Source organism: Ictidomys tridecemlineatus, chromosome 4 (assembly GCF_052094955.1).
Source record: "Ictidomys tridecemlineatus isolate mIctTri1 chromosome 4, mIctTri1.hap1, whole genome shotgun sequence".
NCBI classification, from domain to species: domain Eukaryota; kingdom Metazoa; phylum Chordata; class Mammalia; order Rodentia; family Sciuridae; genus Ictidomys; species Ictidomys tridecemlineatus.
The window spans coordinates 21111593-21370809 of NC_135480.1; the positions used below are offsets into that span (position 1 = coordinate 21111593).

Consider the following 259217-nt stretch of genomic DNA (forward strand, 5'->3'; position numbering starts at 1 on the left):
GCCTTCCTGGTGGAAGACCTGTTCATGCTTACGCCGTACCTGCTTCTAAAACATGCCTGACGCGGTGCCTCCAGACTGCGCCTGAGCGCCCCAGGGACGGGGGGCTCATTACCACCCCGTCCTTCTCCCACCGCCAGTGCCCTCCCCGGACACATAAAAAGCATCATGATGTGATATTATCGTCGGCAGAATGGAGTAACTGGAGTGGATGATCTCTTAAGGTCTGTTCCAGAAGCATCTCTCTGAGAGTGAGAGCATCGGCAGCCCCACGCAGCCCGGCTGCAGAAGAGGAGAAATCTCCAGCAGGAGAGTGAGCGTGGGGAAGGGCCAGTCCACCCGCTCTGGCCAACCCTTGCCAAAAAAGAAACCCTTTTTTTAAAAAATTTTCCCTGGAGAGGAGGCATCTGTTCCTGCAGCCCCGAGCTGTGGTCTTGAATATCTCCCAGAGGAAGGTGACGGAGGAATCACAACCCTGAGGTGCAGGCCCCGGAGAGGGCTTCCACAGAGAGCCTCGGGGCCGCGGGCAGGCCCCTGGGGTCCGAGGGCCGCGGGGACACGCCAATTAGCGCTCCGTGGGAGACCCGCCACGTTCAAAATTAGAGCCCGAGAGCGGCAGTTAACCTGCCTCCCAGCAGCAGCCACGGCCCTAGAGCCGGTGGGATTGAACATGTAAAATCACGGTCGCCGCCAAGGCCCCTGTTGGACCACACAACACGGCAGTAAGGAGCTCCCCCGGGGCTCTGGCCGCGGGCAGAGAGGGGCCAGACGACAGGCAGGTGACACGCCGCCACTGAAAGCTGGGCTGGCAGACACACAGTAGGGCTGGGCTGGCAGACACACAGTAGGGCTGTTTTCCGGGCCCCTCCTCTGGTGGCGGGAATGTCTCAGCTGGGCTTGGCGGGCTTTGGAGGGACGCCGCTGAGAGCCCAGGTTTCCATGTTGCCCGTTGATGGTGGTGGCCCTGGGTGCAGGCCAGGCCCTGTGGGTGGCCGGCCTCCCCGGGGAGGGATGGAGCTGAGGTGTCCCCCGGAGCTCTCCAGATCCTCGGGGCTCACCACTTCAAGCCCCACCACTCGGCGCCCCCTGCTGGGGGACAGGGGCAGGGCGGGCGCAGGGACAGCCCTCACTTGTTCTGCCGCTGGCTGGGGCTCTACCCTCCCGTTTCCTCTCCGCATCGCCTTCTAGAATTCCTATCTGAACCCCCCACGGCACTGATTTTCCCTCTGGCCATTTACCTCCTTGAATTCTGGGCCTTTCTCTGCAGTGACCGTGACAGACCCACACGGTCACGGTCACTGCCACCCCATTTGGAGTGCCCTGGGGGTGATACCTGGGACTTTTCATCATCCAGAGGACAGTGGGAGGCCCCAGAAAGAGCACAGCCTAGTCCCCTTATCATCCCCACCTTAAAGAGGAACTGAGGTACACCGAGGTCAAGTCCACTGCTGAAGGTCAAATAGTCCTTGTCAGAGGTGGGACCTGAGGCCAGAAGCCGGCTCAGAGTCTGGGCCTTAAGCCCTGTCTAATACCTTTTCTGTTGCTATAACAAAATGACCCAGACGGGGAAGTTTATAAAGAAGAGAAGTTTATTTGCCCCGTGGTTCTGCAGGCCGGGAAGCCCAAGAGCGTGGAGACCAACGAGGGCACTGGCCCTTCTCCTAAGGCCATTGCTGCCATCACAGGACACCCCCCCCCCCCCGCGACCTCATCTAATCTTTTTCTTTCCTTTTGTGATGCTGGGGATGGAGCCCAGGCCTCGAGTGTGGGAGGAGGCGCTCTGCCCACTGAGCGAAGTCCCTACCCGTGGCCCGTCTCCTTCCTCATCCCCTAAGGGACCGCCTTCAAGTGCAGCTAACAGGAATTTGAGGCTGGAGCTTCTGATGCGTGAACTTTGGGTCCCACTCAAATGGAGGTCGGTGCTGGGGTCCCCCTGTAGAGCGGGGTCCCCTGCAGAGGGGGACGACCAGGAGGGGACACAGGAGCAAGGAGGCCGTGAGACTGAGTCCCTGGGAGTCCCAGCTGCAGAGGGGACCCTGTCACCAGGAGCGCTGGGCCTCCCTCCCCGGAGTCCACGTGGACCACGGGGGACCGTCCGCCTCCCCCAGTCCCCCGTGGGCGATCCCCACATCCGGCAGTCTGTCTGGGCCACGGCGTCCTCCAGCCAGGCGGGAGCCTGGACACGGAGGGTGACGAAGGCCGTGTCGTGGGGGGAGCCCCACCACCCACCAAGGCCAGCTCTGGGGGCAACAGCTGGAGGCCCCCGGGCAGCAGCACCGAGGACCTCAGTGTCTCACGTGTGGCCCCTGGTGACTCTGCTGGGCTCCAGCAGCCACTCCCTGCCAGGCCGGCCTCCCTCTGGCCACCCTGGTGTCCCCTCCTGGTTCCTGGGCAGTGCAGTACCCAGCCTGCCCACAGGACGCCCCTTCCTATGTCCCTGTGACGGCCACTGCAGGCCACGTCTGCCCCTTCACTGCCACCTGTCCCAGGAAGCCTGGGGCCGTGGGCGCCCCTGGGGGAGTGGCCCTGGGAGCAGCACCTGTGACCCCCGCCCTGAGCCCAGCAGCCCCCGCCCGAGGGGCTCCAAGCCTCGGCTCCAGGGGCCAGAACCGTCTCTGCAGAAATTGGCTTCACAGACAGAGCAGCGCAGAGCCGCCGGAAAAGGCCCACAACCAAGTGTCCACAACAGCGGAGCGGGGGCCGGCCACCGGCTGGGAGAGGGGGACGCTTGTTTTTCTTGTTTCCAGGCAAAACAGAAGCCATGGGATTCCCCGGGCTCAGCCTCCCGAGCAGTGAGAAGAGGGTCTGCCTCTGCCACCTGTCACCTTAGGGGTCCAAAGGACACAGCCTGCAACCGGGTGCTGCTTCTGCCACCCCAGGGACAGTCCTTGGGAGCTGGCTTCACATTCTCGATTCCCTTCTGCTTCGTGACAGGGAGGATTGCTGGACTTTTCCTCTCCTTCCTAAGAGATGACTAAAGGAGGTTCAGGGAGGAGGGTCCCTTGATCCAGTTCACCCAGCTAGGGAGTGCTGGGCTGGGGTTGGAGCTCATCACCACCAACTAGCAACTTCCCATTGTGTCCTGGGGGTCCTGGAGGTGCTGCGGGTGGAGTCACGGAAGAAGAGCCAGTGGGTCTCAGATGCCCTCTGCTTTCTCTCCTCCTGCTGGCCACAGTGACGGTGCGCCCAGGGCACAACTGCCTGCTCTCTAAAAGCCTGTTTAGAAAGCGGGGAGCCCGGGACGGCTGAGTGGGAGGTCTTCACACACGGGCTAATCTTTGTTCCCTTTACACATTAGAGATATCTGTCCTTTTTACTATAAATTGGGCCGCCACGTAAGATCGCATTTGAAGAAAGGGATAAACAGCTTAAAAATGATTGAAAACCAAGCGCTGAGCCCAGTGGAGGCCGAGGCTCTGCCTCCTGGCTGGGACGAGGTGGGCCTGTCGGTGAGGGGCGACGGTGGGACGGTGCCAGGCGTATGCGGATGGGGCCCGGCGCCCCCTGCTGAATCCCAACTTGAAAGCGGTGGGTATGCACAAAGAGTGAGCAACAGTCCCTCTGCCGTCGGCAGGACTCAAGGGGCGGCCACCTGCCAGGAGAGAGCTGAGGGAGGACTTTTGGGTCCTGGTGAAGTTTGGTGGCCGTCTCAGGGGCGGGCCCTGACAGGCAGGTCAGCTCTTGACCCCGGGCCAGTGAGTGCGACCCCCGGGATGGGCTGGGGGCAGGACTGGCCCAGCCAGGCCCTCGCCTTTGAGCCCCTGCCGGCAGGCACCGGGCCCAGGAGGGTCAGTGGGGCCCCCTGGGCATCTTGGGCCAGCCTGGCAGGGCAGCGTCAGGAGGAGGCCGGAGTCGGGGCCGGCTCTGAGGTCACCAGACATCTGCAGGAACTAAAGCAGCAATTTCCTCTTGGTGGCTGCACATGGTGTGCTCCGAGGAACACGCGGTCCCCAGGTGCGTGTGGGCGGCCCCGTTGAGCCCCGTCCTTTCTTCGGCTGCCGGGTCTGCTCGGAGTCAGAGAGCACCTGCCCAGGAGCCGGCAGTTCACCCAGCAGTAGGTGGGGCCAGGGCCACAGAGACCAAGAAGACGCCCCAGTGCCCCGGAGGGGCCAGCACACCGGGGGCTCTGGGGTTGGCCAGGCGCCGAGCCCTCGGCACCCGTTACTTCACGGAGTCACCCTTGTGGCCCACTGTAAAGTGAATCTCGAACCCAGCTCCGTGGAGCAGAAGACGAGACTGAAGTTCCGAGAGGTGAAGCCAAGGAGTAAATAGCAGAAGAGTCTCGAACCCAACTGCATGGCCAGGCCTTCATCTCTGACCAGGCCCCACGGTCCAGACCCAGCAGGTTGGAGTAAGCGGAGCCCCGGCCCCGCCACCGTCCCGCCTCAGCTTCCCCCTACCTCACACTCTTGGGGGACGATATTATATCTCAAGAAGCAATAATGAGTTGTTTGTGGGGTGGCAAAAAAATTAAAATTCACTCTTTATATAGATGCATACAGATGGCGGTACATAAAGGATACGTGGTAGATCTGTGGCGCTGGTCTGATGGGGATCAAGTTAGAACGTGGGGGCTGCGCCTTGGTCCCTGGCCATGACCCTCCTCCCCCTGTTGCCTAGATGGTTGGTCCCCCAGGGAGGTCTGGCCACCAGCCCGTCTGCCTGCCCCAGCTCCACCCCGGCCTCTTGCCCAGTGACTCCATGCCCACGTCTGTCCCCACAGATGCCCAAGTGCACCCCCGATGCCCCCTGGAGGCTCGCGCCCGCCGTTGCCCGCTGGGACCTGTTAGGGTTACACAGGAGCAGGCTCCGCGGCTCCGTGAAACTCAACACCTAGGTCGCTGTCGTGGGTTCTCCCAACACAGGGAAGAGGTGATTGTCAATTAGCGCCCGTCCGCGGAGGCGGGAGGGAAATCGATGCGGGGCCCAGGAGCCTCGCGCGCAGTAAGTGGAGTAATTGGCTTTTCCCTGGTGACTCGTCCCGGGGACTCTGCGACTCTCCATTAACATGAACCTGGGACGGGGACACAGTTCCCTGGGTCCCCCGCGCCCGGGCAGCGTTTGTTCAACCAGAACCGCGGGGACAGCGCACGGAAGGCCAAACGCACTGTTGGTCTTTGCGCCCTCACGGAGCTGCTCTGAGTCCAGTTCAGATGCCTGTCAGTGTCCCTGTGTGGCCAGCCCTTGACTGGACCTGTCCCCTTCCCTGTGGGGCACTCAGAGGGAGCTGCCTGTGGCTCCTGGGGCTAACCTGAACAGGCCAGCAGCGCGGGGACCCCTCTTTCTCTGCCCCCTCAGGCTGGGGAAGAGGGGGGAGCCTTGGCTGGGAGCCCTGCTGTCTGGGACGTGGCCTCGGCAGCCCCAGTCCCCGGGTTCCTCCTGGGCGTCCTCTGGCCAGGTCGCGCGCCCTCCCGCTGGCCCATGGCACCAGGCTTGCTTCCTCTGAGCACCTGCACCCTGGGTTACGCCCCTGGGTCATGTCAAAGGGTGGGCGTCCCTCGTCACGCTCAGCCCAGGGTCACCCCCAGGGTCACTGGCGTGGGAGGTGCTGGGGAAACGGTGGTGGGGGACTATGGGAGGCAGAGCAACAAGGGGGGTCAGCAGCGGGTGGTCAGGAGGGGGTGTGGGGGTGGGGCCAGCAGGAGGGTGGGGGGCAGGGTGGTGGGGGGCGGGGAGGGATTTGGAAGCCACCGGCGCAGTGGCTGGGGTGGGCTGTGGGGGCAGACGTCTTGGGTGGATCCAGCCCACGTGTTCCCTGGTGTGGACCATGGGCAAGTCCATCCCCCCTGGACCTGGGTTCTTCTCTAAATAGAAACAGTGGTGAACTTCCTTCTTATCACGAGGACCCAGTTATGAGACGCTTCACGCAGTGACTCAGTCCTTCAGCCCAGAGGACTGAGTGAACCGTTTACGGCTGAGAGTGAAGGGAGGGGTGAAGGAGGGATGGGAGCCGGTGGTTAGGTGGATGGACAGACGGATGGACAGCAGGACCCGTCAGAAGGTGAGCTAGCGCACACCTAGGCAGCTGGCTGGTGTGGGGGAGTGCAGAGGGAAGGTGGAGGACAGACGGACCTCCTGAACCCAGTGTGGTGGGCAAAGAGCTCACCCCGCCCGGCCACCCCCAGCCCACAAGCACACGGAGGCTTCCCGGTTCCCAGGGGCAGGTCCTATCAGCCCCTACAAAGGCTCCAACCTGCAGCTGCCCTGTTCACAAGTCCAAGGCCTCCACCCCTCTGTGAGGGTCCTCCTGGAACCAGCTGGTCACTGAGACCTGCTGGCCTCCAGAGCCGAGGCGGGGCCTCCTTTTGAGGCCTGTAGCCTTCTCGGCCTCATCTGAGATTTCTGGGAGGTCAGGTCTGGACTTGGGCTTTCAATATTCTGTGAGGGGGGAGGGGGAGGGGAGGGAGAGGAGGAAGGGTAAGGGGAGGGGAGGGGAAAGGGGAGAGGGAGGTGGAGAGGGGGAGGGGGAGGGGAAGGGGAGAGGGAGGGGAAGAGGGAGAGGAGGAGAGAGGAAGGGGGAGAGGGAGGAGAGGGGAGGGGAGGGAGAGAGAGGGAGGGGAAGAGGGAGGGGAGGGGGAAAGGAGAGGGGGAGGGGGAGGAGGAAGGGGAGAGGGAGGGGAGGGGAGGGGGAAAGGAGAGGGGGAGGGGGAGGAGGAAGGGGAGAGGGAGGGGGAGAGAGGAAGGGGGAGGGGGGGAAGAGGGAGGGAGCAGGCCTCTGTTTTTCTCCATGGCTGCCTGTTGCTGTGGGCTCTGTCTGCCTGGTCCTCTCAGAATTAGGGGGTGACTGAGCACCTACTATGAGCCAGATGCTGGCCCAGTAATCATATCGATCCTCACTGCCACCCCAGAAGGCAGAGGGGCCACCCCTGGTCCACACAGGAGGGAGTGGCCAGCCAGCCCGAGAGCAGGCGGAGGGCGGTCTGGACCCTGGGCTCCTGCCCTGTGGCGATCCCCGCCTTCCTGGGGCCTCAGAAGAAGACCCCTTCCCAGTTCCCGGGTGCAGCCACCCTGCTGCTGGGAGACAGAAGCCACGGCCGTATCAGCCGGACGGGAGAGGTCCTCTGGGGATGAACTCATTTCTTATTGATCTCATGTCGCAGCAGCTTGGCTGGAAGCACGCTCTGCTCATTGAAGAGGCCACGCCACCCCTCCACCCCTAGCCACTGTGGGGGCCACCACGGACCAGGCCCCCTTCCGTTGCTCAGGGTGCTGCGGCCCCTGTGCTGGCCAGTGAGCGGGAGCTGTCCTGCACCTGCCGCTGCTCACAGGGCAATGAGCCCTCCTCACGGGTCCTCTGCTAATGCTGAAGTCACTTCTGGTTGACACTCATTCTTGGGTTTTGGGGGTTCTTTGGGGGGGAGGATCTTACGTGAGATTTCTGAGGACCAAAAACCTGCTGGAATCACAGATGAGCCCTGAGCCGAGGAATGCCAGGCCCGTGCCAGCCAGGCACCTCTGATGTCCCTTCCAGGTGTCTAACGTCCCTCTTCGTCAGGCGGAGTCTCCTCCTGGAGCCAGAGTAGAGGATTCTTCAGGTGCAGCTGCCCCCCAGTGTCCAGGGGGAATGGCCCCAGGACCCCCTGCTGATTTCGAGCTCCACAGATGCTCAAACCCCCATACAAGATGTCCTGGGATTAGCATGCAACCTAAGAGCTTCCTCCCGATGCGTCCCTTACGTACCGAGTGGTCTGGGAAAGCTGTGGAAATGGTTGTGACACGGTGTCGCTGCTTAGGGAGTAATGAGAAGAAAAAGGTGTCCATGCTCATGCAGACATTATTTTTTTCAAATATTTCCAGTCCACAGTTGGTTGAATCTGCAAAACCCCTGGATGCAAACCCCTGGATGTGAGGAGCCGTCTGTAAAGAACAGGTGGAATCTGATGTTCAGAGCCCACCTCACTGGACCTTAAAAATAGCCACAATACAAGCTGCGGGAGTTATAAAAGCATCTCACGTAGGAAGTTGAACAGGAAAATCCTAAGTAAATATTAGTGGAATTCAGAAATACCTTCTTAAAAAGGCATCTCCATCAGGTAGTGTTGATCCCAGGAATTCAGGGTTAGTTCAATGTCAGAAAAAAATCCTATTAACTCATTGTAATAAAGAAAGAAAGGAGAAGGAATCAGAGGGTTGTCTCAGAAGACGCAGAAAACACACTTAACAGGATTCAAAGTGTCTTCGTGATTCATATGAACAGAATCTCTTGGCAAAGGAGGAAACAGGAGAACTTTCCTAATGTGATAAAATATCTATCGCCAAAATCAAAGCCAACATCATATTCAATGATGGAGCTTTAGACAGAGTTCCCATGACATCGGCGACAAGATCAAGCTGACTTCTGTCACTGATTTTCCTCAGCATCGAACTTGAGATCCCAATCAACAAGAAAAAGGGAGGAAAAATAAGTAAATGCCTCAAGAATTAGAAAGACACAATTGGTTTTTATTTGCATTTTTATATAGAAAATGCAAGATTCTCCTGGAGAAAATGGGTTGGCCCCAGGTTGCCCAGGACAAGGTCCAGCTAGAAGCACGGGGTATGTTCCTGTCCCTAGCCATGGCCGATCCAGAACTGCGAGTCAGGGTGCTGTTCAAGGCAGCAAGTCACCCCGAGGCGAGCGGCAGGAGGGGGTTCCCCAAGGCCCCGCCTGGTGGGCTTTGCGCGGGGTTCCATCACAGTCAACGCCAAAAGCAGAAAATGACTTGGATCTGGATTCTGAGCACTCGGGAGATTCCCCGTCTGCGATCACACGTGTAGCGGAGGCACGTGCTGTTGTGTCCCCAACCTTTCTCCCACCTAACAACGGAGCAGGCTGTTGTTCAGATCATTAAATGGTGTTTGATTTAAAAAAAAAAAAAAAACCGTAAGGAACAGTTCTGCGACAGACAAGCCTGGGCAGTCCCGCAGGTTTAGAGGGGGAGGGGGACGCTGTGGGGGAGGGAGTGCCCACCGGCGCCTTCTCAAGGCCCCCCTGGGTACAGACGCTGCCCCTTCCCACTTGCCAATGAGGGAGTGGGGGAGGGGGACGTGGACAGTGGGGGTGGGCGTCCTCCCTGGGCTCCCCAGGTGTGCGGCACGGTGCTCCGTGGGAGGACACTGCGTCAGTTACTCACCGCCTTGAGCCGATGCCCGCTCTGCCTGGCACCGTGGGGGCATTTGGCATGTGGCTGGATGACAACGGGCCCTGTCTTAACTTCCAAGGGATGATCCAATTAATCACCACAGATTTGGCAGCTTCCAATATGGGAACGCATTGCCCTGCGGACCCGGAGGCCAGCAGTCTGGCATCAAGGTGTCCCCTGGACCCGCTCCCTCCCCGAGGGGCAGCACGTGCCTCTCCTCTTCCTGCTCCTGGCTCTGGCCGGCCTTGGCAGCAGCAGCTCAGGGAGCTGGCGCCCATGGGACCAGGGCTCCGAGGAAGGCCAGGACGTGGGAACAGGGCAGGGCTTGGGGCCACGGGAGTCAGCAGCTTGTGGATGTCTCTCCAATTGCTAAAGGAAGGCCCTTGGCTGAGGGAGGCGGGGGAAGAAGAGCTGGAGGTCTAAGGTGCAGGAGAGAGGTCGGGTGAACGTGCTGGAGAAACGGTCCTGGCAGCCAGCGCAGGGCCCGGGAGAGCTGTCGAGGGCTCAGTGGATGAGCTGAGGCTCGGAGTCTGTTCCTCTCATTGTGCCGTCCCAGCCCCCAGCACAGAGCCCGGCGGGCGTGGAGTTCACGGTTGTGGATGACGGAGCTCCGGAATGAGCAGGTGCCCAGCAGCGGAAGGGCTTGTGCCTCCGTCTGAGGTGGTTCCCTCTGGGCTCCTCCTGACAGACCAGGGGACCCAGGCAGCCGTGAGGCCCGGCAGCGGCATATTGCAGGACGCCACTGGACTCCGGGGTGTGCCCCCCTCTGTTCTCTGCTGTGGAAAGCCAGCCTGGGCGCCTGGCATCCGCAGTCAGCTCTTGTCTGCTGGGCCCCCACCCCACCAGGAGAAGGTGCTGTGGTCACCCGCCGATGTGGGCAAGCACAGGGCCCAGCCTCCAGCAGCCTTCCTGCCTCCTCAGCCCCAACAGACCCTGGCTGTGCTGGGCATGCCCAGGGGCCATGGCAAGACGGGCCACAGCCCTCCCCACCCACTCTGGCCCACCATGGTCTTGAGGGTGAGGCCCTGCCCTGACCCCCATCCTTCCCACTCCTCTAGCCCCCTGTCCATCCCTGAACAATCCCCTCCCCTGGCTTCTGAGTCGGCCGGTCCCTCCTGGGACCCTGCTTCCTTCGAGTCTGTTTGTTGGGGTGCAGCGGAGCGTCGGAGGGGAGAAACCACACAAGAGACTCACTTCATGCAATCGCAGGGGGGAAGTTTATTGAGGATCCTGTTCCAGCGCGCTGGGACTCTGTGCCCACTCAAGAAGGGAGAGCGGCTCAGAGCCCAGAGCAGAGTTCAAGCGGAGCTTAAGTACACTTTTTGGAGAGGGTGGGGGGCTTTGCATACATCAGAACAAATCATCATGAGGCGCGGGAAAATTGAACAACAACCCTGAGTCAGGATTAGTGTATACATTGGCGGGAACAATCAGGGCAGGAGTGATTGGTGCTCCTAGGTGGGGTACACATTCAAACTGATTGGTTTAGGTCCTGCAATGCCTACGTGCCAAGCAACTCGGAACCCTTAGCTATTAAACAACCAGAAAGTCAGTGGAAATATTTACTGGGCAGTTCCAGTATTGTCCTAACAGCTACAGGGATTACAGGTTTTGGGGGTAGCAGAGGGACTCTAACAATACCCAGTCTTTTACTTTTTAACCCAATCCCTGAACTTTGGAAACTTTAGGATGCTTGGTCTTTTACACTTTAACTCAGGCTCTGCGGCTTAGAATCAGCTTGGAAATTTTACCTTTACATGTTCAGTGATCCCCGTTCTGTCCACTCAGGGAGACCAGGACTCCAGGAGGGGTCTGGGAGGGGCTTTGGCCTCTGTCATTTATGAAGTTCCTTGGCATTTTTAAAATGTGTCCGAGGCTGAGAATCATTCTGTTCTCCATGAGACACACGGATCCCTCCTTTCTCACCAGGAGGAACAAGTCAAGCCAAGCAGCAGTGTTTACTGAGCAGCTGCTATGCCCCAGGGCCCCGAGTCCCCCTGACCTGCACGGCAGTCCCTGGAGTCGGTCCTATTCCCATTTCACAGATGGGGAGGCCAGCGGGTGCCATGGGGTACATCTGCCCACTCCCCAGGGAGGGGCCAGGGAGGAGCTTGACATGGGGGGGTGCAGGGGGCTGTTCCATTTCCCTTCCGTGGAGTACAGAGCGATGCCAATCCACAGCAGGAAGTGCCACGCACCTCATCCCAGGGGGTCAAAGGAACGGTGCAGCCAGTCCACCCCCCTGGACGGTGGTAGTGGGGAGGGGGCATGGAAATGGCAACTTAGGAGCCACCCACCCAAGGCCTCCGAGAGTAAGTCATGTGATCAGATCAGGAAGAATCAGATCCACACCAGAGAAGGGGGACGGGGAGGCGGGAGACCCGCTGGGGGCCACTGCACCAGTCCAGGTGTTACCGCTGTTGACCGGTGACGAGTCCTTTCTTCCCCGATGTTGAAGAATAACACCAAAGAAGCACGCCGAGGCAAGGTCAGAGTAGAGATTAGAAATTTATTAAAGGACAGAAGAAAAGAGGAAGAAGGGGACCCAGGAGGTGGAATCCGTGGAAGTGCGGTGGTCTCCCCTTTTTATAGTTCTTTCAGTGATGGAATGTAGGTGGGAAGGCCCAGGGGTGGGACACAGGTGGGCCAAAGAAGTCGTCTGAGCAGGAAGGACTTCATTATCACTTCTTTGGGATGGGCCATCTCCAAATCTGCTGGGGGCTGTTCATTAACACTTCTTCCAGGTGGACTTTGGCCTAGGGCCTCTTTGGGACTTCACTAACATTCCGTGAGTCGTCCTGTTTTCCCTGAGTCATCCCCAGCATGGCCTCCATTTTAGATTTCACTTGGTATTAGACCCGATTTACCTAACCACACTGACTGCCTAACCTTAAATCTGGCTTCACAGGCAGGGAGGACGGGCCCCCGGGAGGGACACAAGCCGTGGACAGGCCAGCCACAGGCACTCTGGGCCACCCCGCACCAGCCACCTGTCTGCCGGGAGCCCTCCTGGGACACCTCCTGGGACACCTCCTCCCCCTCCGTCACATCACGGTCGGGTCCCTCTGGGCTTCCCAGAGGCTGCGTGTGCGGACAGAGCGTGGCTTCCGCAGGTGAGGGCACAGCCCGGAGCCTTCTCTTCTAATGGAGCCAGACGAGGAGACGCAGCGAACCTGGCAGAGGCCGCGGAGCCGCTCATGGCCTCGGCGAGAAGAGGATGATAGGAAGAGGCAGGACCAGGGGGACAGAAAGAGGCCCTGACCGCCAGCCCCGGCAGGTGGCTCAGAGGACGGATCAGTGTCAGCAGATGCAGCCCGGGGGCGGGGCTGACGCTGCTCATCTGTCTAGAAGCTTCTCCGCCTGGGGCCAGGAGAGATGAGACGGGAATGAGACCCCGTCCCAGCGTCCCTGGGCCGGTCTCTCCCAACGACCCTGGGCCGGTCTCCAGGGTGGCTTCGCTGTGGCGCCCCCCGGGACCCAGAGAGGAATCCCTGGCGTTTCCTGCAGGGCGCTCCAGGCACGGGGTGGAAGTGACCTAGAAACACTGGGGGTGGGGACAGGGGACAACCCACGCAGGCCGGCCGCTGCCCCTGGAGGCCTGGAGTGGCCGTGTGCGGTTCAGATCTTATTCCTGCGGTTGGAGGCCCTGGAGCCCTGGGCTTATTGCGGGGGCGGGGGGGGGGGGTCTTTTATGAGATCCGACGATTTTCCTTTAATCAAAACCAGCGCTGACTCTGACTCGCAGCTCAGGACAGCCTTCCTGGTTCCCGGGGCCGGGTGGCAGCGGAGGCCGGAGCTGGGCTCCAAGGGGAAATCCAAGCCGGAGACGGAGGGGCGGGGCGGGGCGGGGAGCCAGGAATGAATGTGCAGTCGGTGCCGCCAGGCCTCCTCCCCAGCTCCCGGGAGCCCCTGCCAGGCAGCCGGCCCTGGGCACGGGGTCTCGCTCCCTGCCGGCAGCCCATTTGTCCCTGTCATCCCACCCCTCCCCCCATGGAGGCCCTGAATCTTAAGCGGAGGCCCATCACGCTGAGCAAGAGGCTGTCACCTCCCCAGGGAGGGCGCCATCACTCAGAGCCCATCCATCTGGTGGCCCTAGGTGGCTGATGAGCAGGGGCCAGGGAGGCAGGAGCCAGGAGCCGAGGTGGGAGGGAGGCCAGGGGGAGGTCAGCCTCCCATCTCCAGCTCATTTTCCCTCCCTGCACAGGAGTTCCTTGTCCCCATTGTCCCTCTTTCTCTCTTGGAATCTCTTTTTACCCCTTAAGAAAAGCAGCCAAATTCGTAAACCCAGAGGTCAGACCCCCAGGCCGCTCCACACCTGGCCTCTTGCTCAGACACGTGTCCCGTGGAGAAGAAGGCCAGGGAGGAGGCCGCCTCGGTGACACAGTCGATGCCACTGTCACTCCTGGGGCCAGGTGGTGGCATTGGAGGGTGATGAGGACAGGAGGGGCCCTGGGGACAGCCGGGGCCCAGGAACCCGACAGCCCAGCCCACCTCCCCAGCTTGGCAAGGAGTGAGGTGAAGGGTGGTGGGGCAGAGGACAAGGACCAGGAGGAGCGGCCTCCCTGGCCTTCCGGGGGCACAGGGAGCTGGCCTGCAGGGGTCCGGGTCCAGACCTGGGGGAGGAGGCCTGGGTCTGGGGGAGGGGGCCGCACCTGTGCTGTCCTTCAGAGGAGCGCTGGGAAGTAGCTGCTGCCCCAGGTCCATTTTGAGAGGGAGGACAGGGAAGGGGAGGAGGGTGAGGGGACAGAGACACAGAGTGAGGACAAGGACAAGAACAGTGGCACCGCTCCCTTCTGCCCTCCTGCCGGAACGCTGGTGGCGGGCAGTGGGGAAGGTCAGGGGGAGCCTGGACCTACGGAGCCCGCTGTGGGCGGTGCTGGGCGTGCTCACGGATGAGCCCTGTCCACCAGGACCGCAGCCCTGTGCCCAAACCGAGGCCGGACACACAGCCAGGTGCTCAGGACCACAGGGAGGGTGAGCGGCCCCAGGGCCCTCGCACAGCTCCCTTGCCCGGTATCCTCCCCGGCCCCAGCCGGGTCCTCTGTGTCCTCTGTGTCCTCTGTCTGTCTGTCGTCTCTCCCACCAGCCTGGGAGGGGCCACCTGGTCCCGCCCACAGCCCCAAGGCTGGTTGGGAGCCTGGAGGCTGAATCTGCCCCCTGTGCAGAGCCACGGTGGGGGTCCTGGCTGCCACCTCCTTCCCGCACCCTATGCAGTCAGACGCGGACCCCTCCTCTGCCGGCCCCACTGCCTCGGGCCCCTGTTCCGGGGAGAGGGGAGGGCTGTGGGGGGCAGACCCCGAAGTCCACCCAAGTCCCCGGAGGCCTCTCCGCCCTGTGCCAGGAGGGCTTTGGGGCCACACTTGTGGGGCTTCTGCTGAGTCACCTGGTCAGACCCTGAGAGGGAGAGGGGGTCCTTGGGAGGGAGGAGCAAGGTGCCAGGAGGGGCGCCCCGTCCATCACTAGGACCCGAGAAGCGACACCCATAAAGGACTCTGACAGGCCACACGTCACCCGCAGCAGCCCTGCCTCATGGCCCCCCTAGGAGGGGCACGGGCACCCAGCCTGGCAGAGGTCACGAGAATGGGACGTGGGTCGGGGCTTGTGACCTGACCTGAGTGTTCCCCACCCTGCCCCAAGTGCCACTGCCACCACTCCCCCCCCCTGCAGTGGCTTTGAAGTGCCTGCCCCAGCTGTGCCCTGACACAAAGGTCAAACCAAGGTGCCACCAGGCGGGCCGGCGGCCTGGGTTTATTTACCCGTGACACTGGTGGAACTTCCTTCAATGCATCTTTCAAAATCAGGCGTTTCGGTGCCAACCAGAAGGTCCCAGGGTCCTGGTGCCCGTTCCCACCATGTACCTGGGCTGGGGGAGCGCGGGGCATCTTCCAGACTGGGTAGGGCTCTCCCAGCTGCCCATTAACTCTGCCCTGCCCATTTCTGTCCTTCCCACTGCCCACCCGGCCCCGCCACGCTGGGGGTTCGGGCCTGGTCTGGAACCTGCCGGTGGCCCTGTGCAGGGCTCTCTCTGGGTCTTACAAGTCCCCAGAAACTTCCCAGGTCTGAAGAGGACAGAGCCAGCCTGCGACAAGCGACAAGCGTGGCCACGCACCAGGCTCTGTGATCCTGGCCGCTGCCGATGACAGGTGACATCCTTCTCCAGGGACTCGGGTTGGACATGCAGAGTGGTCAGGGTGGCAGGTGGAGCCCCCACCGATGCCTCAGCTCTGGGCCTGTCCATCATGCTCAGAGAGTCAGGCCAGGCCACCGCGGGCGCAGGGGCCACCTTTGCAGTGGTTGCTGTGGGAACCAGAGCAGGGATGCGGCGAGGGGGGCGGAGCCTCCTTTCCCAGAGGTTCTGAGACTGTGGGAACCTGGGTGAGCCTGGTCCCGCTCGGGGAGACGAGGGGCAGGATGGATCCCTCACCCCCTGGAACCCGATGCTTGGGGCGGGGAGATAGGAAGCCCCCGAGTGCCCCGTCCTGGCTGGCTCTCCAGTCCAAGGTCGGGAGAGCCCAGTCAAATGCTCAGGGCCCGGGGCGCCAGCTGAGATGGGACCAGGAAGGCTGCCTGGGGAGGCGGGGTGGGGGGCGCTTTTGAGTCGGCCTTAAAAGGCCTCCCAGGGAGGCCTGGCCAGAGGGGGTGGCCTGTCCACGGGCACGGACTGGGGCAGGGAAGCAGGCCTGGGGTCCATCTGGCTACAGGAGCATTTTCAAAGTGGCCACCTCGCAGGACAGTCACAGGGCCCCTCCTGTGGTCACACCAGCGCGGGAAAGACTGGGGAGAATAAGGGTTGAGAGGTTTCCCTGCAGGGGGCCGAGCCCTGGCTAACACCAACGGGAATTCCAAGCAGAGTTTCCCACTGGACTTACCCAGGGCCCTTCCTGCGCCCCGCTGGGTTTGATCTGCAGCTGGGGGGGGCATTGGCCTGGGGGAGGGGACAGCGCAGGTAGTGGACCTGGGGAGGAGGCGAGGCCGGGTGGGCAGGACTCCAGAGGCGGCGGCAGCAGCGGCCCTTTGCAGGTGGCGGGAACATGGAGGGCGTCTAGGCAGACGGTGACGTGGTCAGGTTCGCCTTCTGGAAAGATCAGGGGCTGTGTGGGGCTGGAGGGAAGAGCTCGAGGGTAGGACGGGGAGGAGGGGGGCCCAGGAGGAGGGAGTGGCCAGGTGAAGGGGGACAGCAGGGCCCTGCTGGCCTTCCTGATGGAGGACGGAGGTCAGTGGCTCCTTTCCCGTGATGGGGGGCTTCTGGGTCTGAAGGGGCTTCCCAGCCATGAAGGAGCGGGTCCCTCGGGGACAGTGACAGCCCTGTTCTCTGCAGGAGCGGGAGGCCAGCCAGGTGGCTGCCTAGGTCTGTGCACCTCTTAGACCCGTGTCCAGTGGGGGTGGAGATGAGGTGGGAGGGACCAGAGGCCGAGGCCTGGCCTCGGGGACCCAGCGACCCAGCCAAGGTCACGTCCTGACACTGGGGCTGGCACTCTCCTGAGGAGCCGGGCAAACCCTGGCCTTGTGTCTCGCTGTGTGGCCCGGGTCACGGCCTCCAGTCCCTTTCTAACACGAGAACGATGACAGGATCCTGCTCTGGGAGAGGCAGATCAGGGCGGTCACCGGTGAGTCCGCTGCGTCGTGCTGGACGCAGCAAGTGCTCCATGAACGTCAGCCACCGTTGATTTTAATATGAATGGGATTTTATAGCATGTGCAATGAAAGTCTACTAAAAGTTGGATTTAGAGTAGGGATTCTCTGCCTGCGATCTCATTAATTTCAGGTACATAGAGTGACCCCTACTGGGCAACTCTGACATTGGCGGTTGTCTCTGGGGGCCTGTGGTCATCCCTGGGTGACGAGGATCTGCAGTTAGTGGCTCGTCCCTGTGTCTCCACTGGAGCTCTTCCTGAGAGCCTGAAAGAGCTGCTCCTGCCGAGTTCTCGGGAGACACTTGAATGGGGACCTCGATGCTTGTTCCCTGACCAGGGCTCTTTACTGAGCTGCAGGGCCAGGGTCCAGGCCTGGACCAAATTGTCACCAGGAACCAAGGACAGGAGAGGGCTGGGGGGAGGCCGGACCACCAAGAGCACGGGTCGGAGAAAGGGAGACTGATGTTAGGGGGAGCCCAAGGTCCTCTCCCTCGCGGCTGGACACACGGAACAGAGCTCGTGGCTTCGGGAGATGTGAGCCTGGGGGCCTGGAGTCAGCCCCTCTGTTCCCTGATGGTCACTGGGCAGCTGCTGCGGCCTTCCTTGCTGGAGGTAGGGTTGAGGGGCGCCCTGTGCCTAGTAGACGGCATTTCCCAGCCTCCTCTGCCTCAGGTCAGACTCTGGGAAACGGGATGTGCACAGAGGTGGGGTGAGCCCATCGAGCCAGAGGCTGAGGAGGACCGCTGCTTCTCCTGCGGCCTAAAGCTAGGATGTGGCTGAGACCCCGCTGTACCGTGGGGACCCTGACACCCCACTAGAGGGTGGTGAAGGAACCCGAGTCTCCAAACGACTATGGAAAGAACTGCCCACCTAAAGCTATTATTAAGAGAGAGAGAATCTTTTATTTAAGACACTGGATTTGGGGAAGAGGGTCTTTTGTTATAGCAGCTGAACTTGCCCTGACTAACACAAAGGATTTCCACTAAATATGACTGGAGATGTTGAAGAGGAGGAAGGGGAGTCACTTGGGATCTGGGGTGTTGGCTTCCCCTTCGTGAAATGAGGAAACACGGAGAGCTATGGCTCTGCCCCTCTCTTTCCATTGAGCTTCCGCCACAGGCTGTGTACCAGGAGAAAGGCAGGAACGTAAACAGAAGATGACGAGGATGCTCCACCAGTCGACCCGTCACGGCGGGCTTCCCGTGTCCCAGTGTCACCTGGTCTCCGTGTCCTGGCACACCTGGACTGAAGCTCAGGTGTCTGGACCTCGCTGGAGGCCTCCCCTTCTCCCACCGGGGAAAAGGCCCTCCTTCTCCTGGACTTTCTTGGAGGCGGAGCTCATCCTTCCTCCTGGGGCCACGTTTCCAGGAGCAGGAGGGAGCCGACATCTTTGTTTCTGTTGGACACTCAGTAGATCCTGTGAGACTGCACAGCACTGACCACCAGGCCCCACAAGGAACAGGGACCCCAAAATGCTCACTCCCAGTCGGAAATGGGAGCTCATAACCCACTTGAATCAAATGTATGACATATGATACGTCAGGAGCGTTGTAAAGTTCTGAACAACCAATAAAAAAAACCATTAGAAGGACCAGCCACAAAGGAGCGGGAAGTCACGCATTGTTGCCCTCGGGCACGTGACAGTCCAGTGGGTAAAGTGGACCTCGAGCAAACCCGCGAGGAAATGTAGGACCCTACGGAGTGGTGAGGGGTACGGAGGAACAGGTTGGGCAGGGTCACGGAGCGCCACGCTTCCACCGCTTTAAGAGGGGAGGCCGGGGCGGCCTCTCTGGGGGGGTCCTGGGGCGGGGCAGGCGCTCTGGGGAGCGGCCTAGTGTGTGCCAGCACTGGGCGACAGGAGGACCCGGTGGATGGTTAGGGTGTCAGTGGGGACGGAGGGACAGAGGCTGGGCCGTGGGGAGGACTGGGGTTTCATCTGAGCAGCAGGCAGAAGGCTTTGGAAGGAGTCGTGATCTGTCTGTTGCCATCCGAGCACAGGAGGCTGCTGCAGCGGCCCAGCGATGGTGGAGACTGAGGCCCAGCGATGGTGGAGGCCGTGGAAGGAGAGGGTCACAGCCACGCGATGTGGAAACAAAAGGGACATAAAGGATGTGGGAGCCAAGAGAGGCGGAAGAGTCAAAGCGGACCCCTAGAGGTTTCTGGAAGAGGGGAGGAAGGAGAGAGAGAGAACGAGGAGGAGAGAAAGAGGCCCGGTCTCCTAAAGTCCATAGAAAACGGCGGGGGCTGCCTCAGGAGGGCGGCATGGCCGGGCTGGGGTGGCCCATCGATGACCAGTGCCCTCAGCAGCGGGCAGAGGGGGAGGGGACTTGCTGCCTGTGAAGGAAGGAAACAACCTACATGCCCATCGGTAGGGGATGGAGGAATGAATGGGGGCCTCGGTCACAGCAGCAGCTTCTGGATAGAAGGACCAGGGCAGTGTCTACGGACGAGTAAGAGACCGTCTCCGGGAGAAAAGTCGAGGCGTGCAAGGGCCGTCCTGGGCGTGGACAGAGATGACAGATCCAGCCTGGGAGGATTGCTTTCTTGAATATAAATCGACTCTCCGGAGGAGCATGCAAGACCTGGGTGGCGCTAGCTGCCTTCAGGAGGGAGGAGCAGGCTGGGGGTCTCACGCTGTTGACTTGGCACCTTTGGATTCTCCACCCAAGGACTCAGCCACCATTGAACCACAAATGGTCACATCAACCATGAATTTCAGATAAAGGATACGCGGCAGCCTAAAGGGACGCACAGAACTGAAGAACAGTCGGGGTGCGCCCCCCCAGCCCCGGTCTTGGGGACCTCCAGCCCTTTCCCTCCCGTTCCTAGGCCCAGGTGCCAAGCCGGGCTGCTCTGCCAGGCGTAGGCCTACGGTCTGGGTTGTGGTATTGAAATCCCTGTTTTAACATCCCTAATACACAGAACGTACACGGTCGGTTCCACCGAAGGGAACAGCCTCCATCAGTCAGCACCCAGGTGGGAGTCCCAGGCACCAGACAGGTGCCAAGGAGTCGCACCTGTCACTCATCATCACCTGGCACCCTTGGGGGCGGAGCCCGGGGAGGACTCAGTCTCTGGGGTGGGAGAGGGACAGCCAGGAGGAAGTTCTGCACACGGGAGGCCCAGGGTGCGGCCCAACCTCAGGGAGACGTAAGGTGGCAGAGAGAGACCCACAGAGACTGCGCCTCCCTCAAGGAGCCGGATCCCTAGAGAGAATGTTCCAGCAGGACAGAGGGCAGCTTAGTGGAGGAACTGGGATTTGAACCACTGATAGCCCCTGCTGGAGCCGGATCCCTAGAGAGAATGTTCCAGAAGGACAGAGGGCAGCTTAGTGGAGGAACCGGGATTTGAACCACTGATAGCCCCTGCTGGAGCCGGATCCCTAGAGAGAATGTTCCAGCAGGACAGAGGGCAGCTTAGTGGAGGAACCGGGATTTGAACCACTGATAGCCCCTGCTTCTTGTCACAGTGACAGTGACCCCTGGGCGGGTCCCCGTTACTCCTGCTACCTGTGTTATGCTCGAATTCAGGACCCCCAGAAGACCACCAGAGACCAAGGTCGATGTAAGCAGCAAAGAGGTGTCTATTGCGAGCTAGCTCGGTCCCCCGCGTGCCACAGCAGCTGGTGACGCTGAGAGGCCCGAGCCCAGGGTTTGCAGCAGTTTTGTACATCCTTTGGGGAAGGCAGGGACCCCCACCTACGTCATAGCATCTCTTAACAAATCATCCCACACCGCGGGAAAATCAAATAACAACCCTAAAACATGATCAGCACATTCACTGGTGGGAACAAGCTGGGTAGGGGGGATTGGTCACTACAAGAGGGGGATTCGTTTGAACTGATTGGTTTAAGCCACGAGGGGAGTACGTGCTGAACTACATGGTTTCCCAACATGTTATCAACCACCATAAACCACTGGGGGGTCATCTGCCATCCCAGGTATTCCCCTGTCTCATGCTGATTGGTGGCTGCTAGGGGGCTGCTCTGGGTCCCCACCTAGCCTGACTGAGTCAGGGATACCTGGCAGCAGATCTCGTTTGTAGATACACCACTCAGCAGGTGGGATGTGCCTGGGAGTGCCCTGTGGGTCTTTCCAAGGACCAAGGCCATGTCCCTTCCCTGGACAGGCTTTGCTCTGAGGTAGAGGCTGGCCTCTCACCTGCATCCTCGAGTGTCCTCAGACACACGGGCCATCAGCTCCGGGTGGACCAAGTACTGGTGGCAGCCGGGAGGTCGGGCAGGTAACAGGCTTTCTGTGCCTGTGGCTGATGACAAAGGGAGCGCTGGCGGGACAGGTGGCCCCGTGAGAATCAGGGACCCGGAAAACCCGGCTCCTCCCCGGGTCCCGCGGGCACCTGTGCGTCTTCCCATCTGGTTGACCGGGCCACAGAAGCTCCAGACACAGGGGCCCTGGTCCAAGAGCACCAGGCGGCGAGGGCCAATGCGGGGACTCAGACCCAGAGCCAGTGGGGCCATGTGTCACCGCTGCGGGCCACCTGGGCGAGTTTCCATCTCCGCATCTGAAAATGAGGGTCATGTCTGCGCCACAGGGACCCGCGCCACCCCTAAAACCAGACGCTGAACGTCGAGTTCCCAGCACCGCAGCCGAGACATAGTAAGTGCTCAAGAAACCCGTGGCCTGCCAGAGCTGAGGGCCCCGTCCGGGTTTGGGTCCTCAGACTCCCGCCGAGCTGGGTGTGAAGCTGCTGCAGCAGGTCGCGTCATTTCCTGTTATGGCAGACACCAGAGGGTGGCCCTGAAGGCTCCGCCCACAGGTGGATGTGAGGGGAGGTGAATCAAGCTGCTCCCGTAAACCAGAAACCCCACAGCTCCCCTCTCCCCTGGAGACGGTCCTAGGCTCACCACCGTCCTACTTCCTGACCACCAGAGCTTGTCCCGGGCACAGGGTGCCATCCCCAGGCACTTCTCCTGGCCAAGGTCCTTCCCGGGCCTCCACCTCCTTCAGCGGTCAATGCCCAGAGGCCCTGATCCTTAGGTCAGCAGAGAAGATGGATTTCCCCTCGCTCAGGACTCGGTGACTGAGACCAGGCGCTGGGAGCACCCACGGGGCCGCACGGGTCCCAGCTGGGCTGCTGGGACAGAGCGGGGGATCTGCACTTGGTGTCTCCTGGCGCCCGGTCACTTCCTGGGCAGTACGCGGCTAGAGGGGTCTCACACAGTAGGTCTCTGACCCCAGCCTGGACACGGAGCTCCTGGTCTTAGGGTGGCCTGGGGGACAGGAGCCCTTGGCTCTAAGGAGGGACTCTGGGCTCCTGGGTGGGGACTGGTCACCAAGAGGACTCAGCCGTGGCCAGAAGCCAGAACCTTCCGTCTGCATTCTCCAGGCGTGGGGGGGGGGGCTGGGCGTGGCTGGGTGGTCCATCAGGCCCAGGCGAGGGGGCTTCCACTCAAGACCCTGCGCCCTCTGGAAGCCCGGCTGGGGGTCCTGGCCGGCCCCCACCCCTTCGCCCACCTGCCTCATCTCCCCACGGACGGCTGCCCCGGGGCGGAAGTCTTGAGCAGGGAGGCTCTGGGAAGCTTCCAGAAGCCCTGGCCTCCGCTGTCCACTCCTGTAGCCAGCTTCCCTCATGCCGGCCCCGGGGCAGATCCAGGAGGCCCGAGCCTGCCCCTGACGGTGACTGACTCAGGACGTAGGGTGATGGTCTCTCCCTCTCTCCCTCCCTCCCTCCCTCCCTCTCTCTCTGTCTCTCTCCCCTGACTTCACAGGGGACATGCCGTCCAGAGGAGCAAGGAACGCAATAGCAGGAAACAAGATGCTGCTGATGGCCTCCGAGTCCCGCAGCCTCAGCCACAGCCTCGGGATGCGGCCTCTCAGGAGCTGGCGCAGCCCAAGGAGGTGACCCGAAGTCTGGGCCGCCCTTTAAGACCCACGTGTCTCCTGGAGAAGGCCCTGGGCTGAAAGGCAGATTGGGCCTCCAGCCTCCCACCTCTGGCCCTGCCTGGCTCACACCCTCAGGGACACTGGCCACAGCCCTGCCAGGCCCCTCGGCCTCGGGCACCCGGTGGCAGCAGCCCGAGCCTCCGGGCCTGTCTCTTCCCTCCTGGAACGGGATGGGCCACCGCTGCCAGGAGCTGCGCCCACTTTGACTTGGGGGCTGGGGTGATGGCCGCCCGAGGGTGGGGCCCGCCCGGGTGGGGCCCGCCCGGGTGGGGCCCGCCCCACCCCTGGGCGCAGGGCTTGCTGGGGGACCCTGGGGGAGCCCCTGCCCCTGCAGACTTGTCCTCCAAGGTCAGGAGTCGCTGGGGCTTCTCTGCGGCCCCTTCCCCTTCTCAGGAGGAAAGCAGGCCTCTGTCCCCACGGTGGGCCCCGTGGCCAGGGCGGGGCCTGTCACCTAGACGTCACTCAGAAGTGAATGAATCCTACAAAGCCACACACTGACCTGAGGCTCAGGGGCAGAAGGGGCTCAGGCGAAGCTGAGACCCCGCTCCAGTGAGCCTGTCCAGGTCCCTCTGTCCCCAGGTCATCCCCACACACAGTGGGCCCTTCCTCTCTCCTGGCACCGTCCTGGGCTGACTGCGGAGACCTCAGGTCACCCCCGGGGGTAAGAGGCCGATTCCTCCGTCCCTCGCGCCAGGAGGAGCAGGCCTGGCCCTCGGGCCTGGGTCCCAGGCCAGGGCTGCCCTGTGACGGCTCGTTCTCAGACTCTGGCTGCCCCGGAGCCCGTCCAGATGGGCCGCAAACAGGCTGATTCCCAAAACCAAGTATTCAGCCTTTGATGGGGGGCAGGTCCGGATGGGTAAACAGTCTCCGGCCAGGGAGGCCGCCAGGGGAGGGAGGGCTGGGTTTGCACTGGACGGTGTTCAGCACCACTGCCCTGGCCCAGCGCAGAGGACAGCCTGGCCCCCAGCCCCACCACACTGAGGTCCCTCCCCACCTCCCTCCCTAGCCCCAGGCCTGGCCCCTGGCCCCCTGCACCACACTGGGAATCAGTCTCCACCTCTCTGTGGGCTCAGGATTAGGCCTTTGGGGGCCACCCCAGGCTGCCCCACCCTCATCCCCTGGCCTGAGGGTTCCGTCTCTTGCCCCCCACCCCCTCCCCCCTCTCCCAGCCTGCAGGACCCCTCTCCTGGGAACTTCCGGTCCTGGATCCCCAGGGTCACCCCGGGGTCACTCCCTCCCTGGCTCTCTCCACCGTGAGGGGGAAGGTCACCTTCTGAGGGCTCCCTGCTCTGGGAGGACGAGGGTGAGGAGGCTGTGGAGGCTGCAGAGGCTGCTGGACCGTCCCCAGAGGAGAGGGCGAGGCCAGAAGAGGGGCTGGGGGAGGGGAGTGAGGGACCTACGGAAGCCACAGGCAAACACTCAGGGCTGCCCGGCCACCGCCCACCAGCCCCAGGTGCTCGCTCGGGGGATTCAGGCCCAGCCCCCCCCCAGAGCCCAACAGCTTCTGCCTCCGTGTCTGTTTGTTCCCAGGAAGAGGAGAGTGGCCTGGAATTTGGGGGCATTTGAAGAGGCCAGGCCAGGGAGGACGGGGAGGCTCAGAGAAGAGGCCAACGTCGCTGCCCCAGGCAGGAGGTGGCAGAGCAGGGCTTGGGCCCCTGTCTCTCTCTCTCCCTGGTGTCACCAGGTGGGAGGCACCGACGTAACTGCTGCCTTGGCTTCTCAGCTCCAAGTCAGGGGCCATCTCCAGGCAGTTGTGGGATCCAAGGAGAGGGTTGGGGACAGGCCTGGGACCTTCACCCCGTCTGCGGTCACAGAACCCTTCCCTGACGCCGCGCTCCCTGCTCCCAGCCCCACGTCTGTCCCTGTCCCTGCCATAGGAGGAACACGGAGAGTCTGAGGAATTAGATTCCTGCCCCGGGGCCTTGATGGTCCAGGAAAGTGACAGTTCAGAGGTGGAACCCGAGGCCCCGGCTTTAAAGGGAACCTCGGGGCCATGGGCGCGGGTGGGCAGGGTGACCAGGCCCTGGCTCAGCCCTGGATCTCCCTCTGCCCTCAGACAGGGAGCTCCGGGGACACCTGAGGAGCTGCAGGTGGCGGGTGGGCGGGGCGAGGGCAGGCTGGAGCTGCGGTGGCTGGTGGCTGGTCCCTGGTCTGGTGCCTCCCCTCTTCTCCCGCCCCCTCAGCCCTCAGGGTAGTTCACAGGACAAAAGCAGAGGATCCAGGGGGCGTGGACGTCTGCCCAGGTGTGCAGCTGGTCCAGGGTGGAAGGTGGAGTCGGACCCAGGGTGGGAGGTGCCACCCGCAGCCAACGGCACGGGGAGGTGCGGAGACCTGGGGCCGTGGCTCAGCTAACAGCTCTGTGACCGCTGGTTCTAGGATGGGGGGGACCTGTCTGGCCACATTTGTTCCACAAACACGTCATCAGTGCTCCTGGGGCACCCACAGCGCAGTGAGCCACGGGAGGGCTGATGGCCACTGGAGGCCAGGGAGCCGAAGACACCTGGGGTCTGCAGGGGAGCCAGAGCACCCTGTGGAGAACCCTTGGGCAGCCCTGAGCCATTCCAAGGCCCCGCCCATTCCCTCTGCCAAGTAATTCCCCCCACACCCGGGGAGGGGGACAGCACAAGGGGCATTTCCTCCCTTGGACACACTAGGACCCTGAGGCCCAGAGAGACCCACCAACTTGCCTGAGGTCACACAGCAAGTGCACAGCAGAGCCCCACAGAATCTCACTAAACCTGGGTCTGCCCAACCCACGTGGCTCTTTCCAGAACGCAGCCTCCTGAGGAGCCTCCTTCCACAGATTCCTAACACCCTCCTGAGCCCCCAGCCGCCCCACTCTCCTGCCTCCTGCCACCCCCCTGACCTTGCCCCTGGCTGCTCCAGCTCCCCCTCAGGAGCCAGCCACGGAGGGGGCCTCCCCTGAAACGGTCAAAGCTCCCAGAGTCCCTCATAAATGTCTCATGTGACGTGTCTGCCCAGACGACCCCACACCCGATGCTGACCTCACTGCACCTGCGGGTCTAACTGGTCCGAGCAGCCGGGCCTGTACTCGGGGCCCGGAAGCCGGTGTGACCCTGACTTGGCTGTGAACCAGGGATAGGGCTCTCCGGAGACTCTGGCATTTTAACTCGGCCATGGCCAAGGGATGGGAAAGGGTGGGGGACAGTCACATGGGGACACCACCCGCCCACAGTTGCCGTGTGCCCAGAGGCCAGCCTGGGCCGAGTGCTGTGCTGGGCCCCGTGTGATGGAGGCCCCCTCCCTGACGGGCTCCGCACCTGCCCACAGACCGACCGCTGCTTGTGAGCCCAGACTGAGCGCCGGCCGGGGTCTGGACGTCTTCTGCACCATGACCCTGAGCTGGCTTGGCTTGGTGGAGACGGTGGATGCTCTCAGATCAGTGGCTTCACGTGCATCAAACCTGCACTGCTGCAGAGCAAGCCAGGCCATTTCAAAAGAACCAGCTACAAACTCCAAATCAGGCGGCTGCAGTTCAGGTCCTTCTTTATGAATGCATTAATTCACAGGATCCGCCATCCGGGCCCATGGCCACGGCGATCTCAAAGTAGCTAGAGCAGAAAGGCTACCCCAGGTCTCCGCCACAACTGTGGTGTGACGTCAAGATGCCCGTGACCCCGTCACAGGGGCTGCCGATCTAACTGTTCGTGGCTCACTTTCACTTGAAGGAAATGCTGAATCTCAGTGAGAGATGAGTGGACGCAAAGTTGTCTTCGTCTCCCACCAAGTTTGTCACAGGTGCCCCTGGTTGGGGCCCAGCCTCACAGCCCTGGGACAGTGAGTCGCCTCGACCTCTTTTGGCCTCAGATTCTTTATCTGCAAAAATGGGTTTGGGGCTTAAGAACCCAGGTGCAGCTGGAGTGCGCCCTTGGAAAGTGCCATTTCCCGGCCTCGGTGGGTCCACGGGCTGGGGACTGGGATGAGACGGCGGGAGACATGGCCGGCAGAGGAGCTGAGCAGGGCCGCTCCAGGTGCCCTGGCCCTATGCACCCCCAGGGACCACCCGGAGGCCCACATCCCTGCGGGCATTTTAGGAACCTTGCTTCTGTTCCTTGGAGAACGCTGGACGCTGGGTTCTGGCAGATGCAGGGCCTCCAGGGAGCCTGGCGCGGGGCCTGGTATGAGACCTGCAGTCGCCGTCCACTCCTGCCCCAAGAGGCTCACGTCTCCTCCGGCTTTTCCACAGAGGTGGACGGCCAGACGGTCTGGGGTTGTGGCTTTTTGGTTGGGAGCTCGTGGAGGGGCTGGGCCTCTGGTTCCCAAAGGAAAACCGGGGACTCCGCTCCCGTCCAGCCTGTTCCGGGCATTTCAGCACAGGCTGGACGCGGCCGCTGGGCGACGGATCCTGGAGGTTGCTGCCCGGTGAGCCGGGGACGGGAGCGGGACAGGCTCTGCGGCCTCGGATGCCCAGGAAGTCCTGACGGTGCTGCAGAAGTGTCTCTCCTATCACCAGACCCATCTTTATTTTAAAAGGTTCTGATTTCCCGCTGGTCTGCAGCTTGATACGCACAGTTTGCTGTTGTTGTTGTTATTTCCTCTCCTGCAGCTCCAGCAGGACCAACCCAGGGAGGGACATGAAGGGGATGTGTGGTGGCGGCTGGTGGCCGTCCTTCCACACCCACCAAATGCAGGAGCGAGACAGGTGGCCCTGGGTCCTGGCCGCGCTCGGGGAGGGGCAGGTGGGGAGAGGAGGGCCACAGAGCACTGGTCACGGAGCGTGGGCCACTCTGCTGCTGCCTTCCCCCTGCTGGCCTCACACCCCGCTGCCCTCCACGGCTGTGTGTCAGGATGCTGCCATCAGCCTGTGGTGGAAAGGCCACCTCTTCCAAGAGGCCACAGGGAGTCCCCTGCTGGTGACAGCCCATGCCCCCACCTCTAGGCTGTCACGAGTGACCCGCGGCACTGCAGGCCCAATGGGCCCCCCAGGAAGACAGGTTGACGCCTGACCCACACCTGGGAAGGGGCGCTGGCTTGGAAGTCGGTCCTTGATCAGGAGGGGTCCTGACCCCGCGAGACAGGGACGGGGAGGAGGCCGCGGGACGCCAGAGGCAGAGACCGACGGGCAGCTGTAAGCTGGGCAAGGCCAGGATCGCAGCCTCACGGGAGCCGAGGGCGTGCAGGGTTCTGCGTGGAGGCCCAGATTCCAGTCCCCAGGGGAGAGAATTTCCGCATTTACCTCCCAGCTCCCGGAGCAGCCCCAGGGAATTGGCTTTGGCTCCAGGCCTCCCTCCCTCCCAAAGGAGGCTCATAGCTGACAGCTCGGCACAAAGTAGGCGCTCAGTGAACTTCCTTGCCCAGCGAGTGGTTGGAGGAGGGTCCCAGCCTGCCCAGGGGGATCAGCCGCTGGTCTCTGCATCCCCAGATGGCCTGTGGGGGCCGAGACCCCGTCCTCACTCCTGTCCCTGTGGCCTCCAGCCTGGCTCTGCCCTGGCCTCCCTGCCTCCACTCTTGGCTCCTGGCCACTCCTCCCCTGAGTCCTGGGTCCTTCCAAACCAGTGGGTCTTTGGGCCTACTGTGCCTGCGGTGCCTTGGCCAGCACTGCCCCACCCCTCGTCCCCAGGCCGACCCCACCCGTCCTCCAAGCCTGAGCACCAGTGTTCCCTTCCCAGCCGCTCCCTGGAGGCCACCCACCTGTCACTCCAGGGTCATTTCCCCTGCTCTGGCGCCCCTGGAACTTCCTGTGTGGACACCCCCAGCACCCTGTCCACCTGTCCCACAGCCCTCCTGGCCATCAGCGTCCGGAGCGAAAGGCCCTCAGTTCTCTTCTGTGTGTCCTGGTGCCTGTGGACCGAGGGACCTGTGGACGGGGAGGGACCTGTGGACGGAGGGACCTGTGGGTGTCTGAGGGGGATGCGTGGTGAGTGGCTGCTGGTGATGCTGGGCTGTGTGGCCTGGGGCAGGGGAATGCCCGCCTTGGCCTAGGGTGCTGAGAGCCACTGCGACATTTGGTGGTCAGTTCGGGGAACGTCTGAAGCTTGGGGGTAAGTAAATTTGCTCGATCCTGAAGGAGAACAAAAAAAAAATGGGTGACCATTTCAAAAAGCAATGTGTTCTTGTTTTGATTTATTTTGCTTTTGTTTCAAGTTGCCTGTTCCTAGAACTTTCTCAGGCAAACTGGGGAAAATGGTTGACTCAAGGTTTGAAGTTGTTCGCCTCCGAGGAAGAGAATTTGTTAGAAAAAGGAGGCACCCCAGTGAGACCAAGAACAGCTAGGGCATATGTTGATACAGTACAAAAATGTAGCCCATGGCTTTTTAGAGACGAGTTATTAAGTATATCAAAGGGCCCATCATGGTACCCTGTAGAAGGATTTTTCTTCAACAAGAAAGAGATGGCTAGTTCTGTTTACTATACTTGTCTAACATCTTGGTTTTTACAGACATCTGATTAATTTACAAAGCTAAAGTGTTTAAATATCAACCACTCAATATGAAATCAAGTACTCTTTACTCATTAAGTTCCATAAGGTAATATATTTAAACATTATGTGTGTTTTCATAAATTGGTAAATAAAAAAAAGTTTAATATTGCTTTGGTCTGTGTCTTTGCTAAAACAAGGTTAAGAGTTAAGATTCTATTGTAAGGGGGGTCCGGCGGATCATCGGAGGGAGAGACCACACAAGAGACTTACTCCATGCAATTGGCAAAAGGGGATTTATTGGGGATCCATTCCAGCGCGCTGGGACTCTGTGCTCACTCAAGAAGGGAGAGCAGCCCAGAGCCCAGAGCAAAGGTCAAGCAGAGCTTAAGTACACTTTTTGGAGGGCGGTGGGCTTTGCATACATCAGAACAAATCATCATGAGGCGCTGGGAAATTGAACAACAACTCTGAGACATGATTGGCACATTCATTGGCGGGAACAGCTCGGGCAGGGGTGATTGGTCATTCCTAAGGGGGGGTACACATTCAAACTGATTGGTTCGGGCCCTGTGACAAACTGCACAGGGCCCTAGGCTAAATGGCCAGTAGGGCGTTGTTTTAACTATCTCAGGAATCTGGGTGTAACAGAGGAACTCAATAATACCTAATCTTCTACATTTTAATTCAAGCCTTCCAGCTTAGAAACTTTACCCTTTCATTATCATGTGTATTAAAGTGGAGTAATTTGTCTAAATCAGAAATTTTATAAGGGTTGTTTCAGAATGTGAATTTATAAAGAGGGTTAATGGTCAAAAAAGAGATATAAAAAGATTCAAGATGTGAAAATATATTTTAATATAAAAGGTTAAAGAAATGTTTCTAGAGGAGATAACCTCTGTGTGGTAAAGTAAAAAGTTGTAAAATGCCATTTAAAAAGATTTTGAGGAAACTAGACTTACTTTAAAAGCTTGAGAAAAGAAAAAAAAAGGTATTTGTACATGGCAGATTGAGACAAATCTTCTTAATGGAGTAAAAAAAAAAAAAAAGCCTTTGGTTGAAGGGCAGCCATGTAAACTAACATTAAGCGATTTAAACAGAATCTAAGCCTCATTTAAAAGAGTGAAGCTGTAGGTGGTGAAAAAGTACATTTAAAAGTACAGTATAGATGATAATTGGAAGGCTTTGAAAGGTTAGATTGAAGGTGGTTGAGATACCTTCATGGCGGAAAAAAGATTGCTTTACTCATCAAACTATTAAAATGTACTTATTAAACCAAAAAGAGGGAGATGAGATAATCTTTGTGTGATAAAGTAAAAAGTTGTAAAATGTCTAAGTAAGTTGCAAAAGGCATTAAAAGGTTAAATTGAAGGTGGTTAATATGCCTTCATGACGGAGGAAAGATTGTGTATTAAAGAGAGTAATTCAAAGCCTAGTTAATCTTAAAAGCATTACTTTAAAAAAAACATGAAAATGGGAAGATAATAAGATAAAAGATATTTAGATAAAGAAGATTAAAAATTTGAAGTGGAAAACTTTAAAAACAGAAGTACAGAAAGGTAAAAAAAAGAGAGAGAAGATGTAGAAAGATAAAAAAGATATAGTAAGATAAAAAAGATGTAGAAAGACAAGAATTTTAAACCCACAAAATAGGAAACAAAAGAAAACTAGGAGAGAAAAAAGTAACTAAGTGTAAATATAAAAACCTTAGAAGAAAACTAGAAGATAGAAATAAGATAGAAAAAGGTTGAAAATGTCAAATAAAGGTATTTCAAATAGAAAATGCAAAAGGCTAAGATAACTATTAGATACAGACATTCAAGATAGAAAAAGGTAGAAGAGAGAATTTTAAATTCAAATATTGGATAAAATAGAAGAACAAGGAGATTATTAGTGATTTTTTCAAAAAGCCCATCAACTTTAATTTCTGGTGGTGCAGAAATTAGAAGTCTGAGATGACGGTGTTAAAATTTACAGACAAGAGCCAATTTAGAAAACATTAAACTAGAAGGAAATTGGTTTAAAATCACATCAAAAAATTAAAAGGACTAAAATAATTCTAAAAACTAAGGAGAATGCTTTTGAAAGACTTAAATTTAAAAGGATCTTTAAGGGGAATATATCCCCAAAGATAAACTTAAAATGACCCTTTTTACTCTAAACTTTTTAAATTTGGATTCATCAGGACTTAGTGCTGCGGAAAGGCATATGTGTCCAAAAAATGTACATAAGCCCCAGGTACTTTGGAAAGATATTCTAACAGGACAATGGAAAGGTTCTGATCCAGTGATTGTCTGGAGTCGGGGTTCCGTTTCTGTGTTTCCACAGGGAGAACAGCAGCCGATTTGGATTCCAGAGAGATTAACTAAAGCAATTTCTACAGACCAAAAAGAAGATGATTTGACTCAAATCCATAACAGCTGATATCCAGAGCTCCAGCTTGGCTATTCTTACATCTGCAACAGTGATTAACCAGGATACTTTTTTCAATATCTATTTTATTATTGCATTTTCCCACATCATAAAGTTCTATTTTATTTTTGATCTCATACAAACCTAGGTTAATGTTTTTCTGATCAGTTTTATTTTTTGACTGTGGAGTTTTTAAACATTGCAATGGAGATTTCACCTGTGTAAAGCTACAAGGCCTTTAGTATTGTCTTATGTGTTGTACGTTTGTGTGCACTCTTGTGTTTTGTGTTGTATGTCTGTGTGTGTGTATGTCCATATTTCATATATGAGGAGCGCTCATGAAAAAATGGATCCGAATTTTTTTTTATTCACGTGATTTAAATGGTTTAATTTAAATTAGGTAAACAGCTGTTAAGGATTGTTTTTAAAGGAGGTTAACAGATCTGTTTGTTTACTTTCACCTTTCCTTTTCATTATATTTAATAATTCTGTTCAGGATAATGTCTCTTTAGCATCATTGCCAGAATTCCCATCTCCATCCCAGTGCCAGTGAAGACTAAGATAAAACCAAACTACAGCTTCTATGATAGCTATCACAGTAAACTGTATAAACTGATGCATCAATGAATATAACTCAACAAGGACTTGATTTACTTTGGGAAGAAATGGATATATTGATAGACTCTTCTGCTTTGAACTGCCTGCAGAACTTGCCTGGACTATATATCAGTTGTATGCATTGTGAACTATCGTTTGGTGCAGCGAATTGTGGTACTGCTGGCATATCCTTGCTGATGGTGTCACCAGTGATGCAATTTCCTTGCCAGCGCACCCCATGTTAATTGTGGTAATGCTGGCATCTTTGCTGATGGTGTCACCAGTGACGCAATTTTTCCAAAGGAGCCGTCAATTGGCTTGGTGTCGTGGCATTTCTGTATCTTCCTCCCTTCTGCTAGAGATGGTCTAAAATTTGGGGGCCAACAGAGGTGAGGCAAGAACCTCACCCCCCCACTGGCACCAAGGTTAAATTTGGGGGCCAACAGAGGTGAGGCAAGAACCTCACCCCCCCACTGGTGCATAGGCCTATCCACAAGTATGGCTGTATGCTGGACCGGTAGTCAGTGACAGGTATGATCCAATTGCAGTGGTACCAACCTAAGACAGGAGGCTGACGCCTAGAGGTCAGTTTTTCCCATGACGGGTAAGAACCATATGTTGAATTGGACAACCTACCAGGCACAGTCCTTAAGCCACATTGCTTGTTGTTTAATTAATCAGAAGGGGGGAGATGCTGAGGGCCATTGCCAAGTAGGAATGACGCATCGAAATTTCCTTGCCAGCGTACCCCATGTTGCTTAGAGGAAGGACTCTTGGAAATGGACTTGCCTTGGACATTCGCTGTGACATTGCATGTATGTTTGAGAAAGGTGACCCTGCTCAAGGACCAGGGTGGATCCGGGTTTAGGGAGGATCCTACTGGATTAGGGTGGATCCAGGTTTAGGGTGTATCCTGCAGGTTTTAGGGAGTATCCTGCTCCTTGGGTTTAGGGCGTTCCCGGTTTAGGACAATCTGGGTTTAGGGTGGTTCCAGGTTTAAGGTTATTCCTGCTGGGAATAAGGCATATCCTGCTGCCTGAGTTCCTGTTGAGTTCTCATGGAATTCAAAAAGTTTTTGGGATTAAAAGCCTGGTGGAGTACGTGAATTTTGGTGGCAGAACTTGGATTTCCCCAGAATGTGTTTGTAGAGGGCCGGTGTGAGTTCAGGAATAAAGAATTGCTGTTTGAATCTACAAGGTGTGTGGTGGCTTGTGATTCTGGGCCCAGCCAGACTGCAGCACTAGGGAGCTCTGAGATGCTGTCCACGGGCGGAGCCCTGTCCAGGGCCTGCGGGCCCACTGACCCGGAGGCTTACGGGAAGTCCAGGCAGGAAGAGCTGAAGGGACATTGAGGGAAGGTCTGGTCGGCCCTTCTCAGATCAAAGACAGGGGACACACGATTCGAGAAAGGTGGAGGCGGGTCTGACCACACGACCCTCACGGGGCACCTCCCAAAGCCCCAGGGTTTGGCCAGTGCCCAGGGCGGCCTCTAAACCCAGCTCTTCCGCATTAGGGGCTCGACTCGGGGACCTGGTGGAGGAGGAGGGAGGCGAGTCCCAAGCTGCTCCACAGGGCTGGAGGCCAGGCCTCCCGGCTCCTGCAGGCCCAGGGCTGGTGCAAGTCTCCGCAGGGACCCTGGGAGGTGGCTGTATTTACAGATGAGGAATGGAGGCTCCGTGCCCCGAGTCCCACAGTGGACCTGGGATCCGAACCCCAGCCCGCCTTGCCCAAGGCTGTGGGCTTCCCCGGCCTCACAGTTGCTCCTCCCGGTAAAAGCCCAGGATTCCAGGTCATGGTCAGCCTCAGAGGTGGCCAGTTCAAAGAGCAGCAAACCCTGGCCTCTCGGGTGCCTGGAGAAAACCCCATAGTTTGTGGAGTAGAAAGCTCTGGAGGCCCCAGGCCCTGGAAGAAGCCCCTCCTCCACAGGGAGCAGTTAAAGCGCGAGAAAGGGGACAAAGATCCAGGCCGGGGCTCCGAGGTAGGGTGCAGGGTTTGCATCCCTAGTGGGATGAGGTTAACACCGGAGGCAGCCTCCCTTTGTGCTGCAGTCCGGCTGCAGCAAAATAATGGGGGGTAACGAATAACTTGTGTATGTTGATACAACAGGAATAGGAGCCGTTTATTGTAGGACGGGAGGGGTATTTATACATTTTGCACAACTTATCTTAATTAGCATAAACTAGATACATCAGTCAACCAATAAGGAATCTCCACACTCAATGGCTTGCTTTTGTTACTTCTCAAACCACTCCCTCTGGCATTTTGCCAGACACCATCCAGACTTGTTTACGAACTCTAACATTCCCCTGGCAAAATACCAGGTGTTATTTTGACTTGTCTACAGACTCTAACATTTCCCCCTTTTGTTTAATTTAAATAACGACCATAGTGGTTTGTACAGAAACACCATAAATAACCTGCTACAAACAGAAAGGGAGGATACAAAATGCTACAATACCAAGCCAATTGATGGCTCCATGCAAGAAGCCCTTGGAAAAATTATACCAGCAATGACACCCGTTAGCAAAGATACCGAGTTACAATTTGTTGTAGATTACAGTTTGTTGTCTCAGTCCAGGTAAAGCAGTGTCTCAACAGATTAACTCACAGTCCTGGTAAATCACAGTCCAGGTAAGTTCTGCAGGCAGCTAGCTTAAATCACAGTCCAGGTAAGTTCTGCAGGCAGCTAGCTTGGATCCGAAGTCTCATCCAGTTTTCAGCTGAAGTTTCATCCAGTTTTCAGCAACACTGGAAATTCTTCCACCTTGGTCTTTACCGGCACTGGGAAGAAGGCAGGAACTCCGGATGGCTAAAGAAAATCCTGTAGCATTCCACTAAGAAAACAACCTTCTGAACAATTTAGTACATTATCTCAAGGTTTTGTTATATTTGAAATGAGCCTTAATAGTGCTCATTACTCATTAGCTTCCAGGTGTGGGAGAACCATCGTAGCTTAGTTATTGGCATTGAAAATGACCAAACATCAGGGACGCTGGTAGCGTCTTCTGCTGGCTGTAGCGTCCTGGGCAGCCCCAGATGGCCCGAGGAGAGTCCGGGGAGTGTCCGGACTCAAACTGCTACTGGACACAGGGAGCAAGAGCCTGGGAGACTGTGCCTCCAGGTCAGGTCTAGATTTGGGCTCCCGGCAGTGGAAGAGCCGGCTGTTGCCTCCGCTTGGAAAGTACTTGCTGCACTGTGACCCACTCGCGCACGTGGCAACTGCCACAACAATTCACGCATCCTCCGGTAAGATAAGTATTCAGTAATAGCCTTTCGTTGAAACTTTTTTTTTTTGATAATCCTTTTTTTTCTGAACTTTCTTTTTCTTTCTGACTAGAGTTCCTGGGCTTCTGTCAACACGTGCCCTAACTGCGCTTGGTTCCACTGGGGTGTCTCTTTCCCTTGTCAATTTACCTCTCACCCCTTCCATATTTTCATCATAAAGACAATACAGTACACTGAGACAAAACAAGACACCAACATACTGCATCAATCTTCTCCATTTTCTCGAAATGGCCATTTTCCTCTCGCCCTATCTGCCTAGGGACGAGCAGATTGCTCTCGTCCTATCTATGGACGGGCAGCTTTTTTTCGTCACTTACCCCTGAGTGTCCCGGGGCTCCCCGTAACGGGCCACCATCTGCCGCAGTCCGGCTGCAGCACCTTTGATCACATTAATAGGGGTGGAATGTCCAGAAAGAGGGAGGTGATTCCTCTCCTAGGGCTTGCAGGAGCCAAGCAAAAGTCTGAGCAGGGTCCACTGCCGGGCTCTCACACGGACAGAGACGTGGCCCCGTGAGGGAGCTGGGGATTTTCAGCCCAGAGAAGACATAGCAGGAAATGAAACTGCCATCTGTCCCTTGGGGGCTCTCCAGTGAATGACAATTAGACAGAGTCCTCTGGTTTAAGAGCTGGAACAAGGACCAGCAGCCAGAGGCAGGAAGGCTGGCCTCGCACCCTCCGAGACCCGAGGGGCTGCCTCGGAGGGAAAGTCCCCTGACCCGGGCCTGGGGCCTGCATTTGAGATGGCTCTGTGCCAGTCAGGCTTGGTGGACAGCCCACCCCTCAGCCCTCAAGCCTCGGCCCCAGGCCCCGCCCTGCCCTGCACAGGCCAAGAGGCCTGGGCTGATTGAGGTGGACATTACATCGGGGGCTGGTCCCTCTCCAACCTGACCCCCGAGGGAGTGGAAGGAAGCGGGAGCCACGCCCTGAGGCCGGGCTGTCAGCTCTGTGTTTTCAGTAGCGCTCTGATGGCCCGCGCTGTGGTCAGCTTGGCCAGCCGTGGGGTCCAGACACACAGCCAAATGTGACCTTGGACACTCCTGGAGGGTGTTTTCACAGGAGATTAACATTCAGATCGGCAAACGCAGAGCGTCCCTCCCAATGCGCTGCAGGCCTCCAGAGGACAGCAGTGCACCCCCCACGGGAGGGAGCTCTGCAGACTCAGACTTGAACTTGGACTTGGACTGCAGCGGAGGCCTGGCTCTTCCCGGGCCTTGTCTGCAGCCCACCCTGCACCTGTTGGACTTGCCAGTCTCCGTGATTGTGTGAGTCAATGCCTTAAAATAAATTCTGGCTGTACACCCCCCATCGGCTCCATCCCCCGAGAGCCAGGACGGCCATGGGGAGGGAGACCAAGGAAAGACTCTCACAGAGGCCGCTCTGCGCACCCAGGACAGCCGCAGCCGAGGCCCAGGCAACGGAAGCCCGTCCTGCTGAGAAGCCTCCCTGGACCCCGGCGGCCAGGCCGGGGGGCTCCGCTGGAGGATCTGCAAAGGGGACCACGGGGGGGGGGGCGGGAAAGAGGGGAGGGAGGGAGGCTTCTGGTGACCAGGTCAGCCAGGGCCTGGCCAGCTCCGGGGGCCCTCCACATGTCCTACTGAGCATGGCCCAGGACGGAAGTGGGTACTGTGACCAGCTCCGCTTTGCAAACAGGGGACCAAGGGGCAGGTAATGTGACCGTCCAGGTAGAAAGTGGTGGCACTGAAACCCACACCCGACCTACGGGTGTCTCCCCGCTGTCCCAGGGCCGCCTCGGGGATCCTCCTTTACCAGGGGCTCCCCGATGCCCTCCCGGGAGGCACGGCGCGGCCACGCGGCTCAGACGTGCCCAGTGCGGGGCCCGCAGCCGGAGACTCTTTCCAAGGGTCTCTGGCACTTGGTGGTGAAGGCAGGGCAGGGGGAGGGTGGGCCTAAGTCTCATGGCGTGGGCTTGGGGACAGGCCCGAGGACGGTCCCTGGGAAGGGCTGGCCTGGCGAGCCACGAGATGCCAGGAGTGTCCCCCTGGTGTCCCCAGGCCCTCATGCCAGTGTTCCCTAAACCAAACCTGCTGGCTTCCCACCTGGGACCTGAAGGGACACGGCTGCCCGTGACACTCGGTTCTGAGAGTCACCCTCTCCTCCCCGTCCCCGGCCGTCCCCTCACAGCCGAGCCCTGCCAGCTCTGCCTCCTAACAGACCTCGGGTCCTCTGCTGCTTGTCCCTGCACTGCCGGACCCTGGCCCCGCCGCAGCCCCCACCTGGACCCAGCTGCCCTCTCCCTCTCTGCTTCCCCCCACCTCTCAGCCTCGGGCGCCCCCCGGGTCCTGCCTCCCCAGAACCTTCTGTGGCCCCTGTTGCCCGTGGACGCAGCCCAGCGCACAGCGGCTCTCGCTGGGCCCCGCCTCCCCACAGCTCCCTGCCCCCCCCCCCCGCCCCGTCCTGGGGCCTGCACTTCGTCCCCCCCCCCCCCGCCCCGTCCTGGGGCCTGCACTTCGTCCCCCCCCCCACCTGGGCTCCTGGGCTCCCGCAGGCCGCTCCCCTCACCTCCCTGGCTCTGTGCCGCTGTCCTGCCATCTTGAATGCCCCCCCTCGTGCCCTCCAGTGACATGCACGTCCTTGAGAAGCCAGCCAGGCCTCCACACCCTGGGAAGTCCCCTGGCTCTGCACCAGCCCCGTCTGCGGTCAGGTGCCCGGTCTCTCCGACGTCCCTCCCTCCTCGGAGTCTGTGAGCTGCCTCTCTGCCACACCGTGAGCCCCGGGCGTAGGGCAGCTGTGGGCCTGCTGCACACGAGGACAGAGAGCGCGATGGGGTGAAGGCGGCCTCCGTCCAGGCCGGAGGTGCTGAGAAGGAGGGAGGAGGTGGTCCCAGTCTGTGGGCAGCGGGGGTCTGAGAGGCGCCCTGCAGGACAGCTCGGGCTTCAGGAGCAGGGACAGAGGACCAGAGTCACCAGGCGCTCGCCGAGTGTTTGTGTGAGAGCCACGTGGGCACCAGGCTCACAGGCCAGGGCTCGGGGGACCAGCTCTGGCACCCGGTCCACAGGGCCTCTGCCCTGCCCCTCCAGCCGGAAGAGCCTCCAGACTCCAGGGCCAGGGCCTCACCTCCAGGCCCTGGAAGAACACCCATCCGCATTCCCCACAGCCCGCTCCCTCCCTCCACCCCGCAGTGGCCCTCCCTGACTTTACCCTCTGCTGACCCAAGGCCTACACCTGTCAGGAAGGGAACCGGAGTCCCTGGGTGCAGGGGCTCAGGGAGGCCCAGGGTCAGCCTCTCCTGGGGGTCCCGAGACCCTGTGCGCTGTGGGGCCAGGCGGAGACGGGAGAAGACTGGTTTCTGTGCTAAGAAAAGTCTGTGGCTGTGTCACGGGTCTCCATAGTAACCAGGAGCTCCAATGCATGTCTCCAGAAACCCACAAACAAGAAGGCGGATTTTCTCCCAAAGTGGTCAGTCTGCGCAGGAAGCCGGCCGTGGGCTGCAGGCTCTGCCACGCACGTGTGCGATTATAGAAGCCAGGCAGCGTGTCCTTCCCTGGCTGGGCCCGGAGCTGGGCTGAGTGCAGAGGCTCCCGTGAGCGCCCCGGGGCCAGGGCGCTGCGGGGAGGCAGTTCAGCCTGGCTCTGGGTCAAGGAAGAAGGAAAAAAATACAAAACAGAAGAAAAGTGACTCGAGGCAGGACTTTGAGCTGGATACACTTTGGGAGTCAGAAAGGACACCAGGCCACTTCTAGAAGCCACTCGTGGGGAGAGGAAGGGGAGATAAAGAGGGAAGGGGAAAGAGGAGGAGGGAGGTTTGGGCATCTGTCTGCTAAACACCGAGTTTTGCCGGAATTGAGAGGCCAAAGGGCACCGTGGTTTAGCTGCAGGTCACCTGCTGGCCGACCCTGGCTGGCCAGGGCCAGTCCTCTGAGCTCCGAGTCCAGCACCGTCCCCTTCAGCGCTGGTGTGGGGTCTTGCTGAGCCTCTGGGTCTCTGTGAGACGGAGCGAGGAGATTCAGTGAACGATACCCGTGGAGGGCTCGGGACCCAACCTTGCCCGTGACTGAAAGACCCCCGAGACCCCAACCCAGAATGGAACACGCGAGTCACTGGATGCAATCAGCAGGAGGAATTTATTCACATAGGCGCCTATGGATGCAAAGCAGAACCTCAGCCGTGGCTTAGGCAGCTTGCATGCATGGGCTCGGGGTTACAGGATTTTTATAGGTTGCAAGGGATAAGATTCCAACTTAGCACAGTAACAGTTATTTCATTGGCCCCCCCATGACAGCTTGGCACAGTATCAGCTATTTCATTGGCCCCCTCTCAAGCTCCCCTAAAAGTGGTCACAGGGGGCAGAGTGGGTTTGGAGACCCCACCCATGTGCTCCTATTTTTGTCCTCTTTTGCTCAAGTCTGCCCCTCTGGAGCATCTCGTGGTTTCTTAACTGTCTGGGACATCTTGCGGTTTTGACATGAGGGTATTAACGTATGGGTTACAACATGGGGGGTGTGGGGCATGGGTTGCGGTTAGGAGGAAGCATCTTGTGACTGCAGAGCAAAACGTTATATTTCTTAACATTAAGCTTAAGGCTTTGAGGCTGGGGTCTTTCATTCCCCCCTTTTCTTTTATCAGGGATATAATCTTATATCCATAGATCTGCCTGTTCGGGTTCAGATTCAGCCTGTTGTTGAAGCAAGTGATATTGCTGGGTAAGGACCATGGTTTGTACTACAGAAAGCCTGTCTTTTATAAACTGCATCAATTTGTTAAAAATACAGGGTCCAAACGTTAAAATCAACAGCAAGATAATCAAGGGTCCAGCTATAGTAGATAATAGAGTAGTCAGCCATGGGGACTTATTGAACCAGCCTTCAAATCAACTTTGAGAGCTCCGCAGGGATCTTTCCCGTGCATCTAGTCTTTTCTCTGAGTTTTGTCATGGATTCCCTTATTACCCCTGTATGATCTGTGTAAAAGTAACAATTTTTTTTTTTTTAGGGCAGCACAAAGCCCTCCTTCCTTTAAGAACAATAAGTCTAGACCCCGTCTATTTTGCAATATTACCTCTGATAAGGAGGTTAAAGATTTTTCTAAAGCAGTTACAGAGGTTTCTATTGCCCTCAGATCTTGCTGTACTGCGGCTTCTAGGATCCCCAACTGTCTGGGACTTTCGGGGGTGCGGGGGGTTATACAAGTGGTGCCTGGCAGCTGACATGGGGAGAGCTAGACATAAAGTGAATAAAGTCAGCAGCGAGTGAGTCTTATCTTTAGCGGGTTTTGAGTGCGCTGCAATTTCCATCCTGAAGAGGTGCTGGTGGATTCCAGTGGATGAGCAGTCTTTACATGAGAGGCGTGGATCCAAGCAGAGATGCCGTCCACTTTGACTGCAGTAGGAGTCGTCAGCAGGACAGTGTAGGGTCCTTTCCACCGTGGTTCAAGGTTCTTGTTCTGGTGTCTGCGTACCCAGACGGTGTCTCCGACTTTGAAGGGATGTGGCAGCGATGGGGTTTTAAGTTCCTCTTTGTATGCTGCGGCTAAAGGCTTCCAGACCTCGTTCTGAACCAGCTGCAAGGCACGCAAATGAGTCTGCATAGATGGGGCGAGGGAGGCACAGGTTTCAGTTTCATAAAAGTTAACAGCAGGTGGTGGGGCACCGTACAGAATCTCAAATGGGGTTAGTCCCTGTGGGCCTGGGGTATTTCGGGCCCGATATAAGGCTAAAGGCAGGAGCTGTACCCAGTCTCTAGTGCCAGTTTCAAGCGTTAATTTGGTCAAGGTCTCCTTAATAGTTCTATTTATTTTTTTTACCTGTCCTGAACTTTGGGGTCTGTAAGCACAATGTAATTTCCAATTGATCCCCAATATATTGGCCACCATCTGACTTACCTGGGAAACGAAGGCAGGCCCGTTATCCGATCCAATTGTCCCAGGTACCCCATACCTGGGAAAAATCTCTTTTAATAGTTTCTTTGCAACCACCTTAGCAGTTTCATGTCGAGTCGGGAATGCTTCTGCCCATCCGGAGAAGGTATCAACAAAAACTAGAAGATACTTACAGCCATACATACCTGGTTTGATTTCAGTAAAGTCTATTTCCCAATGGGTTCCAGGTTTATGCCCTTTTATTCGAATTCCGATTCCAATCTTGTTTTTACCAGCATTTACCTGGGCACATGCTTGACAATTTTCTGCTGTCTGGCGAAGAAGTTGATCCCTGTTTGGGAGATATAAAGTACCTTCCCCGCGGTCTAAAAGTTCTTTTATCTTTTTAGCTCCAAGGTGTGTGAGTCTGTGTAGGGACTTCACTAGTTGTTTTGCATCTTTAAGGGGCATGATAGTCTTTCCTTGATATTTCCAGGTATTGTCCTCTGGGCTGTAGGTAGCCCCCAGTCTCTGTATGACATTTAAGTCCTTGTCTTCATAGACCCATTGTTCTTCGTGGTTAGCATGCGGTGGGTCTACTTGTTGGGGCAATAGAGTCATTATTAAGAGCTGTGGCCCTAGAGCTGCTTTCTTGGCTGTCTCATCTGCTAATCTGTTCCCTTTGGCCTCTGGAGTGTCTTTTTTCTGATGGCCGGGACAATGCATGATACTTAATTTCTTAGGCAAAAATAAAGCTTTAAGTAAAGCTAATATTTCAGTCTTATTTTTGATTTCTTTTCCTTCTGAGGTTAGTAATCCTTGGCACTTGTAAATTTCCCCATGTATATGAGCAGTGGCAAAAGCATATCTGCTGTCTGTGTATACATTTAGCTTTTTCCCCTCTGCCAGCTTTAAGGCTTGAGTCAGAGCTATCAGTTCTGCCCGCTGAGCTGACGTCCCGCCCGGAAGCGCACTCGCCCATATTACCTCAGATTCAGTGGTGATGGCCGCTCCTGCTCGTCGTTCTCCATTGAGCAGATAACTGCTTCCATCTGTATACCAGACTAGCTCTGCATCCTTCATTGGTTGGTCTGTGAGGTCTGGCCGGGTCCCCTGTGTTTCTGCAAGAATCTGCTGGCAGTTGTGAGGATCTGCTTTTTCTGGGAGCGGCAGGAGGGTTGCTGGATTTAATGTCACCAAGGGGCCGAACTGGATCCGGTCAGTATCCAATAACAAAGACTGGTAATGGGTAAGCCGGGCATTTGATATCCAGCGGTCGGGTGGCTGGCGAATTATGGTTTCAATGGCATGAGGGGTTAATAGGGTTAATGGCTGTCCCAAAGTCAGTTTGGTGGCATCCTTAATCAGAAGAGCCACAGCTGCTATCATCCGGAGGCAAGGTGGCCATCCGGCTGCCACTGGATCCAATTTCTTTGACAGGTAGGCTATAGGGCGCCTCCAGGGTCCCAGTTTTTGGGTTAGAACCCCTTTTGCATAACCCTGTTTTTTATCTATAAACAGATCAAAAGGCTTGGTAATGTCTGGCAGACCTAAGGCGGGGGCCGATAAAAGAGCCAATTTAATTTGTTCAAATGCCAATTGATGTTCCTCAGTCCAGGTAAAGGAAATACCTGGTTTAGTCAGTGGATACAAGGGGGCTGCTATCTCAGCAAACCCAGGAATCCAGAGTCTGCAGAAACCTGCGGTTCCTAGAAACTCCCGCAGCTGCTTGGGACTCTGGGGAGTTGGTATATTTGAGATAGTCTCTTTCCTGGCAGCTGTCAGCCAGCGCCGACCATCGTAAAGTTCATAGCCAAGATAGGTAACCTTTGTCTGACAGATTTGGGCCTTCTTTGCTGATGCCCTGTACCCCAGTAGTCCCAAGGTTTGCAACAATTCTTTCGTACCTGTTAGGCAGTCTTCTTTGGAGGTTGCAGCCAACAAGATATCATCCACATATTGAAGCATAATTAAGGAAGGGTGTCTTACCCGAAATTCAGCCAAGTCCTGGTGCAGAGCCTCATCAAAGAGCGTTGGGCTGTTTTTAAATCCTTGTGGTAGTCTCGTCCAAGTCAGCTGTCCAGAAACCCTTTCCTCGGGATCTTTCCATTCGAATGCAAAAAGGGCCTGACTTTGGGGAGACAGTCTTAGGCAGAAAAAGGCATCTTTTAGGTCCAAAACAGTATACCAGGTATGGGTCGGAGGCAAGGTGCTGAGGAGATTGTAGGGATTTGGCACTGTGGGGTGAATGTCTTCTACCCTTTTGTTAACTTCCCTTAAGTCCTGAACCGGTCGATAATCATTAGTCCCTGGCTTTTTGACCGGTAGCAGCGGGGTGTTCCAGGGCGACCGGCAAGATGTTAGAATGCCTTGATCTAGGAGGCGTTTGATATGCGGCTTGATGCCTTGGTAGGCCTCCCTTGACATAGGATATTGTTTAATATTAATAGGAGTTGCAGTGGCTTTTAGCTATATGACTATTGGAGGTTGTTGTTTAGCTATTCCCATTCCTCCAGTTTCTGCCCAGGCCTCCGGGTAGGAACTAAGCCAATAGTCCATGTTTTTAATAGGTAGTGAGGACTTATCAAAAAGTTTGTATTCATCTTCTAGTTTGAAAGTCAATACATGCAAGGGGGTCTGGTTTGGCCCGGTAATAGAGACACCCCCGTCCTTGAAATAAATTTGGGCCCTCAATTTGGTTAACAGGTCTCTTCCTAGTAGTGGATACGGACAATCAGGCACATGTAGAAACGAATGAGAAACCTTACCTGTGGCAAGGTGTACTTCTCTTTCGGTAGTCCATCGGTATGGTTTGTTCCCGGTGGCACCTTGGACCCATGTTGTTCTGTGGCTTATGGGTCCTGGTGCTTGCGTCAGCACTGAGTGTTGGGCTCCCGTATCCATTAGGAAGGTTACAGGTTGCTCCCCTACTTGTAGGGTTACCCGGGGCTCAGGGGGGAGCTCCTGGCCCTGACTCCTTCAGTCTTCATCTAATGCTAGTAACTGCGAGGCCCGATTTGCACCTCTTCTAGGGTTGGGGGGTCTCTTTGGGCAGTCTTTTACCCAGTGTCCTTTTTCCTTACAGTAGGCACATTGGTCTCGGTCTACATGGGGTCTGCTCCGTTCCCTGTCCTGACTTACTTTGTCTCCCTGACGTCCTGCCTGAACTACAGTGGCCAATATTTTGCTTAGTTCCCTGTTACGCTTTCGATCACTTTCTCTTTCCCTTTTGTCTGACTCTTCTCTAAGCTTAAGGTCTCGTTCTTCTTGCATCTTCCTGATTCTATCCTTTTGTTCCTCTGGAGTTTCTCTCTTGTTAAATATCTTTTCTGTTTCCTTCAGCAAATCTGTTAGAGAGAAATCCTGCAAATTATCCAGTCTTTGCAACTTAGTTCTGATGTCTGGGGCAGATTGCCAAATAAATGTCATAGAGACATTTTCTTTCTGATCCTCACTATCAGGATCGAAGGGTGTGAACCTCCGATATGCCTCCTTTAGTCTTTCTAAAAATGCTGTTGGGCTCTCCTCTGCTCCCTGAATAGTTTGTCTTACCTGGGCCAAATTAATGGGCCGACGCCCTGCTCCTTGGAGACCCGCTATGAGTAACTGGCGATAGAGACGTAGGTGGTTCCTACCTGCTTCAGTGGTATAGTCCCAGTTTGGCCGGGTTAAAGGAAAAGCCTCGTTAATCAAATTTGGGAGTTGGGTAGGTCGCCCATCATCCCCTGGTACATTTTTGCGAGCTTCCAAAAGAACTTTTTGTTTCTCCTTGGCTGGTGAGTCACTAGAATAGATTCAATCAGAGAGGTTAAAGCTACAGGGTCTTTAGCAAAGGAAGGATTATGAGTTTTCCAGTTATAAAGGTCAGAGGCTGAGAATGGCCAATACTGATATTGGCCATTGGGACCCCCCATTTGCCGCAGGGGGAGAACTCTAGAAGTGTCCCCTGGTGCAGTGTGATCCCGTCGTCCTCGGAGCTGTCCCACCATGGGGGATGGATCTGGGGGAGCACTGGCTGTTGGACCCTCTTGGTTATCTTCTTCTTCCTCCGAGGAAGGTGGATTGGACCCAAGGGCTGGCAAGGGCTGGGGCTGATAAGGAGGAGGCTCATCAGCTAGCAGGTCAATTAGGGCTGAGTCTTCTGGTGGCAAAACCTTCTTTGGTGTTGCCCCTGGCTTAGTTGAAGTTTCAGATTTGTCGAGAACAGGGTAAAGTTGGGAGGTTTGAGGGGGTAGAAGAGGAGGAACTGGAAGGAGAGGGGCAGAGGGCTCGAGGGGAGAAGAAGAAGAAGGAGACTTAGGAGGAGAGAAAGGAGCTACCCAGGAGGGTGGCGTGGAAGCTAAATCTTCCCAAGTAATAATATAGGGTATTTGATCAGGGTGTCCCTGAGGACCTTGGATGAAGATTCGAGACTTCACCTGTAAGATAGAATCAATGTTAAAGGTTCCTTCAGGAGGCCAGCTGGTATTGAATGTAGGCCATTCTGAGGCACAGAGAGTTTTCCATTTCTTCTTTTTGACCGTCACGGACAAGTTGTTTGCGCGCTTTTGGACGTCCTGCCAATGATCTAGAGTAAGGCTCAAAGGGGTAATTAGGGTGTTCCCCATATTTCTTTCAGACAGAAAGTAGACAGACAGACACAGTAGTACAAAGACGAGACCGAACGGGACGAGCGCTGCGCGGTGCCGGCAGAAACCGAATTCAGATGGCTTGGGAGAAGTTAGTACTTCTCTTTCGCCTACAAAGGCAGTGTATCCTTCAGAAACACTGGGGGCCCCGAAAAAATGGACCCTTCGGATCCCTGGGACGTCTCCCAGGGTGGCAGGGGAGAAGTCCGAGCTAAACCTCAAATTAGCTCCTTCTCAAGCTGCCTTCAGATACTGAGCTACGCGTAGACTTCAGAATACAGACGCTGCGCAAGACATTAAACATAGAGACAAATATAGAGACAGAGAGCTCGTATTTGCCGGCTTACCTCCCAGTGAAGTCGAGTGTCCTCCGGATTTGGGTCTGGGTCGTTCCGGTAATCCCGGACGAGCCCCCAAATGAAAGACCCCCGAGACCCCAACCCAGAATGGAACACGCGAGTCACTGGATGCAATCAGCAGGAGGAATTTATTCACATAGGCGCCTATGGATGCAAAGCAGAACCTCAGCCGTGGCTTAGGCAGCTTGCATGCATGGGCTCGGGGTTACAGGATTTTTATAGGTTGCAAGGGATAAGATTCCAACTTAGCACAGTAACAGTTATTTCATTGGCCCCCCCATGACAGCTTGGCACAGTATCAGCTATTTCATTGGCCCCCTCTCAAGCTCCCCTAAAAGTGGTCACAGGGGGCAGAGTGGGTTTGGAGACCCCACCCATGTGCTCCTATTTTTGTCCTCTTTTGCTCAAGTCTGCCCCTCTGGAGCATCTCGTGGTTTCTTAACTGTCTGGGACATCTTGCGGTTTTGACATGAGGGTATTAACGTATGGGTTACAACATGGGGGGTGTGGGGCATGGGTTGCGGTTAGGAGGAAGCATCTTGTGACTGCAGAGCAAAACGTTATATTTCTTAACATTAAGCTTAAGGCTTTGAGGCTGGGGTCTTTCAGTGACCAGTGGTCAACACCGCGTGTTCTCTCCCAGTCACCGCGAGGTGTGTGCGTCCTCCTCCTTCAATTTTAGGTAAGGAAACAGGAAAAAGGAGAGTGGAGTCCCTGGCCCAGGTCACATGGCTGGGAAGAGGCAGGGACGGGACTCAACTCCTCGTGGGGCAGGTCCCCCCTCCCTTGACATCTGGGGGAACAGCCTGCTCTGCCCCTGCCGAGGGGAGGTGGCAGGACCCCTCCTGACTCCTGGGGTCTCAATCCTCTAGTGGATGCCCCCCATCGATGCACATCCCTGCGTGGCGGGGTTCACGCAGCAGGGGTCTCCCTCTCTCCTTCTCAGAGACGTAGGAGTCACAGACCTGGGGACCGTGACCCTATCCTGGGGTCCTTCCTCCATGGCCCCTTCTCATGTGGTCAGCGGAGGGCTGGGAGGGAGCAGAGGTGGGTTCTGGCCCCAGCTCTGCCACTCACCAGCTGAGCAGCCTGGCACAGTGACTCTGAGGGGGTGAAGCCGGGCAGCCCGAGCTCACACCCCGGAGGACCAGCCGTCACACTCCCCTATTAAGATGGAAAGGCAACGTCTCCTCCTGTGGCCGCAGGGAGAGTGATGCCCCACCTGCCCGGTGCCCGGTGGATGCACATCTTAGGACGTGCGTCAAGTCGAGGTGCTACTTCTGCCTCCGGGGTGAAAGATGACCCCACGGTGGTTCCCAAGCCATTCCCGTGTCCCCTTCCTGGACAGCCCTGCTCCATCCGGGTTCCTTCTCTGCAAGCAATTTATCGGCCATCCAAGCACCAAACAGCTCCACGTGTGGCCTCCCCCTCTGCAGCTGGAGGAACCAAAGCCCCTTCCCCTCCCTCAGGAGCGCAGCACCCACTGTCTTCCGGGCAGAGGTGGCGGAAGCGTGGGCTTTGGAGACGGGCCGCCTGGGCCCCCAGCTTGGCGCTCTGCTCCTTATTGTCATGGACCTGGCTTCCTCTCTCTGGGCTTCAGCTTCAAGTTCACAAAATGGGGATGTCATTTCCTCCAAGGATTCCATAAGGATTCAGTGAGCTCAGAGCTTTCAGACCCACTTTCCTGGGTGCCCCGAAGGGCTGCAGGGAGGGGCAGACTCAGAGATGCAGAGGGCCCTAGTCACCCCCAGAGTGACATCCCTGGTGCCTGCTCACGGCCAGGTTCAGCCTGTGACTGTGCGTGTGGGAGGGGGTCCCACGGCTGGAAGTACACACCTGGCTGCTCCCTGGTTCTTTATTAAATGGCTCAGCTAAAAACTCAAACCCCGAGGAAGAGGGAGAAGGCCACAGGAAGGGTGCCTGCCAAATTCCAGGTAAGTCACCTCAGGTGTGCAGGTCACAGAGCGGGGGTCACCGAGGCTTGACCCAAATATACCTCGAAGGCTCCAGCTGAGACCCGGCCTGCCATGAGCAAAGGAAAGGGAAGCTCCAAGGACCAAAGCAGCCCGTTCAGGTCCACTCCCGGCAGGCCATGCTCCCCAGGACCCTCTGTCCCAGAGGGAAGGCCCAGCAGGAAACAGCCTTGAAAATGGGCAGAGGGGCACAAGAGGTGGGGAGGCTTGGAGGTTGGCCTGGCCGCTTCTTGCAGATCACGCAGGGTCTGCTGGACTGGGAGGGCGCCAAGAAGGACTGGGACTGGCCACCTCCCTGCCCAGTTTGCACAGATGCCCGGGACAAAGACTTGCAGGGAGCATCTCGGGGTTGGAGCCACAGCGCCACCTGCAGTCCTGCTTCTGCATGGCAGGCCCCCCAAGGCCACTTCAGAACTGCAGGTCCTGGGCCAGTGGTGGGCGCTCCAAACAAATGTGCCCCATCTGTGAAGGCCCCCTGCTGATGTGCTGCAGCAGAGCAGCTCGGGTGGAGAGAAAGGTCACTGCTACACGTGTGCTCGGTCAGGGCTGGGCGCCAGGTGGAACCCTGGACGAGCCCAAAGCCAACCCCCAGTTCTGAAATGGGGGGCCCAGGCTCGAGACCTGCACACAGGGTTGGGGTCAGAGCTGGGACCTGAATTCAAACTTCCGCAGCGCTTTGTGCCTCTCGGTGGGTGTTCACCTGTTAATCCCACCACCTCGCATTAGCCTGTCCCTTGACAAAACACCCGAGGGGACAGCCTGGGGGGTGCTTATTCTGGCTCATGGTTCCAGGGGTCCAGTCCATGGTGGCCGGCTCCGTTGCTTTGGGCCTGAAGTAAGGAAGAACACCATGGTAACGGGCACGGTGGGCGAAAGCTGCTCCCCTCATGGCCACTGGGAAGGAGAGAGAGAGAGAGAGAGAGAGAGAGAGAGAGAGAGAGAGAGAGGAGGTTGGGGGCAAGGTGTTCCTTTCTGGGGCATGCCTCAGAGACCTACCTCCTCCAACTAGGCCCCCAAAGGCCATTATAGACACGTCCACGTCACCCATGAGGTCAGAGCCCTCGTGTCCACTCGCTTCTCCAAAGCCCACCTCTGAACATGGCCATGCTGGGGACCTTGCCCCATGGAGCTTTTGGAGGATATCCAGATGTCCACCATGGCCACGACTTTGTCATGTAGGAGACAGCCCCGTCGGCCTGCAGGGCGCCCACTTGAGAGAGCTCCCTCTTCATTCCGAGATGTCACAAGGCGGTGTGGAGTTTAGAGGCGACTGTTGCAGATGAGCCTGGGAATGTGGCTTCCCTGGGGCCTGAGGAGAGGCCTCGCTGTCCCTGTGGATGCAGAGGGACTTCGTTCACAGGACTCACCTACATTCCAATACGCCCTCACGCCCTCTCCATCTGGAAAATCCCCCTCACCCTTCACAGCCCCCCACAAATGCCCATCCCTGGAGGTCTCCCGGGAGTCCTTCTCCAGGCCAGTGTGCGCAGTGTCGATCATGGCACGCATCCCCGTACTGTGATGGTCAGTGTGTCTGTTTGTCTCAATGGACAGTTCTGGGAAGGACCCAGACCTTATTCTTCTTCATGTCTCCAAAACCTGGCCCAGAGCCAGCTACAGAGCAGAGAGGTGCTCAGAAAACACTGGATGGATGGGTGGATGGGTGGATGGATGGATGGATGGATGGATGGATGGATGAATGATGGATGGATGGATGAATGATGGATGGATGGATGATGGATGATGGATGGATGGATGATGATTGGATGATGGATGATGGATGGACAGCGGGATGATACAGGGATAATGGGTTGGTGGATGGGTAGGTGAATCAATGGGTGATGGATGGGTGGTTGGGTGGATCGATGAGGGATGGTAATGGAAGGAAGGATGGCTGGGTGGACGGCAAATGAGGTGAGAGTGAGCGACGGGAAGTCACTCTTTGTACCCTAGAACTTTGGACGTGTCTGCTCTGAAGACACCTGTATCCAAGAGGTGTGCTTCTGAGCCGGGGACAAAACGCTTCACTGAGTGTGTCGGGAGCACAGTGTGGGCCTCTGGCTCCTCCCCACTTGCCCGGTCTCTAGGAGAACCTGGTGGAAACCAGACGGCATCTCTCCGAGGAGCCGGGCTGTTGCCTGCGCAGGAATCCTCTGCAGAGCTGGTCCAGCGCGGGATCGGCCCTTCCCGTCCTGATTCAGTCTGAGTGGGGCTTGGGAGCCTGAATCATTAGCTCCACACCACCCAAGTGACTGTGTCGGTGAGTGTGACAGGCCCTCACTGACGAGGAACAGCCCCCGGGGACGTGCTGCCAGAAACAGCCTCTGCTGACTGGCTGTTATGGTCTAGATCTGAAATGTCCCCCGACAACTCGGGTGTTGAAGGCTTGGATCCCGAGGCGGCAGGGCTCACAGGTGGGCCTTTGGGAGGTGACGGGGTCGGGAGGGCTCTGGCCTCGTCCAGGTGAGTCCAGCGATGAAGGCACAGCCAACGGGCTGCTGGGGGGGGGGGACTGGGAGGGGCAGTGGGCCACTGTGGCGTGGCTTCGAGGGCTCTGGTATTTCCCTGGGCTTGCTTCTGCCCCCTCTCCCTCTCCCAGGTCACCACACAGTGAGCGGCCACACGCGCGCAGTGCTGCCCGCCACGCTGCTCGGCCTCCCAGAGGCTCAGAAGGAACATAGCCAGGGGTCCGTGGACTGAGACCTCGGAAGTCGTGAGCCAAAAGAAGTCCTCTGTCCCTTAAGTTGATCTCCTCGGGCGTCACAGGCCACTTGTTCCCAAAGCCCTGCTGGGTCCCATCTCCCATTCAGTAGGGCTCATCGCTGTGTTCCTGGAGCCGACTGCCTGACGCCTCGCAGCTGCTGGTCTCCAGGACGGTCCCCTACATCTCACAGTGGCACCCCTCCTCCACAGGAAATCTGAACTAAGCTTCTCCTCAAGTCTTCACCATAATTGATTTTAGGGCTATCAGCAAAAGAGACTCCACAGAAGAGCTCAGTGACTTCCGATTTTCCTGTTGCTCTATTACTTGGCCACTGGCCGGGAAGAAATCAGCACTCCAGGTGCTGGAAGCCCCTCGACTAGTTTCACAAACATTTTTCCAGCATAGTGGTTTGCAGAAGTGTGTTTTCAAATGCAAACTGTGATTTTAAAAAAGAAAAAAGACCGATCCTTTAACAAGCCTCTGGCCAGGAGCTGGGCTTCACAGAGGTGTCTGATTTTCTAGGAGAAGTCACCAATGGGGCGCCATGGTCACAGCTGGCAGGGGAGGAAGGAGAGGGGAGAAGCAGCTCCCCCTTCTCAGGTGCTGTCCTTGAAGGGTTAACCTGCCCAGAACAGGGAGGGAAAAAGCTGCTCTTTGTGAACTTCTGCAGCCTGGGAGCTTGTGAGCCCCTCCTTACATGCTGGGTTCTGAAGCTGCCTGGTCTCGGGGCTCAGGGGATTGACTGATTACAGTGAAAGCTGTGCCCTCTGAACCCCACTGCAGCCAGATAACACCGCGTCCTGCCGTCTCCGGTGCCCTGCCTCCACTGTCCCTACAACCATCTCAGTCTCCATCCTCGACCTGCCCTGGACCCCCCACGCAGCACCCACCTGCCACAACCTGCCCCCGGGCCTGGCTCTGCCTTTTCCGGCAGTGGACCTTCAAGCTGTCCTTTGGTGAACTGCCCGAGGCCAAGGTCACAGGCGGACACTGAATGGCTCCTCCCAGCCCTTCCCGAGGGTGGCGGGAGAGTCCTGGTCCTAAGCTGGGGCTGGCTTGAGACTGGAGCTGAGCTGGTTCCCCCAGGGCTGTGGCGGGGCGCTGGGGCCTCTCTGAACCTCAGGTTCCTGTGTGGAGGGGTGGCAGCTGGAAACCTCCACGCTCCCCGGCTGCTGAGCACTTGCTGGCCTGGAGGGGACGTCGCATCCTTATCAACGTCTGACCAAGGGCTGTTGGGGCCTCCTGGGAGCCTCGCTGAGGGGGACAGGCCAGGGGACAGGCTTGGGGAGAGATGCCTACCCAGGGGACAGGGTCGCTGTGTGGCCTTCATGGCTAAGGATGTGACGAGCACACGGAAGGCCCCACAAACACTTGTCACCGCAGCCCTGTGCTCCTGTCCACCTGCCACCCCTGGCTCCTGCTGAGTGGCCCCGGCCTTGTGCAGGGCGCAGTGATCAAGGTCTGTCACCCTCCAGGTCCGCTCTTCCTGCCAGAAGGCTGCCCGAGCCCCTGTGTGCGGGGAGCAGTCACAGCGAGGAACGGAGATAAGGCAACCCCGGGTCTCCCGGGGTCTCCAAGCTGCTCAGGACGGTCCTCTCCCAGGAGCCTTCACAAGCACCCAACAGGCCCGTGGGCGGAGGCCAGCCACAGAGAGAGGCTGTCATCTGCTCCCTGTGGCCACAGGTGGCTGGGGCTGGGGGACGGCAAGGAGCACTCCTGGCTGGCCCCTGAGAGCTGGGAACTGGAGGGGACATCCCCCTGGGACCACGTTCCCTAGGAGCCCCCAGCGGCAGCCTCTGCCCCGCTTCCCGGGTGCCATTCCCCAGCTCCAGCCGCGGCCAGGAGCCACGGAGCAGTTAATTACAGCCATGATCCCTCTCCCTCTCCACGAGGAGCCAGAAGATAAGATTCATGCCTCTCAGTCCCTTTCTTCTCTCATCACCATAGATTCATATTTCAGTCTCCTGCTTTGGAAACAAAAAGGGACCTTGCGCGGGGCGCCGCTGCCCGCCAGAGATAAATCAGGCGCACAGAGGAGGACCGCAGACTCGTCCCCCAGACTCCGTCCCCCTTCCTCTCAGGTTTGTGATGATAGACAGAGTCAAGGGCAGTGGAAATACATCCCCTGTCCATCATCCACTGCGGCCAACTCAAACAGAGCAGCCCTGCCCGCCCCAGCCTGGCCCGATGGAGAGGCCTTCGTCCCCAGCCGCTCTCGGGTCACCGTGGCTTCCACAGGCTCCCGGGGAGGCTGGGCAGCTCGCCACAGCTTTGGATCTGGCGGGCCGCATGGCCACCCGAGCCAGGGCCCCGGGCCAGTTTCAGAAGAGTGGACGGAGGTGGCCAGCAGATCAGACCCCAGCACCAGGAGGCAGGTTCCAGGGCCAGTGGAGGGGACAGCCAGGGTGGGGGGAGGGTCAACTGTGGCACAGGAGGGACGAGAGAGCGTCACCTCGTCCAAGGAGTAGAGCAAGTCTGTGGCCAAACAGGGAATGACAGGGTCCTGATTGTAACAGGGGATGTGACACTTGCTGTAAGGTGCCAGACAGGTGCCACCCATCTCCTAGCTCATCTGCATAACAGCATCAGGCACCCCCCACAGAGGAAGTGCGGCCACGGAGGGTCAGACGCCACCTGCCACAGGGGCACCTCAGTGGCCAGCCCACAGCCCCCGGCCCCCTGCCACGCAATGCCACCTCCCCAGGCGCTCCTCTCTGGCGTCCTGAATTTTCTTGGAGGCTGTTTTGCAACTTTTAATTGAGGGAAGGGAAATCTAATATTTGAAGAATAATGAAGAAAGGGAAGAGAAGAAGCTGGACCGAGGGCCAAGCTGGCCCTGTGACAACATGTCACCCAGGAGATGGACGGCACGGGAGGCTCTGAGACTCAATCATCCCTTCAGGTCTGCAGCAGACGCATCATCATCTAAATCAGCCAGCCCCTGAACACACCCTAACTCGCAAGTAGAACGTAAAGCAAATCCTGTTTGAAACTCTAGCTGAGCCTGCCCTCGACAAAGACGGGGAAGGTCAGCGAAAGCCTTGTTCAAGGTCTGGGCCCATCTCACGGGTGGCCCAGGGGTGCCCTCTGAGTCTGAGGTCCCACGCATCTCTCCCATTCTGGGGGGGCTTTTTATTGTTTCGTTTTGTTACCGAGGATTGGTACTTAACTGCTGGGCCACATCCTCAGCCCTTTTTCACATTTGATTCAGAGACAGGGTCTCTCTGAGCTGCTTAGGGCCTCACTAAGTTGCTGAGGCTAGCCTCAGCGGTCCTCCTGCCTCAGCCTCCCAAGCTGCACCTGGCTCCATTCTGGGGCTTTTAAAGTATGTTCCTCTCTCCCTCCTGGCCCCCTCTCTCATCCCATCAGAGGAAGGATGGCTCCTCCTGAGTCTCTGGATCATTCCATGTGTCCACCCACCAGAAGATTTTCTGAGTCTGAAACCTCAGGTGAAGGCCAATGTATTAGACTTTTCTGACAGTCGCCAGGGGAAGGATGCGCCCAGCTGGCCACGTTCTCCTGGTGGATGGGCCTCCCTACGGCGCGTGGCCCAGTCTGGTCAAGAGGGAAAGCATCGCCCTGCCTGGGCCTGAGGACCACCTCCTGCAGTCGCCCGTCGCCCCCCACGCTCTCAGGGCTGGTTTCCCACTCTCCCTGTTCACTGCTCCTCACAGACCCCCACCAAGGCAGAGGTTCCTCCTCCCCCAGCCCCACCCTCCTCCCAGACCTGGGCCCACAGCCCGGCTCCTGTGGAGGGTCGAGGTTCCCTTGACAGGGATTTTGCCTTTTTGCTCAGATGGGGTTAAATCACGGCCTCGCTGTGGCCTGCTATTCAGAATCAACAAAATACCACGGACATGATTTCAGGTCACACAGAGAGGGCTGACGCTCCTTTGAATACGGTCCCATGCTCTGTGTTATGCCATCGGGATTCATGACCTTCCAAACCATCCCGTCCCGTGGCCTCTGGCCCTCCCAGCACCCTGGCCGGCCTGGCCCCTGCTGTCCACGACTGTCATCGCCTCCTGCATTATCAACTGACATCTTTAGCAAGGCCCTTCCCGTGCCTGGCCATTCAGGCCAGACCCAGAGAGACTTTAGAAGTGGGCTTCGCTGCCATGAAAAACCATGGAGCCCAGCTAAGCCTGAAGCCATCGTCAGAGGCAAACCAGGGCCTCACGTAATTCTGGGTTTCAACACAGTATCTGCCAGAGAGACCTAAAAACAATCCTCGAGAAACAGAAAGCCGCTGTTTACCAGAGGAAGCTTCTTACCACACTGCTGCGGCCACAAGGGTCTGAACCGTGCTCAAGACTGGACGTGGGTTCCTCGGGGCCATCTGCGTTCCTGGAGCTCTTTTATAGAAGGCGCGTGCGAACAGTTTTAGAAATCAAAAAGAAACCTCGCGAAACTAGGAAGAGCCCGTTTCCTTTAGAACTTGCTTTTCCGTTTCTGGAACTCTCTCCTGAAGAATCGGTCGGCTATGGCAACAGAGATGCCAGGGAAGGATCTTCAAAAATAGACAACGAGCTAGATGCGCTGCCCCGGGAGGGGTGGGCCTGTGCAGTGTTTAAAAAGGGGTTCCCCGAGCGCTGCCTATGAGAGCGCGTGCTCAGGTGACGATGAAGTAATAACGAGAGGGAAAAGTGTGCGGTAAGACGACGTGAAGATAGAAAAACACTCGAGGGAAACACGCCGGCTGGCCAGCAGTGGTGGTCTCCGGGTGGTAGAAACCTGTGGTCCTGTGTAGGGTTGTTTTTTTTTCTCTTTCTTTTTAAAATATTTTTTTAATATTTATTTTTTAGTTTTCGGCGGACACAACATCTCTGTTGGTATGTGGTGCTGAGCGCCCTTCACATGCCAGGCGAGCACGCGACCGCTTGAGCCGCATCCCCAGCCCTGTTTTTTTTCCTCTTTCACTTCTCTGTGTTCAAGAGTTTTCTGGATGGTCCTGCGTTACTTTCATAGGGATGAATCAAAACACATACAAAAGAAAGCGCTGGTTCGAGGGAGCCTTGGGACCAAGGGTGGAATGCAGAGAGGGGCGCGGTGGCACGGCAGGGATTTCTGGGCATCCCTCGGGTGCGGGCAGGTAATGGGAGTCCTTCTTCAGGTCCATGAGAGTGGGCAGGATCCAGCAGAGGACGCCGTCCCGTCACTGGGAGCCTAGTGTGCAGTGAGGGGCAGGCGAGGGACAGGATGGTGTTCTGTCCCTGGTCGCTGTGACCGCACACGCTGCTGCCTCAGTCTCCCCTCTGAGTTCTGGGAAGACCAGCCAGAGGATAAGAGTGAGGTGAGGCCCACAGACATGTCTGCAGAATGAATTCACAGAAAAAAGAACTCCATCTGATTGACATGCACACATGACAACGGAGGCATGTCTCACCGTGCCATGTGTCAAGATGTGGCCCAGCCATGTCCTAGAGTGGCAAACACTCCGTCCAGCCCTGACTCTGTGAGAGCATTGCTCTTGACGGGTCCTGATCTGTGCTTGGGATGTGCAGGTGAACAGATCACCCGACCCACCTGCCACCTCCCAGCAGGCACAGAACAAGGAGAGTGTGGTCACAAATGACACCAAGGGAGTCTCACAGTATCTGCCCCCAAAATATATATATATATATATATATCGTATATATGTGTATACCATGTGTAAAATATGTATTATATATACACACATGACATCTATATACATATACACACATATACACACATATATATACATACACACATGTATATATTTTTCTCCTCTTTCCCCTGGAAAGAACCAAGTGGCCACGTTGACATTATGGACGCGGCCGCAGCAGGGGTCTGCATGGGGAAGGGCCTGCTCACTGGCGTTCTTGCAGAAGCTTAGAAAGCCCAGTCTCATCCAGAGACAGTAATGGAGAAACCTGAACTGAGGGACGGGCTACAGATAAGTGACCGGCACGCCCAAGGGTCAGGATGGTGGACGACACAGGGAAATGAGGAAGTGTCACAGCCCGTGGGAGACGGGAAACCAAGTGCAGCGTGGGGCCCTGACGTGGAGCTGGATGAAGTGCACACTTCAAATGTCAGGGAGCCTCGAGGGGGACCCAGATGGACAAGGTCCAGGCAGAGGGGCCCAGAAGACAGAAGGCGCACCCAGGAGGTGACTGGTAACAGGGGAAGAGGCTTCATGGGAGGACTCAACTGAGCTAGGCGTTTCTTCTTGCATTTTTAAAGCCCGGGACCCACGGTCTCCCTCTCCCTACCCGTGTCCTCTCTGCTCTAACCCAGGGGGAGGGAATGAGCTGACGGCTTGGCGGGAGCCTGATTGGGACCTGACATTTTCATCCGCTATTAATATCAATGTTAGATGGCATAAAGTCAGATGGCTTTCAGACAAAATATGTCATTTAAGTGGAACTGCCAAACTGGGAGGCAGCCCTGGGCTCAGGATTTTCTAAAACATAGTCCTCTCGTCCCTTGGGGAGGAGGGGACCTTGGGGTCCCGGCCATCTCTACCAGCGAAAGCCTTCTCCAAGGGTCGGACACAAAGCCAGTGCTGAGAGACGCTTCCTCGCACTGGAATGTGTGTGCATGCACACGCTTGTACGAGGTTTCCGATTTCTAGAACTTATCTGAGAGTTGGTCCACGTCATTCCCGTTTTCCTTCACTGTCCCTCGACCCTCCATCCCAAGTGCTTCTCTTCCTCTCTCCACTGTGTCCATGTCCACATCATGTGCATCAGGGTCCACCCTACCCGGCTTCTCCTCCTGACTTTCCCAGCCTTCCGTTTCGGGGCGTCTGAGGTGAGATGGTAACAGCTTTGGGGCCAGTGGGATCCATTCCTTCATGGACTCACACATCCATTGGAGACTATTCCCGAGGAACACTGAGGCCCGAGACAAGCTCTCCTTTATGGAGCTGATATATTAGGGCTCGGGGAGAAGGTAGTCAGTGAACAAGGGAAGAAGACGCAGAGAATAGTGACGTTGAGGAGCACTGTGATGGAACCGAGTCAGACCATGTCACTGGACTAAGAGGCTACTTTAGTTCGGGGGTCAGGATGATATTTACGTTCAGACCTAAACAAGAGAGGTCAGCCCTGTGAATACCGGGGATGGGGGGCAGGGGGAGAGGGCTCCAGGCAAACGGAACTTGAGCTAATGCAAGATGAAACTTGCCACTTGAAAGGAGAACGATGGTATGTCTAGGTCCCTTGAGGGGGCCCAGCTCGAGCCCTGATCCTCAGGGCCTGGAAGGGCCCAGTGATTGACACAGGGACATACTGCATAGTCCTAAACACAGAAGAAATAGATCCTAAACTTATGTTTCAACAGATATTTTGGCTGCTGCTCTGTGGTGAAGGGACTGGGATGGTGGAAACAGATCCCAGGCTTAGAAGCAGGGAAGCCAACCTCGGAGCCTGTTGCAGTGAACCAAGTCAAAGACGGCAGCGCCTGGCACAGGGTGGTAAGGATGAGGGCAGTGAATTTATTTGCTTTGGAAGAAAAGCTGATGAGAAACAGAAAGAATCAAGATTGCTCCTGGGTCTTTGCCAATGATGTGTGATGGTTCCAGTCATTGAAATAAGGACCCCGAGACAGGAAGAGATCGGGCAGGAAATGAGGAGTTCCATTTAGACATGTTAAGTTTGGAAGGTTTATTAGTGAACCGACTGAAGCCCTCAGCTCATATTTTATATGTCTCACCAGACCAGGGAGTTTGAGGCCCCAGACTTTCCTTTCCTTTTCAATTCCTTGTTAAGCAGGAATAAAGAGAAGGATAAATAAATGGCCTTTGTAAAACCCTCTTATGTGCAGAGGTTTGGTGGCAGAACCACATCCTCCCAGGCAGGCAGAAGTAGCCAATCAATCACCATGTCACACCACGCAATTGTTCAGGGAGCAAACTAATTAAAAATTTAATCCCATGATTTTTATCTTAATCTTTTTTCCCATTAGTTTTGATCAATGCCCACAAATACAATTTAGCAGAACTTTTCATGTAGATAGATGACTGAGTGGGGTACCTAATGAGTCTGTTTGTTATGAACCCATTGATAACTGAAATTTATATGCTAATTACTGAAAACCACTGATGAATTTTTAAAGCATTTTATTAAACAAGAAAGCTATGTTCCCGTTATCAAATGAAATCCCTTGCCACCTTCTGCTCACCGATTGTTCAGGCCTGTGACTCCTGACTTTCAGTGGTTTAGCTGCTGTGTAGTAAACTTGGGAAAAGTCTTCCAGTTCTCCCCGGCACTGTAACTTGGGCAGTAGTGAGAGTTGTACAGATTCCATGAATTCCTCAGCTACCTGGGGACTCTGATACACTCTGACCCCTGTCCCCTACCCACCGCCCCAAAAATTCAGGTTAGAGACAATATATGACAACTAAGCAGAGCAGGTTGTGGCCACCTCTGAGGGACAGCGAGCTTTGCAGCCTGGTCCAGTGCCACGGTGAAGGAGGTTGTGGTCTTGCTCATTAGGTCTGCCGTCAGGAGGTACTCGTTTGGTAACCATCTTTCCTAAGGACTGTGGCAAAATCTCTCTTACTTTCAAGTCCCACAGCACCTATTTGCATGCCAACATCGGTGGTAAGCTCCTTCAAGGGAGAGTCCGTTTAAAAAATAAAGGTCAGTGGCTCTGGTCTCCTGTGACTTTCTCGGCCCCTTTAGTAGGGCTATTTGCCTTGGCTTTTCACTGCCATCTCAATAAAAGGAGGTGAAGAATGGGGCCTGCCACCCATGAAAACTACCCAATTAAGGCTCTTCATCCTAGACGTGGCCTCAGAAGCCAGAAGGCTTACCAGAAGCACAGTGGTCACTGGATGGCACAAACAGTTTAATGGTTAAAACTAAAGGGGCCGGTATGCGGTTAGGTACCAGGAATCCCAGAGACTGGGGAGGCCGAGGCAGGAGGATTGCAAGTTGGAGGTCAGCGAGACTCTGTCTCAAAATGAAATGAAACGGAGAGGGCTGTGGATGTCGCCCAGGGCCTCGGTGCTCGCCAAAGCCTGCAGTATGGCCAACAAAACCCGAAAGGGTTTCGGGGTTTCCGAGCCCCCTCCCGCCCCCGTGCAGGCTCCTCGCGCCCGCGAAGCCCGGGATACTGCGCGCCGCCTGCCCGCGCGCCCCATCAAGCCCCACGACGGCGAGGGGTGGCTTTTCATCACGAGCCTAGAGGACGCGCCTCCGCCACCCGGCTCCATCCCTCCTGACCTCGTGGGTCCCTCCACGCGGGCCAAGCCGCAGGCCGCAGAGAATCGGGGCCGCAGCGGCTGCCCTGGAGACCACAAGAATACAGGAGACCAGAGGGCGAAGCCAGCCCCGACCGCCCCAGGTTCCCAGCCTCTGAGGGGCTCCAGAGCACCGGAGAGGAAGTGACGTATTCCGCACAGGAAACGGAAGTCGGGCGCGGGTTCGGGCCGCCGCCATGCTGTGTGTGGCAGGAGGGCATTCGGAACCCCTGGGCTCTGACCTTCGGCCGCTCCTGGCTTTCCTTAGTGTCATGCTTCCGCCTCCCGCTCGTGAACCCAGCAGGTACTGTGGCCTCGCTGCCATAGCCCAGAGAACACGGTGCAGCCCCGTTCAGGCTTCGCGGTGGTGGAGGCCGACGGACTCACCCCAGGAGGGGGCTGGAGGCCTGGGGACCGCGGGCACGTGGGCTCAGCCGTGGAGGCCTCCAGGGAGCTTGTTGGCCGCGGTCCCTTGAGCTAGGGCCACGCTGGAGAGCAGGGGAGGAAGGGGAGGAGGGAGAGTTGCAGGTGTATGGTGACATGGCAGCCGCGTAACTGGAGTGACCCCGCCAGGCTCTGCACCTGTAGCCGAGAGGACGCTGAGGTGACATGCCAAAGGGAAAGCAGGAGGCGGCTGTGGACGCAGTTGGTTTTAGGCATGTTTTGCCCGTGGAACTTTCTAGTGGAGAAGTTCAGCAGGCCAGCCCAGGTGCCCGTTCGGACCTCCTGGTGGAGAGATCTGAGCTGGAGGCCCGGACCTCCTAGTGGAAAGGCCTGAGCTGGAGGCCCGGACTGAAAGGAAAGTGACCACAGCACTTGAGGGGACCAAGAGATCTTTATTGCAGCAGTGAAAAAGAGGAGAAGAGAGAGCAAAATGAGAGAGAAAGAAAGCGAGAGAAGAAAAAGCAAGAGAGCAAGAGGGGGCCCTGGCAGGAGAGAGTTTTTATAGCCAAGATCTAATGGGTCTGCAAGCCGCCTTGTTGGCCAGCAGTGATCGGATCACACAGTAGTTGCTAAGGGTGTCATCTTCTGCCTTCAGGCAGACAGGGCAGGGGTCAGATGGGGTTTCCTTTGCACAGGTGGGGGTCTAGTGTTCAGCCTCGAGTGGGGTTGAGTGTTCAGACTTGACGCAAACAGGTGACAAAGGACCAGACAGAGGGGGATTTGAGCACGTGGGTTATCCTGCAGCTAACATTCGTTCAGCCTGCCCTGCAGACAACTTAGTTCAGCCTGTTCTGCACCTAACACAAACCTCCTGGTGGAGAGACCTGAGCTGGAGGCCTGGACCCCCTGGTGGAGAGACCTGAGTCAGAGGCCCGTGCCTTCCTTCATGCTCCTGGATGGAGCAGGAGCATGGGAGAGATGGCCTGGGGCAGAGAATGGCTGTGGGAAAGGGCAGGACCGCCCAGGAGCTTATCTGCTTCTCAGGAAGAAGAGGAGCAGGCAGCCTCCTGAGAAAAAACCGGAGAAAGTGACAGGCTGGGCGGGCTTCAAGGAGGGCCAGTCACCTGGGTCAGTTTGTCTAGAAATCAGTGGAGAGACTGAGAAATATCACGACTGGACAGACGTTGCCGTTAGCCAGAGCTGAGTGGAATGGGGAGAAGGCGGCTTGAAATGAGGTGAGGACATGGAGAGATGAACACAAAAAATCCTTCCAAGAAGCTGCTGGTGGAGAAGCGAGATAGTGAAAGGAAGCGTGGATACTTTATTTATTTATTTTTAATTACAGTCGTGTGCTGTTCGGTGACAATGCATTGTGTCCTTAGGCAATTTCATCATTATGCAAACATCATAAAGAGCATTTACAAAATCCTCAGTGGCATGAAAGATGCGTTCTGGCAAATGAGTTTCCTCCGCAATAAGCTTATGTCGAGTTTCCAGAAGTTCCTCAGCTTCTCCCCATCAGCACTTGCAGACTGCACGCTCACTTTCTCACTGTGGAGTGAATAATGAGTCCTCCATCACTGAACCACCCAGAGCCAACAGTGAACTCAACGTCAGAGTTAGGTCCCACTCTTTCTTTGAACATTGCAAACAAACTTTTTGTTCTGTCCGGATCGCCGTGGAGCTCAGACGGTGTGTTTTTGTGGATGGCCTTGGGTTCAGCTCACTGGAAGTTCCTCCAGATCTGACACAGGCCCTTCTTGAATCGTTGCGAATTTCATTCCCTTTGAGGCGGAGGATCCTTCAGCAGCTTCTGTCCGCCAGGTTGTAGCTGTGGTGGATGATACACGCCCGACTAGCGGGCAGTAACCGTCCCTGGTTTTCCACCTTGGATTTTATACCTTCCTTTCCCAGGATGGCTGCCTGAGGTCAGCTTGTTTCAGTATCGATGAGGTGGAGCCAGGGGTTTGTAATGTTGATCATCTCAGGGCCAAACCGACCTCTGTCCAAGAGTGGCTTATGGGGTTGGGTTTTAAGAAGGCAGAATGGGATAGGATGGATGCAAAGCACAGGTGGAGGGGCTGACCTCAGGCAGTAACCCTGGGAAGGAAGGTAAGAGATCTGGGCGGTGGAGCAGGTTGTGCATTTTCCAAGTCCAGGAGGCACTGCGGAGTTCAGTGTCACCCTAATTTTGAAGAGTAACCACAGCTATTTCCTAGTAAAGAGCCTGGAGGAAGAGGCCCCTGTTTGAGTCACTTAAAATGGCTATAGCAGCTATGGGTGGAGTTTGGTGCTGTAGGCCGAGGTCCTTCCTGCCTTGTGGCGGGTGCTCTACCTGGGAAAGGGAGAGGGGATCGCTGAGGGAGGAGGAGGAGGAGAACTCGAGCTTTGATAACTGGTAAAGACGCGCATGGCTGTTGGAGTTAGGGGAGAAGGCAGAGGATGTTGGCACTGAGGTCCCCTAGATCATGGCCCCTCAGTGAGCTTACGAAGTCTAAAACCAAGGTCCAAGAGAGAGCCTTGTCCACGGCGGGGGTCAGGAGGGAGCCGATAACTGCTCTGTGAATGGCCAGGGAAGAGCCGGTGCTGCCCTTGGGCCCGGCACCCACGCCTCCTCTTGGTCTCCCAGGTTCTGTTGTCACCCCACTTGTCTCTTAAAACGCCTTCTCCCCTGGGAACCCAGTGAGTTCTGACTAGGGGTCCTCAGTCACTCGTTGTGATTTTACCAATCCCAGTGAGTTCTGGGGAAGACCGAGGGGCTCGGCGTTCCCAAGACTGACACATCGAGGCTGGAGTCTCACCTGCGCAGCCTTCTGCAGGTGCTCCTGCCGCGCCGCTAACTCTGGGAACGGTCGGTGCAGACCCCTGGGACACGTGAGTTGAGACAGAAGTGTCCGTGGGCAGTCACCAGTGTTCTGTCACCTCAGGTTTTAGGAAACTGAGCTTTTTGCCTCTCGTACCTGGGCAGGCAGATTGGGATGGACTCTCCTGCGGATTGTCTTCTCTCTTCCTGCGGACTTTTCTCCATTTCTTTGGAAGGGCATGGGGATGCCGATCCTGTTTCACGGGGAAATGTCCTTTATCGAAAGTGAAGCCAGAGGCCACCTTTTAAGAATGCAGGGGGCCGGGAGTGAGTGGTGCTTAACACGCCCAAGGCCCTGGGTCCAACCTCGGCACCCCCTCCCCAGACGTGCTTCCAGGAAGGTAGACTGGATTCACTGCACCCACTTTTCCCCACAGAGTCTGACTGAGAGCCCTGAGATGATACGTGAAGCCACCTGAAGACAGAAGTGCAGAGGGCAAGGAGGCCTGCTTCTCCAGCTGAAGGACCAGGACAGGGGCAACTCGCAAAGCAGCTTGCCATCACTGACCCCTCTCCTCCAGCCAAAGGCCACACCCAAAATGACAAAAACACTGAGCCCCATCCCTGCTGATGGGTATCTCCACGTTTGTAGAAGAAATATTTAAGACAACTATAAATGGAAGAAAGAAAAGGGACATAAAAGATAATGTGTCCTCACTCAGGCTAGTAAGATAATGACACTAGGATGTGATATTGTGTGTGTGTGTGTGTGTGTGTGTGTGTGTGAAATACCTAGAGCAATCACTAAGGAAGAAGGTGTATAGAGAGATGCTCAAAAGCACTGTAGGTAGGGAATTCTAAGGGGGAAAAATGTTCAGGAATCTCACAGGCAACGAGAACAAAACCAGGAGTGAGAAAACAGAAAATGCAAACTGTTGGGATAAGTCCTCGAGTGTTGATGATTCCATTAAGTGTAAATGGCCTAAATACACAAACGCAGATTGGCAGAGTCGGTGAGAAAACCTGACCCCACTATGTGCTGTCTACAAGAAACTTTAAACAGATCTATGTCGGCAACTAAAAGGGTGGGCATTATGTAAACAACCAAAGGAGCTGTGTTCACATCAGATGACGTAAACTTTAGGGCAAATAAAACTCCCAGAAGTGGAGAAGGACACTATGAAATGTTAAGAGTCAACCCGACAAGGAGACGGCACTCCTGATGTGTAGCCACCAACAACAGAGCTGCAGGATACAGGAAGCAGAGAACTGATAAACCAGAAGGAGAAACGGGCAAAACCCACTCTGAACAATTGACCAGACGAGTAGGCAGGATCAGCGAGGATGTCGAGGCACTCACAACGCCATCAACCAACAGGATGGCATCAGCATTTATAGAACGCGCCACCCGCTGGCCCAATGTGCACTCAAAAGGAGTCCTTGGGACAAGTACCGAAATAGATCATCCCACATGGTTTAGCACGGACCTCCTCAAACTGGACATAGTTAAGATCATCCAGCGTGCTCTCTGACTACACTGAAATCCACCCAGGGGTCAGTAACAGAAAGACGGCCACAAACTGTCTAAAAACCTTGGAACCAAGCAACGTGAACAGTCCACAGGCCAAAGAGGAAGTCTCCAGGGAAACAAGGCCACAGTGAACTTACTGAGAGAGAAAAGGACGTCCCAGAGTCTGTGACACAGAGCTAGACAGCGTGAGGAAATGTAGAGCCTTGTGCATTAGGAAAAAAAGGGGGGGGGTGGCTTGTCTATAGTTCAGTGATAGGACACTTGCCTCACATGTAAGTTCAGTCCCCTGTGCTGCAAAAACAAGTAGTACATCAAGGAACTCTAAATAAAATCCTAGGTTCTACCTCAAGAACCTAGAAAAAGATGCAAACAAACCCATCGCAAGCACCAGGAAAGAAAGAATAAAGAACATCAATGAAATCAAGGATGTGGACAACAGAGGACAACTGAGACATGTGGTTCCTTAAAAAGTTTTATTTTTTTATTTTTTAACAAATCTCTGGAAGACTGGCAAGAAAAAGAAGCAAATTACCAATAGCAGAAACGAAACAGGATCTTGCTCCAGATGCTCCAAAGCCAAAGATATGCTCAGGTAACGCTGCAGACAGCTGTGCACAGTGTGAGCTGATAGCACAAATGGCCACGTGACTTCTATGGAAATGGAATTTGTAACTTAAAGTCTTCCAAAAAAGAGCTCTCTAAGCCGAGACGGTTTCACGGGAGAATGCGAACAAACCCTTGGAGAATTATTTTCTATACAGTCTTTTGTAGAAAGGGGGGTAAAGACTTCTCGATTCGTCTAACGAATCTAATATTTCTCTACTACAAAGACCAAAATACACACAAAAAGAAAAAGACCAACGTGCCCCATGAATACAGGTTCACAAACACCAACATTTAGCCACATTTGAAAAGAATTATAGCCCCTGACCAAGGGGGGCTTGCTGCAGGGCTGGTTCGATGTGGTCAAAGTCAGCACAATCCAACACTGAACAGGCCAAGGAAGAAGAAGCCCCGGATCCCATCCATATGGACGTTGGAAAACGCCAAGGTTCTACATCCTCCATGACAGAAAAAAAGTAGAAATAGGACAACTGCAACCTTTAAAAAGAGCATCTCCAAACACCTGAAGCCAATAAAAACACCTGATGTTGAAGGAGGAGTCCTTTCTCCCTAGGGTCAGAAACATGGCTCTGGGACTTCTGGCCACGCGAGGAGGCAGGAGGGGAACGAGAGGCACACGTCAGGGGAAAAGGAAATGAAATGGTCTCTGTTTTCAAATAATGTGATTCCTACACTGAAAACCCCCAATGAACCAAAAAAGAAAAAACAGAACTAACGTGAGTTTGGAAAGGTCAAAGGACACAAGATGAATAGATGAAAACCCACTGGATTTTTATTCCTAGCTACAAGCACATGAACATTCAAGTAGAAAATACCACACCACATTTAATTGCTCAAAATCGTGAAGTGTTTAAGTCGAAATTTCACAAAATCTGGAGGATTTCTATGCAGAAAACTACAAAATGCTGATTAAAAATATCAAAATCTAAACAAAGAAGGGTGTGGCTCAGTGGGAGAGCACTTGCCTAGTGTGCACAAGGTCACGGGTTCAGTCCCCAGTACTGCAAAGCAAACAGAGAACCAAAAAAAACCCAAAAAAAACCAATCAACAAATAGAGCAGCAGCATGTGCTCTGAATTGAAAGATTCAGCATAGTAAAGATAGTTCTGCCCCAAAGTGATTTGCATGCTTCGTGCAATTCTTATCAAAATCACAGACATATTTTTACATATAGGAATAAAGTCATTCTAAAAATTATATGACTAGACAAAGAAACCAGAATAGCTGATACAATGTTTGAAAAAGAAGAAAAAGGAGGGGGAAAACCGTCACCTGATTTCAAGACTATAGTATCAAGACTGTGGGTTGGAGCCTGGGCGGTGTGTGTACCTATAAATCCCAGCAGCTCAGGAGGCTGAGGCAGGAGGATCACAGGTTCAAGGTCAGCCTCAGCGACTTAGTGAGGCCCCAAGCAGCTTAGTTACATCCTGTCTCTAAATAAAATATAAAAAAGATTTAGAAAGGCCTGGTGGTTGGGCTCAGTGGTCAAGCCTCCTTGGGTTCAGAAAAGATGGGTGGCATTGGAAGAGGGTGGACAGAGCCCCAGTGGAACGAGACAGAGAACCCAGGAGTAGGTTCACACAATCATGCTCCACTGATTGGCAAGAAAGATGCGAAAGCAGATCAGAGAACGAAGACAGTCTTTCAGCAAGTCGTGCTGGAATAATTAGGACTTCCACAGACTAAAAAAGAAAAGAAGCGCGAGTGTTAACTTAAAAAAAGGACTTCAGTCTCGCACACCGGAATGAGCTCAAAATAGGTCCTGAACCTAAGTGGAGACCATAGCTCCGGTGGGGAGAAGAGAATAGAATCTTCAGGATGCGGGCTGGGGGCAGAGGGGACGGGCCTTGGAGAGGAGCCCTGGAGGGGAGGATCCCGGAGCAGCTGGTTCAGCTCTGAGTTTTATGTTAATGACAATCATCTCTCCTTTCTCTGCTCCGAAGCTGCCTGGGAGCCTCGTGTGTGACGCGACTTACTGAGACGCTGCAGAAACAGATGCCCACCAAGAATAACGGTGGCGCCCAGACGTAGGGCGAGTGTGTATCCAAGGCCTGAGCAAAGCTCCGCAAACGTCCGATTTCGGTGATCTCCTCTAATGCGGCAGGAGCATGTCACAGACCCGTTTCCCCAAAGAAAGTTGTTTTATGACTTAATGTGAACGCAGCCCCCTTCCAGCCCCTTCAGCAAGCTCCCCCAGGGCCTCCGTGGCTCCCGGCCTCAGAGAACACCTTGCGCTGTTTGAGGAGCCTGCGGCGTCTGCTCTAAAGGTCAAGCCTTGTATTTTGTCACTTTTGAAGCTCGCCGTGTTGGCAGTTCTGCTCTCAGTCTCCCTACGGCTCAATTAACTGCCCACGGCTCCTTCCAGGGTGGCAGGGAGGCCCCAGGTCCCCTCCCTCTGCCTCGTTATTTCATACATTTTGGAGCACTGACTTCTAATGCTGAATTTTACTGCGTTTCTGGAGGCAGAGAGGAGAGGGGAAGCATGCCCGCTTTTGGAAGAAGAGAAAACGTTCCCTCAGCACGATTCTACCAGGTGGTACCCACCCGGTGCACGGGGACACAGTGATCCACGCTTTGTCACCATGTGGCATTTCCGTCATTTTCTCTCAGCCGTCAGGGTTTCCGTTGGCCCAGTGGACGGCCTCTTCTAGATCTTTCACAGTTAAAAATTTCTTATTCTGTGACCACTCCTTTTGGTTGGCAGGTAATCACCGCGAGCATGTGTGGGGTGCAGCGTGACACGAACCATGTTCACACCGTGTTAGGATGACATCAAGTGACCAGCCTGCCCGTCCCCTGGGACGCTCGCCGTTTCTCTCCTGTGGCTTCTTCCTCCTCCTGCCCGTGACCTTGCCTTGTTGACCCCTCGTGCTTTTCTGATCTGTTCTGATTAGTTGTCAGGACAGACACACGCACCTGGACACGTCGTACGTAAACGGAGCAGAGCTTCTCATTCTCTGGTGGTTCAGGATGGAGCGTCCATCAGCTGTGCAGCCCTACATACACACAGGGTGATAATGTCCACTTCACTCTCGTCTCCCACCCTTACCCCTCCCCCCCCACTGCCCTCTACCCATCTAAAGCAACTCTGTTCTTCCCTAGCCACCACCACCAGCCCCCCACCATTGTGAATTGGCATCAGAGAAAATATTTGGCTGTTGGTTTGGGGGATTGGCTTCTTTCACTTAGCATGATATTCTCCAGCCCCATCCATTTACTGGCAAATGCCATAATTTCATTCTTCTTTAAAGCTGAGTAATATTCCATTGTGTAAATACACCACTATTTCTCTATCCACTCATCTGCTGAAGGACACCTGGACTGGTTTCATGTGCTTTTCTATTGAGTTATTCACCTTATATAATTTGATGGAATTAAAAAACCTATCCCAGATGTAAGTCCTTTATTGGGTAAATGAATTGCAGTTATCTTTTCCAAATCTTCAGTTTGCCTTTGTACTCTCTTGGTAGTGTCCTTTGATGAACAAAAGCTCTCATTTTCATGAAGGCCAACACACATTTTTTTCCCTTTGTATGTGGGTGTTACTGGGTCACTTTTTGTTGTTTGATTTATTTTTAAAGAATGTGGGTAGATTCACTGAAAGGAATACAAAGGACACAGGGCTGTCCCTCACTGGCACGTCCTGTGGAGGGCCAGGCCCAGGCGCCTCTGGAAGGCACAGGCTCGGAGCAGCACTGTCCACCAGGAATGTGGTGTAAGAGCTGGCCGTGGGCGCACGCCTGTCACCCCAGGTACCTGGGAGGCAGAGGCAGGAGGATTGCAAGTTCAAGGCCAACTTGGGCAACTCGTCTGAAAATTCAGAAAAACAAAATAAAATAGCGGCGGGGGGTGGGTGGGTGGGGGAGGTAAGGATCACTCAGTAGCAGAGCACCCCCATGTTCAGTCCCGTCTGAAAAGGAAAAATAATAACATGTGATGCTGGCGGGGTGTGATTGAAATTCTTTCAAATGTAGCCACATTTAAGGGCGGGCACCAAGACACACAGGGGCTCCGGAGGCTGGAGTAGGGCACCACCTTTGCCAACGGGCCCAGGAGCATTTCCTTCACCTCTGCTGCTTCCTGCCGTGGAAAGCTTACCCTCTACATCTCACTTTTGTCATTAGAAAACCGAGGCCCACCAGGCACTGGGCCCCCGCCTGGAATCCCAGCAGCTCTGGAGGCCCAGGCAGGAGGATCACGAGTTCAAAGCCAGCCTCAGCAGGTTAGCCAGGCCCTGAGCAACCCAGTGAGACCCTGTCTCTAAATAAAATATAAAAAGGGCTGGGGACGGGGCTCCGTGGTTGAGTGCCCCTGAGTTCAATCCCTGGTACCAAAAAAAAAAAAAAGAAGAAGAAGAAGAAAAGAGAACGAGGAGGAATAATAGCGCCTCCTGGGAAGCACGTCTGAGGATGTTCTGATAACGTGGCCCCTGGCGAGGGGTAGGTGACAGTAGAGGTATTATTATCTGTTGATGTCGCCCATCCTAAAGCACCCCAAGCAGAACTTACAGGGACATCAACATCAAAGAGAGAGAAGGCCCGGGCTGAGGGAGGTGTGTCACCGTGGGCTGACCCACGTCCGGTGACGGGCTCTCTGAGGGTCATTTCTGCATCTTCCGGGTCAGCAGAAACGGCTGTTCCTCTGCGGCTCCTACCTCGTGGCCGCCAGCCCCTGAACTCTGTGTCTTGGGAAGTCCTTACGCTCCCCGTGCAGGGGAGGTGCCACAGAGGGGACACCGAGGCTGGAGAGAGTCGGAAACTCAGCCACTTCCCAGGGACAACCTCAGGGACAGTTTCCCGCGACCTGCCCGTCCCCCGCCCCTGGGCTGTTGGTTCCCTTTAATAACCTTCTCCACAGCAGCTTGCGAGCAAACGGAAACCCACACGGAGTCCCCGAGGGGCGACGCCACTTGGTCCTCCTGTCCCCCCTCGTTTCCGCCTGCCGCTGGGCGCGGGCGTTGGGGTCTCAGCGTGGTGATTGTCACCTAATCTGCACATTTTTTTCCTCTGCAATCTCGTCAGGTGATCCTAAAGAGGATTGTCTGTACGCTGCGTGTGATTAAAATGGAACGTGGCTCATGAAAAGAAATGGATTGCCGATCACACACAGAACCGTGGTGTTCTTGGGGAATGTTCATTATTCAATGAAAAGAGGCTTCAGGCTGTCATCACGCCCCCTCCCGTGTCCGCCCAGACGTTTCTAACTGTATGAGCCACAGGTTGGTTTCAAGGTGTTTTGGGTGGTGTCTATGAACGTCGGGCTTTGTTGGAGGATCCTTTTTGCGTGTCCTAATACATCTTTTCTCCTTCATTCTCCTCTCCTTGGTGTCAGGGATGGGTGAATCCAGTGTCGTGTGACTTTCATTTGTGAGGCTTAGCACAGAAGCACGGAGAGGAGCGCAGCCTCCTTCTGTCTTTCCGTGATCATCCTTTTCTGTCAGGATGAAGCAATCCCCTTCTAGTCGGGGAATTTGAAAGAAATGAGCCTAAAAAAAAAAAAATAGTTCACGATCCAAGCCGATGGTCAGCTGGGATTGTGTCTGAGGCACTTGGCGGGGACGCCCACGTGTCTCGGTGGCGCCCCGGGGCTGGTCCGCGGGCTACTGGCGGGCAGTGCGAGTCCCCGGGGAGAGTTCTCGCACTGGATTGGAGGTCGAGGACAGTAGCTCTTTTCTGCATGGTCTGTTACCTCCAAGCCTGGACACGCCCTTGGCCAGAGCTGGTTTAATGATCTAGATCCTGATTCGTGTTGGAATAGACACAGTCACGTCAGGGAAAGTGCCAGGTGATGACCTGGGTGTTACTAACCGGCACCGTCCCTGAGGTATGGCTCCTCTGGTGTTCCTGCACCCCCCACCTTCCTCTCCTTTACATGAGCGAGGCTCTGTGTCTTGGAGCGCTAACAGACGGCAGCTGTGCTTGGGAGAGTCTGGATTTCGAATGCTCAAAATACGACCGGTGCCTATTTATTAAGCTCCTCTTACATGAGAGGCTTTGTTCTAGACCCTGTGTTTAAAGATCAGCGTGGTCCCCTAGATACCCATCGCTGGGGCATAATTTACTATTCCTTCCCCTGAGGCTGGTTCGCAGTGTGTGTCAGAGGCTTAAAAATGGATACATCTTTTCATCAGGTAATTCCACTTTTAGAAATGGAACCCAGGTAAACAAATGAGGACAGGGGTGGATATTTATGCAAAAGGATGCTCATCAGAGTTGTTTAGAATAATTAAAACTGCAAACAGCTAAATCCCAATAGTAAGGAATTAATAAATCAAAGTATCTGTTTATCCATACAGTGGAATATTATCCATACAATGGAATATAATAACCATTAAAAATGAGACTGGTGATGATTGACGTGGGAGACATTGATGGCATAGTGCCAAGCCAGGGAAAGGACAAGAGTATGAGTCAGTTTCCATAGTGAATATATATAAATGTCTAGTGACGAGCCGGGTGGGAACAGAGCGAGTGGAGCGGCTCACTGTAGTAGGATCATAGGTATATTTTTACTTTCCTCTTTTTGCTCTCTGCACAGATGAGATCTTGCTTTTGAAATTAAAGCATTCTGAAAAAGTCACTTTTTAATGAAAAGTAACGTAGAGCACCTGTCCCTGGGCCACTCCGGGCAACAGGCCAGGCACATAGGGCACGCCCGCCTGCAGATGCCCTGCCTGGGCTTGTGGTGACCCTTGACCCTGTGCTGGCCCTTCCTGCCTGCCCCAGGCTCTGTTTCCTGGCTTCAGAGAGACACCCCTTCCCTCCTGCTCAGCGCCGCTCCCCGGCCATCGGGGGCCACAGGAGGCCTGGCACCTTGGTCTCGGGCTCTGGCCCCTGGACCTGGCGTGGGGTGAGAAGCTCCCTATCCCAGAGCAGCCCCCCACCCACCCCCTAAACTGCACAGGGCGGCACAACAGCCCTGCTGAGCCGCACCCCTATAAGTTCCCTCGTTCCCGTCACAAGTCGCTGACGCCATTGTGTCCTTCTGTGTGACAGTCACCACTACAGGCACTTCTCGCCGTCTCATGTGACCCGTGGCCATGATGCAGGAGGTGTGTTCCCCACGGTTCTACTCCCAGGTGGGCCAACCTGCCCAGGGTCACCCCAGCTGGAACAGGGCACAGAGACGTGAGCCCCGATGGCCAGGCTCTGGGGGCTTCGGCCCAAGCCCAGTGCCCTGCCTGCGAGGCCCAGGCCCTCAGAGCTGCTGGGCAGTGCGGGAGGGACTGACCGTGCCTTGCCCCTCGGTGGGCGGCGTCCATCTGGATGGCCTTTCTCCCCCTCCCTGATGGACATCTGCGTCCCTCCAGCCTGGCTCAGTGGCCAGCTCTTCTGGGAGCGGCCTGACCTGCCCCCTCCTCCTCCCGCCCCTCCCCCTCCTGCCTCTGTCCGGGTTCCCAGATCTGCTCCAAGCTGCCTCCGGGACACTTACTACCTTAGGAAAGGGAATAATTGGGAAAATTCATCAAAATCAACACAGATCCACCGTCCGTCCACAACAGATAGAGACATGATAATACGTCCATCATCTGGAGTCTTTCCCACCGCAGGGCACAGAGAAATGTCCTCATAGACGTAGGCCAGGGGGCACCTTCTGCTGTCACTTGGTCCCTTTAGGACAGCAGTTCAATTTCTTCTCCTCCGTGGCGAAGGGTCCCGCAGGTGGAGGCCAGGGTCCTCCAGGTCATGTGGCTGGACATAAAAGAGAACATCAGGGAGCTGAGTGCGGCCCTTCCCTCTCACACCAGCCGTGACGCCCCAGAGCCCCCTGCCACCCCCCGGAGCCTCAGCTCCTGTGTGGCTCAGGTGATCAGCCCAGGGTAGAATTATGGCCCACCGGGTTCCAAGGTTGGGTGGAGGCCGTGTGGAGGCCGTGTGGAGGCCGTGGAGCAACGCTTTTGTTCCGCGCTTTTGTTCAGCCTCGGGAGTGGCTTTGGTCCATGGTCGTGACATGAGGGTGGTCACAGCACGCGAGGCCCCTGGGCTGTGCTTAGGCGTGGGCTTGTCCTTTTCTGCTGCAGTGATTGACACGTGGCCCGAGTGACCACTGCTTCTTTCTCCCGGGCACTGGGAGCAGCAGGCAGGTCCAGCCAACCAAGTGGCCGCTGGTCCAAGGAAGGTGAAAGACCTGGAGCAGGTCAGAGCTGACCTGCAGCCTGGACAGACGGGAGCCTGGCGCCCTCGGGTCAGCCAAGCCGTGGGTGACGGCTGGCCACGAGCGCCATGGTCACTCTGCAGTACTGATGCCGAGACAGCTGGCCACCATCTCCCACCGTCTTTCTCTTCTCCAAATCCCTGAAGCCGTGACTCCATGCTAAATAAACCCTGTGCTAGGAGCCTGGGCTTCAAATACAACTGCCATTAGCTGTCTCTGTGGCCCCGGGCAGGTGACAACCTCTCTGTGGCATTTCCTGACCTACAAACACATCTGACAACCATCAGGTCTCACGAAGGAAGGGCTGCTGTGGACAGCAGATGAAGTCAAACCCGTGAACCGCCCCGCGCCTGCCCAGGGCCTGGCCACAGTGTGGGCGAGGACGCGCGTGGACTGTCATCCTCACTGCAGGGCGCTGAGGCAGGAAATGTGGACTGAACTGGCGTCCACGCCTTTTCCTGGTTTCAGAACTCGTCTCTCTTCAGTGCTGACCAATATTCCATTGTCTGGATGCATCACAATCTATTTACCCCTTCACCTTGGAAGCCACTGATGGCTTCCAAGTTGGGGCCACCATGAATAAAGCAGCTATAAATCCTCTTGGGTGGGGCTTGGCTGGACGTAGTTTTCACTCCTTTGGACAAATGTCAAGGAGCAAGGCTGCTGGATCGTCTGGGAGGAACATGTTTCATTTTGGGAGAAACCACAGAAGCATCCTCTGGAAGCTGTGGGCTGCCTCCGACTCCACCAGCGTGCGTGAGCGTCCCGTGGCCCCACAGCCCCCTAGCTCCGGTGGCCCCACAATCCCCCAGCTCCCATGGCTCCACGGCCCCCACCTCCTGTGACCCCACAGCCCCCCCAGCTCCTGTGGCCCCACAGCCCCCCAGCTCCCATGGCTCCACAGCCCCCCAGCTCCCATGGCCCCACACCCCCCCATCTCCTGTGACCCCACAGCCCCCCCCAGCTCCAGTGACCCCACAGCCCCCCAGCTCTCTGTGGCCAGCCTTTTGACTCTTAGCATGTCTGCTCCCTGGGTAGCGGGCTCTCACGGCTGTTTTAATCTGTACGTGGTGACGACACCCGAGGGTGGACATCTTTTCCTGTGCTCTCTCGCCATCTGTGCGTCATCTCTGGGGGGTTTCTGTCCAGCTCTGTTGATCTGGTAGTTTGCATTCTGACTTCTTTGAAGCAGGACGCAGTGACACACGCCTGGCTTCCCAGCTGCTCAGGAGGCTGAAGCAGGAGGACCAAGGGTTCAAAGTCAGCCTCAGCCACTCAGTGAGACCCTGTCTCAGAATTCAAAAATATAACGGGCCAGGAATGTGGCTCTGCTAGAGCACTCCTGGGGTTCAATCCCTGGTGTGAAAACAAAAAAAAAACAAAGAAGAGGAGGAGGAGGAGGGCAGCGGGAGAAAGAAAGAAGGAAGGAAGGAAGGAAGGAAGGAAGGAAGGAAGGAAGGAAGGAAGGAAGGAAGGAAGGAAGGAAGGAAGGAAAGACAGACAGGTCTTCTTTGTATATTTTGGATACCAAACAGTTATCGAATGTGTTTTGTGTTTAGCAGGTTCTTTTCCACCCCGTGGCTCTGTGGCTTTTCATTCTGTTGAGAGGGAAATTAAATAAAAATTAATTTTCTTGAGCACAAATCAGCTTTGGGACAGGGACGAGCACAGTCGCTAGGATGGCTTCTGGCCGGCTGTGCCTTTGTAAGCAGGACTCGAGAGCCCACGAGGTCGAGAGTGGTCACTAGCTGTCCCTTTACAGGTCCTGCTGACCCCTGGTCGAGGGGACCACCTCCGCCCCCCCTTAACGAGCGTGTCATCCCCAGAAACCAGTTCTCAGGGCGACAGTTTCTCATCGGGACTCCCTCTGGGCTCCGAGTTGCAGTGGATTCCGGCCTCGGCAGCCACTTTTTTCTTTCTTGACGGTTTCTCCTTGGTGGCCACGTTCCAGCTGGCCCTGCTCAGCCCCGGGCCGCCCTGCTCCCGCGGCGCCCGCGCCCTCCGCCCCGTGGGTCCAGCCTACTCGGCGCTTTCCCACGCCCCGCCCTGGAGCCGCCGCCTCCCGGCGGGGGCCGACCGCCCCCTGGAGGTGGATCCTCGTCATTACAGGGGCCTCAACCCTTCCCGCCCAAGGGGTGCGGGGGTCCCCCATTCCCCGCCTCCCGGCCTTCCCCTCCCTTTGGGTTTTGGGATCGCATTTCCCTCTCAAGTTTGGATGGTCGCACTTCGCCGGTGCTCCCGTCCCATCTGCTCCTCCCGGCTGTGATCCGTTCTATCCGGGGCTGCCAATCACCGAAACCAGCTCCGGGCATTTGCATTTCACGTTTGCACAGAGCTGCGCACCGGGTTCCCTTCCTCCCGTATATCTTGCCTTTTGATTTTTTTTCCTTCAAGACATTTGGTCCTCTTCCCCCACCCCTTCCAATAAGTGAAAAGATGTAAATCTAGAAAAACGTAGGCAGATGTATACTCTTTTTCTTGCAAAGTATTCACTCTTTAGCTGTCACAGTGTGACAACAAGCGAAGGGAAACAGAGGCTTGCACGCTGCGTCTGATCTCTCCTCTCCTGCCAGTTATTTCTGAGTCTTGGCATCCGACATAAATCCGTTTTTCCCCAATTACATCTTCCGCTCCCCCTAGGTGGTAGATGCTCAGGACGGACATGGCCTGCCCAGTCTCTGGGCATTTATGAAAATTATTATTATTATTTATTGAGCATTTACTATGTGCCAACCCTTTGCTCTGCACCTCCATATTTAAAGACATTGAAAGGAAGACAAGTGACACGCTCCTTACCATCTCTGGAGTGGGTGGAGGATGGGTTTAGGCTCTGAAATCAGATCTCAGGTTCAAATCCTGGCTTGCTGCCCCCTAGCGGCAGGACTTGGGCCTGTCCCTTTGCCTTTCTGACCCTCGGTTTCTCCTGCTGTAAGAGGATTCTTAACAGCCCTGGTCCTGCAGGGGTCGTTCTGAGGGTTACACTCGCAGCATCCAGGGAGCGTTTGGAAAGGTGCATGGCACGTCGCCCCCATGTGACTGCAGGGGTCATGAGTAGCTGCAAGGAGCAAGCCCGTGCCAGCTCGACCCTTGTGGAGGGCCGCCGCACTCCCTGCTGCCTGCTGGACCTGCAGAGCTTTGGAACGTTCTCGTGGGAAAGGCGAGAGGTCCCTCCGCTGACCTCACACTCGTGTACTGGAGGTGCATGAGGCCTGGTGCCTAAGCGTGGCCTCCTCTGTAACATGGCCCTGTCCCCCCAGGGGAGGCCACCTGCGTGGGCAGCGTTCTCACCCACGTCTTCCTGCGACATCCCCCAGTCCCTCCCCTGGAACACACCCACAGCTGTCCCACCCGACCTCATCCTCTGTGCCCAGCCCACTCTGGGCACTCGGAGGCTCCCCTTCTCGCCGTGCCCCCTCCCGTGTCACCCTTTCCCTGCAGCCTAGAGCGGCGGCGGGTCCTGTGCCTCCTGAGGTGCCCTCTGATGGTGCTGCTGCAAGGAAGACCCCAGGTGCATCCCCCCCCCCCAGCTGCAGTGGCAGGGACCTCAAGCAGGGACACAGTGGCAGAGCACTGTTGAGGGGACATGGGGGCCTGGCAATCAGGAAGAGGGGATGCAGGGGGACACGTGGGGACTGAGGAAGGCGCAGGGGCAGCAGGTGTGACAGTCGTGAGGGCAGAAGAACCCAAGGTCAGAGGTCACGTGCAGACCAGGCAAGTCCACCAGCGGGGGGCGGGGGGCTCTGGCAGGGACTCAGACCCGGGTGCCCCTCGTGCCACTGATCCCTGGGGGCAGGTCGCAGGGGACGGGGGAGAGGCCTTCCCTGACTGAACTTGGGGAGACCTGACCCGGAGTTGGCAGGGTCCCTTTTCTCTCCCAGTGGGGAGGGTTATGATTCACGTCCATGGGAGGGAAATCAACAGACCCTGACACCCGTGCTCTGCCCGGGTGTGGACACGTCACCCCCTTGTGGACTAGCCGCCCCCTGCGGTGCCACCGCCTGGCAGCCACTGTGTGGGTGGTTTTGGCCGAGGCCCGCGGCTGCGGACAATGGAACCCACACTGGCGAGCTTATTGCATTTATTAAGGACCCTGTGGACTCACCGAGGGGACCAAGGAACCAGGCTTGGATGGTGCTCAGACCCGTCCAGACACCAGAGTCAAAAGAGCCCCGGACACACCCGGCTCACGGCAAGACTGGTCCTAGAGCCCTCTGCTGCTGGCACCTGTCAACGTCGCTGTGAAGCTTGGAACTGAAGCCAGATTTAAAGTTAGGTCGTCAGTGTGGTTAGGTAAATCGGGTCTAATACCGAGTGAAATCTAAAATGGAGGCCATGCTGGGGATGACTCAGGGAACACAGGACGACTCACGGAATGGTAATGAAGTCCCAAAGAGGCCCTAGGCCAAAGTCCACCTGGAAGAAGTGTTAATGAACAGCCCCCAGCAGATTTGGAGATGGCCCATCCCAAAGAAGTGATAATGAAGTCCTTCCTGCTCAGACGACTTCTTTGGCCCACCTGTGTCCCACCCCTGGGCCTTCCCACCTACATTCCATCACTGAAAGAACTATAAAAAGGGGAGACCACCGCACTTCCACGGATTCCACCTCCTGGGTCCCCTTCTTCCTCCGGGAGAAGTCTTTTCTGCTGTCCTTTAATAAATTTCTAATCTCTACTCTGGCCTTGCCTCGGCGGCGTGCTTCTTTGGAGGTCAACAGCGGTAACAGAACTAGGGTTCAAAACTCCACCCACTGTCCTCGGAAGACCCAGCCTCTCTCCTGGTGTGTTCCAGAAGGTCCAGACTCCGGGGAGGGCCACCTTCCACAGCTGAGTCGTGAACGAAGTCAACCCACAGACGGAGACCAGGCCGTGGGCCTGCCCCGCTGCAGAGGAGACGAGGACCTGGACGTCAGTGGGCGGTTTCCACGGTCCAGGAGGGCAGGGCCCAGGAGGGCAGGGCCCAGGAGGGCAGGGTCCAGGAGGACAGGGCCCAGGAGGGCAGGGTCCAGGAGGGCAGGGTCCAGGAGGGCAGGGCCCAGGAGGGCAGGGTCCAGGAGGGCAGGGCCCAGGAGGGCAGCGTGGACGGGGCTGGGTGGGAGCTGGCGGAAGCACGCTGCACCACGTTCTGCTCCACAGACGGAGAAGCCGAGGTCGGTGGGACTGTGTCCTTTCCTTCCCGTGGGAGCTGGGTGGCTGCAAGGGGCCTGGCCCTCTTGTTGGGAGAACTTGGGTTTATTTTCCTGGGTTTTTTTTTCCTTAGCACATAAAAGACCTCAGGAACAGCATGTCCAAATCCAAGTCAACAAGAGGTCAGAGGTCGGGGCCGTCCTCTTTCGTGGGAGCCTGGCAGCCTGCCCTCCTTCCTGTGTCTCCCTGCGAAGCCCCGTCTGCTCTCTGGACCGAGGCTGCGTCTTCCCCATTTATTTTCTTAGTTGCCTGGTGTCCCTTGGCTTCCCTCCACTCCTGGCGCAGCTGAGCCCCTGTCTCTCTAACGACAAGCCCATGCCATCTCAGGTTTGAGTCCTTATTAAAGGGCTTTTCAACTCACCTGCGCAGGGCTGGCCTTTGGCCCTGAGCTCCGCCCCTCCTGCTGGCTCCACCAGCCGTGGCTTTGTTGAGGGGACCTGCCTGGGTCCTCCGATCTCTTCCAGAGCAGCACAGAACTGAAAGGCAGTTCCAGAGTTCGCCTCTTTGGCTCTCAGCGGCCGGGGATTTGGGTCGAACCTTCCTGGTGAACTATGAATCTCTGGATTCTGCCCTGAGCCGACTGGGTGCCAGGAGACCCTGGGGAAGTCCCTGTCTTCTCCCTGCTTCTCCACCTCCCTCCATGAGGAGGTGGGTCAAAAGGAAGGATTGGCTTTGGGACCCATCACCAATCACAAAGCCTCAGACCAAGGACAACTTGAAGGAAAAAGGGCGGCTCAAAGTGTCCTACGTGAGCCAGCGCAGTGGGGCGCACGCCGTGACCCCAGGGTTCAGGAGGCTGAGGCAGGAGGATGGGGGGTTCAGAGCCAGCCTCGGCAACGTAGTGAGGCCCTAAGCAACTTAGCCAGACTGTGTCTCAAAACTAAAAAGGGCTGGGGATGGGTCTCGGTGGTTAAGTGCCCCTGGATCCAATCCCTGGTATAAAAAAAAAAAAATCCTAAATGAACAAAGTCGCTCAGAAATGCATCTCGAGTTGCAGAGGGAGGGTGCAAGTCAAGAAAATGTGTCAACAAGAAGCCTTCAGACTTGAAGTACAGCATGCAACCGGAAACTGGAGGTACCTGCAGTACAAGGGATCTTAGTGACTTTGCCTGATGCATGTCCTCTGTCCCCTTTCTTCCCTAAAAACAGAACCCCGTTTCTGGGTGTGTGTGTACAATCCCAAGATCTCTACATCTCGGGGAAGGTAGGTTCTTCGCAGCCCCTTTAGGATAAGGTGGTCAGTACCATCCATCCCAGTGATTGGCCCAGGGCTTACCATGTGACCTAGTTTGAGCCAATAAGAAGGGGGAGCCTTTTACAGCTCTTCTGGGAAACAGTGTCTTCCTGGGCAAAAGCCATGCCCGGTAAAGTCTTTCTGCCTGATCCTTCTTTCCTGTTTAGAATGTGGATTGTGTGTCGATGTGACCCATGGAGCCGAGGTTGCTTTCTTGTGACGGGGCCCGGAGGCCAAGAGCCTGCGGGGATGTTATGTGAAGTCACTAACACCTTTACTGTCCAGTCGGGGATCAGCAAGTGGTTTTCTGTTAAGGGTTAGAGAGCAAACATGTGGCTTTCCAAGCCACACGGTCTCCATCGCCGGGACTTAACTCTGACAGTGTAGCAGGAAAACCATCCCAGACAACATAGGAACAAAGAAGCGAGGCTGGATTCCAAGAGAACTTCATTTGAAGACACTGAAATTCGAATCTCGTGTAATTTTCAAGTCACGAATATCACTATTTATTCTTTTCATTTTTAAACAATTATATAAATTGCAAAAACTCATTATGAGCCTGGGGTCTGAACAGAAGCAGCTGGCCAGTCAGACTTGGTGTGTATTCACACGTAACTTGCCAACCCCTGAGTCAAGTCACCGTCAGTTGGGTTTTCTGTCCCTGGAAGCCGAGCACCTTCTAGAAGCTTCTCTTATCCAGACTTTGGTTCACAGATAAGAAAGTGAAGCCCAGAGAGGGGGGTCGTAAGTCGAGGTCCCAAAGCTCCAAAGCCGAGTTCAGGATTCCCCGGACTCCTGGGACGTAGACCTGATTCCTGCTTACTGACAGTAGCTATGGGTCATTTTTTCTAGGTTGTGACATTTACCTTCCCATCTGCGGCTTTCTGAAGTTTATTCTGCTACAGCGCTTTTTACCGGTTTCCTGCAGAGCTAGGAATCCCCCAGGGCAACGACGAGGTGCTATTCCCCCTCGCCCACCAGAGGGCAGAAGAGGCCACGTTCCTGCAGCAGCGCGTGGCCGGCTCCTTGAACCCTTCCCGCCAGGACTTAGAGGACCGTGTCTCCGCCTTGCACCCCACTGTCTTCAGTTTTGTGGTGGGAAAAACGGGTTTCCAAGGAGATGAGGTGTCTTCCCCAAGGCCGGAAATCAGGAATCATTAAATCAACAGCTGTGCGTTGAATATTTATGAAACCAGTACATGTCGCGGCAGGGTGGCTGCAGAGGTGGCGGTGGCAAAACCCAACAGGGAAAATGTGCTCCCTGCCCCTAACAGAGGACATGGACCCATCCACCTGTGACTGTGGGGCAGCGGTGTGGACGGGAGACGGAGGGGCCTGTGAGTGCTGCATGAAAGCCCCTTGTCCCCAAATCTGTCTTCCAGGGAGCTGGGGGATGAGAATTCCAGGCCCCGGGGGCCACCAGAGGGAGATCTCTTGCCCACGGCCACACCCTCGTTGACAATGACAGGACTCGTTCCTCACAGTTACAAGGCCAGGTTCCCAAACCAGGGTGTGGCCTGCCGGGCTCCCTGGTTCCAGCAGAGACCCCTCCCCTGCCTCTTCCAGCTGCTGGTGGCCAGGGGATCCCGGGGCTGCCTCACTTGGGCCATCTCTGCAGGGCCGTTTCCTCCACTCGCCTCCTCTCTGCCGTCTCTCACAGGGACACTTGTCACTGGATGTGGGACCCTCCTGGAGAACTCAGGGTGGTCTCAACTCAAGATCCTTAATGACAGCTGCAAAACTCCTTTCCCAAGACGTCCATCCCTTGGTGTCCGTGGGGAGCTGGTCCCAGGACCCCTGCGGATACCCAGATCCACAGAGGCTTGGGTGCCCAAGGCCCTTATATAAAACGGTGTGGAGTTTGCATCTGACCTGGGCACATCTTCCCATAAACTTCATTGATTTTATTTTCTCCTACCTGTTAATATTTGGAGAGATGGGATTTCACTCTGCTGCCCAGGTTGGTCCTGAACACCTGGCCTGACCCCACCCTCCAACCTCAGCCTCCAGAGTAGCTGAACGACAGGCCTGTCCCACAGCCCCTGGCCTGCCCCACGCGCTTCGTATCATCTCCAGGTTTACCAGTAAAACACAACCCAACGTGAATGCTGTGTACAGACTTGTTAAACCACATTGCTTAGGGAAATAACAAGAATAAACAATCCACATGTGCTCAGTTGAGATGTATTTCATTCTTAATATTTTCCTCGTGTGCTGTTGACTTCCTGGATGCAGGGCCCGTGGATACGGAGGGCTGAGATCCCGCTGTGGAGACCTGTTCTACCGAGGCCAGAAACTCAAGCCCAGAGAGACGGGTCACCTCTCCACCAGCCCCTGTGGCTGGCACCTGACCGTCAAGCTGCGCTCCCAGCTTCTCCAAACCTGTTTCAGCTCTGAGATCCCCTCCTTTTCTCTGTTCTAAACAGGCTTTTGCAGAAACCACCGGTTATTGTAAAGTTTGTACTTTGCTCCACTAAAAGCAGGTCCAAGGTGACCACTGGTCAGAAAGCAAAGAGGCCAAGTAACACAGCAGCCCGGCTGGCAGAGAGGTTCTCGCTGCAGAATCGTCTTCTCGGATCTCAGGCCAAAGCCAGCTCGGCCACCTTGGTGACATGGGCTTGATTTAAAAGCCAAGGTAGCTTTTCCTGGGAAAGAGAGGAGGCTATCCTCACCCCAAGGGGCAGTCGATTCTGTGGCTGAACTCGGGGAGGGGTGGCTGAACAGGGTCATCTGGTTGGAGGAGAAATAGAGAAAAAGAGTGGTCTGGGCCTGAGGAGGAGGACAAAGAGGGCATGGAAGCCCAGGGAGGCTGAGGAGGCCCAGGGAGGCTGAGGGAGGCCAAAGGTGACCAGACTTGGTCACGTTCTATGGAAAGAGAAAGGACAGCAACAAGAGTTCTGACTGCTCAGGGCTCCGTGTCCACAGCTGCCAATGGGGAATCACAGAAGGACCTGCCCCTCTGACCAGTGCTCTGTGGACACAGAGACAGAGCTATGTGGCGTACTGCCACTTCCCCAGTGCCAGGAAGAACCTAAGGGGCAGCCGAGCTCTGGCCATGGAAGGTTCTGGTCTAAGGCAGTAGGACTTGAGCTCTGAGTGCATCCAGGCTGGATGTGACCAGGAGTGGTGTCCCATGGTGTGCTAAAAGCAGAAAAAAGGTTCCTGGTGTCACCTGAGGGCGTAGCCCTAATTCCATACAGCACCTTCTGTCCTGGGCCAAGCTGAGAGCCGGAGGTCCTGCTAGAAGAGTGATATTTTATATCTGTCATGTGACCTAGTTTTATCCCCAGGGAATCACAGGAATAACTGGTGCTCAAGGTTCTTGTCAGATGTGCTGTTCTAGTAGCAATGTTAACTCGGTCTCATTGTCCCCAGGCTAATGAGCTGGGCAGTCACAGTGTCATAGAGAAATTTTATCTGGTATTCCACAGTTATGCACAAGATTGCCACAACAGAGGGGAAAGCCAGAGGTCATGGTCACACCAGGATTTACCTTGTTGAGATCAACTCGGTCAGGTCTGGGCTTTATTTTAAAGGAAACTGTTCTGTCATCTGGCTGAAGGAGACATCCTTGATTTAAGAAGCAAGTACAGTTTTAGCAACACCTCCTTTTGTTCCATGGGTTTGGAATGACTTTGGTGGTTTCCCTCTTTCTGAAAAACTTCCCATTTGTCCTCGTGTAATTATTTATTTTCTTTTGCAATTAAGAAGTACAGACACCCTGAAAGCCATCTCTCAGGACACTAGATGCAAATAAAACATCTTAAAGTAAACATGGAGGAAAGAAGATCTCTGTAGAGGAATGAGGATTTGACTGACAGATAACATTTCCCAAATACTGATGGAAGTCAGAGTCAGTAGAAGAGTATCTTCCACATGTGAGAGAAAATAACTGTCAACCTAGAGTCCCAGAACCAGGAAAGCTATCATTCAGGCACACAAACCTAAAATAAATGAGAATACTGTACTACTAACAGACCCTTGACAAAACAGTAGAAAGTCTTATTTTTTCCTTCTCAGTTTGGATGTCTTTTCTTTTTCTTGCCTAATTTCTTTGGCTAGTACTTCTAGCACAATGCTGGAGAACAGTGGCAAAACCAAACTGCCTTTTTGTTACAGATCTAAGGAGCAAACTATCTGTCTTCACCATTAATATCACATTAGCTGTGGATTTTCATAAATGCTCCTTATTGGGTTCAAGATTCCCTTCTCTTCCCAGTGTTGAGGGGTTTTTTTTGTTTATTTGTTTGTTTGTTTTTTATCATGCAAGGGCTTTGGATTTTGTCAAGTGTTTTGGGACTAGTTGAGATAATCACATGCTTTTATTTCTTAATTTTTCTATTGCATTACACCAATGGATTATTGAGCTATCCTTGCATTCCTGAGATAAATTTCCCTTGGCCATGAAGTATGTTTCTTTTAATATGCTGCTGGATGTGGTTTGCAGCAAATCGTTGAAGGTTTTTGCATGTCTATTCATAAGGGATTGTTTTAGTTAGCTTTTTACCTGCTGTGACTAAAGGATCTGACCAGAACAATTGGAGAGGAGGAAAAGTTTATTAGCAGGCTCGAGGTGGCAGAGATCTTAGTCCATAAAGACTGGCTCCATTCCTCCAGGCTGGAGGTGAGGCAGAACATCATGGTGGGAGAGAGTGGCAGAGGGAAGCAGCTCACATCATGGTGACCAGAGAGCAGAGGGAAACTCCACTCTCCAGATACAAGTATACACCCAAGCCACACACAAGTTCCCACCTCCTCCAGCCACACCCCACCACTCAGGTACCACTCAGTTGGTCCCTGTGTGGGGATTAGTTCGCTGACTGGGTCAAGGCTCTCACAGCCCAATCATTTCTCCTCTGGACCTTCCTGCACTGACTCACCTGTGAGCTTTGGGGGACACTCAGATCCAAACCATAACAGGAATTTTGGTCTGTACGTTCCTTTCTTGTGATGTCTTTGCCTGGTCTCTAGGAACATGGTAGCAGTGACTTTGTGGAATCACAAGTATCCAAGCCTGTTTTATTTTTTGGAAGACTTGTACCCTGATGCCGCAGTCTGGCTGCAGCAAAATAATTGGGGGATGACGAACAACTTGAGTGGATTGATACAGCAGGAGTGGGAGCCGTTTATGGTAGGACTGGAGGGGTATATATACATTCCACACAGCTTATCTTAATTAACATAAACTCGATACAGCAGTCAACCAATCAGGAATCTCCACACTTAATGGCTCGCTGGCGCCACCTCACAAACCACTCCCCCTGGCAAAATGCCAGGCGCCATCCTGACTTGTTTACAGACCCTAACACACTGAGATTGATGGTGAAGAGAGAAGAGGAAGAGACAGGAATGGGAAAGAGGAGGAAATGCAGAAGGAAGTTGTCCCTATGCTGAAAATGACAAAATGCTGCTGGAGGGTTTTTAAAATGCTCTTCATGGATTGGAAGACTTGGTATCGTTAAGATGGCCACAATTCCCAAAGTGCTCAACATGATGAGAAAAATATCTATAACCATGTGTCTGATCGGGCCCAGCCTCCAGAACGGGTAAAGAACGCTTACAATGAACCACAGAGGCAGCCTGATTCCAAAGTGGGAAAAGGATTTTAAAATATATCATTTCTCCAAAGAAGATACATGAACGGCGGACAGGCCCACGGAAAGATGATTCATGCCATTAGTCATTAGGGAAATGCCAATGAATCCTCTGCAATCCGGGAAATGCCAATCAAAACGACACTGAGATCTCCTCTCACTCCAGTTAGAGAGGCCTTCACCAAGGATACGCTCACAGTGATGGCTGGAGAGGATGTGGGGGAAGGGCAGCCACACACCGCAGGTGGGACGGCAGATTACTGCAACCACTTTGGAAAGCAGCATGGAGCTTCCTCCAAAGACTAGAAATGGACTCACTATATGACCCAGCCGTCCCAGGTCTTGGTGTTTATCCAAAAGAACGAAATCAGCATCCTGTAGTGACACAGCCACCTCAGTGCTGACAGTGGTGCGATGACAATAAGCCAAAGTAGGGAGGCAGCCCCACTGTCCCTCAGTACATGAATGGATAAGAAAATGTGGTGAATATACATGTTACGTATGCCTGGCTGTAAAGAAGAACGCAATCACGTCGTTCCCTGGTAAATGGATGAGCTAGCGAACCTCGTGCTGAGTGAAACAAGCCAGACTCAGAAGTCAAGGGTGGGGGGATGTTTCCTCTCATTGGCAGAAGCTGGAGAGAAATACATGTTTTTTTTTAAAGGGGGGGAATCTCATGAAAGTAGAAGGGAGGACAGTGGAGTCGAGGGAGGGGTGAGGAGGAGAGAGAAGGGGTGGGGAAGAGGAGGGTTGCAGAATGAGATTGCCCCTGTGCTGTGTGCATGTGTGAATAGATCACAACGAGACCCACTTGTATGTTTGACTGATTTTTAAAAAATCAGTTCATAGAAGGAAGACCAGGAGAGTAGAAGAGGAGGAGCCGGGGTTGGAGGGGGGCGAGGGCAAGTGGAAGTACTGGGGATGGGGACGGAGTACATTATGGTGAATGTATTCACGAATATGTCATTAATAGAAACATAAGTTTTAAAAAGACTGTAAAAAGCACAAAACTGTAAAAAGATGGTTTTGAGCATCCCAGGAGCGTTCACATTTACTAGGACGGCTAGAATCAGAACAAGACAGAAGATAACAAGTGTGGGTGAAAATCTGGAGAAACTGTGGCCCTCGTACATTCCTAGTGGGAATGTAAAATGGTGTACTAGGGTGACAAGCCACTGTGGAAGACAGCTGAGTGATTCTCACCAAGTGAAGCACAGAGTCACCAATGTGACCCAGCAATCCCCTGCCTAGATATATAACTAAAAAGTGGAAACCATATGATCAAGCAAAACCTGTATGGCGACAACGCTCTATTTGTAACAATCAAGGGGTGCAAACAATCCGACCGGCCATTGACAGGAATGCATTGAAATAGCGTGGCTGTCCATGCAGTGGGGAAGTAGTCAGCCATAGGAAATATACAGTGCTGATCCAAGTTACGACATGAGTGGATCTTGAAAGCATCGCGCTAAGTGAAAGAAGCCTTTCAAACCTATGTTGAACAGACTCACCATCAAGATAGCTATGGCAGCTGGATACTGTTAATATCGGATTCCAGAAAACATCACATGCTTGAAGTGTCTCAATAGCCACCGAGTGTCTCCCTAGTGGTCTCAGCCCCCACAGCTGTACAAAGCTCGAGAAAGGAAGCTACATCTCGGGTTGAGTCTCCTGGATTTTCTCACTCCAACAATCCTGAGGGTGCTTTATACAAACTTTCTCTTTTGTATTTGAAAAGACTAGAGTGTTTTTTAAATAGGGATATGAGCGAGTACCGAGGAAGGAGCCCCTCCTGTAGGTTCCTTCCTCCATGACCTTGGCCAAAGCCAGACACTGGACAGGAGCTGAAGCTGGACTCTGAATCCCCCGACCCCACGCTCCTGGGATGCTCAAAACCATCTTTTCCTAAACACGGCACAGAGAGGAGACCCCCTTTTCCTGTGAGAAGAAAACCTCTGGAGGGGAACAGCACACACGTCCTCCCCCGAGAAGCAGGGCCCACCCTTGGGGGACACGCTGCAGCAGGACAGCAGGACACGGGGCGATTCTCGAGGTACGTGGACCCCTTCTCTGACAGTGCCCTCCAGGAGGGGATGGAGGAGAGACCCATCGACAGAGCCATCTCAGCAGAGAGGCCAGAGCCCCTGGCGTCCTGGGCCTGCTGTTGGGGGTGGGCTGAGGCCCCCTCATGCAGGCCCCTGAGGGCGTGCTCAGGCACAGAGGCTGCCCTCTGCACTCCCACTCTCCTCGCCTGTCTGTCCTGGCGTCTGACCTGCATCCCGCCCGGCCTGGGTAACTCGGACCCCAGGCTCTGGGTGGCTGCAGGCTGGGCTTCTTGCTCATCCCTCTCCTCTCCTTGGGGAAACAGGGAGCTCTGCTGTCACCTAAGTGTCTTGGTGCCCTCAGAAGAGGCCCCTGGGGCACAGTCCACCTGTGAGATTCCCCCTGGCCAGGAGGACAGCTCTGGTCCCGCCCACCTGCTTGCCCAGGCCCCCAGGTTGACCTCGTGTAAGACCACTGGGTGCCGGCGCGTCCACCCCCAGGCCTGGGCGAGGATGGAAACCTCCCAGGACGGAGGCCAAGAGAGGTGGACGGAGGCTGCCACCCTGCAGACCCCGGTCTCCAGGAGGCGAGGCAGGTTGGTGGAGCAGGGGCCTCACGCAGGCAGGGGTTTCCGGGCCTCTTGGAGGTGGGCTTGGGGCCCCCAGGAGTCCCTCCCCACCAGGAGCTGAGGGGTGCTCAGTGGCGCCTCCTGTGGCTCGCCCAGCCCCCCTGGATTCTGCCTTCCGCCGCGGGAAGGCCTTGGGGGAGGTTCCAGGCCATGTCTCAGCTATGTCCTGCCTGGTGCCCCCAGGTCCCAAGGCCTGGCCCCTCGCATGAGGACAACTCTGTCCTGAAGGCGAGGCTCCAGGTGCCATGGCCCCTGAGAACTCTCCAGAAAGTGTGGGGAGGGGGCTGTGCAGGGAGCCGGAGGCCAGGGCGCTGGGGGGGGGCAGGCCTGGAGGACGGTGGGTTTGCTGAGCCCCTGGACCACAGAGGGCTCCGACACTCGTCCCTCCACACCCCTGAAGCTGTGGCGCTGCTGTGGAGGTGAGGGGCGCGGCCTGGTTCTGGGCTCTGACGGCCGTGGCCAGCCCCACCCAGGTGCAGGGGAGCGCGGGGGAGGGGAGAGGGGGTGAGTGTGGCCCTGGTGGGGGCTGGAACAGGGCTGGGCTGGGCCTCAGGGAGGCACGGGGCTGGGCGGGGACTCTTGGGGCTGAAATTAGACTGGAAAGAAGACAGGAAAGTCCTAGTGAGGAACCGCTACCGGAAACTGGGACGCGGCCACCGGGTCTCTGTACTGAGGAGGGGGACCCCAGAAGGGCTGGCTCCACTCACGCGGCAAACGATCCCCCAGCTCCTGGGGCTGGGGGCTGCTGGGGACAGTGTGGCTTCTCTTGTGCGGTCAGGGCTCCGGGGACTCTGATGTTCCGCTCATCGGCAAGTGACAGCAGGGTGGCCTCAGAACCCCGTCGGTGGCCAGGGACGCGGGTCTGCCCTCCCTTCTCTCATCCCCACCCCTGGAAATTCGCTCTCCAAAGCCTCCTCTTTCCAGCGTCCCCTGAATGGAGGAAAGAGAGGCCACCTCCTCCATGTGCCTAGGTCCCCAGGGCCACCGCTCATGGGTGGAGAGGAAGAGGCCTGTGGGAAGGTGGCGAGGAAGGTGCGGGCAGGAGAGCACCGCGGCGGGCGGGCGTTTCAAATGTGGCAGGGCCCGGGGCAGAGGGGACACGGTGGGGGAGAGGCACACTCATGGATCCTCAGGAGCAGGCACACGGCACAGGGCCACTCGGCCAGCACCGGGGCTGGCCAGGAGGCGGGGACGCGCGGGGTGGTGTCTGGGAAGGCGAGGGCAGGCAGGCACCGCGCTGGCTCCTTGGGGACTGAGCAGGCAGAAGGCTCTCAGTGGGCGGGGGGGGGGGGGCTGTCCTGCCCTTTCTGGTCACTGGCCTGGGGCTGGTTGGGACAGGGCCATGCTGGACAGGCTGGTTGTGGTGAGAAGCTCGGAGCCCTCGTGTGCTACCTGTGACAAGCGGCCCGACCCAGGGGACACAGACTCTCCTGGTCAGCAAGGTCCAGAGGCCAGAGCCCCACGAAGGCGAGGGTAAGAAAGTACGGATGGGGCAGTGGCCGGCGGTCCCTGTCCCCAGGGCTGGGGGAGGGGAGCGCAGAGACGAGTTGGGGCCCTCGGAGTTGGGGCTCTGGGTCTGAGTGTGCTGGGGGGTCGCGGTGGGTCTTCCCCGCCAAGGGCTCCTGTGTTGGAGCCCTTGTCCCCGTGTGGGAGTGGGGGGGTGGACCTTGAGGAGGCGGGGCCTGGGGGAGGGCCTTAGGGTTGGGGTGCTGCCCTGGACAGCCATTAGGTGGTTCTTCAGGGCCCCGAGCGACTTCTCCTGAGAGTGAATCGTGGCAAACCCGGCCCCGGGTCACTGTCCGGCTTCCGTCTGAGGATGTGGGGGCTCATGCCTGCAGCCCTCCGTCCAGGACCCCCCACCCCCTCTGTAGGCCTCCCCAGAGGCCAGTCTAATGAGGCCCCACGACTTGGAATTTCAGCCTCCAAAGCTGGGAGCTAAATAACCTTCTCTACACAGTGGTCTGCCTCGGGCGTTTTGTCGTGGTCATGAACACCGAGTGGTACAGTAGGAGGGGGCCAGGGCAGGGCGCAGACTGTGGGGCTCGCTAGGAGGGAGGGGGGGTGTGTGTGACACGGCCAAGTGGGCAGAGAGGCTCCAGCTGCCTCCACCTCAGCCCCGACACGGAAGGAAGACACAGAAAAACGTGGGGTGCCAAGGCAGTCGTGAGCAGGGGCGATGGCCCTGCCCCGTGTGGGTGCCCCCAACTCCCTCAAGACTCCGCTCTGCGGCTACGGAACCTCCTACTTGGGACCGTACCCTGGAGAACGCAGTCCAGGGCCTTGGATAGACGCGCCACTTCCTGCAGGGCCCTGCCCAGCCCAGTCTGTTCTCTAGAAGGACGTTGTTGTATTCTTTCCAGAAAGTTCTAATCCCAGTGTCTCTCCGCACCGAATAGTTTGGTTTAGGAAAGTGGGAAGAAAAACAGACTCCAGCTAGCTGCGAGGGACCTGGGCTCTCCTTACCTGGACTGTGGCTCCACGTCTCTCCAATGGTCACCCAGAGGGTCCGCCTGCAGGAGGGAGAGGCAGGAAGGGGGCCCCAGGGCACAGGAAGAGGAAGGAAGGGTCCCCGCTTCAGGAAGTCAGGCCTGAGCTCAGCCAGAGGCCCTACGCGCCCTCAGAAAGGGAGGGAGAGTCCCCGTCACCCGCGGCTCTCTGCCGCCCCAGGCAAGTGGCCCTGAGAACTTGCCTTGGTCCCGCAGCTATGGCCACCACAGAGTCCCTGCAGGTTAGGGAGGGCCTGCAGGGAGCAGGTGCGTCCCAGCCCCCACCCTGTCCAGCCTGGCAGGTCACCGCTCTCCAGGCTCGCCACATTCCTTGGTTTTCTGGGACACCCTGTGGCAGAGTCAGGTGGCTCTCCGTTCCTTTCACACAAACCCGAACAGCAACTGTGTCCCCCTCCTCCTGCCCTGGCTCGGAAGCAAGGTCCCTTCACTTGAAGGAGCTGCAGATGTAGCCGGGTTCCAGATCCAGCCAAGGGAACAGGGACTCGGAGCCAGTCACTCCCGCCGGAGGCTCCGGTAAAGTGAGAGGATCGGCCCCCGTTCTCCAAGCGGGGTCCCGGGGACACAGGGGGTCATGACATTGAGGGGAAACAGTGAAATTCTAGGAGCCCGCAGCCCCCTCCTTGCGATTCAGATTTGTATCAGGGCTTTGAGAGCCAGAGAGCCCGCAGAGTCCCTCCCTCCAGCCCTCCCTGGACCGCAGGACCGTCTCCTCCTTTCTTAGTGGAAAAGTCGGTCGAGACCTTGAGGAACAGAGTCTTTGATGGGTTCATTTTGGAAATAAGGAATGAGATGATCGCCGAGTTCCTTTCCAGCCTTAAAAACGTCACATGAGGGGACTCTATCTTAGTTAGCCGTCGAGTTCCTTTCCAGCCTTAAAAACGTCACATGAGGGGACTCTATCTTAGTTAGCCGTCGAGTTCCTTTCCAGCCTTAAAAACGTCACATGAGGGGACTCTATCTTAGTTAGCCATCATCTCATCACGACTCAAGGGGCCAGTGTAGGTCCCCAGGGAAACCATCTGTGCAGAGAGGCCCAGCGGGCGGCAGGGGAAACCCAGCCCAGCCAACACCAAGCAGGAACCAGCCAGGTGTCCCCCAGCCTGTTGCTGGGATCCTGCAGGGAACAGTGTCCTCTTCTGTACATAAATCTAAAGAGGGCAGAGGAGACCCAGGGAAAGGGCCGCCTTCGCCTGGCCCAGGCCTGTTTTCACCCCACAGGAGAGTGGTTAGGCCCCTCTTTTATTTCAAAGGTGTTTTTGCAGAACTGACCTCAGCTGGTGTGTCCAAGGCTGGTTCTTCTTCCAGCGGAGAGAATCCTTTCACCTGGGTGCAAAATAGACCTTCACCCCTCCGTCCTGAGCCTCCCGTGTTGTTGATTTCCCCCCTCCTTCCCTCCCTCCGTCTCTCCCTCCCTTCCTCCCTCCCTCCCTCCCCTCCTTCCTTCTGCAGGTAGGGGCTGCACCTGCTGCTGTTGGACCTGGGGTCGAAGCGGAGCCACAGCGATGGTCCAGCTGTGCGTCTCCCCCGCGCTCTCCTGCCCATCTCCTCTGCATTCACAGCTGCCCACGCATGTTGTCCGTCCACCGCAGCAAAGCTGGGCTCTTCTTTGGTCTCCAATGGTTCCTACTGAGCCAGCACTCATGTGCCCTGGAAACCCACCCAGAGCTGCTGGGGGAGCAAGACCAAGAACAAGTGGGTGACTGGCACTCCTTGGTCTCTACCTAAGGACTTAAAGTCAGCATAGTTCAGTGACGCAGCCACGCCAATGTTAATAGTAGCTCAATTCACAACAGCTAAACTACGGAACCGACCTAGGTGCCCTTTAACAGATGAATGGGTAAAGAAAATGTGGTATATATACCCAGTGGAATACTACTCAGCCATAAAGGAGAATGGGATCATGGATTTGCTGGTAGATGGATAGAACTGGAGACTATCATGCTAAGTGAAATAAGCCAGTCCCAAAAAACCAAAGACCAAATGGTCTCTCTTATATGCAGGTGCTGACACACAGTAATGGGAGTGGGAATAGAAGTTCTTTGGATCAGACAAAGGGGAATGAAAAGAAGGGGGTGGGAATAGGAATGGGAAAGACAGTGGAATGAGTCAGACCCAAGTGTCCTAAGTTCACACGTGGCTACATGAGCAGTGTGACTCACACCATGGTCAACCAAAGAACGGGAAATTACACTCCGTGTACATAAGATGGGCCAAAATACACTCTACTGCCACGTGTAACTAAAAGGAACAAATTTAAAAAAAAAAAAAAAGGGTCACTGGACGGCAGAGACGACTGTCGGGGCTTAGACCTGTCCCATGTCCTAGGTGTCAAAATCAGTGTTCAACTCTGACTTATTTAACAACCCAAGCACTCAAAAAAGGAACCGTGAGGCTGAAAGGGGACAGAAACCCCGGCTGTGAATTCTCCGACGCCCTCCCTGGGGCACGGCAGGGAGACGGGGCTCCGGGAGACGGGGCTCCAGACCCCGCTGCCCTTAAACTAGCCATCTCGGGCGAGCGGCTCCATTCCTCTTCCTTCCTCTGAGCCAGGGACACCGCCAACCTCCTCACCGCGATGGCTGTGAGCTCAAGGTGGCAGGTGCCCAGGAGCCAGCACAGCGGGGACATGAGCGACAGAATTCTGCGGGGCCAGCCCCATGGGCACAGCGGGGGAGGGGGAACCGTGTGAAGAGGAGGATGAAAAAATGTTTCAGATGATCAAGTAGCAAAAGGTACAACGCAAAAATAGAACAGTGGACCGTGACTTTCTCTGAAGCAGGAAGAATCGTTTCAGACTCAGATGGAGACTGATATTCGAGCGTGGCCAGGACAGACCTTGAGGAGCAGCAGTGAAGGACTTGTGTGGCAGGTGTTCACACTTTGACTTAAAGATACACAAAGAAGACGGTGGGAGGAGGTGGACGTCATTACCCCAAGGACACGTAGGGAGACAGGGTGGTGTGATGCACTTTGTGAACAACCAGACACAAAAGATTGTGCTCTCTCTGTGCACTAGGAGTTGAAGTGCATGCTGCTGTCCTGTGTAACAAATCAGAGTAGATAAGTTCTAAAAACATAAACAACAAAAAAAGAAATGACAAAAGTAGTAAGTCTGATAAACATGTGTAAATAAATCATTGGCCCAGAATAGACAGTGCAAAAACAGACTCAAATACATGTGAGACTGTGATAAATGATACAGGTGACATTTGAGTTCAGAGGTTGAATCACGTATTTTCTCCATGTGTGTCAGTGACTCTGCTTCAGAACTAAATGAAGTGATGTCCTTTCTATATAGTCTACACAACCAGAATTTTCAGTCCTTAAGTTTTTAATAGAATAATTAGAACTTTAAAAAGATCAAACAATGTAAGAGGAAGATATCTTCTTGGGTAAAGTTTGACATACAAATATCATTAAGAAAATGTGGGCATGCCAGGCCTGTAATCCCAGCAGCTCGGGAGGCTGAGACAGGAGGATCGCGAGTTCAAAGCCAGCCTCAGCAACCCAGCAAGGCCCTAAGCAACTCAGTGAGACCCTGTCTCTAAATAAAATACAAAAAAGGGCTGGGGATGGGGCTCAGTGATTGAGAGCCCCTGAGTTCATCCCTGGTACCCCCCCAATGGGGGCGCACATTTAATTTCATGAGTATTAAAACTTTCTCTCTTAAAAAGGACACCGTAAACAAGGGCAAAAGACAAAAGATTCTTCCAGGAGGACACGCCACAGTACACATGGTAGATGGAAGGTGAGACTCCCGCTAGGAAGAGGTCTTGACAATACCGAGTGGGAATAGTAGGAAAAGCCCCCCACTTTCAGAAGCAGTTTGGAACACATTCTTCAAGAAACCCATCTCAGTACAGAAAGATCTGAAAATGCTTGAGGGAGGGAAAGTGAAATGTTTTTTGAAGCATGACTGAGCCGGAGCGGCCAGCGGAATCACCAGAGGGCAGAGGGCGGGAAGGGGAACCAGAGCCAGAGGGCGGCTGGCGCTGCGTCTGTTCTGAAGACGTCCTGTACCCTGGGGACAGAGTGGGGTTCTAACAGTGTGGGGAGGTGGAGGACAGCACCTGGGGCTCGGGACCCAAGCAGTAGGTAGGTCACCTTAAAAACTCACAAGCAAAGTCAAAATTCCAAAAGGGAAGATGTGTTCTAGAACATTCTTTAAACACAAGAAGACAGACATTTTCAGAGTCAAAGAACTGGAAATGACATGCTATGCAAATAAGAACCAGATTTAAAAAAAAAAAAAAAAGGATGTAACTAAACATCAAAGACTGTATTTCAGACGAGGAGGATCTCACAGGAGGATCATTACATAAAGGTAAAAGGTAAACAGAGACCAGAAGACACCGCCAAGCTAATCTGCACCCCAGAGATCCAAACTTTAAAAGATGTAAAGCACTGCTTGATAGCACTTAAAAAGTGAAAGAAATACACAAATCTGCAATCATAACGGGAGACCTTGATGTCCCTTGCTGATAGAATGTCCCTACGGATAGAACAGGTTTAAAAAAAAAAAACTGCTGAGAATATAGATCTGAAAAAATAGTTACAATCGACCCAAATACGCACACGCGTGTGACAGTGACTGTATGGGAGACAGGAAAAAGGACTTTGTTTTGTACTTTCACGCTCAACAAGCCAAGAACACTCTGGTCACCAAAATGTGCGGGGCTTTTCCCTGGACACCCTGTGGACGCCCTGCAGTGAAGTCACCTCTGAGTCAGATCTCACTGGGGCGGGCTCAGGCCCTCCAGAGGGGCTGCCCGGCTTCGGATGACCGTTCCGAGCAGTGGTCACCCGTGACTTCTGTCCAGGGCTCCCACGATCTTCTTCTTAGGGTCAGCGAATCTGCTGGACTGGCTCGTGGAACCACGGGGGCTTCATGAGTTTTTAAGTTAATAAGGATGCGACGAGGGCTCCCAGGAGCAGCAGGTGCAGGGATGCGTAGGGCCAGACCCCTAAGGGTCCTGAGCCCAGCGCGTCTGTCCCCACGGAGCTGGGCTGTGCCTCCCTCTCTCTGGAGCCCTGGGGACCACTCAGGACCCAGCTGGACCACCAGTCTGTCCCCAGGGGATGATGGGCTGGAAGTGCCAAGCTCTTACTCATGGCTCGGTCCTTCTGCTGACTAGGAGCCCGCCCAGAGCCACCACATGCCGGGGAAGCTCCCGGGGATCAGGGCTCTGTGTCAGGAACGGGGTGGGAGGCGGAAACTTACAACACTCAGGAGTCCCCAGGGTTCCAGGGGCTCTGGGCCAGGAGCCAGGGACACAGACCAAAATATACATATTTGTTATTATAAATCACAATGTCACAGTGACAAAATCCACACATTTTTCAAATGCACATAGAATGTTTACCCGAAGGTACCATATGCTGGTTTATTTTAAGAAGCCACAAAAATTCCAAAAATTAGAAGCATCTGGAGTACATTCTCTGACAACCCTGGAATCCAGCAAGCAATCAGTCACCAAAAGACGACCAGAAGACCATCAGCGACTGCGACTCCAGTTCTCCCCAGCCCCGTGCTGAGACCCGGGGAGAGGGGCTCACGTTAGTTATGAAGGGAGTCGAATGAAGGCAAGATAAACAGCCACTATGCACCTTCTAGAAGACCCTAACCTAAAAGATAAGGAAAGGGGGCTGGGACTGTGGCTCAGCGGTAGAGCGCTCGCCTGGCACGGGCGGGACCCGGGTTCGATCCTCAGCACCACATAAAAAAAAGGCATTGTGTGGTGTCCATCTACATCTAAAAAGTAAGTATTAATAAAAAGATAAGGAAAGCTCAGGGGGACAAGCTCAGGCTTGACGCTTGGACAGTGGGAGAACAAACTGGTGGAACTGTAAGGATCCGGCGAAACGTCGGAGGAAGAGACCACAAGAGACCAGCTTTATGCAATATGCATAAGGGGATATTTATTGTTCCAGCGCGCTGGGGCTCCGTGCCCACTCAAGAAAGGAGAGCAGCCCAGAGCCCAGAGCAGAGGTCAAGCAGAGCTTAAGTACACTTTTTGGGGAGGGCGGGGGGGGGGTGCTTTGCATACATCAGAACAAATCATCATGAGGCGCGGGAAAATTGAACAACAACTCTGAGACATGATTAGTACATTCATTGGCGGGAACAGACTGGGCAGGGGTGATTGGTCACTTCTAAGCGGGTACACATTCAAACTGATTGGTTTTAGGGCCTGGATGCCTACGTGCCAAGCTGCTCAGAGCCCTTAGCTATTAAACAGCCAGAGGATCAGGAGGAATATTTACTGGGCAGTTCGGGTATTGTCCTAACAGAGGATTTTAACAATACCTGGTCCTTCACTTTTTAACTCAGGCCCTGCAGCTTGGAAACTTTACAATGCCGGGTCTTTTACACTTTAACCCAGGCTTTGTGGCTCAGAATCAGCTTGGAAATTTTACCTTTACAGAACGACTGGGGACACTGGGTGGCCACGAAGGCTGAATGCGTGCTTATCCAATGCCCAGCCGCGCCGCTCCAGGGTATGTGCCTGTGTCCCCCACGAAACTCACATAAGATTGTCATTGACATCACTGCTAATAACACAGTCGCTGGACACCGGGCATTGGTCACCAAAGGGGGGCAAGGCGATCGTGGAATAGTCCATCGCAGTGAGAATGACGGATTCTTGCTACACACAGCAGCACGGATGAATCCACATTGTAACGCTCATTGCATTGAGAAGCAAGAAGATGCGCGAGACTGCGGTAGACCAGCCGAAGTTTCTGCATTAACATTGATGTCCTGAAGTGTGGTTCTGATGGTGCCCCGTTCCTAGGAGATGCCTGCCGAGGACCAGGCTTTTGTAACTTACTTATGAAGGGCAAAGGGAAGTGTGTGTGTGTGTGTGTGTGTGTGTGTGTGTGTGTGTGTGACAGAGGGGGAAGGAACCAGCGTGACACAGTGTGAAAGGTAGGTTAGGATGCATGTGGGTGTCGATCACATTAATTTACCGGGAGCTTGACGTTTTTCTAAGGAAAATAAAAAAGGACCAAGTTATAGAAAATGTGTAAAATAAAACATGAAGAAGGAAAAATGTTGAAAAGTCTACATCGTTTTTCTCCTTAAAAGAAATTGCATCAGTGAAGAATATCTGAGACCTATATTTTTTATTCCATCTAGAATTGGAAGTCCTAGTCGCACAGTAATAAGAGAGAAAGAAATAAGTCAGCGTTGAACAGAAAGAAACACAATTATCTACACAGAAAACCCAAGAGAAACTACAAACAAATCATAGGCATCAAGAGAATAAGGCACAGTTGCCAAATGTAAGATCAATAAACCAGGATAAAACGCATTTCTATATCAGAGCATCACAGAGCCAGAAAAAGGCATTTTTAACATTCCATTTAAATATAGCAATAAAAATAAGTCAACAAAGAATTAGTCTAACAAAAGATATGCGGGATCTTTGTGGAGCACACAGTAAAACTTCATCTGCAAGGTGTTGAACAGGCCACTATGATAATGGGGACATAAACTCTGTTCACGGGCGGGAAAGGTTGACCTCATAAATATGCCAATTTTCCCCAAATTAATTTCTAAATTCAATTTCGTTCCAATCAAAATCCCCCAAATGGTTTTCCATGGAACTGGAGGAGTGGTTGTAAAAATATGTACAGAAGAGCAAAAGAGTCGAGATGGTTTTGCAGTAAGTGGAGCTCGTCTTGCAGGAAGTAGAACTTAATACCAGGCCAGCATGGTCCACATCGTGTGCGGTGGGAGTGTGGATGGACGGACAGACTGACGGAACAGAACAGAGTCCAGAAACACAGAGGAAGGCTTCTTATTCTCACTTGAGAAAGGAAACATCATTCTTTCCAAAGGTAGCATCGAAAATCAGCGTTGAGAGGGTGGAGTAGTCGATCAGTCACCAACAGACAATTGATCCTCTTTACATAAACATAGAATGAGATCCTCACCCCCAGCCAAACACAGGGACATGGCATGGACGTCTAAACATGGAAAAGAGCAGTTTAAAACTTTCAGAATGAAAGATAGGAGGGTTTTATTTTGCAGCAGGGAAGGAGCTCTTAAACCCAGCGTACAGCCAGGAAACACGTTCATAGATTTGACTAGAATAACATTAAAAATGTTTGTGTATTCAAACCACATAAATGGCCAGGTACACACCTGTAATACCAGCGGCTCTGGAGGCTGAGGCAGGAGGATCACGGGTTCAAAGCCAGCCTCAGCAAAAGTGAGGCCCTAAGCAACTCAGTGAGACCCTGTCTCTAAATAAAGTGCAAAATACGGCTGGGATGGGGCTCAGTGGTCGAGTGCCCCTGAGTTCAATCCCTGGTACCAAAAAAGAAAACGTACCTTAAGCAAAATGAAGGGCTGAGCCAGTCATGGGGACAGGGAACCTTCTACACAGGTGACAGACTGAGAATTAGGACCAGGGATAGAGACAACGACAGAGGAGGAGGTGGGATCAGCAGCAGGACCCTGGACTGGCCTGCAGGGGGCCCGGGTCCCAGAACCACACACACAAAAGCCAGATGGCTCCTGGTAGAAGAGCCAAGTCTGCCCCCCCAAGAAGTCACTTCTCAGGCAGCCGCAGGCGAGGGCCCTGTGGAAAGATGATCCGACTCGTTGGTCATCAGCTGAGTACAAGTCACTCTCGTTGTGAGTTTCCAGTCCCCCTCATGATTGACAAAATGTAAGTGAGGTGACCTCAGGGACAGCAAACGGGAGGGGAAGGGTCAGGTCACCTCGCCCAAGTGTCATCTCCCCATAGCAGAAAGTGCACCGTCTCCTCCAGCGTGGCCCACAGGTGCACTCCTTGTTCGCACACCTTGCACACTCCTGTGCAACAATGCTCTCAGCTCAATGTCGTTTGCTACAGTAAAAATTAGATGTGATTTCGCTGCCCAGCGGCAGGAGAGCAGGTAGCGGCTCGTGGTGGTGTGAATAGCAGCACGTTAAACACCAGAGAGAAGCCATGAGCCCCGGCCGCAGGCACAAGGTGGAAAAATCCACCAGTACAGCCCTGGGCGGGAGGCCGAGCCAGTGAAGTTGATGAATTAAGAATCCACCCTCCTGTAACAGGTGTATAGAAGCTTCAAATGTGAAAACAGAACATAAAAATAGGCACATGCAGTGAAAATAAGAAAATGCTTGAAAATGTGGACCACCGCGTTCTCGACGTTCCAGGGAGGGAGGGACGAGCGGCGGGCTCTCACCTGGACTGTCCGGGTTTCGTTTCCATCTCGGGCCATGGGAACCCAGAGGTTCATTGTATTATCCTCTGAACTATTTTTTGCTATGTCAAAATATTCCATAATTTACGAACTGAGTAATTAAAATAAGACACACAGCCCAGTAGAGGATGAGCAGGGCTGTTTGAAAAGGCCAGCTGGGGCCACCATGAAGGGACCCAGGAGGATGTCCCCAGATGGCCACGCCCACCTTGGACGGGACCGAGGCCCCTGGAGGGAAGCCCCGTGCCTGCTCTGCCTCTGCTGCGGGTATCTGCTGGGGGTGGCAGTGGCGGCCGAGGTCCCGGGGACTGTGGGAAACTTGTCCTTCACCATAGCTCAGACACCTGCCAGAGGCCCTAAGGTTCGCAGCTGCAGGTCACCTGTGGCTCCCGGTCCTCCAATCTGTACCGAGACTCACTCTTACTGACTGCCCCAGGAACTCGGGAGCAGAGGTGAATGGAACGGTGCCGTTTCTGCTGTCACAGAGATGACGGGCCGCAGGGACAGGAGGGCCTCCGTGTCACTACCACAGAAATAAATGTGTGTTCCCGGTTGAGAGGGGGGCCGTCAAGGAAAGTCCCAGGGGCACAGGAGGGAGAGTAGGTCACTGCCCAGGTTGAGCTGGACACCAGGAACGTTTGTCAAGGGTCGCCCTCGAGCTGCAGGGGACGTCAGGACGATGGCAGCCCAGCAAAGAGAAGGTGGGGGGTCCCGGGCAGCGGTCTCCTGCAGGACAGACTGTCCTGGAGGCTGGGCTGGACACATGGGGGCAAAGGGGCAGAAGGCGAGGGAGCTGGAGAGGGGCTGAGCAAGACCCTGCACCTTCTAGAACATTCCTGGACCATGAGCCTGGCAGCGTTAAGCCACTCTGAGATGACGGATTGGCCTCTCTGCTAGGGACAAAGCCGAGCGCTGGCCAGGATGCAGAGCAGCCAGAGCCTCCCGCAGCCGGTGGGACTGCAGGGCGGCACCTCGCACGGGAAGCGGCTCAGCTGTTCCCTGTAGACACACGGCTGCCACTGACCCCGGGGGTGGGGGGGGAGGGGGAGGGGGTGAAGCTTCTGTTCACCAAACCCTCCCGTGACTGTCGCTTCATGATCACCAAGAACTGGCTCAGCCCCAGCGCCCTTCAGCGGGTGCAGAGAGGAGCGGGCTGTGGTGCTCACACACCATCACAGGACAAGAGACCCGCGTCTCCTGCACGTGGCCTCGCCACGCACCTCACACGCAGCCCGCTCAGTGGGAAAACCGGGTGCGCAGAATCCTTCTCTCTGATTCCATTTGGGGAAAATACAGGACAGGAAACGGACCTGTGGTGACAGGGGTTTGAAGGACGGGATGGTTACAAAGGGGCACGGGGTGAGGGGACAGTTTGGAGATGTCCTGTGTTTTGATGGTGACAGTGTTCGTGTATCTAGACGTAGAGAGCTGTGCGTAAAAATAGGTGGGTTTTACCAGATGGGAATCGTGTCTCTGTTTAGGACAGAAGAAACGCAGGCCTCCGTCTGGCTGCCCCTAGAGAAGTGCTGGGGGAGACGTCTGGTTCATCCAGTGACCTGAGCGCCCCCGGAGCTCCCCTCCTGCAGCAGGTGCCCAGGGTGCCAAAGATGGCCTCCTTGTCACCCCCAGGGAATAGGGGGGACTTGGGAACAGGACAGTGAAGGCCTGAGGTGTGAGAATGAGAGGAACTGTCCTGGGTCGGGGGTGCGCAGCAGCTGAGGCCCTGGGTCTCAGTCTGGTGGGGACCCCCCAAGTCCTTCTCCCTGTGGCTTCTGGCCCTGCAGGAGCTGTGGGTGCGTATGAGCCAGCGGCCAGGGTGCTCCTGGTGCCACCTTGGGAGTGATGCCCGGGGGCAGCAGTGGGGGAGAGCAAGCTGCCTGAGCGGCTCCCTGTCTTGGGGACAAGGACACTGAGACAAGGCCGCGTGGAGACTGTTGAGTCAGCTCTTTGGCTGCTGTGGCTAAAAGATCGACCAGAGAGTGTAAAGGAGAAGCTGACCTGGGGCTCGGGGTGTCAGGGTCCGTCCACAGACAGGGGGCCCCACCCTCCAGGTGAGGCAGGACGCCCTGGTGGAGGGAAGCAGAGAGAGACTCCAGGCACCGGATAGAATCTGTGTCCCAAAGCCACGCCCCGGCCCCACCTCCTCCAGCCACACCCACCACCAGCCGCACCCACCAGCAGCCACACCCACCACCAGCCACACCCACCACCAACCGCACCCAGCACCAGCCGCACCCACCACCAACCGCACCCGCCACCAGCCGCACCCGCCACCAGCCGCACCCGCCACCGGCCGCACCCGCCACCGGCCACACCCAGCACCAGCCGCACCCACCACCAGCCGCACCCACCACCAGCCACACCCACCACCCACCACCAGCCGCACCCACCACCGGCCACACCCAGCACCAGCCGCACCCACCACCAGCCGCACCCACCACCGGCCACACCCAGCACCAGCCGCACCCACCACCAGCCGCACCCACCACCAGCCGCACCCACCACCCACCACCAGCCACACCCACCACCCACCACCAGCCGCACCCACCACCGGCCACACCCAGCACCAGCCGCACCCACCACCAGCCGCACCCACCACCAGCCGCACCCACCACCCACCACCAGCCACACCCACCACCAGCCACACCCACCACCAGCCACACCCACCACCAGCCGCACCCAGCACCAGCCACCGCATCATTCACTGACGGGTCAGGACCCTCACAGCCCAGGCATTTCTCCTCTGAACCTTCTTGCTGTCTCACACGGGAGCTTTGGGGGACACCTCACATCCAGGCCATAACAGCCACTTGGGTGGGGCGCCAGGAGCCAGGCTCAGAGCACATCACCCCCCGGCAGCGGGAGCAGCCACTTACCGCGTCCCGAGGGTCCGCCACACTGAGCTTGATAGAGACCGCAGAATGTGCTCTGCACCGCCACCTGCTCGTGCGGGTGTCAAACGTCCACTGACACCTTGCCCCCTCACCTGACAGCACAGGGAGAGAGGAGGAGATGGCCGAGAAGGGGCTCCTTCCCTGCTGTTGGCACAGGGGAGGTCCTGCAGGGCCTCCAATCCGAGGGTGAGGTCCCCGCTGTTGAGGAGGCCGTGGCCTGCCCAGAGCAGGCTCCGGGTGGCCGCGCAGCCCCAGCCCCTCTCGAGCTCTGGGATGGGGGGCACTCTGCAGCCCCTCGGCTGCTGGGATGCTCGGGCTCCCTTGGTCAGGCCTCACTGCGGGAGAACCTGGGGTCACCGCGCGCCCCCTCATCAGCCCTACAGCTTCCCTCCTCCCTCTGGCTGCCACACGAGGGCCGCCCTCCGGTCATCTCTCTCACAGACCCCTGGCCACCCTCCCTGTGCTGCCCTTGGTCACAGGAGGGACAGGACAGAGGCAGGAGGGCGGCCCACCCTCAGCAGAGCCGGCAACACGAAGGCAAGAGGACCTGAGGCCGCCTCCACTGGACACTCTGCTGTCAGCGGGAAGGGGCTTCAGGGCGTCCAGAGCCACCTCCCTCCTGGCAGAGAGTCCCTCACTGCGTCCTCCCTCCTTGCTCACGGTCGGCTGGTGCTTCATCTGCTGCTGTCTCCCCGCCCCTCCACCAGGGAAGGCCCTGGCCACCCGGGGTGGGCCCTCCTCGGGCTGCTCCTCCCCTCCTACAGGCCTGTAGGCCACCCACGCCAGGCCGCCACGTGCCCCGGGAGCACACACACCGGTTTTCAAGGAGAAGAGACTTCCTCCCTTTAAACCTGCCCCTCAGGACGCCAGGAGCTGCCTGGGGTTGGAGGGGCAGGAAGTGAAGACTAGAGAGAAAGGACCCTGGGCCGCTGCAATCTCTGGACCCACAGGCCTTGGGACGAGCCTGTCCCCGCCTGTCCCTGGGTGGGTGAGCAGCTCACAGTCCTCTTGGTTTCCTAAACTAGGTGATGGAGCCGGATCTGAAGAGGCTCCAGACACTGCCACTGGCTCAGGATGTGAATGAGCACCCCAGAGTGCGGCCAGGGGTGCAGCCCGCACCAGGCCTGGTCGATGGGGGAGGCGTCACCAGGACGGGTGGCTCCCGCTCTCTCTGCGCCCAGATCTCAGGCCACTCGCTCTCTGCACCCAGCTGGGCCTCTCCTGGGCTGCTGCAGTGGGAGAGCCAGGCCCAGGGAGGCCGGGACAGGGGAGTGGGTCAGGAAGGTGAGGGACAGAAAAGCTGCCCGGCTTTGATGCTGGTTAACAGCCCCAGGGGCTCTGGGAAGTCAGCCCTGGCGGGAGGGGTGTTTATAGGCTGCTGCAGATGCTTGGCTGAGAGTTGGGGGGCAGGCAGGAAACCAGGTTTTATGGCCACTAACCATCAATCACAGTTAGACTCAGCTGGAGACTTCCCAGCCCACCAGAGGCCCCAGGCACTGAGCAAACATTAAAAAAGGAAGACTCCTCCATCCCCAAGCCTCCAGAGAAGGGCCCGCCCCACCCCAGCTCACCCGGTCCCCACAGCTGGAGAGGGAGGCCCGGATTAGTTTAGTTCTCTTTTGTTTTCTGAAAAAGCAAAAGTTCAGAGACTCTTTTGCTCAGGGGAAAAAAAAAAGGAAGGAAGGTAGGAAAGAAGGGAATGGAGGAAGGAAGGAAGAAATCCATCAAAGTGATTAATAAGGTGGACCTTGTAGCCGAGCGTATGGCACACACCTGTCATCCCAGCCTCTCGGGAGGCTGAGGCAGGAGGATCGCGAGTTCAAAGCCAGCCTCAGCAACAGTGAGGCCCTAAGCGACTCAGTGAGAGTTTTGTATTTTATTTAGAGACCGTGAGACCCTGTCTCTGTAAATAAAATACAAAATATGGCTGGGGATGGGGCTCGGTAACCGAGTGCCCCTGAGTTCAATCCCTGGTACCAAAAAAAAAAAAAAAAAATCATTGTAGGATTTGTGCCTGGGATTCACTCGCTTACATGGTCTCTGCCCCAAACCTTGAAGGAAAGAAGCGGATTCATCACCATCATCATACAGGGGAGGAAGCTGAGGTTCAAAGGGTGCAGGGACTCCCTGAGGCCAGCAGGTAGCTGGTGAGGTGTGGTGTTGGGGACTGCATCGGCTCCTGAGTGGGGGGCTCAGCCCCTGTGCCCCGAGAGGGATACCAAGCTGGCAGGTCATCAGCAAGTGATGCTTCCAGCTGGATCAGTCAGGGTCTCCAGAGAGACAGAGCCAGTAGGATGGATGAATAGACAGATATACAGACAGACAGACAGATGGACAGACAGGCAGGAGAGGGGATTGGCAGGGAAACTGGCTCCTGGCTCACCTGGTTGTGGAGGACCAGACATGCCTGGAAATGACGCTTTGCTGGCTCTCTGGACGTCTCCTGCAGTCAGGCTAACATCTAAAATGGTGAATCCTCAGGAAAAAAAGTGAAAAAAAATTGCAAATTTTTTTTTTTTTTTTTTTTTTTTTGTAAAAGAGAAAGCATAAGATGAATAAGTAGTGAAACTAAATGAAATGGAGCAGTTCAGGTAACAGGCAATAGTTTCCAAAACTTCCTCAGAACATTTTGAGGAAATGAAGAGAAAAAAAAACAAAAACAAAAACAAAAACAAAAAACAAACAAAAAACCATTCCCCAGGGTTTTGGTCTAAGTGCACAAGTGTTAAACACACAAGTTTTTAGATCAAAAGGGCCACAGACTGACCAGCACAGTGACTGAAAGGCACATCCTGGTGTAGAATTTCCAAACATCAATGATATCAAGAAGATCTTGGAAACTTCCAGAGGGAGACAGACGGACAAAAGCAAACAAGAAAGGACACCATCAAAGGAATGAAACTGAGATGGACCCAGAAACTCTCAGCACTAGGAAAAAACAGGGCAAAGTCTTTAAAATTGAGGCACGATTTTCAGTCTAGAATCATGAGGCCAAGTGATCAACAGGGTTTAACAGGGTCCGAGGGTAAGAGGAAAAAGTACATATTCAGGTTTTCCAGGACTTAGACTGTTTCTCTCCTACACACCTTTTCTGAGAAAGTTACTTAAGGATGTCCTTCCATAAATAAAGACATTTCGTGGACTAAATCAAGAAAGAGAAAAATGTAGTATGTAACTATGGGAGAGGGCCTGAGGGAAGTTCTAGGGCTTAGGCTGAAAAAAAAAATAGTCCTGGAGAGCAATTAGTTCAGTTAGAAAGAAGGAGATGGAGGGTTCTGAGTGGGTGGGGGTATATTTGCTCCAGTGATTCACAACTGAGGATAGCTTTGCTCTCTGAGGACATTTGACAATGCCTGGAGACAGTTGGGTGGTCCCAACTAAGAGCGGGGGTTACTATTCTGCTAACCATTCCCAGAGCATGGACATCCCCCTCTTTCAAACAACTATACACCCCAAATATGAATATTGCTGAGTTAGAATATAAGCCCCATAGGGGCAGGGGCCGGTGTTTCTTGTTCACTGCCGTGTCCCCAGACCATGCCACAGTGCTCCCCCCTCCCTGTGGTCTTGCTGAATAGTGAGTGATTGACACAAGTTGATGACCATCTAGGTTCCCTGGGGTAGACATGTCTGTGGGGCTGGGGGAGCACCAGGTTTGACAGCTGACCTATTCCTGTCACCCAATCTCAGAGACAGAGTTCCAAGGCTGGTGGGGCAGGGTGGGCACTGGGTGCAAGGTCACTCTGGGGGCTGGATGGTGGCTCACGGGTTCAGCGGAGGAAGCACCAGCCACACCACCCTGAGAAAGCAGCTGGAAAACTCTCGGACTTGAGCCATCCAGGGAGGAGAGTCCTCTCCAGGTCTCCTGGAGGCAGGTCCCTGGGAACCCCTGGGACTCCAGGTAGCTGGGGGACCTCAGCAGGTACTTCCTTGCAGCAATTTGAAGTCCTTCAAGTTGGGCTGCAGATGAAGCTTGGGTTACCTTGCAAAGCTCGCAGTCACCCTCCTGGGGGTCCGTTGACTCCAACAATTCCCCTCTGTCCCTGTCTGAAAAATGTGGGTGAAGGTCGTCATCAGGAGGTCACGGGTGCTTGGGGCAGCTTTGGAGCTCCCGAGAGGTGCATGGTAAGGTGGGAAGGAGGGGGCTTGGCAATGCGGGGACCCGCGGTTCTCCTCCTCACTCCCCTCCCATCGCCCATCTCATTTTTTCCACATACAAACCTGGGGAGGGGGAGGTGGCACAAGACCAAATGGAACATGCTTCTCGTGCAGCAGATCTCTGGTTCTCCCTTCAGCACCCACGTTTTAAAACAATGGTCATAACTCCCGACTTTCCTGCGCTGGCCACCTTCAGCACTGAGCTAACCCTTTGTGTCCATTATACCCCTTTATCCTCTCCATTTTGGGACGTCAGAGTGAATTGTCCAAGGCCACCCGGCGGGTTCCCCAGTGGGGCCTGGATTTGCTGGGGGTGTAGACCGTTGACACAGGTGTCTGGTTCGATTACGACTCAGAACTCACTACTCTCCAGCCCAATTTACCCCCAGCCCAGGCTGTCCCTGGCCAGGCCCCTCCCCCCCCAGCCCTGGGGGTCAACAGCGCCAGGTTCCTGGAGCCTCTCTTGAGCAGGGCAGGTGGCAGGGAGCCGTGGCGTGGATTGCAAAGTTGTTGTACTTGAAGGTGAGGCCAAGTCTTAAGACTTGGGGAGCGGGACAGGGACAGGGTGGCTGTTTGTCCCTTGGCAGACTTATGGAGGATCTGTGATGTGCCGGGGCTGCTCTAGGGCTGGGAGCACACTCCAGAGAACACAGACCCCTCTCCTGCCCTTCCGAGGGCCTGCATTCCCAAAGGGGCACTGGCCCTCCACCGTGACAGATAAGAAGCCTTATGTGCAATATGAACTATGATTATTAAGAAATAATATTTTTAATATTAATTAGAAATATTAAATATGATAAATACTAATGGGTTGGAAAGGTAAGGCAAGGAACCGGAACAGGAAGTGTCGGGGCCAGGGGGCGAGAAGCTGGTGATTGTAGATAAGAGCCCAAGGAGGCCTCAGGAAGACGCAGCAGCCCAGGGCTCATTCCCCCCACATCCTCTAGGTGGCAGCATCTCACCACCCACAAACGAGGCGGAAGTTTCCTCTTCTGGGCCCCAGATGAGCGTCCATTGTGGGTCCATCTAAAAATACCCTCCAAAGGAGAGCATCCAAAACAATGCAGGAGGGATTCCTGGGGTGTGAGTATTGTTCTGTCTTTTTCTCTCGGGAGCTGGATAAACAGGTGCCTTAGGACCAAGTGATGTGTAGGTGAGACTCCAAGAAGGAGTTCAAGATGCCGCCCACACCTTCCACATTTCATTTTAACCTAAGTCACAGTTTACATGATTTTCCCACCTATGGAGGACGAGAATTCTGTGTCACCTTTCTAAAGTTTAAAAAAGCACATCAGTGCAGACAAGACCTCGGGGCCGCGCCTGCCCGTGGGAAGCCCCGACCAGACATCAACACCTTTAAGTAGGTTAAATCTCCTGCGCCCACGACACCCCGTCTGTGACTCCCCGCTTCCTGTTCCTGGCAGCGGAGGAAGAACTTAGAGACATAAAAACCTGGTGGCAGAATCCTAGAATTTGAGGATTTCCCCAGCCGTTCACAGATGGCTTGCTCAGACCTGTTTGAACTCGGTTCCGGAGGCCACCTGCTGCGCGGATCCTGGCCAAGCCCTCCCCTTGGTTCTCAGGAAGCCAGCTCTCCTTTGCAGTCCGTTCATTTGTGGAATTACCCGTGTGTTAAATCATATAATTCAATAATGAGACCGACTGGCATTGAGATCTGGAGACGGCGTGAGGCCTGCGTCACTGGGATGGAGTACCTGAGGTGAACGGAAAGGCAGGAAGAAAGGTTTATTTTGGCTCACGGTTTCGGAGGTTGCGGTCCCTGGTGACTGGCCCCATTGCTTCTGGGGCTGCGGTGAGGCAGCTCGGCCTGGCCGAGGCACCTGGAGAAGCAAAACCGTTCACCTTTTGGTGACCAGGAAGCAGAGAGAGGGGACCAGGGTCCCAATACACCCTCCAAAGGCACACCCCGCATGACCCGCTTCCTCCAACCAGACCCTGCCTCCTCAGGTCTCCACGACCCCCATCAGTCAAGCTCTCCTGCCTAGAAGCATTCAGTGGCTTCTCTTCGAGGCCAGCAAGCCTGCTGCTGACCCTGTCCCCTATGTCCCAGGCTATGTCACTTGGAGCCTCTGGGGTGTGCAGGAACCAGCTCCTCCTTACCTGCGAGAGCCACCGGCAAACCCAGGGACATTTCCACAGCTGGACGTCAACCACGGTGGACACCCTGCACATCCGAGAAACCAACCCATGCAAACACCAGGCTCCTTTTCTTGGAGAGTGGATGGACCAGGCCACGGCGGCCCCGTGCCCACGGCACCATGTGGTCATAGGGTCCTCGTGCATGCTCCTGCTCTGTCTGGGACGAGCTCTCCCCCTTCTGTGCTGAGCCAGCGCTGCTCTCGAGACCTTGGCACAACTGTCACTTCTCCCGGGAAGCTTCCTCTGGTGTCTCTGAGTAGGTTAAATCCCTGTCACAAATATTCTCTTCTTTGCTTGGGTCGCACTTAGGATTCTACCTGTGGGAGGGATGATGACTCGCCATCTTCCCTGAGGGACTGATCTCTGCGACGCGGGAGGGACCAGCCTGGGCCCGTTCAGGACCAGGGCTCTCCCAGGGGCTCAGCTCGCTGGTGGTACCCACTCACCACAGCGGCCCAGGGACTGAGCCACTTGGAGAAATACACACCACACGAAGAACCTGGGCTTTGGCTTCTGCAAAGACGACTCTGGCTCACGCACGTCCTCCCCCTCACTCCCCAGCCGCCTGCTGTGAGGTTTGTCCTGTTTCCAGATTCTGGCCCACGGGATGGAGCACTCCATCGACTCCATTTCTACCAGGGCCTCGAAAATGTCACCATCGTGGGTTCTCCCTTCTCGGTGTGGCTGGAAGCAAAGGAGTCACAGGACTGAACCATCCTAGATTCCGAAGCCACCGATTGGAGAAGAGTGTCCTGTGCGCCATCCTACCCTCCTTGGAGGTAGACAGCAGGGAGATAGACTTTTTAAAAAATTGGTTCTTTTCAGTTCTACATGAAGATTGACTTTGACATTTGCAAGTGAATGGGTGGAGACTATCATGCTAAGTGAAATAATCTAGTCCCCCAAAGCCAAGCTTGCATGTTTTTGTGGATACTGGAAGCTAACCCATAGTAAGCAGGGTGGGGGGTGGAGAATAGATATTCAGTAGATTAGACAAAGGGGAAGGCGGGGAAGGGAAGGGGATAGAAAAAGGAAAGGCAGTGGAATGAATCTGAGATACATTTTTAATGAGGTCATTCCTGAGGGTTTGCAGGCTTATTTGTTACTGCAGCAAGGCCTAACTTACTCTGACCTAAAACACCTACCCAGCTTCTTATTCTTCTACTTTTGGGGCAAGCTGCAATCTCTCTGGAGCTCAGTTTTCTTACTGGTAAAATAAAAGACTTTCAGAAAGTGATCGCCAAACTCCTTCCAATGTTCAAATTCAATCGTTCTGTTTGCACGTCTCCCGCTCTTCTGGCACCATATGCAGACACCATAGATGTTTGCTAAACAAGAGAACCTTCTATATAGCTGGACACGGCATAACAAGTGTGTGTGAGTCGATGAGAGTCAGCAGGTACAATGATTATCCCTTAAAATCATCACAGAGCTGGAGAATTCCTATCCCTGAGTGGTGTCTCTAGCTAAGAAGACATCGTGGAGTAATGCCTTCCTCTGTTTGTAGTGATGCTAGTGTAAGTGAACCTCTTGTGCCACCAGTCACATTAAAGTGCAACACAGAGATTGTGCACAGAACATAATACTTGAAGATGAAAATAAACCACGGTCACTGCTTTATGTATTATGTTTTATGATTATTTTAGAGTGCACCCTTACTTATTAAAAAAGAGTTTGCTGTGGAACAATGTGCTGGACTATGTGGACGGCAGCCTCACCCATTTCCTGGATTGCATGGACAGGCCTGAGCCATCTAGGTCTGTGTGAGAAGACTATCGTGTCCCCACAACAAAGGAATTGCCTAATGATGAGTCCCATAGTCAAGAGATGCTTACCCGTATTTGAAATCTTCTCTCCCAGATCAAAGAACTTTAATACCTTAGAAATCCAGTGATGCTTCAGAACATCCAGACATCCAACAAGCCCAATATCGATCAAAATAACAATGGTGACATTTCATCAGGAAGCGCGGGAGGCTCCAGGGATCCACCCCTCAGCCCTGCAGGAGCTCCCCAGCATCTTGCCCTCGTCTGCCCTCGGCAGCCTGGCAGCCCCCACATTGCCAATTATCTGCAGGCCACATCCTCAGTTTCTCGCCCCCTCCCCTCAGCTGCCTCTGTCAGTGGATGTGATCTCAGTTTTCAAAGGAACCCACTGACACTTTTTCTTAGAGAGTTGTCATTAAAGGTCCCCGCCCAGAGATAGTAGCAAGAAGCATAAGTCACTCTTTGATGAGACAGAAGTGCAAGGATGCCCGGTCAGATGGCCCAGGCGCCTCAGAATCTGCAGGACTCTTTTCGGGGTCTAGCCTTCAGGGCTGCAATCTGCCACAGATTCACTGCCTTCCAGAGAGGCAGGCTCCTCTTCCTGGGCTGGGGTCCTCTTATAAATGAAGGCCACTGCAGCTGCCTGCATCCTGGTAACCATAGTAACCGGGGACCACAGGCAGGTGTCTGGTCTCTGCCAGACATTTTCTGATATTAAGTGCTCTTTACCCTCCCCCCTCCCCCTATCCCGGATCCTGTTCAGATTTGTGGCATTAAGGGTCTCCCAGGGGGAGCAGCCCAGGCCCTGGAGACCCGGAGCTGAAAGCTTTAATTAAACCACGAATTTCCCCAGAACAATTTGCATTTGCCAGGCCTGGCAGCCAAGGAAGACCTCCCAGGGAAGCTCAGATGAGAGGGAATGCTAATTCAGACACCAGGGACCCCGGCACTTCAGGGCTACCATCGGTAGCAAATGGGGCTCAGCAGGACAATATGTATGCCCGGTATACAGCAGGCACACGATCAATACTTGTGGAAGAGCCAATTTAATAAAATGGAGCTCACACAGCAAATGGGGTTCCTTATGAGCCATAAAAGTCCTGTGTGAGATTATCGTGTGAGTCGTTCAACTGTTATTGAGTGCCTACTGCATGCACCCACTGGTGGTGACAGGGAGCTTCTAAAGATGTCAGCTTGTTGGATGAATCCCAACCCTCTGGGAGCGGTCATGTTGGGAAATGCATTAAGAGGAGCCTGGAGGGGTTAGCAGGGACTGTGTCCCTCAGGGCTCTGGATCCCAGTTGTCTCTGGGGTATATCCCTGGAGAACCTTTAAAGCTATAGTGCCTGTGACTGACAGGATCAGTGTGACATTTCAGAAACACCCTTTTGGATGTCCCAAAGGAAAAGAATTAGAGGAACTGTATTGCTTTGGCCAAACATGGTAGTGGCTCTTCGACTTTTGAATCCAGGCCTTAAACTGGCCGTTGACCCTCTTCCTTTTGGAACCTGCCCACCATGCTGTGAGACGCTTCAGCTACAGGGACAAGCCACCTGGAGGAGAACAAAAGTGCACCCCTTGAAGAAATGCATAGCCCAGCTGGGACCCCCCCCCTACAGCCGCAGCAACTGCCAGGGATCATCACAGCCCGGTGGGACCGCACCATGACTGCAGACTCAAAAGACATCACGCTGAGCAGGCAAACCACCCAGCTGAGCCCAGGCAACCCACAAAATCACGGTAGATAGAAGAATCAGTGTTCTGAACCACTGAGTCACGGGGGTCTTTTTCTGCAGGTAGCTGGCAAATAGGCAGGGCGTGGGCTGGGTATGGAACCAGGCCTTGATGGCATCCGCAGCTCAGCAGCAAAGGTCCGGAGGAGAGGTCACGGACTCTGGGGTCAGCAGCTTGTGGACGGAATCCTCTCTGCCCCTTCCCACACGCACCCCGCGTCTGCCGAGTGAAACACTCCACGTGACGAGAGAACAGAAGCCCACTATCTCTAGACAGTCCCCACAAGCCGAGGAGTCCAATTTCCCTGCCCTCGAAGACCACTTTTATTCTCCCTCTTTCTGAATCAAGGGTGTCCCAGCTGCTGAGGCAGATCCTCTTTGTCCTCCAAGGACAAGTCCTTCTCTTGAGTGTGGCCTTGGAATCTGGGTGCCAGATGACCCTGTTTCTGTCTCCTCCCAGCCTGGCCTCTCCATGGACCCACGAACAGGAGCACCCCTGCAGATGGGAGTAGGTCACAGAGGCCAACTGCCGCCCAGTCCAAGGGGACTGCAGATCACAGAGGGGCTGTGCCCATCTTCAGCAGGACACAGGACAGTCTTGAGCCAGAGCAAGTGCTAGCCCTCTGCCTGCTGCCCCACTCTTCCCTCTGGGGGAGAGGAACCTCAGCCCCTTGTTTGCATGTCAGCAAAGCGCCCCCCCCCCCCACACCCCACTCTATGTTGTCACCTCCGGGACAGCCCCTGGGGGAGAAAGAGGATGAGCAAAAATTGAGATGTCTCTTAAAGGGAACCTTTAAAGACAAGGTCGCAGGCCTGATTCCTGCGCTCACGGGTGCGACCTCAGCGAGGGCCAGTCTCTCCTAGGGGCCAAATGGTCCCCAGCCTGAGACACTCCGAGCTGCCTTCCACCTGGAAGGCCCGGGCTGCTGTTGGGTGGGGGTCCGGTCACATGTTGGCGGGAAGGGGGGGCGGCTGATTGACGCGGCTCGGTGTCAGCCTCCTCTGACGTCCTCGCCGCCGTCCTCCCTCCCTCTCTCCCTCGCTCCCCGCCCCTCTGGCGGCGGGAGAGCTGCTGGCTCGCGGGGACCCGGCAGCTGCTTAGCGGCGGGCGGCGGCGGGGACCTGGGTGGTGCGAGGCGGCGGGACCGAGCCCCGCGCCGGGAGCAGGCACCATGGTGCTTTCGGTGCCGGTGATCGCGCTGGGCGCCACGCTGGGCACCGCCACCAGCATCCTCGCGCTGTGCGGGGTCACCTGCCTGTGCCGGCACATGCACCCCAAGAAGGGGCTGCTGCCGCGGGACCGAGAGCCGGACCCCGAGAAGGCGAGTCCGGGGGTGCTGCAGCCCGCCCAACAGGTGAGCGGCGCCGGGCCCTCCCGCGAGGCGGGGTCGCCGGGCCGTGGCGGGGACCTGGGGGCGCGGGCGGAGGCGCCGCGGCCGCGAGGCTCCCTTGGCTCCCGCACTGGGCTGGGAGGGGGCCGCGGACGTGCCCCAGGGGTCGGGGAGGCCTGGGGGGATCGGAGGGAGGTGAAGGGTAACTGGGGGTGAGGGTGCAGAGAGGCACGGAGAGGGATGGGGTGCCGCAGCGAGGGCTGAAGGGGAGGGCAGGGGAAGCGACCCGGGTGGCCATGGGGACCCCGGGGAACGCAGGGACTTGGTGGCTGCGGGGGCTGCGGGGGCTGCGGGGGTCAGGGCACTCGGAAGAGGACGTGGGAGGGGGCCGGGAGCCGGGCTGCAGGAACCGGGGGCTGAGAGTGGGGAAGGGACAGGTCGGGGACTGGAGTGGGGTCTGCGGAGGGAGGAGGGAGCTGGGCGGCCGCGGACCTGGCGGAGAAGAAAACCCAAAGGGAGCTGCGCCCCCTCCCCGCCCGCGCCTCCTCCTCCAGCGGGGACTGGGGGTGCGACCGGGCGACGCCAGGAGGGGCCTCCTGTCCTCAGCTGTGCCAGCCAGGGCTCCCGCAGCCTCCCTCCGCGGCGGGCGGTCTCGGAAGGTCCCTGGAGCAGGAGGGTGCCCCCTGGCATCTGCTCGGTGCAGAGCTCCTTGGGGCAGGAAATGGGCTGCAGTCCCAGGGTGCCCTGCGGCAGCGGCCCGGGAGGGGTCTAGTCCCCAGCTGTGACCTCCAGGGTGTTCTCCAGGGACGGTGCCAGAGGTTCCCTGGAGGACCCCAGGAGGTGCCTGGTCAGAGTGCTTTGAGGAAGGCTGGCCCTGTGCTGGGGGGGGGGGGACTTAAATGACCTCCCCAGTCCCTCTAGATTCCTTCCGGAGCTCACGGGGCTCTGGGGTGGCACTCAACCTCGGGGCTTCCATCCTTTTTCCAATCAATTATCCCAAAGCCACGGGGTCCAGGTGTGCGGGGCCTGTGCCAGTCACCATACAGTGACCTGGAAAGGAAAGTGGTTTGAGTTCTTACAGCTGAAGGAAAGTGACATTGACTCTGGCTGAACAGGAGCCACAGGGCAGTGGGACGACAGGCTGGAATGATCTAGAAGTGGGAGTAGCGCCCCGCTGGCAGGGGTTGGAGGAACCCTTTTCCAGAAGTGATGGAGCCCTCTCCAGCTCCTCTCCTGCCCAGGGCACCTAGGGACGGCCACTGTGCTCCTTTCAGGGGTGGCTCTCTGGGCACTGTGTCCTCCCTTCCCGGAGAGGACCCCTGCAGAAGCAGTGGGTTTAAGTGACCTCCAGGACCCTCCCGTGCTTTGTCCTATTGACAACCAGTGGCTGGCTCCAGGGCTGATCATCTGCTAAAGACAAGGCAGGAAGTCTCAGCCCTAATACGATTGTCCACACATCTCATTAGATAAGTCACAGCAAACCATGGCACAGGCTCTGTGCCAGGTCCTCTTAGGAGTGCTTTACATTATTAATGCATTTAACAACCCGTCAAGAAGCTATGGGATGATTCCATCAAAAGATTAGGAAATAGAGGTTCAGAGAGGGTAAGTAACTTGCCCAAGGTCACACAGAGAAGTTTTAGAGCCTAGCTCTCCAGAACTGGTCTGACTTTGGAGTCCATACCCCCAGCTGCTCCACGGTGCTCCCTCACCTGCCTGATCCAGAGTGGCTCTCTCTACAGCCCGGCTCAGGCCAGTGTCCTCTTGTTTTGCAGTCTCCGCCTCCCTGGTTTTATGATTATTCTTACAGGACACTGAGCTCTGTCCTCCCCTCTCTTCTAGCTTTTCACACAGATGGCTTCTCCTGACCCTTTAGGTCTCTTTTGTGTTTCAGTGTCACCTAGTCAGGGAGGAGGATGCCTACTGTCATGTGAAACGAGGCGTCTCCACGTCACCCTCTCCCATACCATTGCTTCCAGATTCTTCCACAGCACTTGCGACAGTGCAGGCGGGTCTTTGGTTCTCGCCTCCTTGCATAATACTTATTCCCAGCACAGAGTAGTGTCTGGAAACCACCTGGCGTCCAAGGAAAAAACTGTCACACACAACTGCGTCCCAGCAGCCAGCTGGGGGTAGCTCTGTTAGCAACTCCCAGGTGGGTGCATCCGTCTGGTGCGGGCTCTAGAGGGACACAATGAGCCTTTATTGACACATGACACCTGCCCATCCACAGTCCCCTGAGTGGTTTCCTGGGGGACACGGGATGGAGCCACCTGGGGCTCTGTCTATAGAGTGTGGCAGGCTGAGGTCTCACAATGGCTTGGTGGCAGCTTCCTTCAGCCGCTGACCTAGATAAAGTAAATAGAGGAAAGACGGCCCCCGTTGATTTCAAAGAAAGTCAGGCGCCCGTGTCTGCAGGGTGGCAGGTGACGTGATCTCAGTGGCAGATGTGGACAAAGAAGACCGGGCCAGTGGTGCTCTCTGAAGATGCGCCTTAGAGAGAGAGGGCTGGGGGAGGGGAACGCCCGGCAGAGGGGTGTGAGGTTTGGAAAGTCCCCATCCCCCCTCCCCGAGAACTGGGCCGTCTTTGGGGACAGAGACGTCCCTGTCCGTCCTGTTGGGGAACCTCTGGGGTTTGCAGGCCGGACTTGGGAACCGGATTTCAGGCCCTGGAGGGCTGCATGAAGGTGAAGGTTCCTGTGAGTCTGAAGAGAACTTGGACGTCTCCCAGGGGTCTGAGCCTGCTGATGGGCCTGGGGACAGAGTTTCCAGGGTCATGGGCTAGGATGGGAAGGTAGAAGCGACGTCTTATTTTCATCTGCCTCCAGCGGGAACAGCGTCTTCTGTAAGAAGACATAAAAACCACCCGCAGTCGTCTCACCAATCCACGTGACTGTCCCCAGGGAAAGTCGTGGACGGTCCCAGACACAGGTGCTTCACCACGGGGCACACTCATCCCTAATTCGGAGTGTGGGGCCCGCCCAGGCTCCTGCCAGTCCCTGTGGGTCAACTCACTGACCAGGAAGCGCCTGGCGTCCCTTCCACCGCTGTTCCTGCTTTTTCAAACAGCCTTGGGACGTGTCCCTGGGCTTCTGGGGACAGCTCCAGGAATCCTAGAGGTCAGCAAGCCCTACTTAGGGGAGGGGGCAGAGGGTGGAAGCGCTTGGTAACGGGTCCCCTGTAGTGCCTCCAGCCAGCCCCGGGCCACAGTTCTCCGTGGTTCTTAAAACCACACTCTGGACCTCTCTCTTGTCCTTGTCCTCGCGCACGGCGACCGTCAGGGGACCCAAGGAATTCCGTCTCACCACTTGCTTGCTCTTGGTCTGGCAGGACCCCGGCACCTTCCTGTCACAGCCCAGGCTGGGAAGCTTGGTTATTATGGGTGCTGGTGGCCTGAGCAGGGAGCCCTGGGGAGGCAGAGCGGGACAAGGACCTCCTTCTTGCTTCCGAATGCACTTGCTGGTGGCAACGGCCCCTGGGTTGTCTCTGCCCTCTGGTCTGGGCGGGCTGCCCCTGGGCGGCCCTGGGTCCGCTCAGGGGAAGTCCTCTGCCCTGCCACCCACTGGAGAGCCAGCGGAGCCGCCCCTGCCGTCACACAGGACGCAGGCCTGTCTCCAGAGAGCCTTGTCTCGGGGTCCCCTTAGCCCTCACCTTGTTGTGACCTTAAGTGTTTTTCTCAAATGCTGGCGAGGCCCCCAGGGGACCCTGATGCTGTCCCCTCAAAGCCAAGGTGCGGTGGAAGGCAGTAAGGTCACTCGGCCTCAGCAGCGGTCACTACTTGGGCCTCTTGCGTCCACACCGCCTGTTTCCCACTCTCAAACTGAAAAGTCCATCCTTCCAGGGAGGCAGAGCCCGGAGGGGCTTCCTGTGACGCCACAATATCAATTCCTAGATTTGATGAGATAAGTGACAGATTTATATCAAACAAACAATGTGTGGACGGTGGTCCCCTCTCCCCAGGCCAGCAGTGTCCTTCATGATTTATTTATGTGTTTGGTGGGTTGGTGGCTATCCCTGACAACATCTGCTTGAAGTTGGGCACGTGACAAGGTGTCTTTGGAACTCAGTCACCGTGTTGCTGGAGGAATGAACAGGACAGGGTGGTCACCGCGGGGGTGCCACCAGGGAGGCGTTGACCGGAAATCTGCAGCTGGCCCTATGTATTGGTGGGGGTCCCCTGGGGGAGCAGGGCCGTGTCCAGCCTTTGGCTGCTGCCCTGCTTGGTGACATGTGCTGGTCACACAGTGTGGTCACTCTGTGACAACGTGCCCAGCCTGATCCGTATGACATGTGAGCTTCTCGCTACGTCCTTAGACGTTGATTTTTAAAATGTCATGTTAAAAACTGTCATGGAGCCACGTGACGGGTGTTTATATTAATTTAATATTTTTATGGCCAGGAGGACTTTGGGGCTGTACTTGAGAGGACCCTCTCTGTGGTCTGTTAGAAGCTTCCTCCCAAGCCCTGTCCGCCGTGGTCCTGTGGCAGCAGAGAGACCGTCCCTTGGCACTGGGGCCTCGGCACCATCTGTGGGCGGTGGCGCCCCCCCACCTGTCCCTCTCCTGGCCCTAGACCCTGGGCAGCCCCCCACCCTCACCGTCCTCACCCTGGCAGAGCCCGGCGGCGGGCACAGGTGCTGCCTTTCCTGTTAATGAGCTCACTCATCAGGGGCGGCGGGCACTGGAGGGCACTGGAGGGCATGGTGGGCACTGGTGGGCAAAGGCTGCCGCAGAGCAAAGACAGCCCTGCTCCTCCGGATGAGCAGGGTGGGAGGGACGCCGGGAGAGCTTCCCGCAGCTTGGGGTGATGGCCTCCCAGGCCCGCCTGCCCGTCCTGACCACAGGTGGCCCGGGAACTGTGACCCCACCCCGGAACTGACTCGCCCCACACCGCTGTGGGGCCGCCTCTGTGGGGCCGCGCCCTTCAGCCTTTACTTGTTGGTTAGGGTTGGTTTTGTTTGTTTCGTGTACTTTGCTTCTTGTGGCTGGAACCCAGGCGGAGCGCGTCCTCCCGCTGAGCTACTCCTGTGTTTAAAGGTCCATTCTGAGCTCACTGTGAGCCCGCGTCCTGACTGATGAGCCCTTGTCCCCACAAACACCACCAACAGCAAGAGATGTGCTCCCATAGAGCCGTCCTGGTGTGAACCAGGCTCTTTGCCTGTGCCGGTCACTGTGCCGGTCACTGGGCCAGTCACTGTTCTAAGCACTTGAACCACATCGATGGGGACCTTCCCGATAGCCCCGTGAAACTCGCGTAGCTGTGGTTTGCACTTTACAGAGGGGACAGTGGAACCCAGAAAGCTCAGGGGCTCTTTCCAGTGGGGGCTGGAGTGGGTGGAGGGCTCTGCTCAGGCCCACCTGGGGTCACTGGCTGGAGCTCAGGAGGAACCGACACACTCAGGGTCTCCGCGGACCTGTGGGCCCGGCTCTCCGCACGGCCCCAGCAGGCAGTCTGGGCCTTGCCCGTGCTCTGGGGAGCTGCGCCTCCTGCGCCTCCCTGTGCTCCAGGCGCTGGGTGTAGCTCAGGACCCTCCAGAGACGCAGTAGACTTGTTTGGGCTGGTTGCTTAGCGACAGCAAGACAGTGTGCATTTTTCAGCAGGAAATCAGCCTGGGTGGTTTCAGGGAGAGGTGCACACCCACGGGAGACGGCAGGCTTCCAGACACCCAGGACAGGGACTCTGGGTCTGTGTCCCTCAGCCCTGTCCCCGTGGGGCTGCCCCTCGGTGCAGCGTAGAGGCCACTCAGGTGCGTGCCTCTCCTCCTCGTGGAGGCCCTGAGTTTCCGCCAAGGCCCAGGTCACTGTCGACTCCTGGGCAGCAGGAAGGGGGATCCGGAGGCCGCCGGACGCAGCGAGGGGCAGAGCTGAGGAGAATCACACAGGGCCTAAGCAGATGGGGAGGAGGAGAAGAAACCCACCGATGGGCGAGAATCGGAGCCAGGGAGGAGGGGGGCCACGGCAGACACTGAGCCCCGAGTCAGAGCGTGGGGGGAATCGGTGGGGAGGAGCCCTTTCCCGTCCAGTTCCCAGTGACCACCTCACTGCACCCAGTGCCCCTGGGACCCTGCTTTGAGGAGGGAGGAGGTCAGTCTCATAAGGACAAGTTCCGAGCGCCGAGGGCTCGTGTTTTACGTATTGGAGTCCACACACGAGCACAGAAAGGCCCCTACAGCCAACTCGATGAGGAATAGTGTGTTAGGAGAACTCAAAAGGAGAGCAGTGAAAGGGCCTGTGCCCCCCCTCCCTCTCCCCCTCCCCTTCCTCCTTGATCCTGTTTATTGAGCACCTACTGCATACCAGATACAGTGCTGGGGATTCAGTGGTACCCAACAACGCAGTGACCTAGTGTCAGTTCTCACGGAACTAAAGATGTGACGGGGGAGACCAGAGTCCAAAGAAGTGAGAGTGTGCCGTGGGGGTGAGGGGTCCAGGAGACGGTGCTGGAGCTGGGAGGCTGCCGGGTGGAAATGACCCCATCGGGGGTCAGGGGAGGCCTAGCTGAGAGCTGGAATCGGAGCACAGGTTGAGCAGGGCCATAGGGGTGGGTGTTGGGAGCGCCACAAAGAGGATTGAGCCTGGGCCAGGGCCCTGAGGCAGGAGGGCCCTAGCGCGGAGGAGGGCCTAGGGAGGGTGGTGCACGTGAAGAGCGGCCAGTGTGTGACGGGCAGGCAGGGCCTTGTGAACCTCAGGCAGGCCAGCGCAGGCAGGCAGGACTCAATCCTTCACTAACGTCCCTACAAGGCCCCTGAGCCTGTCCTGATGGCACGAAGGTCACAGTGACTTTCAAAGCTCTGTTTTCTTTTGCATTGCAGTAGAATCCACGTAAAATCAACCATTTTAAAAATGTACGAACCAGAGACAGGTGGTCAGTTCACTGTCGCAAACACCACCTCCGCCCCGTCCCAGGACCTTTGCATCACCCCCAAAGCGAGCCCTACCACCAGGCAGTCCCTGCCCCTCCCCGCCCCAGCCCTCGGGAACCGCCCCTGTTTCCTGTCCCTGTGGCTTTGCCTGTTCTGGATGTTTCCTAGAAACGGACACAGGCGGTGTGTGTCCCTCTGTCTCTGGCTTCTTGCGCTCAGCACCCTGCGGCGCGGTCCTCCCTGGGCGTCGGGCTGGCGGTCACTCTTAGCCGTGGGCGTCCCCTTCGGTATCTGTGAGCACCGCTGTCGGCCGCTCCAGGTCCACAGCTGGGACTGACTTGCGGATCCTCCTGGAACCCTGTGTGGGACTCCTGAGGGGCAGGTCACCGGCTTCCACCAGCAGCATCCAGGCCCACCCCCCGCCCGCCCCAGCGGTCCCTGGTGGGGGCTAAGTGTCTCGCTGTGGCCTCTTCTAGGCTTTTCATATATATATAAATCCAAAGCCTTTTCCAAAGTGATCCGTGTAGGTCTATTCTGATTTACACTCCTGACGTATTTCTTAGAAAGTCGTTATTGGGAAACTTAGCCAGTGCAGGAGCATGTACACAAAGACGACGTAGCAGTTAGATTATAGATCGGCTGAATGATCGCTCATCTGTGGCGTTCTCTGTAGGAGGTGGGAATTTCTTTTTCTTTTTTAATCTTTTTTTTTTTTTTTGTATCAGGGATTGAGTCCAGAGGCACTTAACCACTGAGCCGCATCCCTGGTCCTTTTCTATATTTATTTTGAGACAGGGTCTCACTGAGTGGCTCAGAGTCTCACCGAGTGGCTGAGGCTGACATTTGAACCCGAGATCCTCCTGCCTCAGCCTCCCAAGTCACTGGGATGATAGGCGTGTGCCACTGTGCCCAGCCTGTTCCCATGGGCACAGTGACTGTATTTAGGGGCTCCAACGTGATTTCTGATCCGTGAGCACATTCTGGAGTGATCAGAGGGGGGTAGCGTGCCCGTCTCTGTGCCCGCCCTCTCTCTGGTGGGGCCCCACAAGCCTCTCTCAAGCTCTTTGGAGATTTGCACTGTTGTTGACTCTAGTGGCCCTCCTGTGCCGCCGGCCACCAGAACCAGCCGACTACAGCTGGGTCCCATTGACCAGCCTCTCCTTGTCCCCTCCTCCTCCTCCTGGGCCTCTGTGACCGTCCTCCCACGCCGCTTCTCTTCTGTGAAGGTGGCTTTTCCAGATTCCGAGTGGGAGTGACGCTGGGCGCTGTTTGTCCTCCTGAGTCTGGGTTGTCCACCGAGGGTGATGCCTTCCGGGTCCGTCCATCCTGTCATGCAGGGCAGGCTGCCATCTGTTGGAGTGACGCTGGAGAGAGTTGGTGAATCTTTCCACACTTTTCATCCACCGTCTGTGGCGGGGCCTCGGGTCGAGTCTACATTTTGCTCGTGGGAACAGGGCTGCCGTGAAGGTGGGGTGCGGGTCTCGGCGTGTTCTCCCCTGTCCTGTGGCTGCACCCCCAGCACCGGGACTTCCAGCTCATACGGGAGTCACCCTTTTTATTTTTGGAGGAACTTCAAAAACATAATGGCCAAAGTGACTTAAATTCCCATCAACAATGGGTAAAGGTTCTCTTTGCCACATTCTCACCGACACTTGTTATTTTTTTCCCCCATTTTTTTCGTCCTGGGGAATTAACCCAGGGGGTGTGTTGCCACTGACCACATCCCCAGCCCTTTTATTTATTTTAGTTTGAGACAGAGTCTCACCAAGTTGCCCAGGCTGGCCTCGAATTTGCGGTCCTCTGGCCTCAGCCTCCCAAGCCACTGGGATTACAGACACGCGTCACAAGGTCTGGCCCTTTTCTCTTTCTGATCGTGGCCATCCAACTGGAGTGAGACGAGGCCTCGCTGGGTTTGATGTGCGTCTGCTCTGGTGGCCGGTGATGCTGAGCCGTCCTCGCCTCCTGTTGGCTGTTTGTCTGTCTTCTCACTATCTAGGAGTTCTGCCCATTTTCAAATAGGATCCTTGGGGTTTTGCTATTGAGTGCAAACTCTCATTTTAGGAAGATTCCCCTGTCACCGGGAGTATCTAGCAGACTTTCACTCTTGACTACGTCATCAGTGGAGTCTAGGTGGGCACACCTGGTGGCTCCTGAGTCCCACGCGGGAAGTGGAGTGCACAGCAGGCCTGGCCCCTCAGCACACTGGCACCCGCCCTGTCCTTCAAATACGTTGCCTGTTATGTCCCTGTCACCTTCCCGTGCCTCCCCTCACAGCTCTGGGCCCTCATGGGTCCCAGTATGCTCCACCCAGCAGGCGGAGGCTCTGGGTCCCGCGTCCCACTGGGGTGGTGTGCGGGGGCGGGGGTGGGGGTGGGTCGGAGCATTCTCCCTGGGGCTGGTGCCATGCTCACCCCCGTCTTCTAGGCCAGGAGCATCTCTGGGTGCTAACTCACTAGGTAAAATGTGCTTCCATCGCTTTATGACATAGGAAAGCCACTGTGTTGCAATGATATCTTGAGACGTTGATCAGGATTCTGAGCACCTGAGTCTTGTCCACCTGGCAGAGACCTTAGGACGCGGTGACCCATTTCCCTGACTCCTCCCCCCTCACCACCTCTCCTTCCTCGAGGCAGAGAGGCCTGGTGACCAGACGGGAGGCGGAGCAGGAGGGGACAGTGGGACTGGGGCCCACACACACGTCGCAGACACGCAGCAGCAGGAGCGGGCGCTGTGTCCCCTGGAGAAGCTCCGAGCCACCAGGGAATGGAGGAGCTGAGGGGAGGGGTGTGGGCAGCGTCCCTGTCCTTGGCTCCGCCCCCCAGGTCCCTGTTCTCTTGGTGCACATTGGAGAGAGTTTCCCAGACGGTCAGCTGCCAGCCGATGGGAGGACACGGGGGACCTGCTGCCGAGGTGGCGTCAGGGGGAGAGGTGACGGTGAGGCGGCTGCTCGGCCTGCTGCTCCGATGGAGGGTGCTCGGGAGGAGTGGGGTCGGGGAAGGGCTCACGGCCACGGCCACAGGCCCCCACCCCCGGGCAGCCCTGGGCACTGCCGCCTTCGAGGGGCTCCTCCTCTGCGCGGGCACTGCCCCGCTCCCTGCCGCCCACCTTCCTCCCCACCACGGTGACTTCATGCAGGGCCAGGCCACCAGGGAAGGTGGTGGCTTCAAGAGAGACACAGCAGGACCCGCTGGCCCCGAGGTCCACTCTCAAGGGCGACGCCTAACGAGCTGGTCACAGGCACCAGGAGGGACCCTAGGAGCAGCCAGTGACTGTCACCCTCTGTCCACAGCCACAGGCAGAACCTACAGAGGCCATCAGGGGTCCCGGCCCCAGCTGCCGCAGAGCCTCTGACTTGGGGTCCCCGGAGTATCCGTACCAGCCTGCTGCCGCGGTGGACATGCTCCGAGGGTGTCTGCCGAGGGCTTACGAGTTGGAAGCTTGGTCCCCAGAGAGGCCATGTTTAGAGGAGGTGGACCTTGAAGAGGCGGAGCCTAACAGGAAATCCTTAGGTCATGAGGCCCCGTCCCCCTAAGGGATTAATACCGTCTCATGGAACCTGTGGTTAGTTATAAAAAAGTGAGCCTGGCCCTGAGTCACTCTCTGACCTCCATCTGGCTGTGATTTCTCCCTCCTACACTTGCCCCCATCATAAGACCCTCCACCACGAGGCCCTCACCACAGCTGGTGCTATTTGAACTTTCCGCCTCTTTTCTTTAAACGTTACCCAGCCTCAGGCATCTCATTACAGTGATGGAAATGGACAAATATGCTTCCCAATACAGAAAATTATCTCTCAGAATGAAAATATTCATTTTATGATGAAGATGCTGAGCTATCTCATAGGAAGCAAGTGAGACACAAAATCCTGAACTTGAATTCAGACTCCTCCATGACCTTGGCCATGCTGAATCTCACTTTTCCCATAGATGGACTGGAGACGGATAGTAATAAGGTTCTCTAAGGCAAGGTTTAGGATGGACACAAGAAGCCTCGGCCCTGGCCACTCCTCAAAGCACAGTTTAGGTGTCTCAAAATCATTCTCTTCTTTTTCCTTTGCCAAAGCAGTGGCTTGTCTCCATGCAGGGGGAGAGACTATATTAAAAGTGTCCCAGATGTGAAAGATGAAATGCTCCTGCTCGTGTGGGGAGGGGAGCAGGAACCTCCTCTTCTAGGACATTCCTTCATCACATACGGATTTCTGATCACCTACTGTGTGCAAGGCCCTGAGTAAGCAAGCATTGGACACCACAGTCACAAGGTGAACCACATCCCTGACGCTGTGTAGTTCACGTTCCAGGGGGAGAGATGCTCGTCTTGCAGACACATCGGTGGAAGTGGACAGCTGTGGAGAGTGTGGAGAGGGAGTTCGGGGACTCCCAAGCAGTGGTTGTTGATCAGTGCTCTGACCTGCAACTGTCTTGGAGACCCCTTCACTAAAAACATTTGGGGCATATATGCCTCATATGTGCATATTTAATTCTTTGTGAAGCACGTGTATATTGATCTATGTGCCCTATTATTACTAATACATCATGCACATAATAAAGCACATGTAAAATAGACCTTTTTTAAAAAAAAAAAAATAAGTTATAGGCCAGATGCAAGTGATGCACACCTGTAATCCCAGCTACTCCAGAGGCAAATTTGAGGCCAGTCCGCAGCAACTTAGCAAGACCCTGACTAGAAATCAAAGGGGCTAGGATGCAGCTCAGGGTAGAGCACCTCTGGCTCCAGAGTCAGCTCCAAAAATCACTTAAAAATACAAGAACAAATAATTGCACAAAAAATGCTGTTACCTCCCTCCCATATCCCCAGTGGGCTACCCCGCAAGCCTCTGGCACCGTGAGTGGCATTTAGCAGGTCAAGGCCTCGGGATGAGGGCCAAGATATCCCAGGGACGGGACCCACAGGGGCCCTGGGGAAGAAGCAGGGTGGTTAGAAAGCACAGAGGGAGGCGGGCCGTGGAGACGGCACAGGGCAGACTGGTGGGGAGGGAGGGACCGGTCAGGCCAGCCAGGCCCACTCAGGACCTTGGGGCCACCATCGGTGGGTAGCTCTTTGTCCCAGCAGCGGTGGGAACTACGGAAAGGTCTCTCTCCGGAGGTCTGACTGGTCAGCTTGGGCGGTGCACTGACCCCCGGTCGCCGGGTGCAGAGCAGGCTGGCCAGGGGGCCTGGGAGTGAGAACCGGGGAGCGCCCTGGGTCAGACGGTGACAGCCTGCCAGGGAGGTGACCTGCTCTGGAGAGATGGCCCCAGGAAGAGAGGAGGAGGGCTGGCCCTGAGCATCTGCCCCTCCTGCTGGGTGGCGGCGGCACTCGGTGGGTCGGGGAGCTGAGGGGCAGCCGAGGCCAGAGCTCCCTGTGGTGCAGGGGACGAGGGTCTCCGGGGTCCCCGTGCCCGCGGTGCTGGGGTTCTGGAACTCACTGTGTCGCTGGCTGGAGATGACCCGGGGTCTTGTGCACCCTGAGAGCACTGGGAAGAGAGGTGAGCAGGAAGAAGGACGCCCAGGGACAGTGTCTGCGGACACTGACGTCGAAGGACAGTAGTGAGGGGCTAAGGGACGTAGGACAAGAGAGAACTCAGGGACGGGAAAGTCAAAAACGTCAGGAAACACGCTCTCCAAGGCGAGGGCCACCACAACAGAGACCACTGCTGGAGGGTCCAGTACGGGAGACCCCTCCTCTGTGGGACGTGGACCGTGAAGGTCATCCGTGACCTTGGAGACCAATAGGGACCTTCCGCGGCTGATGGGGCCTCTGGGAATGGGCCTGGAGTGGGCGGGGAGTCCAGGTGACTCCGTGGCTGTCAGGGGCGGGGAGAGGGAAGGTGGTGGCTGCGCTGGGGACAGGCGGTCACTGGAATTTCAGGCACAGACAGAAACCGTGAAGACAGAGGGAGAGAGACAGGGAAGAAGCCGAGGCTCCAAGTGGCTGGGTGCGGGCTCCGGTGGCGGGAGGACACTGCTGCCGCACAGCAGACAGGGCACAGACGGTGCGGGAGGGTGGCGGCTCCGTCTCCAGCGGGAGCCCAAGAGCCTCCGTCCTGTGGGCTGCCTTTTTTTCTGCGGACGAAATCTGAGGGCAGAGAAAGAGAAATGCAAAATGTGGGCTCGAGGGAGGATTTTGGCAAACAGAAGGACTGCCAGGCAGGCAGAGAGCCTCCGTGAGCTTGACGCCTCGGCCCTGGTGGGTGACTGATGTCCCCGTGGATCCCGGCTGGAGTCCTGCAGATGGCGTTAGGGAAGGATCGGGGCCAGGCGCTCCTTACACTCCGAAGGGGTGGAATCCAACCAGGAAGCTGGAAAGGGAAGGAGTCAAGGGTCCTAGGGGTCTTAGTGGTGAGGGGCGTGGTCTAGTTGCAAGAGGCGTGGCCTGGTGGCGGTAGGCGTGGCCTGGTGGCGGGGGGCGTGGCCAGCTGGCTGGAAGGGGGCAGGCTGTGGAGGAGGGCGCCTTGCTCCTAGCCCCGTGGTGCCCTGAGAGCAGTGTGCCCCCAGGTCAGAAGTGCAGAACCTTCCTTGAGCTCCCTCACAAAGCAGGCAGGGCCTGGGGGAGGGCAGGGTTGGAGTGACGCTTGACTTCCTGACGGTTAACACTAAGAGGAGGCCACCACAGGCGATGACGAGTCAGCAGGTGCCATGCGGTGCTCTTGGATCCCTTTGTGTGTGTGCGGTGTGGCTGGGGATTGAACCCAGGCCCTGGGCGTGTGAGGCAGCACTCTACCAACTGAGCTATCCACACCCCCTTAGCAAAGCACAGCGTTCCCTCTGCAGAGGGGGCCCCTGGAGTCCGCGGCCCCTGAAATCCGTAGGAGGATTTCCCAACCGGCAGCTGGTGACAGGCTGTCCTGGTGGCACAGGGTCTGGAGGAGTGGGTTGAGAGCACTGCCAGGCATCTAGGCCACATCCCAGACTCCAGCGGTGTCCCTGGGCTGGGGTCCTCACGTCCTGTGCAGGAAGAAGAAGGGTGGCTCTGGCTGCAGCTGCCACCGTTGGAAACCCAGCTCTGGGACCCCAGCGGCCTCCGTGGGGAGACCGTGAATGAAAGGCAGTGGGACTGATAACAGTATCAGCGATTAGTACTCGTGATGACGCCGTCCTTAAAGGACGAGGTACAGTGATCCGACTTTACGCTCCTCCTGAGCAGGGAGGTGGGAGGCACCTGGGCTCTGGGCTGCAGCTCTGATGGCCCTTCTTCCACATGTGCCCCCGGCTAGTGACACCACCTCTCCACACCTCCGTCTGGAGTGTGTGCGAGGTCATGTGGTCATGGCTGACTGTTGTGGGAATTAAATGAGATCATACACCGAGCATCGTGCCCAGAGCACAGTAAGTGCCGGGCCGACCCTTGTGTCTCCAAAGCCACACTGAATCCTCCCGCCTCAGCCTCGGCCTCCCCCTGCTCCCCGACACCAGCCCTGTTGTCTGGCCCCCAGTAAGTCCTGGCCCCGGAAGGCCCCCTCCTGTCAGCTGCACCGACAGACTCCCTTACCCTTTGGCATCAGGCAGAGCTGCCCCCAGAGAACCCCCAGGGAGACCTGCCTGATGACATCAGGAGAGTGGTGGGCATTTACCCCCTCTCCCTTCCTGCCAGGTTGCTGGGGGACCGCAGTGTCCCTCACCTGAAGGGCTTAGTTCCTGCCTCCTTTACCCAGCCACCTTGTCCTGGTTCTGGTGACTTGCCTGCTTCTTCAGGCCTAGGGAAGTGCCCAGCTTTTCCTGGCCTGGGACACCCACCGACCCTTGCTGGCCTCCTTAGCCCTCCACGCGGTGGCGTATGTCTGTCATCCCAGCGGCTCAGGAGGCTGAGGCAGGAGGATGGTGAGTTCAAAGCCAGCCTCAGCTACTTAGCAAGCCTCTAGGCAACTCAAGAGAGACTCTGTCTCAAAATAAAGTATTTTTTTAAAAAAGGGCTGGGGATGTGGCTCCCTGGGTAAGCGCCCCTGGGTGCAATCCCCAGCACGAAATGAATAAATAACCCATCTGCTCCCTGAAGCCCGCCTCCTTGCTCGGAGAGAAAGTGCCGTCGGTTCCCGCCCCTGCTCTATCAATAGTGTGTTCAGCCCCTTCTGGGGATCCTCACCAGCCCAGCCATCCAGGAGAAGAAAGGGACAGGGACAGGGTGTCCACAAACACTGTCACTCCATTGGAAAGGATCAGGAGCGCCGTGACAAGACCCTCTATCTGCAGGTTCTCTTTAGAAGCCACTTTTATTTCCTATTTGATCCAGCATCTGCAGGGCACTGGGCACATTTCACAGCTTTTGATAAGTTTCCCCAGACGGACACCCGGGCTGGGAAGTCTGGGGCTGCTAATCTCGTCTCAGGAGCTGGCGATGAGCAAGGAGATGCCCCCCACTGGGTGGTGAGGGAGCCCATGCTCTGGATGCCACTGACCTGCTGTCCTTTGAATCTTATCTTCGTGACAGCATTTTGCAGACTGCCCGGGGCTGGCCCGTGTGAGGTGCAGGGGAATCTGGGGGGTTTGCATCTCACTTAAAGGGAAGAGCAGCCCATCTGACGGCACCCATCTGCCTTGAATCTGCCACAGTGGTGGCTGGGAGGGGAGGGGCAGAAGCAGCCCCGTCACTGGCTGTCCCTAAAGCCTCTTCCTTGTTGACTAGATGTTCAAGTCATGCAAGGAACCCATCTGCTGCAAACCCCGCGGTGGCTGCAGATGTCTGGTGACGCTTGGCCCTCTTCTCCTTGGAAAGGGAAGCCGAGAAGCCCATATGGAAGTGCTGTGTCCTTGGTCTGCTCTCAAATCCCTCCCAGGGTGGCCTGGGTCACCCCTATCCGTCACCTGTTCCTTGGAGAAGTCCCGAGCACCGCCACCTTCTGATTTCACCCAGATTCTAGGCAGTCATTCCCCAGCCTGGTCCCTTGCTCCCTCCCCCCTGCACTGGCTGCTGACAGTCCCCCAGTTTGAGATGTCTCTGTGTCTCCCATCAGTCACCTTGAATCCTGGGCAGAAATCCCCCCTTCGGGAACCTCCTCTGATCACACCATGGTGAAAAGCTCCTCCTGAGGTCTTCTGTAGCACACAGTCCAGACCTTGGTCTCTTTGGACAGCTTTGGGGCTGTGGCCCAGTGGTGGAGCGTATATCTAGTATTTATGAGGCTCTGGGTTAGGTCCCCAGCACTGCAAAAAAAATAAATTAATAAATAAAAGACTTCTCTTAGTACTTACTTATTTTTTTCTAAGTCTGCATCAGGAACAACCAATAGCTTCCATCTTGCATGTCACTTCTTATCCACTGACAATGACTTTCTGGAGCCATGAGTTGAGTACCCTGTGTCTGAACTCAGCAGGAAAGTATGCTTTCATGGATTAGCTATGTCTGCCATGTGCACAGGAGAGCTGTCGTAGATCATGGCATATCTGGACCCCCACATGAGCACTGTGCTTCCCGAGGGCAGGGACTTATTCATGTATCTTCCACAGGATGGAAGCTGGGTCAATACGCAGGTAGTGGGCAGCAGGCGTGAGCTGGTTTCCGTCTGACAGATTGCAATCTGATGTTTTACTACAGCTCCCCTGACTGTGCTCATGGCAGACATGACTAATCAATCAAAGTATTCTTTCCTGCTGAGCTCAGACACAGTGTTCTCAGCTCATGGCTCCAGAAAGTCGTGAATTTGGGTTTAAAGTTGAAACGTAAGAAAAATTCAGTCATAGTCCATGTCCTATTCTGAAGCCATGCTTTACAACCTGGATTTTTTTGTTTGTTTGTTTTTGGTCATGGATATTGGACCCAGGGGTGCTAAATCACTGAGCCATACCCACCAACGCTTTTGATTTTTTTACTTTGAGATAAGGTCTCACTAAGTTGCTTAGGACCTCACTAAGGTTGCCGAGGCTGGCTTTGAATTTGCAGTCCTCCAGCTTCAGCCTCTCAAGCTGCTGGGATTACAGGTGTGCCGTCACCACGCCCAGCACAGCTCGGCTAGTTTTGAAGCCTTCATGGTAGAAACTGACGCACTTTCCCAGTGTCTGCGCTAAGTGGATGGACGTCTTAGGCTAGTGATTCTCTGCACTTTCCTACACTGAATCGCCGTTGATGGACAAATATTACATGCTTGAAGGGTTCTGAACAATTCACCTCCTCTCTCTCCCATTAAGAAAAGCTTCTGATAATGAAAATGTGTGAAAGAAGTATGGTTACAAGCATAACCTTGGACGTACTCGAGTCAATTTTCAAACGATTAAAAATGATCACGTTTCAGTCCTTTAACTATCGTTTGCCATAAACAGGCACAGTAACAGGCTTTAATCCATGACCCGAGGACTAGAGAGTCAAAAATCCCCATCGCTGCTCCGGTCCAAGATCCCAAGTTCAATGTCACGGAACCTGACATCTCACCACTTTTCTCAGCTTTTAATATCAAAACGACTTTCTTTGGAAAACAAACATTAAAAACATGGCCGCCACAAATGGAAGGATGGAAACGCTGTTGGGCAGACCCAGAGGCCCAGGGGTCCCATGTCACAGATGTCAGCCAGGCCGTCAGCTCCTCCCCACGTCCGCCACGGCAGTTGGGCGAGAAGGATTTGAGTCCCTAGGAAAGCAATATGGTGAGTGGGGGAGGGGTCCTGGTGGGAATTTCAGAAGCCAAAGTCTGGCAATGAGACCCTCACGCAGGAGGCAAGCGAGTAGCCACCAGCCCAGCTGTGGCCGCTGATGACGAGCTGGAGGCTGGGGGAGGGGGCTGTGTTGGAGACCCACAGCAGTAACCGGGGGATTCTCAGAATATCCCAGTTTGTGATGAGGGTCTCCAGTGGCCTTGACATTGTCTTGCGCAGGTCACGAGTGAAACACGTTCTGCACAAAGACTGTCAAACCCAGATCTGGACAGAATAATACCCAGGCGGATGCCCAATCATGCAGGCAGTTCCGTCAACCCCCTGCTGATGGCTGGGGAAGGCGGGCAGGTGGGGAGCAGTGCAGCTGGGCCCGGCTCTGCGGCTGCTCAGCCTAATGACGTGGCACCAGCTGGAAAATCAGAAGCAGCGATTTGGACGTTTCTAGGTAGAGTGGTCAGTAACCAGGGCCACGGCCCCAGGGACCCACGCAGGGTAGTACAGTGGTCAGCACTGGCTCAGGGTGGTCTTGGATTCCAAGCTCGGCTGGGTCATGGTGGTGGTGTGCCTTTAGGCAATTTCCATTTCTCTCTCTGAGCCTCAGTTTCTTCCTGTGTGGAGAAAATGATGACAGTGTCTTATTGATTGCTGTCAGGATATGGAGAACAGAGAAGTAGGCCGCACTTACCTACAGGGTAGGATGAAGGTTAAATGCGGTGACCTTGGTGTTGTGCTCTCTGTGTCCTGTGCATGGGGAGGGTCCAGCCTTTTGGGCATGGTGACGCGGCAATTCGAATCGATGCAGCAGCCCCCTGTGAGAAGGCCTCCAGCTCGCGTCTCACTCTTGGGTCTTCAGTCCCTCGGAGTCTTATTAAAATTCCATTTTAAATTCTATTTGCTCCAGAAATATCGGGGTCCTGGCAACACTAGCACTTTTCTCCGGGGGCTGCAGACTCCTGTCCTCTGCACCCCTGCACCTCTTCGGGGTGCCGTCTTGGCCTGCTGGTCAGACTGCAGCCAGGCTCCAGGGTGCCCGGCACAGAGTCAGGGTCCCTGTGGCTCTCCCTGTCTCCCCTCCCTTGCCACCCGCCCTCTGTCTCCCAGGCAAGGCTGGCTTGGATCTTACTGACCTGCCTGGCTTTCCCTGGGCTCCTTTACAGCTGTCATATTACAGGGTCCCCCTCCTGCCTCTCTCCCCACCCACCTGGGCTGGGCAGGTGGAGGTGGGCCCTTCTCCCTCTTGCCCAGCGGTTCCTCCTTCCATCTGCCTGACCCCTGAGAAGGAGAACTGACCACTGCTTCATTGGGTTCTTGCTCCATGTCAGGCAGAGAAGCCAACTGCCAAATTGCTAAAGAGCTCAGGCTCCACGGGCCCCCGCCCGGGTTCCAGTCCCGCTCTGCGTCTTATTAACCGCGTGACTTCAGACTTAACCCCTCTGAGCGCCAGTTCCTCTTAAGTGAAGTCGGGCTGACAGTGATGCCTGCCTCGTGAAGCTGTGAGTTTTGAATGAAACTCGTGCACACCAGTAACGGACACGTGGCTAATGCCAGATGTGATCTATATTGTTTTATTTATTTATTTTTTTTCCAAATGGAAGCTTGGGGAGTCCTACCTGACACTCAGATGCTCAGTAGTGCGGTGGACACCACTTCTCTTCCTCTCATTCCCTCGCCCTCGGCCCGGATCTTAACAGTATTTATTCCTGATCTTAACAGTATTTATCGCTCGCTTGGCTCTCCTGGTAGATTATTGAACGGTGCTGTCTCTCCATGGTGCCAGCGTCTGGAGCCTTAACAAAGGCTAAGTGAACGGCTGAATGGTGACTAACAGCGGAGAGCGGGGCAGGTGTGTCTCCTGGTGGTGTACGGTTCTGCGTTGGCAGAGGTGCACTGACCCAGCCGACAGCCGGGCTGACCCACCCAGAGTCTCCCCGTCTGTCACGCTGGGTGCCAGCCAAGGGGAGGGGCGCACCGCAGAAGTTTTATTGTAAATTTAGAAATAACTGGGAATGGAGGAGAGAGTAGGAAGAGGAGAGCCCTAAGCCAAGGACTCGGGAGTGGACTCAGGGGAGGGGTGGGGCCTGGACTTGGGATTCACAGAAGGGCAGCTGGTGCCGGGCGGGTTGCCATGGAAACACTGCTTCCTGTCTGGACCCAAAGACAAGCCGCTTCTTGCAGCTTGAAGAAAACCCTGCCCCCCCCCACCCCACTCTGGGATTCGCCCATAAGTGGCCGGCGGTGGAGGGTCCTAAGATAAATGTGGGTGGGAAGCCAGAGCCCTCACCTGAGAGGCGGGCGGTGCCTGTGAGCAGCCACCCCACACCAGGGCACCCTACCCTTCCCGGTGTCGGCCTCCTCCCCACCCAGGGGGGCCTCAGGTGAGGGACCACCCACACCATGGTCCCCAGGGGGCTCCCTACAGGCAGGTCCCAGGCTCCATCAGACCCCGCTGAGTCACACCTGGGGCCTGAGAATCTGACTTGTGCCTCCCCAGGTGAGGCCAGTCCAACCTGGGAATCGCCCGGGAGGGACGGGGCAGCAGGCCCCCAACCACCTCAGCTCCTGTCCTTAGGAGGCTGTGGGAGTGTGTGAGTGTGTGTGTGTGTGCATCTATCTCTCCAGATTCTTCCTGGGTACCACTTGCTTACAGTGATCTACACACACCCCACAGTTACAGACAAACCAGTTTTGATGGGACTTGTCCCCCAGGAGTGACCCACACATCTTCCCAGTCAGTTCTCCCCAGAAGCCATGGCCGCGCTGGTACCTGTCACCGCCCGTCACTTTCCCGGGTTCTGAACACCATCAGGGTTCCTCCTCTGAGCATGGTGGGCCTTCTGGGTCGCTGAGCCTTTGTTGTGGGGATTTGGGGAACAACTGTTCCCGTGTTGAAATCCTAACGCCCAGTGTGACAGTGTGTGACGGTGTGTGGCGGTGTGAGAGAGTGTGTGGCGGTGTGTGGCGGTGTGTGGCGGTGTGTGGCGGTGTGAGATGGTGTGTGACGGTGTGTGTTGGTGTGTGACGGTGTGTGGCGGTGTGAGACGGTGTGAGACGGTGTGTGGCGGTGTGAGATGGTGTGTGACGGTGTGTGGCGGTGTGTGACGGTGTGAGACGGTGTGTGACGGTGTGTGTTGGTGTGAGACGGTGTGTGACAGTGTGTGACGGTGTGTGACGGTGTGTGACGGGGGCTCTGGGATGTGGTTAGGTCACGAGGGTGGAGCCCTCCGAATGGGATTAGCAGCCTGATAAGAAGAGGTACAAGCTGCTCTCTGTCCCCCACTGGGTGGGGACACGGTGAGAGGACAGCCGTCTGCGAACCAGGAAGTGGGCCTCACCAGACCCTGGGCCTGCTGACCCTTGACCGTGACCTCCAGCCTCCAGAACTGTGAGAATTGGGCGTTGCTGTATAGGCCACCAGCCTGAGGTCATCTGTCACAGCAGCCTGAGGTGTGTCGGGGGCTTTTCTGTCCATTGCAGGACGTTGAATATCCCTGACCTCTAACTCTGACAGCCCCTGTCCCTCACTGTGACAATAACCAATAGTATCACACCCCCCATGACAACCAAAGTGTCTCCAGACACTGCCAATGTCCCTGGGGGGCAGAATCGCCCCTGGTCGAGGTGTGACTGGTGAGTCACCTGAACTCCACCGCGTCCTACTGGGGAGGACGACTCGGTCACAAGAACACGCCACAATGTCCTTTTCCATCCTGGGCTGCCTTCCGTTAGGGACAAGGGTGATGAAGTTGCTGTCGGTGGTCACCTCTACGTCCTTCTGTGGACTCGTGTGTCATTTCTCTTGGATCAATAAGTACCACGTAGCGGAACCGCTGTCCTGGGCCGATGTGGGTCTGACTCTTGGAAACTTGTTTGCGTGGCCACTTCCTCTGGACCAGCCGGCGGGGCGCTCTGGGGCCTGGTCAGGGCCAGTTCCAGGGAGAGTCCATTCCCGTGGGTGGGAGGTCCGTTTTCGAATGTTATTGAATGATTCTGACGAGCCACTTCATCAGCTGCTTTTGCCGTGGAACAAATCAGATTTAGTGGCTTAACACACTGATATCATCTCCTGGTGCCGAGGGTCAGGAGCCCGTCACCGCTGGGCGGGTCCCCGGCGTGGGGACTCACAGGCTGCAGCGAGATGCTGTGGTGGCTGCGGTCCTCCCAGGCTGCCCTGGGGAAAGCTCGCGTCTCAGCTCCCCCGTGGGCTCGCCGAAGAGACCCAGGTCCTCCCTCGTACCCTCCTCGGTCCCTTGCCACGTGGTGCTGTCTCCAGGGCAGCCTGGGCCTCGTGGCTGGGTCAGCAGAAGGAACAGGTGACAGGGAACGAGGGAGGAGGGACCCTACTGGGCAGGCTGACCTCCAACGTGACGTGGGCCACGTGTGCACACCTGATGTTGGAGCAAGGTCCAGCCACGCTCTGGGGCAGCTTGAGGGTGCACAGGCCCCCAGAGAGGACCCTGGGGATCCCACGGCAGCCCCGCCCAGCCCCACAGCTCGGGAGTGAGAACGCCGGGTCGAGACAGAGTGTCCCCACCCTCCGGTGACACGGGAACCGATCTTGTTGGGTTCTGTCTTGATACACACACTCCGTGTCTCCACGTACTTCATCAAAACCAGCAAAAGAGAGTTTATCAAGTGGTCCAATGAGTGAGCCCAGGCAACAGGGGCCAACCAATATCTCCAGCAGTGGACTTTGCTCTGCCAGCCTCTGTGCCACACCCGCTCGACCTGGGTTGTCATATCTAACCCTCAATCCAGCCCCCGAGATGGATGGTGTTGTCAGTATCACTCAGTTTCACAGATGAAGAAACCAGGCCCAGAGAGGTTAATCAATCAGACCCTAGATCACACAGCATGGAACTCGCAGAGCCTGAACTCCAAGCAAGACATCTGCTTTTACACCTTCAGTGCCTGACCAGCAGGAACTTCAAACTCAAATTCTTACACCAGTTTAGAGGTGTGCATAATTTCCGTGTTAGAGCCCAGAGTGACATCTCTTTCCCCAGGCCCAGTGTCCCCTCCGAGGGGGCTCAGCTGTGCTCCAGACCCAAGCAGCAGCAGTGGCCTGTGGTCAGCACCATGTGAATACTCTAGGCCCCCATCTGTCCTCTCTGCCGTCCCCTACCTGGTCAAGCACAAGGGCCCAGGCCACGCCCTTTCCTGGACACGTCTGCTTCCCCACCTGCACTTCCTGGGGGCTGCTCTGCGACTTTGAGAGGTTGTCCCAGCCCCAAACCCCAAATTAATGAACAGTGTTTAGGTAAGAGATTCATCATGTCTCCAAAGAGGTTGCCCAGAGTCTCTGGTCGGGCCAAGAGTCGTTCACAGACCATTAACCACCGATTGATCTCTGCTTTCCCCACACCAGTCCTGGGCCCGCCGCCGCCTGGCGCTCTCCTGCGCTCCCAAGCCTGGCCCTGGCCCGCGGAGCCTCTGTAAATATCTGCTCATTAGATGCAGCTCGGTTCACCTGCCTGCCCAGGGCCATCTGTCTCACCTGGACGGCAGAGGCACAGCCTGAGGCTTCCGGGCTGTTCTTCCCGAGGATGGAGGTCCAGGGGCCAGGGGAGGTGGGGCAGCTGCGGGAGGGAGGGGGGAGCCACCAGCCGCAGGGTGACAGCTGGGTCTCCAGGAGGGGAAGAGCCTTTCAGGGGAAGGAGAGGGACGGACACCTGACTCCTGCCCCCAGGGGTCAACGCTCCCAGGGAGTTTTTGTATCAGAAGGTTTTTTTTATAGTAAGACACACATCACAGTCTGCCATCTGCCATCCTGGCCCAGGTGTGCAGCTCGGCGGTGCCAGATCCAGATAATGCTGCACAGACACACCCACCGCCCATCTCCATGGAGCTTTTGTGTTATAAAACTGAAGCTCTGTGCCCATGAAAAATTAAACTCTGTACCCAGCCCTGGCAACCACCCTGCCACCTCTGGCTCTGCGATGTTGACCACTCGACGCATCTCCCAGAGGTGGGAGCCTGTGACTGGCTTCTTACAGTTAGCGGTAGCTCCCCCAGGCTCATCCCTGTGGCCACAGGTGTCAGAATCCCGGCCCTTTTTAGGGCTGCGTGATATTCCAGTGTACATGCCACAGACTCCCGATCCCGTCGTCTGTGGATGGACACCTGGATAGCTTGCACCTTTCGATTTTTGTGAGTGATGTCGCTAGGAACATGGGTGTCCAGGTATCTCCGATGTCCCTGTTTCCTGGGTACATACCAAGGAGCGAATGATCCTATGGTGATTCTATTTTTAATTTTTAAAGAAGTAGTCACACTGTTTCCCGTAGCAGCTGCACCTCTCGGATTCCCACCAGAGGCATACAGGACTCTGATTTCTCCGCATCTTCGCCAACACTGGTCGCTTTCTCTTTTGCTATGATAGCCATCCCGATCCTATGGAGTGGCACCAGTTATGCCACTGTCATATGCAGCTTTGCCCTGCATTTCCCTGATGACCAGTGAGTGCCTTTTCACGAGTTCAGTGGGCACTTGTACTTCCTCTCTGGAGAAATGTCCATTCGAGTCTGGACTCATTTTGAGTCTCTCTTTGGTCGTGACTCTTCGCACACCGGGATTGCCTTTGGGTGGACGGTGTCCCTGGTGCCTCCCACCTTAGTAGCCATGGAGAAGCCCCAGGACGAGAAGCATGACCGGGAGGGGCATGGGTGGGCCCGACCGGGCACTGTGCTGTGCCACCTGAAACTGCTCCGTGCAGAGCTGGCCACCGTGGGGGGAGCCAGTGGCCAGAGGCCCCAGAGACAGGAAAGGCTGGGGGACCCCAGAGAGGCCTGCCAGGGAGCCTGCACCACGGGAGGATGCGCTTCGCCCGGCTGCTGTGGGCGCACCTGCTCAAGGCCAGTCCTGGCTGGAAGCCTTCCCTGTCTTTCTGCATCCGGTTCCCAGGTCCTCTTCCCTGGGCTCAGGTCAGACGGACTCTGAATCCCTGGTCCGAAGCCCGCCTGCCCTCCTTCACCCAGGGCCAGGCCTCCACAGGCTCTTTCTCTGGGCCCTCCTCCCCCCCCCCCTTCCCTCCAGATGTCCTTCCCCCAGCTACCACCCTCTCCAGCTCCCCTCGGCTACCAAACCTCTGCTTCTTGGATACCGCAGCTATTTAAGGTGCATTTGAGGATGCAGTGGAATCAGGGCTTTGAAAAGCAACAAATAAGACTCCAAGAGAAGGAGCGAGAGAGGTAATCAGCTGGTGCTTTTGATCCTTGGACAGATTCATGTCACTGTGAGCGGCCCTGCTCCCGGCCTGGGCAGGGGCTGGGTACCACCTCAGCTGAGGGTAGCCATTGCCGCAGGAGAAGAAGATAAACAGTGAGTGAGGAGGCCTTCGCCTGGAGGCAGAGACTCCGGAGAGGACAGAGGACACCCAGGCTAGTTTACGCAGGGTCATGGTCTCGGTGATACTTGTCAGAATGCAATGCATCCTTGGGGGCCTGGAATCCCAGAGGCTCAGGAGGCTGAGGCAGGAGGATCACAGGTTTGAATCCAGCCTCAGCAACTTAGTGAGGCCCTAAGCAACACATCAAGACCCTGTCTCTAGATAAATCAGAAAAAGGGCCGAGGATGTGGCCCAGGGTTAAGCGCCCCGGGTTCACTCGCTGGTGGAAAAGCACAGCATCCATCTAGAAGGTACCTGGGCTACAAGGCACAGACCAGCTCAACCAACAAGAAGGACGCTGCTCACGTGACTTGAAGGGCAGGGGAGGCCAGATGCTGGGCCTGCAGATGCGAGGCTCCAGGAGGTCCTGCTGGGGATGAAGTTCCTTCCGTCTCTGCACACGGCTGGCTACCATGCTGCCTTGGGCTAAGGCCGACTGGCCTTGCAGTCCCAAGATGGAACCCCGAGCTTCCCGCCAGTTCCTCTATGTCACGGAATGCGTGTCCTTGGTCCTTACATTCTGTGTGGGTGGGCTTCCCCAGGACAGGTGCCTCCCCACGGGCCAGAAAAAGCCACCAAGATCATGCCAAGAGCTGACAGGGTCAGAACAGACAAAACTCGCCCCAGGAGCTGGGGGTGGGCGGAGCCTAGACCCCCCAGTGATGGTGTGGGGGAGGGGGACACGGTGGACATTATGGGCCACCCCAAAGCACCTGTCTTTTGCTCCAGGGCTGCACTCTAAGCCCCTGTAGCAGGCTTCGGAGCTTATCAGGGACACAGGAATCGAGGCCCCCTGAAGAGGGGGAAGGCAGACCCTGGGTCTGTGAAGCCTGGAGTGAACCTCACCTGAACCCAGCCCAGCTGGGAGCCCCACTGAAAATGCAGGCCCAGCCCCAGGGGTCAAGCTGGGGGTGAAGGCCAGCCCTGCCCCAAAGCCACCCAGCTGGGAAGAAATAAAGACCAAACACAGACCGCTTCCCAGACCTCCCTAAGGGCCCTCATGTGGTCCCAACAAGTGACAGGGTGACTCTGAGGCAGCAGCAGCCTCTGCGACCCTTTCACACCGTTGGACAGTGGGAGTGGCCTGGCTGGGCCCCCCGGGGGCTGCGAGTGCCTCTTAGTTCCCAGCACTGGAGATCCGCAGGGGAGTGACCTCAAATCTGGAGTCACGCCATCTGGAGGCTCCATCGTCCCCAGCACTAGCAGCTGGATGACGCTGGGCGTCCCCGGGCCTCAGTTTCCCTGCTGTGAAGTGTATAATAAATGGAAGTCGGACTGGTGAGATATCCCAGGCAGACGAGACTGTGGAGGGTAAAGGACCTGGGAGCATTAGGCCTTGCTCTGGGGTCCCGGGGGCCCTGGCTGCCTGGCGTCAGGGCACAGCCCTCCCCACCCCCCTCTGCCTTCCAGCTCCCTCTCCTTCAAGGTCTAGCCCCCGGCCCCTTCCCTGACCGGCCTCCCAGGGACGGGCTGCCCCGCAGGGACACACTCCTGCCCTCTCTCTCTGTGGTCACCCACACATGCCCCGCTGGCGCGCTGCTGTACTGTGGTCCTGCGTGGCCAGAAAGACTTGGTATTTACTTCTGTCGCTTCTGATGGGCTCCCTTGTACATGGACTCACTTGTACATGGGCCGATGCGGGACCGGGCACTTCGTGCATCTTTCAGACTAAAGAAGTGGCTCAGAACGAGGAGCGAGATAAGCTGAAAAACCATCAGTCACTTAAGGGACAGCCCAGAAAGGCAAAATGACCTGCCCAGACTGACCCAGCTCCCGTGGAGAGGCCAGGAGCCAGGCAAGGCACCGTCCCTATGCTCCGGGAATTCACATGCTGGTGCGAGAGACCGACCGACCGCTGCCCGTGACCAACACCGAGTGGACAGGGCGCAAAGCTGTGGACCAAAGGGCGGGGTGTGGTGCTGGTGGGGCGCCAGCGAAGTGGAGGGGCGTGGCTGAGAACGGAGGGCGTGGTTTACACCGGAGGGGTGTGGTTTCGGCCGAAGGGCGTGGCTTGGACTGGAGGGGCGTGGTTGAGAACGGAGGGCGTGGTTTACACCGGAGGGGCGTGGTTTCGGCCGAAGGGCGTGGCTTGGACTGGAGGGGCGTGGTTTAGATCCCAGGACCAGGCTTCAGGTAGCAGATGGAGCCCGTGGAAGTGCAGGTAGCCAGCTTGGGGAACAAGACGGGGGACGGAAGCCTGACCAGGGGGAGATCCATCCTGTTTGAAGAGCAGGGAGCTCGGTGGCTGGAGTGAGCCAAGGTCGACCCCAGGGAGGAGCCCGGGTTTGTTCTGGGTGGTGGCAGCCTGCACATTCCTGAGCCAGGGGTGGGAAGGGGAGGAACGGAAGAATAAGAGATGGAGGGAGAGAGTGGGAGGCCAGGGCACAGCGAGAGGAGCAGAGGGAGGACTCCAGAGAGCACCAGGGGCACAGCTGGGGAAGGGGCGGATGATCGGGGCCCACATCTCAGTGGACCCTGGCGTGACCCGCGGCCTGTGGGCTCTGGTGGTTTGATTTTGCAGGCTGTGCTCTTGGGAGTAGAGGGATTCCAAATCTCTCCCTGGCTCCTGTAAAGGGTCGGGTCACCACTCCTTTCTTCCATGGGTGGACACCAGGCCGGTTCCCCTGCTGGCTAACCACGGTAATTTGTGCTGCAGTTCAACGTTAAGAAATCCACGGAGCCGGTCCAGCCTCGCCCTCTTCTGAAGTTCCCAGACATCTATGGCCCCAGGCCTGCGGTGACGGCTCCGGAGGTCATCAACTACGCAGACTACACACTGGGGACCACAGAGGAGCCTGCTGCGCCTGCCAGTCCCCCTGCCCCCAGTGACAGTCGCCTCAAGAGGCAGGTCACGGAGGAGCTGTTCATCCTTCCTCAGAACGGTAGGGATCCCCAGCCCCGCTCTGTGGGCAGCGGGCAGTGGAGTCTGTCACCGGCTGCGTGGATGCTGGGCATGGCCTGCCTGTCCAAAAGCCCCAGTGTCACCGCACTTGACAGTGGGCACAGGGCCTCTGAGTTGGCCTTTGATTCCTGCTGAATGCCACCGTGCTATTTCCCCACAGCCTCCAGCTCTGTACCGGGAAACAGAGTGTCCCTTTCAAGTCACATGTGGGCAACTCTGGAGAGGGGATAAAGAATCACAGTTAAAACCACTGGCTTCAAAGTCATGGCTTGACTCCTCTGTCCTTTTCTATACTTGCTGTGTGGCGTTGATCATGCTGCTAACCTCTCTGGGCCTCAGTTTCCTCCTCTATGAAAATGAGATGATATTATTTTCTTCCTGTTAGGCTGTGGTCAAGTGTGAATATGATAATGCCCATCAGACGCTTTAATCAGGGCCTCTGCACAGAGTCGAAACACCGTTTCTGTTCCTCTCTCTGTTCTCCTTTTCATTTGTCAACATCAAGAACACAACATCTGAAGGTGGCTATGGCTGTCACGGGCCCTGGGGTGACATATGAAGCAGAGGCCAGTCCCCATCCCAAGGGAGAGCAGAAGCTTTTTAGGGAGGAGAAGCTAAAACCAGGGGATGGCCGCGCACATGGCCTAGGTTTTGCTCTGTGAGGTCAGTGCGGGAGGTGGCGGAAGCGGAAGCAGCCTAGAGCCTTGGACACTGACCCCACCCTGATTCAACTGGACCCACACTGGCCAGTGGACAGGTGCCCCTTCCTGGCCCGCTCAGAAGCACAGTGAGGAACCAGCCAGGATTGGATCCCCACAGCGCCTGCAGTGTGGACAGGCTATCCTGGCTGGCCTAAGCCTCCAGGGGCTAAAAGCAGACCTGCTGCAGCCTTGAGACCTCAAGGTGGGGGCCGGAGAGATTTGCAGGAAGACTCTTGGGTGATGGGTGTAGTCATAGCCCCCTCTCCTGGGAGCCCCCGATTGCTCAAGGCTTGGACGAAGCCAGGACTGGACACTCTGCCCAGGAGAGAGGGAGGGCCAAGCCGGGCCTTGCTTTGCAGAATGCAGGATTCACTCATTCATTCTGCCTCCTCTCGGCTGCCCCCGCAGACACAGCTTAGTTATGTTGCACAAAAACCTACTGAGACTCTGCTGATTGGGCAGACAGTGACCAGAGGTGAAGGAGCGTAGCGAGGCCATCAGATCTTTCAGCCACTGTCCCATGATGTGCTGAGCGTATTGACTCCACCAGCCAGGCCACCCATCCCCCACTGTAGAGCCCAAAGACTCACTTCTCCTTGAAGCCGAGTACGCATCTCTAGGAGGTGCTGGCCCTGTGGTCCCTCCTGGTAGGGAGGGACAGTAGTAGAGTCACCTGCAGTTATTGCATCTGAACAGGACCCTGTCACCCTTGGTGGAGGCCGGTTCTGATGCCGAGGGCTGAGGCCGCCTGAGAGCTGAGAGTCCTGGGTGCTGCTCCTAAGGTGGATACCACTGTGAATGTCCCTGTGATGGCAGCCATGGGGGCCCTACCTACACCTGTGTCTCGCTTTACCTGTTGGTCACACCCTGGTCAGCGGCTCATCCCAGAAGCACTAGGGAAATTTCTTAGAACTTGCAGGAAACTAATAATGAGCCAATTGGGAGATCAGCAGACCTCTGCGGTTCTACCCTCTGAGTGAGTTCTGAGAACCAGAACTTAAACTCTGGTTTACTTAAAATAGAGTCTCCCAGAGCTACTGGGTCCTTTTAATTTTTGTATTATGTCTGGCTCATGAGAATCTTCCCATGTCCGGCTCCTGTTTAAGTAAGGGGCACGGAGAGCAACAGTTGTGGGTTTAGGATCCTCTAAATTAAAGATACGTTTCCCTCTTCACTCATCAAACGTTTATTGGACATGCATCAAAGTCAAACCCACCACCTCTACCCTGGCCCTGGCGTCTGTCTCCATCTGTGAGCTCCTGGGGACAAGGCACCGGGCTCTGTGGGAGGGGCGGAGCCAGCTGGGGGGTGGGCGGAGCCAGGTAGGCCAGGGCTGCTCAGCCTCCCACGCGGCCACCAGGCGCACAGGCTGTGCCACTTATCTTTACCGGAAGCTCACCATGGACCAGGCGGTGGGCTAAGAACGTCTCCTGCTTTATTCCATTTAATGTGCATAGTAACTCTAGGAAAGAGAAACCCTGACTGTCCCCATTATAAAGATGAGGAAACCGAGGTTCAGAGAAGTCCAGCACCTTGTCCAAGGTCACCTGGTTGTTCTGAAACAGCTCCTGTCTGACAGCAAAACCCACATCTCGGTTGCTGAACTATGACAGTCCCCTGAAATGCAAAGCCCAGGTCCGACCACCGGAGTGGCCTTGGTGCATTGAACTTTAGGAAGCTGCGGGTCCGGGTCTGTGGCTGCGGTGGCAGAGATGAGAAAGGAGTGGGGGAAGGATGCCGTGTGGGGCAGTGACGGCCCTGACTGTCCTGCAGGCGTGGTGGAGGACGTGTGCGTCATGGAGACCTGGAACCCAGAGAAGGCGGCCAGCTGGAACCAGGCCCCCAAGCTGCACTACTGCCTGGACTACGACCGGCGCAAGGCCGAGCTGCTGGTGACCCGCCTGGAAGGTACCCAGGGAGGGGTCCCGGGGAGCTCATGGGGGAGGAGGAGACCCAGGGCGGGCACAGCCTCACCCGGGGTGCGGCACTCGCCACTTCTGCTCAGGCCCCGCTGGTTGGCACCCAGGCAGGGGCCCAGCTCACGGCAGAGGAGCCCAGGACGCGGCCAGCCGCTGCCCAGGCAGGGACACGAGCTGGGGAATCGCTGTGTCTGCCCTAGGTGCCTTGGCAGGGCCCAGGGCTCGTGCTGGATGCAGAGGGTCTTCGGGGGGTGGGGAAAGTTCTGCACTTCAGGACCCAGCAGTGTCCCTGAGGGGCCACATGGGCTTGGTGACCCTCCCCCGAGAGTTTCCTTTGCCATCAGCAAACTCTACTAAGACTTTGCCAAGAAACCAGGGCTGTCAACGGGGCCAGATAAATGGGGCCTCTGTGATCGATTTCCTTTTTTCTGTTTATCTTTCTATCTCTGAGACTCAGCATCAAAGGAAGGAAGATTTACTTTGGCTCACGGTTTCAGAAGTGTCAGCTTGGCTCGCTGGGCCCTGTTGCCGGGGCCTGTGGCCAGGCAGAGCACCATAGCAGGGAGCACGTGGTGGCGACACGCCGTGACCATGGCAGGAAGGCAGCAAAGAGAGAGGAAGAGGCTGGGGTCTCAGTAGCCCCGTGAAGGGCACCCTCCCATGGCCTAGCTTCCTTCCCCTAGGCCCTCCTCCGAAAGGTCCCACCACCTCCCAGGAGCACTATCAGCTGGGGACCAACCTCCAACATCTGGTCTTTGGAGGACTTTTTAGTCTAAGCCATAACAGGTTGTTTTGTTTCTCCTGCTTGAGATCAAAGCCAAGGCCTCCCAGGTACTCAGAGAGCCCTGAGCTGTACCCTCAGCCCCTAGTTCCCTTTTTCTGAGCGAGTGTTTTTCCTCTTTGATGTCTTTTGGATTCTCAGCACTTTAATACATCTGGTCTTCATGACAGTCCCGTTTCACAGGTTGGGAAACTGAGGTCGAGCAACTCCTATGATTTGTTCAGGAAAGTTCTGAGTAGCCAGCGGCAGAGGCAGGCCTAACCCTCCCTGAAAGCCCAGGATGAAGCTCCGTTAGGCTACGTCACCTTCGTTCTTCATGTTCTTATCCTGTGAAATCCATTTCCACTTTCCAATCTCTCATTAAAGAACCAGTTATCAGAGTACCACCAGGGGGCATTGGGGGGTAAATCCAACGATTATGCATTGAAAACATGTGCCGAGTGATTCACGGGAAGGCTGTAATTAGGATCTCAAGGGTTTTTCCCAAAGGCTGATGTGGTAGAGGCTTGTTCCCCAAGGCAGTGCTGAGGGAAGCATGGAGCATTTAGGAGGCGGGGCCTAGAGGGAGGCTTTTAGGTTATTGGGGGTAGGTTCTCAAAGGAAACTGTGGGACCCTGATACTTCCTCTTGGTCTTGTTAGCTCCCTGGCCGTGAGGTGACTCAGTTTCCTCAGCCACACGCTTCTGCCATGATGTGCTTCCTCCCCACAGGCCTAAAAGCAATGGAGTCGTGGATTGGAACCTCTCAAACTGTGAGCCAGAATAAACCCTTTTTCTTGATAAGTTGACTACCTCAGGCATTTGTTATAGTAACGGAAAGCTGACATGATCACGTTGTGCAATGCATTAGAAACACCAAGGTTCAAAACATAAAACATTCATGAGGCAGCAGCCAAGTGATTCACACCACAAGCGCTTCTGTGGTAAATATTTAAAGTACAGAACAAATGAATCACAGTATCAGCAGTAGCACTAATAAAGTCAGCCCTGGCGCCTTGGGGAAATCTCAGAATCTTGAGACCAGAAGGGCCCCAGGAAGTACTGACTCTTGTCACTCTTGTCACTGTTGTCCCAGGAAGGCTAGCGTATGCTGCTGTGGGCCTCCCCAGATGGCCTCCTCAGATGGCCTCCTTTTCTAAATATCTTGCTTCTGGGCAGGGCTGCAGTCTCCAGGGTGGTCAGCTCTGAGGTCTTTCGGACACCCAAGGTCATGGCCACTAATCTGGATTCCACAGCCCTCATTAGGGCCTTGCTGCCCCCTGCCCAGTCCCTGGTAAGTCCCAGGCCCAGGTTGCTTTGTCTTGCCTGCAGCTGTGACCAGTGACCACGACGGCGGCTGTGACTGCTACGTCCAAGGCAGTGTGGCCCACAGGACGGGCTCCGTGGAGGCCCAGACGGCGCTGAGGAAGCGGCAGCTGCTCACCACCTGGGAGGAGGGCCTGGTGCTGCCCCTGGCAGAGGAGGAGCTGCCCACAGCCACGCTCAGGCTGACCCTCAGGACCTGCGACCGCTTCTCCCGCCACAGTGTGGCTGGGGAGCTCCGCCTGGGCCTGGACGGGGTGTCTGTGCCTCTGGGGGCCGCCCAGTGGGGCGAGCTGAAGACCTCGGCTAAGGTAGGGCCGCCTCGCAGTCGGGCGGTGGCGCCGGTCGGTGGCGCCAGGAGGGCTGAGGGCTGAGCACTGGGCCGAGCTGATGGAACCAGCGGCAGAGACCTTCCAGGTCGGATCTTGAACAGGGCAGCCTGGGGCAGCCCGATGCCCAGGGCCCGCTGCTGCGGGGCTTCTCATTTGCCAGATAAAGACGCCCCTGACGTCCAGGAAAGAAAGCGCAGTGTCATCCCCATGGGAATCCAGTGACGTTTCTCGAGCACCTACTATGTGCCGGGCACCATGGGGAAAGGAACACAAAGGGAGGTGGGCAGACTGGCACAGACCCCTGACGATGACAAGGACAGGATCTCTGACATGTGTTGAATCCTGGGACATCTGGGAGGAGGCTAACCCCGGTGTCTGATGGAGAGTTCTGGAAGGGCTGTGTGAAGTGGTGTTGGTGCTGGGCTGAGAGGCCAGCGCCCTGCAGGGGGACTCCGGGAGAGGAGACCATCTTCCCCACAGGCCCGGGCAGCAGGGGTCAGGGCCGGGCAGGGCTGGGGAGCAGTGGAGGGAACTTAGGGCCAGTGTCAAGGTCCCCACCAGGGGTCTGCTGCACTGTGTAGAGGCTGTGAGGCCCGCGAGGCCCCAGAGGTCACCATCCGGTCTCCCTTGCGGGCTTGCTGCTGCGGTGCTGGACCTGGTCATCTGGCTGCTAGGTCTGAGCACCGCAGGGTCAGTGCGAGGCCCAGACTAGACCCGAGGTCCCCCTCTGACCTCCCAGACCAACCAACCGAGGGATAGGGAACTGCCCGGGTCATACAGCCAGGACACCAGCCAGGACCCAGCACAGCCCAGCCTCGAGCTCGGCCTTTCCAGCTGTCGGTCCTGCAACATCACCAGCCACGCAGGCCCCACAAGCACGAGGTGTGACCCGCAGGCGCCTTCCCTGACAGACACCTGACCACGGGGAGAGAGCGGGTCCACTGCCGCCTCCCACCCTCCCCCGCTGACGACCCTCCTCTTTGCCCCACTTCCTTTCCTCCCAGGCTGAGGACGCTGACGGAAGGATCAGGCCGCTGGCTCTCAGATGGAGCGGCTGCTTCAAGGCACTCTCTCTAATTAGCGTGTGATTGGGGACTTGTGTGGATCACTGATGGAGGAGATGTGACACTCCTGTTTGTTAAGCTCCTCGACTGCTTTCTCTGGAGACACACAGGGTCCCCCACTGGGCTCTGAGGCTTTGTTAGGTCTAGGAGAGTCTCGGCCCTGTCCTTTCTTCTCTCCCGACCCCTAGAAGAGCAGTAGCTCTCATTCATTCCACAAACACTCTGCCCTGCTCCCACGGGGTACCCTGCCCCATGCCAGGGGCCGGGGACCAGGCCATACCACAGAGGAGCCTGCTGATGCATCTGGATGATCATCACTGCTGACAATTAGAATATTCTAGAATAGTCCTCTTCGGGTGTGTGAAGCAGAGCCCCAGGCCAGGCTGGCCAGCGCCCACCCTTGCAGGTGCAGGGTGCGGGCTCATGAACCCCGTGGTGGAAGCCGGGGGTGGTTCCCACGCAGTGTTACTTTTCTGGGCCAGAGTGGGTTAACGGAGGTGCCAGCCGCGCTCCAGGTCTGGCCCGAAGACAGGGGCCCAGAGCGGTAGGTGCATCATTGAGGACCTCAGCGAGTCCCACTCCAAGGGCGCCCTTGAGTGATTCATCGAGAGCCTGAGAGGAAGAGGAGGTGGAGGGACCAGGAGAGGAAGAGAGGGTCATTGTTGTCACCAGGGACTCGGGGGCAGGCTCTGCTGAAGCCTCCGGTTGCAGTGCAGACGGCGGGCAGGGCCAGGCTTCCTCCACACTGGAAAGTAGTGCAGCTTCCCCTGGTCTTGGGGACGAGTGGATGGAGCACAGTCACCCGGGGCTACAGCCCGGGCCACCCTGGACCCTGCAGGTGATCTTCAGTTGGGAGATCTGTCCCCAGCCCACCCTGGGAGCGCTCTGCTGCCCCTGGCCAGGAGCGCGACACAGTCCCCGGGCCTCGCAGGGGCAGCCTGTCCACGCAGGAGGCCAGCGCCGCGGGTTTAGGACTCGGCTTCCCTTGCTGACCAGGCCTCCTCCGAGTCCCCGGGCTGCTTCCTAGCCAGAGCCAGGCCCGCGAGCCCCCTGGCCTCCAGCACCAGGCTCTTGGGCCTGAGGCGGAACAAGGTCAGCTCCTTTCAGGGTGGTGCAGGATGGTGGGGCCTCTTCCCTTTGACTTTTCTTGTGACATTTATGTGCCAAGTGCTGGGATGCGTCGTGACCTTAGGGCCCAGAGCACACGGGGAGGGTTTCACAAATGTCACTGGCTGAGATTCAGGTCTTTGCGAAGGTTCCCAAGTCACTTTGTCACACGACTGATCACGGTGGGGTCCTGCTGAGCGGAAAGGCAGGGGTCTGAGAGTGCAGCTGCCTCCTGTTCACCCCAAAATGAGGCTCCCCAGTTCACCTGAGCAAGTACTGATGGCTCACGAGAATTAATGACCACAGCCGCAGCAGACAGTCCCTTGTGATGGTGTGTTCCAGACGCTGCTACAGGCCCTCGAATACGAGGGGGTCAAATCTTCAAAACCTGGCTGGGTGCTGCACGTGGGGTCCCAGCGACTCGGGAGGCTGAGGCAGGAGGATCTCAAGTTCCAGGGCAGCCTCATTAGTTCAGTAAGACTCGATTTCAAAACTTAAAAAGCAAAAGGTTGGAGCTGTAGCTCGGTGGTAAAGTGCCCCTGGGTTCCATCCCCAGCACAGAAAGAAGAAAACAAAATCCTCCCGACACCATCACATAGAAACAATCCTACTTCCATTTACTGATGAGGAAACGAAGGCCCAGCAAGGTCGAGCAACTGGCCTCAGGCCACCCAGGGAGGAAGTGGGAGGACTGGAACTCAGGCCCCGGCTGGCTCTGGAGTTGTCCTCCCAGCCTCACGGAGCTTCGCTCTGGGCTGTTAAGGGGGGTAGTCTGGACAGAGGTCGTTAGAGTCATCATTTGTGACCTTTAGTGAGGACTTGCCACACCCCTGTTCTCCCTTCATCCCAGGTCCTCCTCCTCCCAGCACTGGGCCCCGCCCCGGGTCACCCCTCATCACTTCCTCCTCCCTCCCATGTGAGATGCAGGCCCCTGGAGGCTGACTGTGTTTTGATCGTGGCATTGAGAACATAGTGGGCGCTTTATGCAGGCTTGCTAAACGGACCCGCCCCTCCGTTTCTGGCAAGGAAACCCACATTTGGAGAAGCCTCATGCGGGTGGGTGAGTAGTGGAGCTGCTCTTGGTCACGAATCACAGGCGTGGTATCACCTGGTGATGGGCAGCCCCTGGCTGCAGAGGTCACGGCCTGCAGAGGAGGCTGATTCCCACCCCTTGAGCCCGTGTCCGGGGGAGATGGCAGATGTCCCCACGTGTGTGAGGGTGAGGGACAAGCCCAGGTGCTCTGAGGCACGGGGCTGTTAACCTGGCCCGTGCCTCCCTGAGCTGCCCCGAAGCTGGCGAGGAGGGGACAGGTGAGAGTCGCGCCACCCGGGGTGCGCCTGGCCTCCTGTTCCCTCCCAGAACCCTCACCCCCTCCTCTGCCTGGCAGCCGCCTGGGGATCTTGGGGAAAGGCCACCTGCTTTCTGCTTAAATAGAGCCTTGGTGCCTGGCTGGCCCTGCCACCCCGCCCTCTCCTCCCTGCCGGCTCCGGGCTGGCATTGTCACCACAGCCCCACCTCCTGGCAGGGGCCCTTCTTTGCTGAAATTCCCAGCAAGCCCTCCCAGGCCTTTCCCGGAGACTTGGAAGCTGCTTTTGTGGACCCGCGGGTTCCCCTCTGAAGTGCGTCACTGGCCGGTGGTCCCTGGCGTATTTCCCACACCCTGAGCCTGGGGTCGCGCTGACCTCTGCTGGTTTCCCTGAGGGTCTCCCGGGCTGTGGGAACCAACCCCCTGCTGCCCACCAGCCCCACTGTCGCAGAGTGACCCCTTCCCGCACACCCCCTTGTGTCGCAGGAGCCGTCTGCTGGAGCTGGAGAGGTCCTCCTGTCCATCAGCTACCTCCCGGCCGCCAACCGCCTCCTGGTGGTGCTGATCAAAGCCAAGAACCTGCACTCCAGCCAGGCCCGGGAGCTGCTGGGGAAGGGTAAGGCTGGGGGAGGCTGGGGCTGCTGCCGGGGTGTGGGGGGGCACCAGGGAAATGGGGTCAGAGCGCAGGAAGGCAGAACAGGAGCACAGTTCTCAATCTGTTGCCGTCTAGGGGTGCTGGGTACAGTGTCTTCGCTCAGCAGAGAATTGAACAAGACCCAGAAGCCGGGCGCCATGGCCCATGCCTATAATCCCAGCAGCTCAGGAGGCTGAGGCAGGAAGATCGCGAGTTCAAAGCCAGCCTCTGCAGATTAGTGAGGCGCTCAGCCACTCAGTGAGACCTGTCTCTAAATAAAGTACAAAACAGGCCTGGGGATGTGACCCAGTGGTCAAGGGCCCCTGAGCTTCATCCCTGGTGCCTGCCCCTCCCCCAATAAAACGAACAGGACCCAGAGATGACGAGCAAGAGCAGGTTTATGGCAAAAGCGACACGGACAGACTTCCCCAAAGACAAGGGGCCCTGGAGCCGGGAGTCTGGTGGGGGAGCTTTGACCTGTTCTTTTTGTGGTCTCTGGAGTGTCCTCCGGGCCAGCCTCCACCCCTGTCCATGTGCTCCTCACTGTTATTGATCGGCGTCCCCCACCCCTGTCCATGTGTCTGTCTCCGTTGTTCTTTTGGATCCCACTTAGAGGCATGAGTGCGGAAGTGTCTGTCTGATGGGGTCCCCGCGTGTGTCCAGGAGCACTTTTGTCCATCAGGGAGGTGACCTCATCAGAAGGCCTGCTCAGTGCTCCTTTGTTCTGGCCCTGCCCCCGGCCTCCTCCCTCGCCATCTTGCCCCGGCTGCCTTCGCCCTCCTACATGACCCTCCAAGTCATCCTCAGATGGGGCCTCCACCTAAAGGGGTAACTAATTTTGAAGGCCACACTTCTTGGAGTCCCATCCATTCATTCCTGGGCCTGGTAGGAGCTACCCGGGGCTCCCGACCTTGGCCATCCACCAGGATCAGCCTCTACCCTGGGAGCAGAGCTCCTGGGCTGTCGGGAACCCAGGCCTGGCTGGACACACCTCTGGGGCAGGCGGTGCTGTGGGGAAGGCCAGGTCCTCTGTCTCCGCCAGCCACACTGCACTCTACGCCCTCCCCAGTCTCTCTTCTCAGCCTTGGCCAGCTGTCCCCCCCACACCCGCTGAGTGTGGGCGACGGCAGAAGGCGTGTGGGTGAGGCTGAGGCCCGAGGCTTAGGGCATCTGTGCCCCACATATCCACAGAGGCCCCTTTCCAACATTTTGGAAGCCTTATTTTTTCCCTTCTAGATACCCCTGCACAGGTCCCGAGTCTTGGGGACCAAAGTGCTGATCCCAAGTCTTGGGGACCTGTCAGAGCAGGAGAGCAGCCCAGGTTAGCAGGGCCTTCCTGAACTGGGATCCAAGTGCTCATAACAAGATAGAAATAAGTCTCTATTTATAGAAGGATACAAAGATAGAATTGCCACTGTGTTCTGAATCTTTGAGCAAAAGATTTTGGGCGAATAAAATCAGAAGGGTTGAGCTTGCTGGAAGATTCTGGAGCCCAAGGTCAGAGTTCAGCGCTTTGTCCTTGTCCCTTCCAGTTAGTTCTCTCTCTCTCTCTCTCTCTCTCTCTCTCTCTCTCTCTCTCTCTCTCAGCTCTGTAAGAACAATTATAGCTCAGCACTTTGTCTCTGAAATCTCTCTGCTGAAATAACAAACTAACCACCCGGGGGTGATAATTACAGCAATAAATACACAGTAACAATTATCCTCACATTAGCTTCCGCAACCTTGACTAATGAAATAAGGAGAGCTGTCTGGAGACCTATGGGTGGGTTCCTGGGGGACAGCGCTACTGGACAGAGCCTCCGGTGGGGGTCAGGCCATCTGCCTTCACCTTCCACAGGAAGCGGGAGTCCTCAAAGGAAAACTGGCAGAAAGTACAGGTGAGCACCTCACCAGGCAGTGGGAGCACTACACCAGGCAGCAGGAGACCCCGCTGCCTCAATAATAAACAAGACGGCTTGGAGGGACCCTCAAGGGGACAGGGACCTGGGGATGGCATTGCTTTTCTGGTCTGAGTTTAGAATCTAGCTGAGCCATTGTTCTGGACTTGTTTTGATCTAAAGATACAAAGTTACATGGACGGGCTCAGAGCAAGTGACTTCATATCCATCTCCTGGTGGCACCTTACCAGGCCCCCATAGGGACCATCCTATGACCAGCATCCTAAGTTATGGTATAGGTAAGCACCTGGATCCAAAGACCCAAACTACCAAGTGCTCCAAAATCTGAAACTTTAAGCACAAATGGAAAATTCTACACCATGGAATTTGGTTCCTGCACAAAATTATTTTAAAAATTGCATAAAATCCCCTTCAGGCTGTGTGTATGAGGTGCCTATGAAACGAATTTCATGTTTAGACTTGGGTCTCATGCCCAAGATGTCTAGATATGACTATGCAAATATGACAAAATCGGAAAAGCCTTCCGGCTCTGAAGCATTGGTGGGCCCGAGTGTTTTGGATAAGGAATCTTCAACCTCTACCGGCCATTTCCCATGCTTCAGAGAAAGTTCTAGAGAGGCAGACATGTTTGCTGGATCCCCACGTCTAGACCAGCGCCCACCATGTGGGAGGCACTTAATAGATGTTGAAGGAACACGTGGCCCGGGGGGCGGGTGGAGAGGACCCCCGGAGCTCACTTGGCCTCTCTCTGTCTCTCTTTCCTCCCTGCCCCTCCTCAGATGTCTCTGTCAAGGTGACCTTGAAGCACCAGGCTCAGAAGCTGAAGAAGAAGCAGACAAAACGGGCCAAGCACAAGATCAACCCCGTGTGGAACGAGATGATCATGTTCGAGCTGCCCGACGACCTGCTGAGGGCGTCCAGTGTGGAGCTGGAGGTGCTGAGCCAGGCCGAGGCGGGCCAGAGCTGGGCCCTGGGCCACTGCAGCCTGGGCCTGCACGCCTCTGGCTCCGAGCGCAGCCACTGGGAGGAGATGCTCAAAAACCCCCGCAGGCAGATTGCCATGTGGCACCAACTGCATCTGTAGGGCCCCCAGCCCGGCCTCCCGGGGCACAGCCCGGTCCTGCAGCCCCACGGTCCTCGCCAACTCCCCTTGCGCCCGCCCTCCTTTGCGCTCAGAAGGCAGAACGGATGTGTTAGCAAAGCCCAGGACCCTTCCCCTCTCACCACACTCCCGTTTTTATATATAAAAAAAAAAATCACAAAGCCCGCCGGGCAGTGTGTGGAAACGGGACGTTAGGGCCACAGGAGCAGGTAGGCACTTCTGCTCACCTGTGTCCTGGAGAGTCCCGCACCAGGGGCACCCGCAGGCAGGTGTTGCAGGTGAGGTGGGCCAGGGGCGGGGAAGCTTTAGCTGAGGAATTCTGGGTGCAAAGAAGATGGTGACTTTTTAAAAATAAGCATCTTGAAAAATAAAGAAAACCGTCCCGGATCCACCCATCCATCAGGTCATGGGGTGAGTGGCAGCTTGGCCAGCTCCAGCCCCAGGCAGGGACCAGCGATTCTCAGACACTGGAACATGAAGAATCACCAGCAGATCCCCGGCTGCCTGGGGGCGTCCCAGGTCAGTGTCCCCGGCCACGGCCCAGGCGCCTTCACCTTCAACCAGCACCAGTGATTCCGACGCCGAGCGGGAGGACTGTGCTGGAGAGATCCTTCTACAACATTCCAGACAGCTCCAGCCAGCCCTTGACCGGCCAGGGGCGCCCAGTTCAAGGCCGGACTCCTCATCTTAGAGTGGACTTAGATATCCTCTGGTTTTCATTTACTTTAATTCTTAATTTAAAAAACTATGCTTTTCCGATCCTGCTCTTGGACGGCATTGTGTGTAGTTGCTTTTTTAATTGAAGAACTTTATTGTTTTATCTTCAGATCGGCTGATGTGATACTTGGGGCGCCCTTCCCCCACAAAGTATCCGTGGGATCCCCTGCGGGCCCCCTGGACGGCATGTTGACCGAGTGTGAGTTGCCATGTCCACCAGCATCACCAAAGTGACCCTGTGAGACAGACCCGCCCCCTGCCCAGCCCTCCAGCCACTCCGGGGAGAAGTGCGTTAGGAACATGGTCGTTTGCACCCGGCTGCACAAAGGTGGGGCTGGAAGACAACTTTAAAAAGGACACAAGCTCTTTTGCAGCTGTGCCCCCCTCCCTCCTTCTGTTTTGGGGACTTCCCCAGCAGATGTCCCATTGTCGATCCAGTCTAAACGATGCACCTGCTGAGTGGCTACAGCTCTCACGGGGAACCGGACTCCTGGGCGCTCTGTGGTCATCACTGCCCTCAGAACCTCAGCGTGGCGTCTGGAAAACGGGACAGTGTCGTGGGAGCTGTCTGCATGGGATGTGACAGACGAGCCGGTGTCCAAAAGCTGTGGGCTGCAAACAGATCTAGCCATGACCTTGAGGCTAGATCACTGTCTTTCACTTCGAGTTGGCAGTGGAAACCCGCAGAAGGTGCCAGAACCACGCAGCTGTTTCCACCACCAGGGATTCTGCCTCTTCCAGACGAACCCCAGACTCTGGGCTTCAGGGCGGCCCCAGTTCCCTGACCTACAGGAGGGTTTCTAGACGGAATCAGGGTCTCCCTCCTCCCCGAGGCCGGTCCTTCTCAAACTCTCCCTGAGAATCTGAGCCGGAACCTGGAACCTTTGGGCATGATCTGCTCTTTCTGTACAGAAACAGAAGCGCATTTGAAATAGCTTCCGTTTTCCTGGAAAACTGGAAAAGCCCCTAATCCTTCTTCCATGGGCAAGTCTTTCAGAGAGTGAGGAGCCTGGCCCTGGCCAAGCGTTCTGAGGTGAGGCAGCATCCGTGTTTCCCCAAGGTGTGTTTCTGAGGCCCAGCGTCCACCCCACCCCGGTCTCCTTGGCTTGGAATGGCAAACAGAGTCCGGTATGTTCCCCAAGTCGGTGAGCGCTGAGCCCACTCTGTTCTTGGTAACATCTGCTACTCCAGTCTACAAAAGTCTGGGTTTGGACTTAAAATCGGGAAACCTGGTTTTTTTCCCCTATACACCTGCCTTGGACCCCCATCAGGACATGGGAGGGGGTGCTGGACAGGACCCCTGGCCCCTGGGTGCCCATCCCACCCACAGTCTTCCATGCATTTCTTTGGACCCCAAAGGTTTAGTTTTCCAGAATTCAAACGAAGGGTTGCCCCTGACGGGGAGTGCATTCCACCACGGGACATCCCGGTGTCAGCCACCACCCCCCCTCAGCAGGGATGCGCAGAAGGAGTGCCAACTCTGGGGGTTTTGTCTGGGCATTCATGGGCATCCACCACGTGCCCAGGATAGAGCTGTGGTGTTTGTTGAATGAATTAATGAAGGAAGAATGGGTGGATGGGAGGAGCTGGAAAGAGACCCTGTGATTGGCAGAACAGTGAGCAAACCTGGAGGAACTGTCATTGGGAAGGACACCGGTCATCTCGGTGGACCTGCACATTCAGGACATTGATATTACTGTCCAACTAAGGAAGAGCCAAAGCCCTCCACAGAAATGTAAGGAATAAAAGAAGACCACAGCACTGCCGTGCTCTTTCACCAAAACTCCCTCTTAGTGAACTTTAAATTATCCACAGATGTCACCTGCCAAATAAGAAGGCCATCTTCACCCCAGCTGACCTGTACCAGGCATCTGCAGTTTACTTCCGAATGAGCGGCTGGGTCTGCGCAAGCAGGTCTGGTCATTTTGGAGAGGGGCACCTGGACCTTGCTTGGAGCATTTTCTAAGGGGGCCGTGGAGCCGAGTTGGAGATCCAGCGAAACCCTTTTACCTGAACTGGTACCCACAGGGGGACCTGGTCCTTCCACAGAGGTGGCCTGGGGATTCAGGAATTAGGGGTCAACCTCTCCGATCCAGATGGTCTCGTTAAAGACCTGCTCGCCAAGGTCTTGCCTTGCGTCACTCTAGCCTGAGGCAGGACCTGCTGCAGGTTGGGTGACAAATCGTCCTGCCGGAGCGAGGCGGAGAGAGTGGGGGGGGTTCTCCGGGGTCAGTTCCTTTGGGATGTGAAGGAGTCTGGGCGGGAAGGTGGCCGCAGCCTAAGCCACACTGGGGTGGGGACCACCACAAGAGACCTCGTCCGCGTGCTGTTGATTTTGCCTTCAGTGTCTCCTGTCATGTGTGTGTGTGTGTTGCCGTCATGAATCGAAGCACAAAAAGACGCATGAGACATTGTGGTCCCATGTCTGGTGTCGCACTTTGGAGCAAAAACCTTGCAGTGATAAATAAAGACTCTCCAACAGGGTGAGCAGCTTCGTGTACCTCTTTTCTCCCCCCTTTTACTCAATATTTTAGAAGCATAAAAAAAGGCGTTCAGTGAGTCCTCTTAGACCACTGCCAAGTTTAATGATGCTGAACTACAGCCAAAGCCCCCTCGGGTGCCTTTATCGAGAGACCTGGATCCTGAGCTTGGCTTCCTGATCCCACGCATTCCTTTATAATTTCCACTACATACACCTGTACATCCCAAGCACCGTAGAGTACTTGGTTTTCATGGTTTTTAAAAATTACGTCACACAATTTTCGCTCACCACTGAAATTCTGAGCTTCATCTCTGCAGGCAAGTGCTATTCTAGTCATTTCCTTTTCACTGCTATATAATATTCATCGTGTGGACATACCACACCCATTCTTCTGTTGATGGACATTTAGACAGTTCCCTTTATTCATTCATTTCCTTTTTTCTTTCTTTCCTTCCCTCCCTTTTCTCTTTCTCTTTCCCTCTTTTTTCCTCCTCTTCATTCTTCCTTTTCTCCTTCCTCTCTTCCATCTTTCTGTTTCTCTTATAGGAAATGTTGCTATGAGCAGTCCCATGGTTTCTCCTGTGACTCACACAAGTTTCTTTAAGTTATGCACCTAGGAGTGAGTGGAATTGCTACAACATAGAGTACTCGTGTGTGTGTGTGTGTGTGTGTGTGTGTGTGTGTGTATGTGTGTGTGTGTCCTTTAACATCCCCCAAAGAAATACTCCATCATCGGGGCCCGTGGAGCATCCAGGGTTACCCCTGAGCTCCAGGTCCTGGGCACACAAAGGGGACTCCTGGATCCTGCCACCCGGGACCTCCAGGTGGTCTCTGCAGCTCTGGTCTCTAGAGCAAGAGGCCCTGGCCCTGAGTGAGGGGCAGACCTGAACTTTAAAGTCAGTGGGAAATGGCCCAGGGACCTGCAGGTAGAGCTGGAGCTTCTCCAGTGGGCGAGAGGGTTCCTGGCGCTGAGATGCCGAGCTGGTGCACCTCACTCCTGCTTGTGTTGTAGACAAACCTGACCAGACCTTAGAACCAGGATCCGCACTTCACCCACCCCATACCACACCACCCATCACCCCCCATACCACACCACCCATCACCCCCATACCACACCACCCATCACCCCATACCACACCACCCATCGCCCCCCATACCACACCACCCATCACCCCCCATACCACACCACCCATCACCCCCATACCACACCACCCATCGCCCCCATACCACACCACCCATCACCCACCCCCATACCACACCACCCATCACCCCCCATACCACACCACCCATCGCCCCCATACCACACCACCCATCACCCCATACCACACCACCCATCGCCCCCCATACCACACCACCCATCACCCACCCCCATACCACACCACCCATCACCCCCATACCACACCACCCATCACCCACCCCCATACCACACCACCCATCACCCCCCATACCACACCACCCATCACCCCCATACCACACCACCCATCACCCCCATACCACACCACCCATCACCCCCATACCACACCACCCATCGCCCCCATACCACACCACCCATCGCCCCCCATACCACACCACCCATCACCCACCCCCGTACCACACCACCCATCGCCCCCATACCACACCACCCATCACCCCCATACCACACCACCCATCGCCCCCCATACCACACCACCCATCACCCACCCCCGTACCACACCACCCATCGCCCCCCATACCACACCACCCATCGCCCCCATACCACACCACCCATCACCCCCCATACCACACCACCCATCACCCACCCCCATACCACACCATCCATCGCCCCCCCGTACCACACCACCCATCACCCACCCCCATACCACACCACCCATCACCCCCCGTACCACACCACCCATCACCCCCATACCACACCACCCATCACCCACCCCCATACCACACCACCCATCACCCCCCATACCACACCACCCATCACCCCCCATACCACACCACCCATCACCCCCATACCACACCACCCATCACCCCCATACCACACCACCCATCACCCACCCCCATACCACAGCACCCATCACCCCCCATACCACACCACCCATCACCCCCCATACCACACCACCCATCACCCCCCATACCACACCACCCATCACCCCCATACCACACCACCCATCACCCCCATACCACACCACCCATCACCCACCCCCATACCACACCACCCATCACCCCCCATACCACACCACCCATCACCCCCCATACCACACCACCCATCACCCCCATACCACACCACCCATCACCCACCCCCATACCACAGCACCCATCGCCCCCCATACCACAGCACCCATCACCCCCATACCACAGCACCCATCGCCCCCCATACCACACCACCCATCGCCCCCCATACCACACCACCCATCGCCCCCCATACCACAGCACCCATCACCCCCCATACCACACCACCCATCGCCCCCCATACCACACCACCCATCACCCCCCGTACCACAGCACCCATCACCCCCATACCACAGCACCCATCACCCCCCGTACCACACCACCCATCACCCCCATACCACACCACCCATCACCCCCCATACCACACCACCCATCACCCACCCCCATACCACACCACCCATCACCCCCATACCACACCACCCATCACCCCCATACCACAGCACCCATCGCCCCCCATACCACACCACCCATCGCCCCCCATACCACACCACCCATCACCCCCATACCACAGCACCCATCGCCCCCCATACCACACCACCCATCGCCCCCATACCACACCACCCATCGCCCCCCATACCACACCACCCATCGCCCCCATACCACACCACCGTGGAGGCAGATGCAGAGGAGAGACCCTCCCCCAAACCAGGCCTGCAAGTGGAGACTCTCACAAGGCATCAGAGAGCAGAACGGGTCTCACTGAAGCGCAATGGGGCCGTGCTCGTCCTCGGAGAGTCTTGGGGGATGAGTGCGTGAGGTACATTTATGTATTTCAAATGGTTTTGGTCCCATTTCCTTAGGCCTCATTGGTGAGGGAGGCCTGCAGGTTTCCTAATGGATGTGAGCTCCAATGGGGGAGAGCGACTTAGGGTCCAAAAGGTGCCCAAGAGGCCTCATCTGGCTCCTCCCAACCTGAGCCGGCAGGCTTCCCCACCGACATCTGCGCCCTTGGCTGGGGACCATGTGGAGCCACACAAAGACTGGGGTGGAGGCAGGGAGACAGGGATGCGACCTTCGCGTGTAAATTTAAATGCTTTTATTAACAATCATCTTACATACAAGGGTAATATGACAAAAGGGACGTCTCTGCGCACATAGTATGATAAACCAACATAGCTCTATTCGTATCCAGTGTTCTAGGTCCCGCACACAGGTACTATAAAGCGTAGTCTGCAAAATAATAACATCGAGAGGTTTTTTTTTTAAGAAAGAAAGTATTAACATATTAATATGTATGTGATAATAGACTCCTAGGCCCCCCCCCACTTTACTTTTCCTTTGTGATTGAAATGAAATCCGTTCAGCAGCGTGGGGTGGAGAGAGGGAGAGAGACGGGGCTGAAAAAGACGGAATCAGACTGCTGGTTCTTCCCCAGAAACCAAGCGAAGACCCAGGGGCGCCCGAGGGCAGCCTGGCCTGGGTCTCCTTGTCACCAGTGTTGTAACCGGCTGTCCTCCTCTGTGCCGAGGCTGGTCCCCTGGATGCCCCGGGGGCTCTCTCTCTCTGAGGTACAGTGCATTGTGGGATTGCTACTGGGGATGCCCATCCCCTGGCCCTGGGCCACCCCCTGGAGAGGGAGGACGGCTGGGGCCAGGCCTGGACTCTCTGAGGCCAGGCACTGGAGTGTTCTGAGACCAAGTTGGCAGCAAGTGTGGCTCAGGGAGGGGGCACTGGCAGAACAGCCCCGGTCCCTGACTGTGGTCCAGGGTCCTGGTGGAGACTGAGGTATGCTGGTAGGATGGTGAGGGAGCGGGCGGGCGGGAAGGAAGTGCCTTTGTGGAGCTGAAAGGCAGAGGCAGGTCTGGTGAGCAGCAGGCAGCTGCCCTGGGTCCCCAAGGGTCCCCAGACTCTCTACCTCCAGGGGAGAGAAACTGGAAGCAAAGGAGTTCTGACTCCTGTTGGGGCTGCCCAGCCCTCCGTCGGCTGCCAGGCGCACCAGGGCCCTTCTGGCTCCCAGATGCCCACCAACTCAAGGTGGGCGCTGGGGACCGGCTGAGAGCGGCACCCTGCCCAAAGAAAGTGCATAGGCTGGGGTCCCCACTCAGCCTCTGCCTTGAGTCACAGAATCAGAACAGTGTATGTGAAGGAAACCTGTCACCACGGGCGGGGGAGGGCGCACCACGTGCAGGAGGAGGGGAACAGCGATGTCCTGAGTACAGCCGGCAGCTGCAGCCGCAGAGGGGGCGGGCCAAAGCCCTGCTTCTGAACTTGAGTTGCCATTGCATTTATGAGTGGGTGGATGTGTTTCTCGCGCCGTTCCCTGTTAGCAGATGCGCCCTGCTCTGGCCCAAAAGCCCCTGGGTGGAGGGTGGTGCTGCGTGGAGACGCTCGCGCCGCCCACTTCACCTCCAGGCTCCTGGCAGACGCCAGCGCAGCGCACGAGGCACACCCGACCGCACACGGCTGCTCTTCAGAGGCGTGGCCTCTAGGGGGCAGCAGTGGCGACTAAGGGGAGGGGCTATCTCCATCCCTGGGCACCTGTCCTATTGCCACACGCGTTACCCATTCCCCTTGAGGGAGGGTAGGGGAAGTTTGTGCAGTGGTCCCTCCAACAGGGTCAGCGACCACACCCTATGCCAAGCATCGGCTTGGGGTGGGGGGAGGTAGGGGCACTTCAGCTGGAGCTCGGGGGTGTCTCCTTCCAACCTCAGACCAAGCCTGTAGAAAAGGAGAGAAAGTGCACCGAGAAGGCGGGGACCCAGCTACCCTCCTCTCCCACACTGGGGGTCGGAGGCCCCACGGCCAGCAAACTCTGCCCAATGAGCTTACCGGCCACCCTCCTCCAAGGACCTGCCCCTCCCTTGGCACAACACAGCCACAGGCTTCCCGCTGCTCTTCCAGCTCCATAGACTCTATTTTTATATCTATTTAAAACATAGAAATGTATAAATATATAGGATATTATTTATAGATATATAGACGTGATTTAATCTTCTCTGTGTGGAGACCCCGTATATGTCCATATATACAATGTACAGGTTGTCGCATCAGTATTGTACACGCACACCCCCGCTTCCACCCAGGCCTCCCGAGGGGACTGGATTGCATAGGTATTCCAGGGCGATACCACCTAGTGGATGGAGGGGTGTCAGCTGGAAGAGGAGGGCCGTACCATTTTTCTCCCCAAAGGGCACTTTTTCTGGCTAACAGGCAAAGACGACCTCCAGGGCTCCTTGAAACCATAGCTCCATCCACTCAACTGAGGCGCCCTGACCAACAGAGGGAAAGAGAAGGACCTCCCTCCAAGCAGAAACGGGCTTCCCACATCTCTTGACGCCTCCTTTCTTGCCTCCAGAGGCCCGCCTGCCAGGCGTGCTTCCTGAAGGGACCCGAGGGTGCGCCTGAGTGCCAGTGTGGTAGAGCCTTCTGCCAAAGTGGGATGCACGGGCCAAGAAGCACAGGCCACGTGGAAATGAACCCATGAGACCCCAAGCCAAAAGCAGCTCTAGATGCAGAGTTCCCGTGCCCAGAGCAGGAGGAGGGAAGTGGAAGAGGGCGGGGGTCTCCAGAAGAGACCCACTGGGCTGCCTCTGGAGCCCCGCAGGTGCCAGCCCAAGGCCAGGCCGGGCAAATCTGTGTCCATTTCTGTCTCCCCACGACAGGTTCAGCCTTCCACATGCCCCCCCCACCCAAATAAATGGAATTACAAAGTCCTTTCTCCAAATGAAAGGGCTCACCCAAGCAAGGCAAGAGGAGGGCCTCAGCAGACAACTGGACTCAGAAACAAAGAGTGGGGCAGAGGGCAGAGACCCCTGGGCCCACCGACCACAGACTCAAGGACCCAGCCCTGAATTTGGCCATTCGGGGTTCCGGAGCTTGGTCCTGTTCTCATTCCCAGGGAGGCTGGAGAAATAAGGATGTGCCCAGCATCACAAGATGTCACAGGCAGTCATTAAAAAATAAAAAAGAAAAAGGAAAAAGACTGCTGTTTCCGGTGGCCTCCCTGTTCCAACAGGCAGGCAGAACTGCCCGGGGTTGCTGACCAGGTGGGAGTTGCAGACGGGGGGGGGGTCTCCCCTTTCACAGACATTAGATGGCACTGGGTGTCTCTAAGGAAAAGCAGATTGTTTTAATCATGAGGGCCTGTGGCTCCAGGCTGTGCAGCGCAACCACTTGGCACAACTGGTCACCAACCTGGGCCTCAGTCTTGACCTCACTGACCACCTACTTCATGAGCCAAAGAAACCTCCAACCAGCCACCCAGTGAGGCTAAGTCTCGGCTCTAGACACATTCTCCCTTCTCCGTCTGTGGAGGTCCCTCCTAAGCCGGAGCTGAGTTCAGGGCTCTGTCTCATCTGCAGTGACCACACCTGGGAGGCGGGCCACCTGTCCACAGTTTTCACACCTGTTCAAGGTACTGGGCTAGTAAAGCATGTGGTTCCCTGGGTCAGACCTTGAGTGCCCCCTCACCCGGAGCCCATCTCGGAGGGGAGGAGTGGGACAAGCCCAGGACAGAAGCACGTATCATCCCAAGCAGGGTTCACAGGACCAAGCCCTGAACCTCCCAGGGGGCACCTGGGCCGAGAAAAGACCTGGTGCGAATTGCAGTGGCATGTCCCATGTTGTCCCCTGGTTACCCCCATCCCGAGGCGCAGTGGCCTACAGAGAGTCCGCCACAGCCCGGGGCCTAGCTGGGTTGGTGGAAGCTGTGAGCACCTGAGTTTGAGAGGCCCCTGACAGACTGACCGCCACCTACGGGTTCAGCTGCTCAGAGCCTCAAGCCATTGCAAGGGTGTGACCTCCTCCTGCCAGGTCCTGCTAGTGGCAGTGAGTTCTTCCAAGCCCTGAGCCAGGTCCCTCAGGGTAGGCACTGACATGGGCTTGAGGGATCCTTCCCCCAGCTGAAGACTCAGCTCTTTCTGGCTAAGGGCCTTGGGGGAACAGTCACAGCCCTGACTCGGTGCTCAGGAGTGGTCCGCCCTCCTGGCAGAGGGTCCCCGTGCAGCGGGTCAAGGGAATGAGGGGTAAGGCAACTGTTGGCAGAGGAAAGAGCCCCCTACTGTTTCTGCCCGGCACCTGGGGCCACCTTGCCAACCAGCCCTGGTCTCTGCAATGTGCAGTGACGCTCCCCAGACAGGAGTCTGTGTGTAAGAGGGGACAGGAAGTCCCCGAGCAGGAGCTGGGGAACAAGGGACCTTGTGCTTTGCAACAGAATCCCACTTGACCTTGATGGTGACCCCGGTTAGGGTTAGGCCCAGATGGGAGGAGCCGTGGAGGGAGGCTGGGGGCAGGCGAGTGGAACCAGGCTGGGAATTTCAAGCATCTGAGAGGGGTCTGGGGCCTCTCCTGCTCTCCCCTTGCTCAGAAGAGGGTGGAGGTGTGCGGCTGGGTGGGGGCCGGGTGGGGGCCGGGTGAAGGTCACCAGGCAGGGTGCATTGATTGTTGAAGAAGGCAGCATATGAGGCCGGGCAGTGGGACAGTGGGAGGAACCCAGTTTTGTTTTCTGGTTTTTTGTTTTGTTTTGTTTTAACATGCTACATCACCATTGAAAACAAACAAGAACATTTCAAAAATAATATATAATATAATATAATATAATATATATATTTATAATGAAAAGCTATCGACTAGCAGCAATGATTCTAAAGTTATCTTAGCACCAAGACCATGGGGGTGAGAGGAAGGATCTGTGAGGGGCAGGACCGGCGGGGCCAGGAAGGGGCGGTGACGTTCAGTGTTGATGACCTTTCCACTCTGGTTCTCACGGTGGCACCAGGCCGCAGACACAAGATAAACCAAGAGTAAGGGAGCCACCGCAGCTGCACAGTGTCTGAGCCACGAAGGCCAAGGTTCGGGGGGCCTCGCCTGTGGCCAGATCTCAACACCCTCCACTAATGGGGAGGGACAGCCGAGCGGGGACGCGGGATCCAGATCCCCGTCCCTCCCCCAATACGACCTGCGTCCACCTTAGGATCTGTGCATATAAAATACGCACAAATCAGGTGTGGGAACGTGAAGAGAAGCTTTAACAGCTCACGCACATATCTGGAGACTCCCCTGCGAGGTATACTGTGGTGAAATGACGGGAGGAGCGCGGGTCAGACTCCTCGCCTACACCACTGCCTGCCCCAGGGAGCGGGCAAGTGGCCTTTTCTAAAGCTTATATTGTGGTTGTGGTGTGTGTGTGTGTGTGTGTGTGTGTGTGTGTGTGTGTCCAAGTTGATGCCTTGAGAATCTGGTCCCGCTTCCTGTTTGCTCCTTTTCTTTGGGACATCTCTACCCTGTTCACAAAAAGGAAGCTCACAGGCCTAGAAGCACTGCCCAGTCTCCCAGGACCTTCCTGCTGGGCTGCGGAGCGCGGCGCCAGCCCGGACCACCTCCCTGGGGACGCTCTTAGAGTGACACGTAACCCAGGGCACAACTTGCATCGACAGCTCCTGCTCCGTAGCTACCTTGCAGGTGCTTGATTATGAAAGGAAAACAAAAATACCCCCCAACAGTATATGATTATAAAGACAGAGTATAAATAATCCATGTCGATCCCATAGATACTTTTCATTTTACTTGTTTTTAGCCAAAAATCGCCGCCCCGTTGGGGGTCTGCATTTGCTGGCTTTTCGTCTCCCAGCGGCCCTGGGTCTGCGTGGGATTCTGCCATCTGATCCTCCACCATGGACAACAGGGATGCCCAAAGCCACCCTCCCCTTCCCCTGGATTGCGAGCTCGGCTCTAAGGCCCTTCCACCTTCCAGAGAACGGGTTCTGTCTTTCAATCCAGGGGCCTGGAAGGAGCGAACAGACCACCAGGGACGGGAGGTGACGGGTGGGGGCGGGGAGGGTTCACAGTACCACCGACACCTGTGTTTGTGGGACAGCGAAGGGAATGAGTAGAACAAATCCGTCACACTGACGTCAGGTGGGGGAGGAGGGCACCTCAACCCACAAGGTGGGAGTCGGGGACCAGAATGTCAACGAAGAAGCCAAGAGCCACCCCCCAAACCCCACCATGAAACCCAACAGAAAAAATGGCGAGAACATAAACCCCAAGCCCAACCCACCTCCCTCCACCCCCCAGTGGCGACAGGAACAGAGCGAGCTACCTAGAGGTTGTGACAGAGACCCGTCATTTAGCTCATGCTGTCGGTGGCTGTCGGGTGGGGACACGCGGGGCCCAGCACATGCTTCTGTGAGTGGAAACGGGTCGCCACATAGGTTCAAGCTGCCAAGTGTCGTAGACAGGCGTCGATTTCCGACGTCGTGCCTTTCTGAAAGCTCCTAGTAGCTTCCGGTGGACGTGTCACCTTGGTTTTTTAAAAATCTTCAGTGTGGGTTTTATATATATATATAATATAATATAATATAATATAATATAGATTTATATAATATATCAAAGCTTATGAGTATAGATTAAAAAAATATTCAACAGCTCCGTGGACTCTGCCACCGGCTCCCTACATGTCCGGGTAGAACTCGGACCCGTGGTCCACGGCCTGCAGCGCCGGCTTCTGCTCCAGGGCCGACATCCTGCTGAGGACCTCGGCCGACAGTGCGTAGCTGTTGCCCGACTTCTCCTCGAACCAGCTGTCCAGGGCTCGCTTGGCATCGAAGTTGGCGATGGGCGGTCCGTTGACCGCGACGGTCAGCAGGTCGCTCAGCTGCTCCAGGGTCAGGCGGGAGCGGTGGTTCTTGCGGACCCTCTGGAGGGCGCTGCGGCCCTTCTCGCAGCAGGCGGTGGACGTGGGGAGGACCTTCAGGACCTGGATGATCTTGTTCAAGAGCGGGAACCTCTGCTTGTACTTGCAGACGTGGCTGATGAGGTCTTTGAAGCCGTTTTTGGTATAGTAATCGGCCTTGAGCTCCCGCCACTCTGTCAGCAGGCTGCCCCGCGGGTCCAGCCCCTCCTGGCCGAGGTCCCGGGAGAAGGTGGGGATGGCCTCCAGGTGGTCGAGTATCTGCACCATGTCCTCCTTGCCGTAGCTCACGAGCTCCTCGCTGCTCCTGGGCCAGGCGGCCAGGTCGAACACCTGGCAGGCCTTCACGAAGATCCGGCTGCGGGAGTCGAACCTCTGGGCCAGGATGACCTGGGTCTTCTGGCAGATCTTCTCCCTGATGGACTGGAACTTGGCCTCGGCCACCCTGAGGTTCTTCACGGCAACCCCGTTGAAGCTCTCCCGGAAGTTCTCCTCGAACTCCTGGAGGTACTCCCCCGGGCAGTCGGCCAGCCGGCTGACCTCCTGGATGGCCTCCTCGATCTTGTCGTCCACCTGGGACACCAGCAGGTACTCGCCCTGGAAGACGTAGGCCAGGCGCGAGAGGACGGCGATCACGTCCAGCAGGAAGTAGATGAGCTTGACCGACTGATAGTCCATGAGGAACTGCAGCAGGGCCAGGGCGATGGCCGAGGCGTCCGCCCGCTGCGTCTGGCTGCTGACGTCCTTGAGGTGGGCCACCACCTCCAGGTAGTCCTTGATGAGGGCGTTGAGGACGTTCTGCTCCCCGATGACCCAGCGCACGGCCCGGATGTCCCCCAGGAACTCGGTCTCCTCGCAGAGGGTGGCGGCCGTGCAGCGCAGCTCGCCCAGGAGCCGGGGCGAGTAGCGGTAGAAGCTCAGCAGCTGCTTCAGGTTGTTCTCCAGCTCCTCCAGGCAGGGCAGCTCCTTCCCGCTGATGGCGTCCAGGATCTCCAGGTGGGGCCGGTGCACCATGAAGGGCAGGCACAGCAGCCAGGGCAGCGTCTTGCGGATGGTCATGAACATGCTGGCCCGCAGGCTGGCCGTGATGTTGGCCCCGTCCACGCCCAAGCCCACCGTGGGCTTCTCGTCCTGCAGCCGGATGCCCAGGGTGGTGAAGGCCCGGTCCAGCGCCTGGAGGTAGCTCTCTGTGCTGGAGAAGCCCAGCTCCTGCAGGGACAGGAACTCCGTGGCCGGGGGCCCGTCGCTGCTGGTGTACTGGACGTACACGGCCACCGTGTCGGCCAGCAGGTCGTCGCTCTGCCCGTCCAAGATGATGCTGAGGCACGGGGACTGGCGGATGCGCTCCACCAGGTCCTCCCGCAGCGCCCGGGCGATGTGGTGGACGAGCACCTGGCAGTCGCCCTCGTTCATGTACTGGTCCACCACCTTGAGCTCGCACTTCCTCAGCAGCTCGGCCAGCGGCCGGAAGTCCAGGTAGGGCCTGCCCTCGAGGGCCAGGTGGTAGGCGGTGTTGAAGAGCAGGGTCATGTTGCGGCACATCTCCTCCGTCTTCTCTGGGTGCATGCGGAGCTTGTAGAGCTGCAGGCACTTCTTGTGCAGGTTGCTCTGGCTGTGCAGCTTGATGGTGTGGATCTTGAACTGCTTGGAGCCGATGATGAAGGCCGAGGTGCGGGAGGACTGCACCGTGTACTGGCGGCACACGTGGCACCACATCTCATTGAGGGTCGGCGAGTACCGCAGGAACCAGAACTTCTTCAGCCACTCCTGCTTGAAGCGCCGGATCCGGCGTCCGGTGGCGGAGGACATCTTGGACGGCTCGTCGGTCGTGGTCATCATATCGTTGGAGACGGATTCATCGGCCGAGTCGACCTCCTGGTCATCGTCCTCCATGATGGCGGGGCCCGAGACCATGCTCTCGGAGGCTGGAAAACAAATTCGAAAGAAGCGCTTACACCCTGTGGCAAGAACGGGTTTCCGAGACGGCAACACGAAACAGCGTCTAAAGGCGAGACCCCACAGCTGCCTGAGAGGGATGGAACCCCAGCCTGGAGTTCACTTCCAAGCACTCTGTTCCCCACAGGTGACTCTCCCTCTTTGGGGACGGTCCAGGTGGCCTTTGGCCACCACCCACCATGTTCCAGGCTGCCCGCCCTCTGCCCACCCGGGGGTGCTCCGGAGATTGCGACGTTCCCCATCAACAGAGAAGACCAACTGGAGGAGCAAACTGTTGGGGCACCCCAAACAGCCCCAGGTCACCCGTGGAGGACAGGGACTTGTGTGCCCTCCACTCAGGAGGTCAGAGGAGGCCTGCTGCCCCGGAATGAAGGCCGCGTGGCTCTGGCCCCCTGTGGTTTCAGGGTCAGAACGCGCTTGAGCTCAGATGTGAGCTTGAGGACCTGCACCGTCTCGTTGGGGACTCGGGGCGTGGCTGAGGGGCGAGGCGCCCGTGCGCAGGCCACCCCGGCTGCAGAGGGGAACCGATGACCCGGCCCGGTTCTCAACTAGCTCCACGAGATCCGAGCACCAGCACAGAAGGGGCAAAGCCATGCAGCTGGTCACCCTGGACCCCCGAAGTCCCATCCTCTGAAAACTCCAGGTGGGGAACTAGGACCCTGAGGGGAAGAGCAGACCCTGGCAGAGGACAAGGCCACATTCTGGATAGAGATGGGGGGGGTGTGGGCTCCCCAGAGGGACTCCCTGCTGGGCCATGGGGGAGAGAAGCTGGGCTTTGGGTGGCACCCTGGTGGGGCCATCACAGAAAGGCAAAGGTCAAGAACACAGCACACGCCCCTCCTGCAGCGATCGTCTTTTATTGACACAGAGCAGCACGTGAAGCGTCCCACCAGAGCCGTGACCGGCCTGCCATCGGCACCTGAGGACAAGGCGCCTGGGGTCCCCAGAGGACAGCTTCGACAGAGGCCCACGGCCCCGTCCACAGCCCCGTCGCTCCTCCCTCGGCAACAGTGGCGTCCACACCCGCTTACCTGTGGGGTCCGAGAACTCTGGGAGCTCCAGCGCCTGGGGCGGTAACACGGGGGGCTCTGGGAGCTTCCCAGACTTGAGCAGGTCCAGCTCGGCCTGAAGCTCCCGCACCTTCTTCTTGAGGCGGATACAGTTGGGGCAGAAGGAGGTGGTGGGCAGCTCGTGGGCATCGGACGCCAGGGAGGCCTCGGCCGGGCTGTCGGCCTTGAACGACGAAGGCTCCTCTTCCTCATCCTCCAGGGGGCCCGGCTCCTTGGCCACCCCCGGGGGGGTCTTCCAGTCCCCGTCCCCCTGGGCCCGGCTGACGCCCTGCATGCTGTGGGTCATGGCTGTGGCACACCGGCCATAGGCATCGTCCTGGTACTTGGGGACTTTCCTGATGACCAGCGAGGTGCTCAGTGCCAGCTGGTGGGCCTCCACCTTGGCGGACTCCAGAGACGCCTCCAGCACGTCCTTAAAAATGAGGTCGATCTTCTTCTTCTTGGCCTGGGGGTGCACGTCCCCCTCATCCAAGCCACGCTTGTAGGGACTTTTGCCCTGTCTCAACACGGGGAGCTGAATAGCGCCCCTCAGGTCTTCTGGGGTGTCCAGAGCCTGCTCACACTTGTCCCTCTGCAACCTCTTCTCTCCTAGGAAGGAAAACCAGGGTGTCAGGAAGCGGGGACAGCCCCCCAGCCGAGAAACCAACAGAAACCAAGCAGACCTTCTGCGGGGTCACTGGCGCGCCCTCTGAAGGCGCCTCCTGGGGCAGGCGTGACAAAATGAGCTGGTGAACAGTGGGGACTTGTCCTGGGACCCACAGGGCATAAGAACTCTTTTGAAAAGGCAGTTTCAAGAAGCCTCAGGTGTGTGCACTCTGACTTACAAGTCGAGGGAGGCCTACGGGAGGTGACTGTGTCTTCTTTCACAGGGACCTGCCATCCTGGGGGGGGCGGGGAGTCCCACCCGATCAAAGTGGGTGGGTGGGAGCACAGTCCAGAGCCCAGGCGCTTCCCCTCCAGCCCTCGCCATGAGAAGACGCTGCTTTGACTTGGTAAAAGGTTCACGGGCGATGCAGAGCCCTGCTCCTGCCTTCTCCGCGGCTGTCCTGGAGATGGCCCACTTAGGGGACAGTCCACCCCTCACTTCTGTAACCCTCCGAGCAGTCACAAGACTGGGAACATGTGAGCAAGCGTGACCTGTGGGTCTCACTGATGACGCAGGCTGGAGGGGGAGGACAGGACACCCACAGTTACTAAAGGCTCCAAGATGGCGGCCTCCGAAAAGATAAAGGACAAGGTGGTCACCATGACTGAAAGCCACCTCAAGACACAGCTGTTTCCTTACCTGACACCAGGGGTCTATTTCTATCCTGTGCATCACTTGACTTCTCTCTCAGTTACGTTGGGACACCTGAACCCTTTGATGGGTTTCCCAAGAGTAAGTTGTTTTAGCCTCGTCCTTTTCAACAGCTGCGGAGCATACGGACTCAGAGGGCTGACGACTCCTGAGGGGGAGGTGCTCAGGAAACAGAGGAGCCTCCTCAGTCCCCAGAATATTCCCACAGCTGTCTGTGGAGCTTGGAAATCTTAAAGGCGTCTTAAGGCAGGGGCAGGGGCACTGAAACCCGGCTTCTCATAGCGGGGTTGGTGAGAGGCCGGCCGAGGGGTCTCCATTCGATGTTCCATGCTGGGGCCGGTGATATGCCCTGCCCCAGGTCCAACACCAGGTTTCCCACAGTGACCACACAGAAAGGAGGGACCTATCTGGATGCCCTTGTCATTGTCACATGAATGCTTGGGGAACAGCCTGTCTCCAAGGCTCCCGGGACAGGATGGCTCCCCTCAGCCTGCATTTGTCTATCAGCTGGGCTACAGAGCAGAGGAGAAATGGAGAGCACTCACTAAAGCAAGACCCAACACACCTGTCCTGTGGATCAGAAAAAGCACTGGCCCCTTTGGAATAGCCACACGTCCAGGGCTGCCCTTCCCCCTCACCAGGGACCAGACAGCCGACAGCGGGGGAGGTGGGAGGTGCAGGCTGCAAGCCACCAGGGACTCCTCGGGCCCTGGTGGGAGGACCAAGCCTGTGCGACATGCTAGGGCCAGCGGGAGGCTGCTCTGGACTTCAGGCTTCATGAAAAACAATGTGAGCTTGATTCCAAGATCTCGAGGAAATAGGGGGGGGACCAACCCAGACCTCAAAGTAGATCAATATCTCAAAATCAATCAAAGAAGAACTTTTCTGAATATGAGCACGAGATCCATCCCGTCCTTCAGTGATAACCGCAGGGAATAACCGCGACTCTCTTCAGGTAAGCTGCGGGTTCCAACAGCGTCCCTGCCCGAGCAGGACTCGTGACTCCTGCTCTGGCCTGCCTGGCACATCACCCTCAGTGACAGAGCAAGCTCCCTGCTCAGAAGGGCTCTCCTTCAAGAGCAGGACTAAGCCACCACTAAAGGGCCAGGATCAGCCAAAGCAAAAGCCACAAAGAGACATCTAAATGCCACCAAGCTCCATGACTGGACCCGAGGGCTGGTTCGGGGCCGAGAACACCCACAGCTGTGGCCCTGTCCCACTGTGGCTGTCAGCGTCCTCCCCGCTCCCCGCCGCTCAGCCTGGCTGGCCGGACGCTGCTCGCTCCTGGAGCTCCACGCGGCTCTGGACGTCCCCCTTCAAGGCTGTCTGCCACGCTTCCTTCAAGCCGCCACTCCTGAGTGGCCCCTGGTGTCCCCGCTCTCTGAAGATGGGTGTTGCAGCTTGAGGTGCTCTGGAGAGGTCACTGGGGGTGGAAGGGGACATCACACGCCCAGAAGAAGGTCCTGGCCAGGGGTGAGACCTGCATCCTCAGCAGGCTTCCCTTGCTCTCCTCTTCTCCGGGCGGCGGGACTCTTTGGGAAACGTCTTGATGTCGTCATTCACTTCTTTCGTCCATGCAGCGAAGAGTGACTGAGGACCCACTGAGTCTCAGACACTTTTACAGGGGGCATCTCCGAGGTCAGGTGGATGCCCCCGAAATCTCAGCCTGGGAGCATGCCTTCCCCGTGAGGTCAGCAGGGCCTTCCCCCCGGTTCCAAAGAGGACAAGAATGTTCCAAGAGGTAAGAGTGACTACCGATCCCCTCTCACTGCCCGTCAGTCACCAGGTGCCTTTTACCAAGCCAGGCAGCAGCGGTGCCCTCGGTTTCCAGGATTCGCATTGTTCTGACTTGTCTCTAAAGACCGCTGAACCTCAGGGAGTCACCCACCCCCCGTCTGCTCCAACCATCTTCCCGATTGACAGACTTCACATTCGCGGCTGGTCAGAAACACGACAGGGTGGGGCTGGGCACAGCCTGGGCTCCTGGCACCAGATGGACTCTGGGCATTTGGATGTATGGCTTTGAGGTAACAAGGTCCCCTGGAGAGAAGGACCAGACTCGCTAGTTACCCTGGCCAGGCTGAGGGTGAGTGACAAGGTGCGGGGCCGCGCTGGGCTGTGTTTTCAACCACATCCAAACGACCAAGCCGCCCGCCTCCCAGGCCTGCGTCCCCTGCCCAGCCCTCCTGGACTCCCTCCGAAGCAGCTGTCCTTTTACATCCGTTCCCCAGGTCGGCTGATGGTGAGGCCAGCAGGAAGCGGGGACGAGACTGATTCTGTCTGAGAGCCACCAGGTGGGAACTGAGCACCTGGAGTCACAGTGGTGGGACAGGAACCCAGGCTGCCCCCCCAGCACCTGACCCAGGGTGAGTCACCGTTGGTGATGGGATAACCGACGACGTGGGGCTGTCACTATTAAAGGTTTGCCCTGGGGACTTCACCCTGCTCTGCACACGGTCCTCACTGGCTCCCCGAGTTCCCACCCCCCCGTGCTGGAGGGGAAGCTGCCCCGACCATGAGGTTCCATGGGCGCATGTGGAAACCCAAGTCGCCCTCGGTGGGCATGTAGCAGATGTCCTCTGTCCCTGTGACTGCTGGGGTGTCGGCAGTGTGACATCTTTTCATCACTTTGAGCTGGGGAACAGGTCAGGGGATTAAGCCCCGTCCCTTGGCCGTGGGGCCTCTCTTCCCAGTGCTCTCAACTGTGCGGCTGGGATTTCTGAGACCATCTTGCAGGGGAGGGGACACCCTGGGCGGTCAGTCACTGCGTGGCCTGGAGCGCGGCGCGGATCTGGGCCATCTGAGGTCCTGAAAGGCCCCGTGTTCCCACGGCTGGGGCTGGAACCTGCGCCTCCTGGGTGTCCTCTGGAAGCCCCGGGGGCCCGCAGAGGCCAGGGCATGGCCTCCACACACTCACCTCTGGCCAGGTTGCGGTGGATGGTCTCCTGGGACATGCTGTGCAGGCGCCTCATGTAGTCCTGGCTGTACCAGACCCGCAGCCGCTCCCCGGGCCGGATGTCCCTGCAGGCGCGGAAGTAGATGCGCTCGCCGTGCTGGAAGGCCAGCAGGTTCCGCTCCCTCTCCTCCCGGGAGATGACCACGTACCTGGGGGCGAGGGGAACAGGTGAGAACCGCGGCCGCCCGGGGGGAGGGCTGGGCAGGGCTGGGTGGCAGGCGCGAGTGGCTACGAGTCGCGGTTCACGGGCACCGGCGAGGCGGGTGAGGCAGCTGCCCTTCTGGGGAAGGGTCCTGTCCTGCAGGTGCCGTTCCTGGGACGTCAAGCACATCCCTGGGCCTCTAGGAATCTGTTCCCAGGGACTGTCAACAGCCCTGCTCTGCCGTGTGTTAGGGTGAATGTCAGATTTGGCAGCAGATTAAAGGTGCCTGGGACACATGGGCTCCTCCGCCCGTCACTGTTTTTCCCCCAGTGCAGGGATGTCACCCAGGGCCTGGTGCCTGCGAGGCTGTCATTCTGTCACTGAGCTGCACCCCAGCTCCTTTACTGCAGGGTCCCTGACCCTCACAGGCCGCTGACGGGAAGGGAAGGGTGGGTTCTTGGGGCTGTTTTCAGTATCTCACAAAACCTCACAGAAAGAACCCACAGGGCAAGGGTGCCCAGGGCCGCATTCCACAAATGTTAAAGATCCCAAGTCTTTACAGAGGGTCCCGTGGGGACAGAGGAGGTAGGGGACAATGAAAGGTTGGCACACACTGCTTAATCTAATTAAATGATTCGAGGTACAGAGAGTGAGGCTCCGAGAGGCTAAGTAACTTGTCCAAGGACACACAGCCAATCAACGGGAGGTACAGCTCGGGGGGCCTGTGCTTTCCCACCATCACTATGGCTTCCATGTGGGCAGGTAAAGCACCAACGCGGCTTTAAAATCAAATAATAAAACAATAACACGCACATCGATACAGGTAGCAAGGAAGGCATCTCCCAGAGTGGTCACCCGCACAGCCCCCCCCCCCCGGGAAACAAACTGGCAACACAGACCCAAGGCAATAAGATGCACGGCAGGCGCGCCAACCTCCCACCCCACGACGCACCTGGCTCGCTCTTTACAAAAGTGCAAAAGCCCAAATATCTGAATTTCAAAAACCAGAGTAAATGAGGGTCCATTCCACGGTGGCATGTTACTCGTCCCCAGAAAAAAAAAATGTTTGCAAAGAATCTTTTGTCACATGGCAAAACCTTGCTGACACAACGCAGAGCAAGAATAACAGGAGGAGGGAGAGCTATTTACGTTATGGTTCCAATCATGCTTTAAAAACCGGCCCCTGTAAACGGCTTGCAGGACACAGAGCTGTGTCCTAACAGTATGATCCATGGTGATTGGATTTTGTTTGTAATTTTCAGTTCTTTACAGGTTTCCTCAATAAGGCGTCTGTTGTTTTTACTATTTACATCTCCCACATAGAAAGAAAAAATACAGACAGATGCTCATTCCAGCAGTGGTGGTAGGCACAGGGGCCAGCAGCACTGAGGGTCTACACTAGAGTGCCCCAGGGACAGGGCCAGCATCTTCACGTCCAACCTGACCTCACCTAAGTCTGCCTTGGAGGCGGGCATGGCCGCCTTAGAAGGGGTCCACTGGGACCCAGGGAACCGACCACTCTGGCAACGGAACGTAGCACAGAACTCAGGGGAACTAAGAACGAGACAGAGGGAAGAGAAGGAAGAGAACCCCGGCTTTGGCAGCTTTCCCCTTCGAAGCAAGTCACAAGCTCCACCCTGGAGCAAGAACTTCATCTTGTCCAGGATCTGGGCCTCAGAGCTGCGAAACCACATGGCTACTCCACGCACCCAACCTTGATGGTGTGAGCCAAGAACTTAGAGCCAAGAGGATCTGGGGCCCCGAGATGTCATCCCTGGTCACAGCTCCCCATCCGAGTTCTCCAACGGCAGAGCTCTCCTTCTCTCCATACGTGCCCACATTTTTTTCTGAATATATAAAATAATTTCCAGTCCCCAATTTAGTTAGACTCTGCAATTTGACATCCCAAAATAATCAACCTCGTCGTCTGCACAGAACGCAACTGCAGTAGCTCCAAACGTTTCCCTCCCGGCTGCGTGTGGAAGGCGACCCTCCATTCATTCTTGTTCTCCAAAGCCCCTGGGGTCACAGAGCACAGGGGGAGGAGACCACTGCCCCTTGTCCCCTCCTGTTGGAGTCTAAACAACTTCAAGCTTGAAAGGATGGACTCATTTCCCCATCACTCGACTTTCCAAGGAAAAGACAACCGAGGAACAGGTAACGGGGATCAGGGATCCATTTATTCCAAAGAGCAACTTCTGGAATCTGTCATAGGTTTAGGAAGATGCGCGTCCACCTCCCCTTCCATCCCCTGGTGCTTTTCTACCCAAGAACCAATGCTTCGACAGAGCACCCCAGGCCTCTGAGTAGATCGCAAGGCATTTTCAAAGACAGACCCCAGCGTGTTCCGCCTGTTGGGTTTGGTTTTAAACTTGGCATTTGAAATAAGACATAGATGGCAGCTCTCGGTGAGTCACCACAACAGAGTCCCCTGCCAAGATCGTGTTGATATAATTTTCGAGGTAAAGCGAATCCTCTCGTCACGTCTGCCTTTTTAAGTATTCTGGGCTAATACCTAGTGGCCTGGTCCAATCTCCGAGTCCTGCTGCCCCATCACCCGGGTGCAGGTAGGCAAGAGCCCTCCCTGCAGAGCACACGGCTTCCAGGGAGTGAAAGGTCTGCGACCTGAGCTGCCAGGTCACCCCCTTGTTGGAGAGGAGGCCTGAGAAGCAGGCGAGAGCCGCCCAGTCAGGGCTGTTGGGCAGGGCAGGGCTTACTGGCCAGCAGTCCAGATCCCACCGGAAGACTCGGCACCTCTGGGTGGAATCCTTCGTGGGGTTGATGGGTCATTACGTTCCTGCTGGCGTTGGGTCCTGGACAGATGAGCACACAGGCGATCCCCAGCCCTTGCCCACCATGTCTTATGAGGGCGCCCTGTTTTCTAGCTGGGTCAGGAAATGACTGTCGGTTCCAACTTGAGAAAAATAAGCCACCAGGCACCCCCTTCTTCAGAGGGGACCTGCGAAGGCCAGGCTCCGCCCTGCTGCTCCCTCCAGGGGGCCGGCAGACCTGGCCAGGCCTGGGAGTGGGCTGGACTCTGTCTCCTTACATTAGGCCTCGGGCTGGGAGGGACCTTAGGTCCTGCGCCCGCCCTCCAGGTGGCCACCTGGCCTTGGACAGCACACCTCCCAGCCCGCCTCTGGAGGCCACCTTCATGGTTTCCCGTGGGCAGCTGGAGCAGGCCCCAGCTCACGTCCAGCACACACTGTCCGCTTGCTCTTCCTGTTCTCACATGCTGGCCTCCCAGGCCCCAGGACGTCAAGAAACGGGTGTGGCCATCTTTTCCATCCCAAACTGTCAAGAGTCCCCCCCACCCACCCCGTCCCCGTCCCTTTACTCCGACTTCCATTTCAGGTTCACCGCTTCCAACTTGTCCCCTCCTGACCCAGGGCCAGGGAGGAGCCAGCCAGTCACACTGACCGTGGGGGTGCAGGGGGACCCCAGGCCCCCTTCCACAGCGTCTCTGCCCCCCTGGAAGCGGGGAGCCTCGATGTCCACGGCACCCTGCCGAGGAGGGCCGGATTCCACAGCCAAAGGTGGTAAGGGTCATCCAGAAGGGGATTCCGGGTCAAGACCTGGGGACTCCTGCCTGGGGGAAGCTGTGGAGGGGCAGCAGGCCAGGGCAAGGCCCAGGACACTGCCGAGGACACTCCCGGGGGAGCCAGAGGAAGCCACCTGAGCCACTTTGAGAAGCCCTGGATCTGGATGTGCAGGGCCTCACCTGCAACAGACTCACAACAGGACAGCAGGGACAGGTCCCCCCGAGGTTCAGGTCTCAGGGTCCTTAAAGTACCCTGACGCTCTGGACTCTCCTGCAGAAAGGAGGGGATCCTCCCTGGGAACCCTGACTTTCAGGGGACACAGGACCAGATCGTTTAGCGCCATCGCACTTCAAGGTGCATCCCGGTGAGACATGACCAAAGGCATCCTAGGTGGGTGCTCTGCCTCCCTGACCTGGCTTCTGTCCCTGTCCCTGAAGGCCTCGCATGGGGCTGGGCACCGTCACCTGCGTGTGTGGAACCAGGGCGAGCAAGGGCCTCTGGAGCCCTCTCACCAGCAGGCTCTCCCCTGTCCCCTAAGCCCTGCTCTGGGGCCTGGAAGTTTCCACGGGAAGCGAAGAAAGAGAACACACAAAGAAAGACCCCAGACCCGGGTGTGTTCAGAGTGTGACATCCATTTCTTTTTATTGCAATCTTGGGGTCCAGCGTGGGAGGGCAAGGCAACTCCAGGCAATGACCCAGCCCCTGGCTGTCGGCCAAAGAGCGTCCCGTGTGGGGACAGGAGCCCCAAAGGACCACAGGGTGGGGTGGGGCCGAGGGCCCAGGGACATGGCAGGCGCCCTGCACTGTCCCTGTGGGGGACGAGCTGGGTCTGGGTTCACAAGCAGTGCTCCGGGAAGGGCCTGGGCAGGCGCTGGTACAGCAAGCCTCCCAGCCCCGGCGGTGGTTCTCGGGGACAGGGAGAGGTGGCGGGTGGGCAGAAAGAGCCGCTGGGAAAGAGACAGAGCTGGGGAGCACCTGTCCCCAGCCACCTGCCCCTCCCCTCCCTAACATGAGAGCCCGGGTGTCCCACCCCAACGGGGAGCACGAAGCCAGAGCTGTGTGGCTGGTGCGAATGCAGCCCGAGCAAGCAGAGGCGAGGCATGCTGGCACGCGGGACGGGCTTGGTCCTGCTGGAACCGGAGGCCGGGCTGCCTTCTGGCTCCCGAGACCTGGGCCTGCCTCTCCCTGGCCCCTGGCGGAGAGCTTTAGGGCCAGGGTGTGTGGTAGACGTGCCTAACACTGCCACCTCTCTCCCGACCCACCAGAGGAGACGAGGCAGGCACAGAGGCCAGGCAAGGAGCAAGCCCCCTGCTCCCCCGACTCCAGATGTGGCCTCTGGACAGGGGAGCTGGACAAATGCACAGTCCCAGCCTCCCACCAACAAGCTGTGTCACTTGTCATCTACAAATGCACATGATAAAGAGAATGATGTCCGACTTAGCTGCCTCTCAGGCTGGCCTGAGCACGCCCTGAGATCACATATATCTGCAGGTGCAGGAAGAGCACAAAGTGCTCCAAGAACGTAAGATAGTCTCCCTGACATCACCCGGTCTCCACCTGACTCCACAGAAGGCAAGCACAGCAGCTGAGCACGCGCACTGCACGAGAGCAAGCCAGGGCCAAGGCAGGGAGCCCCCGGGCTCAGAGCCCTTGTGAGGTCAGGACAGACTCACCCGCCTGTCCTCTGGCCACGCCCACTAGGAAAGCAGCAGGATCAGGGACCCGGAGGTCATGAGGTTGAGGCAGAGCCTTGAGGCTGGAAGCAGGGGTTCCCTTGGGATGCCCCCCTACACTCACGCGGCTGCCACCAGATACCGACCAGGAGGAGGAGGCGCCTCGGGCCAAGCAAGCAGAAAGCGGGGGCTTTTCTTGGATGTTGAGCCTCTGGCAAAGAGGAGGGAGGGCCGGACACCGGCTCCCAGGGCACGGGGCGCGGCCTGCACTCTGCGATGGGGGACAGCGCCCCAGAGTCCTACAGGGGTCCTCGGTCTGAGGCCAGACTCCTCCCTCTAGCTCCTCCTGGCACCGGCTGCCGGGCTAGAGGCTGTGCTTTCTCTTCTGAGACCTGGTAGTCCGAGTGGGGGCTGGTGCTGGGGGAGCTCGTGGGGGGTCCGGCGGGGGCGCCTGGGCCGGGAGCGCAGAGCCCGTGGGGGCCGCCCCTTCTGGCCCCTGCCTTGATGCCTGGACCCCGTCCCGGATCTCCGCCAGCGTCTGGCACATCTGACCGACGCGGCCGCTCAGCTCGGCCATGGCCCGGCCGATGACGTGCATGCTGTTAGCCATGTCCTGGTGCGCGGCCACCAGCTCCTGGCAGAGCTGCCGGAACACCTCCGTCTGCTGGGCGTGGACGTGGAGGAGCTGCCAGTCGAGGCCCGGGGTGGGCGAGCCTGGGTGTGGCCGCGGGGTCCTGCAGGTGGCCTGTGCCTGGGACGGGGTGCGGGGCAGGGCCTCCGGCTTGGGGCCCAGAGTCTCGGACTGGTCTGAGGAGGAGGAGGAGCGCAGCAGGGTGGGCCTGGCCAGGGGGGCCTCTTCCTCCGGAGACCGCTGCAGAGGCAGCCGGAGAGGCTGGCGCGAGGGCCCAGGCAACTCCTCATCTTCATCGTCTTGGGGACAGAAGCAGAGAAGGACAAATGGTTACCACAGGGAGAAAGGGGCGGCGCTGGGTGTGGACTCACCGTGAAAACCCCCAGGCACCCCGCCTGGCACTCCCCAGCCTAAACACCCACCCACGGGAAGGGCCTGGTTCCCGAGCCGCTGAGCCAAGGCCAGGCACCCAGGGAAGGATGCCACTGCTGCCCGTGACAATAGCCGCATTCCGGGGAAAGAGTCCAGTCCCGGTGACAGCAGTCAGCCCAGTGGCTGGCGACCTCGGCCCTGTCACTTCACCTCTCTGAGATTCGCTGGCTGCAAAGTATTGCTGATGACCTCTCTGCCCACCTCCTAGCCCCTGGGCCACCCGCTGGCTCCTTGAAGATGCACGCGCTGCGTAGGGCTGGGCGTGACCTGCCAAGGGCACCATTGTGCTCCGAGGGGAGAGCCAGCCTCCTTGGGGCCACCTGGTGGCCTTGCTGAAATCTGCAGCCTTGATCACGGCAGGGCGCCCCAGGCCCAGAGGGAGGTAGGGGAGGTAGGGGTGGGCAGAGCAAGCCGCCGCCCTGACACCCCTTCCCCCAGGGTGGCAGCCAGGTCAGGCCCACAGCGGCCCACCCAAGATGCCTGATCATGCAGGGACCGTCAGACAGACGGCTCCCCACCGCCAGACACAGGGAGGGGACCAGCCCCTGTACATGCAGGTCTCTGCTTTCAGGTGACAAGGGCTGACTCCATGACAGAATGAAAACATGACAGGCCGACCCTAGTGTCCCCCAAACCCTCCCTGCCTGTGCCCAGGGGGCTCCATCCAGAACCAGCCCTGGAAACAGCAGGAAGGACGGGTGGTCCGGCTGGTCCTGAGGTTGGTCCTGCTCCCAGAGGTCCCAGGGTCTCACTGGAGCCACCACAGTAAGAGCCCGGTGCCTCGCAGTCCCATTAGGTGGGACAGCAGTCACCCCTGGAACCCTAGACAGGGCGGGAGGGCGCGAGGCCACTGTGGCTGTTTCCTCCCTAGGGGGCCTCAGGCCCCGGAGCCCCTGGCCAGGGAGGACCTGCTGGTCATGGCAGGGCGGGGGGTCCTGCCCGTCCAGGTTACTCTAGGCCTCCGGAGGGGTGAGCAGGGCAGGATTTGGGACTGGGATTTACTGGATGTTGGGCCCCATTTTGTCATAATTGGGTGGGATCACGCAGGACGGGGGAGCCTGGCTCAGGGCTCTGGCAGACCCAGGTTCCAGTCCTGGGTGATGACACCACGGGCCTCCATTTCCTTGTCCGGGTGACAGGGAGGTGAGACCGTCTCCACAGGCCGCTCCAGTCCTGAGAATCTGACTCTGAACGGCCACCTGTCAGGAGCCCCAGCCAAACAGGAAATGAGCAGATCCCGTGACCAGGGGCCTGGGGAGGGAGGCGGGACTGGGGACCCACCTTCCCACCGGCCTCTGGGGCCTCCGAGGGACTGAGTGGGGGCGGGGCGGACGGTGCAGAGGCGGGGACGGGTGTGCACGGAGGGGCCCCAACTAGAAAGAGCCCCAGGGTCCTGGCCTTGGGGTCCAGCAGGCGCAGGAAGCAGAAGGGAAAGGCAGGGGGCAGAGGGAGGAGGGGGGGGCAGGTGCAGAGGAGTGTGCCTGGGGTGGGTGCAGGAGCCAGGGCGGGAGGGGACCCTGGGCAGCAGGACGCAGAGCCAGAGAGAAGTGGACGAAGGCCGCCGGGCACAGGAGACAGGAGGGGACGGAAACAGTGCAACTGGCCCAGGCGACAGGAGCTGCCCCTCCAGGCCTGGGCCTGCCTGCGGCCGCCCAAGCCCCCACCCGCCCCTCGCCTGCGATGCTGGGCCCCCCTGGCTCCGCTGGGGCCCCCTGGCTCCTCCGTGTCCGGGACGGACGTGACGCGGCCTCGTACACGCTGTTCTCCCGGCTCTCCGCCCGCCCTCACCCGGCCCGGGCTTCTTAACTCTTACGTGCCCCTCGCGGCTCAGTCCCACTGTCACTTCCTAAGGGGGCCTTCCAGCCCCATGGAGCCAAGTGCCACCGCTCCTCACCCCCAGAAGGGCCAATTCATCATTTGCAGGGACAGACCCACATTCCCCGGCAGGGCTGGGGGGAGGGGCAAGAGCCCAACCGCAGGGACCTGGAGCCGGGCAGCCCCTGTGCCTGCGGGCCTTGAGGTTCCCTGTGCTCAGGGTCTCCTGGACACGACAGCCTTCGTCCCTTCCTTCCGGTCACTCCTGCACTGGTTTAACTCAAGCTGCTGAGTCCCCCATGTCCAGGAGCTGCCCGGGGACAGGGCTCGTCCTCCCGGCTGCCAGCACCGACCAGGCACAGAGGCAGATGCCCAGAGGGAGAGGAGGCGGGCGGAGGTGGACATGGGAAGAGTGGGCAGACAGAGGGACGGGAGTTCACGAGCAGCCCCGCTGGCCGGCGCAGGAAGGCAGAGGGGACAGATACTCACAGCTGGTCGAGGGGCTGTCGGTGCCGTCCAGTTCCGCCCTGGGGAAGCCGTGCCCGGAGCGGGCGGTGCGCAGCGCGGACTCGATGGCCCTCTCGTGGGCAGTGAGCATGAAGGCAGGGGCCCGGCCCCCAGCCCCAGGGCCCGACAGGGACTGCTGCATGAAGGCCAGCTTGTCCTTGGTCCTCCGCTTCATGTCATCCCATCTGTGCTTAAGGTCCTTGACGGAGCGGGGGACCTGGCTGACGGAGGTGATTTTCCGAGCTATGCCTTCCCAAATCTTGTCCCTGTCGGCATGGGACAGCCGCATGGTCTCCCTCCCAAAGAGAACTGCTTCGTGGTGGGTCACCTCCGTGACCAGAATGTCCAGCTCCTCCTTGGAGAACTTGGGCTTCCTCTTACGCTCGGCCAGGGGCGCCACGGTCCTTGGGTTGAATATCCCACAAAGCACAATTGGGTAAATGACCGTCAAGGCAGGTGGGCCTCCTCCTTCCTAATGCCGGCCCCAGCTGGGGAGCCAGGAGGCACCTGGGACCACCCGGCCCCACGCCCTCCTCCTACTGAGAAGTCCCTTCCACTCCTCCTCGGAGGGGGCAGGCAGGAGGCAGAGGCGCAGGTCAGGCGGTGGGAGCCCTGGGCAGGTCCGCGGAGCAGGCCCGGCCTTGCCTTTGGCTAGCAGTGAGTGCCGGGCGGTGCAAGCTCTTGTACCCTTTCCCACCTCCCTGTCCCCATCCAGAAGGGCAGTACCAACACACCAACTCCTCAGGCTGGCTCTCAGGGGGGAGGGTATAGTGATATAAAAGCATAAAATCCTATAAAAGGAATAAAGAGTCCTCAGTGGGGTCGGGGCTGCAGCACTGATCCTGCAAAGTCAAGTTTAAACGGGGCCCTGCAGGGGCGTGAGTGGCTTGGAGGCCACTGTCCACATGGGCTGCCGTGGCCAGGCCTCAGCTGGTGCTGCCCATCAAAGGGCGTCATCACAGAAAGCTGATTCCATCCTGTGTGGCTCGCCACCCCTCCGCCATCTGCCCCCTCTCGTCCCCACTTCTGTGTGTGCAGGAACAGAGCCACCTCCCGCAGCTGCACCGCCAGCTGTGTCTCCTGGGGGGGCTGCTGTGGCTTTCTGGTTGGATTTGAGGAGCTCATGAGCATCCCCTGGGAGATGAACTGCACTCTGATGGACACCAGGGGTGACCTCAGCTCCCGTCTCCACAGGGCAGCCAGGGGCACCAGGAGGCGCTCCGCGTTGCTCTGCCGTTGGCCCAGCACCTGCTCTGCTCTTGAAACAGCTTCTCCACGTGTGGCTCTGCCCCCCGCTTTACCTGCTGCTACAAGGTTGGAAAGGTCCACCCGAGAGGGGACCCAGGGCACAGAGGGAAACCTGGGGCCCGAGTCACTCCTCCGCCTGCAGCTGAGAGGCCGGGGGCAGCAGCCTCACCCCCCACCCTGCAGCACACCAGGCCCTGCAAGCTGCAGAGAGGCAGCTGTGGTCCCCAGGTCAGGACAATGGCAGGGCACAGGCTCGCACTGCGCAGACCTGAGACTAGAGGCGGAGTCTCCTTGTTGGCCACAGGCCTCTGTACAACTAGGAGGACCATCCCAGGGCCACTTCCCAGGGCTGTCGGGAAGCTGTGACGTGGCTTCTTGGGCACACCACTACAGGCATCTGGGGCTCTGGATATTCTTTGTTGGGGGAGGGGCTGAGTGTTACCGCCACCTTTGCCACCTTCGGCTTCTACTGGATGCAACCAGTGGCACCCACCCAGGACGCTGCGCCTGCCAGATGACTCAGGCACTGCCCAGCGCTCCCAGAGGGGCATGCAGCCCTTGCTGAGGACCCTGCACACAGCCCCTGGCACGGGGCCCTGGGGTCAGTGCTCCCAACCTGGACACGGGGTCCCTTCCTGTCCCACCACTTACTTCGTAGACGCCCTGCGTTCCCTCAGCCCCGCGCCCAGGCCACGAGAGTGCAGTCCAGAGCACCTGCCGACGGAGGAGCTGCCCGACGAGGCCGACGCACAACCAACCCCAACTTGCCCTTGAGCTGAGGGCCCTCCAGGGGGACCACCAGGCCCCATCTTGGTCAGGACAGGGCACAACCCATGGCAGAGCCCACCCGGCCAGGGCCCACACGGCCCAGGGAACTGGCTCAGCCTGGCTCCCTGTGTCCAGAGCCACAGCTCCAGTCCCTGTGCTAGTGACCAGTTCTGGGCCCCGGTTTGGCCACTGTGCATGAAGACCGATGCAGAGCCGTGCTCCCAACCCGCGCCCTCAGGGTCACTGGGAGAGCCTCACCGAGGCCCGGCCAGCGTGGCCGACAAGCTCCGAGCGCCAGGAATCCCCAGGCCCAGCTGGGGGTGCAGGGGAGGCAGCAGGGCTCGGCTCCGGAGGCCGGAGCTCCTGGAACCCGGACAGTGGAGGCAGCCTCCTGCCTGGGACACCTGAGCCGGAGCCCACGCCCTCGCTTCCCTATTGCCTGGGGCCACTGCAGTGACCGGGCGAAGAGCCCTTGGGGGCAGGCCCTGCTGTCCATGGACAGCCTGTTTGAATGGCTCATGCCCACTTGCTCACAGAGTCCCCAGAGCCCTGGCCACTTTGGAGGCCCCTGTCAGAGGCCCCCTTCTCCCACCTGGGCCCTAGCAGCACAGTGAGAGTCCACGCGATGACCAGGCGTGGCACCAGGTGTGGGCCCTGGGAGGGCCATGGGGACAGGCCAGGCTGGGCCACCCCAGGTGCCCAGCGCAGGGTCCGGGGGAAGCGGGTGTTCCGCATGCGGCGGGTGAAGCCCGTGGGTGTCCTGACTGGACCCAGGGTAGGGGAGGGTGGCAGTTAGGGCTGTAGACCTCCTTCTCGGGCCATTTCGGGGCACTGGCTGACCAGGTCTGGGGAGGAGGGGGACGAGAGAGCTTGTCCCCACACACAGCCCTCCAGGCTGCTTGTCTCCGGCGCCCCTGCTTCTGCACCTGGTGATGGCAGTAGGAGCGGCTTCCCCCAGGAGAGGGTGAGCCCTGGGTGCTCGGGGGAGGACGGTGGCTCTGCTGCCTGGGAGTCTGACAGGAGGACAGGGTCAGTCAGGCCGTCTGGAGGACACCAGGCCCCCAGGTGACTCCCCAGCCCCAGCAGTCATCTGCTTGTTGACTGCCACAGTTTAAATACAGCACCCCCCCACGTTGGTCCCTAATGCACCGTCCTCCTCCACCCACCAGCCTCCAGCACCCCTGGGTCACCAGGCCACACAGACACAAGAGCGGGCGTCACATCCAGGTGTAGTGGGTCCCGGCTCCAGCCACAGAGGGCCCCTGGTTCGCCCCACCCAGACCCACATCCCTGTGCACTGTCCTGGGATCCCAGAGAGAAGCCCCCACGGAAGCGAGAGGCCAGCCTGCTCCCCTGCCCACCCCCACAGCAAGGCCACCAAGGCCAGCACTGAGCCCAGGTCCCAGGCTTGGCTGGGACGGCCTGGGCAGTCTCCTGCTCTCTCTGGCCAGCCCTTAGGACCTTTCTGAGTCACACACTGGCCCAGGGTGAAACCACTCAAGCCCAGCAGCAAGCATGGTGGACATCAGGCCCAGCCCCTGCCAGGGCCCTCCTCGGCCAGGAGCACCATGGGAACAACCGCTGGGCACTCCTGTAGCAGCAGCCTGCCCTGGGAGACAGCGTCACGGTCCCAAGGGGGACATCCTCACCCCCTCCCCAGGAATGCTCTCAGGAACCTGGGGCCCTGGGAGTCCCTGCAGCCTGCTGGCCTGGCCACGTCCTCCTCAGGCCCCTCATGGAAGCCGGGGACCAGGAAGGTCATGGAGGCTGGACGTCTCCCATGCTCTGCACACACAGTCCTGGAGGCCTCGGCCTCTGGAGACCCCCTGGTCCCCACACGCCTCCCCTGCCTCCGCTCCGGAGGCCAGCCGGCCTCCCCAACACAGCGAGAGGACTCACCTCATCCAGTTGGCCTTGGTCTCGTCCGACCCATCTATGGACTTGTAGCGGCTGTTCTTGTCCACAATCTGCAAGACAGAGGGACAGTCTAGAAGGGCCCAGGGTCACCTCCCTCTGTCTGCCATCCCCCACAATGTCCCCAAAGCCACAGGACTGAAACCAAGCTAGAGTCCAGGATTCCTGCCACCTACCTACCCTCTGCCCATCCCATCCCCCCAGAGGATGGAGGACACACATACACACACACACATACATGCACACTCACAAGTACACACACATGTGCGTGCCCACACACTCACACACACATACATGCACACTCACAAGTACACACACATGTTCACACACAAACACACACACATACATGCACACAAGGAAGTACACACTCGTGCAATCACAAGTACACACACATGTACATACACATACATGCACACTCACAAGTACACACACACATAAACACACACACATACGTGCATACTCACAAGTACACACACATGTTCACACACACAAACACACACACATACATGCACACAAAGAAGTACACACTCGTGCACTCACAAGTACACACACGTACACACACATACATGCACACTCACAAGTACACACACATGTGCGCACACACACACATATATGCACACTCACATGTACACACACATGTTCACACACAAACACACACACTCACACACACATACATGCACACAAGGAAGTACACACTCGTGCACTCACAAGTACACACACACATAAACACACACACATGCGTACTCACAAGTACACACTTGTGCACTCACAAGTACACACACATGTACACACACATGCATGCACACTCAGAAGTACACATACGTGTTCACACACACACACACACACACACACACACACACACACACACACTTTCAAGGTGCTGTGGATTCTGGGAAGAGACGGAGGAGCCGTCCCTGTCCTCTGTCTTGATGGATACCATGACGCCACTCCCTGGAGCCTCGTGTTACAACACAGAAGCTGGTTCTGGCCGTCTCTCTCCCCAGCTTCTGTGGGAGATGGAAGCCGCCATCGCACAACGGAGCGTCTGTATTCCGAGGGGCTCCGGCTCCCCAACCTCCAAGACCCAGGAGCCTGGGGGTCGAAGCGGGACCCCTTCTCTTCAGAAACTGCACCATCGCTCCTGAGCATGAGTCGGGTGTGCAGTTCTAGGCTGATTGGGCTTTATCTTCTCATCCAGGAAGATGAACAGAAGACTGCCCTGTGGTCACCTGCAGCCTTCTGTTCCTGAGGTGGTCCTCTGTGGATGATCTGTCCGTGGAAAATGTAAAGACTTTCCCTTTATCTGTGACTTTACGCCATTTTGCTCTGTGGGTTATTTTATAAAATCTTCAACTTGAGGAGCACTTTCAAACAAAGACTTGATATCTCTTGATTTCGGAAAATTCTCAGCCATTAAACTTTTGAGAACTCAGCTTCTCAGTCATTTTTCCAGGCCCTTCTGGTAGAATTTCTACTAAACACACATGGGAGCAGCTCATTCTGTGCTCTGTGCCTTTTAACTTCCTTTGCATATTTTTTTTCCTCTTTTTCTTTCAGGGAAAATCCCTGAGAACTCTCTTCCCATCCACTGATTCTATCTTTGGCCGTGTCCAGTCCCAGGTTCCTCCGGTCTCCTAGGCCTCCCTTCCTCCCTGGGCTTCTCTTTTTAATGGGTGCCTTTCCGTCCATGGATATTTCCCATTCGCAGGTTTTGTCGTGGTTCTTGTTCAAATCCATCTTTCTCTTCCATCCTGCCTGTTTGGGTTTCATAAGGACCTGCTCCTTCCTCTTCCTCTCCCCACAGCCTGACTGAGCTGACAACCTGAGGGTGTGGCACAGGAGCCACAGCCAGGCTGTCCCCAGGGCCTCGTGAAGCGGGCCCCAACCAAGCCCAGAGCCGCTCCCAGCCCCCTGCGGATTCTCCCCAGAGCCAGGGAAACTCGTGGCCATCGTAAACCAGCTGCTGGTTTTATTCACATGTGGTCACAGCCTTCGAGGCCCGGATCCCTGCCCAGCACCTGACTGACCTGGGGATCCCACTGCCCTTCCCTGCGGCCAACTTTTCTGGGGTGAACTTTAACCGGGGTCACTCCCACACCTAGGACCTCTTTTCCATACTCTTAAAAAACATCCACCGAAACGTTTCCGCCATTCAGAAATGGTCAAGAATCACGCAGCCGGTGTCCAGTGGTGAGGGCCAACCAGAGTCACACCAACCGTATTCACCTCAGATCTTCCTCTCCTTGGGAGCCACGACAACCCCAAGACGCAGCGGAAGACGTTCTCTGCCTCCCTCCAAATCACCCTTCTTCCCTCCCGCTCTGAGGGTGGCCACCAGTCCTGAAGCTGGCGGGAGCCTTCCCCTCTCTGGTTCACAAGGGTTTTTCTAAGAATAATGGATAGCACTGTTTTGCATGTTTGGGGATTTTACAGAAATGGCACCAAAGTGGACACACCCTTGGATAAACTTTCCCCCACCAAGCCATCCAAAGCTTGGATAAAAAGATGCCAAGTCCCTTTTTATCTCTTGGGTCTCAGATTGTGTCACCTCCACGGAATAAGCCTTTCCTGATCTGACCCTGATGTAGGTTTTCCCTGCACACCACCCCCCACCCCAGCTCTAGTTGCATGGCATCTCGCTACTTTTTTTTAAAGCCCCAAGGACAGCATTTTCACGGATGGTAAAGTTTATCTATCTGTTGATTTGGTAAAGGACCGTCTCCTTCACCAGACCCAAGCCAAAGAGTCAAAGCTCATGGTTCTCCCACTCACATGGTGACCCAGCTGGCATGGTGGGGAATGAATGAATGAAGAGCCTTTTAAATAAAAAGCAAGTCCAGGAAAAAATCATACACTATTAACATTTTAGTAAGAAAGAAAAGAGCCAGGCGCAGTGGCACACACCTGTCAACCCAGCGGCCCAGGAGGCTGAGGCAGGAGGATCAGGAGTTCAAAGCCAGCCTCCGCAATTTACAAGGCGCTAAGCAACTCAGTGGGACCCATCTCTAAATGAAGTACAAAATAGGACTGAGGATGGGGCTCAGTGGTCCAGGGTCCCCGAGTTCAATCCCTGGTACCAAAAAAACAAAAATAAAAAAAGAAAGAAAGAAAAGAAGAGTGGCCTGTGGCGTCAGTGGCGCGGACCAGTAAGGGTGGACTCCGGGAATTCTGTGAGCCACTTGTGACGTGCAGCCGTTATTAAACACTGATGATATAAAGTTACACTTCAATAAATCACACAGTCTTTAAAGGTGATATTCAAGTCTCACCGCTCGCCTGTTGTGTTGTACGTTTCACTATTTTCCGTATCACTAGTGCTTCTTTCTGGGGTGCTACGGTGGAACTCTTAAGAGGCGGCACCTTGTGGGATGTCTTCAGTCCCCTGGGGTGCACCCAGAGGGGGACTGTGGGACCCTGGTCTCTTCCTCTCTTTGCCTCTGGCCACCATGAGGAGAGCAGCTCGCTCCACCTCGGGCTCCACATCCTGAGTGTTTCCTCACCACAAGCCCAGCGACCACAGACCAAACCTCCAAAACCTCCAGACTCCTCTGGCGGAACAAACCCTTCCTTCCTACAGCGCGAGCTCGCCAGTGTCCTCTCCCTTCCTTTAAAGCCCTAACTCCAGTGAGCATCTCAAATGATGATGGTGTTTATCATCTATCCGTTGATTTGGAAACAGACTGTCTCCCTCACCAGGTAAGTTGATGATCTCAGGTAGTTTGTTACAGTCACAGAAAGCTGACTGACACATATGCTCCTCAGAAGGGCACGAATACCGTCTCTGTACCTGGGGAATACGGTCTGCTAGTTCTGCGGCACATTCCTTCCTGACTCCATGTTCAGCAAGTTCATGTTGCGTAACTGGAAATTCACCACACTGGGAGCATGCACACCACGAAGATCGACACCCATGTCCCCACTATCACCAGCAGGTTGTCAGACATTTACCAGCACACCATAATGCACACATATACGTGTGCACGACGCACACGCACACATCTGTTGGCAGTGCAGAGGATCAAACCCAGGGCCTCACGCACGCTCGGCAAGTGCTCTACCACTGAGCCGCACCCCAGCCCAGATCCCTGTGTTTGCACGAGCACCAACAGGAGGAGGGGGCAGGGGGTGTGTTGCTCTGTTTGCCTGTGACACTGAACTGCCTTGTGTTATAAAAATCTGACATAGGGGCAATACGTGGAGCCTGGCTCCCCGCCTCCACAATCTCCCCAGACACGTGCTAGTCTGCAGGACCCTCCTGAGGGTCCCACGGAACCCTGTCCTTGGCCCTCACGGTGACCACCCTACGTTGTCATTTCCGGGTCACCTCTCTCGTCTGGGGGAAGAGAAGCATCTCTATCTGTCACAGCCTGCAGGGGGAGCAGCTGGCGTAGCCAGAGCCCGGAGCCTGAGGCAGCAGCTAGAACCTCAGCTTCAGCACTCAGGAGCCCAGCGGCCTTGTCCAGAGGCTTCCCTGGCCCTCGGTCTCCTCACCTGCATCGCGGGGTAAAGGCCATCCCTGCAGCATGACCGTCACCACTGACGGGAAGGCACCTGGAGTCTCATGCCGGTACTGCTGCAGGGATCGCACTGGACACTGTTGATTCTGGGTGGCGGAGGCCTGGGGGTCTGTGACCACTGGGGTGGAACCTGCCTCCACAGCTCTGCCCGGGGAGGGGCTGGAGGGACACGGCGGCTGCCCCGGGCCTGTCCCTGGTTTGGGCTGAGGCTTCCCGAAGCTGTTTCTTGGCTTATCTTTGTCACCAACCAGGGGTTCCTCTACCGTCAGGTCCTGTCACTCCACAGAGACCTCTGGGACAGCAGCTTCAGGCTCTGGGGACAAATGGTCTCCAGGAAGACAGTGTCCCTGCCTTCACAGTCCATGGTCCAGTGGGACACCAAGGAGAGGCCACCGAGGCACTGCATGGCCACGAATCCCGAGGAGGGAGGATGTGGGTTGAGAACCCTGGGGAGCCCTGGCCTGAGAGTCAGCCAGGACCCTCCTGAGGGGCACGGAGTCTCCATGAGACCCTGGAGAAGGGGGGATGGGGTGCCGAGTAGAGGGTCACATGGACGCTCAGGGACAAGTCCAGGCCCCGCTGAGTCAGGAGTGGGCTGTGGGTCTCCAGTCCGGGGACAAAGCCAGGACCAGCAAGGGTCTGGTCCCAGGACCCTTCTGCCTACAGGACCTCAAGATACCACCTACAGCTAAGATGGGTGACTCCAGGTGCCCAGATGAGCAGAAAGGCAAGGACTGTGGCCTCCTGGGCCAAAACGGTCCACGAGGGTCCGAAAGCTACTTCTCCCCACAGCGACCACGAAGAAGGTCCCCGCAGCAGCCACTCCCCAGCACCCTCTCTGTGTCCAGTGCTCCACACTTCGCCTCCGCCTGACTCAAGTGGCCACAGGCTGTCCTCATGCTACAGATCAGGAGGCCATCAGGGAACCTGCCCAAGGTCACAGAGGAAAGACACAGGGACGCTGGGCCTGAAAACCAGGTTCCCAATGACCCGGTCCACAGCGCTGATCCACTGTGTGGGGTGCTGGGCGTGTGGGCTGCTGGGCGAGGCCCCCACGGATCTCCTAACCACCAGGGCTCTGGAGCCCCGTCTGAACTTCCCGCGTGGCCTCTGGTTTGGGTGACCTTGGGAGCAGGGGCTGACACTGCCGTGGAGGAGAGCCTGCTCTGCGGACGGTGTCTCCTCGGGTCAGGGGGTCGCCGTCCGGCTCCCCCGAGTGGTGCCTGAACCAGATGTTGCAGCAGTGGATTTTCAGAACCTGATTCCTGCAACTTTCCAGGAGCCGCGGAGTCCACAAAGCGAATCCTCAAAGCGTTCTGCGCTCAGCCCCGCACCTCCTCACAGAGCAAGGCGGTCACAAGAGATTTGTGAAGCCACTCGCAACTGGCCACGTGCTTTGGCGGACCTCAGAGCCTCTCCCGCGATCCCAGGAGGCGGGCGGCCTCCCCTCTGTTCTCCAGCCACCCCCAGCCGGGCAGACCAAGACGGGGAGATAAGAGCTGCCCTGCACTTGAACTTGAGCTCTGGCTTCTTCTGTGCCCAGAAACACGAGGGAAGAGCTCACAGGTGGACAGAGAGACTCTCCAGACCCCAGGCTCCTGCGCCGGGAGCAGCATTTTGTGAATATTAGCATTTTGTGCGTATTTGACTTTTTGAGTCACCTAAGAAACTAAGCTCCTGTGAACCAGAATGTAACCGTCCACCCTAATGGAATGATAAGGACATCATGGCTTCTTTTTTTTTTTTTTTTTTTTTTAAAGAGAGAATGAGAGAGGAGAGAAGGAGAGAGAGAGAGAGAATTTTTTAATATTTATTTTTTAGTTTTTGGTGGACACAACATCTTTGTCTGTATGTGGTGCTGAGGATCGAACCCGGGCCGCACGCATGCCAGGCGAGCGAGCGCACTACCACTTGAGCCACATCCCCAGCCCCAATCGCTTCTTTGTATCAATCTAAATGAACTTTTATCAGATTTCTTTTTTTAAAAACCACTGTATTGAGGTGTGACGGAAACACTCAACGCTGCACGTTGAATGTCCACACCGAGGGGTTGGAGAGCCGTCTACACCCCGGAGCCCTTGGCGTGTCCCTCAGCTCCAAGAGCTGCCTTCCTGGTTTTTAAATGCATTGATTATTGCTGTTGTCATGGTGATCACAAGATCTCCGCTCCGGGGAGGGCTCAGGTGTACCTCACAGGATGGCTCACTGTAGGCTCCAAGCACAGCTCTGGGACTTACTTTCATTCTGGAACTTTCTACCCTTTGACTGACACCTCACTTCCCCCTTCCCCATCCCCGGCACCACCGTCCGACTCTTCATTCTGTGAGTTTGACCATTTCGGATTCTTCCTGTAAGGGTGTGCGTGTTTGGGTAAGTGTCCCCCAGAGGCCGTGTGTTACTGGCTTGGTCCCCAGCCCCTGGCCCTGTGGGAGGCGGTGAACCTTTAGGGCTGGGACCTGGAGGGAGGTCCTTAAGTCACTGGTGGTGTGCCCTTGAAGGAGACTCTGGGACACTGGCTCCTTCTTCACTCTCTTGCTTCCTGGCCACAAGGTATGCCCCTGGGCCGTACTGTCCACCACGCCCACCAGGGGCCTCAACCCATGGTTCTTCCTGATCCTGGACTGGAACTCACAAAACTGTAAGCCAAAATAACCTTTCCCCCTTATAAGTTCATCGTCTCAGGCTTTTTGTTACAGGGAGGGAGAGCTGACTATTAGAAGTGGTCTCAGGGAGTGTCCGGCCTGCGCCTGGTGCACTTCACTTAGCATGATGTTCTCCAGGTCTGCCCAGGTTTCATAAATGGCAGGACTGCCTTCTTTTTTAATGCTTAAAAAAGGCCCTGGAGTCCTGGTAAGTGCAGCCAGTTTGCACACATCCCAAATTCCATGCGTGGGTTTCCCCTGTTCACGCCTCGCCCCGCCCCAGACTTCCCTGAAGCGAGGGGAAGGATCCTAAAGATAATTCTGGCCAACGACCTGCTCATCACCGCCAGGCGCCGGCCTGAGCCAGCACAGTACCCCAGCACCTCCCAGAGGCGTGTCCCCTAAGACCACACTCCCTGTTTTATGGACAGAACCCAGGGCTCAGAGAGAACAGGAGACAACCCAAAGACACTTCTAGCCGATGGGGAGCCGGGAGCGGAGCCCAGGGACCTGTGAGTCCAGAGCCTGTGGCCAACTCAGGGGACCTTCCCTTCACAAGTCTCTGGGCTCTGCCTGTAAAAAGTGCCCAGCTCTGGGAACTGGCCTCAGGACCAACCAGCCCCAACCACCTGCACGCGGCCCCAGTGTTCTCAGCAAGGAATGTCTTCTGGTGAAGGTCAAGGGCATCCTTAGGTCCTGAAGGGGAACCACAGGGAGCAGCCAGCATGGAGACTGGCCGGAGGCCTCGCTCTGCCTAGCAGCAGGGGTCTGGACAGGGTGGAAAAACAAACTTCAGATTTCATTCTGGAACTTTCTACCCTTTGACCAAGTAGGAATGGAAGAGGGCAGCCACTGTTGTTCAGTACACAACTTGAACATCTACCAGGTGCAGCTCTTCCTCAATAAACAGTGCGATTCCTAAAATGCCTAACCATGGAGCTGCCGCGTGGCCCAGCACGTCCCTGCTGCGGCGTCACACATAAGACAAAGGAAGACCTCAATGCACAGGCGTGGTCACAGCTGCCACTGGTAGGAGCAGCCCCCGTCCACAGTGGATGACAGATGAACAAATACAGTCTATCCACGCCACGGAATGTGGCCCAGCTGTGAGGGGGATGAGCAGGCTGTGAGCCGGAGAACCCTGGGAGCACCCCGTGACGGCACGTGCTGCACGATCTCATTCATGTTCAGAACAGGAAATCCACCACCAGAGAGTGGGTCGGTGGTCACTTAGGGCTGTGGGGAGGGCAGAGGGGGAGGGCAGCCGAGGGGCACGGGACTTTTCAAAGTCACAAAAGTCACCTGCAGCCACGGCCACACTTTTCTGTGACGTACTGAGAACCGCTCAAGAGTGCGCCTTAGGGAAGTCACATGGCTTTAAATCATAGCTGATCAAGTCCCTTTAAAACTAGTATCTGCCAGAGACGCAGCAGCTGTGGCCAGACACTGAGAAACCACCTTGTCCCTGTGCTTGGGCAGGAGGCCCCAGAGGTACGAGGCTCCGCTGAGGGCCAAGACTGTCTTGGACATTCACACTGGGGGCCGGGGCTTTGAACTTGAGCTTTGGTTGATGTCCTGGCCTGGACATGAGCAGCTCAGCCCCCACCCAGGACTCCCGCACAGACTCCACCCAGGACTCCCGCACGGCCCCCACCCAGGACTCCCGCACGGCCCCCACCCAGGACTCCCGCACGGCCCCCACCCAGGACTCCCGCACGGCCCCCACCCAGGACTCCCGCACGGCCCCCACCCAGGACTCCCGCACGGCCCCCACCCAGGACTCCCGCACGGCCTCCACCCAGGACTCCCGCACGGCCTCCACCCAGGACTCCCGCACGGCCTCCACCCGGGACTCCCGCACGGCCCCCACCCAGGACTCCCGCACAGCCCCCACCCAGGACTCCCGCACGGCCCCCACCCAGGACTCCCGCACAGACTCCACCCGGGACTCCCGCACAGCCCCCACCCAGGACTCCCGCACAGACTCCACCCAGGACTCCCGCACGGCCCCCACCCAGGACTCCCGCACGGCCTCCACCCAGGACTCCCGCACAGACTCCACCCGGGACTCCCGCACAGCCCCCACCCAGGACTCCCGCACAGACTCCACCCAGGACTCCCGCACGGCCCCCACCCAGGACTCCCGCACAGCCTCCACCCAGGACTCCTGCACGGCCCCCACCCAGGACTCCCGCACAGACTCCACCCAGGACTCCCGCACAGCCCCCACCCAGGACTCCCGCACGGCCCCCACCCAGGACTCCCGCACAGACTCCACCCAGGACTCCCGCACAGACTCCACCCGGGACTCCCGCACAGACTCCACCCAGGACTCCCGCACGGCCCCCACCCAGGACTCCCGCACAGACTCCACCCAGGACTCCCGCACGGCCCCCACCCAGGACTCCCGCACAGCCCCCACCCAGGACTCCCGCACAGACTCCACCCAGGACTCCCGCACGGCCCCCACCCAGGACTCCCGCACAGACTCCACCCAGGACTCCCGCACAGACTCCACCCAGGACTCCCGCACAGCCCCCACCCAGGACTCCCGCACAGACTCCACCCAGGACTCCCGCACGGCCCCCACCCAGGACTCCCGCACGGCCCCCACCCAGGACTCCCGCACGGCCCCCACCCAGGACTCCCGCACAGACTCCACCCGGGACTCCCGCACGGCCTCCACCCAGGACTCCCGCACGGCCCCCACCCAGGACTCCCGCACAGACTCCACCCGGGACTCCCGCACAGACTCCACCCAGGACTCCCGCACGGACTCCACCCGGGACTCCCGCACGGCCCCCACCCAGGACTCCCGCACAGACTCCACCCGGGACTCCCGCACGGCCCCCACCCAGGACTCCCGCACGGACTCCACCCGGGACTCCCGCACGGCCTCCACCCAGGACTCCCGCACGGCCTCCACCCAGGACTCCCGCACAGACTCCACGCCAGGACTCCCGCACAGTCCCCACCCAGGACTCCCGCACAGTCCCCACCCAGGACTCCCGCACAGCCCCCACCCAGGACTCCCGCACAGTCCCCACCCAGGACTCCCGCACGGCCCCCACCCAGGACTCCCGCACAGTCCCCACCCAGGACTCCCGCACAGCCCCCACCCAGGACTCCCGCACAGCCCCCACCCAGGACTCCCGCACAGTCCCCACCCAGGACTCCCGCACGGCCCCCACCCAGGACTCCCGCACAGTCCCCACCCAGGACTCCCGCACGGCCCCCACCCAGGACTCCCGCACAGCCCCCACCCAGGACTCCCGCACAGCCCCCACCCGGGACTCCCGCACGGCCCCCACCCAGGACTCCCGCACAGTCCCCACCCAGGACTCCCGCACGGCCCCCACCCAGGACTCCCGCACGGCCCCCACCCAGGACTCCCGCACGGCCCCCACCCGGGACTCCCGCACGGCCCCCACCCGGGACTCCCGCACAGACTCCACCCAGGACTCCCGCACGGCCCCCACCCAGGACTCCCGGTCTGCACAAGGGGGCGCAGTCCCACCCACAGGACTGTGGTGAGCGTCAGAGGCCCAGACCCAGAACCAAACATCACTCAGCAGCTGCCCCTGAGGCTGCGGTCACCGGGCCTCGCTGCACACCATCCCAAGCAGCAGTCTGCTGGGGGCCCTGGGGTCTCAGGTGCTGAATCAGCTCAGGGGACGTGGGTCAGACCTCTCCGTGTCCCCCAGCGTCAACGTCAGGAAGTCGCCCAGGAGTTGATGCTTCTCAAACCGGAGTCTTTGGACATGAACTCAGGATCCAAACATCCTCAAAGAGTTTTTAATTCAATGTTTTCATTTTTTAAAAAAAATCAATAGACAGGAATCACCAGGAGAGGTCCACACCCACAGGAAGTGCCGGGCTTAGGGCTGGGCGGCCCCAGGTCCTCACCCGCCCCATGGCTCCACCTTGTGACTCTGCCCTGGACTGAGTGCAGGTGGCCTGTGCTGCTCTGGCCCTGCCCTGGGGTTCAGCCGTGTCTGAACGTGTGGTCACATCAACCAGCAAGTAGCAAGTGGGCTTGGGAGGTAGAGGGACTCCCGGGCAGTGTCTGCTGGCCATGGGCCCTGAGCGGCAGGACACAGGGGACGCTCCCCCTGCAGGCCGTAGAGCCCAACAAGATGGCCGAGCTGCGGGGGACCACCAGGCACAGGACACAGAGGAGGCACTGCAGCCCAGCGGCGGGGACCCCAGCAAGAAGGTTCTCTGCCTGGTGTCAGCAGTGATGTCCTCCTGACGTCCTCCTGCTTCTGCGTGGCCTGACGACCAGAGAGGCTCGTATTTTTTTAACTGTTTGGAGAGGAACCAGGGGCAGAGGGCAGAGCTCAGTGGACAGCACTTGCCTCCCATGCATGAGGCCCTGGGGTCCGCCAACCCCTAGCACCGCAAAAAAAATTAAAAGTCATCATAATTTAATCAAAAAAAGCAATATGTCACGGAACAAGAATCATCTGGAACCCCGATTTCAGCACCAGTGAGTTTGGTGTGTGTCTTTTTCTGTAGCTGCCTCTGTGCCACGTGACAGAATGGAGGACAGATGGCTCCGGACTTATGATTTTTCTACTTTGTAATGCTTTGAAAGCTATATTCATTCTGTAGAAACCATACTTTGGATATTGATCTTTTCCCAGGCCACTCATCTGCGAGAGGAGCCTCTCTGCAGTGCCAGACAGCACCATGGTGCCCAGGCAGCCCAGAAACCACGGGGGTCGGGGCACCACCAACGCTGGACCAGGTACCGTGCGGTAGGGTAGGAGGAGAGGGTGCAGCTTTGACCTACGCGGCTTCAGCACACCATGAACGCCATGGGACCAGCCCACGTAAGTGGAGGAACACCTGTACTTGCAACAGACAGCGTGGAGTCCACAGGGCCCAGACCACCTGACCCTAGACAGGAAGACGCCCCTGAAGGCCGAGATGGCCTGCCCCACAGTGAGAGTCGGCTCCGCGACACCAGTTACCACCACGAGCCGAGAAAAAAGAGCAGCTGCAAACTCCACATGCAAACACTGCATTTGGCAAAAAGCAGGCCAAAGCGCAGGACCTTGGGCCATCAGAAGATTTCCCGTGTTTCAAACAGAGTCGAACCATGGGAACATGACCGCACTCCCCAGCTTGCAGGACTGCAGACCTTCCAGACACCCAAGAACCTGTGAGGAGCCCCACGACGCGCTCACCTTAAAACAGCCGTGTAGGATGGCGCAAAATAACAGCATCCATCGTGTTACAGTGCTGCCGTTAATGTGGATGATGTTGGGATTTGGGGAGTTCTGGACATTTTACATTTCTGAACTTTTGATAGTTGTTTAATAAGTATGAAAAAATTTGTGTTTACCCAGCTTCACGTTCAGACTTCTCTAAGTGGCATTAAAATAAAATCAGCGTGACGTTGGGACTCCATGAGCCTCGAGTCCCCTGACATCACCCAGGAGACACATCACTATGGTAAAACAGGAGCCCAGGAGCAGAGAAGGTCGGGTGGGTTTCCGACCTATAACGGAAACGGTGGGCCAGTCCAGGGCGACTTTTTGTGGCTGTTTTTTTCTTCAGTAATGAGATGGAAGCCAGGCCTCAGACATACGAGGCCACCGCCCTCCCGATGAGCTGCATCCCCAGCCCTTTATTTTTCATTTGGAGACAGGGTCTCACCAAGTTGCCCAGGCTGGCCTTGAACCTGCCATCCTCCTGCCCCCGCCTCCCAAGTCGCTGGGATTACAGGTGTGCGCCGTCACACTGCGCACACTCTACTTGTGTTCCCATGTCAGATTTTGAGAGTTGCAGACCCCGCTGGCTCACAGGACGCGTGTCGGGGGAGGGGCGGGGGTCCTGTGGTTCGGCGTGTGACAGCCCAGTGACCAGCCTTGGTGGAACAGCTGCACCAGCTGACTCTGCAGTGCTTCGGATGTTAAGAGGATCCTAAGGTTGAGGGGCGCACGTGCTCCTGGGGGTGCCCAGATGGTCCCGTAGTTCACAGCACCGAGACCCGGGGGCCTTTCTCCCAGCCTCACCCCCATGGTCCTCCCAGGTGCAGCCTGCACTTCAGCTCCCCCCGAGCCCCACCCCCACCCGGCACCACCCAGTGCTCCTGGGCCTCTGGGCTGCGGCCACTGCTGTGACCCGTTTCCCTCAACCCTGACCTAAGGCCACTTCGACCTGACCCTCAAATGCCCTGCGGGCCTAGAAGCGAAGGCACCACGGCAACTGCTCACCTGGTCCCTGGGACCCTGGCTTCTCCACCCCATCCCCAGGACTCCTTGGGGCCGGGACCTTGGTGGCAGGAGGTGCTAAAGCAACGATGAGGCTGTGTCAAAAGAGCAAAGAGCGTCTGAAGGGGCTCCCAGGGGCCAGCCGAGGGCAATGTACACCTCAGAACAATAATGACAGGGATGTCCTGTGGAAGGAGAGGAGGCACCCCAGACCTCAGATGCCAAAAACAACCTCTAAGGCGGAGATGGGGCGGGAGAGAAGGAGGAACTTTTTTTTTAAACAGAAGGAATGTCAAGCATTAAATGCAAAAGGAATGGGAGAAAAAGAAGTCATCTGACACCAGGAATAATAACTGGTGCAGACAAGAGTCAGGGACAATTCCTAAAACTAGTGACTGAAAGACAAAACTCACGGAGATCACGTGTCTCCAAGAGCTGACAGGGGACAGACTCGGGACTGCCAGGCCAGAGGGGTGACCTGAGGCGAGTGTGAGGAAACCACCGCAGATCTCCATGTGGAGCATCGGGCAGATGACCTGCCGGAACCTTCCACACCGTGGCCACACGTGAAGGAGAAAGGCACGCAGCGCAGGCCGACGAACACACACGCTGTGGGTCCCGAGTGGGTCTGGGGGGGGGCCCCAGCGCACCTGGGAAGCTGCGTGCGGAAGGCCGTGCGGCAGTCCTGTAGCTGGCTGCGAGTCCTGGCGGTAGTGGTGACGTCGCGGCTCTGTAAGACAGGCACCAGCCCGCCCCCCGGGTTGGTCAGCCCTAGCACCCCCAGCCCCAAATACACAGCCCATGGGCTGTGCAGCTCCTTGCTTCTCTGAGGCCCCTGAACTTGGCAAACCAGCCTGCTCCTGCACACCTCGCGGCACGGCGAGGGACACTGTGCTTCTGTCAGCCCAGCACTCGGCCCCTCTCTGCTGGGCACGGCGGGGGACACTGTGCTTCTGTCAGCCCAGCACTCGGCCCCTCTCTGCTGGGAGGTGCGTCTTTCCCACGTCAAGTTCAAGTCTTAACAGATTTCGCCATTTTACGAAGGCAGCCGAGATGGAAGCGCCCACTTCACACCTGCAGCCCCCCGAGGGCAGGAGCCCAGCAGGCGGGGCCCAGGGGGCGACCCCCTCCCTCCTGTCCTGCTCAGGAGGGCAGCGGGCTGGTCCATCCAGCACCAGTGCCTGAAGGGCGGACCGCCCCCGGCACCTCTCGTGTAGGGACAGGACGCGCTGGGGACGCCCCTTTGCCCGTGGCCACCCGATGTGGACCCCAGACACCAGCAGAACACACGCAGGGCTATCGGGTGGGCATTTTCAGCCTCAGTGCTGGCTCCGTGCAGGGTCTCCCCCTTTTCCTTCCTTCTGTCTTCGTCCCTCTTAAAATCTGCCGTCCTCGTGTCCTGTACGCATCCTGCCCGGCTGCGCAGATCTCTTCGGGAACAGGTGGGAACCTGTTCAACAGGAACCTGAGCTGCTTGCTTGCTTTCTTTTTATTTATTTATTTATTTATTTTGGTGTGGGAGTGAACCCAGGGGCACCCGACCACCGAGCCCCATCCCCAGCCCTATTTTGTACTTTATTTAGAGACGGGGTCTCACTGAGTTGCTCAGCACCCCGTCATTGCTGAGGCTGGCTCTGAACCTCTGATCCTCCTGCCTCAGCCTCCCGAGCCTCTGGGATTACAGACGTGTGCCCCGTGCCGGCTGCCTCCTCTGTCCCCGGCCTCGTTAGCAGACCACCTGGCTGTGTGGCAGCCCCAGCGCCTCACCCTGTAGCCTGTCCTGGGCCTGCGGTGTTGGCGGGGGAGGTGGCCCGGGCAACCTTGGCGATGACTTATGGTGTTTCTAAATTCCAGGGGGACGAGGAAGCACAGGAAGGAGGATTCCTTTCCTAAATGGTCAGAAGTGATCCCAGAACTCCTGGCCCAGGTCAGGCCACCAAGGAGACAGGCGGAGTGAAAATGGCTGCGGCTCCAGGGGAGCCCAGGCCCCTCCTGGGCACTCTGCGCACAGTGGGACCAGCTCGTACAGGCGGAGGGAGCCAGGGAGGCCCTTGTGCTGTGCAGGAAGAAGAAGCAGAGTCCACAAGAGCAGCAGGTGGGAAGAGGCGGCTGAGCAAGACAAGAGACAGCCCAGGGAGGCCCGGGGCCCAGCGCGGCTACTCCCCAGCTGGTCACCATGTCCCACGGCCGCCAGGCCTCAGTTCCCTCTCCCGTGCATTGGATAGAGTAATCGGTGCTGCAGGAGCCCGTAGGATCACGTGTGACGGTGGCAGACCCAGATGCGTAGAATGTGCTCAGTACACATCAGCACCAAGGCTCCCCATGGTCACCGTCCCTGCTCCCACCACAGGAATGGGTCTGTGCATGGCGCCAGGGCTTGTGAAGCCAAGCAGAAGGGCAAGACAAGATAACGCAAGGAGGGCTGGGGACAGGGTGTGACCCGTGAGTGCAGTTTCTGTGGGACGTGCAGTTCCCAGATCCCAGCCCCAGTCAGGCCACGGCTCAGCCCCGGCTCCTTCCTCCGCGGCCCAGCACCCGAGCAGGCAGAGCTGCTCCTGAGGCCCGCGGTCTGCAGTGGGGCCTGGACGCCGGCTCCAGCAACAGACATGACACAGACTCGCACGGTCCCAGCCTCTGCCTTCTCGGGTCATTTGAGCATGTGCTCTCTGCAGGCCTTCAGTGTCCCTTGCCTCTCAGGTCACAAAGGTCAAAGCCTCCTTATGCTCCTGCCTGCCCCCCCCATGAGTTTGCTGTACCCCATCTCTGCTGTTACTGTCACAAAATGCCACACACAGTGCCCGAAAGCAACCCAACATTATTCTCCCACAGCTCTGGAGGCCGGGGGTCTCAAAGAAGGTGAGAGGCTCCAGGAGAGCAGCTGCCTGGCTCCGTTCCTTCTCCAGCCTCTACAGGCCCTGCCTCCCTGGCCCTGGCTCCCTCCGCCACCTTCGAGGCCAGCGGGACCATCTTCTAATCTCTCTCTGCCTCCGATCTCCTTGTGATACTACTGCCACCCCCCGACAGGCCAGGAGACACCCCATGTCAAGGTGTCACTCAGTCACACCTGCCAACTCCCTTTGCCGTATGAGTTGACGTCTCACAGGTTCCGGGGCCAGGCGTGGACTCTGCGGGGTCATTATCTGTCCTACTCCACCTCCCTCCCGCCCCTGCTCCCGTCCTCTGTGCTGTCCCTCCAGTGGCAGGGAGATCTGGCCCACCCCTCCCCTGTCCAGCACGTCCACTGTAAAAGCCCAGGGAGCGGCTTCCCCCTGCGTCGCCCTCTTCATGCAGAGCTCCCGCTGGCTTCTGAGGGACAGCCGTGCCACCTCCCCCAGCTCACGCCCCCTGGCCCCAGCCTGGCCCTCCTATCTCTGTCCCCCAGTTCTGATCTGCTCTCCCCCAGGCTTCTGAGAAGAGATGATCCTGGTCACCTCCACGCTAACCAGGGTCCACCCACGGCTCCCCTGCTGGTCCTGCAGATAACTCCACTAGAGGGGAGGGGACTGTCCCCGCGGCCAACTGTTTGCCACAGAGGCCCACCTTCTAGGAGGGTGCCCGGGTGGACGTCCCCGCTGCTTTCGCTAAATGCACCGCTGACCGCCCTGGCAGACCCAGAGGACGCTTCTCGGCCCTTCTCACTGTGCTTCCAGCAGAATTCGACGCCGTTGGCCACTGTGGTCCTCATGACCCCTCGCTTCCCCCTGGACTTCCGGGACACCTGCCCTCCTGGCCCCCTCCTCCCTCTCAGGCCACTCTTAGTCCGTCTTCTCAGACTCCAGCTCCCCAGAACGTCGAGGTGCAGCTCCCCAGAGTGGGGTCCCAGGCCCCTCCACCTCTGCCAGGCCCTCAGGGCTGCCCTCGTGCCCCGCACCCCACAGACCACCTGTGCACAGGGGACTCGCGGGTGACACCCCAACCTCCTCTCCATATGCCTACTGGACCTCAGCAGGTGGACATCTTGGCAAGACTCCAAACCCAAGTCCAAAACCGAACCACCACCTTCCCAGCCCCTCCCCCTCCAGCACCCTCATTTTGCACCTGCAGTGACCTGTTGGAGGGGGACCCCCTTGACTCTCCCGCTCCCCACAGAGCTCGGCTGGGGACAGAGTTCCCACTCCCTTCCCTTGTCTTCACATCTCCGCCCACAGAGAGGAGCCGGTCCAGGGTGCCCCGAGCCACGTCCCAGTCCTTTTGATATTTACTTTGCAACAGGGTCTCGCTAAGTTGGTTAGGGACTTGCCAAGTTGCTGAGGCTGGCCTTGAACTTGCAATCTTCCTGCCTCAGCCTCCCTGGGAGACCTCATTCTTGACCACTGCTCCACCCTCTGCACCCAATCAGTTCTCCAGGCTGCAGCCACAGTTGCCTTTTCAAACATAAATGTGCTCAGGTCACTCTTCCTACCCCCAACTTCAAACAAAACAAAAGCTTCTCACTGTCTTTAAAGAGCAAGCAGACTCATTTGGTCCACTGGGCCCCACTTGGTCAATATCCCTCCCTCCTCTAGGTCTCTGTGTCTGTCACTCTCCAGGAACCACTAACCAGTTGCTTGAATATACTGCCTTCTCCTCCTGCCCCGGGGCCTTTGCACATGACACTCCAGCCATCTGATGCCCCTCTCCAGCCCTCACCTGGAAGCCATTCTCTTCCTTCAGTCACAGCTCAGTGTCAGGAAGCCTTCTCTGATCTCCGGCCGTGCTAATTCCCCAGGCTGTTCACTTTCTCTGGGCCTCACTATCTCGCCATTAGCTATCAGATTTGGAATTTTATGCATATTTATCTTGTTCTTCAATTAATTCCATCTCCTGCACAGTGAGCTCCATGAGAATAAGGCTATGCCTGACCTGGCCCACCACTGTGTTCACAGGGCCAGCCAGGCCCGGCATAGAGAAGTTGCTCAGAAGAGAAGCGTTCAAAAGGTGAGCCGGCTTGCTGTCTCCCCGCCTGCCCTTCTCCCGTAGCTGCTCTCCCGTAGCTGCTCTCCCGTAGCTGCTCTCCCGTAGCTGCTCTCCCGTAGCTGCTCTCCCGTAGCTGCTCTCCCGTAGCTGTTCAGTGGCTCAGGTTTGACTCAGTCTTGGAAACTCCTCTTCCTCCTTTCACATCTCCCCACCAACAAATCCCAGGGACTCTCCCTCCCAAATCTCTTTCAAATAAGCCCATCTCTAGCACCCAAGCTCAAGGTGCCACCTAGTTTTTACAGAAACCCTGCCCCAGTCTCCTAGCGGGAGCCTGGAGTTCGCAGCCCAGGGCACCTCTCTGCCTGGCCACACAGTGGAGCCCTGGCCGGGGATGCAGGCCGCCCCTGGCTCGGGCACACTGGCTCAGGCACACTGGCCCGGCCGCCCTGCCTGCTGACTTTCTGCCACTCTGAGCCTCAGCCATCGCTGCCGCTGCTCAGGCTGCTCACGTGGAGCTCTTTCCCACCCCCTCCAAGACGGACCGCCACGCGTTCTTCCAGTTCCTACCGCATCTAGGTCAAGAACAACAATAACAGCAGCCGGTATCGGGCCAGCGTGACCTAAGGCGCTGCACCACGACCCGTCCCTCTTCAGCCTGGCTGTTATCAACCTCAGACTGAAACGGGCTCAGAGAAGTCCATGACTCGTCCAAGGTCACACTGGAGGGTAAACAGCGAAGCTGGCTGACATGACGAACTGGGGCTCCAGGCCCCAAGGTCTTGGGGACTATGAGCATGCATGGCCCTCTGTTCTGTGTCCCCAGAGCGCCCTGCGTTCCCCTTAAGGTCACAGTGGTCACACGTACACAGTGCACTGACTCCACGCACGCCTCCAGCACTGGCCCTGCCCTCACGTGACTGCCTTCTAAGATGAACATCGTGCTCTGCATCCCCCGAGTCCCCAGGTCCCTGTGGAAGAGGGGTGGCTGGGCCTTTTGTAAATGCCACCGAATGGCCTGACAGGCACGCCCGCGAGGACTTGCAGGAACACTGCCCTCAGCTCTGGCCGACGACTTCCTGCTCTGCTTATGACCGCCAGGTGGGCTCTCTCAGGATGGCCCTTGGAAAGCGAGGAACACAGCCACTGGGTTGGGGATGGGGACAGCATCCCTCATCCGCATGTCCAATGGCACATGCAGGAAAGCCCTCAGGCCAGCATATGGCGCCCCCTGCTGGTTTCCTTCCATGTCAGTCGACAACCTCTCCCACTGAACAGCCCAGGGGACACTCACCAGCCATGAGAAGAAGCCCGCCGATTTGTCCTGAGTGGAGATCTGCCCCTCATAGGGGCCAAAGATGTGGCCCTTGGGTATGACCTCACTTATGCACCGCACGTCGCTCTCTCCGCTGGCTTCCTTGACCACCTCCATGCCCTGCGGGATGGTGAGGGCAGCCCGGTCCGGGATGCCCACGGGCACCGGTGTGTCTGACACAAATACGGGGGGACCATGGTTGGGGCACTCGTCCACAAAGTACTCCTGGCAGGACTCGCAGACTGCAGGGATGGAAAGAAGAGGAAGGGTCTCAGTGGTGGCGGGGAGATAGGACTCCTAGGGAGAAGGCCGAGGGCTGAGAGGAGGCCACCCAAGGACAGTGCAGGCAGCAGAGAGCACAGGTGGACCTCACTAGTACTCCTGCTGCACGTCCCCAGCCCAGGAGAGGGGGTGGGGGGAGGGGGGTGCAGGCCGGAGCCGCGAGCCCCACTTACACCAGAAGTCGACTTGCTGGAAGCTCTTGGGCACCATGAGGTCTCGCTTCCCCTTCAGTTTCTTGGGCTCGACTTCCATGGCCGAAGGCTCGGGTCTCCTAGAGCTGCCCAGGACGAGGGTCAGCAGAGAAAGCAAAGCAGCCGTCAGAGTGAGAGTCCGACAGGGAGAGGCTGGGGACCCGGCCAGGAGGCCCAGGGGACACGGGTGGGCACAGAAGCCCCAGGTGGCCTGCTGTTCCTGGGCCACTGCTCCAGCTCTTCTAGAGCCTGCGCTCACCCCTGACCCCAGAAGCTGCCCCAGCAAGGTTAAGGAAGTGGGCAGGGTCCCCAGCCCATCCAGTGCAGCCACCCTCCTGCCCGCTCTGGGTCCCCACACAGGCCTCACCAGGGCTGGCCATACTCCTGGTCGCGGAGGGGCGAGCAGACCTCTGTCTTCACCACGGTCACCATGTCCCCCACAGCCGCCTTGGTCTGGGCCAAGCACTCCTTCATGTTCTCAGTCATTCTGTCCTGGGACGCAGGAGCAGGAGCAGGCCAGGAAGAGGATCAAAGAAAGGGGGAAGAGGGGTGAGTGTCGCCGAGGGCATGCAGGGGTCCCGCGGAGTCTGGTTACCCGCCTGCCATCCCAGAGGAAGCTCAGAACACAGACAACAAAAACAGCTGCAGCCCGGCCAAGAGGAAATGCCATTTCTATCCCGGGCTGGTCCTGGGGACGACTGGAGCCACCAGCCCCATGGGGTCAGGCACCAGGGGCAGCTCAGGCCAGGGCAGGCCTGGGAAGCACAGCCGGGGCCCCAAGACCAACGGGCAAAGGACACGAGGAACCCACATGGGCTTGGGGACAACTCTGCGCAGGGGCTCAAGGAGGGAACAACTCAAGTCCAACTGTGGCCAAGGGGGTGGGCGGGACGAGACGGGCCCTCAGTGCCTGGCGCGTGAGGGGCTGCCGAGCGGCCAGGCCCGGTGCCAGCTCCGGCAGGTACCGCGGGCGGCGGCCACTCAAGCCCCACCCCCAGGGGCGTCCTCCACCGCTTACCGCCCTGCACCAGCGCCGGGCTTCCGCCGTCCCTCGGCACCCCGGGGTCCTCATGCCAGGCCCGGGGACACTCTTCGGGCCGGGACAGCGCGGCTGGGGCTGGGGCGGCGCGGGGCCCGGGCTGGGCGAGCGGCGTGTGACTCACCACCCGGGGCCCCGCTGGCCACTCCCCTGCTCCTCGCTCACCAGCCCGCTCCCCACCGGGGCCCCAGAGCCGCGGGCGGGAGGGTGTGGGGAACGCGGCCGGCCCCCTCCTCCAGCCGGCGGGGCCGGGGGCGCGCGGCGGGGACCTGGCTGGGGCCGCCCCGCCCCCGGCCCGGGCACCCGCCCCCGGCGCCCGCGGGAGCAGCGGGGCCGAGTGGGCGCGGGCCGGGCGGCGGGCAGCGGGCTCACCCACCTTCCCCGCGGGGCGCTCCCGGCCCGGCCCGGCCCTGCCCAGCGCCGCCCCGCCGCCCTGCGCCCGGCATTCCTTGCGGGGGCATGTGGCTTCTTGCCGGCCCCGGGGGCACGCAGTTGGCTGGCGGCCGGCGGGAGGGGGCGGCGGGGAGGGATCCTGCGCCTCCCGGCCTCGGCCCCACTCGAGCTGGGGCGCTGGGGCTCGGGCGGGCGTCTAGTGGGTGGCAGCGCCCCAGAGGCCGGGCGAGGGCGCAGGGCCCTGAAAGGCGCCCCGCAGCCTCCGAGGCCACCCGGCCTGCGCCGCCCCGGGGTGGGGGGAGCCCCGCGCCTGCAGCTCGCCCACCTCCACACTGGGCACCTGGCCCACCCCACAGCCCTTGGATCTCCAGTGAGAGGGCAGGGTTGCGGGGCAGGAGCCGGGGCTGCAGGATGGCAAGAGACTTGCCCAAGGTCACGCAGACCAGTCCTGATGAAGTCTGCCCCGGAGGCTGGGGCGCAGCTCAGAACAGGAGAAGGGGAACCCCTCTCCTTCCGTGGTCATGTTCAGGCCCTGGGTGTGCCGGGCAGTGTCCTCAGCCTGGTCCTCTTGTGGAATGATCACTGGAATCAGCCGGTGGTGGGTTTGAGCCCCAACTCATGGGCCAGCCCCACGTGGGGGCAAGGTGCTGTGGATTTGCAAAGCCCAGGAGCAGGTCTCCCTTGGAGGAGCAATGGTCACACCCAGGTGGTCAAAGGCAGTGGATCCTGGTAATTAGCCACCCAGGCTCTGGAGAGGAGCAGCCCCCGTTCCCCACCGACCCACAGAGCGACTGTGCGCCCTGGGGAGGTGTCAGAGACGGAATGTTTGAGCCCCACCCCACTCCACCACCCATTGCTATGTTGAAACCCTAAGCCCCACTGTGACTGTATTTGGAATAGCACTGTGGGGAGGTGACAAGATGAAGTGAGGTCTTGAGGGTCAGGTGTCATAGAGGAAGGGGTCCGGAGCTGACTCCATGGTGTGACACATAGCCTAAGCTGGCCCTCTGCTGGGTGGAGAGCATCACCTGGAGCTGGGTGGCCTGGCCTTGACTTTGGACTGCCCAGCTCCAGACTGTGAGAAATCAGTGTGTCATTTAAGCCCCTCGTCTGTGACATTCTGCTGTGGCAGCTTGAGCTGACCGACACAGCAAGATGTCTAAACTCTCTGTGCTCCCATTTCTTCATCTGGAAAATGTGGCTAATAATAGATTCCATCACAGAAGCTCTGTATGACATGGACAGAGTTTGGGGGGTGGGCACAGTCCTTACGTCCCGCACAGAAAGGCAATAAGGAGGATGGAGAGGAGCAGCCTCACGAAGGGTGGGCTTGGACTCCTCTCCACTGGACTGTAGGTCCACCGCCTGCAAACTCGGGCACTTTATTAGAACCGCGTCTCAGGACTCATTTGCATGGGGGTCCCCTGCCCTGGCCCCGGTGCCTCCACCAGGACTACCTGCACGCCATGCTCCATCCCGCCACAAGGCCTGTGACCTGGCTGGGCCCCCACCTGTCCTTCAGCCCTCCCCTCATGATACCCTCTACTGGCCCCAAGTCGCACTTCATGGCACTTGTCACATTTACAAAGGTCCTCTACCAGCACATCATGTTTCCTATAATCGGCGGAGCTCCCCGGACAGAGGCTCTTCGCTGACCACTGGCTTCTCGGCACCTGTTGCAGGGCCTGGAGCCTGGGAGGCTGGGAAAGGGGAGCAGGTGCCAGCGCCCCGACAGCAAGGAGCACTCACTCTGGGGACCACACCCTTGCAGGACGGACCCGTGACAATGAAGGCCTCCCTAAATAAATGTGCAGCCAAGTGCCTTGAGCAGCACAGAGCCCTTTTCTCAATCAGTATTTGCCAAATGAATAACGATCTGATACTCTAAGTCAGAGGACTGTCCCTGTCTAATGTGCCCCACGGGCACAGTAGAGAATCTCAACTCCACAGAGACCTGGGAAGGAGAGAAGGCGGGTGGTTCTGGTTTTGGTGCTGGGGACTGAACCAGGTCTTAACCACCTCACCATCCCAGTTGGTTTTGTCTTTTCCCTTTCCAGGACAGGTTCTAGCTCATTGTCCCAGTCTAGCCTTGAACTTTTGATCCTCCTGCCTCAGCCTCCCAAGTCACTGGGATTACAGATGGACAAACTCGTGCCACCAAAAGCAGCTGGGTCAGGGCTTTGAATCCTCCTCCCCCTGCACTGCCTCCTGGTGATCTCCACCTGGCGATCTCGCCCTGGGGCGAGGGGTGCTGGAGGCACAGTGGGCTGGGGAGGCCAGGCTCGATTCTGATAACCTGGTGTGCTGGGTGGGGATGGGACACACCCTGGGTGGAGCCCTCAGTGGTGAATGGAAGGACTCGCACCTGCCAGGTTTCCCCAGGAGGGACAAAGGAGACAGAAGCCAGGGCAGGGTTTATGGGGAATATTAATGTCACGGTGGCTGCCCAGAGGAAAGGGTGTAGGGGAGGGGACAGGAGAGGAGGGAGGGCAGAAGGACTGGGAGCGTCGAAGGAGGAAATGGGCAGTAGTAAGAGAATAAAGGATGGAGAGGAAGAGAGGAGAGAAAAGACGGAGGAAAGAAAATAGGGAGAGAAAGTGGGGCAGGGGACTGAGGGAAAGAGGCATACAAATGTGAGTCTCCAACGGTCCCCAGGACACAGTCCCCTTGATGAAAGCATCGGTCTGTCTCCAAGCAGAGACCCCCGGGTCTTCCTCCTCTTCCACACCCCAGCCCTCGCCGCCCTCTTTCCTGTAATGAGGTGAGGACCAAGCCCTGCTTCTGTGACGGATGGATGTGCAGCCTTTTGTCACACAAGCACTGGCAGGTGGAGTGTCCCCTGTCCAGAGTGCTTCAGAACAGATTGGGGACTTCTCCAGATTTTGGAATAGTTGCGTAGCCTTTACCGGTTGAGCATCCCAAATGTAAAATCCAAAATGCTCCAAAATTTGGAAGTTCTGACCTCAGTGTCAGTGCTCAAAAAGGTTCAGGATTTGAAGCATTTGGGATTTGGGATTTTGGGATTAGGGATGCTTGGGCTGTACTAACTACGATGGTTAAGAAACAGCTGGAGAGCAGGAGGAGAGGGAATGAGATTGATCAAATTATGTTACTCGCAGCAGCTTGGCAGGCTGAGGCAGAAGGATCACGGGTTCAAAGCCAGCCTCAGCAATGGCAAGGCACTAAGCAACTCAGTGAGACCCTGTCTCTAAATAAAAGACAAAATAGGGCTGGGGATGTGGCTCTGGGGTCAAGTGTCCCCGAGTTCAATCCCCAGTACCAAAAAAAAAAAAAAAAATGTTACAATGCAAAATGAATCCCACTATTATGTATGATTATAAGCACCAACAAATTAAAAAAAAAAAAAAAAACAGAAACAACCATAGGGTGTCAGAGGCCTCACAGAGAAAGAATGGAACCAATTATACAAAGAACCCATTACAAGACTGAACTTTCCAGTCAGTTCTGGGCCTCCTGACAGCCAAGGCAAAAAGAGAAATATGATGAGTTATAGCACTCTCATTATTCAACACTGATTTATTGACTGCATGCACCATTAAGTTCTCTCCATTCTTGGAAGAATCCAGCCACCTGGAGTACAAGGACCAATCCTCACTTTTGTGACAGGTGTGCCGGACCCTGAAGTGCACCAGCAGCTCAGACACCTCTACCTGGAAACAGAGATGGACCTTCTGTGTCTGCATTGGAGGCTGCAGAGCCAGGGACGGGAGGTTGAGATGGGGTGTCAAATGCACTTCCACTGGGGTGACAGTCACCCATGCGATCTGGCCCGGGGAAGCACTGCAGCCTTTTCTGCACACAGCTCTGGCCCCTCTTGCCCAGCAAGGGCCCGGGGAGGGGCGGTCGGCCTCCTGCAGGAGCCGGGCTGCTGGCAGTGCTCCCTCCCAGCTGGCTCCGCGGAGTCTGCCCAGGCAGAGATTAAGCCTGCTGCAAACCCAGCCAGGAGACGCAAGCCCAGGAGGAGGGGCAGAGGGCCCGGCCCTGTTCACCCTCGGCAGGGCGCCAGGACCCTGGGGTGCCCAGCAGCCGTGCCCCTGGGGCCCTCAGGTCTCTGTCCACTGGTTTCCCTGGAGCTTAGCACCATGAGAACCTGGAGCCTCCGCCCCGGTACCCACACAGCATCCATTATCATCCATTCTAATGCCAAAGCGACATAAAGATGGGGGTGGGCCCACGTCCCACACAGACCCGGGCTGGGTACTTGACCCTGGGTCTCAGCTTGTGACATAAATAAACCACCTGCAAAAGTTCCTGCCTGGCGTTAAGCCTTAGTTTCCCCTTCCTGAAAAATTAAAGACTCAGCTAGCAGTCCCTAACGGTGACCACGGCTGAGGGGACGGGCAGGGCTTGGAACTGTGAAAGGGGGCAGTTGGGTGCAGAGACTCGGCCAACACTGCCTTGGAGAGAATGAAGTCCGTGCCTCATCTGTGAGGCAGATTTGCGATGCACGTAGACACCTTTGTGATTTGCAAAAGATAAATTCATCCAAAGACACTACTGAATTCGTGGATCCCCACGTCTCTTATTTTTATTTAGCTGACACTCTTTCCCCACGGGTAGGGTCGTGTACACGCATCACGCCTGGCCTGTGAGAGGCACTCTAGAGATACTCGTTATCATTCACTTTATTAGTATTTTAAAGTATAGTAGATATTGGGTGTGGTCGGTGAAAATTCGTTAATTTGAAAAGATAGGACCCAGCCAGGGGCAAAGAACTTGCCTAGCCTCGAAGAGACTCGGTGTTCCATCCTCAGCACCATATTAAAAAAGAAAAGAAAGAAGTGTGTGTGGGGGGTCTTACCAAGCACTTATGACCCCAATAGATAACACTTTTCATCAGCAGAGCACAGCGGTGCTCACCATTAATGTCCGCAGCTCAGAGGCCGAGGCAGGAGGAGCGCAAGTCCAAAGCCAGCCTCAGCAACTGAGGGAGGCCCTAAGTCACTTAGTGAGACCCCGTCCCAAAACAAAAGGGGCTGGGATGTGGCTCAGTGTTTAAATGTTCCTCAGTTCAATCCCTGGTACCCAACAAACAAACAAAACCCCAAAAGGGTTTTTATGATTGTATACAACCCCACCCCAAAGAAACAAACAACGAAAAGTACAAACCAGCATCACAAAGAGCGTCAAGCGTCGGTATGTTTTATAGAAAACCAGGAAACCCTACGAAGACTCAGATAAATGGAATTAAATAAGCATCCTGCCTTCTCTACTGAATTGGCAAATTCTTAAACCTCAATGGTCCAGGTTGGCAAGAGCACGGAGAAGCCCCCTCCGTCAGACCCTCCCTTGCGTCTGGAATCCCCCGCACCCTCGCTGGAGGGCCAGGGGCAACTACTTCCCAAGGCCCAGCCCTTTGCAGGAGCAATCGCACATCCGGGAATTCACCCCGCGGATGCCAGGAGGTGACCTGCACAGCTGTCCTCCCCAGGTGATCAGCAGCAAAAAGTGGAAACAATTCAAACCTCCCAAGTGGGAGAGAGGTTGACATGTTGCCTACGATGAAACATCAGGCAGCCATCCACAAAGCTGCAGATTATTAAATGCCGGGCGTATTATTGAGTGAAAATGGAAGTCACGGCTGAGTGAAAGAAACTGATCTGAGAAGGCTACATACTGTCCCATTGCAACTGTGTGACACCCCGGGGAAAGGAAACCAGGGAGACAACAGAAAGACCAGCCGGGCAAGAGGGACAAAGAGGCAGGACAGAGGGTTTGGAGGAGAGTGAAAGTGCTCTGTGAGATGCTGGGTGATAAACACGTGTCACCACGCATGTGCCAAAGCCTTAGACCTTCCATGCTAATGAGGAGACCTAAGACGGACTTTGGTTGTAACAATGTGTCACTAAAGGTTGGCCAAGTGTAACAAGTAGTGCCTCACTGGTGGGCGGGAGGCAGGGGAACTCGAATACTTTGAGTCTAAAAGGACTCTTAAAAAAAAAAAAAAAAAATGAAGTCTAGCTGGTCCTGGTGGCTCATGCCAATAATCCCAGGGGCTCAGGAGGCTGAGGCAGGAGGATCACGAGTTCAAAGCCAGCCTCAGCAAAAGCGAGGCACTAAGCAACTCAGTGAGGCCCTGTCTCTAAATTTAAAAATACAAAATAGGGCTGGGGTTGGGGCTCAGTGGTTAAGTGTTCTGGATTAGATTCCCGGTACAACGGGAAAAAAAAAAAAAAGGATCTATTTTCTAAAAGTGAAAACTACAAGAAAGAGAGATGCAAACTAATCCCACTTGAAATCTATTCAGAATGATATGGATGTGCACGCACAGGTCTGGGAGCATAGAGTCGCGGGGGCTTAGCAGTTAGCTTGGGGTGGGGGTTGTGTGTTTCTGACTTCTTTTTGCTTATGAGGAAAAAGTCACCAAAAAATACTGGGTATAGCTCAGTGGCAGCACTTGCCTATCACGTGGGGGTCCCTGGGTTCATCCCTGGCACTGAAGAAAGAACTCTTTAAAGGAGCTCTGCATACTCATTAGGGTTAGAAATTGCTGGGGAAAATAACTGCACAGGTCCTTCCACCTTTACCCATTTGTCACGAGATGAGACCAACAACTGGATGGAGGAAGGAGGAGTCCAAATTAGAGATGGGGGTGGGGCGGGTGAGTGGCACTCCACACGCACTAGTAAGTGAATCCAGGGGCAGTGAGGCCCCGATATTTCTACCACGAAGCATCTATGGTGGAACTCAGGGGCACTTGACCACTGAGTCCCATCCCCAGCCCTTTTTTGCATTTTATTTAGAGACAGGGTCTCACTCAGTTGCTCAGCGCCTTGCTTTTGCTGAGGCTGGCCTTCAGCTCGCCATCCTCCTGCCTCAGCCTCCTGAGCCTTGGGACGACAGGCGTGTGCCATCAGGACTGGCTGCATCCCTGTTTTTACTTGTCTTCATCATTCTGTTTGGGGCATGCGTTAGGCGATAGTTTACTGGCCTCCCTGGGACTCCGTCCTCAGAACACACAGGCTCTGTGACTGTAAGGTCAACACAGTGGTTAGCCACTGTCATCCGAAGTCAAGGCAAAGAAACTGTCATGTCCTGCGCGATCAGGGCACCATGCAACAGTCACTAAGCTCTTTATGTTTAAAATCGGCTTGGCAGGTGGAATACCATGTCGGAATGAGAATGAACAAACGCGACTCCATGTTCCAGTTCACATAAAGTTAAAAAGATGCAACAATCAGGCACACGATGGCGTTAGAGGTCAAGTTCAGGGTTATCCTTGGGATTAACCAGAAAGGGGCAGGAAAGAGAGTCCTGGGGTGCTGGCCGTGTTCTGTTTCTCCCTCTGGGTGCTGGCCCAGGGTGTGCTGGGTTGGGAGGGTCTCCTGGGCCTTGCTCTCTCCTGTAGGCACTTATACTGTTAGGAACACACCCGAAAACACGTGCAAGCGCCCTGAGGGCCAGGGGCGCCTCCATCCTGCCCCGACTCTGCAGCTCAAGGACTGGGCCCAGCCAGCAGTGCCTCCTGCCAGGTCAAGGCAGATGGGGTCCGGGTCTTCCTCCACCGAGTGGTTCCACCGGGCCTCAGCAGGGTGCTGGCTGGGGCAGGGGACAGTCTCCCACGCGGGTCCTCCTGCAGGGCTCTTAACACGCCATCTGTGGACTCCACCATTGACAAGGCTGATACCGGGGGCCAGAGGATGCCAGGTAAAGGCCGGTGAGCTGTGAAGTTCTGCTCTCCCGTGGGCCCTGCCAGGGGACTCTGCCCTCAGGACAGCCTGGGGTCCAGGAGCAGCCGGGCCTCCCCGAGTTCAGAATAAACACCTCCCTCTCCAGTGGCTGGATCAGAACGTGGCCTTCAACCAGTCGGCACAGGGACCCCTCCAAGGGCAGGCACGAGACCTGCTTTGACCCAGCAGAGGGAGGTGAGGGCTTGCGTGACGTCACTGAGACAGCGCAGGCGGCCACCCACAGAGGCCTCGGCAGCAGGCACCCTTAAGAGGGCCTCAGAGCAGGGGGCTTGGGAGGGGCAAAGGGAGGAATCACATTTGGTCTTCCTGGTCTTGAAACAGGGCTCCCCACGCCCTTGGAGTTACCTAGGATGGGCCTGGTTGCCATCAGGAGCCTCTGGGACACACCTGAGTTTATGCTAATGCGGTGACTGAGGCTGGGGCTCCAGGTAGCTCCAGGGTGGGACTGGTCACCAGCCCCACCCACTGACCTCTGGGTCAGTGAGGAGGGGCCGAGATGAAGCTCCATAAAATCTCACGAATAGCTTCAGCCCCCCCTGGATGGTGCTGGGTGGGGCGCTGGCTGGCAGCACCCCTCCCAGCCTGTGACCTCTCCCATTTGGCTGCTCCCGAGTGTGTCCTTTCTGTAGTCAAGAAGAGTAGGTAGAGCATCGCCCTCGTTCTGCAGTCATCCCAGTGGGGAGGAGTGGTGGGAACCCCAATGTGTATCAGTGAGAAGTACCGGTGACCGGGATTTGAGACTGGCATCTGAGGGGGGACGGTCTTGCACCACGGAGCCCCGAACCTGCGGGGTCTGTGCTGACTCTGGTGGGTCCAAGTCCGAGTCGAACTGAATTTGTTGGACACGACTGGGGCCTGAGGATCAGAGAATCGGTGGGTTCTGGGAACATCTCCGAGGCCAGACTCACCCCCAGGGTGCAGCGGCAGATCCCCAGGTTCTAAGGTTGCCCTGCCTCTGCGCCCCCCGAGCCTCTTCCCGAGCCTGGCACAGGCCTGCAGTGACTGCAGCCACAAGCCACAGGCTCCAGTTCCACCAAAGGCCCCCTCCAGCTGGCCCAGCATCAGCCCCGTGGTACCCTGGCCTCTGAGGGGGCAGGCTGGGGTGGCAGCAGCTTCCAGACCAGCCACCCACCACCAAGGCCCCGCCAGAGCGAGGCTCTCTCGCACTCTCTGAGCGAAACCTGCGAACTCGACGGACAGCAGTTTGGCACGGGGCCTTTCTAACATCTGCTCCTAAGCTTCAATCCTGCCATTTTGCTTGTAGAACTTTCTCCACTCTGTGCAAGAGTGGTCATTGCAACATGGACTGGGATGGACAGAGGGGAAGCAACCAATGTGTCCAATGTGTCCACCGGGGTGTGGGGGCGGCTGTGTCCAAGCAGGAAGCCCCAGAACAAACCCAAGCCCCTTCCCCACCCTGGCCCCAGCTGCCATGGCCTCTCTCTTGCTCAAGGGCGACTGACCCACTCCACTGTCCACTCCTTGCCCCTCCCCCACCAGGGTGAACCTGAACCTGTTACAGCATAAGACAGATCAGGGCACCCCCCGACCTGCTCGAAACCCCCAGAGTGCATCGTCCACACAGCAAACGTCTGAACTGCAGTGCACGGCCAGTAGGGCCAGCTCCATGGCCTCTGCGCCCTCGTCTTCCTGCCCCCACCCTGCACCACTCCCCCAAGCCACAGGGGCTGCCCGGCCCCATCTCCAGCAGGAGCCTTGCCCTGCCTGTTCCTCCACCCAGCACGTCTCTCCAGAACGGGCCGGCAGCCTCCCACAGCATTCATTTCCGTCATTAGCTGCCTGGGTCCCAGTTAGGATGTCCACTCCGGGGAGGCGACGAGGCCCTTTCCCTTCCTTCACTGCTGCACCCTGGCGACCAGAGCAGCAACTGCTGCGAAGCAGACACACAATAACGGTGGTCGCGTGGACGACGCTAGTGGTGGTAAAAACAAAATCCAAGTCAGGAATGGACGCCTAATTTGAGAGGCAGCAGACCCTGGTGCCGAAGGACATGGATTCTGGAGCTGGGCTGCCTGGTCCAACTTCCAGCTGTGTCATTTACCATCTGTGTGTTGCTGGGGGAGCTGCTTGACCTCTCTGTGTCTGGGAGCATTAATAGCACCTACAAGCAAGATCAGATTATGAGAAATAAAAGAGATATCTGTAATATATTTAGAGCTGTGTCTAGCACAGAGCAAGTTATAGAAAAGAAAATCAACACATCCTGGCTGCATCAAATATGAAAGGACAGGGCAGGGGGTGTGGCGTGGTGGCAGAGTGCTTGGTCTAGCAAGAATGTGCCCCTGGGCTCTGTCCCCAGCACCACAAAAATAAAAGGCATGCACATTTCTAGGGATTCGTATATGCTCCAAGTAGCTCTAGGCAGTGACATTGTCTGCTCATGCCAGGGAAGGAGAGTAGCTTCCCATCAGACACTTCTGACTTAAAAAGTACACTAGTGATGCCCAGGAGTGATTAATGATGGAGGATGGGTGACATACGGGGAAGTTGACTGTCTCTTCTATCTTTTTTACATAATAAAAAACTTATTAGTACTACCAGTTTTAAAAACAAGTCCCAGCTGGGCGTGGTGGCTAATCCCAGCGGCTGGGAGGCTGAGACAGGAGGATTGCAAGTTCAAAGCCAGCCTCAGCATCAGGGAGGCGCTAAGCAACTCAGTGAACAGTGAGACCTTGTCCCTAAATAGGGATGGGGATGTGGCTCAGTGGTCGAGTGCCCCTGAGTTCAATCCCTGGTACCAAAAAAAAAAAAAAAAACAAGTCCCAGGCTCCCCCTGCCCCTGACGGTGTCATGCCAGCAGTGGGGGGGGGGGTCTTTCAACTACTTGCTATTCCTGTGAGGGGACCCTGATGTCCAAACAAATTCCCTGATGACCACCTGACCCCAGAATCCCAAGCACCAGATTAGCCACAACCAACTCAGAATCGGGAGCAGGGGTGTGGCCTGTGGAGGGTCAGAGGCAGGCTGCAGGGTGGAGGGCGTCTGGGCTGAGGCTGCCTGGGGAGGCCACATTTGCAGAGGACAAAGCAGGGGCACGGGAGGGTCACAACTGATCCAGGTCTGGACACATGGGTTCGTTGGAGGATCATCCCAACTATCTCCTGGCCACTCCTGGGCTTGCGCAGGCAGGTGCGGGAGCCCAGCATGTCCTCCGGGGGATCCAGCTCCTTACCCAGTATTGCTAAGGAGGAAGGAGAGTCTCAGCCATCTCCAGGCTCCCAGCCACTCCTGGGCTCCCAGGGGACAGGGAGGGCTTGGGGCTGGAGGAAATGTGTGGTCCCTGGACCCGCAGTGCTGGCACTGCAGGGAGCGTGTGGGAACATAGCATCCTGAGCTGCGCCCAGTGAGTCAGGGATCCACAGGCACATGAAAGTCTGAGGAGCTGGCCTAAATCACAAGCTGCTGGAGGCCACATCCCAAGGACATCAATACCTGTCAGGCAGGCAGCCCACCACCATCTTCAGTCAAGCCATGCACATGCAGGCGTGTGGGGTGGGAGAGATCCAACTGTAAGCCCTCTCCATCTTCTGAGCCACTTCTGCTGCTAGTTACCTCGTAACTAAGCAGGCAAGGTGGCTGCAGTGTGGCCATCACAACTGCAAGTTCCTGGAGAAGGGGCGTGGGTCTGTTCACTGCTTGCTACAAAAGGTGTGAGCCCTTCGCCCTGAGTTCTCCCGGGACTGGCAACCCACTGCATACAGAGCACTGATGGGTCCCCTCGCGTCCTCCCCTGAGACTTGGGGATGGGGCAACCTTTGAACGTTAACCACGTTGGCACCCACCCGGGGACCCCTCGGTGACTCCTACGTGCACGCACAGGGTCATTCATTAAGCATTCATTAGGCACCGACCCGTATGCATGGCCAGGCTCGGCGGTGCAACCAACCCAGACCTTGACTGGAACCTGCACGCCCCTCTGTGCGCTTCTCTCCCCTGCGACCCTTTCTACAGCTGAGGGAACGAGTCTCAGAGAAGGAGCAGCAGCCTGACGGGCGGGCCCCAAGCTCTGGAGGAGGAAACCGTGAGGGAGGCTGTCGGAGGAGGAGTCCTGTGAACACGGGGCATGAGGTCCTAATGGTTATGACCCCCAAAGCCACATCTGGGAACACAGTTCTTCTTAAGCCGAGGTGACAACCCCAACATGGAGGAGGCTCTGCAGAGTGCCCACACGGCCCAGGAGGTGACCTCCGAAGACCTGATCGGGTCTGTGCTCCAGGAAGGAGGTGGGCGTGGCTGGGGTGGGCGGGGTTTGAGGGAGATGGGCATGGCTGGGGGTGGGCGGGCCTGGGTGGGCGTGGCTGGGGTGGGCGGGGTTTGAGGGAGATGGGCATGGCTGGGGTGGGTGGGGGTGGTTGGGAGAGGTGGGCGGGGCTTGAAGAAGATGGTCATGGTTGTGAGGGGTGGGCGTGGCCAGGATGGGCATGGCTGGGAGGGTGGGCGTGGCTCGAAAGAGGGGGCGGGCCAAGGCCACACCAGGCTGTGTGTGGCCTCCAAGCACGACACCACGTGTCCCAGTTCTATGAGTGCCAACCTCAGTGCTGGGCACCCTGGTGACCTAGGTCCCTGCTCTCCTGGGTCTTGCAGCCATGGTAGAAGGTCTCTGGGTTGTCAGCTGGCACCCATTGCCCCTTCTGGCACCAAGGCCCCTGTTGTCCCTGGGGAGCCCGCATGCTCCCCCCAGGGGTGGGCGCGGGACTGCGGCCAACCCATCACAGCTTGTACCGCAGACACCATAGCGACTGGTGCGGGGGAGGGTGGGAGGCCTACTCAACTGGTGGGGGAATCTACTGGGAGAAAAATCCCCTTCTACAGGGACCGCTGAAAGAATAGGACATAGGGTGGATCTGCTTGCAGTCGGCCATGTGCCACCACCCTCGGCAGCCTGCCAAGGAAGGGGCCATACAGAGGAAGGCAGAGTAGGAGGGATAGACTGAGTTCTGATGAGGGGGTCGAGCCTCTGGATCCAACTGTGCCTGAAACTCTCAAGAGCCTCCTGGACTTGTGCTGAATCCATAAATTCCTTTTTTTTTTTTTTTTTTGGCCTAATTCTGCTTGACCTGAGTTTCTGTCAAACTATATTTCATCCTGTCAACAATCTGGCAAGTACAGTTTTTGCTTTGTTTTTTCAGATAGGAAATGGAGGCTCAGAGAGGCTAGGTGAGTTTAACAAGGCTACACAGCAGCTATCTGGAACCTGCCCTGCTCAGAGCCTCCACTCTTGCCATTACTGGCAGTGTGGTGTGGTGGGCGACAAACTGGACAGGAAGAAAGAGTTCTTCAGGGCAGGGAGTGTGGGGTCCTGTGCGGGGACCCTGAGGGATAATCACAATGAGACCTGGTTCGGCTGGGACACCCGTGAGAGGCGCAGAGCAGGGAAGCGCGGGTGGCACGGCGGCTGTTCTTTTCTCCAGTTTTTATTTTTGCCAATTTTGAAGAAACAGAGGATTTCATGTGGAAATGTGGCCGTTTGGCTTTTCTGGAAAACTGCAAGGGGTGGGGGCTCCCTGCAGGCACAGAGAGAGGGACAGTTTGCTGGGGGGTGGCCCGCTCAGGCGGCGAGGCACCCACTCTCCAGGTCTCCGGGAGCTGTCATTCCTGTGTGTCCCCTGCCCGGGGCTGGCCATTGGCGCTGGTGACCCGAGTGGCAGTACTGCACAGGTGCTGTCCCCTGAGAGGCCGGCCGCAGGTGACATGCTGGTGCCATCTTGGGTCACCGTGCCTCCTGGACTGTCCCTACTCTGCTGCTCCCCAGCCCCCCGGACCTGGCAGGGCTCAGGACAGACGGGTGAGTTGGCATCTTCAGGTGCGGCTCAGTGGCAGCCTGTAGAGTCCCTCCCCGAGGGAATGGGGCAGGTGAGGGCAGGAGCCAGGCAGCCCAGGCATCCACAGCAAGACGCAGCTCCGCATAGAGGTCGGGAAATCCAGGTGCGGGGCTCCTGGGCGCAAACCCAGGGCTACCACTTCTGACTGGAATACAGGGAAGTTTTCACTTCCTGTGCCTTCAGTTGCCCCTCCATAAAAGGGAGATAACATGAGTTAGGTTGGGTTATCAGAAGTAAAGAGTAAGCCATCAGCAAATGAATATCGGTCTGACCTCTTCCACTGATGCACTGACCTTGTAAATCCTTTTCCCTCCGAGCCTCAGTTTACCCATCTGTCCAGTGGGGTGTCAGGCTTGGGTTTCCATTAGGCCCCACTGGCCCTGGTGTTCTGTGACTACAAACTATAATCTTCATGTAATCTCTTGAGGCTGGGCCAGAGGGGCCGGGGCCTTCTCTGCCAACCCTTCCACCTGGGGTCTACACAGAGCCTAAGGACCACCAGGGTGGAGCCATCGATTCCCACTTCCTTAGACTCAGCCCAGGCGCCACCCCCAGGATCTGGGGTGGCTCATTATGTCAAGTCACGCCAACCTGGAGGCACCGGTCGGGCTGGAAGGAGCCAGCCCTTGGGGCCTGTGGCCCTCGGCCCTGCTCTGCAGGGGGCCCTGCAGAAGGCCCTGGAGCAGGCCGGGCACGGGCGATCCACTGCAGCGGGCGCCAGGCACCAGCTGGCAGAGCCGTCTCCCTGCTCCCACTCACCCCCGGATGGGAAATGATGCATGAAAACCAAGGAGGTAAAATTAGCCCAAGGCCACCAAGTGATTGATGCCGACAGGATCCCAGAGGGAGGGCCGCGCGGCCAGCTCGCGGCCCGGGGCTGCAGGGCAGCCTGGCCATCTGGGGCCTCCGTCTCGGGCCTTCTATTTCTGGACTCGGCTTCCAGGCTGTGGCCGCCTGCGGGAGCTTCCCAGGCTCCCGAGCAGCCCTGGGACCTGCCACCAGCCTGGCCCTCCTCCCCGACCCTGGGGGGAAGGCTCCACTCGCCCTTTTCCCAGGTGTGGAAACTGAGGCCAAGAGGCCAGGGCCCAGCCAAAGGAGGCAGCGCCGGTTCAGACCCAGCCTCCTGGCCCCAGAGCCGCTCCCCACGTGCGGCTGCGCCAAGAGGCCAGGGCCCAGCCAAAGGAGGCAGCGCCGGTTCAGACCCAGCCTCCTGGCCCCAGAGCCGCTCCCCACGTGCGGCTGCCGCCCCACTCAGGGCCCAGACGGCACCAGGGGGCGGACCCCGCAGCCACACGCCCCATGTGTGCTCTCCAGTCTCAGGACCCTTAGCACCAGAGCCTGCTCTTGACTCCAAGCCCAAGTACCCCGACAGGCGGGGCGGAGGGTGCCCAGCATCCAGGTGTCTTCTAAAGGTGCCGAGAAAGTGTCTGTCTGGCCCTGAGACCTCATTCCAACCCCGTGCAGGGGGTGCAGAACGGCGGGGACCACCAAGCCCCCGTGGTCTCCTATTACACGGTGGTACACCAAGGCCAGAGAGGGAGAGAGACTCACTCAAAGCCACACAGCGAACCCGCGGCTGAGCCTAGGCTGGGACCGTCCCATTGCAGAGCGCCTGCTGTCAGGGCCGTTTATCAAGAGCCAACCTGGGTGGGGACAGAGTCCCCTGCATGGAGGGGCAGCTGAGGCAGGTCGCTCCCTGAGACCAACAGGCCCCCCTCATCTGATGCTTCCCCGACACCTGCCCCCATTTTGGAATCTGCAGGAGACATGGGGCCACTGTGGAGGGACAAGGCCCCCATTAAAGACGAGCTCAATTTCACGAGCAGACTCGTGTCCCTGCGAGGGCCCCTGCCTGCCCTGGGCGCCCTGCCTCCCCCAGAGGGAGCCCGGGACTGGCCAGCACAGGGCGCTGCACGCCCCACAGACACACCTCGCCTCGCCCCAGGGCACGGCCAGCGCAGTTCAGGGGCAGTGACCACAGTGACCTCAGCGGCCGTCGCCAAGTCCAAGCAGAGCAGCTTCAGACGGCATCAGGCTCAACCCTCCATCCAGACCACATCCAAGGCCCAGGGAGCCGTGGGGCCAGAGTCCCCCCAGCAGCTCCTCGCGGGCGACCGCTTATTAACAGGTCACCAGAGCACTGTCATGGGCGGACGGCAGGAGCCAGAGAGGCACGCCACCCTCCGGCCTCCAGGGGAGCCAAGCGGCTCCCACACAAGCTCAGCCACCACGTTGCCATGACTAGTGTCCCTGCTCCATCCTGCATGACCTCGGGAGGCCACTTAGCCTTCCCGGGACTCCGTTCCTGCAGCTCTAAGCTGAACGGTGATGATGGCGTCTGCCTCACCAGGTTACTGTGAGGACTGAGCGGAACGCCCAGGACGGGAATGGCACGTAGTAAGTGCTCAGGAAACACCAACGGTTATGGAGCCAGAGGAGCGCACAGCCTCTGACAGCTGCTCAGGCCCAGGTCTTCCCCACAAGCCAGCAGCAGGTGGGCGAGGCCCTCAGGACAGTTGGGTGGCCCCTGCCGCCCACCAGCACGGACAGCTCCAGGCCTTGTGCGACCCACTTTCTCTGTTTAAAATGGGCCCTGGGATGGCTGCTGTCCTGCCCTGGAGTCCCCGGGGGGCTGCGGCCTCTTCGGACACCAGAGCCTGGGCTCCGCAGCCAGGGCCTCCCAGCAGGGCGGACGGGCCTCGGCCCAGGCAGCTGCTCTCCGCCGGCCACCCAGAGGGCCTGTGGCTGGTGCTGGGCAGGGGCTGGCCTGGCCAGCAGGCACTTCTCGCCTCTCAGGAACTCACCCCGCCCCCGTGCTCCCTGACCACACGCCACAGCCAGAGGCCAGCAGGGCTGCCGCCGCCTCCGCCAAGACCAGCACTCGGGGAGCCAGATGGCAGGGGCCTTCCCAGCCTGCCAGCGGCTACCTGTGTGGCCTGGGGAGTCTGTCCACCTCCTGGGCCTCAGACTCAGGGGGCGGTGAGGTGCTCCTTGACTGAGGCGGACGGTGTCCTGGGACCTGGGGGGACGAGTGGGGTGGACTGGGTACGCAGTGTCCCCCGAAAGCTCCCGGCCTGGCAGGGGTGCGTCCAGAGGTGGACATCTGGAGTGGCAGAGCTGTCCCTGCGAACCAGCCGGGACCCACCGCCGGGGGATGTAGGGAGGCGGGCAGGGGGAGGTGGGTCACCAGGGCGGGGGTGCGTCTTCCCGTGGCCCCCCTCTGAGCCCATTTCCTTTCCTGTTGGCTTCCTCCCCTGGGCCCGTCTGCCTCACCTGGGGCTCCAGCCATGGACTGGCCATCCAGGGACGGAGACCTCTGACACCTGACCCCAAATAACCTTGCCTGCTCTGAGTCGCCCCGGCCGGGTATTTTGGCCACGAAAACAAAAAAGCTCCTGAAGCAGGTGGAAGGGAGCAGCCGAAAGGGCTCTCCCTGCAGCCTAAGTAGGTAACCGGCTGCAGCCTTGGCCCCGAGAGCGGCAGACCCACAGCTGGGCCACCCCGGCTCCGGGAGAGTGACCCCAGGCTGCTGTCTTCTCCTGCCCACCCTGGAGGCCAAGGGCCCATTGGAGCCGGTCCACCTTCCCGGGTGTGGGGTTCCGTGACCAGGCTTCTGGCCACCTCCCTGAGCAAACGGTTAGGGTGACCTCTTTCCCTCCGCGTGGGCCCCGGGCCAGACCCGTCAGGGCCGAGAGGGTGGAAATCCGATCGCCCACCGCATTCTGGGCAGCAGCCTCCTGTGGGATGCCAGGGGACAATGGGACGAAGCTGTCACAAAGCCCTGGGCCAAGAGGCGGCCCACGGACTGTCCCAGTGAGGTAGGGACAGGATGGTGCAGAGAAGAGAGCCTGGAGGGGGCCGGGCACTGGGTGCTGTGTGGGTGCTGCCTCCCACGGCCGCCCTGGGACAGGGCTCCATGCCACAGAGAGGTTGTGTCACTTTCCCAGACACACAGTCGGGGAGCAGCTGAGCCAGGACTGGACCCAGGCTTTCTGATTCCAGGGTCCACCTCCCCCGCTCGCCTGGAACAGAGGCCTTAAGCAAGGATAGAAAACCCCAGAGTGGGGGAGAGAGGGCTCCAGGGCCACTGCTTCCCACCCCCTAGGGAAGGGCGGAGGAGGGGCAAACAGCGGGGACAGCAGAGCTTCCAGGAGTCACGGGGACCCACGGAAGGCGTTTGGCTCTGGGGGAACTCTCAGCTGACAAATTTTAAATATTGCACAAGATTTTAAAAACTGTAACTGGCTCCTGAAACCAAGCAGCAGCAACTCCAGACATGTCCAAGGAGGCGCTCGGAAAAAATCAGAAATAACCTACATGTCCAGCAGGAGGGGAACGGCTGAATGATGAGTCACTCCAAAACCAGCTTGTATCAGTAAAGAAACTAATTATGGTCGCTCTTTATGCAAAACCCTAGTTAGATTCTCTTGCCACGGAAAGGGAATGCTAAGTAAGAAAAGCAATTTTCAGAATAGTCTGGATGACATGAAACCATTTGTCCCCCCCCCCCACACACACACACAGTGGAACATTACTCCTATAGGTCATGCGTGTCAGGGCACAGAAAAAGATCTCGAGGATACACCCAAGTAATGATGATGAGGTTTCACTCCATGAGGTCATCTCAGTGTCGTGGTGGCCAAGGAAGGCTTTGTTAAAATCTGATTTTTTTATGTGTGGCTAAAACATACTGGTGTAGGGCTGGGGATGCGGCTCAGTAAGCAGAGTGCTGGCCTCGCATGCAGCAGGCTCGGGTCCCCTTCCTGGCACAGCAGTAATAATGGTAAATACACACACACGCACACGTACGTGTCCATACACACACACACGTGCGTGCACTAGTTTCTTTTTGGGATAACTAAAACTTAGTGCGACAAGATTAAAGAGAGCAGAGCTGCTGGGGAAGCCGATCTATATTGGAGTTGGGGATCAGAGAAATTCAGTCACTGCGGGGACAGGGACTCCGGGCCCTGCTGAGCCTCAGAAGTGTTGCTGGGGAGACAAGGGCGACCCTCATTCCAACCCACGGACAGGGGAGAAGGGGGGGCAGCACGAGGTCCCCCACCCCGTGACTCAGAGGGAGTGCCCTGGGCCGTCAGAGGTGCCCCGGCAGCCACCCCTGCCATCCTCCCCAGGGACCCCATCATTCCCTGGATGAATGCCCAGCTCCAGGGGTGCTCCTGGGCCCGGGCCGCATCTCCAGGAGGACTCTGCACAGAGGCAGGAACCAGGGAGGAGACGGAAGAAAGGGGACAGGGACCGGGACAGGAAGTGCTCCCGGGCTGCCTCTCCGCAGTGGCCCAGCTGTGACAAGCCCAGACCCCAACTCAGGCAGAACCTGTGAGTCCCACAGACCTGACCCCAGTCGGGAACTGGCCCTGACCACGTCACGGGCATGGGTCAGCGATGTCACTGCAGGGTCAGGAGTGAGCCCAGCCCCCCCCCCCCGACTCCTCGAGACCTGGCCGAGGCCACTGTGCTCACCGCCAACGGGCCTGGGGAGGCCCCTGCCCGCCCGTGAGGACACGGCGAGCAACACCTGTGTGGCCTCCTGTGGACCGTGCCGCTGTCCCCCACGACAGGCCCTGCCATTCTTGGCACCCGGGGCACTGAGGCGAGGAGGCGGCAAGGGCGGAGCCCCAGGCTGGCCGCAGGTCCAGGGCCAGGGAAGACCTGCTTCTGGCCGAGGCCGCGGGCCAAGGAGCTCTCGGGCAGAGGAAGGGCCAGGGAGACGGGCCAGCCCAAGGGCAGTGCGACTTTCTTGGCCGCTGGCCTGGACCCCGGGCGGGCACGCAAGGAGGCAAGGGAACCGCTGGCAGGTGCCACCAAAGAGTCTGATTTCCACCTGAAACTGGAGGAGGGGACTCTGGAAGCCAGCCAGCCGGGACCTGGAGCAGGACAGGGCACAGAACTGGGAAGGCAGGAGGAGAGGAAGGACTGTCACCAGGAGCAGCAGAGACAGGCTGTGACAACAGCAAACAGTGGGGGACGGTGCCCTTGAACTCTGGACACGGCCTCGGGGACTCAATCAGATGTGTCCCTAAGAAGGGAGCCTGGGCCACACCAACAGGCTCATGGTGTCCTCTGGGCAGAGGGGCCACCAAGAAGCAAGCAGGTCCTCTGGCACACGTGAGGAAAAGTGCCACCCTGGGGGACCTGGGACGGGCTCGGAGCCAGCCTGACCACAGCTCTGAGTCCTGAGTGGACCGCGGGCACAGAGGGTGGAGGGCTCAAGCCGCCAGTCACCACGCATCACTGGGCGCAGTCAAAGCCCAGGCTTCTGGGCGACTCCTACCCTGCTGGCCAAGAGCCAGGGCCAGGACCGGCAAGGAATGGCTGCCCGTCCTGTGTGCAGAGCCTCGCCCCAGAGCCCTGCGGAATAGCAGCCGCCTGCCAGAGCTGCAGGGGGACAGGGCTGGGCCACCCGGACGGGCCCCGGGGAAGGTGGTGCAGGTGGGGCCCCAGAGCGCTCCCCGGCTCCCGCGGGCCCCACTCTCTGTGGACTTGTGGCCACACGCAGGCCCAGCCACGCCTTGGTCTGTCCCCAGGAGCCTGGGAACAGGGCGCCCTGGCTCCTCTGGGGGGAGCCAAGGGCCACGGAGCCCAGAGGCTGCCCTGCTGCTCCATGGCTGGCCCAGGCTGGACGAGAACCGTCCTCGCTGCCCCACCAGGGGCTGGCTGACCTCTGAGGCCGCTCACGCAGATCCAGCCCTGGGCCCTGGAGGGACCTTGAAGGAAGCCGACTCAGGCCACCAGCCACCACTCACCTCCCACACAGACCCCCTGCCACTGGAGAGCAGTGCTTGGCCAAGCCCCTGACCTTAGGCCCTGAGCACAGCCCTCCCTCCTCCTGCCACACCAGCATGGATGTGCCCAGACTGCAACGGGACACCTGCTGGCAGCACCCAGTCCACCTCCTGCAGCCCTGGCGGGATGGGACAGTGGGGACAGACGGGCTGCCGTGGCCAGCTCACCACCCAGGTGTCAACCCGTGGCTGGGACAGCCTGCAAGCTGCCTGGCCCACCCCAGAGGCCGCCTGCCTGTCCACCCAGCACTGACTCACCGGACAGGAAGGGACCTCTCACCAGCAATCATCCACTGGTCAAGCCCTCTGACGGCGCCCTGAGGGACACCAACCTGGCCCCTTTGCTCCTTTAGATCACCGTGTTTCCCGCCCTGAGCCTGATGCTATCCGGACAGAATTCCCAAACCTAGCCGTCTCTCTCCCCTGCTTAGGAAGCATCCATGGCTTCCCAGGGCCTCCAAGGTAGAGTCCCCACCTCACCCATGGCATCCAGGGCCCTCCCAGTGTGGCTAAGCCGCCTTTCCTGGACCTGCGGCACCTGCTCTCCTCCAAACACCCGCCATTCCCGAGCCGCGGTCCCCAGATCCCCAGATGCCCTTCCCTCCTCCCCAGCCACCTCTCCGCCTCCTCCGGCTCCTCTGGGAGGGCACCACGCCCTCCCACCTCCCCACCTCCGTGCCCTGGTAGGTGCCCTGCTCCCTGCCCCCCCATGGCCAGCAGCATCGGGGCAAGGGCTGCTGGAACAGTTCGTGGTGGAGACTGTTTTAAGTTTCCCGATCTGTTGCCCACGGTGCCTTTATTAAACGCAGTAAAACTGACGGCTGACGGCAAGTTGCCTGGGAGCTCCTCGACGCTCCGCTCCCTCTCCCGTCTGCACCTGTCTGGGCGCAGCTCGCAGGGGTGTGGGGCAAGCTCTCTGCTCTCCTGGGCGCTGGAGGCCCATGCTCCTGGCACCCAGAGGAGCCTGAGTGTGGGCACAGGTCCCGGGGACGCTCCACTAACACCTTCACCCCAACACTGGGCAGGAAGGTCCCCACCAGCCCGGAGCGCGGCCTGTGCTGGCGCCCATTCTCAGGCGTGCACACCTACAGACAGAGGGCCACCGGCTGGAGGCACGCGGGCCCACATCCTGCACTTCTTCTGAATGGCCCAGCACCCCAGGGACAGAATTCGGGGTGCTGCAACTTCTCCAGTCCACACTCCAGCAGCACAGGCACCGCACGGTGCCGCTCACTGTTGGCGGTAAAAGGTAGCAACCTGGCTCGGTCCTCCAGGGCTGTGCAACCTTGGGAAAGTTACTTCACTTCTCTGGGCCTCGATTTCATCTCTGTAGATGGGGTCATGGGCAGCTGTGAAAGGTCACCAGACGCGGTCTGGCAGGGTCATGGCACCTAGGAGCCTCCTTGAGGCTGGGGTGTCACTGACATCTCTTAGAGGCGGGAAGCCCGTGCCGGGACTCCTCCTGGGCCCCCTCCCTCACGCCTTCTCCCCAAGACCCCACTCTTGTCTTGGGTGGATCTGGGCTGGGCCAGGCGGGCTGGCCTCCTCTGAGGACTTGGCCTCCTGGCGCAGGGTCCGGGGCTTCTCCTTCCTTTCCCTGTCCCCTCCCTGGGACACCTTGAGCCTCCGCAAACGCCAGCCCCGATGGCTGCCTTTCCCTCTGCAACCAGCTGGCCTGAGGGGCGCCTTGCTTGTGCCCGGGAGTGCACGCACGCGCGCACACACGGGTCTACACACACTCACACACACGTGCACATGCGCACACGCTCAACGCCGCCTGCTGGGTTGGTCGGAGCAGTGAGGGGCAGCGTAGGTCAGGAGGGCCCACGCCCCCTGCAGCCCTCGCTCTGTACCTTGGTGGTGACAATGCGGAGTCCAGCCTGCGGGGTCCCAGGCCCTGGCCCCATGAAAGGGTCTCTCCCTGCCGGGGCCGGGGGTCTGGCGGGCTGCTCCTCCGCCCCTCCGTCCTGGCCCCTCCGTCCCGGCCTCTCCCTCCCCGGGCAGCAGGCGGCCGATCCTCCGGGCTCTCACTCCTTCCCTTGGGGAAAGTGAGATGGTGGAGAAGTCACCCGGAGAGCTGGCACTGTGGGGGCGGCTCCATATTTACTGCTCAGTGACGTCCACAGCAGCCCAGCTTGATGACCCAGGCAGCCTGCCGGCCCGGCCTCCAACCGCCCGAGTGTGGGAAGTGTGGGACCGCGGCCTTGTGGCCACCCCAGCTCCTCCCCAGCTCCTTCCAGCCCCAGGGCGGGGGCTGCTGCCATCCCTCCGCAGGGTGAGCGCCAGCCAGATAACTGTCTGGAGACGGGACAGACACACAGACAAACGTCCTGTAGGTCCCCACGCGGCTCTGTTTCCAGGAGGACCTGGACTCGGGAACAGAGGAAGGGACGCTAGACACGGGCCAGGACTCTGGCTTGTGCACGCTCTGCACATATGACCCCCAGCAAGCCCCCTCTCTCCAGCCTCAGTTTTCTCAGCTGTGCAATGGGGTCATGGGAGGGGCTGCCTGCCGGACTCCAGGCTCAGGATGCAGGTTCTGGCAGAAGCTGGAGGACTGTCCTGAAGTGCCCTTATGGGTCAGCTGGGGAGGGAGGGAAAGGCGGGAAGGAGAGGCCCCAGGAGACTCGGCAGGTCTAGAGGCCCAGGTGAGCCCCAGGCCTCGGCAGCCAGCCCTGCTCAGAGGCCGGCGCTGGGCAACAAGTGGCCAGCAGCCTCTACCCCACCGCCACTCCCCTCCCCTGGTACCATCCCCTGGAGGCTCCTGGTCTGTCCAAATGTGCCGCCAAGTTTTGACCCCCACCTTCCGGTGTGGAGAGGGCCTTGAAATCCTCTGTGTAATCAAGACCCAATAAACCACAGGCCACTTTCAAACACCTAGAAACCTGGGGGAACTCGGGAACACGGGGAGGTGTCCCCCAGGGCTGCTTTACAAATGTGGCTTTCTTAAGTGACCACAAAGATTAGAATGTGGCTGTGTGACCTTGAAGGTCACCTAACCTCTCTGAGCCCCGAGTTTCCTTTTCCCTAAAATAATGCAGAAGCCATTTGTGGGGCTGTTGCCAAGGACCTGGTGCTGATTCCTGCTCCTTCCGGCTTTTCACCACCCAGAGACAGCAGAGACTGAAACGGGGTCCTAAAACCCTTCCCAGACTGCGGGCAGGACGGACAGACTATCTCCATTTACAGAAGAGGAAACTGAGGCCCAGGGAGGCTGAAGGGTTGGCCTTGATCTCAGGCCAGTGGAGAGGGAGGAGGTGTGGCCAGGTCACCTCTAAGCAGGGCTGGGGGTCTCTGGGGGCTGCCGTGCGGGCCTGAGCTGGCACTGTCTTCAGGGGCAGCCACCAGGAGGGCACCTGTCATCCGGGCACCCAGGGGCCAAGAGCAGAAGCAGGGTGGAGCCTCAGGCCCACGCCCTCTGCAAGGCACAGCGCTGACCCCTCCAGACCGTTCCCTGGCCCCTTCTCTGTCCCACGTCCCCCCGGAGGACCAGCCCAGGGCACTCTGCAGACCTTACTTGGGGTTCCCCAGCCCCTGGGAAACAGAAGCCAGGCACACTCGGGGAAATTTGTGGCCCCCCGACCTCAGAGTGGAGAGCCAAGTCCCCTGCACATTGCTCCACTCCCACATTCTCATTCTCGTATTCCACCCCTACTATTGCATTAGCCTCCTAACCGACCCCCCTGCCTCCAGCCTCACTCCTAGGCTGCTGGGCAGCTTTCTGGAATGTGAATCTGCTTCTACATCTGCTTCCTCCTTATAAACCCTCTGAGGCTCAAGTGGGTTATTTGGCTGGAGAGTGTGTGTGAAGGGATTCAGAGGGAGAGGAGCTGGAAAGACTACAGTGGAGTAAAACACGAGCAGCACGTTCATCCTGGTCCTACCCCAGGGCCTTTGCACTGGTTGCTCCCTCTCCCTGGGACACTCATCGGGTTACCTGCATGACCTTTCTCACGGGCCCTCCCCTTGCTTCCCACCTCCTCCTCCTCCTTGGTATGGCGCATATGGAACGTGCCTGCGCTTCACTTGTTTTGAATTTTCTCTGCCTCCCTTTGTTATAACGTGAGTTCCCAGAGCGCTAGGCTGTTTGTCAGTTTTGTCACTTTCATGTGAACAGTGCACAGGACCCAGCAGGCGGAGCCCCAGCGCGTGCAAAAGGGGAACGACGCCTCCAGGGTGCTCACCTTTCACCTGCGCAGCAGCAGCGCCACGCGGGGACCACACGGCCTCCTTCTCCACTTAGGCCACCGAGGCTCAGGTGGGACGACTGGACTTGGAATCAGCGGCGTCTCCCTGCACTCCCGCGTGACCCGGACCTGCCTGGACAGGGCTCGCGGTGGCCTATCGTGGGGGCCCGGGAGCCAGGACTGGGCTCCAGGGGCCTGGCCGACCGGCGACTGCACAGGTGCACGGCCACCTGGGGAAGGTGTGAGGGACAGGATGACACGGGCCCAGCCCCAGGCCCCTCCTGCAGGGCCTCTGCCCGGGGTGCTGCGCCCCTCTCCACCAGGTGCATCTGCAAGAGGAGGAGGCTCCAAAACTGACAGCAGTTTCCTTTTTCTTTATGGCGCTCTCCCTCTCTCTCTCTCTCTCTCTCTCTCTCTCTCTCTCTCTCTCTCTCTCTCTCTCTCTCTCCCCCCCTTTCTTTCTGCACAGCTTGTTTTTCCCCGTGTGGCCCTGGGCCAACCCCGGAAGCCCCTCCCAGGCCCACTCTGAGCACAGGGCCCCCCCACTCCTGCAGGGAGGGGCGTGCACCCTTGGCTTTGGACCAGCCCTGTCCCCAGGGCCCCAGAGCCTCGGAGCCCGGAGCCCCTCTGCTGGAAGCCCAGTGTCCAGTTGACCACAGAGGACTTCCAGCCCCACACCGTCCCAAAGGGCCTCTCCCCAGGGGCTCTGGGTGCTCTGCCCCCCTGCAGGAGGGCGTCCCTCAGGAAGCCACATCAGAGAGCCAAGGTTCCAGCGCCGACTGTGCCGCTGGCCCTGGGCCCTCACCTCACCTCTTGGAGCCTCCATTCCCACATCTGCCTCCTCGCACACTGGTGTGCACAGAGGGCTTGTGCCAGGGGGCTTTGGTTTGAACATGTCCCCCCCCACGGGCCCATTTGTTGAAAGCCTGATCCTCCATGGGGCAGTGACCTGAAGAGGTAGCGGTCACTGGGACACTGAGGGCACTGTCCCTGGAAGGAACTGATGTGATTCTTGTGGGACCTGGTTAGTTATTTCGAGAGACAAGAGTTCTAATTGTGACAAGAGCAAGCCTGGCCCTTCACGCTCGGGCTCCCTGTCTTGCTGTGTGGCCTCCTGCTCTCCCACGCCCTTGCCATGTTGCCGTCTGCCATGGGATGATGCAGCCAAGGAAGCCCTACCACAGGGCCATGCCAGGTCCAAAACTACGAACTAAATAAACCTCTTTTCTCTACAAAGCACCCAGCCTCTGGTATTTTGTTATTAAATGACTAATATGGTCCATGACATGCTTAGTACCGGATCTAACCACAAAAGCCCTCGATAAACAGGATCTGCCACCACCATTGTCTTCACCCCGGGTCTCCTGCTCCGCAGACCTTCCACTGAATTCTAGAGTCTCCAAATCAGCAGAGACTGTAAGGGCCATTGAATCTCACCCTGTCACCCTCCTGGAACTTCCACACCTGTAAGGAGGGGGAGCTTATCATCATTACTCCACAAGCTAATGACCTGGTCTGCCTCGTCCGACACCAGCCCCAGAGGGAAGTGGCTGCCACTCTTCCATCCCAAACCCCAGCACAGGGGGAGTCCCCGTCCACGGGGGTATTCACAGAGGTGCCGTCAGATCAGAACTCTGCCTGGCTCGAGCCAACTGTCACAGAGCTAGGACCTGCTGAGGAACCGGACGGCAACCAAACAGCCTCACCAAGAAAGGGAGGATTCCCCAGAGACGGGAGTTCAAAGGAGAGGGGGTGAGCCCGGCAGAGGGGGAACTGGGGGGCCAGCCATCGGGGGCTTCCCTGGAGTGAGTGGAGAGGGAAGGGGAGGGCTCATCAGGACAGTGGTGGAACGTGACAGGGCAGAGGGGACAGCAAGGAACGTAGGCTGAGCATGGCAAAGGGGAGGTCGCAAGGCAGCGTCCCCACAGGGACTGGAGGGCACAGCAAGGACTCTGACTTCCTCCTCGTGGCAGCCGCAAGTCCTTAGAGGTCTTTGGGCAGGAATCCATAGGCTCAGTTTCGCACATGACAAAGGTCCCGAGGCCGCTTCCCAGTCACTGTCCTTCCTTCTGTTCATGAACAGCACGGGCACTACCTGTCACTCTGCCTAGGCTGCTAGCCAGTCCCCGTAGAAGTCAGGAGAGGACAGGTTGTGCTACAATAACAAAACCCCCAGATCTCAGCGGTTCAAAACAACAAAGGTCTATTGCCACTCACACTGTGGGGCCACCCTGGGCCATCAGGACTCACTCAGGGACAAGGCAAGGACGCAGCCTGGCAGAAGCAGACACATCCCGCCCACTACCAGTTGCCACGCCCAGGGAAAGAGCCCCCCAGAGGTTCTCACGCCAGCAGTACTCGCGTTAGCCTAAGTCCCACGTGTCACTGTAGCTCATGGCCCCACGAGCCAGCCGTCTGCCGTGAGATGATGCCACTTGGTGCTGCGACCTAGGGGAGCCTTGCCCCACCCCTGCTGTGAATCTGGAAAATCTGGAAATATCTAGAGGAGAGCATGAAGGGCCTCCAGACACCCCTCTCTGGCCCCAGTTCGCCCTTCCCTGGTCCCCAATCATTCACAGGTGGCAGCTGAGGCAAAATTCCAGGAGGTGGGGCCAGCGGGGGCAGGAGCAATCTTGGTAGGATCCGAGGGGTCCAGGAAGGGTAGGAGATGAGGCGGGGAAGGGTGGGGGCCATTCAGCCCAGAGGCTTTAAGTCACGGTGACATGTACTGAGGAGACTTCAGCTGTTTTAACAGAAACTGGGAGGCCCCTCGGATCCTACTTGGAACACGCTGCTGGCGGCGGTGCCGAGGGGCCAGTCGGAGGGGGAGGGTGCAGGTGGCCTCAGCAGGCTCTTGCTGTTGTCCTGCAGAGAGACAGCTGTGGCTCTGCAGAGGTGGATGATTCGCTTGAGAGGACAAAGTTCTCTGCTCTTGCAGAGGGCATGGACTGGGCTGAGGGAGAGACACTGGGGTGTCTGTTGGAAGGACCAGCAGGGTGACCTGGCCTGGGTCAAGACCAGCACCCTGGGGGAGGTCAGGAAGGAAGATCAAAGACAGCCACCCTGAAACAGCTTAGAGGGAGGCCAGGTAGGTGGCTAAGGGACAGGTGACCCCTGGGCTGGGCTATAGCTCAGTTGGTAGAGGCTGGCCTTGCATGCACAAGGCCCTGGGTTCGATCCCCAGCACCACAAAAAGAAACAGGTGACTCCTGACCCCTTGCCCAGTGCCCCGACCAAGGACCCAGAACCAGGGAAGTGCAAGAGGAGAAAGTTCTAGATGGAATCTTGCTGGACACCACGGAGAGCAAAGTTCAAAACCTTCTCCAACTGAGGGGCCCAGGAACTCAGGTCCAAATCACACGTAAGCAGAGGTGACAGCTGTGGTGGCTGATTAGGGCTCGGGGGACAAGTGATAAAAGACCCTCATCTTTGAGAATGTTACCAGAGAAGGGAACCAGCCGCTGCCACCAGCTGCTCCTCGAGGGTCCTGTCAGTGAGGAACTGGAAGGAGCAGGGCGGGGCAGTCCGGGTGTTCGGCTATGCCCAGGGCTGCACTCTGCAAAGACCAGGCTCAGAGAGCGACTCTTGTTCACCCCGAACCAGGGCCTGGGCTACGTCAGGGACTTGATCTCTGCTATCTCATTTCATCTCCCCGCTGCCTTGCTGGTCAAATTTTGGTGGCCCCACTTTAGGGAAAGAGAAAGAGGTTCAGAGAGGTCAAAAGGAACATAACAAAGCCCTAAGTCACACAGCGGTTGAGAAAGGGCTCTGATGGAGAAACCCTTTCCACCAAGCTAAATAAAGCAAGGGGCCTGGGCTGTGTTCCCAGAAGGGAAACTTTGTAGACACGGCCCACCTTTCGGAGACCATGCCCCACTCCCAAGGGAAGGAGGCCACAGCTCCTTACTTTGGGCCCACAGACCCCACACCGCCAGCCACCACCCCAGGAAAGTCCCAGCTTCCTTCCTCTGGAGGGGACATGTGGGCAAAGGCCACAGGCATCATGCTCCAGCTCAAAAGAATGGAAAATTCTTTTGCTCGTGCACAGACAAACCCCCAAAGTTTGCAGGCTTTGCAGGCATTAAGAGCACTCGGACCTGGCTGCCTCCTGTCCCCCCACACAGAGGACTGGGCGTGTTTCTTTGCAGCCACCCTAAATTATATACCGCGGCTTTTCTCCCCATGAAGGAACCGGCCATGAAGGAACCCCATGAAGGGACTTCCCAAGTCCCAGCCCATCCTGGGCGTCTGACCCCGCTCTCCCACCCGGGTCGGGACTCCAGCAACTTTCCGCCAGCCTGGCCCATCCATCGCCCACGACCGCTCGGGTCTCCCTGCAGCCACCCGCCTAGGGCACGCTGGCCTTGACGGAGGAAGGTCATTGGCCACCAAGTTTCTGCAGTTTCTGCAGCTCAGAGTGCCTCGGGGACTGCGGGGGGGGGGGGGCGGTGGAGGCTGCCGCGGAGTCCCCACCGCAACTCTGCTTCACAAAGCCCTCCACCCACGCCCTGCGGCGCGGCCACACGTCGTGGGATCCCGAGCGCCGCGCTGCGGGACACCCCCTCCCCAGGCCCGGCACCTCGCGGCCGAGCCGCCCCCGAGAACTAGGCCAGCGGCCGCGGCGAGCCCCCGGGCGCCCCGCCCCCCGTGTCACCGCGTTCTCATTCCGAACGCTCGCGCGGGCGGCCGCTCCCATTGGTCGGCGGCCACGTCCGTCAGCGGCGGAACGAACGCCGAGAGAAAAGGCTACATTGTAACAAGGCGAGCGCGCCGCGAGCCGGGGAGGGCGGCCGGGGCGGCCCGCGTCCCGCGGCGGCGGCGGCGGCTACCTGCCGAGGGTGACCCCACCTCGGGGCCGCGCGGCCGCCCTCCGCCCCCCGCCCCCCGCGCCCCGCCGCCGCCCGCCCGCCCGCCGCCCCGGCCCGGCGCCCGCGCTCGCTGGCGAACTGCCGAGCGCTCTCCGAAGCCATTTTCAATGGCCACAGTGGCTACCGGGCTGACTCACCTTCCCGGGAACGCTGCGGCGGCCGCGGGGCCGGGCGGGCGGGCGGCCCGGAGGGCGGCTCGGCGGAGGCGGCGCGGCCCGGGCGGGCGGCCCCGCGGCGGGAGCGGCCGCGCTGCGGGCGCGCGGGTCCCCGCGAGGCAAAGTTTCAGCGCCAGCCTCGGCGCGGCGGCGGCGGCGACTCGCTGCTGCTCTCCTCCCCTGCTTTGACCACCATCTTATTAGTACAGGAAATGACATGGAAAACGGAAGAAAGCGGCGTTTGGGGCAGACGCGGACCCCCCAATTCAGGGGCCGGAGCCGGGACTCGGCCGCCGCGTCCCAGCCCGGCCCCGGCGAGGACTCCCGGGGCCCCTCGGCCCCCGCCCCGCGCCCGGGGGCGACGCGGCCGCTCGGACCCGCGAGGAGAGGGCGAGGGTTATCGTGCAGCCCGCGGAGGCGGGGAGGAAACAATAAAATGAACGAAAAGGAGCAGGTCGAGCCAACTTTCCAGCCGGGACACTTTGGGGGGTCGGAATGGAAAGTTGGAGGATTGGGAGGCCCCAGCCCGAGGGGGCCCGGCCTCGCCCCGGCCCCGGGCAGCCCCGGGGAGGCCGAGAGTCGGGGGGCGACCAAGGCGCTTAGATTTTTAACCCTTTCGGGGCTCCGGAGCCCGTCTGCGCCCGGCCCCCCGTAACCCTTGGGATGCCCGGCGGCTCGGAGGTGCCAGCTCAAGGTGGGACACCTGGGCGTCCCGTGGACGGCTGAGGGCGACGCCGGGGGCCCCTTCCGAACAGCCACCGTGGCGGACCCGCTGGTTCCCAGGTCCCCAGCCGCACGTGTTCAGCTGCAAACGCGTGCGAGATCCAGACGCGGAAACTGGCCGCGCTGGCGGTTGGCTGGCTGGGAAGAGACGGCTAAGCCACGCTCCGTCGCTCGGCCCCTCAGTTTGTCCGTCTGTGAAATGGGACTCAGCATCACCGCGAGGGAAGATGGCGAGGAATTTTCACAAAGACAATGGGTCCGAAAGGCTGAAATGCCACCCCTGGCGCCTGGAAAGCCCCACGGTTGTGATCAGGCTGGGACCTTTGCAGGAGGCCCTTCCACCAGGGGTGGCGTCACCAGGACAACCCTTCTCCACACAAACCCCTTTTCCTAGCCTTGCCTGCGAGGCGTGCGGCTGGAAGGGGCGCCAGGTCTGACCTTCCAGGAGGTGTGCTGCTGGCCCCAAGACCCTGCTAAAACCCAGCAGGAGGTTGTCCGAGGGATTCCACCCCCGGCAAGGCCCTTCCCCCAGATGTCCACAGAAGCCTGCAAGAACTGGCCCAGGAGCTCCCTGTCCTGCTGCTGGCCACCCAGGGCACACTCGTGGCTCCTGGAGTCTAGGGTGGGGCTGGGGGGGAGGGAGGCACCCCGTGTCCCGCCTCGTTCTTCCCTTGACTTCTTGGAATCCCATGCCTCTTCGGTTCTGTGGGATCTGGAGCAAGTGAGCACCTCTCTGAGCCTCAGTTTCCTCCTCTGCAAAGTAGGGCACAGTCGTCCCTTCATTGGCGGCTCCGAGAGGACCAATGAGGCTGTTTCAAGAGCTCAGCACTCAGCTGCTCACAGTCAATGCCAAAGACACAGCGGCAGCGCCATCATTATTGGAGTAGAATGACAGGTTCCCTGAGAGTGACTGCTGAGTGCCGGGCAGAGCATGGGGCCCAGGAAAGATCGTGATGAGTGTCCTCAAGGGGGCCTCAGTCTGGCCTGGAGACAGGCCCTCAGGGCCACCTCAGGTTCACAGAGGTACATCCATGACACCGAGCAGAGCATCACACTGGGGCTTTGGGCAGGGGAAGGGGCGCTGAGGATCAGCCCCCTGTGCCTTTGGAGGGGAAGAGTTCACCAAGGAGGGGCCATCAGGCAGGGATGGAGGTCACCTTGGGAAAGGTGGCATTCCAGGAAGGCAAACAGCAGGGGCAAAGACAGAGGTGTCAGAGTGCCCAGGGCGGCTGTGGCTGCAGGGACTGCAGGGGGGGGGGGGGCAGGGCAGAGCAATGAGATGAAGCCAGAAAGAGGAGGAGGTGAGAAAGGGTGCCGGGCGGCAGGAGATGGGCAGGTGGCGGGCTCTGCTCCAGCGGGGCTCTGTCCAGACCTCCAGCCACATGGCCCTGGGGATTTCCCTCTGCCAGGAACATCAGCTGGGTGGTGTGACAAGGAGCCTGTAGCTCTCCCCCTAGGCACCAGGTTCATCCTGCATGGCTCAGGGCATTGCCACCAGAGGGTCCTACCCTGCCCTCAAGGCGCTGTCCCTTTAGCCCCAGAGTCCGGTGCCAGGTCAGGAGGGCCTCTGGAACTGGGCTGGGAGGTTGCTAGGCCATCTGGGAAGGTTGTGTGGCCTCCTGTGGGTTGTGGGGGTGGAAGGCAGCCCCCCGGGGGGGAATGCAGAGCAGCCACAGCAGACTGGGTGACTCTCCCAGGAACCAAGAAGGGAACTGAAGTGACATTCCCTTCAAGGGCATCTACCGTTTGACCTCTTAAGGATCCAAGGCAGATGTCATCATCATCCCTTTTACAGACAGGCAGCGTGCTCAGAGAGGCTGAGAGAGATTTGCCAGAGGTCACACAGCCAGTGAGAGGTAGGGTGCGGTTCAAACCCAGGACTGCCGGACGCCATTGCTTGGCGTCCTCCACTCTCTGTCATTTCTGATTCATCGCCCTAGTCCAAGATGCGGACAAGTGGTTGGTGAGTGTTTCTCTCATTTTCTTCTCCGGGCATCACACAGAGGGAGCTGATCAGAACCTTCTGATGTGGAGTCAGGGATTTTATGATCTGCCCTTGCAAAAAACAAAAAAATGTACTAGTGATCCCAGCCACTTTGGGTTCCTGTGAGGACGTTGCAAGGGTCTCAGTGAATGGAGCCTGGCTCTTTGGGAGGAAGTCACCCTGCAGCCTCCTCCCCACCCCCCACTGCTAATGATAATACCCAAGCAATACCCAAGTTGCGTGCCCCGGGGCTCTGGCAGGAACAGTCACAGGAGAGTCACTTCCACATTTCCCCACAGCAGGGACTTTTATTCCATCAATTAATAATCCCTCCTAAAGCCTCAAGGGACAAGTCTCCTTCAGGATTTACGTACTGCCTGGGGAAAAAACTAAAACTGAAATAAACTACTTCTCCCCAGAGAAAGGGGCAAGCATCTTTCTGGCTAATAAGAGGAGCTCTGTAGCTGATCAGGCTTCCCTCTTTGCACGGGCTGCCAGGAAGCTCAGAGCCAAATTCCACCCTGGTTTCCAACAACTTTGGCAGTTGCTTCCTTCTCATTCCTGCTGTCCCGCTTCTAATCCTACTGGCTCAGCCTTGGTTTTGCTGCCTTTTATTAATGACGTCCCCCCCTTTTAATGGCAAGAAATAAATCCTTCAAATAAATCCACATTTAAAAGAGTTGTTGAGGGGACCTGGATTCCAGCGGCCTCGCGTTAAGCCAGGCGTGGTTCTGCTCTGGTCTTGTCCACTTGCCCAACAGCTGAGGGATCCCTCTCTTGGAAGGAAGGAGGGACTGGCTTAGGACCAAGCGGTTGCTCACCCAGCTGTCAGCAATGGCCAAGATCAAAATGCCCTGGGGCCAGCTCACAGTGGCTGTTTTTTTGCTTTGCTGACAATCATCCCACCTCTCTCCCACCATCTCCTACCCTCCCCCGGCTACCCTTCCTCCCCCGGAAAAAATACCCCGTTAGTCCCTCCGGTGGGGCATGGCAGGGAGCTGGACGGTCCTCCCTAAGGAGCCATGGCCTGTGGGAGACAAGGTGAGGTGCTGGGCAGGGGAGGGGAGGCAAGGACACCGGGAAGCGTGGCCAGGGCAAGTGGGAAGCCTCAGGGGCATTGATGGAGGTTGGGCCCACAGAGTTGGGGGTCATGGAGCAGGGCTGGGTGCTGGGGGTCCTGCTGGTCAGAGCTGGGAGCAGTGTCCTCTCTGCCCCGTTCTCAGGTACGATCTTGGCTGGGTGCCCCCAGCACCTGCCTCTCCAGCCTTCCACAGGGTGTGAGCCACCTGAACCCTTCCCCTGGTTCCTCTTCTGCTTGAGTCAGTGCAATAGTTACCTCTCGCTGTGTAACAAAGGAGCCCGGCACTTCACAGTGAAGGCAAGAAACATCTGTTATCTCACCATCTGTGAGGGTCCAAGATTTGTTTTATAAACACATCTCAGAAGTGACACACCATTATGACCCGTCTCCCCAATTGGGTCATACTGACCAACCCTGCACAGTATAGGAAGGGACAGAACAAGGCACGACACCAGGAGGCGGGATCATGACTGGTGGTCACCTTGGAGGCTCTCCCTGTTGCTTGCAAGGTTGAAACCTTGGAACTGCACCAGAGGCCTTACGTGCGCATCCCCAGGGGGCACCACGGAAAGCCCTGACCTCAGCTGGAGAGCCGCCCTGCTCGCTGCCCTCTGTGGCAGATAGGGCGGTGGCAGATCGGTGGTCCGAGAAGTGGCCCACGTCAGCCTGGGCGCTGAGGTACAACACGGCTTCTGAACCGGACCCTGGGCGCCTCCCTCCGTCCTGGGCCCCTGGTGGCGTTGAAATCCATGGCTTCTCCCGCACCTTTTCCAGGTCTCAGTCTCCTCCCCTGTACACTGGCTGGCAAGGCTGGATCCGGTTGTCACTCAAACACGAAGTGATTCTGAGCGTTGCTCAGCCCCTCTTGACCCTGCAGGATGAGGAAAGGGGGGGGGACTGTCTCCAAGTCCCAGGAGCCTCCGGGATGGCCCCTGAAGGCCCCTCGGCCCCAACCCCAAGGAGCCTCACACCCACGGGGGCGCACACTTAGGACCTGGGGGGGGGGCACACGGAGACAGAGCTGCTGACTGCAGAAGGGACTTGCGCTGTAAGTGCTGAGCCTCTGGGTCCTGGGGTGCCATCGGGATTTGGGGCTCTTCCAGAGACCATCTGCGCCCAGGGAGGGTGTTGGTCCAGGGCAGCCAGCGCAGCCAGAGGCGGGGAGCACTGTCGGGAGGACCAGCGCTCTGGTCCGAGCCCCGCCATGTGGCCCCGGGGTGCAGCAGGTCCTCCCGGTGCGGGGGCTTCAGTCTCTTCCTTCAGAAAGTGAGGGGCCAGCCCCGCCACCCGCACAGCCCCCGGTTGGAAAGGAAGGTTGGATTTGGTTGTCACCTTGGGAAGGTGGCCATCCTGAAGCAATGGAGCCTCGGGGGTTTTCCTTTTCTCCTTCCCTTCCCTCCTGCCTTTCTTCCTCTTGGCCCTCAGATCTGGGCTGCAGCGGGCTGCCGCACTCTGCCCCTGGTGGTGGCCCCAGGCTGCTGTTCCTGTCACAGAGCTCCCTTTCATTCCACAGGAGGTCTCCCCGCTCTTCAGGGGGTCGCTTTGTGTTTTTCTTATTGATTTGTAAGTGTAGTTTACATATTAAGGATACCAAAAGGCTTTGTTTGAAATACAAAATGCAGTTTCTCCACATAGCAGCTTTTGTGACTTTTTTTATGATGTCTATCACTCTATGAAATTTAGATGTCTTCTCTTTCTCCCTAGGGCTTGTAATCCTAAGTAGAAAGGCCTGCTTTGTAAAATTGTGAAACATTCTCTCAGATTTTCTTCTACTTTTCCTTTTTAATTCAATTTTTTGTTAAACAGTCAATCCATCTGGAATTTATTTGGGTGCAGAACGTAGCAAAGCAATCTGTTTTCTTCCTTAGTGATAGTTGTCCCAACACCAATTCTAGAATGATCCATGTCTTTGATATGGCAAGATCCCTCATTTTCCGTAGGTCTGTTTCCGCAGTGGGATGGCTTATGGACGTGTGCAGTACCAGTTTTAGTTGCTGTGGGCTTTCTGTACATTTATGTGAAGCAGGACAGACCCCTGGCTTCCTCTTACGTCTTAGGGTAACTCAGTTGGTCTGCTTCCTGAGGCAGCAGTTCTAACTCTTTGCTGCCTGGCTTCCACATGGCTTCCAGGTTTAAATCACACGCTCACGCTGCAGCTCCTCACTCACCAGCCTGCTGCCACCTGACCATCCCCGGGGGCAAACGGGTGTCAACCCGGGGGCTCTCTCTTCCCAGGCCCTCCTTTCACCCAACCCAGAGTGCTCCCTGACCATGACCCTGGAAATGTTGTGAGCTACTGAGCCAAAGCTGCCCTGTCCCTCGAGTTCCTTTAAGCGACACCTTTTGTTTTGTTTTCCTAGAGGTAATAATAGGTGCATTCTTCACATTTGCCCAGCTGTTTGGTTTTTGTTTATTTAACACCAAACATTTTATATTTCCCAAAACCCTGTGAAACGCCCTTTACCACCATTTCAGCACCGGCCAGCCTGTCGGTTCTGGACCAGAATCGCTTCTCCCCCTGGACCTTCTCCTACAGCAGAGACCTGCAAACTCTCAGAGAAGAGCCAGAGAGTAAGTCACACCCAGGCTCTCTCCCTCCCCTCCCCCTCCCCTCCCCCTCCCCCTTCCCATCTCCCTCCCCTCCCCCTCCCCTCCCCTTCTCCCTCCCCCTTCCCATCTCCCTCCCCTCCCCCTCCCCTCCCCTTCTCCCTTCCCCTTCCCATGTCCCTCCCCCTCCCCTCCCCTCCCCTTCTCCCTCCCCCTTCCCATCTCCCTCCCCTCCCCCTCCTCCTCCTGTGGTTATTGCTATTTTGTCTTTTTTTTAACGCGTTTTTGCTCAGCATGTTTTGAGATTCATTCATGTTGTCACTTGAACCAACAGTCTGTTCATTTTTAGCACCGGGTGGCATTCCTTTCTGTGGATGAACATCATTTCTGCCTTTTTTAGACTTCATGGGAGATTTCTGTGACCTTATCTTTTAATGTTTAAATGTTTCAACATTCAAAAGTATTTTTTTTTTTATTTCTCAAACTTGAAGTTCCATGAAGACACAAGATTCTCATTTTCTCCCCCCCCCCCTTATCTTTCTTTCTCTTTCTCTGAGGTTGGTCTCACTATGTTCCTGGGCTAGTCTCAAACTCCTGTGGCTCAAGGGACTTTCCTGCCTCAGCGTCCAGGGTATGCAGACAGGTGCCACCACGCCGCCCCTCTTTCCACTGTCTCTCAACCCCTGAGCCCCCTCCCCAGCCCTATTTTGTATTTTATTTAGAGACAGGGTCTCGCTGAGTTGCTTAGCCCCTCACTGTTGCTGAGGCTGGCTTTGAACTCGTGATCCTCCTGCCTCGGCCTCCTGAGCCGCCGGGATGACAGGCGTGCGCCGTGGTGCCTGGCTTCACTGCTTCTTTGAGTTTCTCTTTTTCAGTGGACGCACTGTTTTCCCTAGAGTGTCTCCCCGTCTGTCCTCGGTCTGGCTGTCTCCATTCATCGGGGTCTTCCAGGTGGACGCTCTTCAGCGCTGTGAGGCGCAGCCCTGACCATGCTGAGCCTGGGGGACGCTGCAGGCTGGGGACACCTCCCTGGGTGTGAGAGTCCTCTCCTGGCTGGTGGGGTGGGGGTCGGGAGCCGGGAATGAGGGTCTAGTTGGTCTGATGTCAGAGTGACTCCAGGTCAGAAGGGACCTTGGGCTTGGACCCCTCAGGGAGGCCTGGGGCTCAGTGGCTCCTCCCAGCTCAGCTCCTGTTCACTCTCCTCAGGACTGAGGTGAACCAACTCAGAACATGCTCATGTCTGTTTCTCCAGGAGGGCTTCTCTGGTGTCCTGCAGGGACAGGAGGTGCCTGCTCCATGCTGGGGGTGGAGGCAGTTTGGGGCCTCTTATTTTCAGCCCCAGGCCTCACACCAACCTCCCAGGCCTTGGTCACTCCTGTCCCTGGACCTTCCCTGTGGTTCCTGGGGGACGTGACTTTCCCTTTTCCCATGGCCTCCTGGGATGCTCAAGTTTCATCCTCCAGCGGCCTCCCAGCTCTTAGCCTGGAACCTGGTGTTAGAGTCGCCTCCTCATTTTTGTCCAAGGTGGGTATCCTAAGGTGTCTTTTGATCTTGTCTGAGGACAATTTTTCCAGAGAAAGGGATATGGGAACCTCTTGCTTCACCTTAACCTAGCGGGTACCATTAATGGTCAAATGAAAATTTTGATCATGACCCAGTATTCTTCAGAGTAAAATTTAAAATACTGTCTAAAAGATTCCCCTTCTTCTCTCACTTTCCACCATAAGAAAAAAAATTACAATGAGATTTTAAAAATTAAAAAAAAAAAGACTTCTTTGTTTTAAACCATTTCTTAACGACTTGACAGAAAACCGGTGAAGCAGCTTGTCTTCACATTTGACGCTGGTGTGGCTCCTCTGCTGCAGTTCACAAGCCGACACTGCTGCACGGCACTCAGCCAAAGTCCGCGGTTCATTCATATCTCCTTAGCTTTTACCCAAAGTCCCTCTTCTGGTCTGGGATTCCGCATCCCACTCAGTCCTCGTCCCTCCTGGGGCTCCCTCGGGGATGGCGATTTCTGTGACTTCCCTCGTTCCTCCCTCACCCTGGAGGAGAGGTGACCAGGTGTTTGGCAAAATGTCCTTCTGCTGTACCTCCTCTGAGGTCTCCTCAGGTCAGATGGGGCTGTGGGCTTCGTGGAAGGAGTCCTGGGGATTTTGATGGGAAAGCCCTTAAACCGATAGGATCACTGGAGGAAAAGTGAGAGTCCCATGCCATCAAGCTCTGGGACTTGGCACAGCTCCCGTGGACTCAGCCTTCCGTGGTCTTGGTAAATGTGGTTTGCTTCTCGTGGACTCGTGGCCTCACTTCTGGGTCTCGTAGTCCTGCTGTCGCAGGATCTTCCTGGGTTACACTCATGTTCTGCATTGTCCTCGCTGTGATATGGGAAAACTGTCTTTATCAAGGTCAAAATCTTTACTAACCGAGATCCTGACCATCTTTCTTACTCGGTTCACACATTGTTTCCCTTGGCTCTGCGTGGACTCCTTGAGCTTTTGGGGTAGATGAGAGTGTCTCATGCAGATAATGATGGTGTCCCTTCCTTCTGAATGTGGATGAATCTCAGTTAATTTTCTTTGATGATTGCATTAAATCAGAGCAACGGTGACTAAAGTGGAGACAGCCACCATTCTTGTGAATTTCTAGCTCAGCTTCCCCCCGTTTTTATAACAATTGCCACTGGGTTCTGATAATCGTCTTATTATGTTTCAGAAATGTCCTTCTAGTTCTATTTCTGTGGGAGTTTGTAGATTTAGGAATGAAGATCGAATTTTATTAATGCTGGTTTTGGTCTCCATTAACACCAGCACCTCTTTTTCCACATTAAGCTTTAAATGCAATAATTACTGTTCTGCCATCATTTGCAAAATGTGGTGCATTGAGAATCATCCAGCCATCTTTGAATTCCTAGAAGACAACATGTCCAGGCGAGTTCTGTCTTCACTGTGTGGCTGCATTCGGATTGCTGAGGCAATGGCCGCTTCACGTCAGTCTCAGTCACTTTCCGGTTCCCTTTGTAACAGTCTGAGGTTGTCTGTCCCTGCAGGACGCTCGGCTGTCCAGGAGCAGGGCAGCCGGGAGAGTTGCACTTTTCTTCTGTTTCCTGCATTAGCTCTATTTCAGCGAGTGCTATTTGGTCTGATTATTGGGCAACGGGTGGCCCTCACGGGTCCAGAGAGTTTTCACAGCTGCTCCGTGTCTTAACAGGGACCTCAGTAGCCGAGGTGAGCTTTCTCAGCCACTTTGCAAGGTGAGTCTGTGCTTGCTTCCCCCATGTGTGCCTGACCCTCGAGGGGTGGACAGAGAGGTGGGTCGACTTAGGTGACCTGTACCCTCACTGCTGAGGTCAAAGGCTGACCGCTCTCCTTCTCTACAGCGTGCCCCTCCGGGAAAGCAGACTGGCATGTAGGAGCCCACCGTAAACAGGGCTGGTGGTTGTAGTGGGGCCAGAGGGCACAGATCTCTCTGGCTTAGCATCCTGTTCATGCAAACTGAGACCCACGAGTTGGGGTGTGCTGAGGCCAGCTGCTCGGTGGATTTGTCCACCCCTGTCCCCATCTCTTGGTTTTTACATAACTGATTTTTATACACTGGATTTTACCCAAACAAAGAGAAATTTCAGTGGTACATGGGGGAGGACAGCAGATTGGAATAAGTCAGGGGAAAATGGGAGAAGAGGAATTAGAAAAAGCAGGTCTAGCTGGTTTTTTGTTTTTGTTTTGTTCTTGTTTTTATTTTTCACTATTTAGGTGATGAGATGGAGAAAGAAGGCAGAGTTAAAGGTTTTTAATTGTTTAAGGGATGGGAGGAAATTGGGCACATTTCCAGCCCATGAGGATGGAGCCGGAGAAGGAGCAAGGTCAGCGAGAGGTGGCGGGAGAGACAGGACTTCTGCTTTAGTCTGGAGCTGGGGGGGTCAGGGTATGTAACATTCCTGCCCTGGTTGCTCCTGTGCTGTGGTCTGAACATTTGTGACATCTCTATCCCCCAGATTTACGGACTGAGACCTAAACAGTGTGACAGTGTTGGAGATGGGCTTCTGTTGAGAGCCACAGCCGAAGGGGCCCCAGCAAACTACCAGCTGCCAGCAAACTTTCAGACTGCCAGCTGGTGATTGGCTCACAGTGGCCCAGCAACCTCTAGCTGATTGGCTCCTCTGCGGTGATGCTCATTGGGGGACTTCTTTGGCTCCGCCCACACGACCCAGCCAATTGGCCTCAAGAGCAGGAGGATTGTGGGAGGTGGTGAGGTTGGTGTGGGGGAGAGGCTTGTGGAAGCCGGTGGTGGCAGTTGGGCTCTGAGGGTTTTTCCTGAGGAGCTGTTTTGTTTGGTGTGTGTGGTTCTAAAAATAAAGTTCGTTTCTTTTGACAAGTGGCTCCTGAATCGTGCCCAGCCAGACTGCTTCTGGGAGGCGATTAGATCCTGCTGGTGGGGCCCTCGTGAAGGAGAGAGAGAGGCCGGGGAGCTTGGGTGTCCCCAGCTGCCCTGTGAGGACTCAGTGACAATGCACGTGTAAGGAACCAGAGAGTGACTCCTCCCCGACGTCTCGGACTTCTTAGCCTCTGGACTGTGAGAAATCAATTGTGTGGACATAAGCCACCCAGTGCACCGCGTTTTGTCCCAGTGGACCAAACAGGCAGAAGAATCTCGTCTCCCCAGTGACACCCCCAGGCCGTGGTATCTCCTGGCCCCTGCCCAGCCGGGGTGGCCTCTGGGTTGGCTGCAGAACCACGCAGGAGGGCGTTTCTCGGAGGTTCCCAAAGCACCCATCCATCCTGGATCCAGGTGCTTGTCCCTAATTAGTGGAGTGGCCTCGAGTCAGGTGCTGGCCTGGGCTCTAGGTGAGTCTTAGAAGACTCATGTTCTTAGACGTCTCCGACTTCCGAGTCCCACTGTGAGCAGCCCAGGGACAGAGGGGAGGACCGTGGGACACAACAGAAATGCCAGGAGGAGGAAGGAGAAGCCTGGCTCCCGTTGGTCATTCTGCCTTTTAGGAACACGTCCTTTCAGTCTGCGAGTTGTAGGGATGCACTTGGCCTCCAAGTCCCCTTCATTTATAAACCACCAAAGTGGCACTGAGACCTTTTTTATTACAAAAATAAAAGAACAAAACACTAAAATAAAAAGACGATAGTTTTACCACCCAAAGGCTCATGCCGAGCCGAGGCTCGCTGCTCCATGCTGTCTCTCCCCTCCCCTTCCTTCCTGACGGGCAGGTGGCTGGTTTGGGGTTCGACCTCCAGGTGCCACTCCTGCAAGGCAGCTCCAGGGGATCCATTGTCATGGGTCAAAGATAGGACAGGTCCTGCTTCCCTCTTCTGCGATTGGTTTAGACACTGACCCGGGACACAGAGAGGTGCAGGGGCCCTCGGGGGACGTTTTCCTCGCTGGCTCCTGGAGACCTGTGGGAGCTCGGGGCCTCTTTCTGGCGCTCAGCCTGGCTGCGTGGTGGGGGATCAGGCAGGTGCTCGGCCACCCACCAGCGAGGACGGATGGGGCTGAAATGAGAGCCAACACCGAGGAGGGAAAGCAGGTCCCGGGTGACACCGTGGAGCCACCCCCGTGAGCCACCGCCACTGCCCTGCCCAGGTGGGAGGTGACAAGCGGCCTGCGCTGGGCCTGCTTTAGCGGGAGGTCTGTGATGGCGGCTGGAGTCATTCCACCTGTGGCAGCAGGATCCTGTGAGTCTGCCCTTTCCCGTCCCAGGGTCCCCGAGGTAGTTTACAAGGACTTTTTAAGGCTCCATAGGGTTTGTAATGGTGGCATTGTTTACAGCACGTTATGAGACATCTACGTGTTGCCAGTCCAAAGGCTCGGTGGCCTGGTGACAGCCCTGTGCAAACACATCTTGGCTCATTTGCCCACGTCTAGGGGTGACTTTCTGAGAACACAGTGTGATGTTCCGGACTTTTCCTTAACTTGATCTGGGAGGCTTCACGATAATTTGTCATTTTGTCGGCAGAGTCTGTGTATGTCCTTTTCCTCCTGTCCTTGTCACCTGCCGCAGTCTGGCTGGGCACAAATAACCAGGAGGTCACACACCGCTTGTAGGTTCAAACAGCAACTACTTTATTGCCCGAACTCAATGGGAACTCAACCAGAACTCAACAGAAACTCCTGAGAACCAGCGGGAACTCCGCGAGAACTCAAAAGCAGTGGGCAACCGAGGTAGCAGGAGCTGCCTTCTTGCCAGACAGCAGAGGTTTCTATACACAACTGAATACGCAGCTTGTTTCAATTTGGCATCATCCAGTTACAGCAATCAGTCATTATCTGAATAATTATACACAGCTTAACTTAACCATCATCATCTTAATGGCTCGCTGGCGTGGCTTCTCAGCCACTCCTTCTGGCAAAGTGCCAGGCGCCACCTTGACTTGGTTGTGGCTCTCCACAGTCACCAACTTTCTTTATGAGCACTCTAGTTTTCAAGTTTTCACTGAGGTGTGACACACGCACAGAAATCGCACACAGTGCGCCTCCTCCTCCTGAACTGAACGGCCCTGTCTCACCCACACGGGAGTCAGCCCACAGAAGTCCCCAAAGGACCCCTGCCCCCTCCCAGGAGGGCTCCCAGAGGAACCTCCACACAGATGCCGCGGCCGCGGGTCCCCTGCGCCCCTCCTGGAACTCCATACCTGGGAGCGCTGCTGGGCAGGGTTTTCTGTTCCCTCCTCGATGTGATCCCACCATGGTATGGAGACTGCGAAGTGTGTCCCCTGACTGTCACGTGGTGTTCCACTGTACCCACACACCAGTGTCCACGTCGCCCTGACCGACGTCTGATTCTTGCTCTTCTGAACAACGCTGCCGTACACGTTTCGTACGTGGCTTTTGATGCGCACGTCTACACCACCATCTCTTGGAGAGTTACCTGGACTCGGGTGGTCTGTGGGGAGGGCAGGTGAATGATCAACTTCATACAGAATTCCTGAACCGTTTTTTTTGCAAATAGCTGTATTGATTTATGCTCTCAGGAACAATGGGTGAGAAAGTTCCAGGTGTTCCGTATCCTTGGCAACTCTTCCTATTCTCAGCCTTTTCGTTTATTTATTTTTGCCTTTTTAAATTGGGTCATGGGGATCCAACCTGGAAGTGCTTTACCACTGAGCTTCATCAGAAGCTCTTTGATGTTTTATTTCGAGGCAGGGTCTCCCTAAGTTGCCCAGGCTGGCCTTGAATTTGTGATCCTCCTGTCTCAGCCTCCCAAGCCACTGGAATTATGAGCATGTGTGACCAAGCCTAGCTCGCTCTATTTATTTATTTATTTATTTATATGTATTCTTTCTGGAGAACTTGCCGGGAGATCTCACTGTGGCTTCAACTAGCTTTCTCCTGGTAAGTGCTGATGAGCACCTTCTTGCGTGTTGACCAGACATTTGAACTCCCTCTCCTATGACACACTGAAGGTTTTTGCCCAGTGTTTAATTGAGTTGTTTCATTGATTCATTAGATAGATAGATTGCTGAGACCATCTCCCGGTATGTGGCTGGTCATTTCATCCCCTGAAGTTCAAGTGAACAGAAGTTCTTAATTTTAATGACATCGATCTTATGGGTAGTGGTTTGGGTATTCTAACAAGTTGTTGCCTATCCCAAGATGTTTCAGTTGGTTTTCTGTTGCTATAACAAATACTTGGCAGTGAGTAACTTACATAGTAAAAAGGTTTGATTTGCTCACAATTCTGGTGGCTTGAGAGTCCAGACAGCACGGTGCCATACTGGTGAGGGGACACTGGCTGCATCCCAACAAGAAAGGAAGAGCCTAGGGAGGGGCCAGGCTGGCTCTTTCTCTAGCAACCCTCTCTCCAAGGACCTGCTCCATCCCAACCAGACCTGGCCCATTCACAGAGGGACAGAATCATTCCATTCTGGAGGGTGGGCCCCATGGCCTGATTGTCTTCCCCTTGAATGGTCCATCGCTCAGCACCGTCACACTCTGGGTCGAGCTTCCAGCTCACACCCAAGCCCTATCCCGGCCATAGAACGAGGTCATGATGATGTCAGCAGAGTAGACGCGTGCCCATTCCTTCCTGCCTTCTCACCATCTTGTTTGGTTAGCATGGCATTGGTAAATATTCAATTTTAAAACGTCGGCTTCCAGAAGTTTCACTGTTTTGTCTGCCACACTCAGATTCATGATCCGTTTAAATCATTTCTGTGTATGGTGTGAGGCAGGGATCCAGGAGCACTTCGCCATACCAACAGATGGGGGTCTGGGACACCGGAGTATTTATTTGAAAGACGCCCTTTCCCCTGGATTGAGTGGTCCCACTGTCCCTCAAGTGGGGTGTCCCCAAAGGCCATGACTGCCTCCTTCTGTGTGTGTACCCGGCCCCCCACAGTCTCCCTACCACTTTGCTGGAGATTGACAACTAATACCTTGGTCCACATCATTTGGCCATTCGGATTTCTCTGCGTTTCTGTGGATATTTTCAGAGTCAGCTTTTCAATTTAGTTCTGGTGTTTGGGTTGAAATAGCACTAAATGAGCCAAACAGACTTGAGTTTTCCAATCAATAAACATGGAATGTCGATCCATTTATTTTCATCTCATTTAATTTCTCAGCAATGTTTTCTAGCTTTCAGTGTGGATACTTTCAGTTTTCCACAATCTGAACCGTTGGACTTAAAATTCAATCGTAAACGGAGGTTTTTAAACTTCTGCTTTCAATTGGTTTATTTTTAATATTTATTTTTTTGTTTCAGGTGGACACCATATCTTTATTTATTTTTATGGGGTGCTGAGGATCGGACCCAGTGCCTCAAGCCTGCCAGGCGAGCACGCTACCACTTGAGCCACATCCCCAGCCCCAACTGGTTTGACAGTATGTAGAAATACAATTAATTTCTTTCTTCCTCTTCTTCTTCTTCTTTTTCTTTCCTGGCAGTACTGGGGATTGAACGCAGCAGTGCTTGACTGAGCCACCAGGCTGGGACTTCACCCCATCCCTTTTTATTTTTCATTTTAAATCAGGGTCTTGCCAAGTCGCTGAGGCTGGCCTCACACTGGCGATCCTCCAGCCTCAGCCTCCTGAGTCACGGGTGTGCACCACCATGCAGGGCTACAACAGATTTTTGTAAAGTGACCTTATTTAAATGACCTTTCCAAACTTGCTTATGAATTGTAATGGTTTGCTCAGGGGTCGTTTTGAAATTTCTCCATATCCTGCCGTATGTGAACAGTTTTACTCTTTACAATCTTATACCTTTTAGACCTTTTCCTGCCCCATCGCTGTGGCAAGAAGTCTCAGCACCAGGCTGAATAGAAAGGATGACATAGCCTGGTCTTTCCCTAACCCCAGGGGAAAGCATTCACTACTCACCATTAGAATATGTTACCTACATTTTTTTTTTGTAGATTCCTTGTATTAGATTCAGGATGCTCCTTTCTGTTCCTGTTTGCTGATAGTTCATCATGAAAAGTGTGGCATTTTGTTGCATCGATCAACATGATGATATATTTTTCTCCTTTACTCAGCTAATATGGTGAATGGCTCTGAAAGAATGTTCAAGTCACCCCGTGTTCTTGGAATAAACATAATTAGCTCATGATATATGATCCTTTTTATGTGTCACCAGATGTGAATTGCTCATATTTTACCAAGCGTTTTTATATTTATGCTAATGAGAGGCATTGGCCTATAATTTTCCTTTCCTTTCCTGAGAAATATGGTAATGAAAATGTCAGGTCTTTTATAAGCATTGTGTGGACCTTACAAAAACAAGTTGGAAAGAGGTTTCCTTTTCTCTCTTTTCTCAAAGAATCTATAGAAGACCAACTCTGCGTCTCCCTGAATATGTGTGAAACTCACCCGTGGAGCTCTGCGCTTCTCAAAGCTTCTTTCCAGAAGGAGTTTAAGTGACAGATTCAAGTTTCAAATTAATGTCAAACTACAATGTTTTTACTTCCTCTCAAATGGGAAGTTGGATTTTCAAGTAATTTCTTCATTTAACATATTTTTTTTTGCAAATTAAACTAGATAACATACGTAAAAGCTCCCAGCACAATTCCTGAAAAAATAATAATTGCTCAATAAACACAAACTGGTCTTGATTACCTGGATCTTAGGTGCAGTAAGTCTGTGTGTCGAGCTAGGGAATCGGTACAGCTGAATGTTGACTCTTAATTACTCAAACATTCAAATCTCACTCTGCCCTAAGAAACATTCCACCATTTTCATTATCCTTTAATTCAAATGTTCTCTAATTGCAACTGTGATTTCTTGTCTGGCTCATGGACTATTTAGCAGTGTGTTGCTTGATTTCCAAGCATTTAGAGATTTTTTTTTTCTCATTTCCTTTTTTTGTAGATTTCTAATTTAATTCCGTTCCAATTAGAGAGTATATTTGGTATGATTTTCAGGGCTTTGACGTTTTCATTAATTGCTCTGAGGCTCACACAGTCGATATTAGCTGCTAACATTGTTTTATAAACCTTCCGCAGGAATCTCAAAAGAACATTCATTCCATGGTTAATCCATATGAGGTTGTACGTGGTGACTAAGTGAAATTAGGTTCCCATGTTTAAATACTCAGCCTTTCAGTGTTTGCAGTAAGACTGGGATGACCATTATCGAGTGCCATCTTTGCCACATATTACCTAGTACATGTGTCATCAGCATCGTTCACGGCCGTCGGTGCTGTCCTTGGGCACCGGCTGGGCAGGGTGTATCAGAGTCTCTGTTGTGAAGCTACTCTGCCCCTTTCTGTGCTGACGCAGTGGGGGGAAGCCCTGGGCCTAGCTCCCCACCCGCCACTCCAGGAGTGGGGAGCCGTGCTTCTCCTTGGGGGCAGAGTGTCCGTCCACCAATGACGGGTCGAATCCTCTGCATGGAGGTCTGTCTGTTTTCCCCACGTGTTAATTTACTGCATCGTTGATTTACATCAGTGTTTACTTTATGCATTTGTTATCACTCAATATCCCTTTATTAATTTTATTGCTCAAATTATTCCGGAGTTGGCCATCAGGACATCAGGATCTCTGTTAAGTGGTCTCTATTCTCCTTTGACATACTTCATCAATGTGTGAGTGTGTTTGTATGTGTGTGTGTGAGTGTGTGTGAGTGTGAATGTGTGAGAGTGTGAGTGTGAATGTGTGTGTGAGAGTGTGAATGTGTGTGTGACAGTGTGAATGTGTGTGTGAGTGTGTGAATGTGTGTGTGAGTGTGTGTGAATGTGTGTGTGTATGAGAGAGTGTGTGAGAATGTGAATGTGTGTGTGTGTGAATGTGTGTGTGTGAGTGTGTGAATGTGTGTGTGAGAGTGCGTGTGTGTGTGAGTGTGTGAGTGTGTGAATGTGTGTGTGTGAGTGTGTGAGTGTGTGAATGTGTGTGTGTGAATGTGTGTGAGTGTGTGAATGTGTGTGTGAGAGAGTGTGTGTGAGTGTGTGTGAGTGTGTGAATGTGTGTGTGTGTGTGTGAGTTTGTGAGTGTGAATGTGTGTGAGAGTGTGTGTGTGAATGTGTGTGTGTGAGTGTGTGAATGTGTGTGTGTGTGAATGTGTGTGTGAGTGTGTTTGTGAGTGTGCGAGTGTGTGTGTGTGTGTGTGAGATTGCCTTTTGAGTCCTTCTTAACTTTCTAGGTCTACAGAATGTTCCAGGCTCATCTCATATATTTCCTCCCTCATCCTAGACTCAGGAGCCCCAATTCCCTTATTGGAATATGTCACATTGTGCACCTGCTTCTCACCTTAAGATGGGGTCAGGTACGGGTGAGCCCATTAAAGTTGAAAGTGTTGTGAGTCCAAAGTCATTTAACATCTCCACTCCACCCAACGTCTCAGCTCAGCCTGGGCTACCTCAGAGGTGCTCAGAACACATGCACCAAGAGTGGGCAAACCACCTAGCACAAAGTCTATTTTATGGTAAAACATATCACGTGATTCACTGAGTGCCTACAGGTACAGGATGCTGGCAGCATGACACACCGCGGCTCATGGTCACATGGCCCACAGGGAGCTGCCACTACTGCATGTGGCTAGTTCCGGAGCAGACCCCAGTTCCAGATTCAAACCATGATTTCTACCAAATGCCTAGTACTTTTGCACCTTTGTAAAGTTAAAAAATAATAATAATAAATCCAACCGCCCTGAGTTGGAGAGGTCTGGATGCTGGATGATGTTGCCGTAACCCAGGGCCACACAGGGCCACACAGGGCCACAGGCCAGGTGGCTGAAGCAACAGAAATGATCTTCCCTCTGTCCTAGGTATGAACTTCTGAGCTCCGCGTCAGCAGCATTTCGCACATTTTAACTGTCGTACTGTCTGGATATTCTGTCCACACTATTTTGTAGTTTTCCCTGATTTCTTCTGCGACCAATAGACTATTTAAAGATGGGTTGGGGGACTTTCTAGACAGCTTATCATTCCTGACACCTCATGTCATGTCACTATTGACAGAGACAATACTCGGCCAGGTTTCCACACACACTTGCAAACGACATGTGGCATTCTACAGACAACTACTAGATCAAAGTCCTGTCTAGTGTCCCTCAGGACCTCCACATCTTCACGGGGCATTTGATCTGCTCACTCATCAACCTTTGAGGAAGGGCGCCATTTCTCCAGAGACGACCCAGCTCTTGTCTTCTCCTCCTGTTAGTTTTGACAAGTTTTTTTCCATGTAAATTGAGCCTCTTTTTAAAGGCACCTACACATGGGTAACCGTCCTCTCCTTCTGATAAAATTGGCCTTTTTAACATGGTAAAATGTTCTTCTTCATCTCAGCTGATACTTCTGGCTTCAAAATATATAAAATCCGATGCTGACCCCACTGCTCCAGCCTTTAATATTTGCAGGAACATCTTGTCCTCACCTTTGACTTCAACCCAGTTGTCCTTAGATTTAAAGAGAGCCTCTTGCAGATGGGCCACACTTGATTCTTGTCCTTTCATCCCGTCTGATCAGCTCTGTTGTTACCTGGAGTGTTCGATGGATCCATTCACATCGAGGATGACTACTGATACAGTTGAACGTGAGTCCGTCCACTCTGCTGTTTTTTTCTGGTTTTCCCCATGCATCTTATGGGCCTTCTGTGGAGTGAATTAAACATTTTTAAATGGTCCTTTCTCTGCAGACTTCTTGGCTGACCTCTCTGCTTTAGTTTGTATTGCTTGCTACTGTATGCATCCTGAGCTTGTCACAACTATTTCTGACTTCACATCAAAGGTAACAACCTTGCAGAAATTCTCCCTCTTCTTGATTTTATATCGTGTGTATTACAACCTCATAATTATAAACTCCATTAAGTTTTCCTTCAACCTGAAGAATTTCTTTTTGCATTTTTTTGTTGAACTGATCTACTGGCAATGAATTCTCTTGGTTTTTTTACTTGAAAAAAATATATAAAATCATTCACCCCCTGCCCTGCTTTTAACACACTAAAGATGTTCCTCCATTTGTCTTGGCCTCTATTGTATCTGATGTAAATTCACCCGTCACTGGTAGATGTTAGATGTTCTCTGAGTAGAATATGGGTTTGGAGTATATTTTGTTGTTGTTCTTTTTTGTTTGTTTGTTTGTTTTCCTGGTTGCTTTCATGATTTTCTTCTTGTCTTTGGTCTTTAAACCATGATGTGCCTAGATGTGGCTCCATTTCATGTTTGCTTTAGACTGTGATGTGCATTAACATGGAATCTCTTACTTTTTTCTTTAGATTGCAATGTGCCTAGGTATGCCCTCCTTTTGTATTAACATGCCCTGGGATTCAAGAACTTCATGAATGTATGTAGATTGTCTTTTCTACCAAGTTTGGGACATTTGAAGATTTTTCAAACGTTTTTTCTGTCGAGACTCAAATGACACATGATGCCAACTGATGTCACCCCACAGAGATTTTGAGGCCTGGGTAGTTTGTTTCAAACCTTTCCCTTCAGATGGCAGTGTTCCTGTCTATCCAGCTTCAAGTTCATGACCTTCCGCCGCCTCCTATCTGCTTTTGTGCACATCCAGTATATTTTTTACTTCATACCTTGCACTTTTCAATTCTAGAATTTCTGTTTGGTTCTTCTTTAGAGTTTCCATTTCTCTGATATGATTTTTTTTTCATCTGTTCATTCAGCATTTTTGCTTTAGGTCCTTGGGCCTTTGCACAATATTTGCTTTAACTTTCTTGTGCTAACTCTAACATTGCCTACAGGCGTTGCTTACTCTTTCATTATGTTTTCCCTGTGGGTAACATTTTCCTTCCTCCGCATACATGTACGGTAATTTTTAATAGATGCTGGACATTGTGAGCAGTACATTCAGAGAAAGTAGAATATGTCCTTCTTAGGAAAAGTGTTGATATTTGCTCTAGCAATCACTTAGTTTGGACTCAAATTATGAACTGTCTTCTCTCTCTCTCTCTCTCTCTCTCTCTCTCTCTCTCTCTCTAATGGGCAGCAGCTGAAATCACTCACTGATTCTTTCTTTTCTCCTACTCTTTCTTGCATTTTGCTAGTGACCCTGAAACTCAGGGATCAGCCAAGGAATTTGTGGAGTTTAGACCCAGTTTGTGGGTCTCATTTATATGGCTCGTCCTTTCTGGGATTTCCTGTCACATTCTGTCTGCTCTTGTAGCTCAAATTCTGTCATTTGACACCTTAAGCCAATAGGACTGCAGTCAGTCTTCTCCTCCGGGGTTAGCCACCTACACTGCACAGACCAGGGAGCGCTCACAAGTAAAAAACAAACAAACGTGGTTCTTAAGCAGGACTTTGATCCTTTGATGACCCATACCTCTTTAGTTTCTGACTGGTAGCTACTATTACTCTGGTTCTTAAAATAGTAGTTTAAAATATTTTGTTCAGAGTGTATAGTGGTTATTTGGAAGAATGTTGAATTCAATTATATCCATTTTGCCATTCCTGGACCTGGAACCAAACCCCAGCATTTTAATTGGTGTATTTTTGTAATGCAGTTTAGTTGTTCTCCTGTAGATTTCCCATGTTTTCAGCATTTCATTGCCTGCTGATGATTTATTTCTAAAAGTTAGGCTCATCGGGATGTGCTTTATTAAAAATA

At 56.9% G+C, this 259217-nt stretch overlaps 3 protein-coding genes and 4 long non-coding RNA genes across 15 annotated transcripts; 2 read left to right on the forward strand and 5 right to left on the reverse strand.

Moving 5' to 3' along the window:
• Positions 1-8418: 8418 nt before the first annotated feature.
• LOC144377040 (uncharacterized) lies at positions 8419-10991 on the reverse strand. The gene is made up of 3 exons (XR_013437597.1): positions 10314-10991; positions 9111-9800; positions 8419-8809 (listed from the first exon to the last, which is right to left on the reverse strand). It is a non-coding gene; the product is annotated as an uncharacterized LOC144377040 (long non-coding RNA).
• A 617-nt stretch (positions 10992-11608) lies between these two features.
• On the reverse strand, positions 11609-14167 carry LOC144377041 (uncharacterized). Its single transcript, XR_013437598.1, has 2 exons — positions 13772-14167; positions 11609-12479 (listed from the first exon to the last, which is right to left on the reverse strand). It is a non-coding gene; the product is annotated as an uncharacterized LOC144377041 (long non-coding RNA).
• A 25223-nt stretch (positions 14168-39390) lies between these two features.
• LOC144377042 (uncharacterized) lies at positions 39391-46108 on the reverse strand. Of its 2 annotated transcripts, XM_078046162.1 has the most exons (3): positions 43131-46078; positions 41348-42350; positions 39391-40865 (listed from the first exon to the last, which is right to left on the reverse strand). In XM_078046162.1, the coding sequence occupies exons 1-3, from the start codon at positions 43566-43568 to the stop codon at positions 40789-40791; spliced, it is 1518 nt and encodes a 505-aa protein (XP_077902288.1). In that variant the 5' UTR covers positions 43569-46078; the 3' UTR covers positions 39391-40788. The 2 variants fall into 2 exon arrangements, 1 of the variants encoding a protein (XP_077902288.1); XR_013437599.1 differs by lacking the exon at positions 41348-42350 and having other exon boundaries at positions 43131-46108.
• Positions 46109-60195: 14087 nt separating this feature from the next.
• Positions 60196-68751, forward strand: LOC120889569 (uncharacterized). Its single transcript, XR_005733522.2, has 2 exons — positions 60196-60320; positions 68063-68751. It is a non-coding gene; the product is annotated as an uncharacterized LOC120889569 (long non-coding RNA).
• Positions 68752-113651: 44900 nt separating this feature from the next.
• On the forward strand, positions 113652-157039 carry Syt13 (synaptotagmin 13). 2 transcript variants are annotated; one of them, XM_078046163.1, is made up of 7 exons: positions 113652-113988; positions 141447-141672; positions 144167-144301; positions 146404-146705; positions 149240-149371; positions 150691-150820; positions 153516-157039. In XM_078046163.1, exons 1-7 carry the CDS (start codon positions 113806-113808, stop codon positions 153818-153820), a joined length of 1413 nt encoding a protein of 470 aa, XP_077902289.1. In that variant the 5' UTR covers positions 113652-113805; the 3' UTR covers positions 153821-157039. The 2 variants fall into 2 exon arrangements, with proteins under 2 accessions (XP_077902289.1, XP_077902290.1); XM_078046164.1 differs by lacking the exon at positions 149240-149371 and having other exon boundaries at positions 113655-113988.
• A 3218-nt stretch (positions 157040-160257) lies between these two features.
• Prdm11 (PR/SET domain 11) lies at positions 160258-238306 on the reverse strand. 7 transcript variants are annotated; one of them, XM_078046165.1, is made up of 9 exons: positions 237864-238306; positions 207246-207370; positions 206861-206964; positions 206385-206647; positions 186803-186870; positions 174107-174294; positions 169854-170480; positions 166276-168791; positions 160258-160406 (listed from the first exon to the last, which is right to left on the reverse strand). In XM_078046165.1, exons 1-8 carry the CDS (start codon positions 238098-238100, stop codon positions 166627-166629), a joined length of 3777 nt encoding a protein of 1258 aa, XP_077902291.1. In that variant the 5' UTR covers positions 238101-238306; the 3' UTR covers positions 160258-160406; positions 166276-166626. The 7 variants fall into 7 exon arrangements, with proteins under 7 accessions (XP_077902291.1, XP_077902296.1, XP_077902293.1 ...); XM_078046170.1 differs by having other exon boundaries at positions 207246-207365; positions 237864-238076; XM_078046167.1 differs by lacking the exon at positions 237864-238306 and adding an exon at positions 207897-208198 and having other exon boundaries at positions 207246-207365.
• Positions 221440-237667, reverse strand: LOC144377043 (uncharacterized). The gene is made up of 2 exons (XR_013437600.1): positions 232856-237667; positions 221440-222054 (listed from the first exon to the last, which is right to left on the reverse strand). It is a non-coding gene; the product is annotated as an uncharacterized LOC144377043 (long non-coding RNA).
• Positions 238307-259217: the final 20911 nt, after the last annotated feature.

Excerpts from the sequence above, each read along its gene's own strand:
- LOC144377042 (XM_078046162.1), bottom strand. The coding sequence starts at position 43,568 with ATGTCAAGGGAGGCCTACCAAGGCATCAAGCCGCATATCAAACGCCTC. Across the intron at positions 42,351-43,130 it reads AGGACTTGGCTGAATTTCGG|TTCGGCCCCTTGGTGACATT; the intron begins GTAAGACACCCT and ends GACCGGATCCAG. Across the intron at positions 40,866-41,347 it reads CTTTACTGAAATCAAACCAG|ACTCATTTGCGTGCCTTGCA; the intron begins GTATGTATGGCT and ends CCATCTATGCAG.
- Syt13 (XM_078046163.1), top strand. The coding sequence starts at position 113,806 with ATGGTGCTTTCGGTGCCGGTGATCGCGCTGGGCGCCACGCTGGGCACC. Across the intron at positions 141,673-144,166 it reads GTTCATCCTTCCTCAGAACG|GCGTGGTGGAGGACGTGTGC; the intron begins GTAGGGATCCCC and ends ACTGTCCTGCAG. Across the intron at positions 150,821-153,515 it reads CCGGGAGCTGCTGGGGAAGG|ATGTCTCTGTCAAGGTGACC; the intron begins GTAAGGCTGGGG and ends GCCCCTCCTCAG.
- Prdm11 (XM_078046165.1), bottom strand. The coding sequence starts at position 238,100 with ATGTCATTTCCTGTACTAATAAGATGGTGGTCAAAGCAGGGGAGGAGA. Across the intron at positions 207,371-237,863 it reads GCCGCAGCGTTCCCGGGAAG|GACAGAATGACTGAGAACAT; the intron begins GTGAGTCAGCCC and ends CCTGCGTCCCAG. Across the intron at positions 174,295-186,802 it reads ACCAAGGCCAACTGGATGAG|GTACGTGGTCATCTCCCGGG; the intron begins GTGAGTCCTCTC and ends CCTCGCCCCCAG.